The following is a 288,358-nucleotide window of genomic DNA, read 5'->3' on the forward strand; positions in this document are numbered from 1 at the left end:
AGACCAGAAGTGCCTACTTTCTTACCATTATGAGGTTTTTATTCTAGCGGTTTATTAAGCTATTTTCAATCATCATCGTTTTTTCAGAAGCTTTGTATTTACATGGTATTTCAAATGAAAATTATGTGCTATCCTATGAACCTCCGTAGACTCTATCATCGAATCTAACAACAGCGGAATGCCTGATTGTTGTTATATCTGCATATGGATAATATTTCAGTTTTTCGGGGCTCTACAGGTACAAATAACCCAAAACCACACAAAATACGCAACCTAACTACATTAACCCCAAAAACGTAGCAACAAAGTTAATCAGTAGTTTTAACAATTCATTGGCAATAAAGTGGGATTGCTCATTAGATACAGTCGACCACTAATGCACAATGTTCCCAGAGGTACAGTAACTGTGGCGGGCACCTTACTATCGAGTGCTTTACATGAATTTTACACTCAGATCACCTTGGTACAAAGGTGCCTTTTAACCGAATATGTCAACCGTACTTTTTTTCTACGTAAATTGAATTTCAAATGTGCGTATTGACATTCAATTTATTTATATTGATGTCTACTTTATGAGCTAACGTAACAGTAATATCAATTAACTTTTATTCTGTATTTTGGGCTCAATAATATCAAATAATTTTTGAAAGTCTATTGTAAATGTTTTGATAAAATATAGAACTATTTTACACTAGGAGTAATATACTCGTATCATCTAGCTGGGGTGTCAGCATACTGCTGTGACGGAGATAGGTATTCATTCTGTTTACATACTATGTATATTTATATGTTATTTTTTTTAAGTTTTTCCAGAAGAAAAGTTTTGTTCTCCCAGAAGAATTCTCAGTCAATAGTAAAATTGCTATATAATTGGAATGGAGCTTGTGTTTACTATCGCGCTGTATGCAAATATGGCTCGTGGCTGCATTGCGTCTGCGCTCCATTCAGTGAGCTGGGCAGGGCTGCTGACGTCACTGGTTAAGCTATTTCATGTTTTATTGAAGCTCAAATTACTACTTACCGCGTTTAGAACATACGACTTAAAAGACGACTTCGTTGCATTAAGATACCGATGTTGAGAAAAATAACAGATTTGATAAGTCAAATAACACTAAAATGGATTGGCAAAAAAAGTACGGACGCACTTGCAACCTACATTTCCTCATTGATTAAAAATATCATTTTACTAATCATTGTAACTCTTATCAAGTAATTTTATCTTATACATTACTCATATTCACCTACGAACATGAAAAATTATGTAGGTATGTTTATTCAATGAAACTTTCAACTCACTCAATCTCCGTCACTGTATAAGTCTAACAACCCTATCGCAAGGGCTGCCGTACGCCAAAGTATTTCAGTATTTCCCTCATATTTTTCTTTCGCACTCAAAATGAATTCCGTTTTAATAAGTCATTTATTATGGAAATAACCCGAGCTTTCGTGCCGACTTCGACCGAAGACTTCCGAAGTTTGCCGAGGCCGACCGCATATACCTTTTCATGCAATTTATATGAGGTGCGCCTTCAGAGATTTTATAATGGGTATAGGAAAGTGAAATTGGGTCTGGAAGTGGCTCAAGTGGCTGTATGCCCGAGGGACGGCGAGCGGTGCGCGCTCCACTATGTGTAATATCTTTGGCTTCAGTCGACCTGATACGGAACACGAATGCAGTCTTTGTGTTTTGAAGTACTGACTTGAATGCCGCGTCGATATAACCAGACGAATTGGGTAACAAGAGATTTGTGCTTTGTGAGAAATAAAATACCTGCAGCCTTTGGCATTTGATTTATAGCTATTATAACTATAATATTTACTACACGAAATAAACCAATACCAAGAATATTAAGCTTCATGTCTATTAAGATATCATTTGCAATATGACTGAATATATTCACAAGATATCCAATCTCTGTTTATTCACGATTGATATCATACTGTCAATCAGCAACTGCTTAACATGTTGAACGCGCTCGATAGTTAGCAAGTGAAGCCGAGCTACATAGCTATGTGTAAGTCAGTATGTACGATATGACCGATAAATTGATCTTTATGCCGCTATTAGGCGCGCCGTGATGGGTACTCACGAGTTATGTAACTACTACTATTATAGTGTTTTATACGTTGTTTGGTAATGGGAAAAATCAAACGTCTAACGTAAATTATACGAATATATATGTCACCTATAAATCGCTAGTGCTTTAGTACCAAAAAAAGGAGCTTTCTCAACTACTCTACTAGAGCCCTCTGAAGACTCCAAAATTATTGAACTGATTTGAACATTTATTTGACTGTTGGGAACCTGTTGGGAACCCCGGATGACGTGAGGCTATAGTTATCCGTGTGTGGGAAGAAGAATAGGTTATTATATCTGAAGGATAGATACACACTTACAGGTACATGAAAAGGATGCTTCCGTCTCAGAACATAAACCGATAAAAGTTACAAAAGTCACGTAACACATTAAGTTGAACCTCAGTTATGTCAAGTGGCATGACTAATTGAAAGTCCTTAACCCAGCATGAAGTAACTTCATACGGTTACGTGTGAGTTGGCAAGTGGCAGCGACGGCGTGCCAAATGGCAGGCCAGCCTTGCCAGTTGCCAGACACATCAAATATTCTATCGAGATGTCGCCTCGACGTTTTTCACGATATATGGCTTGGCTGCATTGGTTGGTCGAATAAATGTGGGCTGTTAATGTTTTAATTAAGTAGATATATAGCTGATTCTTGCTATCTTCTTCCCTAAGTATTAACTTTGAGCATATCTCAGTTTATCGCTGGTGAAATTTGTATGTAAATCATGAGTTGTTTTTATGGACGGAATTGACTTTGATACAGACCTGCTTTGAACCCCAAAAGCTCTGATGCTTATGATGTTAAGACATGGTTTTGAAAAGGACCCAAATTTCGATGTAGATGCTAGAGGATGCACGTGTGTATGTAAATTATTAAAAAAAACATGAAAGTATGTGCCTTAATGGACAATTTAAATAACCATGCAAAAAGAATTTCATGAAATGTCCATTATTTCTATCTTGATTGCCGATTACACATATTAAATAAATATGATTTACATGGATAATTTAATCCGCCGCCAGACGTACAAGGTCAGTCGGATGTGACGCGCAATTTCCGTCCATCGGCTATTTGCGTAATTGCCTACGCCGTAGCGCTACGCTGTAGCTCGTAGCAAACAGGAATACTAAATGTTTGATGTAAATTGTGTTACATCATTACTGGGATTAATCAGACCTAGAATTTTTAGAAGTAAAAAATAACTTAACTCACATTTTCATCACCAAAATCGTAAAAAACGTAGGTATTCACATACTACACATACCAGTGGTACTCGCGCCAGTAAATTGAATAACCCCTTTAACTACTGAACTTTATTGAACTTCAAAAAAAAGGGGGAAAATGTTCATGACATAAAAGAAAAAATATAAAACACAAAGGAGTAATTCCACAAAGTTACTTCTTAAAACCTGAACTCCAAAGAAAACTTTTTTAAAAACTCACTTAATGTTCTTTAAAAAACTCTTGAATTTTTTCACAAAGGTAATTAATATGAAAGCAGCATCTTTTTTCAAAGGAGTATCGTGTCTAAAGAGCCTTTACTCATTATATTGGGCGTGTTTTGTAAATAAATCTGATGATAATGTGACCCGCACAATGTACTATCATCAATAACATTATTTACTGTAGAACGTAACTTGGTTGTGTTATAAAGAAATAAGTTTACACAAAGGTATTGAAAACGACACTCTTTCGCTAGAATTTAGCAAAAGATTTTTGGAAAGTATTAGTATAGTTATGTTTTACAGAGGTAATAGAAAAGTTGTGACGTAAAAATACCTACAAACAAATATTTTAAAGAGAAATTTTGTAACTTTGTGAGGTTTTAGGGGTATGAGCCTGCGGGTTGTTCGAAAGAGATACCGCGGCCCTGGTACATAAAAGGCCTATGACGGAACACGACGGTTTTTAGTCAGTAAGAGTCTGACACTCCCTCACCGCTGCTAACCCACAGCGGGAGGGGTCATTTGATGATTTTTGACGTCGTTAAAAAAAAAATGTTTTAGGCGTAAATCCCGGATCAGCTAAATCTCATTAAAAAAAAGGATATAGGTACTAGGTACCAACAGAAGGCTACGTAATTTGTGAGTGACAAAGGGTATATTTTATCAACTATTTGGCCTCTCGGGACGCGCGGGTGTAACTGGGGATCGGCTAGTAATTTATAATCCAACACTGTACAACTTCACATACAAAGGTTACAAAGGTCAGGCAATAGTTGGAGTTCTTGCGACCATGTCCAATTACTTAGAACAATGCTGACTCTGAGAGAACATAAATGAATATAGCTTAGCGAACAATAAAAATAAATGCTTTTGTATAACTTTGGTACATTGAAAATAACAAAAATGTGCAATGTCATATCTATATTTCGCCTAACCTGATAAGGCAGTGAGAGGCGCAAAATTCAGTCGAATGATAATTAATTCGTATTAAAAGCACATAAAATTGATAAAACGCCATAAACGTTAAAGTACTTTTAAAGGATCATATAAATAGAATTATCTCTAAAGTACTCATAAACCAGGCTCTCTCTCACGTGTTACAATAATCGTTGGCTAAGTTTTTACATCATTACTTTTACGCGCAAAAGTTTTCTTATCAACCAGTTTGTAGGGCGCCGGGAACCCATCCAAATCAATTTACTGAACCCAAGTTTAGCAGGTTATTACTTTAAGGTTAAGCCAGTTTCCGCGGCGCCCGAGTTCTTCAAACAAGAAATGGATTCTGTAAAGATTTGTGTTATATTTCTTTTCAGGTATTCAGGGTAGCGTTTCCATGCAAATCCCGCGAACACGTAGGTCTGACCTATATTACAAAATTCACGACCATTAGTCGGGGCAGTGACAAAAACAATCATTTGTCCTAGTTTGCCCTCACGAAGAATAGGGTTCAATGCTCTGAAGATGGTCCTACACAATGACTTATGAACTACCTTTGACACGACAGAAATAATAAGTGACCGCGTGTTGATCGACATTCTCGCTATTATTTACTCTAGCACTTACAGTCCCATCGTGTCAGTAGGTAGGTAACTAATTACTTTGGTGTCGTTAATGTTATCTTACTTAATTTGTTAAGTAGGTAGGTAAAGCGTGATGTTTTTGTAATGATTACCATTTAATAAAAGTGCAGTGCCTATTGAAGCAAAATAACTATTTACGAATTACGATTTATTCGTTGGAGAGGCATTCAAATAAAAGATTAAGTTGGCCACTTGTTACAGCTAGATTAGTCTAATCTGTGGTACACTCGACAAAAGACCAAACAAAAGCAAGCCATAAAACCGACCAATATTTCCCTATTTCCCTTCACAATGGTGTGTACAAAAATCGTTAGAGTAAGCCCATTCAGGTATCGGCTTAATCAATGTAATCTAGTACGTAAACGCCACTAACTGATGGCCGCCCTCGGCAGGTAATGGCGAGTCGTGGCGAGTGATGTCGAGTGATGGCGACCCGCCCGGCCGCGCCCCGCTAATTACTGTGAAAAACTAATACTTTTACCTACCTTGTTTACTGAAAATTGTTTACGTTTTTCACGTGCTACTTATATGTATATTACTTTGTAGGCGGCACAAGTAACGACTCGTGCCTAATTGAATTCTATTGAAATTTTAAAAAGTCACAAGTAAAGTAACTATATTTTTTAAGCTCATAAATACTAAAATGTAAGTACTTTAATTACTTCAGTTTAAATAAATATTTTAAGCAGACAGATAAACCAAGAATTTAACAAAACTCAATTGATTACCTGAGTGCTTATGTACCTACTTACTCATTAATTAAACGAAATGAATTGCTAGGTAGTTATCTACCTACTTACTTATTTAATTAATTTATGAGGATATCAAATCGGACTTATCAATAAATTATCGGTGACGGACGATCTATTCAGGTCAGATATGCAGTTTTCAGTAATTAGCTATTCAATGTCTATTAATGTCAGATAGGTAAAACGTGCAAATTGTTAAGGTAATTGATTAATTACGAAATCAAAGATATTCATAATATATCAAATGATAAGGACAAAGATAGCAAAGATAGTGAATTTGTAATAGGTACACTAGAATATCAAAATACATAATATCTTATCGAATTCACAAATTATCTGTAATTTTTAAAAAATCACCCATCCAATACTGCACACTGTAAATTCCTGTTTTTAACCGACTTCAAGAAAAAGGAGGACTCAGTTCGACTGTTTGTTTTTGTACGATTATCTTCAATGCAAGTAGGTCTCAACCAAATTGAACATATATTTTCTTTATACGGCTCAATATCGTTCCATGTTCCTAAATTCCTGACAGCTTTTCTACGAATTTGCCTATCTGAAAACATGATGTTTTATTCATCGAACATTCAAAAGAGTGATATTCCTAACAATAAGTATATTTTGAGTTCAGACGTTAGATATCTTCTTACGTCTGATAAGATAGGTAACAATGAAATATAATCAAAAAAATGTTGAATAAACTTTGCGAATAAGTATATTTCAAAAGACTTGGTCGATCTTTCTGATTTTGGTATTTCTAGAAAGAAAATTGTAACTTTCTCAGACCTCTGAAGGGAATACTTTATTTTACTCAAGTTTGACGAGTTTTGCGACATAAAATCGAGTTTGCCAGATGATGTTACTTAGGCACTGAAGTTAGGGACAAGAATAAAGTTAGAACGAAGTATTATTGAGCTTTCTGAAGTAAAAAAGCGTATCGCTTTCTTCGGTAAACATAAGTTATGTAGGTACTTATGCTTGTTAGCGTTTCGTACCTCAAAAAGAAATGCCAGACCCGGAAAGATCACATTGATAATAAAGTAGAATAATTTAAAAAAATAACTTAAAGCGATTGCTGCAAGTTGATAATTAGGCATGGCTATCATGGTCGTTGTTCATTGCACAGTTTTAAATACTTAAAAAACAAATGCCTATAAGTGGGTAGTTAGGTAGACGGAATTCTTATCTACTTCATGTTTCCAGTCATAACAACAGAATTTATTAATCTCTCGATCTAAGGAAACACCAAGTACGTAGGTAAGTATACTAAAGTTAGCTGAAAACTTAAAGAAGAAGGAAAAAGTAAACTAAAAATTCGAAATAATTTTGCTACTCCTGTAAGTACTGCTAGGTAACATCTAATAGTATCCAAGTAGGTAGGTATAATTCCTGTGAAACCTTTTGAGGTAACATCTAAGGTTGACATAGACCTACATACAAAGGGAAAGACGCGAATTACAAAATATTTCTACGATAAATGCTTTAGTCGCAGGTTCAATACAAAACAGCCTGTATAGATACGACGGAATTTCAATATAGGCACAAAATGCCTCACACGCAGTGTTCCATGCTCACTGCTTTTGACTATGACCCTTACGTCCCACCAGTGGCGGCCCTAGGGGTGTGCGAACTGTGCCATCGCACAGGGCCTCGCGCTTGGGGGGGCCTCGCGCTACGACCCACACTAATATAAAAAAAAAATTAGAAGATATTTATCTGGTCCAAGAAAAAAAATGTGCATGTTTTCTTTATTTCTAATTCATCCTGCGTTTACTTTTTGAGTCCTCAATTTAACAAAAAGTTGGAACACCAAAGTAACAAAAACAACTGGCTCTCGATCCAGTCACGGATTCTTTTTATTTGTGCTTTGAGAGTCCTTAAACAAACAATTTTAAAAAATTCGCGCTCGCTACGCTCGCGGCTGTTCACTTGGTGCCCAGTGCCTTCCCTTCTAACTTGATTAGAGTACTTTTATGTCCCAAAACTCAAAAATTTTCGCGCTCGCTGCGCTCGCGGGTGCTTTCCTTTCCACTTGTTTTATTTTTTCATCCTTTTTTAGCCGAACCTAGAAGGTAGCGCCGTTTATTAACAAGAAAATAACTCCTAGTTTCCGTATGAACTTTCTTATTTACGACGCAACGTTCGAACTACTTAAGTTACAATCTTTCAATACATAGGGGGCGCTTGGGTCATGATTGCACCCGGGCGCTACATGAGCCAGAGACGGCCCTGAATCAGTTATACGAAGAGCTGAATATTATCTCGGTGCTGAAATGTATATTAGAAAATAATTTAACTGAAATTAATCCCACTACCGAAATAGTCTTGAGAATTCGAATAATAAAATAATAATATCGAAAAAGCAGTTTTCGAGGCTTAACATTTTTAAAACTTAAGGAATTCAATGACACAAGATCGACTTTCAGCCCTTGCTATTCTTTCGATCGAAAATGACGTTGCTCATTCATTCGATTATTCTGCTTTAATTAAAGATTTTAGTTTAATATTTGTTAATTTTGTGATTCTTTAAATATGAACTGTAGTAAAAATATTTTTTTTATAATTAGTTTAACTTAGCATTTCTCCTCAAACATGACGATTAGCTAAATCAAAACGCTAGCTTACTCTCTTCACTTTGGACAAAGGGCCTCGCATAGACCTGCCGCACGTAGCCTCGCAATGGCTAGGGCCGCCGCTGCGTCCCACACAATAGAGGCGATAATACGAACGCAATAAAGCATGTTTACTCGCCTTGTGAATTCAATATCTAATAGCGATGTGTTATAAAATCCTATGAAATAAAACTAGACACTGACACTAGCTTTATATAGAAATTAGATACCTAGAAAAGTATGTAGTTAGACCAAATCTGGGTACATACATTTTGTACCTCGTTAGGCACATAGAGACCTTTCATATGTCATGATTCGTACATTAATTAATTTAATCTCAAGTTTGAGAGTGTGGGTTCGATTCCTAGTGTCTGGATCCGACTCTCCATACAGTTAGAACCTAAGAACCATCTATTGCCGAGCAGATCAATCGATTATTTGGCAGAGAGACAACTACTCGCTAACAGATGGCGCTCTCAGTCGGCTCGTCAGTAATTTATAAGAACTTGAATTATTTATTTGAAGAAATTCAATAAATACCTAATATTGCATGTAACTTGCGTATATTATTTATCCACAATAATATTTTATGAACTCGAATACAATGCAAACTATTTGTTTTTTTATCCTCTAAAAAATAATAAAAACAAACAAATAAAAATGTCAACCAAACTTTTTACTTGACTGAAATAGAGTGGACCAACACTCGAAGATATTAGTTGATTGCAAATCGATGGGTATTTTTATAATAAATTGGTGCGTAATATTGCTTGAAATCGCAAGGTTTCTTTTTGTTTATAATAAAAAGAAAGTTATACTTTAAGTGTAAGTATATATATGTATTTATAATCGACTAAATGTAGTCAACGAGCATAACACTGCTATTTGTAGGTAACTGAGTGTTATTATTTGCGTATACGCTATGCTGTAGTTACCATAGGCCATGACCACTTGTAGCACTTCTCAGAAAACTAAATTTTGTATTGTTTTATGTACTTACTAGGATTTATGATACTCGACATATTTATTAGTTACTCTTACTGTTACAGCCTTTTTATCGTCCTACTGCTGGGCACAGGCCTCCTCTCACATGGAGAAGGATATTTATTGGTGTATTTGTAAAATATCATAAAGTCCATAAAACATAATGTAACTTTTTGACCGAAGGCGGAAATTTCAACTGTAAACTGTAATGAGTGCTTAGCTCATAGCGTGATAATGATTGACAATCGATAATGCATTACTGTGATTCAATGGAAAGATACAGGTCTCCCCGAGTATGGTTCATAGTAAGATAAGAAGAAGTAACATCTTCCAAAGTGTTGTTGTTTATTAGATTAATTATTCAATCCTATACTAGGCAGTTCTGTAATTGCATAAGTATCTATGCTGAGTGAATAGTGCGTCGCGGCATTAGCCGCGAGGAGTGCGTGTGGCAGGTATGGGCGGCGCGACGTGGCGGGAAGCCTGCGCCCGTGCGGCAGCCGTCACCCCGCGTTATCTCGTTAGCACGGCTGGCGTCTGCGGGCGGCCACTGCGGCGCGCCCTCGCCTCGACCGCGAACTAGGGCATCGGGGTGATCGGGAGCAGCCGAGCAGCCGCCGCGCGCCGCAGCCCGAGGCGTGAGACGCCGCCGCCGGCCGCCACTCGCCGCTCGCCACTCGCTCCGCGGCCGCTGCTAGCGCCCGCAGTGACGCATTGCAGGTGCGCGACGGCCAATCGGCGCGCGCCGAACGCCAGTCCACGCCGCCGCACCAGCCCGATATAAAACCGACTATCCTTTGCGGATCAAATTTAATCCTGTGTCGTGCCTCCCGAGACATGGACTTGGACGTTCGAGTGATAAAGTTTTGAAACGAAACGATTGTAGCGTAGTGTTAAAAACTATTCCGAGCGTCGGAAAACGGATATGAAAACACGGTGAATCGAATAGTCGATTCGGAACGATTCGGAGCGAGCACGAAGCGAATCGCGGTCGCGAGTTTCCCGGCGCGGCCGCTCGCGCGAGTGAGGGCGGCAGTATCGTTTCAACCGTCGATCCGTGCGGTCGCTTTTGCGGCGTAGTCTGTGATTTTTTTAGTGTAGCTCCTGATAATCCAAGTTAATCTACAATGGTGAGTGATATTTCTGCTGGAAGGTGTCGGGAGTGCATTCAGGGGATCAATCTGTATTGGTTCCAGGGTATATTTTTGGGATGTGGTGCATCGGTGTTTATAGTGATGACGGGCCTCCATTATATTATTGTGATGGCCGTTTTTTACCGCATTGCGGATCGGCGACGAAGCCAAAGTCTCAATCAGGATGCAGGAACAATGATCAACGATACATAGGAAGGATCGCGAGTGATAAGGGATTTCAAAACTTTATAAAACGACCGTTAGAAAGGCTCGAGAAACATCCGTCGCCATAGTTTCGTAGGTGGTGCCGGTTAAATGACGTTAGTTTGGGTTGAAGCCGGCCGTTGATAACGCTCTAAAATGGCGTTGAGGATATAATACAAAGAAAACAAGTGGTTTAGTGCATTTTTTCCGCGTCGAGAGGCCTAGTCGCGCCCTGTTGACGGTGGATCGATCGGCCGGGCGCAACTGTCAAACGCCCGTTGACTCATCGCTACGCGCGTTTCTATATTTTTCATACGCAATTCGCTGAACGGGTCGCGTTTTTACGCCGGTCGGGGAGGCTGCGGTGTCAAACAATGGTAATATTGTGTACACCTAGAGTAGCTCGAATCGCGGCGGGTCTCAGTCGGTCGCGGATCGCATTGTGTCGCTATGGTATGTAAATATCGCTGCTGCTGGCACAGCTGACTCGAATCTGTCTTTTCCTCGTGATCGACTTTCTCTGTAACGATATTTCGGTTAGCTGGAGCAGCTCTCGAGCGAGGCTAACTAGTTGTTCTAGTAAGAACTTTATTCTTATTTGGAGGCCTGTCACTTGTAGGAAGAATGTCTTGGGCTGATAAATTGCCTCTGTCCACTCCTGTTATGGCTGACATATTCAATTATGCAAAGGAAATGCATAAGAATGAACTGAATGATGTTATTACAGCACCATTTTTGTATGTAGTTGTAAATCATTACTGGCCTGCAGTTAATACATACTATGTAATGTAATTCGATGTGATGCAGCTGAATAGGTTGTAAAGAAAAAAAAATATTTTTCTGACAATAGATGTTTTAATAATATTTTTCCTCTAAAATACTATAATAACATAGTGTTAATGTGTCCTGACATTTAAACCAGTTATAAAGTCATTTTTACCTTGATATTAAGTTTGAATAAATTTTAATCATTTAACTTATGTTCTTGCTCAAAACATGATCATCAACAGTAGCCTGATTTAATTCAGTTAGTGATATTATTTTCCTGCTGAAACTTAATGTTTTTGCATGATTAATAGGCATGGTGACTGATAACAGATGCTCTGTGGTATTTTTAGCTGTGATTGTGCCCACATCATGGGCGTATCAACGGGAAAACCATACTGTTGTTTGACACAACATGTTTTAATGGTGTTACCTTTAAAATAATGTTGAGGATAAATGTGAACATTGGTTATTTTTGTTTCTATTTCCTTGTTAGGATCAGCCAATTTAAAAATCATTGTGGATTATTCTGATATTCTACAGTTATTTTAAACATGTAACGGTTTTTGTTCCATGTTAGTTGGATATGTTACATGACTTTTTTGTTAGCTTACCGAAATGATTAATCAATGACTATGGCCGGTTTGCATGAAGGTTTAACTTGTCAGCATTTATGAATATATTACATTGATTGCTAGGCAGGTCAGTTTTTTGTGTTATTTTGAAAGTTATTTTGCTACTTGTTAAGGTACTGTATCTTGGGATTTCTACTGAATGCACTCTTGATTATACCAAGTAGTCTTAAGTATTTATTTTATCAACTTGAAAACTTAGGTATTGATTGAATGACTGTTTGTTATGTCGGTATTTCTATTTGTCAAACAATTGTAAAGTGGCTGTTGTATAGTACTATCTCAATAGCATCGTATTTATTGATAAAAGTGGCAATGCAGTATTTTGTATCTGTGGCGTAAAAGACCGCAGTATGACGCGACGAGGCCGGTCCGGTAATTACACATAATCTCCAGTGTAATCTTATCGCGCCGATAACCGCGAGCGTTCCGTCTGCCGTCTCTTTGTATCTGGCACTCATTAACAATGGTCGTCAACCAAGTACGTGCTTTCATTTCGATTAAAAAAACGTTAAAATAAAAAACCTAAAAAAAAAATCGTTTTACCGACTTAGCAAAAATGTGCTCTATAAGCTAAGCTTTATGGTAGGTTTTGTAATGTCTGTATTTGTTGGTTACAGGCGGATCAACTGACAGAAGAACAGATCGCCGAGTTCAAGGAGGCGTTCTCACTGTTCGACAAAGACGGCGATGGCACCATCACGACGAAAGAGTTGGGAACCGTCATGAGATCCTTAGGACAGAACCCCACAGAAGCCGAGCTTCAAGACATGATCAACGAAGTTGACGCGGACGGTGAGTACCACACCTTATCAGAACTAATTACCAATCACGAGCATACTGCGCATTCCTCGTGGCCACTATAATTACCGTCCATGTACGTGGACGTTCACGCCTAAATCGTAAAAACTACATAATTAATATGCAGTTCGACAGCGCCAGTATACCTAAGCGTTTCCGTTTACTTAATTGAAACGAAAAAATACCTATCAAGATTAGATTAGATAACTTAAATCGAAATAAATAACACTGAAAACCCGAACGCTGAAATAATCGGTATTGTAATTACATTTCCCTGTATGTGAAGAATAACATAATTGTTGATGACTAAATTAAGCTGATAAGAACGTAAATATACGTGCCTACATCTAAATATACGAAGGAGAACTGTCAACGTAGAACCTTTGAATCAACAATAAAGTTCTAGTCATCCACAAATAATATCTTGGACGTAGTTATTACCAGTATTGTTGAAAAATAGCATACATTATACCTACCAGTAATTTACAGCTTTTGCTTAAACATGGACTATTGTATTGATACAATACCATTAAACTCGGTATTTATTGCTTTCTTACCACGATTCTGAAGCCAATCGTGTCACGTCAGATACTTCACGTTATAAATAACGCGTTTTTAACATTGTACGGTTATTATATAGCAGTATTAATTGGCTCTTTTAATAATCGGTAAAAGCGAATAATTTTTTTTCCTTATAAATTATTCCACATTCAAAAAACTTACGTATTTCCAAATAGGTATAGGTAGTCGTGTTTTCCTAGCGGCTATTGGTTTTATCTACCGTGGAGTTTCTAGATTTGATAGTAAACAATACCTACTATTGGTAGATAATTTCCTGCGACTAGCAAGGTCATCAAATTTGCATAGGACCTGTCTAACTTTAAACATAATGGCGTCAATAATATTTCCAACAATACCGGTTACCATAAATAGCCGGTTTTCCTCTCATAGCAACAACAAAAGCAAAAACTACACAATTAATTTGCTATCAATTCAATATAGGTACCTACCTGAGTACATACTTAAATTAAGGCTATCGATACCTATTGTGATACATTACAAATGTAATAAAATTCATATCGCATTCGCCGTAATCGATATATTATCGTCTAAGGTATTATAATGTCGATAAGAGCCATGCTTGAATATCTATGATTGAAGCCTATTGGAATGTGCCTATGTGGCTAGCTGTCGATTTCATACCCTATCAGGTGTTCGCAGCGTTAATTGACTCAGTAAATGCACATAAAATTGTACAAGCCAACGCCTGGTCCGTATATGAAAACAGTTTTACGACTCATGCTATGTGTTGTTAATACCTCCACAGATAAGCTAACGACGAGTCTACAGGCAACAGCCCATAATATTGAGAAAACCTTACCGAAAGTTATCATTGACAGTGCTAAGTCACCCTCATATCGGCTATAGTTTGCGAGCCATCTAAACTGCGTATCAAATCTGAACATTTTTGCTCCCAAACATCTCCCTATTCCAGTAGTGTCTGCTGAATATCAGCATTAAAATGAAGAACCTAAAAGTTAAGCTTCCGCGCAATTTAAGTGTTTATATTTGAGCACATTAGTTATGTTATTAGTTAATCCACAGTGCGCGAGCGCCATAAAAACATTATCACTACGTAGGCCACGTTTACACAGCGCTTTATCAGACGCCGTGCGTGTGTGCACGACTCTAAACAAATATTAATGTGTGTAATTAGTATGTCGCCAAAATATTTGACTATTATTTTTACTCTTTAAAATGGCTTTACAGAGTTTCTGTACTTCTATGTGTATTATGATTTCCTCTTATTATTTTCATCGCATGTTACCTGTACAAGACTTGAAAAGCGGTTCATAGTACAGCAAAATAACAATAGATTTATCTTGATAGTCACAGAATGAAAACATCAAACTTAGTGGCGCTTGGCAAACGTTGAGAATGTAACCCGATTTGGACCAGTGTTGCCAATATACGCAACATGATCTATTGGCCACCCCTAAGCAATAGGATAGAGGAAGTGGCTTCATCTTACAAAGAATATGAGACTGCCATAAGTAACCCAGCTATGAGCTGATACATAAAAAACGAGGGAATAACGATCCAATTACTCCGGTTACCAAATTATTTTCCGATTCCCCTAGCAGTGATTTGTAACCGGGAAAAAGTGGATAGGCTATCTTAGAAGAAGGGATTCAAACGATTTAAAAATAAACCCTACACATTCAATACTTTTAGAATGAATGGAAATGATGAGATGACACATCAGTAACACCGGCAACAATAGCGTCAGCAGTTAAAACCAGAAATGTTTACATTTGAACATGAGACAACGCCTGAACAAACATACCTGATCAAACTACTAGGCGAATCATGTGAGTTTACACACATTATTTGATTTGAGCCGAAAAATCACTATCTTACGCACACGCACGATAAGGGAAGCGAAGTCTCAGCGAAGCAGCAAGAAGATAATAATAAAAATATGTCTAACAATAAATAATAGCATAGCATATTCCCAGGAATTATTATTATGAAGTCATGGAGTATGCAGTCTTTTGTGAACGTATTCGCCCATTCATCTCGGCTATTCCTTAGTCCATTGTCAGAGTTCCGCCGCTCAAGAAAAAAGCGTTCTACCCTCATTAGAATGCAAGACGAGCTCCTTTATGATTCTTTAAGGCGACCCCATATAAATAAAACTATTCGGAAGTCGCCTATTTTCCATGGGAAATACCAACAGTATTTCGTGGGAAAACCTCGTAAAAAAAACGTGTAAACGATTACAAGAAATAATAAAGATGGTTCAATTTTGTGTGATGTCGCCTAAAATAGAAAGAACTTTCGTCACATTTAATGTAGTTGTTTAATGTGAACTACAATTTAAAAGTCATTAGTCGTAAACTTCTGAGTGGGTGCCTTAATTTGACTGGCGGAGTACAATGCGGTGACGTCATCGACTATTGGAATCGGACGCACCGGTACATTCGACTGAAGAGAAAAGCTACTTTTGACGTGAAAGTTTACTTTATTCGAATGCAGCGGAACGACTAAATAACTGTTTGTAAATCCTACTGTTATTCCGAATTAAAACGAGTCTAAACTATTACAGTAAATTGAAAAAAATGAAGTCTTAAAGAAGTATATGCCGTTACCAGACAACCTGCTCAATAAAGTGGCTAAAAATAAAGCGATCTAGACAAACAATAGCATGGAATGTTTACAAATTTGGCTCAGTGGCCTCGTAGGTCTCGCTTGAATGTCCTGCACTATGTAAAAAGTGGGCGGACACTATTTCTGGCTATGTACGTCACGTATGGGTATTGTTTGTGTGTTTACAATACAAACAGGTGCACATCGGCCGGCCCTGACATTACTGTTATCAAGCCGATGTCGCCATTATTAAACACCATATAAATGATTTGTCGTTCACTCATACTTCAAAAACAAATCAACATAATAATATTTAATGAAAGCCGATATATTAACTTAACGTTTCGTTTTTTCACAGATCATTTTATGACCGATTGGATTAAAATATTTACAACTCGTAAAAAACGTTAATGCCACCACGTAATAACAATTTAGTATTCTTCAAAGATTATACAACCTCGCATCTTCGTATCAGATTCAATGTACATAAATTATTCACATATTACATAATAGAGTCTGGCAGAGGACTCGCTAAACCTGTTTACAACTACGCCGCACGGGGGTACGGTTTGCATGACAAAAGGGCGAGGTACGACCACTAATTAACACTACAATTGGCATCTCTTTACACTTGTAACACAATAGCCCGTTTGCAACAACACGGGTAATTGTTCAGCGTATCTATTCATACAAAGTGCGCCGTGGAAGACTATGAGAGATAGAGGTCTGTAGGCGCTCGCATACGCAATGTGACTTGTCTGACATTGGAGCTGATAAAATGTACCCAATTTAGATGTACGACAAGCTCATTACCGAGACTGACGACATCAAGCGAATTAGTTGGAAAATAGAATATTCAGCCCTTGTTTTTTGCAAACATTGTTTGATCGTTATTTTATATTACCTTGTGTTACCCTTGTTTCTGTCATCGCATTCACTAAACTCAGCGGCTGCACGACATGGCTCATTGATTGCGACAGCAAGACCCAAAACCAATATCGATGAGTGTTCACCGATTTGTGTTCATATCAAAGCAATAATAATAAAAATATAATCAAATGAATAATTTGAATGATAAACTTATTTTATCTACATAAGTAGTATCGTTTTAATCCGATACGAGACTTCACGTAGGCACCCAAAACCTTTCCCTGAACAGACGTGGTATTCATTTACGATACAACAGCTGATACCGCCACGAGAGATTGAAGTTTTTACAATACGTTATAATATGTCGATTCACGAACAAGGATATTGTGCTATTTATTATTTCAAAGAAAATGATAGCTAGTTATCAACAGTTAAACTAATCGGCATACCCACATCACGACTTTCTGTTACGAAGGAATATTCTGCGAGTACTTTATGACGTCACGATAATCTTATCGCAAAGGTTAATAAAACTGGAATATAAAATAGATTTCGTATCTCACTTCAAAACAAGTAACAGGCTCCCAAAGGCCGTAAGTCAGACAAATAATCGTGGTCTTCTGAATGTAAAATGTTTTTTCTACACTATGTTGAGTCACGTATAGCAGATACGTGACAGGTTAAAGATCGCAACGCTAATAATGGGTTGTAGAGATATTTGCAAACTAACACCAAGGCAATCGTAAATGACTTGGAGCGCAAGGGCTCCATACTTGCTGACCGGATAACGTGGACGGCGTCCATATACAGTTTCCAAGCCGACAATACAATGCGGCACATCCGGGACACCCGCAAATTAATTCGCTGCTAACAAACGGAAGGCAGATAAACGTGGCGCGTGTTCCTGCGATATAAAAGTGATATACATCAGCAGTATTACATGGAACGAGCCACTGATGTGCCGACCCTGCATACGAGGGGCACTAGAGTTTATTTTGTGGCGTTCAGTCACCCGCACAGATAGCCAGTTGTTAAACATCCGACTGCCGGCTGCCTAAGTAAACACGGACGTTAAATGGAGCTTATGATGACCAATACTCTACAAACCAGCCAATAATGCCGAAATACATGAGCATTCTCCAAAAGCAGATCATTAAATCATATTTAGTTTCGTGAACCTCAAAAATGAAATGTGTGCAATATGTAATCAGTAATCACACATTTTCACTGAAAAATGTAAAATGTTGCATAACATCTTGTATATTATTACAACTTCATTCATCTGATCTTAAAATAAAAATTGAAAAGTTGCTATCGAAGCGTCCAAAATTAAATTCCAAAAGAAAAAACGTTTTTCATCGATAAAATCCTCAAACAAACAGTTAGCTGATTTACCTAGTGCAATATCATAAACTTGGCTTGTTCCAACGAGCCTGTAATTTAGCTAATATAAGACGCTCTGGCTATAAATTCCAGTAACCGAGGTATTACTTACTCAGCAGAATGATTCCAGGTTCACCTCACTACAGCGAGAACACCACTGGTTCAATCTAAACTATAAATTGACGCCACAATAATGCGGACTAGAAATAAGAAAATATGAAGATTGTACTTTAGGAACTCGGACATTCTTGAAAATAACATCGTTTGATGTTTGAACAGATGCAACGAAGGAAAATATCGATACGGAACGATGATAAACAGAAAACAAATATGGTATGGCGATCGCGACACGGTGGATAGCATGAATGACTTTTCTTGATAGCTTGGGTTTCTATTTAAGTAGTCTCGTTTGATTTAGATCGATAAATATTATTTTGGGCAAGCTTCCATCCGTAATGAACGTTGTCTGCCGGTTCTGCAATAATTATTTTAATGTCCCTCCGTACTAGTGGTGATTGTTTACAACACCACCGCATTCGCTCTTGGCAAATCCACTTGCGTACAACCGCAGTATTGCGGACACACGCCGTTGTGCCCACTTTACATGTAGATCAAACCTAACGTATTTTTAGACCACTTGACCAGTACCACTAGATGTAATGAGATCACCTATGTTCTCTCCACCATTACAATATCAGTATTTATCACCGTGCCTTCAATGTAATTTATTTGAGAATAGTGGAATATCGCGAGACCTTGCACTTGGCCACGTTTACACGACAATCAATGGCAGCTTTACAATGAATTATTTACGTCTGATAGAAGTATACGAAGACCAATGTCAAGTGGATAATTTGCATTGGTTATATGACGCGCATCGAGCTGTTCATCTCGATCTGCGGTGCGACGTCTCCCACAAAACAATGTGCTGCGCTCACGCTTGTTTGTTCCCTGACGATCGATACACTATTTATATTCGTCGTTCGTTACTAACAAAAAGTGCTTCGTACAGCTAGTGAAAGCTGTGTAAATTCTGACTGTTTTCAATATTTTTTCGCTATCGGAATAATGTCAGCGTGGACATGTGTGGGTGCCAGCGTGACGATGATATCCACAATGACGCTGTGTCGTCCATCAAGTATCAACAACCCCAGTCGCAAGAATGTTGAAAGGTCGTTTTATAGGTTTTCAAGTGCACTCTCCTGCACATTGCGAAGACGAGTGCGCCAGAAATTGCACACATCCGCAATTTTACAGTGAAACATGCACTATCCATTTGTCGGTACATCGATAGTAAGACGATGTTACTAGCACACTTTTCCCAGATGAATATTTATAGTACATATACACGGAAAGACGACAAACGGAGTTACAGTTCTCTAGTTGGCATGAGGTTTGCTGATGATGTCACGGACGCCGCGATAAGGAGTCGTTCACTCGACAGAGAGAGATAGCCGCCGCGGACTGCTTCCACTCCGCACACGCTATTTGCGGAACAATGCTAGCGAGCATCAAACTCGAATTTAACCGACCGCAGACGATTCATCGACAGCTGACCACGCTCATTGCATACGTTTCACATTAACACATACAGTAGATATGTTTTTTGTAGACGTTTACAAAAAAGTATCTTTTTAAAAGCGTAATCTTGTACCATTACCAGTTACGCTTCTATTGCTGTCAAATATTATGTATAAAAGATTGTCAGCTTGTGGTAGCAGGGCAGGGCGTTGAGTAGTCAGCTGAGAGTGGCGCGGGGGACGATCAATACCGGCACGTGTCGGGGGTAATTGGACGACGCGCTTCACGGCCCACTCGGCTGCTGAAACGTTGGAAAATATCCCGTCGCCGCCGGTAATCCCCGTATTTGCGCTCAATGTTTGGATTATCGTCGTCCGTGTTTGCAATCTGGATTTGCCACGTTACCTGCGACCCGATTTTCCTAGCACCAACATTCAATAAGCCGATCGTGTCCTCTCGTTATGCAAACAATAAAAATGCTAATGCATATAATCGTAGGTGGGCCCGACCTCACAGAGTTCCACTCCATGGCCCATTATCATGGAGGCGAACTACCAATTAACTCGATTGTATTGTGTCGATACGAAGCGCGTCTCGCTTCGATTGACCCGATACGCTCGGGCCATTCACTTTGAAATCCATTGAATATGTCGCATAATCAATAAATATGATGTATGACTTGATTCATGCATAATTTAGGATGCTGTATAAAGAGCCGATTCAATATTTTCAGCTTTGGTCGTACGTAACTGGTGACTAACGGGTAGTAGAACTGACACACGAACCTCAGATTGGCCACTTAAACCTCCGCCTATTAGCGAATATCCATTGATAAATAAAGCCGTCGGACCTTCAGGCCAAGCTGGACATAGTTAAGCTAAACGGTAAAAGATAAACGGCAACTCAGAGCGCATGCGCTTGTTTATAATCCGAGTTCACAATGAAAAAATAGGTTAGGGGCCGGTCAAGCAACTCTGCCATCGATCGCTCTGAGAACGATCGGAGCGTACATTTTATGTCGTATCTCGTCACAGAATACTTTCTCGCGTTACGTGTCGGCGGAGTTTTTAAACACGAAATCCGATGTTGTGAAAACTACTCACGTATGTACATAACACTATATAGTGAAACGAAGGCTGCTTGAGGTGCGGATCGCAACTTGATTCAATCTATGTCTTCATTATTGCACTTCCACAATTCCACAACTCGATTATTGTGTTCTAAATACTGCCCTGACATTGACATTACTAGCGGACGTCTGACAACATAAATTATCTATTGTTTCTATTTGACATACCAACTCATACCACATATGCTGTAATGTTTCAATGCTATATTTGATCAAAACTAATGATGGTGAAATAATGGTCGTTAAGCTAGGCTGCCATTTAGCAATGATGTCACCACTAACTAACAAATATTTGTCGAAGAGGCTACTAAAACTAAAACTCAATAGTAGAAACTTAAACTTTATAAATAGTACTATCTCCTCTGCAACAAAGCACATGAAATTAATCCAGTATTCTCAGGACTTAATAAAACAGAACTTGGAATACCGCCCAGTACTGGTCCACGCAAAAAAAAACTCGTAAATTTCTTATCTAACGCTCACATTACAAACCACAGCAGCACAAGATAACTAACGCATTGTACGTGAAATCTAGAATTCCGGAGATACCATGGAAAATTGAGCGTATGTGTGTAACAAAATGTGAGGAAAATGTAGCCCGCAGTAGTTGATCTATTATTTTAAATTATTAGGCGCCACTGCTGCGCCATTTATTGCCCCCTTTCCGGGTATATCCAGCAAGGTTCAATTGTTAAACTGGACTCTGTGGTTAACCTTATTTTCAACACACCAATTAGCACTACATTGTTATTATTTCGTTATGTTTCCTCATTCTAACTGACACCTAAAACGTTTTGCAACTATTCTGAGGCTTGCGGCGCTGCGTGCTAACGGAGTGTGAATATTCTGTTCCGCAAGAATCCTCTCCTAACTTCTGGGGCCCGATTCTCCTAAGTTAATAATGTCAAAATCGAATCGCAATATGATCGCAATAGCAGTTTTAACCATATCGGGCATTCTGCTACTAATAAAAGACCAATCGTATTCGATTGACATTTGATTGGTGTGCGATTGGTCTGCTATTTTGGTAATTTTGGTCTATACGGTAGTTTGCTGTACAATCATTTTGCAATCGTAAATCATTTGCAGACAAAATGATTCATTATTGAATGACAGAAAAGGATAAAAACGTTTATTTCAAAGAAAAAATAGCGGAATGCCACATACGCTTCAATCGTAATCGAGTCGGGATCGGATCTCAGTCGAATCGAGTCGAACGTCAATCGAATGTTGCTTAAGTAAAATTAGGAGAATCGGGCCCCTGGTTTGTGTCGGGTAATTGCAACTGTGATATAAATCAGCAAAGATGGTGGATAATTGATGAACGTACAAATTCTCGGCGGTTCGTGTTATAAGTTGTAGTGGAGACATATTCGTGGAAGTGCGACTAACTTGCACTGAAATATTAACGTTCTGTATGTAAACACTGGTTTTACTAACACTCGAGTTATTTGCTATAAACTAGCTCTATTTATATTTCATTGTAATTATCATAACCTTGACGCAAACAATGGTTGTCTCATAGTTAATTCAACCAACATTAACTATGTCGGTCCTCTGGTGGATATGTAATTATTTCATGCATCAATGTCCACGCATCACATCCTGCGTGTAATCTCATTTAATGTGCAGGAAGTAGTCGGGATAATGGACATTATATTGCAAATAACCAATAGCCCAGTATTGCATGACAAACCGCAGCCGTATTGAATAGACTATGCCGCGACCGCAGCCTGCTGTGTCGATAGCTAGACGGACATACACGCATCCAGATTCAAACAAGCCCGGCTATTTAGAATGAATGTCCCGCCTATAACTGCTGTTCTGTTGGCTATTTATCAAATGTTCACAATATTGTTAATGTCCACATAACACCTATTCTTACATATCTAGAAACATTAGAGCTTCATAAACACAAAAAAAAGTTGTATCGTATACCGTAAAATAGTACGAGATTTGTGGTTGGTCGCGCGCCAAACCACGTATCGATCAAGACACCTCACTCATACATCAGGAATACCTCCCCGTACATTGTCTACATCACTGACCCACTATCGTCCTAATTGCATGCTCACTGCCCTTTCAGAATCTGAATCACACGCCGATTTAACTCTCTCTGTTGGACCTAACCTAGGCGAGCCGTACCCCAGCAGATGACGAGACGCGTTTATTTTAAGGTATAAACTTGGAGCAATAAAACGTCCAGACATCTTACAGCAGTTTGATGGTTTATGAAAAGACTACAAAAGAACTAAAAAACTGCACTTTGAAAACATACTTTGAACTATCTCTATACAAAGCAAAGGATAAACAGTGTTGACAAGCCGTGTACTCAAGACTTGTGTCTGGAATCGCTGTGAAATTGCAAATGAATTTGCATATTCTGCTGGCGGCACGCCAGCGAGTTTGTCGCGATTTACTCGCGTGGTCGAGCGCGTGCGTCGGCCCGGAGCATCGCCCTAACTTACCTCTCGTTTACCTTGTTTATTATAATGAGGTAACGTTTACATCTATGTCATCGATAAGGGCTTGTGAGAACATTGCAACTCGATGAAATAATAATTCGACCAATAGCTTTGTCTGCCTTTATACATCGAAACATGCCGATTTTGTCCGGCAAATTACCGCAGACCTTAAATTACATATCCATCCACGTATTGAATAGCGAATGCAGTCAATTGTTTTTATAAAAACACTTCTACAAGCTTCGATGTGAACAAGTTCATTTCGCTTATTGTTCCTGAGCTCGAGGATGCATCTCTGTGTGCTTTTGATCTGAACAAGCATGCACGCCATTTTCATAAATACCTCATCATAACGCGAGCAGTAACCCGTGCATGACTGCATGAGCCATCCGCCATTTACTTCGCACTGTGACTCCTTCCGCATGTTTCTCTAGCCAATTCTATTGTTACACTGAAACTATGGAAGTCGTTTACATACCATCGAGATACTTCTTGAAATTGTTTTCAGTCTCAAACTAATTAGTCTGACGAAGCCTGCAAATTGCTTTATTGGTTCAAGTCAAGTTCATCAATAAATCGGCCTACACGGCGATAGCGTATCGTATAAGGAATGTGTCTGCAATTCGCTAATCGAGAACTCAATGCTGACGCCATGTTGAGTCAGGCGTCCTTGCCGGCTCGTTTGTAAGGCTTCTCAACCGTCGCTCACATTAGTTACGCCTAATTTTACTCGACGTTCTAGCTTAAGTTTGAATTATTGAGCTTTGTCATTGGTACATTATTAAGCAAACCAGTAATACTTCTTTTTCAATCATGAAGTTTTCGATATAAATCACTGCTATGACGACATCAAGAGCGGGTGACTACTGTATTAATCCAGTTTGCAGAATGAATAAAGGATGATTTCATAATTGTAATTACACAACGAGATCAGGCAATTATGACCACACCGTGGCTTTTATTAAAAGATTACCCGCTAGAGCATCGAGTGAACTCATGTCGTTTGTATAATCAAGCAAAGTCAGATTACTCACGGATTAATTAGAATCTGCAAATTGTCACATTTAGGTATGTAGCGGCAATAAAATGATATTTTTATATAGTGGCAGAAGACGGTTGAAGTAAGACAATAGGCCGGTTGAGTTCATCATCAAATATAGCCGTGGTAATTTAGTGTACGCGGCGCGTTGTGGGCACTATGTGTTTTTGGACTATGCACGCCAATCTAAAACGGCTTAATCGAACTTTCCCCGAATCAACCCATGTTTACGCGATTGATTTTAGATTGTTAGTCCAGTAGCGGAGCACTTCACCGCCTTCTCGCCACAAATACTCATCTATTGCGACCATTAACGATAACGTGGACATTTCCATCGTAACAAACTCGATATTTACCAGAATAGTTGTGAAACTGACTCGGACACTAACTGTAGCAATGATTGATGAGCGCTGATGGAACAGAAAGATAGAATAAACACATCGTAAATTATTAGCTTGAGCCCAACCACACGGACCCAAAAAGACTGGACATAATTTAGCATGTTGGTATCTACATACTTCATTGTTTCTATTAAACCTTATTACAGATGTTTGGTGCTGCCATAATATTTGTATCATGTACGGCATATTGAAATAACAAACATTGATCATAGCTACTAAATGTAAATGGGTCTCATTGGCGTCGCTAACATATTCTGGTTTTGGTTGAATTCAACCGTGTGGGGAAGCATGCCAAGTGTGCGCAGTCCAGGGGTGGATATTGATCGAGTTTAGTCGTGTCCGCAGCCAACCGGGGCGACCGCAGCACGTGGCCTAGCCTCGGACACTGGGGCAATGTAGCTAGTAACAAACTACTGGGGCAATGTAGCTAGTAGCTTCATAAAACATTTGCAAATAAGGCCTTGAAACTTAAACATAACAACTCTAATTTGGGCACTTTACTAATAATATCACCGAAAATCTTTACTGTGGGAGTCGTCATTGATATTTTTTGTCCGTTTTAAATAAAAAGTAATAAAAAGGGAAAATTTTAGCAAGGAAACAACTTTAGTGGAAAATTCTTGCTTTTCCTTATCACTTGGAATCGGCTCATGAATTAATCATTCCGCTAAGCACGATGATGTGATATCTGGCATCACATACGTGAGTAAGACAAGGTTACAAGTTAACGTTATGAAGTATATGCTATGTTTGTTCATAGGGTGGGTGCTGTCAGGTCCGCCGGTTGATTCACTCTTTATGAGTCGTTTGTTAATTGCTATGCGTGGAGCAGAACACGGAACTGCGCAGTTTTATGTGATGCTTGTTCTCTAATATCTGAAGTGGAAGGTTCAGTAGACACTACTGAATGAATTTGTAAACAAAAAGTTACATTAACCCTCTGAAAGTCCAAAGCTGCATGGTCTTATTAGGTGGTTAATAAAAAGCCCTCACGATTCCCTTAGATATTCACATATAATTGCATTGGACACCTTTGAACTTTGTTGAATGAAAAAATTCGTATGGCGCTCCTTTTTTACAATATAAAATTATTTTATCATCCACGTATTTGTACATTGATTGTGAATGATTAAGATTTGATAGCCAAATATATTATCTAATGATTGGTGGTGGTACCTACAGAAGTATTCGTATGCGGGACGTGACAGATTTACTGCCGACAATTAACAGGAGTGGCCCAGGTGTGCCGCCTTACCACCGAGTAGACAGCTTCAGAAGATCCGCACAATGTACTCTGACAAAATAGACTATACTAAAAAACAAGCTATTGGGAGATGTCAAGTAGAAATAAAATCATACTTCTAAGATCGGGCTTCGAATCTGAACTAACGAATTTTCCCAAAAAATCGAAATTACAAAAGGTTATCAAGATATTGCAATTAATGTTATTCCCACCTTTTAAGTAAAGGATAAGTCTCCACCTAGATTTCTCGTACCATGTTTCGCAATCAAAATGCAACTTCTGTGCAATTTCAATTGGCTTTGTGTTGAGTATGCGGCGTGCATTCTCGGAAGCTCACCGTTTCGCTCGCACGTCTATTATTAGTCCGCGAACCACCTCGGAAAGGTTAAACCCAGAATTAGACGGGCCAAACTTAACTCGTACTTATTTTTGCAACGCCTCTGACCGGCTGTTCGAGCGCGGAAGGAACTGATCGGGACTCGATCTAGATTCAACATCAATTCAGGAACTTGTATATGCCAGAGGTATTGTCGGATCAGTTAGGCCTTATGGAGGGAGGTATCTGGGATACGGTTTATCTAACTAGCTTATAAAACATAGTGTTTACGAGTATTCCTATTTCTGTCAAATTCCTAAAATGCAGGGAGTTAATTTACTTGAGAGCTTGACGATACTCACATCTATCCATATAGTGAGTATATGTTAACTAATAGCATAGAACGATTTTATGAATCGGTGCAGCAAATCCTTGATCCAATCATAAATTATCCGGCTTTACGTATTCCTGTCAGTTTGTTGATAACGTCGATCAAAACCCAGCGTTGCTTCGTCTCGTTCCAAGCGCGCCACGTGAGAAACGGCAATACATACTATTTTTATTACGTTTACCATAATAACAGTTTGAAGTATAAATAAAGTTCGATTCACACGTCCGTGAGATACTGCCAGCATACTTTAAACATAACACTATGCCCAAACACTAACGATTTTCCTCCAGGCGCACGTAGTATTGTTAACTACTGAAACAACAACGTGATAATTGTCTTCAGAAGCTACTGTAAATTATAGCTATTTTAACCATTAAAAAGCAGGAAAATGTAGTCTTTATCAACCACTATTAAAATAGAATTATGTTGTGTTAAATGTTTCGTAGAAACGTACCTATGCAGTGTCACGTGGCTGTAGACTCAATTAACCGGTAGATTAAAGATTCTTACATGGAATAAGTTTTTGAATTCTAAACATTAGGGGTAATGGCAGGGAAACGTTCGACGCGCGTGCTCCATTCTATTGATTCATTGCCTCATAACGAAGTTTAGCCGAACATTCCCAATTCTACGACAGCCCGGAGTATGTGCGAACAAAATCAGGGCTTTATACCAATTTAAAGCCAAATGCCAATAATAAATTCCTCGTTTGTAATAAAAGTTATGGCATTAATAAGCTTATTTACTACCACTACATACCGTGCCATGCGCACTGGAATATTTTAGAGAAATGTACACAAATGAATTCATTTCCTGAACATCTCATATTTGAATAAGATAAGGTGTCATGTTTATTTGAAGATCAAAATCACATTACTGTGTGTCACAAAATTTGATATCAGCAATCGTAGAATTCCGCTGAAATGTTCTCTTACTAGCACTGGTTACTTTTTTACTTCTCCTGAATTCACTCTGCTCTAGTTTCCACTTGAACTTGTCATGTCATAGAATACCTAAATGTCGATTCCCAGGGTATCGCGGCTGTGATTCATTGTTTTAAGATCATCTCATTCATTAATGATGTTTTTAAATACATGACGTATCACAAGCACATGAGCGCCAGTCCGCGAGGCCAGACAATACACAGAGCCGGTCAGATGATAAATCTATGTGTTTATAAGTCGCCGTGTTCTCGGAAACTCCAACACTTGCCGTCAAGCAAAACAAACAAGGCTCGTCGCGAACGCTGATGCCCGCGCACATACTTCTCACATAGATTAACGACTAATAACAATTATACTGTTCATTATGTACTTTTATACGCAGTAAATCTATTCGGCGGCCCCTTGATCTTCATTCGACGCGAAAAATTCCGCTGATTGTTTAATTTTAAAATTATTTATCAGTAGGGCGCATCTGTTATTCGAACCATTCCTTGTTTATTTATTTTAACAATGAGCGAATCAACAGCTTTTGTTATCTAAGTCTATAATGTATTCGTTTTATGGTATTTGACTTTGAGCGTAGAATATAAAAATAGCCCGCCGATAATACAGTAACGGATCTTTAAAACAACTTTATTATGCTTAGTCTGATTAAATTGTTAGTTAGTGTGAAACGCACCACATAGTTAAATGTTTTACAACATCTTAATAAATGTAACATTAAGTCTAATATCTACAATTATCTCAATTCCAGGAAACGGCACGATAGATTTCCCTGAATTCCTGACGATGATGGCCCGCAAAATGAAGGACACGGATAGTGAGGAGGAAATCCGCGAAGCCTTCCGCGTGTTCGACAAGGACGGCAACGGGTTCATCTCCGCGGCCGAGCTGCGCCACGTCATGACCAACCTCGGCGAGAAGCTCACCGACGAGGAGGTCGACGAGATGATCCGCGAGGCCGACATCGACGGCGACGGACAAGTCAATTACGAGGGTCAGTACTCCGCCTCGCCACGCTTCACGCACACACCGCCACACCACCGCCGTCTGCCGCTCCACGAACACCACCCTTGTTCCTCGAGCGACAGATGCGCCATTTTTCTAATGCAATATTATTCACTTTGGCATTTGTGTAGTTAAATAACTTTGTACTGTAACCGCAAAACTGGCAGTCACTCGACGCATGACAGACCCACCGAACGTTCCATGTATGGTCGACACACTCGATGTGATTATTACTACCCTCTTGTGTGATAGTACCCAGTATTATAACGATACGCATACACGAGGCTCCAGCATGTAGTACATAGTACGTGTCCACACTAACAGTTGGGTTTGCTTGTTTCCAAAAGGTTTATTTTATTTATAAACTCTCAAATGAACAATATTGTCCTTAATAAACGATAAAAATTTTGTTCAGAATCCCACATATTTATCAGTCAGTCTCTTTAAAAGTATACTATACAGTTCTAAGTTCAAATATGCGTAACGTTGACCAATTTTTTGAATCTCTGCAATCAGTAGTAGAATAGTAAGCTAACTGAAATATCATGTGATCCGCAGTCTTGCGATTGTGCATCTCAGACGTTTTGGTTTAGCTTGATCGCGAACACGTCAACAGCGGTGTTTGAATCACTAGTTAGTATCGCTTGTTGAGTAAGCTTGCTGTCCCGTCGTGCATGGACTCAGTGTACCGGGCTGGGAGCCGGGCAGCCAGCCAGCCAGGCCAGCTCGTGCAGTGTGTACTCCCTCATCCGACCGAGCGTTCTCTCTCTTGCAGACTTCCATGCATTCGCCAAAATCATTTTCGATCGCGGCGACGGCAGCCGTTAGCGCACGGCCGGCCGCCACACTTGTGATATTAGTACCGTAACTAACCATAAGAAAAGACTCTACGATAACGCTGTGATCTCGAAACGATTTCCCCTAGTAGTGTGTAGTGATCGATGCAATGAGCCCAACGGCCAACGTCGAGTGCGGTACGCCAATAGGTATATCCCAGTGTTAATCTGAATGGTTTGCTGCTCGTTATTAACTGTTCCTTCCCTTGGATATGTTAGCTGGTCCCGCCACTCCCAGCTGTCCCGCCCTACCCCGCCCTCTCTCACACTCTCGTTGGGATCTCACCACTTGACTATCGATTGTGTCTATTTACTCACTATTGGCGTGGCGGATCGTCTGCAATTTTGTTTCTACCCTTCTTGAAGAAGGCGACAAAATTACACGCGTCCGCCTCACAGGGACATGTTAAGTATTGTTTTCCTGTTGATTGGTGCATGTGTCTAATATCTGTATAGAGTTTCCTGTAGAAATACCACCTGGTGATCCGCCCCGTTGTTGCCGAGGCATCGCTTGGCCCTCGCTTGCCGCGTGAAGTGTCGGGTGCTTTGCTCTCTGCGACCACACTCGCTTACCCACTCACACAGCCCACTCACACACACACCACACGTGGCTAACAAACGAGCAGCAAACATAGTCGCGCCGGTATGCGATCGATATAATATCGACTACCATGAACTTGACTGTCGGCTTCGCACAACACTATCGGGATATGTTCGCAGCACTGGTATCTAATCGAGTGCTTCCGCCCATCATTACTTATTATTATTACTTACGATGAATATGTTTTTGTGGATTTATCCAGAGGGTGGTATTTCACATAATCCCCTTGTAGTGGCATGATGAGGTAAAATACGGTTTATTTATGTTGTTGATCGCTCCATCAAGTACATGCCTTGCTTTGTATATTGTCAGTGTTGTTCGCGGAGGCATATGTTTGGTGTTGACTCGATTTATTTACATCTAGTGGTTCTCTGTCTCATAGCGGTTACATGTTTAGTGCATCTCTATCTCTGTCGGTTACTTCCGTTGTGTTCATAATGTTTGTGTTAACATTTTATCTTAGACATGTTATGCAAGGGTTTATGTGAAGTTTTCTTGCGACCCTGGACCGTGGCGACGTCACTAATGCTGTTTTGTTTCTGTTGCAGAATTCGTCACCATGATGACGTCGAAGTGAGCCGCCGGCTAGTGTGTGTGTAAAAAGCAGAGAATTTAAATATACATTTTGTTTCATGACACACAATATTACCATCGTATTGGACCTGCATTTCTCTAGTGTTTGCGATAAATTAAATATTGTCATCGTTTCAGTTTAATGATGTACTTGTAACGTCCGGCGCGGACGACGGACGGCCGCCGAGCGCCGCCCTCCGTCGCCTCCGCCTTCTCTTTTTATTTAGATTTTAAAGTATTCCGTTAATTTTACTATGTAAGAAAAATTTTAACTGTAGCGGTACAAAGGGAAAACGAATAGGTGTGCGTCGCAATGTGATGGTATAAGTCTCGGGTTCGTGTCGGCTCATAATTTATATTAGTGTATATTGGAGGCGGCCGCCGTCGTGTGTGTGTGCATGCCTCTGTACTGTTGCGTCGCGCCCTAGTGTCTGCGGTGCTAGCGTCCCGCACCTTTCCGATACATTTTAATGTAAATTTTTTTCAAGTATGAGATATTTATAAAGTACGTGAGGAATAAAAATTTAAAAAATCCCAAAAAAATATAGTGTACCCGGCGGACGGTCCCGGCCGCTCGCTCCACTCCGTGTACATTATGATCGTAATAAATGTTTAAATTTAACTAACTCAGTAAACGAATAAATTAGATTTATTGGTACTGCATTAATTGTATCTGTAAATGACTTGATAAATATTATATTTCTATTGTTGGTGAAACTAATTCTATCGAAATGGAAAGTAATCCGCTCTGTTATTCTCTTACCACATTTGATTCATTCTGTTATTAAATTTTACAAAAGACATACTGAAAATAAATGTTTCTTCATTTTTAGGTCAATAAGCATCGGTGTTTCATTTCGCCCCTGTTGATTTGATTACATGTTGAGTTGTGTTAGCATAGTGTACCTCGCCGGTACTAATGTTCTGTTTATATATACTGGTAGACAAATGAGCTCATCTCAATGTTTGTGTGCTCAACTATCGCCTACACGCTGGTTGTGGTTCGGCCGAATTTTTCAATGTATTTTTCATGTAATGCTTATAACGATAAAGATCTCATTGAAGCGAAATGTTGTATATTTGAAGAGATAGTCCTTTACGTTAAGTTTGAATTGAAATAACACAGTTTTACCACGGTATATTTGTAAAGTGTACAAAAAATACAAAACTGTTTCACTAAACACATTAGACTTGTTTTTATGAGAAGAAAAAATGTTTCTCCATTAGTTAAAAAAAAGTAATAGGCCTTCTCATAAAAATGTTGTGAACAAAGATAATTGCTCAATAAGACAAAAAAAATACACACTCGTCGTGAGACTAGATGTAGATATTGCTGCGTTAACGCGATCGTCAAGTGTTGCGTGGATGGTGGACTTATTTACGGACTTAACAACTTGTATAGATGTTGTTACCGTATTGGATTTCCTACTCGGTTTACAAAATAAATATTATTTGGGATAGTGAATCGTGTGGCCTTCTGTCATCTATTGACATATTAACACCTTATCATATTGGTGGTGTGTCTAGGTATTAGCAGCACAGCCAAATTCCTTGTTCTCAGCCGCCTTGGCCCCGCTGGCGCTGGCGATGTCGTGCAGCAGCGTGGCGAGTGTCCTGGCGGGGCGGCCCGTCATGCGGCGCGGGTTGAGGTAGGGCGGGGCGCCCACGGACGCCACCTTGCCGACGCCCGTGATGTCCATGTGCACCCAGTCGCCGCAGATGAAGTTCTGCAAGTTATACGATGTGTCGATAACGCAAGCAGAGCTAAACAGTCCCCGACTAATAACTTCTCCGATGTTAACAATTCCTCATGTTGTACCAAGTGCTTTTTGGTCATAGATTTTTTACTGCTGTGAAGCACTGACCCAACTAGAAAGTCTACTAGGAGAACTTTAACATACTGGGCTATATAATAGAAAAGACGAATTTCTAAAATTTTGTTTAGTAAATCTGTTTCGGACAAGGCTGCTGTTACCAAAGACCATGGGGTCGACTAATGTTATTACCTACCTTCAAAAAAGCAGCTCCGAGACAAGGGGTTGCGGTTCCAGATCCTTTGTTTCTCAGATCTACAGATGCATCATCTGAAAGATTATTTTGTATAAAAATAATGCATAGAATAAGGCAACATGTTTGAATGAAAAGGCTACATTTAAAATCGCGATTATTAATTTAACTACATTCTACTACTAACATTCGATAACATGAAGTGCAGTGATAAAGATATAATCACATTCTGTTTAATTTTCAGTTTGATATCTACATTGGAAATCTTTAAGTGTTTTTTATAAGTGTTGATGTGTCAGGCTTTTGTGCAGGCAGAGAAGCTCTATGAAAAACCACAAATAAGTACCTTCATACATCGAGAACTAACAACTCATCGAATATCGTGAAGTGTGAATAATAATATCATTTACCTACCTATTTATTTACATCTAATCAAATGAAGGAATTTGGAATATCGTGGATGATGTAAAAGCTGTAGCTAGGTGTATAGTTACTGATGATCTGCTTCTGGTAGTAGTGCCACAGCGGGAAGCGCCAGGGTCTATCTCCGGCCCTGGCGCCGGCAGCTCGTGTCGCCTTCCACGCCTCGGCGCTGTTGCTGAAGCAGCCGAACGCGCCGCCACCCGTCGCCATCAGTACACCCACTGTGGGACACCACATCATAGATAGTTTTAAGGGACACGGTGTTTGATCTTAAAATTAATTAGAGTAGGTGACATAATGAGAGGTCTTATTGCTAAGAGGGGTGTCATTTTTTTTAACGATGTTAAAAATCATCAAATGACCCCTCCCGCTGTGGGTTAGCAGCGGTGAGCTTGTCAGACTTACTGACTAAAAACCGTCGTGTTCCGTCATAGGCTTTTTATGTACCAGGGCCACGGTAACTCGCGCGAACAATCCCGCATAAGAGGGTTGTCTTCCAGATATTAATTAAATGAAAATATTATAAAGTAGACAATTTGGCGAGGTCAGTACTATGTTAACAATTTTGAACTTGTTATGCGTAAGGGTGCGTCCACATCTGGCGAATGCGCAGCACGCGAGCCGATCGCGAGCTGTCCGCGAGCTGCGCGCGTGCATTCACTGCAATAGTTCGGTGCGCCTCTTTAGCGCAACTCACGCAAGGCTCGTATAGAGCGCGCGAGCGGCGCAATCAGTTCTCGCCCTTACAGTTCCGTATATTGGCTCAGTACTATCGAAGATGGCAGACGTCGCGCGCCGCCTGCGCGCCGCTCGCGTGCGGCGCTTAGGTCGCGCGCGAGCTGCGCGCGGGCCAAGCAGAAGCGGCGCACGAACAAAAATGCACGCGCGCAGCTCGCGGACAGCTCGCGATCGGCTCGCGTGCTGCGCATTCGCGGCGCATTCGCCAGATGTGGACGCACCCTGATAAAGAAAAATCTTTCAGTCGATAGCTTGGTAAACAAATACCTATTAATACGAAAGTTAATGCTACTTCTTCACGCGCAAACAGCTGAACGAATTTCGATAAATCTTGGAATAGGTATGTAGTGAAACTTGAATTAATCATAATTTAATGTAACGTTAGGTACCTAGTGATTATAAGGAATATTCTAAGTGCAACAATCCGTTTATCCAGAACGTTAGTTACACGATAAAAATTGTGATCAAATTGCTAAGAAATTATGTATAATTAACTCTGATTACTAGCAAGAATAAACAATCATGTTATAATTCCTTAAGAATAAGAACCTTCTATACTTACGAGTAAAAGTAGCGACATCAATAACCAGTGAAGGCTTGTACAGCGCCTGGCCATACACCAGTGCGTCTGCCATCATAAGACGACCTTCCATGTCGGTGTTCTCTACCTGAAACACAAATAAAACATCAACTAATATTATAAAAAATAATTTTGCTTGTGTAATGGATAAACTCAAGATATACCGGATCAATTTTCTAAAATTCTTTAACTTTTGGGAAGCTAAACTCTTCCAGAAACGAGGGCTATATTTAATCCGGGTGAAACCGCGGGAAAACGGCCAGTAATCAATAAAACTACATAAAGTTAGTTCGTCTACTCGGCTATAGATGGCGCTGGCAAAAACAATATCTACGCATAAGACGTCGCAGTACATCACTGATGGTCTTTTTAATTATCTGGCTTCAGGACACAGTTTATTATTATGCAAATATTGTATCAGAATCATCAAAAGTAGAAGCCAAAGTAATGTCAAAAAGTAACGGTCAAATTCGTTTTTTCACGATTGTATCTATTCGTTTTTCTGTTACTTTAGCCTTGAAAAAACGCATTTTACCGTTACTTTTACTTTATGACATTACTTTGGCTTTTACTTTTGGTGAAGAAACTGGCTGTAAGAGGCACTTGCCAAAACATTTAGGTACTACTAACTTATTTTGTTTTTACACTTGTTACAATAGGTACGATAAGAATGTATCACTTACTATAATGGACGTTCCATTGAGTGCCTGTACGACATCTCCGACCTTCATGCACTGCCCGCTTACCATGTTCTCACAGATAGGAATCACCAACGAAATGTTCATCGGTAACTGCAATCACATCACGGTTTTATTGAACCGTCTGAATATGCTTACAGCTTCGTCAAGCACAATTTTCACAATAGATTGTTACTTAAAATTAGAATTTGGAATTTTAATCGACATCTCAAAAAAGAGGAAGTTTTCAATTCGCCTGTATGTTGCTTTTTGTCTGATACTTTGAAAAACTAGACTCTCGTTTACTTAGTATTCATCAGTAGGTATTATTACGTATGAGCCATGAGCTCCTATTTGTGGGAGTCGTCCGAAAGGATTAGTATCAAAATGACCACATTGATTTTAGTCCTAATCACGACCAAAGTTACAAAGGATTATCGAGTTGCCAGAGTACCTAACTGATCTGAGAAGGTTGGACATGAAGTCGTAGAACAGTGGTGCTTAGCTGCATTATTTCCGAACATAGTTGGGTAAAGGCCAGATTATGTCTTTGATGAGTACCTTGAGCTTTGCGACAGTCTTGAGCGCGGCGAGAGCGACGGCGGCGCCGGCCATGCTGCCGCGGTTGTCTATCATCGCTTCGCACTGTTTTAGGCATAAGCCGCCGCTATGTAGGTAATAGATAACATTAGCTATCGTTATGAGCCACATCATGAATAATATCAGCTAGTAATAGGACATGTGAGTGTAAATATATACTGCGTAAAATATTTAAAAAGGGGAACAAATATAATGACCACCATAAAATGCTTTGATATCCTTAGTTTTGTAACCAAAAATATCTACTGAACACCAGAAAAATAAAGTCTAAAAATGTAATAGTCACAAACTATTAAATGAAGAACAAACTTCCCAGCAACACAGCTGTCTATTACAATTTAATTATAATTAAATTACAACTATACAATTCAATATCGTTTCAAATTATATTCACAAAAAAATTGATATAAAAAACACTTTTTGTCCACTTCAGTTAAAGTAACTGATCCTTTTGGTCCCGCACGTTACTTTGACCTACCTGCTTTATGGCATGTCCGCTCACATCATCATCATCCTCCTGCCCTTATCCCATTTCTATTTGGGGTCGGCGCAGATCGTTTTCTCCTTCCATACTTTTCTATCTGCCGTCATCTCGCAAGTAAAATTCTAACCGTATCTACTTTCACACAATTTATTCATCGTTTTTTTTGATCGTCTTCTTCCTCTACATCCGTCTACTTTCATATTCATCACCTTCCTCACAACAGGACTTTCATCTCTACTCACATACACAGACTGTCTTCTCTTTTCCTATATACCTGTCAAAAGTAACTCCTTTAGCAGCAATGAGCACGGGCGGCGTGGTAGCCCCCGCGCCGCGGTAGGTGCAGTCGAGGAAGAGCGGCGGCGTGCAGGAGCCGCGCGCCACGGCGAGGAAGGCGCGCATGCGCTGCGCGCGGATCCACTCCAGGTCGTGCGCCTCCACGCGCACGCCCAGCGGGCACAGCATGTCTAGCGCTGCCTGGAAGTGTTGTAATACTATTTGTATCTGCTATATAGGGATGAAATTACCACCACCCACCACATAAAGTAGACTGGCAGAGAACACCTAAAGCGTTAAGTTCTCTATTGTACATAGTACATCATAGTGCACAAAGTATAAATAAATACATGAAATAAAAGACCATATTTACTAAAAACGGTTCCGCAATCTCAAGCCTACATAAGTCTAGATTTTCTCATGAGGTTTTCTTGGCCATTACAACGCTCTCTTACAAGGGGTTTTGTCGCACAGTTTGCCGACGCACAGCACGTTCGAGCATCAGTTGTATAAGTAAGTTTGAAATTGTCGCACGACAAAAACCCATACGAACCGAGCGTACAAGTAAAAACAAACCAGAAAATCTGCTCCTTGCTCCTTTTAAATTTCCCCGAGTAGGTATCACAGATTGAATAGTGACATTCTGGTTCTTGATTTCCGCCTCCATTCCTCTCAATCACTCGTCATACCTAACATTCATTCCCTTCTCATCACGACTTCTTTTATTTACCTGTGCCAAATCCACCGGCGTCATCATATTAGCAGGCATGTCAGAGAGAAACCGCGCCCAGTTCTGCGCCCTCCCGCGCACCGCACCCTCCTTCCATAACTCCTTGCCTTCAGTACCGTAGGGGTTCACTGCTATCTCCGACTTGTCACCGGACGTTGACTTGAAACATTCAAACCTGTAAGAGTAAGGCTAGTTTTACCAAGACGCAGTTAATTCCAACCGCGGTCAAAAATGCTTCTCCCACATACTACATAAAAAAAGTAGCCTATATGTTATTCAATATATAAGCTACATTACTAGCAATATCAAAATCCGTCCAGTAGTTTTTGCGTGAAAGAGGAACAAACATCCATTCATTAATATGTACCTAACTGCAAACTTTCGCGTTTACATTAGAGTAAGTAGTTCCTTCCAATTTTAATCTGTGCCCTATGGGATCCATTTAGTAGATTATGAAATGTACCTCATGTATAATATTAAATGCTAATAAAGACTTTAGTACAGGATAGTAAGATGCCTTACTTCCAAGCAGCCAGCTCAGCAGCCTCGGCGGCGGCATCAGGCGCGGTGGCAGGGTCCACATCGATGGCCGTGCAGCCGCGACGCTTCAGCCGCTTCACGCCCGCGCCCACAGCCCAGCGGACGTTCTCCTGAGTGTATGATGCGATGGTCACAAGTGTAACATATATTATGTAATGCTATATGGATTTACTGTGGATTTACTTCATATAGCATCTATATATATAAAAAGAAAGTCGTGTTAGTTACACATTGTATAACTCAAGAATGGCTGAACTGTTTAAGCTGGAAATTAGAGGGGAGGTAGCTAGGACCTAGGCATCATCCGGCTACGGGAAGCAGTCATACCGGAACGCGGGTGAGACCGCGGGCAGAAGCTAGTTGTATTATATAAGATGTAAGAACAGAGGAGATAGGTACCTTTAAAAACAAAACAGACTCCTCTACATACATAATATACCTTTATATGCGAAAACAATTCAAAAAATTAAATATTGAAAACTAGGGTAGGGGGCTGACCATCTTTTGTAAGAGCACTACCACACTAAGCGATTTTTTCGTGCGTATAAAAAACCTATCGACTAGACGTGATACTACTCAACACAGGGCACGCTTACCCTGGCTTCATCAAGGGACTCCATTTCGTTATAACTCGCATCCTTAGGCCCCAGCGAGGTGAGTGCTACAGCAGAGTACTCCGGCAAGATGTCAGTCAGGGCAAACGCCTTGCCCAGCGTCAGTTCACTAGATAACCTGAAACAACACAAGCACTACATATAACTTGGCAAGTAATTAAGTATCATGAGTGGTGAGTGGTCTGAAACTTTTAAAGGTGGCAAAATGAAGGTGTGCTCAATAATAAAATACACATAGTAGTATGTTACATACATATATAATTCAAACCTACGTATTTAAATGCTGTGCTATTTTGTCACCACACTTCTGGTTCACTTCTTGTGCAACTGGTGACAGTTCAAACTTCTTGCCTGTTTGATACACACCTAAGACCAAGCCTTTCTGCAATATATACATTTTAATTAGTACAAAGAATGAAAGAAGTTTGTAAGATAAAATAGATAATGTTTAATTAATTTACCTTGCCTGAACCAACATTTTTATTTCCCTCATCCTTTTTTTCCTTTTCCTCCTCAGGTTTCTTCCCAGTACAAATAGATCTTAATCCAACACTTTTGCCATTTAATCCCCTATTAAAAAATCTTACACTAAATGAAAATTTTGAAAACAACATTTTGTTTAAAAAAATTAAAAGCCTTGTGTAATATTCATTCTTTAATTTGTGTAAAAATATAAACCATCTAGATTTGTATAAAAATAACATTTGAATGATGAATTTAGGTACCCATATCACTACAAGCAAATAGTTTTTACTTTAAATCCTTAAATTCCTTTTAATAGTTTGTAAACATTACAATTGTTTCAAGTCTTACTTTAGAAACATTTTGTTCAAGACTTATAAACTAAGCTTAAAAGCATGTACTGATTTAAGCAAGATTAAAAGGGAGTAAAATTCTTTCACAATCAGAACATTGACTTTTGTGTTAAGTTTCATTCAATTAGCAGCCCTAAATAAATATCTATAAAAATAATTAAATACTATCTTCTATTGCCAAGATTAATTTTAAATGAAGTAGTTTTTGGCACATATCTAATAGTTAATGACAGTCTAGTTTCTCTGGTCACTGTAGCATGTCTTACAAACTTGTCTGAACACATGTTGATGTTCACTATGGACTCGTCCAACAAGTCTTCCTTTATTTCCTCTATACAATGCAGGTACTGAGTATACAGCTTATCTTGTAATATCAACAGGCTTCTAGGCTCAAGTAGAAATGAAAATACAGGATCTGTATTAATGGTGTTATCCTCTGTGGGCTCCAAGAAATTCAATACTATGTGCGAACCAACTGATATTGTAGTAATGGTCGGATAGAACAATGATCCGTCTAGATGCGGCATGATACCCTGTCCCGGTAAATACTCATTGACCAGCACATGGTTCGGTCTTTTCCCGTCCATAACATCGAGTGTGTGTATTTTGTCGAGGTATTTATCCAGCCACGGCGGTATTGGCTCGGCTATCATGCCATTATTGTGCGGTATTCCACCCCAGTTCTGCAATCTCCGGTTCGACAGTTGCGTCCATTTTGGCTTTGGTGCAGCGTAAATATTCGTCAAAATTCCTTTTTCTTCGGCGGGTGAAATAAACTCTGATATATAGTAAGCAGTCTCCGGGGCCTAGAGAGTAAAAACAACATTTATCATCTCAAAATCAGTTTAGAGATAAGAACATACCAAGTCTATTTGGTTATACCACATTAAAAGTACTCACAGTGATAACTTTGTAATCCTCTAGGTTAAAAGGAATAGCATTCATTTTCTATCCGTTCTATTGTTGCCGATTTTTATTTTACTTAGTATTTAAGTGTGTATGTGCTTTGTTTTGTGGACATGGAATTTGACGTTCTGATGTAAACAAATGATGAATGACACTTGAATTTTACTGAAACGTATTGTTACTGCTCAAGGTTTCTGCACTTATCATGTTTGATACTCCGCGAATTTCTGTTATGCTTGGTCAATTCTCAATTCTATGAAGAGTTAAGTTAAAGATGGAAATAAATTATGTGAAATACATATAATAATTAAATCCCTTTCAATTACGTTCGTTGGAGACCAATGGATACTGCATTAAATTAAACGCAGTAATGAAAGGGTTACCAAGCAAAAAAAATATTCTTGGTAATTTTATGAATTTGCTTGCGTTTTGTTTACCAATGGTTGTATTAAAATTTTTGGATTTTCATGACCAAGAAAACATTTTAGGTCTTATCGTGCGCTTTTTATAACTTTAAGATTCCCATCATGTCCCCCGGATAACTAAATAAGTATAATTTTTTACACTTTTCATAACTTTGTGCAGAACGTGTATAATTTACACGCGACCTTTCACGGCAATAACAATACATATACAGCTAATCTTTTTTGACAGAAGCGTACAGAAGATAAAAATGTTATTTGTTAATAATTTTTTTGTAAATATTTGTTAAATGAGCAATTGTAGAATGTGATCAAAATGGGTGGTTGCATAGGAATAACTAGAAGTGGTAGCGGACCCATAGAAGAGTCTTCAGCTACCGTGTCTCGGCCTAATTCAGGTGGGGTAAGCGATCATCTGTCTCCGTGGAGACGTCGAGTGCGTGTTCTCATAACTCTTTGTTGTAGGTGGCCTGAGGAAGAATCAGTCGTTGTGCCACGAGACCATAAGATGGAAATCAGATGTGCCATTGACAGAAGGACAGTTACGTAGCAAAAGGGATGAGTTTTGGGACACAGCGCCGGCGTTTGAAGGACGTAAGGAGATCTGGGATGCGTTGCGGGCGGCCGCCGTCGCTGCTGAAGCGATGGACTTCCAGCTAGCCCAGGCGATACTGGACGGCGCCAGTGTGTCCGTGCCGAACGGCTACCTCACTGAGTGCTATGACGAATGGGGAACAAGATATCAGGTACTGTGTCACACTCCTTTAACTAGCGGGCCATAAAGGCACTGCATGTAAAAAGTTTATTCAAGAATAACATAGCCTTCAGTAATGCCCTTACTTTAGAAATATTTATTGACTGATGTCATTTATCACAGATACTCTCAGAAGGCCGAAATATTAATTCTTTGCAGAGCTAAGCAAATTCTTATTCTTGTTGGTTCTCTTCTCATCCTTAAAAATGATACAGAAATGCGACATAACAGTCTGAATACAAAATATTATGTATTGTTTGTGGCTAATTATTATTTAATGTATGTCTCAGTTTCCTGTTCAGCTCTTTTTGGTGTTGTTTTTATTTCATTCCTTATCAAGTTCAGGCTCTGCAAACTATGTGGCTAAGTTATCCTCAAGCATACATTGCAATTCTCTAATACAGGAAACAATATTTTTTTTTATGTAATTATACAATTTATGAAAAAAGAAAGGTTCTTTGTTTCTAACAATCCTGGGAGAATCAGTGTTGAAATACTTTTAAATTGATTACTGTAAGAATACAAGATTGATTTCTTTTAGTTAGATCTATAGTCATGTAGATTTTAATAAACTTTTACTTATGTAAGCACATTCCAGTATCATACTGTGTCTGCACCTTTTTGACTAAACAAAACATTTGTATAAAATAACCCTATATTTAGTGACAAGCAACTAGTAACTGCATCTTATTGAATCAAAATCTTTACTAAAATTATAAAGAGGAAAACGTTGTTTGATTAGTTGTAATGGATAAACTCAAAAACTACTGGGCCGATTTAAAATATTCTTCTACTATTAGAAAGCTATATTATCTGTGAATAACAAAGGCTATATTTTATCCCAGTGTGGACAGTAGCTCCCAGGGGACGCGGGTGAAACCGCAGGAAAACGGCTAGTAATCTATAATATAAAAATGAATCGCAAAATGTGTTGGTAAGCGCATAACTCAACAATGCCTGGACCAATTTGGCTAATTCTTTTTTTGTTGTTTTTGTTATTGTCAGGAGAAGGTTCTTATGAAAAAAAAATAGGGTAAAGTAGAGAAGTCAGTTGACGGGAGCGAAGCCGCGGGCAAAAGCTAGTAAGTTATAAAATATATCATCCAGGGATAATGTAGCTGCCCACAATGAAACAATGTTTTAAAGAGGTTCCTTAGTGTCGGGAGTCTTTTGTAATGTTGGTTCAGCTTTGTAATATGTATGTTCACCTGACATCACCTGTTACCACATTAAGTACAACAAAGTTGTGATAATGTTATGGCACATTGTTTGTCTTGCATCATGGTGGCAGGATATTTCAATGCAATGGCTGCATCTAAAATTGGTAACTGTTTTAGAAATGTATTACGTTTTCCATATCTGTTGACTTGAGAGTAGTCCAATCGGGTGGATCCCAAAATCGTATGATCCAGATAATATTGCTGTCCATACATTCAGAAAAATTAAACTTTTGAAAGAAAACTTATAATTAATGCTTCTTTTTTAAACCTGTAGCCAAATTGCCTGTAAACTTTCTTAAACGTTTGTCTCTGTAAGATCCACTCATTGTGGTTACTAAGATCCTTTTATTCCAGCTTCCACCTGCAGATCAGCAACCCTGGAGAAAACTAGCTTATTTATGTTATTCTAAAGAATTCATATATTATTTGCATAGGATATATTTTTTATCAAAATCTATTCAGACGTTAAAATGCAATGAGGCACCCAAACAAGACCTACAAACTGTAAAAAAAAATTTGTAGTTTGGCCTTAACACCAATATTGTTTTAGGTACCAATATACTGCTTATCACCACCAATAAACATGGTGAAGGAAGCAAGTGGTCGGGACTCTCCGGCTGAGTGGTCAGAACCAGTGGAGGGCGGCACGGAGGTGTCGCTGCGCCTGCGCCTGTCCAACACGTGCAAGGACGTGGATCTAGCAGTGTACTCCCGACACACTGTCGCGCAGTGCAAGAATAAGTTACATGTGAGTACCCTTTTGTATCATGTTAGTAGCCTTTTTTTTACATCTATGTTGGGGTTGCATCCGGTGAGATTCCACTCCCACTCATCATCTCCCGAGCCTTTTCCCAACTATTTTGGGGTGGGCTTCCACATCCACTAATGTTGATGAGGATGCGGTTAATTGTTAGTGCTTTTGAAGTACGCTTTTTTAATAAACACATACTATCCCACTTTGCCCGCATCATGTAGGAAGTTCGTTGTGCTGCCGGACATAAATGGCTTATATAACACTGAAGGAGTTTGAAAGTAGACCAATAATTGAACTGGTTCAAGTGATTAGCAAACAATCTTAACTCTGTTCCTTACCTAACCTACCTCAAGTCAAAATGTCCTAGTAAGATTGCAAAAGAAATTCAAAAACCAGTCTGAACACCATTCACATGACTCTGCTTGACCTTATGTTTTATTGATAAATAGCTTTTTAAATTGTTATGCAATTTTAACTGGAATTTCTGTGTCTTTTAAATTAATTCAAGATCTTATTATCCTACATTCTAAATTCCATAAAATTCCGAAATTGATTGTTCTGCTAATCCCCAATTTCTTGGTTTACTTTACTTGGTTTACTTGTTTAAAAATAATTAAGGATCCGCGCATAAAAAAAATATATTGAACAGTACCAGCAACGCCGCAATAAAAACCTAGTATTGCAAATTATGATGTGGAATAATTATCCTCTGGACAATATCATGATAATTATATTCAAAGTATGTGTGCTCAATTAATATTCTTTATTATTTATGTAAAAGTAGACTGACTTGTTTGTTAGTCAATATTATTAAGATCCGTTCGTTTTACTGGCTTTTTAAATTCTTTTGACGAGTTTCACCACTATTGACAAAGTGCCCGGGCACATTCATTTTAACACTGCACTAGCTGTTCTCCTCGGTTTCATCCCCTGGAAATATCTTTCCAAGCCCTGATAAAATATTACTTATGACGCCGGGGGATAGTGAAGCTTTTTAGACTTTTTAAATCGGTTAAGTCTGGAATTACTTAAAATGCAAATATCAAATTTTATCTTTATGACATCAGTAAAGAGACAACTTAAATGTTCGGGCCTTGTAAGTATGATCTCAGAAACCAAACATTTGGGGAATTCCCACAAATACTACGTTGATTAAGTAATTAGATCTAAGCTGACATTCGACTACCGTCATATTTACACAACAGGTTGTAGAAATCATAACAACGCAGTCATCAGCTATGCGTTATAGGAGTACAATAGCATAGCAAACACATTTTGAATGTATACTAGCTTTGAAATGAATTCACACGCATTCTGGGAAAAATAGTTCATGTAGGCATTATAAAATGATTCCATGTCCTTTCCTTCTGTCTTAGTATGGGGGAGAAGAAAATATAAACGAAGCCAGAAGTTTGTGTCTTCATAATTTTATCCTCATTTTGAGAAGACTAAAGACAGTAGGACGCCCTTTTACCCTATGAGGCCGTGACCAATTTGAACCAAAGAGGTCAAGACTTTAAGGCTCACAAATTAATTTTACTAGGGTAAATACGCCAAATGTCGGCCTCCCCCCAAACTTCGGCCGTCTGTACATTTTCAGCTTGCATTCATTCAAAAGGTAATTAAGTGTTAGTTTTGCTCCTCGAATTGCAACCTTGGTTTATACTCTATACGTACAAATCGTTACTATCCGATTCTGTCACTTACTCTTCTCATACTGAGCGTCAGTAGCGATTGCGCCGTTGAAACATCAAATTCGCACGTAAAGTAGCTTACTCGAAGTGAATACTCACATTTTGGGGATTGATATTAGAACGATAAAACATTTATTTATTTTTGTTTTAAGCTTGATTATCACTAATGGGTTATTTTTACTATATTTTAAGATAGTTTTTTCAGCGTTTTGCGTATATTTTTCAAGGAAAAATAGGAGGCCGCTATTAGGACAACAGTTTTGACTTAAAACCGGAGTCTCGGCCGTGGCCGACTTAAAGCAAATGCAGTCTATTTTATAAATTCCTATTGTACTAATTCCGTTGGCTTAACAAGAGAATTTGCAAAGCTTATAGGCAAATAGATCTATTTTACGTTTAATAGCCAAATAACGGCCGGGGTGATATTAGTTGAATCTCGAGAAATAAGGTACAAGAAATAGGGGCCGACATTAGAATCGTAAATAATCGTAATGTCGACCAGCCTCGAACTCAAGCGCCACTATACAGGCTGATGAAAAAATACTTTTATATTTTTTCATTTTCTCAAAATGAAATAATTTATTTATTATAATTCATTATATCGTTTAGGAGTTAAGTTTAAATGTAGGAGTTGACAGTATTGTAGGCATGTTTATGGTAGCTTTATAGTTTGATACTTGCTATCTATTAAACCGTTCTTATTAGCTTAAAAAATATAAATGGTTGGTCGTGAATACGACTTTTTTTGTTTAGGGGAAACAAAAAAATATTTTACTATAAATTAAACAAATACAATTACAAATGTATACTTAGTATTATATTATAATTCTGCTAAAATAAATCATGTTAATAATATTTGTCACTGCCTTAATTTAAAACAGCCTATACCCGGCCGACATTTGGAAAAAACGCGACCGACCTTGGGCCGTGAATGGCCGACTTTAGGGTTTTTCTGTTCTCGACGCATCTAAGCCTTATTACTTTTTTCTTTTCGTAGAAATATCAATCTTATGCCTATAAACATGACATGGATTAATCAAACTATCCAAAACCGCATCACAAACTATCTTTCGTTGGAAACTGACGGTGCTATAGCGAACCGCAATCAGAAAATCGCTAAGGGGGCCGACATTTGGCGTATTTACCCTAGTTCTATTAAACCAAAAATATTCAAGTGCCTTACTAAAATAACTGTTTACCGTCTTATTTGGAGTTGTTATCACAAAAACTACTACGCTACTATAGCAGTAATAATAAAAATATGTATTGTGCACCGGGTCGCGTAAACACGGTCATTGGATGACGTAAGTGCATGCGAACGATGCGATATTTTGCAACCGCACCGCGCCGAGCCTTCGCGTACCTACTGTTTTATTTAATACGGCTGCCCATTGTTTGTACGAGAATTTTCTTAATAAACTTGCTGTCGTTAAATCTTCATCCTTTAAGTATAACTTGAAGTAGTAGCAGAAAATAACGTGTAGTAAAGAGTATCTGAGCTATTTTCCCATGGTTAAATTCGAAACTCACTGCAAAACTCATCATGTTTTCCAGTCCAGTCCAGTCGTTTTGAAATACACGTATAGCATACCTATATCATATTAGAAATGTCTTGGTATTTTTTTATTGGATTTTGTCTTTGCATAACTGCTCATTTGAGTTCCCAAGCCATCAACAATCATTAAGAACGCCACTAAAACGGCTGAACTTTATTCTGTAACAAATATTGGAGATATGTTCAAACCCAAAGAAAACCTTGTACTATTAAATATTTAAGCTAAACCGAAGGAAACATCCAAAACAAAACCAGCTCGTCTACAAAAATATGCCTACATTAAAACCACCTTGAACAATATCGAGCAGTTATTACGACACCTCCTGTACTCAAAGGTCGTACCCACCTGTTAATGTCCCACAGTTTTGGACCATGCGACCTACATACGGAACCAAGTGTGCTACCAATAACATTTTAATGCAGGCTTTCTCTTTAGGTCGGTAATTCGCAGTAAAGAGTTTAACTGCAGGCTATGTAGGTACTGTGGTTTTTAGGGTTCGGTGAAGTATGCCAAAAGTAAAACATCCACTTGATTATACATAGAACATCATACCTACCTACACTTATCGTTTGTCGTTTATTTCCGTGTAAGAGTCCAGCTAGCCCTTGACTGGTTCTTGTATAAGATTTCGTCCTTGACTACGTCTGTATACCCAAGGGAGCTATGTTCTGCACGTGGATGAAAAGAAGCCAATCTCCAACTCCCGAGTACCTGGTCTTTCTGTAGCAAGCTTCTCAATCGGTTAAACCGTTTTCGCATGAAAGTATATCAAACTCTCTTTGGCATTTATAAATAAGGACCCAGTAAGTGAAACTTTCAACCAGGTTCCATAGTGTTAAATATTGCACGAAAGTACCTACCTACCTACGGATCGTTCCATACACGAGGCTGGCCCGCACTTGACGGGTCTATATTAATGGCTGTTGGCCAGCGATCAAGGTCATATAGCTTAGTCGGGCCGCAGCCATTACTTTTGTCCTTTGCCAAACGATGTGTCGACACTTACGTCTATTGATTTTCCCAAATATGTATGTTTATTCAATGTCAGGGACGAAATACAATTTGTGTTATGTGTGTATAAGATCTTAACTTGATGTACTGTGATGACGTCACTGTTATTACTATTTACTGGCTTGTTTGTTCGATGTGTTTTTTTTTATTGAAGGCTCGATTGGTTCGGTGACTAAGCAATTACTGCGTATCCTTCCAAAATAACTTATCTGCTTTGTATTATCTAGTCAGGGGATAATTCTAAGAATACTACTAATAAGGTACTATAATTATGGACCTACCTATTAAAACCAGTTAGGTACATTTAATTATTTTATTGTAAATGCCATAAACTGCACAACTCAATGGAAAGCGTAGGCGGCATATAAAACATTTAGTACCTTTGAATGAACAGAATCTTTATCCTTATTAATATAATTAATGCCGAAGTAACTGTATAAGACCGAAAGAGTGACTTTGGCAAGACAGATAGTCCGGAATCTGAGAGAGGCCATGGCTACTGTTTAGCCGGCTGCGAAAGGTTGTTCCCTCGGGATGCGGGTCGAACCACAGGGAACAGCTAGTACTTTTGACTCAAATCAAATCAATCAAAGTTTTTAAGTACTGCATGGCCCAGTAATATAATTACTATTATTTAACTTGCCCTATTGCATAACTTCCAAACTCAGAAAACAATTAACTCGAGATATTGAACGGATCACAAGGTTTAATACGAACGCACGCAGAGCTGAGCTTGTATATTTGTGTACCTAATTGTTCGCGAGCTATCATTACGAATGCGTTATTATCTCAACCGTCTATTTCTATCATCATCGCGCTATTTACTGATTCATATGCTTGACAGGCGCCTCTACTCTCATTGAAAAAGAACATCCCTTGACCTAATTCACCATTATTTTTTTTTCTTTTTGGACTTTTTAAAGTTTATCTACTTTCTAAAATGGACTCCCAAAGCAGATAGAAATCGGTTCCTTGATTATTTGTTTATTTGCTTAAATGAATGATTACAGTAGGCATTTTATCAGCAGGTATTGATTTACTCTGCGTTAGTAAAATTTACATTTAGAAAATTGCTTATTCTCGTAATAATTATAATCCCTACTAATAATGTTGTTTATCTTTCTTATACATATATACCTAAACCATATTCTGTGTTTAAACGAAATGTTTAGCAACTATAGTTCGGCCATTCAGAGAATGCGTTCCTGACACGTCGCGATTGAACTGACGACGTAACTTTGCAATGGCGTTGCAGTTACGATAAAAATATTTTTGCTGGTTGTTTACCGTTTTAACAATTGAGGAGCATTAAAACAACATTATTATATCAATAATCAATGAATGTAGTTACGTCGTCAGTTCAATCGCGACGTGTCAGGAACGCATTCTCTGAATGGCCGAACTATAATCTTCGAATAAGTGCTGTACCTACTTTAACGATATTGAACTGTAGATACTCATACATAATCCCATTGTTTTTGTTTCCAGGCTCAAGAGAACATCGAACCGTGGCGCCAGCGCTGGTTCTACGGCGGCAAACTCCTGGGAGACAGGCTGCTCATCGAGGAAGCGAAGATCACGGCCGGTTACATCGTCCAGGTCATTGTCAGCACCGACCCGCAGCCGCCGAGCTAGTCGCCCCATCTCACACAGTCTTTGTGGTATCTTTGCATTTTGTTTATTCAATTCTTTCTCTAACTTTGGGGAAAAGGGGGTTTAGGAGCAAGTGCTGTTGATTTCTGACGCGAATATTAGACATTTAAATAAAAATACTTTTACGGATTTTGTCGCGGTTATATTAATATTGTTTAATTCCGACGTTTCGGATCCTTTACAGCATCCAGTAAAAGTAGTTTTATTTAAGCAAGTGCTGTTGTTAAAGGTAACTCCAGTTTGAAGGACAATAGGATGCATTCAATTGTTTTTCGTCCAAACGTCACCTTTTTCCGTGAATGGATGATATTCCCAAACAGCACTGGCTATTGTAACTGGTTTGGACTGATGATGCAATGATGACTGTTACGAAGGGACCATTAGTCCCTTCGCAGGGAATGTTAAGAAGCCTCATGTTATTGCACTTTCTTACTTGTAGTTTTAATGTGTTATCCCTGTATTCGATGTCTATCTATTTTTGTTTTATACGTAAGTTTCGGGCAACACTCTTTTTTTTGAAAACTACACAAGCGATTCTCGCACCCTCTATCATTTCACGAAAGTAATCTATTCACATCGTTTTAACATGATTTTATTGTACATTCAAGCTCATATATCATTATGATGTGCTAAGTATCTTAAGAATTTTTCGCACAAGCATCTATCGCGGAATCTATACAACAAAATGTCCCATGCAGTGATCTAAAATTGGATGGATAAGTGCAAAATATCACAAAGACGCCACAGAGAACCAGAGAAACATAATCCACGTAATAAATGTTTTGTAAAGTAATGGACACGTAGGTTTATGTCCTAATGAGATGGCCCCTAACTTATACAGAAAAAATCAATAATAGTAGCCAGAAATAAATACAATTTAAAACTCGACAATCGTCGATCTACTAGTAAATTCATAATATTTTGCATCTTTCCAGATCAACTTAATAATTTTAGAAATAATATAATACTTACTGTATATGTTGGGGGCCATATAACAATTTATCGGTTTATTTCCATGCGTTCCAAAAGTACAAACAACAAGAGGACTTGATCAATATTTTGGAGCTCATGGGAATATTTCGTTTTGTAATAACTCGTGCACTCAAAAATAGACGTTGTGCCGAGTGGTGAGTGTCCACGTTTGATTACCTGTACGCTTTCTATGGGTGTCGCCTTGTATCATACATTCTACTCGATCGGTCGCCCATACAACATGAACCAATTAATATAGAAAACATTGGTTTTAAAAATATATATACAGGTTATATAAGTATTTGGTGTTGAAAATACATATATCTCGGGTACATGTTCTATGGACGATCTCATACTTATAATTTGTACTAGATTCGTATAAAATTGTTTATATTTATATAAAATGCCCCAATTGTAGTGATTAATATATAATATGTATATTGCAGTGAGAACGATACTCTAAGGCTGTACGATGGTTATTACGATACACACATACATGAGGAAATTTTATCGTAGTATGTATGTATATGTATCGAGGAAAATATTATAGTAAATATATATTATATCGTCTGGAATTAATGTATGCGATAAAATAGTTTTACCATTTAATTAGAATAAAAACAAATTAAGAAACTTTATGTTAATATCCAAACTGAAGTTAGCGTTGTATTTAATAGAATTCATACCCGACAATAACACGGCTCAGATGCTTTGAGCGAGCACGGCATCTCGTAACATTATTCAATAAATTATTGCATACTTGTTAAGGCCTCATCTCACTGTTATTTACTTATAATCGCGTTGCGTTGCTCGCAAACAATATCCTTTAAATTAAACCTCTTCTAATGCTCGTGCAATGCCTGTGGGATGTCACCTTAACACTACAATCGACTATTATTTATAAAATTACCTATTTATATTAAATGACTGCAAGAATATTATTTAATAAGGAGCTTATATACCTGATTTTTTCTAATGTTTGTTCGGTGTATATTTAATGTTGATTGGCTGACCGTGTGCCATGCTTTTGATGAGAACCAATTTTGAATATCGCTTAAGAAAGGTCCAAACAATGCTATACATACTTTATCGTGCACTATATAACATAGTTTTACAAAATTAATATCTTTACTTGTCCTTTTTTCCTAGGCTTGTATACAGACTTGTCGTAACACAAGTTATCAATATTTTGTAAGGAGGCATAAAATGTAATACATTTGAACACAAGTATTATTCTGCCATTACGTAAATACTGCGACTGCCATCTATTGTGATGTTGAGTTTCTAAACACACTGAATTAGCATTATTATAATAAATAATATTGTTTATTTTGAATATTTTAATCGAACGCTAGATGTTAATTTTGCATTGTAAACTCAATTTGGTGTTATATATTTAAATTGCTTGAGCAACTAACGAGGCTGCCTCGCGAGGCAATAGAATTAAAATGTCTCTTATTTAACAAGGCACAAAGGTAAGGCTCAACAAACAAGATGTATTATTATTCGCCTATATATGCCTCGCGTTATTGCCTCACATATCACAGGCTGCCTCAATTCGTTGCTGTTTGAAATACGTGGCAATGTTATGTCAAAACTGCGTAAATGTTAGATTCGCACAAGAGTTAATGGAAGCAAAATTTATGATGTTGTTAGTGATTTGTGAAATGTATTCTTATAAAAGAAATTATTAAGATAAGTTTCGGTTTAAATTATATTTTGTTACGATTGTGTAAGTTTACGGGACGCGTAGGTAAACAAATGAATCTTTGATGTTAACTTATCCTACTCCAATATGTTTTACTATATCATCTGGAATGTATTACGATTATTTTCACATAAATATCGAATTAATCTCGATTGCTTATTCATAAAATAATCGTTCTACAATCCAGAACAATATATTATTTAGTTATAAAATTAAATTAGTTCTTTTCTATAATAAATGGCCTTAAATGATACTCAATTTGACTCAGAGTGAAGTAAGACAAAAATATACAAAATGCGTACTTACTGTGGTATTCAGAAAATTATGTTTGACTTTAAGCTAAGAAGTTTTTTATATCGATTTCTCTTACATTCACTATTGCGTTTAAGCAAGTTATCTGTCTCACTTGTTTTGTTCTCATCGTGATGAGAACGATCTATTGGTTTCTCTTTAGTTAAATAATCGCAAATCGTGCGTAGCTGTAAACCAGGCTTATTTGTATTATCACCTTTGTTTGAACATTGGCCTAAAGCCTCACTGCAGACAATATTCTCTCACATATCGGACTCAACAGATATTATGATAACCTTATTATTGTATCTATCGATAAATTGTACCGCACTATTGTCGATAAATTGGGACTATCGATGTTGTAATATACCAATGTTGTTTTAGATCCAGTAGTGATAATGAGTAGCCTCAGCAGCATTTATTTATAATTCGGAATATGTCTTGATTATAGTTTTTTTTTTATCGAAATTATAGATATGGCGATATAGGTTATAGAGATATTGAAATAAAATGTTTGCAATTACGATTTAAATATACTTAGCGTTAATTGAAAATATCATACAGATGGAATATACTAATTAAAACTTCAAATAAAATAAATAAATTGTGGAAATCATTGTTGTAGGCTCACTATTAAACCAGTAATTTAAATCGTAACTGCAACTTATATACGTTATATTTCTAAATTGTAATAAGAGGATTATAACATTTTAGTACTAACTTATTAGGTTAGCTTTAGTATTTATACATAATTATTTAATAGTTAAATTGGGAAGAGGCTCGAGATATTATTTAGTTTTACAGTGGTTACTCTGCAAGCATTACAAATACACGTTTTCTTTTCTATATTGTTTCATAAAATGTAATAGTGAAAGTAATCTTGTTTATAGAGTTAAAAATATTTATAATTGGTTTGAAAAATAAATCTATGCATATGTTACCGGCCGAACCCGATTTTAGGACAAACCAGTTTTGCCTAGGCTCAACTAGTTCTTCCTATAGGCGTTAGGATTAACTAGTAGAGCCTAGTCCAAACTAATTTGTCCTAAGCCCGATAGGACGGACCAGTTTAGGCTAGGCAAAACTAGTTGATCCTGATATAAGTACGCACACTCTAGGATAAACTGGTATAGCCTAGTCAAAACATATACATATCTAAAAGTGTAAATAAATAGATGAACTAAATAAACTACTCCGTGTTTAGAAAAATAATCATCTTTATTAAACTATAATGATTCGTCGTTATGGATAAATTGATAATACGAACAATCATACTACATATATGTAGCAAAGTAACAAATAATAGGTAAGTATTTTTTTAAATTAACTAAATACGTTATTAGGCGCGAGGCGCTCGGGGCGTGTACGTTATGCACGGCTAGCAACTAGACGCTAAATGCGTTTAAAACCACGCGACAAATGACGAACGGGGAGCGAGCGGCGTGGGACGTTCGGAGCATTCCCGCATGAACATGTTGTTTAGACTAGGCCATACCAGTTTATCCTAGAGTGTGCGTATTGATATCAGGATCAACTAGTTTTGCCTAGCCTAAACTGGTCCGTCCTATCGGGCTTAGGACAAATTAGTTTGGACTAGGCTATACTAGTTAATCCTAACGCCTATAGGAAGAACTAGTTGAGCCTAGGCAAAACTGGTTTGTCCTAAAATCGGGTTCGGCCGGTAACACATACATATTGATATTTAAATAAAATGTTGCAGAGTCACCACTGTCCCTTGTCATAATTGATATTTTCAAAATAAATCGTTTTTATAATAGAGAATTCTAACAATACGTTCATGTAACTCGTGCACACTAAACTCTACTTTATGTAAAGGTATTAATGTCTATATTTAATCGTTCACTACTTCTGTTCATGCGAGTTAATGCTAGAACTACATTGGCTTATTATAAACCATCTTTTTGTGACACCACTCCGCCTAATCAAAAATGTCTCTAAACTCTATGGAGTTCTAGATTTAACGCGCTAAATAGTAAAATTGCCAGTGAAAAAAAGTATTTGTTATCTGTGAACAATTCCTCCTGTGTTACCATTCAACAATAAATATTAGTGCAGCCTCACTTTACGCTACTAGTTTTTCAGTTAATTTAGGTTACAAATTGCAGTCGGCCATAGCTAGAATTATACAATAGTCATACGGTCTAAAGATGATTGAGTTCGGACTAAGGAATTATGTGTGGTGCTACCATTTTGTTTTCACTGAAGGACTTATTTCATAACGATGTTTGGCTACGAAAGTAACTCTACTAACGTGTTCTCACTACAGTATAGTGTGAGAGTTTCTTAAATAAGAGTTACTTTCATAGCCAAATACTCAGTACTATACTGATATGCTATGAGATAGATCCGCCATAAATGATTTCTCAAAACTAAATGTTATATCTAACAGATACGGGTAATGTCCAAAATTTTAAACTTTATTCAAATGTCATACTCACATCTTTACATGTTTTCTCTTTTATTTATATCTTAGCACTTTATTTGTTAAGTGTACAGTCGCCGCCACATTTGTTATTTTTGCTGCTGACTGTACTTACACTCTGAAATGTACCGTAAGCAATAAAATTTATTTACGTATGCAAAATATTGAAGAAACGTTTATTTGATTAAATATTTTCCCTAGAGCGTAATTCCTTGATGTATTTGCTTATGTTTTAGATTTATTGTGTGTGTTAATGTCGCACTAAATTCGCTCAATAATTTTCAAATTATTATTTTTGTAGTCTACGATCAATGTTATTAACTTTTTTTACTCGACGCTAGATGGCGTCTTTATCATACATTTATTTGCCATTGTTTTCAAATAAATATTTTTTGTTCCAATTGTAATAATCAAAACGTAGAAAAGAAATAAGTAGTTATATCAAATTGTCCATCAGTTACCCGTAAGGGGGTGACGCTAATATAATATTAGAAGCACAATATACTATATCAAAATTGATGTGGGTTTGACGAGAGCGCAGTTTGGTTCATGCCTGTTGTTACAAGTATGTAGATAGATAGATGATATGAAATAACAAATTCACTGCGTGTATCGTATAGCTGTACCCGAATTGTATATTTTGAATGATCGCCGGACCGCGTTCAACATCCACAACTTGTCTACACACAGTTTTGTACATAAAACAGTTTTTCAGTGTGTAAGCAATATTAGCATTTTAAATTTTCAAATAAAAACACTTTGTGAATAACATTATTTGTGTTTGTATTCGATATCTCATGAAGCCCCATTTACTTTGTAAGATAACCTATGCTATGTCAACGAATTTTTTTATGGTTGGGAAGACACGTGAAATATAATAGATAATTGTGTGACTTATCTGACATTTGTAGGTATGTACCTTTTGGCCGATCTTAATACAGATCTAATAGTCAGAAAGCGAAAGGTCTGACTAAATAGTATCGATTGCATTGTACTCTAGCGCTCAGCTGCATCCAGATAGACAGGAAGCCGACTCCAACGTACTTGGGAAAATACAATAATTTATACGCAAGTTAAATAAATAAAACACCTTGCGTACTAAAACTTACGGTTTATTTTACAATAAATACATTATACAGTCTACTACTTTGGTATGTATTTGAGTAACTTGATCTCGTGCGTCAGCCAAATAGCCAGGGATAACAATACGAGCGAGCCCGACTGGTGGGAGGCCGCCAGGTGTGTTGGCACGTAGCATAGCAGGGTTGCTATGCCCAGCGATACCTGGGGACAACATAACAGTTATAAATATACTAATATAAAAAAAAAATAGGACCCTCAAATACCTTCCAGAGACTTCAAAAGTTAAGTACGTTCAGCGTGACTCAGTGGCATATAAATATTTGCGTTACGTATTGGTTTCTCAACGTATTATGTAGTGATCAGAAGTACTATTGTCTTAACCTGGTCTTCTATTTATTGTCCTCTTTGGGTCAAATATATTTCTGAAGTGAATCTATTCGCCATCCGAAATTACGGAGATTCATGTAACAAGCATTTCAACTACTCAAGACAGTCCACAAACTCACCTGTAACCATGCCATAGCTCCAACCCCATTAACCACCTTCCTAGCCATAGGGGACAATGGTTTCCCCCTCGATAGCAACCACAACCCCGTAGCCAGTGCCAAGGTTGTTGTCCCCAATATCCTGTGGTCAAACTGTACCGTGGTGGGGTTCTCGGTAATATTGCGGAGTGTGGGGGAGAAGGCTAAAATGTCCTCGGGGATCCAATTGTCCCCCATTTTGGGGAACGAGTTGTAGACTAGACCTGCGTCGAGGCCGGCTACGAAGGCTCCTGGAAAGACGAAAATATGTTAAAGAGAATTTGTATTGTTGAAAGACTTAAAAAGTGTAGAAAAAGGTGACTAGAACATTAGAATAGATCTTTTCTACATTTAGAAATAAGGCATAAATATTTCTGGTACAATGTAGTGTTTATAATTTAATTTAAACTGTTCCGTAATTTCAAATGTGCTTTTCTTCATACAATCATGATTTCACGGTAATAATAAAACTAAAACAAATAATGATGACATACCTGACACAGCAGTAAGGAACGCCATAGCTTTAACAGTATGCGCGAAAGCTGTAACTCCTTTCAACGACTGCAAACTCTTGACGGTGGCACCCGCTGGGAAGGGGCGAAGCACCCGCAGGGCTCCGGCCAGGAGTCCCGTGTATAATATAAATGCCAAACTTAAATGCGCTGCTAATCGGTACTGGGATACCCGTGGCACGTCTGATGGCCCTTGGAAACGGTCTTCCAAGCCTGATTTTACCATATACCAGCCCATTAGACCCTGGAACAATTGGAAAATATTAGTTAAGTTTATTAAGAGCGTGTACGCTCGGCGCGCGATGTCAACTTTAGGTAATTCAACGCAAAAAATCGCGCAGACTAGCGTCGCGGCTGTGTGCGTGCCTATCATACTTCACGTATAGTCACACAAACCATTTTGATCCTTTCGAGTGAAATTGGTAGAACAAAAATATATTATTTAGTCAATAGTTAATAGCGAGAAAATAGCTTAAGTCTATGGATGACTAAAATATAAAAGCATGAAAATAAGTCGTTAATACTTACACTCTTTTGCAAAAAAATCGGGCACCTATGAAAACATTGGTGAGGACTTTCTGTATACCTATTACATACAATTTTCAACAGTACTAAATAGTCGACTGATGATTAATGGCAATGTTAAGAGTTTCTGTATTTTAACCGATTTCAAAAAAAGGAGGAGGTTTCAATTAGATTGTTTTGTGATTGTTCTCAATTTGATTGTTCTCGATTTCTCAAAGACGCCTGGACCGATTTGAAAAATTGATTGTTTATATGAATGGTCCAGTCCATCCAGACCGAAAAATTGTGGTCAAATAACAACAATTGCCGGAAAGCAAAATATTGGTGAAGAGCTTGGGTTTACCATTGCAAATAAATTTTAAGTTTTCTATCCTATATGCTTCAAAAGTTATTCGGGATCAAAAGTCAAAATTTGGGTACATCCAAAATGGACATATAAATAAAATTATAGCTCGATTGGTAACATACATCTGCAATAAGTGAATTCTAGCCTAAGGAATCCGCCATATTGGATTAAGACTCGCGACACATTTTTTTTTTCGAGTTATTTATAGCAAGCCCTTTCATTTGATACCCATATCGTAGGAATGCATTAAAAACATTTTTTTCTCCATCTTGGGTATACCGCCATATTGGATATAGAATCATACATTGTCATTAAAACTGAACGTTCAAATAAAATTTCAACTCAATCGATAAAAAAAAATATGCTTCAAAATTGAGCTTTAAATAAAATAGTAATGTATCAAGATTTGTTGGTCGCGTTTGAAATGTACTCTATTCTCGGCATCCACGGCAGAGGTTATTCACCCTACGCGATATGACGGAGCGACACGTCCTCTCTCTGTGAAGCCTCGCGGCGGTCTGGTTTGAGTTGACTCGCGTGCAGCGTTTTATAGTAGTTTTTAAATAATTTATAAAAAAATAAAAACGAGAGATTAAATTATAATATAAAGTTTATGTTTTAAAGAAAGAGTTATATTACTATAGTAAATAATTGTTATATTAAATTAAGTAAGGTAGGTAGGTAAAAAAAGCATTTGAAATTCACAATTTTTCACATTGTTAAAATATTTTTTTCTGAAAGATAGAGACCTAAATCAAAAAATGTTTTCAACTAACTATAGGCATGGGGATTTCGTCTATGAGTAAAAAAATAAATATAATTAGATTTGCCACTGTTTTCACATGAATTTAAGCTTCGAAATAGACGCTGAACGGGAATTTTATAAAACATCTGTTTCGTTATAGGGGTTTTCAGTATTTAATCTACACAAATTGAAATTTATGTTCAATTAACTATATAGACAGTGAAATTACCTTGCTTTATTAAAAATTAACATAGTTATAGGATAAGTAGTTAATTAGAAACAGTGGTTTGAAAAGTACCTTTGTAGGCCAAATGGCGCGCGGTTGACATACACGCTCTTAATTTCAAGAGAATTTAGTCTACCTCTGCTGAAGTATGGATAATCCGTCTGTATGTTAGGCCTGAACTATATGAAATACTAGCCGTATTCCCGCGGTGTCACCCGCGTCCCGTGGGAGCTACTTCCCGCACCGGGATAAAATATAGCCTATGTTACTCGCAGATAATATAGCTTTCTAATGGTGAAAGAATTACAACCAAACAAACCTCCTGTTTTCCTCTTTATAATATTAGTATAGACAATAGTTATTTCCAATGCAAAGAACTGTTTAATTTAAGTATCACCCGATATTTATGTAGACGTCTACTTTTGCCACTTGCACATTTACTAGATTTTGTTCCAGTTTGCTTGTCTATTTTAGAGGCGCTCTAGATAATATTTTGCTTTTGTAATAGGCATGTTTTAAAGTTGATCGATTAGTAAATACCTCAAAACTAATAAGAAGTTATTTAAACAAATAAATGTTGATGTTCTTACCTGTGCACCAACCAACACGCAGTAAGCCGCGACGCGTCTCTTCATGGCCTTGTCGAGATACCCCCTCGCCCAGAAGACCGCGGCCGGCACGAACATGGCGGCGCCGATGCAGCGCCCCCACGTGCGGTGCGCGAACTCCATGTACCAGATCCATTTGAACTCGTTTAATGTTATGTTCTGGTTCTTACTGGGGAAAAAAGGAAATATTTTCTTGATTATACTGAACAGTATGCACAAGAATTTGAAAGCAGCGCCACCTATCGGGATCAATTGTAAAAGTTAACCCGAGACATGAAAATCTTCAAACCTGGACAATTCTTTACAGAGTATTTGACCTATGCACAATACATAATTTATGCCAAAAACTACGCTGTTCACAAAACAAAACCTTAAAAAGCCTTGGTGTGACTTGAACGGCGCTTCGTTGACCGTAAGCCCTAGACCAATAGGTTTTTACAGATCTATCCAGGTTGTAAGTCTGGACGAGATTTTCTGTGAGAGGTTTATGGAAAGCTGCACACAGGACCGATGGGAAATAGGACTAAGTAGGTACTTACAAAGTTCCGCCGGTTGCTGCTACTTGATCCACTCACACAGTACACAGATCACTTGTACACATATTATTTATGGTTTGATGGGTGCCCAGTAACTCCCTGCAGGGGTTTTTGATTAGTTTTTGAAGTTTATTGAAGTTTAGACATAGTTTTTGAATTTATTTTGCGGCGCGTTATGGCGGCCGGCCTCGTGTTTTTTTGCACTCGCGCGAAAGTTTTTTTGCATTGACGGTGGCGCCACGTCTCGCTTGGTGAGTGGCAGTTTTTGGAACTAGGAGAGGGAAATGGAAGGAATAAGGAATGCATGCAAGCTCAAACAAGCCTTAAAACTACGTTAAAATTATGCAGTCAAAAATATTCGCTGATTTGATCCTGTATAAAAACAGAATAAAGACACTAACTTAAGCTAATTCATGTACCTCTAGACATAAAGTTATATAAAACAAACTAAACTTACTAAATAAACTCAGGGAACTGCTTGTATTTTTCAAATTCCGTCTGCCATTCCTCCTCAGACCTCGGCATCTTCTCTCCCAAGAGTTTCCACGTCACCATGGACAAGCCTGACTCTGTTAATCTCGTCACACCACCTGTACAGTAGTAACATTTCAATTATAGGCAAAAGTAGCAAAAAGGTTGTAGATAATATCCTACTTATATTATAAATGTGAAAGTTTGTGAGAATGTATGGATGTATGTTTGTTATTCAATCACGCAAAAACGGCTGGACCGATTTGATTGAAATTTGGTATGTAGATAGGTGATACCCTGGATTAACACATACGCTACTTTTTATCAACACACCACGCGGGCGAAGCCGCTGGCGGAAGCTAGTTATGCTATATACTGTGAATGAGTTTGTTAAGTTATATTGCTATTTATTTTTAATAGGCAGTTTATCTATATACGGATAATATACCTATCTGAAAGTCAGTATATTGTTTACATAGTTGCACTAAAATGATCCCTTGAAAAATTACATGCTACATAGATGACAGAAATTATCTATCCATCCCAGTTATATGTTCCTATTTTAGATAAAAGCAATAATTGTGTCTATTTATATTGTTGACAGTTGATATCTGTGTTTCCATTACAAAATATGATTGCGATAACAAGCGTGAATCCAAACTGTGTCTGTATGTTTATGTTTGTATTCATAACATTTGATATGATTACAAAACATTGTCCAGTGAACTATCAATATTTATTGATCCTCTGTCTCAATCGAAAGTGTTGCTAAAACATTACAGCTATTTGAAAACCTACAGAATGCTTGAATGTTGAGAAATAAAACAATAATGACTTTTACAATAGCTTTATTCGATGTAAAACACACCTTTAGTTTACATACAGTTATTTCTTAAGAAATCCCATTGCTCTTAATATTTTAAAATGACTAAAGACTAGCATAGTAAAGAATTCCCTATAAAATATTACCTACGATAAAATATTAGATGCCTACATCTACTCAGGTGAAATAGCATGTAATAAACTTTTATTATTATGCCTTAAGTGTTTAATATAGGTAATTTGTTTATTGGCACAGATTTGAAAATAATACAGAATAAGTTAAAAAGTATTGTAGATACGTTTGCGAAATTTGGGGAAGAAAAAATAATAGAAAAAAACCCTAAAAAATAGATTTGTCCTTTTTGGTTTGTACCCTAAGTCCCTAATTTCTCATAAATATAATACCTAATAAAGAGTTTGGGTCATTGACACACTACAGGTACTAAGGTAACTTTATAACTTATCAAATAACTAGCTTTAGTAGTAGATAGTATAGTATAGCTTTAGTAGTTTTAACAGTAGATAGTATTGCAGGCACTTCAGCTTGTTTGACTAATTACTTAAATAATACTAATTGGATTATTGATAGCGAATTAATTTTCAAAAATTATAGATACTATTCAAAAATTAAGGAAATTCTCAAGTCATTCAAAATCAAAAGCCAATTTGTCAAAACTAAGAAATTGCGAAATGCCTGCGAATTTTAACCTTACATTAGGCTAACCCCAGATAAGTAAATACATATAAAAATGTAAATGAGTATGAGTAATATCTCTTGATCCATTCGAATTTAATTAAATGGAGTTTGCATATTCAGTACACAAGAATGATAAGTAATTATCGGCCTAAGTGGGGAGATAGCTATGCTATGCCTGACCAAATGTAAGGATTGCAATATGGTCAATTAAGTGGTAATGGGTAGTTAACGAACTGCAGTAAAATTGACTAAGTAACTTTTATTTCAAATTTTTAGGGGAATGTCAATTACGTATTGTGCGTTTATTTATTTACAATTTACATGTAGGTAACTGAGCAACTTCAAGTTTTCAAATTATTATGTAAACAGTGCCTACCTGTTTCAAAATATGTACAAGTTTATACTCTCTTGGCACAACAATAATATTAGATTCCCTTCCCTTGCCGTATTATTAAGAAAAGAATAAGAAGTCGTCTACTGAGCAAGGTCATAAGAATTTTCGCCCTCCATTACCTTCTTATAAACAAACTCCATTTGAAGACCTAAAAACTTCCATCATCCATTTACACCAATCACATAATAATATCATCCGAATCGACTTCTACCTACCTTTTTAATCCCCACTACCCCCAAAAAAACCTACCTATCCTATTTCTTCCCATTAGTAGTCCTCAGCGCAACTTCAATAACATAGTATATGCTATACAAGAGAGTAAGGTATCCGGCCACCATACCTAGCACGACGGCTGTGAACACCATCCCGGAGCATCCCAGCAGCCAGTAGCCCACCACTTTGGGAGGTTTCGGCTTTGGAGCTGACTGGCAGAACCGGACTGCTATGTTCTGCGGCTTGAGTAGGTCTGTGAGCTGGAAATTAGGGTTCTCAGGTTATAAAAAAGATCAAGAAATCAAGGAAGATTTCTGGCCGAAGGGTGTTGTGTACCGCCGAAATACGACGACGGCACTTCGTGTGCATTAGTTTTGAGAATATAAAGAATATTTGCTATATATTTATATTTTTATGGGCCCTAATTGCTTGAAGTACGGGATACTCTTTTAGGTAAAGGTACTGAATGGATCTTGTTGAAACTTAACAGTAATTTAGCTTACCTTTATGTAAGTATATCAAAATATCATATAGGCTAGTTAGGTCTTTATCTATGTGCGGGAAGTAGTTTCCCTAGGTACCAGATGAAACCGCAGCTAGTGTGTTATATTTGTCTTTCCTGTTTATATAACCGGAATGCTATTGTCTCCCTCTTGGAGCCTTGTCAAAGTATCGTATGCTAACGTGTTTTCTTAACGAATCGTTGTAATAAATTTTTGTTCCAAGTAATATGTACTTATACACCTTCCAATACTCTTCTGCTGACACCTCTTTGGTAAAAAAGTGCGTGATAGTGTGTCTGTTACGTAACTTAGATAAGTCCAGCTTACCTACTAAGTCATTATCGAAAAATAAATAATCTTGGAAGAAAATTCTAGAACACATATTTTGTAACTGATTGATAAAAAATTAATGTAAACAAACAGAAAAATAAGTCCTTCTCTGTGGCATGACCACTACTGTGGTGTAACTGTGGTGTGAATATGTGTGACTTGAGCACAATGGTGTGTGTGGGTACAAACATGTAGTTAATCTGATTTGTAATGAAGTAAGAATGAGGAGCTCATTCTTAAATTACAATATAATTATATAATTTTGAGTACATAGGATTGCCGAGTTCTTGGATAGCTGGTTTCAAATTATAGGTAGGTTATCAACAAAAGCAAAAAATAAGAGTAAAAGGTCATCTACACAAATTTTGGAAGTATGATTTTTTCAAATTAGCTGTTATCTAGCCTTGACACAAGTGACCTAAATATCAATTATATCACACATTTTCCAAAATTATATTTGAAAGGTTTAATTTAAAGATGTGATATAATTTTATAGAAACACAATGACTTGGTTTTAAATTACAGATGGATTTGGGATCAGTGAAAGCTAAATTAACATTGAGGACATTCTTCACACTTAATTTAAATAATGCTCCTATCATGTGTAAAAATAAGTTAAGTGGTTTAATTATAAAATAAAATAAATATTAACTAAACTACTATTCAGTTTTTTTTTTTGCGATGGCAAAAATCATTAAATGACCCCTCCTGCTGTGGGTTAGCAGCGGTAAGGGAGTGTCAGACTTTTACTGACAAAAAATCCATCATGTTCCTTCGTAGGCCTTTTATGTTCCAGGGCCACAGTAACTCTTTCAAACAATCTTGCAGCCCAGTACTGAGGTGGCCTTCTTTTCATATGTATAAAATCACTTCTGTATAACTTTTAGAATAATAATCAGTAGTCAGTAGTTATTCAATAATTTGTAAATAATACTCTAAAATGAACTTACTCTCAATCCCTTAAAGCTGTTGGCCTTATGGTTCTGTGTGATGAGTTGTCGGCTGACCACATTGGTTGTTCTAAAGGTGTTCCTTCCGCCGGATACCAGCAGCTTGCTCTGAGCTGCCCGGAGTGACTGCGTGCAGCGGCACAGGTTCGCTACACTTAACATTGCTGGAAAATTATAAGGATGTGCTAAATGTGACAATATCTAATTAATTAACAAATTAAAATTACACCAGCAAGTAAAATTGTATTAATCTTTTGATTATTTGTTTGTAACTTTGTACCAAAATATAAACCAATTTGTAAATGTGAACACCATGTAGCATTTTAATTGTCATTTTATCCTCATTTGTCTTTGCGATTCTACATGATCTTCGCATGCTGTTACTGTATGTATCAATACATACAAACTGTAATACCATATTATTTTTGAAAAGAGTAACCATGGAGTTTCTTGCCCGTTCTTCTCCATAGGAAGCTACTTTTGGAATGGGCAACTAGAATCAAACTTAGTTATAATTTTGACGTTCATAAGTGCTTGTAAAGGCCTAAGTGAAATAAATGATTTGACTTTGACTTTGACTTAAATTTAAATGAGTTCAAAAATTTCACATACTGTCATTCATCATTATGCCACTATTTGAGGTGATTTGGTCCGTGGGTCGTCTTGTAAATATTTATGGACAGAAATGCTACAGAATTGTTACAGTTAGAAACCGTATTAAACATTCAAGTTTACATAATATTTTGTAATAATCAGATAGGTCATGGTATTTGTATAGCTAAGCCATCATAACAAAACAAGGCACCGATTTGTTACTACATTATTCAAAGAATAAAAACATCACAAGATCAGTACTTACCTCAAGTATTCTGGATAAAATGTGAAAAATTGGAAACTGTATGCTTTTTCAGCACTACACTTTAACTTAAATGTTTAACATTGAAGAAAAATACTGTTAGGTTTGTAAAAATGCTTTAAGACCCGCTTTCTTTATTGACTAATAATATCTTTTAAGAAGTACAAGTAGCGTTTACACTACTTTTCGTTGGATATTTGCGAAGCAATGTGATTTATTAAGCGATCAGATGTGATCGACTGATCGTGCTTTTGACACTGACACTAATCAGTTATAAGATGACAGTTGACGCAAACGTCAAAGTATAGTATCAAGCATCGCAGGTTTTAGTACCACCGATAAAAACCGAAACTTTTCCGTTTTTTTTAACCTCTTTTTGATGTGTAAAGCCTGATTTCGTTGCAAGATGATCAATAAGCAACAAAAATAAATGAAATAATCTCACGTCGTTTTTAATTAGTTAAAACTGTTACAAAATTAGATCAATACAAATCGCTAGTAAAATTCTCAGATTTTCTCTAGCCTTCCATTTCTCTATAATCTCGTGCCAGTGCTCTTATGTTTAAAAGGGCATTTTTAAATTCCCCTTCTTCTAACCCTTCACCAACATAATGATGCACAAAAGCACGTTTAGAATACATTAAAGAGAACTTTTTACAAAGACGCTCCCAAGCCCCGCGGATTGCTGAACTATTTGACACCATTACAACAGCCCTCATAAGGGCAGCTAGGTCTCCACCAGGTACAGTTACTGGTGGTTGGAAATTTACTCCAATCTGTGGAAAACAATTAGTTGATTATTAAGTTACTTGTTTTAAATGTATTTCTACGAGTAAATAAGGAAGATTTTCAAACTTTTATACCGCATACCTTGAATCCTGTAGGAGACCACGAAACAAACTTGATTGTACGCATCGATTTTATTTGATTTATAGCTGTGTTTATGTCATTTGGATTAACGTCTCCACGAAACAGTAAGCAACAGGACATATAACTTCCTTCTCTCGGATCACATTTGACCATTTGATTCGCGGGTTCAAAACATTGCATCATCAATTGCTGTGTGGTATTAGTCTCATGCATCGCTTTCGTTGCCGGCACAAACGGTGCAAAGGTTACTAATGGAAAATGAATTCTAGGATATGGTACAAGATTTGTCCTGAATTCGACGAGTTCCACATTTAATGAACCCTCGAACCTCATCGAAGCAGTCATACATGAAACAACCTGAACAATAGTTCTAATTTAGCATAATTCCAAAATCATATATATTACTTTTGTAAGAAAAACAACATTTATTAATCAATTACCTGGGCTATAAGTCGATTTAAGTTAGTGTATGTGGGCCGAGGTGTATCTAGACATCTTGATAATATGTCATATAACGCTTCATTATCGAAAATAAAGCATACATCTGTGGTGTTAATAGTTGAATGACTAGTAAGCACAGCATTATACGGTTCAACAATAATAGGGGATATTCTTGGTGATGGATATATGGCATACTCAAGTTTGGACAGCTTTCCGTAGTCCTTTACGAGACCTTCGAGTAATAATGCTGTGAATCCAGACCCAGTTCCACCTCCAAACGAACGGAATATCATGAACCCTTGCAAGGAGTTACAATCTTCTGCCACAATTCTAATACGGTTTAGTGCCAGGTCTAGCATTTCGCGACCCACGCCAAAGTAACCTCGTGCAAAATTGCTGGCAGCATCTTCTTTGCCCGTGATCAGAGTTGATGGATGAAAAAGTTGGCGATAAGTTCCTGTTCTTATTTCGTCTAAAAAACACATTTTATTACAAACTCGGCCAATAAAAATATATTACAATAGTATAACAACATGAACCGTACCAACTGGAGTAGGCTCCAAATCTATCATAACCACTCTTGGTACAACTTTTCCAGCCCCAGTTTCATTGAAGAAGGCGCCACAGGAGTTATCACTCTGATCCGAAAATGCCAAGACACCATCCGGTGAAATGCCATGTTCGAGACAATACAGTTCCCAGCAAGCACTACCTATTTGCACTCCAGTCTGACCAATGTGTATGTGGATAACTTCTTTCTAAAATATGAAAAACGGATTCATACTTAAATTATACAAAGTTTGTATCAACACTGCTTAAGATCTGTAAGTCTGAACTCACTTTAGACATTGGGTAAAAATATTACTGATAATTTTGATCAAGAAAGTAAGATATTATCTAAAATAAATTCTACATTTTGTTTACAAAAAAATACTTACATTAGAATGTCAAATTGTAGTATGATGACATGTAATTTTGTAAAGATTATGGAGTCTATTTGGTTATGATCTGTCGTTAAAAACTCATTTCTGATGTGAAACTAAATTATTTAAACTATTCTGCGTGGTCATGGTCCATATTAACCGAATAGGTTAAATACACGGTTTAAACTCTTAAAAGGCCTATAGCCAGTAGGTACTTTCAGTGTCTGTTAGATGAAAAGCTCTTAACTGTGCAAGAATACTTAAAAGGAGATGGCCAAAAAAAAACCCAGAGTCGACAGAAACTTCGTATGTATGGTTGAATTCAGTATAATGTGTGAATTATAAAAAGTATTTCATATCATCTAAATACCATGGGGTTCTCTTTTTACAAGGTTTTTTCGATGAAGATTTTAGTACATAAAAAACCTTAACTTTTCTGTTTGCTGTTCATTAGATGTTGTGCACCTAGGGTAAAAACTTTACACTCAGGTGTATGTCTGTTAGCACTATACACGAGTGAAGGTTTAGAGCTGACCTGGTGATGGAGAAGAGAGAAGGTCAAGGGAACTCGGCAATGGTAAATATTAACTACCTCGTGTTTGGGCTTATATTATTCGCATTGACGAGAACTTTTCACTAATGCGAATAGTGACAAAAAACCTAAAAATAAAAATATATTTTTAAGGTTTCTTTTACTTTTTTTTTTAAATTAACCTTTGCCAGTTCAGAAGTTTACACATAACAGGGAAACCTCTTCAAGTAGGTAAGGTCGCTACTTAATCGTATCTGGAGAGGTTCATGTGACGAGTGCAATGGGGGGGGGAGAGGGTCAAACTCAAGACCTTTTAATTACCAGGCAAACTCTGTAACTATGGTGATATTACTATTCGCATGTATGATATTAGTATACCTCGTTTTTATGGCCCTTTATGTAAATAATCTTTAAAATCAACATAAAATCAACATAACATATTTTTGTGAAAATATGATATAGCTCCTATACCCCATGGATTTCAGGCTGGATTTTTTGGCACCATCAAAGGTCTATCATAATGAACCCATTGGTACCCATTTCGTTGCTGTCGATTCTGGGTTTTTTTACTATGAAAATTTGGCCATCTCCTTTCCTCTGCCTTTGACTAGTTTATTAGCTTTGATCTTAATTCTTAACTTAGCTCTTAATTTGAAGTTTAGACAAGTAGTTTTTTTTTATTATATGAATTTACTTTGATTTACTGATAGGAATGGCTCTATTAAACCACCAAGCGTAAGCTCTTTTTAAAAACCGTACTTCTCACTATTCTTACTTCATTCAATCTGCTCGTCACTACTTGTTTATCAATGAAACAAGGTCGTATGTGTTATCAAATTATCATTCTGATAGGTCACTGGTCTACTCTATCAATCATTGGTCTGTTTTCATTGACAATGGCAGTTCAGAATAATCGTGCTTTTCTGATTGGCTACTACGTCTACTAACAGAAGTTTATAACGAATCGGAATTTACTTTTATTTCGAGACGAACAGAAATATCAACAGAATAGAATGTAGAATTAAATTGCCGGTTTTATTTACATATTTTATTATGTAATTAGGCTCGCGATAAGATAATTTTGGTTCGTGATTTAAGCAGTTGATCAGTTTGGCCCTCTGCTGTGGAGTCTGCCCGTGTGAAAGTTCCATAACAACATCGCCCATGTCCCTCAAGAAAGGTGTTCAGTTAGCAGCAAATACTGAATTGAAGATGAGTTTGCTCGGAAAAGTCGTACTTGTAACCGGTGCAAGCTCCGGCATTGGTTCTGCGACAGCGGTATTTTTATCAAAACTGGGGGCTCAACTGTCCTTGACCGGCAGAAATGTTGAGAATTTAAAAAAAGTATGCGATGAGTGCAAGGAATCTGAAAATTCTTCAACTTTCTATATTCCCGCAGATTTGACTAAAGAAGCCGACATAGAAAAGATTGTGAAGAACACGATCGATCATTATGGAAAAATCGATGTGTTGGTCAACAATGCGGGGATTCTTGAGACTGGCACCATTGAGAACACTAGTTTAGCCCAGTACGACCGGCTAATGAACACCAACGTCCGTTCTATTTACTATTTAACAATGCTGGCAGTACCTCATTTGATCAAATCAAAAGGTAATATTGTGAACATATCCAGTGTGAATGGTATTCGCTCATTCCCAGGAGTTCTTGCTTACAATGTGTCTAAAGCTGCAGTGGACCAGTTCACAAGATGTGTAGCTTTGGAGTTGGCGCCAAAGGGTGTGAGGGTGAACTGCATAAACCCTGGAGTTATTCTCACTGAGCTGCAGAAGAGGGGCGGTATGACTGAAGAGCAATATGCAGCCTTCTTGGTGAGGACTAAGGAAACTCATGCTTTGGGCCGTCCGGGTGAGCCAGATGAAGTAGCAGCCACTGTTGCTTTCTTAGCTAGTGACCTAGCTAGCAACATCACAGGTGTCAGTGTCCCCGTAGACGGTGGACGTCATGCCATGTGCCCTCGCTAAGCCCACACAAACTACATCATAACGGATTGTGCCAATCATATTCTGAAGTGCCTTAAAGTTTTTGAAATGCATTTATAAAAACTTTTTATTTCTTTTGTTTTTTTTATGGTCATTTCAATCAAGATTTATATTTTTATTAAATTGTTTTGAAAACAAATGCCTGTTATTTTGGGACACTACAAATTGATTACATTATTATATCTTACCTTCCCTTATTTTGCTAGTAATATGCTTGTTCATGGGTCAATAACTGTTTGCCTTTTTTTTTAAATACCAAGTTAACAAAAGTTAAATCTTTAAATCAGATTCGCTCAGTCCTTTACAAAATTTTCTTAAATCAATTAGACAGATTAAAAAAAGTAACAAACTATGCACATAATAATTATCTAACCTACAGAAACTTTTTCAGTAGAACACAATGATTATATTAGTGCGTGTAAGTTATCAGTAAACAAAGCAGCTTAATTCCACTACTATGCGATAGATGGCGTTACGAAGCTCACACTGAAAAATCTTTTGCTATATCATCGATACTCTACATCTACATAGGTACTTAGCTTTTGCCATTGGTTTCATCCGTCATTCGAGGTAATACTTGCTGCACCCGGGTAAGAAGTATAATATGTAAAAAGTATAATAGGGAAACGTACATATAGCGTAACTATCCGTTTTCCTCCGATTTCACCCGCGTCCCGTGGGAGCTACTGCCCGCACCGGGATAAATGTTGCCTATGTTACTCGCAGATAATATAGCTTTCTAATGGTGAAAGAATATTTAAAATCGGTCCAGTAGTTTTTGAATTTATCCATTACAACCAAATAAACAAAGCTTTCCTCTTTATAATATTAGTATCATGGGCGTAGCCAGCTTTGTGCTCAGGGTGGGGCAGCAGTCAACCTATCCCCCGGGGGAGGGCGGGAACCCTCCGATTTTTTGTATCTTGAGCCGTTAATCTCAAACTTGTTAATCTCTATTATTATTATTAAATGTATGTCTCTTCCAGACCTCGGGGCTATAGAGTCCCGGATTTTTGGGAGGCGAACGTGGGGCCGAAGCCAACACGCTGAAGCCCTTTTGAGACAACTTTAATGAAATGGTGACACAAAACCGACGATTATCCCTGTATACACTATAGAAATGTACCCAAGGACAATCCCCGGTTCTGTGCTAAACTATTGCTAACTATGGATGAAAACTACTTAGGCTATTGTGATGGGATGCTAATGGACTAGGAATGGGGAAACTACGGGAACTATGGCACCTGCCGATTACAATGTATTAAATACATGTTAAAATGGCAGGTGGAGACTCGCCAACTCACTTACTGGGCCCCCGGGAATCAGTCACTGAAAAGCAACAAGAGGGCAACAGGGACATGAGCGGCTGAGAAGGGTGAGGATACCTCGGCGGACTTTAAACGCAGATCACGCGCTCCCTGTGGGTCCAGCATCACCGGCCCACTCGCCACTTACCACGAGGCACCTACCCTCCGAGCAGGACTAACCTTGCTCTAGCGACTCCACTCTGACCGGCCGATGAAGGCAAGCCAAGAGGCGGGAGACCTATCCCCCGTCATGCTTCACTCCGGCAAGCCGGAGGTGGGGGACAGTATACTCTCCCTGGAGCACTCGGATATATAGCCCCGCGAGGTCGCTACTCCCCGTCATCCGCCTCAGATGCCCTGCGGGGCTTATTATTATTTGTATGTCTCTTTCTGACCTCGGGACTACAGAGTCCCGGATTTTTGGAAGGCGAACGTGGGGCCGAAGCCAACACGCTGAAGCCCTTTTGAGACAACTTTAATGAAATGGTAACACAAAACCGACGATTATCCCTGTATACACTATAGAAATGTACCCAAGGACAATCCCCGGTTCTGTGCTAAACTATTGCTAACTATGGGTGAAAACTACTTAGGCTATTGTGATGGGATGCTAATGGACTAGGAATGGGGAAACTACGGGAACTATGGCACCTGCCGATGACAATGTATTAAATACATGTTAAAATGGCAGGTGGAGACTCGCCAACTCACTTACTGGGCCCCCGGGAATCAGTCACTGAAAAGCAACAAGAGGGCAACAGGGACATGAGCGGCTGAGAAGGGTGAGGATACCTCGGCGGACTTTAAACGCAGATCACGCGCTCCCTGTGGGTCCAGCATCACCGGCCCACTCGCCACTTACCACGAGGCACCTACCCTCCGAGCAGGACTAACCTTGCTCTAGCGACTCCACTCTGACCGGCCGATGAAGGCAAGCCAAGAGGCGGGAGACCTATCCCCCGTCATGCTTCACTCCGGCAAGCCGGAGGTGGGGGACAGTATACTCTCCCTGGAGCACTCGGATATATAGCCCCGCGGGGTCGCTACTCCCCGTCATCCGCCTCAGATGCCCTGTGGGGCTTATTATTATTATTATTATATTACGTAAAATTTAGCCCAAACGTACTTAACTTTTTGTTTGTGACAAATGCAAAAATAAGGGCATATAGTTTCTGAATACGCGAGCGAAGCGAGCGCGAAATTTTAATTATTTTTTAAGACTCAAAACCAAAAACTACGTAAAATGTCGCCCAAATATACATTTTCATGCATGGGGGGACTAGGTACGACACACCCGATTTACGTCCATACGAAATCCCCCTCGCTCGCATAGATAAATCGATAAAAATAAAGTTAGATAACGTATAGCAACGTCGCGCAGCTAAGCTTCGCGGAACACTTGGAATGCCTCCAGGGACCACTAGTGGTCCGCGGACCACCGGTTAAGAACCACTGTGCTAAACGATCGTTCTATTGTACAGGGGCCCGATTCTCCTAATTTTACTTAAGCGACATACGATTCACGTTCGACTCGGTTCGACTGAGATCCAATCCCGACTGGATTACGATTGAAGCGTATGTGGCATTCCGCTATTTTTTCTTTGAAATAAACGTTTTTATCCTTTTCTGTCATTCAATAATGATTCATTTTGTCTGCAAATAATTTACGATTGCAAAATGATTGTACAGCAAACTACTCTATAGACCAAAATCACCAAAATAGCAGACCAATCGCAAACCAATCGAATGTCATTGGAATACGATTGGTCTTATATTAGTAGCAGAATGCCCGATAAGGTTGAAACTGCTATTTCGATCATATTGCGATTCAATTTCTATTCGATTTTGACAATATTAAGGAGAGTCGGGCCCCAGGTCGTACATGGCTGGGCAAGCAAAACAGCGAGCGCGGTTTTTACACTAGGATAAAATTGCATTTCCGAAATTTTGATCACATCTACCAGTTCCATCTCCTTCAATGCATTATTTTTTGGATTAGATGGGCGGCTCGGCTCGCTACGCCACATATCACCTATTCTTTTAGGGAATACGGCTTTCAAATGCGCGCACCGCGCACGTTCGGGAACTCGAGCATGCATTTTGTTTTGATCGCGCTCTTTTCAAAGTCGACAATTTTTTTTGTGCAATAACTTACGGATAGAACATATGATTGTTGATGTTGTTATAGTTCGGCCATTCAGAGAATGCGTTCCTGACACGTCGCGATTGAACTGACGACGTAACTACATTCATTGATTATTGATATAATAATGTTGTTTTAATGCTCCTCAATTGTTAAAACGGTAAACAACCAGCAAAAATATTTTTATCGTAACTGCAACGCCATTGCAAAGTTACGTCGTCAGTTCAATCGCGACGTGTCAGGAACGCATTCTCTGAATGGCCGAACTATAGTTACAGTTAGTAAAAAAAAATTTACTAACTTGTTTTTGTTTTGTTGTTTTTCATTTTGTTTAATCAGACACCTTACAGGTCAGAGCCAGGGCCCAGGGTGGGGCAAGTGCCCCAGCTTGCCCCAGTGTGGCTACGCCCATGATTAGTATAGATATGTACTTGGAGATAATAAAAAAAAACCTTCATCACTCATTTTCACCAATTTATTTTGAATAAATTAACTCTAAAACCAACTTAATTTACTTAAGATAATTATCACAATTACTATTATACGAAGCTAATCTAATGCGCCAACAAACAAATGATCAAACACATCCAGTCTTGTACGGAAATTATTTGTGCTGAAGATACGTGCTCTAACGGACAAAACAGTTGCGAGTAGAGAGCTCAAAACTTTATTAACAGTTATACCTCAATTAAACACTGTCTAACACTTGAACATTAAGCCTCGGATACACTAGGGAACATTTTGTCCAGCAACATAACGCGCAACACAAAATATACGTGACGCTGCAACGTTGCATAGTGTCCCGCAACATGACCCACAACATTTTACGTGACGCGGGGTATGTTGCTTGCTCCCGTCTCGAGAGCGAGCGCACGTGTCCTGCGTCAGTGTTGCGCCATTTGTCACCGAGTGTAGTCGCGTTCTTTCTCGTTGTAGGTAATAAGAAATTCCGCATCCACAACCTTCTCTTTCTCTTACGTTTCAACACCCTCGATACCTCCTCGGGCAACATTTCTATAAACACTGAGAAGTGTGGTCGACAAAATGTTCCGCGACATGTATGTCGGCACATTCCACGTAGTTGTTGGGAACATGTTCCGCAACATGTTGCTCCATTTGTCCCCTAGTGTATCCGTGGCTTTACTTGAAAAACAGTTCAACTGTCCTATAAAAGATAGTTCTAAATCATAAAAACTGTTTTTTTGGTCATATAAGCACAACAAAGGACCATTTTCGAAGTTGAGCAAGTCTGACCATTATTTAGCTTTTAACTGAAAACAATAATCATATTTGGAGTAGTCTAAATATTTTTAACATGGTCTAAAATCTGGGAATTTGGCTAAAAGCAAACAAAAAAGTGTTTCCGAGGTATAACCGCTTTGAAATGAGTAGTATTGTTCACGGCAAGAGAAGTTGGTTGAGAGGCACAGCCGCGAACAGTTTCTTGGCTTCGTCGACGCATCTTTTGATGATTTGTTGGAAGGCGACTGGGCCTATGTCACGCATCACAGGCTCCCAGTTTATGTTTATTACTTGGTGGATTGTGTCTCCTGGAAAAAGAATAAATATTAGTACGGAATTCATTGAAATGCGGCTGTTTTGAAAAAATAGGCATAATGGTTTCATCATCATCATCATCATCTCAGCCATAGGACGTCCACTGCTGAACATAGGCCTCCCCCTTAGATCTCCACAGATACTTGTTGGAGGCGACCTGCATAAAGGTTTAATTGACTGTTATTTAAAGGATTTGTAATTACTTGTGTTAATTGTTATATTATTTATAGTGGCTAGGTTATTAGCGTTATGTATGAATGATGTTGTGAGTGTATTATATTAATGAACTATTATTCAGTAAGTGATGAATTTCATGATTTAATAAGAGGTATACGCATTTGATTGAGGCATTGATAAATAGGTACTCGTGAGATGTGTTAGGATTAGTACCATGATAAAAAGATCGTTAAACAAAGTTAAGAAACTGCAATTACAAAACAATGAACGAGAGACTGGTGGAAAGCACCTGGAATTTAAGACATTCGAGAATGTAAACCCCTAGAAAGCATTTTTATTTAGCAGACAATGATGACAAATTCTTATGTTTCCAACCGTTCAGGGTAGTAATTCGGCCGCCGGTATCGCTCCGAAGAATTTGTTGACTTGATCCACGCACTTCTTGATAATTTGCTTGATGGCTGGGGGAGCGATCTCGCTCATAATGATCTCCCAGTTCTCGTTTGTGAACCTTTGTGTCGTTTGTGCTGTAAATAAGTGGGTTGTTAGGGAGTGTTGGTGTTTTGTGGTAAGTAGAGATCGGTGTAAGGTAATAATATGTTGCTGATAGTAGGTACGTATATGGTCACTGTAGTTTTTGGTTTGGCATTGCTGGAAGTAACTATCTGTAGATTGTCCAGTAAAGTAGGAAGCTTGAGATACATGGAGATGAATCTCATTAGGACAAGTTTTAAAGTTTTTTAAACAGATGTCAGTATAAATTTTTGGTTATCCAATAAATTCCAAATGAGATCATTCAATTAAAAGATTTTCCTAACGTTTTTAACAAGGTCAAGGTCAGTTGTGTGTCACCGGTGTCACCCGTTTCCTATCGATTGAATAACAAACAGGTCTCACCGAGTTCCTTGTTGCCGCCGAACAGGTTGGTGAACTTGAACTGTGCTCGGTCCATCTTGTAGTGGTCCTTGTAACTGGGCACGTTCCAGTGGCCATCTCTCTCTACAAAGTCGTATTTCACCACGATGTTTAGGTTTGCTGTGGAGAAAAGATTAATTTTGAAATTATGTAGATGCCCATATGCCTTTTTGAATTGTAACGTTACGATTTCTTTCAAATTATTCATCATTATCGTCATCATCTCAGCCATAGGACATCCACTGCTGAACATAGGCCTCCCCTTTAATGATTCAAAGTCATATGTATCTTTTACATAAGCATTCATGATGCTAACCACCTAACCTATCTCACCTCGATCTAGTGCGTGCACGTGTTGGTAATAGGCAAGTTCGGGTAAGATTTTTTTATGTAGGATTGCTTATCTGGTAGCCATGATTTGTGATCGATGTCACTTGTAAATAAATAAAGTGGTGAAATGAAGATCACATTTACAAGATCCTCAAGATTGGCACGCGCAACACTCAAGTCACCCATCCGACGGTTTGGCATGATATTGCTTCACGACCATGGTCACCATTAGTTAATTAACCAACATAGTTGCTTCAAGCAGCTACCAGATATTTCGTACACTACGGCAGCCATCAATTAAGTGTTGCTGCTTCCTTTGCAGTCGAGTAAGCAATTGTGCAAGTATGTATATGTTGTGTCGGTCTTACAAACTCGTTGCGATGTTATATGTTAGTCAAATGATACTGTATCGATTATGGATTATCGTCAAATTGAACTGGAATTTGAACAGGTTCTTGAGGATTGGAAATTGTGTAATGCTAATACAGTTATGCGAACTTGCAAAAATCGCCGATCATAATTTGCTCACAGCCTTACCAAGTTCCTCTCTGTTCGTATACTTAGTTCCGATGATGAATAGAACTATACTTACTGATCTTGATTCTGGATTCTCCATCTCCCTTGATGGGCAGGATGAGCACCTGTCCGTCCATGACATAGTGCGCCTTCAGGGTCACGTTGGCGGTGAAGTCCAAGGTTGCCTTACCCTTGTCGGGATTGATCCTGAGGATAAAATAAGATTATATTCTGACCTATCAACAAAAGTGCTGAGCCCTGAAACTGTGTTAATCGGACACCCACGTGGGTTCTGGCCTGAAAGTCTTTGTTACTCAAGAGAAGATATCAAAAATTTGGAGGCCCTAATGTTATGTAATGCTTGAAAAAGCTCTGTTAATAGGCAATGATTCTGAATGTTCTAAATGCAAAAACAAATTCGTAGGTTTTGCCTTTGCCAAAAAGTTTCTTATTATTAGATCAACCATGAAATAAGCGTTTTTGGATTAAACCTCTCAATACTTACTTGTAAGTATTGACCCTGAATCCCTTTAGCCCAGTCACAACAGTGTCAGTGAAGGTCAGTTTCAACGCAGGATTGTCCACAAACACCGTGCCAAGTTCCACGGGGTCTAAGGGTGCTATGCCCAGCTCTGGAATACCCTCGGTGAACTTCGCTCCAGCTGCTGAAATCACCTTCTCAACACACTGGTTCAGTTGAGGGTCTGAGCGGGAGCATGGTTTGATGAATGAGGCTGGAAGAAAATAAATAATATAATAATAAACATTTGTTTATTCTGTTTTAGGGTCTTAGAACCCTTATCTAAAATGTCGAAACCTAAAGGGTTATTTAAATCTCTCCTTGGCAGTAAACCATTTAAAACATTTATTTAGCCACACGTACAATCATTGAAAAAGAACACAACAACAAGAAAAAAAACAGTGTGGCAAGGGATATGTGTCAGTATAAGCTGTGCTGGGCACAGCCCTGATTTTCAGTTATCCTACCCCGAACCTTCATTGAAATTAAAAAAGGTACAATTTACATGCACACGAAAGGACAAGAATACCTACATACCTAGATTAAATACTTCGATAGAATGTAGGATGATAAAGGAGGCTTACATTAATTCTCTTTGTTATATCAAATTACTGACTTATGAATAAATTATGCATAACAAATTAACGGGAAATCTCAATGTTGTTTTACTTGTTGATCTAAAACATTTTCCGGGCTGAGTAACGCGCACTCTTGAGAGGAATTTTATTGACTGTTGACAGAAGATCATTCATCTTTATTTGCTCTATAAATATCTATTGTTAATGTTTATCTATTGACAGTGTTGCATTCTATATGGTAAGTCACTTAAATAACGCGCATTTCATAAGCTCGACTGGAAGCCGACCACAACATAGTTGGGAAAAAGGCTCGGAGGATGATGATTTTCATAAGCTCGTGTCAATTTGGTGTTGATGACATTGAAACCAATCATGTACTGCCATAATAATTACAATAAGCTTAATAGATATTTTACTCGCTACCCTATTATAATAATTGTGATAATTCGTCAGCCATTTAAAAACACTAGTTAACTTAGATAAGCAATATATTTTTACTATGTAAGTAGGGTATTTTAACAAGCAAATTATCTACTATTAGAAAATAGTAGAACCGAGGTAAACTTGTCTGTCTATGCGTGCGCTATTTGACCTGATCGAGACGAAGGATCTAGTTTACTAGATTATATGTATAATCGAACCTTTTAAATCATCAATATCTATGTAAAACGCCTTTTAGGATGTTCATTATAACGATAATACTTTTCTTACTAGAACTTGGAAGAACAACAGGGATGATAGATTTAAATGATATAAATAAATATATGAAGCCACTAACATTGACATTCAAGTATTACTAAATCGCGTACCATCAAACACGAAATTGCCCAATGCTATAAGTATTCGATGAGCAAATCAAACTTAAGAACATTTGGCTAAGCGATTTCAACCGAGTCTATTATGTGGCCCTTTTCTCAATTATTTGGAGAGAATTTCATTAAAATTATCTTCTGTGCCCTTTATCCTCCTGTAATACTTATTTATCCATCCTTTAATGACAATACTTTTTTTCATCTCATCCTCATATACCTGTATATAACCTAAGATATATATTATTCTATCAGCGATCGTAACTGGCATCACTCTTTTCTCTTGCAAATATATCATTTTAAGCATTTCACTCAATTATCTCATCTCTGCCCGATCTAACTAGCTCCAAAAACATTTATATCTCTGATCTGATAAGGACTAGTAACTGTCTAAGGTCCTGCAAGCACCTGCCGCCATTTTTCCCGAGGTTATGGTCCAAATTCACATGTGGAACTGCCGCCGGGTCAATGTCGTACATTCCGTTTAACGTAACACGACTGGTTTTTGTGCATTCGTTTCTTAATGAATGTTCAACTTTTAAGAAGTGATAAGAAAGAGCTTCGTGTTAGAAGAAAGAAGAATTGCTTCTTGAAAAATCGTTATGTTCTAATTTTGGCACCTTTTAAGAGCACTTTAGAATATTACAGGATCAGACTAATTTGTAATCTGATAAAAATCCCAATAATTTTTATAATATTTTATATATTTCTATACTATAGAGTTTCATAGATCATAGACATTGCTTAATTCGTCGGCATCGAAGTTATTTAATGGCTAGAGAAATGACGATCTTTGTGGTTTATAGTCAGAAACTTTTAGAGTTAACCGATTTTGTAAAGGACAGCCAGATTCCAACGTGTGACCACTTTAATGTGGCGAAATGATTGAATAAATAAATCTGAGCCTTATCTTGCAATTTCTCATCGAGTCGTCCATATAAAAAATATTTTTACAAAAAGATAGGTAATTGGTTATTAATAAAAAAATCATTTCTTTTTGACGCACAAACAGATTTAAGTCCCTACAAATTTGTGTCCCTACAAATACAAGATTGCTTTGAAAATGTTTTCGGTTTCTAAGCTGAATCCATGCTACAGGAACTAGCAAATGCCCATATCAAATACCAATAGATGGTAATCTTCTGCCCATAGTATTACTAGGGACTTAAACTTAATTTTCGAAATTCTGATTCCACCTTTAAATTAAATAAGACCTCTGAGATTAAATCCACAACCTGCAATACTGTTGTAACTGCATAGAGATTACAAAAAACCTTTTTGATTTCTTAACCAAATAGACGGCGGTAGTATTGGCCATGAGAATACGACAACTATCATATCAGCCGAAGTTAAAGAAAGTAATATTGTTGAATATCAAGAACAACCGGGCGTCTCGATATAGCTTGCGCAACTTGTATGCAATCTGATGCATTGGCTTGTTAAGTGTTTGTTATAATATCGATATGCGTTATGGTAATCGATCCTAATCGATTACGCAATCTTCGTATGTGAAGCGTTCAATTGTTTGGAAATTGGGGTTTTAACTTAGCTTGCGTTAAAATTGGGAATCGTAGGCTTATATTTTTAGGTGCTTCTTGGAAAATGACACTTGATAACAAAGTTAAGTTTTATTCTATTGTGTCGTAATATTATCTTATAGCTATCTTTGCCGTTGGAACATTCTCAGCCTACATAGATTACACCCTTTATTGAACTAAAGGCATTTTAATAAGACCTCTATTCATTGAATGTGATGGCATATTTAGTTAGCTAGCTTGTGTTATTAGAAAACAAAAGGCAATAACAGTATATTGTAACTGGATCTCAGATTATTGCAGATAATAAAACAATAGATAGTTTCAAAACTGACAGCTATCAATGTAAGGAAGTTTTCTCACTATAATTTACTTATCTAAAATTCTTATCATTCGCAAAAAAAGCGAATTAAGCCAAAATAAACAAAAATAATTTCGAATATTAAATGCGAAAGTAATTCTGTCTGGTGAAATTTCAGAACCAAACTAAATGAAGGTACACAGGTAATTAAGAAACTGAGAAAGGGTATAGGCTAGGTACTTTTTAACCAAGTGCGGGAAACAGTTCAAACTATAACTCTCAATCAATGACCAACTCTGAGTAACAAGAAAGCACTAAATTATATTTTAAATGTATAGGTATACGTGTCTATGTAAAAAAAGATGGCTCCATCCAATGAAAACGAACAGTCTCATCAAATGGCCGTTTATTTAATGTTTTAAATATTTGCATAGGCCTAATCTATAAAATCACACCAGTTCTAGAAAATTCGGACGGATTTTGAACTTATGACCTTAACATTATCAAATAGAGCCCGTATGCAAATTGTAATACAGATTGCCTTGCGAATACTAAAAAATATGAGACAGTCTTTTTCTTTTCTTTCTTTGAGCTGAACATGAGTGATAACGCTTGTAAAAAGTGATTTCCCAAAAAAAAATACGCGATTTAAATAAAAATAACGCATTGTAACTAAAAATAGTCAAGGTCAACGAATATAATAAACAGTAACAATTAAACTAATTGCAATCAATTATCAATTTCTTCACACTTCCCGCGTGAATAAAACATTATAAAGCCTAGATCACATTGCGTGCTATGTTTAGTTATTAGCGAAGTAAGATCATTTATCGTCTTTGAAACGTTTGTTGAATAAATGAAGAGGCACGCTTCACTTTCCGAAGCTATTAATGTAAAAGTAAATTATTGTAATGTATGTTTATTTATGCGTGTCATCACTCGGGAGATTTCCCATCATATTCTTAATTTCCCATGAAGTCATTTGGATTATGTTGGATTTAAAAATAACTAAGTTAACAACAATTACTTAACTAAGTTAACAAACTAAGTTAAGCTACAATTTTTCTAAAATTGAGTTGGACAAAAATACTCTTCAAAATATTCTTATTTTGAGAGAAAAAAAAGCTTTAAATTAAAATAAAAAAATGGAAAGCATTTTTAATAAAATTCCGAAATTAAAAATAATGTAAGGAAAACTCACGCAACGACCCAGCATTCACGTACGTCACGTACAGCAAGACAAAACACAAATACACTTTCATCTTTCTAAATTATTTTAAAAATAATTAAAAATTAAATATAAAAATCAATAACAATAATATGTGCTATCGTGAAGGGGGTCAGTTTCTCACTGTACGTTTGTTTGGCTACTATAAGCCTTATATACGTTACGCAAGTCCTGCGTGCGCGCCGGTACGATCACTGATTCACTACTAATTAACCATTTTTCTGTGACCTATTGCATTGGTTGGCTTTACCTGTCTTTAGTCAGACTTGGTGATGGTAAGAGGGGCAGGGAAGATCAGGTTATGGTGGTTGGGTCTCTGTAAATGAGTTTAGGCGAAAATTTGTGATGTTGTTATTGTTAAAATATTAATTAGGTAGGCATATAAATATTATTTTTACTATGGTAGGTATTCGCGATATTTTATGTAAGTTTGTATTTTCTTTTAAAGAATTTTAAATAAAAACTCAAAGAATTACAATAATTATTTGCTATCATTACAGAAATGTCTTTAAAAAGAAATGGATACAAAGAACAAAAAAGAAAGGACTGCCTAAAGAACAATTGAAAATAATGATACGGGATAAGGGCAGGAGGATGATGAATCTTTCAGCGCGTTTTTAAAAGCTACAACATATGAAGCTATACATATAATATTTCCAATAATAATCCTAAAAAAATATTTTTAGATAGTACCTACATAATGATTTCAGATTTATCCTGACCTTCAAAGGGCTCATTCAATAAGCACAAAACTCTAACAATAGCCTTTTACGTCATCAACTGAAAATCCAAATTATTTGAATTGTCATTTCCGATAGGGAAAACTGATTGGGAAAAGGGCCGTATCAAATAAGATGATAATTACGTGGAACGTACAAAAAAAATCAATTTAGAAAAAAATAGTGATTCTTGCAACTCTTTGAAAAGGGATCATCCTCCGAGCCTTTTTCCCAATCATGTTGGGGTCGGCTTCCAGTCTAACCGGATTCAGCTGAGTACCAGTGCTTTACAAGAAGCGACTGCCTATCTGACCTCCTCAACCTAGTTACCCGGGCAACTCGATACCCCTTGGTTAGACTGGTGTCAGACTTACTGGCTTCTGACTACCCGTAACGACTGCCAAAGATGTTCAATGACAGCCGGGACCTACAGTTTAACGTGCCATCCCAAACACAGCCAATGGTGTCTAAGATATACTTAGAAAGTACATACAAACTAGATTGGTACTTGCCTGAACTGGGATCGAACCCGCGCCCTCATACATCTTTGAAAAGGGATAATAAAGGTAAAATTATTATGTTTTAAAGTAGAACCAGTCTTTTTCTTCCCTGTTACCTAGTTATTTGCGATCGGTGCAATATGTTTTCTGCTTACATTCTACTCTGCCAGCCGTCTATCAATCCATTTTTTCTTCGGTCTACCTCTGCCTATCTATCCGTCCTCATTCATACTTTGCACACTGTTTGTGGCGTGCATTTCACATTTCTCAACACATTCTTTCGCCTTCTCTGCAAAAAATTATTAATTAAATTGAGGATCATTCCAGTTTTACTATACCTAGTTGAAAATCTTGTACCTAGATCCTTCAATTGTGTTGAGACAACCACAAAATATGTTGTGTATAAATCGCATTCTGTGGATGCAAATAGTTCATACGACTATTCCAGGTGGAAATATATAAACCAGGTTTTGATAAGTTTATCACTCCGTGCTCTACTGAAAAGATGGATCATGTAGTCGTGAGTTGAGAATAAGAAATATATAACAAGAACATTTGAAACATAAGTAAAGGGAAGTCTTAGAAACGATTAAATATCCACAGAGCTGCTTTACAAGAACCTTATAAAAAACTGATGTAAACAGATGAAGTGTTGTCACAGCTTCGCTCATCACAAACACGAGTTAGCACAAAAAATGGGGTATTCAGAGCTCGATGATATTTGTCACAGTCGATTTGTTTGTCACACAGACAATGTGTAGACAGATCCAAGCAATTGATGTTTTTGTGAGCCTACGCAACTCTAACTATGAAGGTTTGTGTTTGCTTCATAAGTCATTTGTACATAGTTCTTTAGGGTTCACCAGGGAGAAGAAAAGGTTCTATACATGAGGTAGACAATGGTGTGAATGGTGCTATTAACACTGGCGAATATTATATGAATAGTGCCTTCGTAAGCTATGATGAATAACGAGCCAATTATTACAATAGATATCCAATGCAATATGCATAATCCTAATTTTCCCGGACGGCATTTACATTCCATCACTCATCACTTTAGGATAAATCTTAAATTATGCACAAGCTGCAGAATTTAAGTAAGCACTCGTAAAACCGCTTCAGTAACATATATTATATCAATGAAATACTTCAGAAGGACTATCACGGCTTGGATACTGCTAGTTAAAACTTAAGGCTCATTTTAGCAATTATTTAGATTTCGCATCACGAATAAATCCCAAATTTTTATACCTTAGAAGCATCTTCTTCAGCCTTTTTCAGAAACATATAACATTTCTAAAAGTTATATTGTCCTTGAATGATCTGGACACGAACCCCTCTCATCTAGAAGGTGCTTTGACCATTTAGCCACCACGACTTTTTATCTCAGAAGTATTAACTCATACACAAGTTGTATTGAATTGAACTTCTGGTTCCACTTACATATGACAAAACAAGTACCTCAAACTCATTGATTTCGAAAACGTTAAAATTAAAAGTGGAAAACTTTGCTATACAACCGTGTTGTCCTTGTTTTGTTTGAACAAGCAAAATGCTTCGTAAACAAACAGAGACCTTGAACTTTTAACTTTGGTTTCAATAATTGTAATAGTGGAGTAACCCATGAATGTGTATGGTGTCACCATTTCCTTGACAAGGCTTGACATGCTGGGCATAAACAATGGTATGTAACTTCTAATGGGTCATGTTACACTGATTGGGGCAGTGGTTGTAAATGGCGTTGAGGCTCAGAATGTCAACTTCCTAAAATGTCCCCTGGTACCAAAATGCCGCTTTCCCAAAATGTCCCCCATTCTTAGAATTAAGCGTTATTTATAACCCAACGGACTGCTGTGTAAGCAATCTCGGGCTCAATTCTCTGTAAGAAGACGAATAGCAATCTTTTTCAAAACACCGCTAAGAAAAACTCATTCATTAGACATTTTTTACAAATCATTTTTAAAATTTCTCTTAGATACTCTCTGATAAACATGTGGTCTTGTTTATACAACGATCGAACAACTTAATAGCGTGGTAACAGGTATATAAATACATGAATGTAATAATTGTCATCATTCACACTTCATATCATGTTTTACGCAAATCAATCATACTTTATTATCCTTTTTATCAATCTTCATCAGGCACTTCCAGCTATGCGCGTGCACATAATAATATCATACATTTGCGATTGAATGGTCTCAGTCAGAAATTACTACAAGAAATTACTTTGTAAGAAGTAAGAGAAAAGTGATGAAGTTTTTTGTGATTTGTCTTGGTTATTGTAAAGAAACTAATTGTTTTAATTAGTTGGCACGTGTAGGATGTCTGTTTGATTATTAACACGATTTTCAATTATAACTATTATGGTGACGAGATCTTTCTATGTTTGTCGTGTAAGAATAGATGGTAGTTCGAAACTAGAACGGTGATAGTTCAAACGGAGGACTTAGCAAATGCTCTGACAATACTTATGTAATTTATGCAGTTTTGTTATATGCTGCTCAGGTTCATTTGCTAGGAATGAATTCATCATTATCATTACTGCCCTTATCACAATTTATAATTTGGAAATGGATCAGTAGTCTGCTTCTTCTTTACCTTCTTATTTGACGTCTTCACACAAGAAACACAGCATTCATTAAATATTTTAATAGATTAATGTTGTAGGTGTAGTTATTACAACACTCTTGATCGTTTTGTAGTCCGCGAGGAAAATTAAATCAATTTTCTTTCTTTAAAAAACTTTTTTAGAGAAGTGAAGTAGCAATATTTTTGCAATATTTCATTGATTCTGTTGCAAGCACCACAGTTTAGGATGTTGCGATATTTACACCATGCTTGTAATTATAGCATCCGCGTAATGTTGCGGCTGATAACAGATAACAATGTGCTGTTGCACTCGTTTCCTTGTGCGCTGGAGGTCAGCTGTTGCGTTATGCGGACAGTAATGTATAATGTCGGGACATAATGTCGGGACCTCTTTTTCACACACGGTCGGTTAGCCCCATGGTAAGTTATTAATTAACTTGTGTTATGGCGTATGTAGCGTCTATTGTGAACGAAGACAGCAAGAATAAAAATAATATTAAAAAGTAATCTATGGCAAATAATAAGGTCTTCAGGAGGATGCTAGAAAAAAAATACAGGATCGAATTGACAACCTCCTTCTTTTTGGGAGCTTGTTTTAAAATGTGTGGATTGGTGAAAAAGATTTTTGTCAACAGTCTTACCTAAAGGTTCATGGCTAAAGGTATTTTTTGTCAAACATCTACTAGTGCAATAGAAATATATAGAGTAGGTCTTCAAACAATAGGTCATTACTTCTAGTTATACTAAAATTCTTTTATCTGCGGAAGTTAGTTATAATATGAAAATTAACTACATTACAAAAGCACAAACCTTCAACCAATTGGTAAGAGCTATGCCTCATTAGGACGCCAATGGCGACGTCGCCGGCTACGTATCCAAGTAATTAGTATTGAAACGTATGGTGCCTAACTCACATGGCGACGGTATGGCAACGTCGCCAAATTGGAAGCGTGGCCACGAGCTACAGTTTCCTACGTGGCTTCTGGCTACTCTGGCAGCTTGGCGACGATGCCACGGTTGCCACTATATTGTATATGGTGCAGTGCATTTCCCTCACTCAGTCGCCAGTGTGGTCGCCAGTCAGCGTGCGATTTCTTCAGCGACGACGTAAACAATTGACAGTTGAGACGCCATGGCCACTCGACTTGGCGACATTTGGATGCCAGAAGTAGCCAGACTTGAGCCGCTGGCGACGTCGCCATGGCGTCCTAATGAGGCATAGCTCTAAGTTTAATCACCTTTATGTAACCAAAACTTAATGCAAGTGCAACTAAATGCAACGTACGAATAACAATTACTTGTCATTTAACAATTTATGTAAATATATTAGTATTGTTAGTATGCGATTGAAGCTTGGAGTCACTGCGAAGGTCGGAGTCTCCTGAAGGTCGCAGGCGCATCTGCTTGTGATCTGGTGATTTATGATCTATTTGATGGTAAATGGTGTTGTACGTGGTGATTATTGATGGCTTACGTTTAATAACCTGTTAAATAACAGGTATATTTTAAGATGATATACTTGTTTTAGGATAAGATCATTTTGCAAAAGGAGATTTTGTGAAATGACATTGTGAGTAAATGATATTCTGCTACTAGTAATTATTGTACGACTGAACCTTAACTCCATTTGCGGAAGTATTGGGAATTGTTGAATGCAAAAAAAGGAAATAAAATGAGTACTTACACCCAAAAAATACATTTCAACTGAAAAACGTCACATTAATAACCAGATTTGTTCACCTGAGCTCTATTATCGATGACAGATCAATTAACTGCTAATTGTTAATCTCGATGTAAGGGCACTCAAAGGACTTTAATTATTTCAGACACTCGGACAACTAGGCCAGCCTGTATGGCCGCGTTTTCATTGACGCGGAGCGGGGCGGAGAGGAGCTTAGCGGTGCACAAATTGACCAATGACTATGCTTGAAATCTCCGCTCCGCTTCAATGGAAACAGTACGAGCGGGGTGGAGCAGAGCTGAGCGAATATTCATACATCGAGGCGGTGCAGTGCGGAGGACAGCGAGCATTGGGGTGCAGAGCGGAGGACAGCGGGGCGGTACGGACGGAGCGGTGCGGAGCGGGGCGGTGCGTGACTCGCTTGCAGTGTGTCAGTTGTCTTCGTTACGTCACTAGGTGCATTCAAAATCTTCATCGCTCTTCTCCACCCAGCTGCGCTCCTCTCCGCCCCTCTCCGCCCAGCTCCGCTTCAGTGGAAACACTGACCACTTTTCACCGCTCTTCTCCGCCCCTCTCCGCCCAGCTCTGCGTCAATGGAAACGCGGCCTAACTTGGGTTCCAATTCAGAGGGTTTGCCAAGGATGTGCATAGCAAGATGAATACAAAAATTATTTTACAAAGAGTAATTTTTTGGTACTGTTAAAGGAAATTTCACATATTGTAAAGTTAGGACGCAATTTTTCTGAGCAACATGTTGATTTTAATCTTTATTTACATTTGTTCAATAAATAATATAAAACATGTAATGCGTTGTGATTCATGTAATTAAGTGATACCGGTTACGATTCAACTTTAATGGGAATGTTACATTTCCTATGTCACGTAGTCTATTTTACGCATTATAAACATGTAAACACCTCGTGTCAACCTCGTTAGTGTAGCAGCCAGAAAGAAATCTACCGAACCTTAATGATTTCAATAGATTCATGGTTTTGGGAAGTGTTAAAATGGATTTAAAAGGAGTCCGTGCCTAATTAGGATTAGTTTCGACAACTGTTCTGGGTTCCACGGAGATCAGCCAGCTGTGCAGGACTTAATAGTGTACGAGCATTTGCCCAGACACAGCTGCACTCTCTGGGATGATTGGTACTCATTGGACCTACATTCAGTTACCAGGTATTACTTTATATGTGTCATCTTGTTCCTACATTAATACAATTATCATTTAAGGAAGTTGGTGATTGATTCACCCGTGCATCGGAGAGCACGTAAATGTCGGTCCTGCGCCTGATCTCTCTCCGGTCGTGTCGGATTGCCGTCCCATCGGGCTATGAGAGTTAAGGAATAGTGAGTGCACCTGTGTCTGCGCAAATGCTTGTGCACTATAATATGTCCTGCGTAGCTGGCTGATCTCCATAAATGGGAACAGCCGCCGTGGCCGAAATCGGTCGTGGACGCCATACAATTATCATATTGCTTACTTGTTAAGTGTGACCGGTGATTCAATCAGGAAGTTATTGGTTAATTATGGTGACAAAATGTGTCCATGACATTGGACTATCGTTGTTGATGTTTACATTAAAATTAAGACAAAATGTTGCTTTATTGACTGTTTACTATTTCTCCACTAATTAAAATTTTGAATAAACAACAATTATTTTGACAATTACATAGCTGTTTTAGATGGCTTTTCTTGCATTATGTAAATATTTATTAATGCCATATTTCATATAGATTCGTTATTTTTTTTTTTCTGTTCAATCTTTACAGATAATATGTAAACGGTGTACCTGTGTCTGCGCAAATGCTTGTGCACTATAATATGTCCTGCGCAGTTGGCTAATCTCCTTACATGAGAACAGCCACCGTAGCCGATACTCGGCTAGGAGGACATCATAAACGGTGTAGTTTTTTTTAATAGGTAATTACAAGGTGTGCTTGGAAAAAAATCTAAGAATATGGAAAAACCGTAACCATCGCATAGTTCTGTTTACTTAATGAAGTTAAGTAGGTACTTGGGTTTTACAGCCCAAGATATTGACTTAGTTATATAATCGACAAACAGACACATTCATACTCTCATTTCCACTGAAAAAAAACACTAAGTAAATATGTATAGGTACCTATTTCTTTGAATTTGAACGTTTCTTGTTAATTTGTCAATAGGTGAGAATTCATAGAAGAAATACCTAAGTGCCTACTTCTTCTTAGTAAGTAAGTACGTTCATATTTAGATTATGTATTTCAAAAGCTAGAAATGGTATGCAGTAGGTCTATTAATATTAATTGTCTGCTACATAATGAGGACTTATTATATATCGAGTTGCTCTGATCTTTCTGCCCTCTACTGTATTCAGTTACTGCCCTACTACAGGGCTAACTGCTAGTATTACTATAATTAAATAAAATTATTGATAAGTATGTTTTGCGAACTCATTTTTTTAACACAAAGTACATAAGTAACCACTGTTGTTTTTAAACCTTTACTTTTCAATCAGAACGTTATAGTTCAAATTATGCCTGGAAACTCCTAAGCAGTGCCTTTGATCTTCATATACAAAAGATAATGTTAAACATATTCAAAATAAAATATCGCGAAACAGCACATTTCCTTTGTAAAAGAAAAGACATCAACGCGTTCTCATACAAATTAATGTCGAAGGAACATTTCTTAACTACAGTTAAAATATCACGGAAGTGTTTTAAAGATCAGTTTCTACGAAAAGTGTCTGCATCATCAATACATCCATTATCCGTAAAAGCCTGTAGACAACAATAATCATGTGTATGTATGAATGTATGTATGTATGCACGACAAGTGAGGTCAAAGTAGTGACCCGAGCGAGTACGTTGACTCATTCATCTTGACATTGAATGTAACAAAGCTTTAATATACCTACATATGTATATATGCACATTGTTGGTGTATTATGCGTTAATCGGTTGTGCTTAATTAATATCCTTACCAACGTACTTGTTACCGTTTATATCCTTCAAAGAACAAAACAAATCTTAGTTGAAAGTTTATTTATTATCTACTGTTCTACCTGGTCCTGGTTCTTCCCGTTTCCCGAGGGTACTACTTCCCTCAGACAGATATCTATCATATAAATCGGTTCAGTGGTTTTGTTTTGTCATATAGACAGAGTTACTTTAGCTTTTATAATATTTAGCAAAACGCTACATGAAAAAGTCATCTTATTTGTTCATTGTAAATAAAAAACAGCCAACCTATCTCTCTTTTCCAAACAGCTGAAAGCACACATAAACTGCGTGAACTAAATACCTGCCTACCACCACAACTGCCTACGTGACACATTACAAATAAACAAAAGCCGACTAATGCAATAATTTTCCTACAAACCTGTCCCGATTACTAATATGTAGTTAAAGATAAAAGTGTCTACGTCATATGAGTGACGTCAAAAGGTTTATAGCACGTGATAGCTTTGTTAATAAGAAGAAGGTTTAGTCTATTTGTGGATTGTGAGCTTTAGAGCATTGAGTCACCTGGAATCGCCGAAAGTGCAAATCTCCATGCGAAAAAGTCTGCCAGTTTACTCGCGGAGGCAACTCGGCAAATAGTGATAGCTCATTCATAATTTTCTTTCGATCAATCGTAATGATCGAAACGACGTTTACAAACTTGCACCTTTTTAACCGACTTCCCAAAAAGGAGGAGGTTATCAATTCGGCCGGTATGTTTTTTTTTTTTTTTTTTTTTTTCTATGTATGTACATCGATTACTCCGAGGTTTATAGACCGATTTACGTGATTCTTTTTTTGTTCGACTCGGAATAGCTGCCAGTTGGTCCCATAGTCATCAGGTCAGGATCTGATGATGGAAACCCTGAGAAATCGAGGGCAACCTTCGAAAGTTGTAGGCATACATAGGGTAAAAACTTGACACTCAGGTGTACGCCTAAAAGCACTATTCAACTGTGAAGATTTGGAGCTGATCTGATGATGGAAACCAGAGAGGGTCGAGGGAACTCGACAACTGAATATGTAAACTACCTCGTGTTTGGGCTTAAATTATTTGTATTGACAAGACCTTTGCAACAGTGAAGGTTTGGAGCTGACCTGATGATGGAGACCAGAGAAAGTAAGTCGAGGGAACTCGACAACTGAATATGTAAAATACCTCGTATTTGGACTTATATTCTTTGTATTGATGAGAACTTCTCACTTGTATGGATAGTGACAACTATTCGTATCACTGAAAAGCTTTAAATAAAAAACTTTTTTACAAAAAAATTAAACCGACTTCCCAAAACACTAAAAAGCAAAAAAAAAAACTATTTTTAGGTGCATCGGCCTAGAAGTCGGTGGCAAAATTAACTTAGTAACATCCATTAGACACCGACTTCTAGGCCGATGCACCTAAAAATAGTTTTTTTTTTTGCTTTTTAGTGTTTTGGGAAGTCGGTTTAATTTTTTTGTAAAAAAGTTTTTTTTTAGTTCTACACTATTGTGAGAACCCAGTGCTTGACGTGAAACTGATTTTGACTTGTTGCTAATTGACATTTATAAAACTGACTATTTTGATATATTTAGTGTGTTTTTAATGTTTTTACGCCTTTGAGCAAAAATTTTACCTAAACGACTGATAAAATATTCTGATTCAGAGGAAGGCAATCAAAAGCGTCTCCAGTTGGTAACGTTTTCTAAGTAATAAGTTTATAAGCCTGTTTTGATTATAAATTGTGTAATTTCTCGGAATATTGGCGCCTAGCTGATGTTTGTTCTGAATTTGTAGCAGTTTTTTTGCGGTTAGGGCTGGTAAATGATTCACCTGTTACGTTAGTGGAATTCTATTGCCAAGAATTAAGGTTTTCACTTTTAACTGATGGTACAACTTTGATACATTGAAAAAATAAAATAGATTCAAGTTATTCAGTTCAAGTCTCCATTGTAATTTTTTACCGCAACATACTTTGTTGGTACTCATCGAACGTAATTGATGGTCGATGATGATTCTAATCATGTTTGTTACCATGCACAAAAGATAATAAAACGTTACCGGTGGCAATTTAATTAAAATCTTTCTTTAAAACAGAGCAAAAATATCTAGTTATCTTTTGACTAATTAAAAAAAGGAATGCCATATGAATTAAGGATTTTAAGAATATTTCGTATTCATTGTTCCTTTGTGCTCTATTATAGTGTAGCTAGAAATACATTTTACAAAGCTATGGGAAGGCATAAAAATATGATATTTCTTCGTCAAGGTCAATGTATTATATAATTTTAAGGCCATTAAATTACTATGCCTTCTAAAATATTTTAATTAGGTAATAAATCAGAAGATAAAAAAAAAGATTTCGTTCAAAAGAATGTTATGCCCAAGTGAGAGAAACAACATCTCTTCATTTCTTTTGAAGGAGCTAATTAAAAGTTCAATATTTATTACTGTTTCTAACCGAAATTTAACCAGAGATAAAAATAACCAACGACTTTTTCCACTGGTTTACCAATAATGTAGGTAGTAACTGGTTTGCAAAAACCCACTTATATTTACCACCTATGCCTATCGTTTTTTACGAAAATAACTTTAAGAACAAAAAATCTTGACCCATTCGACCATAAACCTGGTTATTTTATGACAATTCAGTAATTTATTGATCGTTACACTAAACTAGTTATTTTTTACTAGTTATATTGGGTAAACCTAGGTAATACGAACTTCTAATTCCTTCTACTCGTTTAACTTTCATTTTTAAGGACAACAACATCGTTTTCCCGAACTTCTTAGGAAGGACCTTCCCTAACAAAGTTACCTACGTATATAATGAAGAAAAACGTATGTATACGTAGATATACATACAAGTGTATACGTACGTAGATAACTTAAGCTTCGATTGGATTCGTTGATAGTGAAGGCGCAGTATGATGTATCGTAATTAGATTAGATACCTACGTCTTCTAAGTCACGTATACCAGACTTCAATGTTAATAATGAATAGTAAACAAATTATGTACCAATTTTCTCATTAACTGCTGTGGGTATTAACATTTAAGTAAGGTCAGTTTGATTGATAGATCTCTCTCAAAACTTTTCAAAGGTTGCATAATCTAAAAGTATATACTGGCTTCCGCCAGCCCACTTGTCCTGTAGGAACTATTTCAGTATCCATATAAGTTAGCTTATGTCCTTCCTAAGGCTTTAGACTATCTGTAGATGCACTGAAGACTGGATGGACAGACAGAGTTACGTTCGCATTTATCAAAATGAGAATAACCAAAACATTTACAATTTATTAATTAATTTACAATTTAGTACCGTGCTACGTGCAGCACGGTACTAAATTGTTTTGGTCTCACAATTATTATTTACGGATGTATAAATAACACATCCACCTTTGTATAAAAAATTAGTCTTACCATCTAAATCTTACGAACTTACAATTACAGTCGTTGACAACAAGAAGAGATTATTTAAGAGTAACCTTTACACCTGTAATGGCGGCCACTGATTAATTGTAACTAATTAGTAGTTAAATGCTGACTGTTATTACAGAGGTAATTTCATCCGATTAATCTGAGATGAATAACTGAGATGGTAGTGTAACTTTTCACTAGGATATGGTAAGAAAAATATACTTTATGATGGAGTAAAACTGTACAATAGCCTGCCTAACGATATTAAAACGTGCACAAAATTATACAAATACAGAAAACTACTAAGAAATCATATCCGTAACCAATATTCTTAAAAATATTTCTAATGAACATCTATCTGCCTCACTGCTGTCGTACCCTCTGTTTATCTATAGTTAAGCTAAGCGCTGTATATTTAGTTATAAGTTAATGTTGTTAATCTCATTTAAGTGAACCATGTTCTTATGAGAAATAAAGTTCTTTAAACCTATATAAAATGGGATTTTATTGCGCAATTATATATATAGATAAGGCAAGACAATCATTCGTTTTTGGAAGATTTTATGGCAATTAGTAGCTAAAAGTCTACCATAGAAAAAAAAAATCTGAAGAAATGAAGAATCTATATGAATTGATTATAATCATATTTGTTACGTTAGCAACGCCATCTCTGAAACTGACGGTACATAAATTAATATACCACGCGAAGGCTGCGGCCGGTAACGATCAACAAAACTGCTGTAGTTTTGACATTTACTTAAAAAATACATACAGTTGCTCATAGAGGGAGCTGACACATACATAGACTCGTGCGCAGTAAGTTAAATTTGGGGTCGTATCAGAAATTCGATTTTTAAGTTAGAATGTAAGATTTTTTTTGTTGATCTCAATTTTTCCGCTCACAATCAAAAGAATTGGAAAACTTAGAAAATTGGACACTAACTTTACCCCGCTGCCTTAGTACATGCAAGTGTTGATGGCGGTAAAACAGCTAGAAGCCATGAAGATTTTTGTACGTATGGTTTACGTACTATTTATTATTTATTTACCTACAAGTCTGTACTAACTTACATTGCAATGCATAACGTTAGCCTCATACAGGAAAATATGAACAGAGATAGTGATCAAAGCTCGTTTTTGAAGTTTCTTTGTTGTTCCCACAATGGATTACTGTTTCTTGGCAAAGACTATTAAAATCGGGTTTCATCTAGATGCCATTTTTGCCGCAGGTAATTCTTACACTTTTGACAATTTCGAAATAAAGATAATATGTTCCCATCGTGAGCTGCAAAACAAAATTAGAGCTAGACCAGCATCATGTATCTATATCATTAACAGCCTTAATTATAAACGTGAATTAAATATAAGTCATACTTAAGGGCTGTTTAAGAAAATTCTTACTTATAAACGTTGCTTAAGCATGTCTTAACAAACATTTAATCACTACTTAAAACTTTAAGTAGTGATTAGTTAAAATGTTTCTTAGAAGGTGATTAGAGATTTTATAAGTAAGGCTGTAAGTGGGTAATGATATAGATTTACTGTTAAGGGTTATCTATTATTAATCTATTATATCTATATTTAATACTACTGAACGGGCTCCGAAAGTACTAAACCAATTTGAAAAGGTTGAAAAACTTAATATCTGAGAATTGTAGACCCTCCCATATGTCGCCGTTTGATAAAAAAGATGAACACTTTGTTTACGTTTTGTTCTAGTTTACAACCTATGGGCTTTTCCATTTCACCTCATTTTCTGTGAAGGTTAAGGTAGGTTAAGGAAACCATGATAAGATTAACAAAATATGCAACATCAGGATAATTCCAAAAACAAAACAAAGTAATATTCACAAGGAAAACCAGCTTCCATTGCTATGGAAATGGTTTGAGGTTCCTTTATGTAGGTTGTAATGAATTTATTATAGAAACTCTTGCTATTTTATATATTCATACCAGCAATTACTTGGAAACCCTGCTATTCGCATTTTGCATATTAGCCCTAGTTTATTTATTTATTTATTTATTTAGGCACACCAACAACTTATTTACAAATACTTTCAAGTTTACAATTGTAATAAGTCCTGCGTAAATATGTTAATTACAGGTGCGCACAACGTTCAAATTAAAGAGTAGTTTATAATTAGTTTTTAACTCTTGGCAATTTAGCAGTAAACAATGTAACTATCATATCAGCACTGCATAAGTATACATATAGAACACAACATACTGTTCCTTCTCTATCCTATGAGGGATGTAACGCTTGTGCTTAAATTCCTCCAAACATTATGGATTAGGATACACAAAAGATTGCATAAAACAATTTCCTCTTAAACACTTTTTCAATTTATCTTCAGGATATCACAGGTCATGCCCAGTGAACCAGGAAGCCATCTTTACCCTTTAACATGATAATTCCGCGGCGCAGGCGCAGATTACTCTCACGAATTATAACCTCTTTTTAAGGCTTTAAGCTCGTCATTTCCTGGAGGTGTGAGGTGAAAACTGTCGTCACGCACACTTCGTGAAAGCCTTTGTTTGTTTTTAATGCTTTATTGTGATGATATTATTGTAGGTTTATATATTTACACAAAATTTTGTGTACATAAAGGTTATCTGACCCTTAAATATTTCTGAGGATTTGAGGTCGGAAGTGGAACCCTCTTCCTCTCCTCTTTAAAAAGCTAGCTGTTTCCGCCGTCCCGTTAAGACTACTTCCCGACTACTACCGAAATATTTTATAGTCTATGTCATAGGGAGGATAGTGTAGTTCTAATCAGTTCCATCGTTTTGATTTACTTTAGGATGCAAACCAAATAATAATACATAACTTAAAAAAAACGCTGAATCACCATACTTCACATTTTTAATTTTTGCTCTTTACAAAACTAAAAATAAAAATGTGGACTAAAATCCAAAAAAGTAATAAATCTGTCTGACATTCAGAACTGACCTATCACGTACGCTATCTAGATCTAAAGATATCTAGACAAAATGACACGTTAGACCTAATGTTTGTTTATACAATTATACACTTTTGATGACGCGGACATTAATTGCTGTTTTTACTAATTACTTACTCGTTTAGTTAGACCGCAGTGACGTCATACTCACAAGTTGACTATAAGGCTTTTTTAAGTTTCCTGGGTTCTGTATAACATGTTTTTAACGATTATTGAATGTTATTGCTGAATTAATAATTTAATCTTACTCTGATCTGTATTACTTATCCATTTTTTTTGTACTGGTGCTGAAGGCTGTTTCAGATGATTGGTGATTCAGTTCACTAGGTCAGACAGACTAATATTGGGCTAGATAACAATGCGGAACCATTTCAATCTGAGATTTTTTTCCTCTCCACCACAGCAATAGTTTTTTTTTTTCTGATTTTCCACCTTGCGAAAAAAAAGTTGTAAGTGTAGCTTTGTTTGCTCAGGAACCAAGGGTCATTTTTATAAAATATTTAAACGTTTGTAGCTACTATACTAAGGTTGAGTATTGGCCCAATCCATCATAGCTAGACTACATGAAATGATTATGAAAACTACTGAAGGTTTTTGAGTACTCTCCTAGTCCATCGCATACAGACACACGCCACGCAAGAATTTGATGATAAAGCATTGCTATCGATAAACGATAAACGTTTTCCAATGACTCCGCGGATCTCCAAACCGCTCGATCTTTCTCCAACCTTGCGGAGAGTGTAGTCCCTGTATTGTTGCACTTCATTTGTTGCTACCCACTGACCGTGGTATATATTGTGAGTGCATCGTTGCGCTTGCGCATTGACCCTTCATCCTCGAATTAGTGACGTGTGTAATAATGAAGGGCGGTTTTGTGATTGTTTGTGTGGCTGTCTGGGTCGCTGAGTGTAGTGGTAAGTCTATTAGTATGGTAGGATAGATGTGTGTGTGTTAGAAGTGGGGTCCCGAGTTTGATGTTTCGGGTAGAGAAAAATGTTATTGAGTGCCTTGTGCCTATACTTAGTTTGTTTCAAGCAAGGCTCAACAGTTTTACATTTACAAACAACACTTAACTTTAATAGTAACAGTTTGAAAACAACTTCAATCTATGATATCTACCTATCATTTTCACCGCCAACATAAACTATTAAGTTTGACAATTGAACGTGAAAATTCATAGCAAACTGACGTTTATGTTGTCGTTTATGTTAAACTTGGGCACTAGCTTGAGAAACTGTACATGCTGATCGAGACCTTACAAATACGTTACTATTACTGTTAAGGTCGGAAGGATTCGAAAATTATTAAATCAATGAAAACGAAAATTCACATAAATAATTCAGCCATCTCTGCAAAATCCATTGTATTAATGTTTTTAATTTTTTACTTATAAATAGATAACAATCGGCTTGCCTCACCATGATTTGGCTATTTCCATATTAATACACATCATTTTAAGATTTTTTATCAGAAATGTGGCTTTAATTACAGAATGAATTAGTTTAAAAATGTGTTACTATCGAATTCGAAAGAATTAGATAACTACTAAGGAAAACAAACGTTAATTGTTAAAAACATTTAAATGATAACGAAGTGGTATTTCCGAATTAAAAATACTTCTACAAACTACTTTTACTCTTGTACCTATTGACACTATGTTTCTCCAGCGGCTTCACCCGCCCTACACGGGAACTACTTACAGCTTACTGCCTTCCAAAAATAAATGAGCTGTCTAACACTGAAGTCATTTTCCAAATCCGTCCAGTCTTTTCCTGAAATAACTGCGTTCCACCAAACAAACAAAGTCTTCAGCTTTATAATATTAGGAGATAGATCAACTGTTTGAATTTTTATGGTATAAATAGATAGATCAAGTTCACCCTACTGAATAGGAAACATATCATCGTCTAGACTTACAATACATGATGATGTCGTCCTAGCCGATTATCGGCTACGACGGCTGTTCTCACGTAAGGAGATTAGCCAACTACGCAGGACTTATTATAGTGCACGAGCATTTGCGCAGACACAGGTGCACTCACTATTCCTTAACTCTCATAGCCCGATGGGACGGTAATCCGACACGACCGGAGAGAGATCAGGCGCAGGACCGACATTTACGTGCTCTCCGATGCACGGGAGTATTAAACACCAACTTCCAGGCTCCGGGCTGCTTTGTGAAAGTCTTCTAAAACCCACAAAGCGATTTCGGCCCGACTCGGGAATCGAACCCGAGACCTCGTGCTCAGCAGCCGCACTCGCGACAGCTAGACCAACGAGGCAGTTAAAATACATACCTATTACGTAAGTCCGTAGCTACAGTACACACGTAACACAGCCTTGGCTTTGACCGACACAGCTCCGGCTGACCGTGGCCCACTTTATGTACCAATGTTATGTAAACTGGGTTATTATGTATTATATCTATATTACCTCTACTGGTTATGTTCTTTGTGTGTTTTGAGCTGGTCTTACAAGTTTATGAGTAATATTTGGGAGGAAAGAAGATTTGACAATGTAGAGTATGAGAGAGATATGAAGAGAATGAATTGTGGTGTGATGTGAATTCTATGGAAAATTTGCTTGTCTTTGTAGGAGGTTGCTAAAACTGCGATTGGTATTATTTTCTGTAATTATGTTCAGTTTGTTAATCGAAACTATGCCCATTTAGGAATTTCATTAAATGTTTCAAAAAATGCATATCGCGTGTGCATTTTTAAAGATAAAGTTAACTTCAATTTAGTTTGTTAAAGTAATCAAACAACATTGCAATTGCACCAAAGACCTTGCACAAACAACTTAATTCAGTGTCAGCATTTGTAGTGTTTTGTTGACATTACTTACTTACGATGTATCGTTGTATTTTCAAAGTTTATACTTGATGCAGTGTGCAATTCCACGTTCTACTTCGTTGTGTAGTTATTAACTGGCTGTACCCGGGTAAAATATAGCCTGTCACGCTTGGATAGTCTAGCTTCCCAACAGTGAAATATATTTTTCAAACAACAGACAACAAAACAAATGAACAAATACATTCATACAAAAAATATTAGTAAAGATTAACTTTTCCATCAAAATAATGAGTCATAAACCAATCAGTCAATCCAACGGTATTTGTATGTATTTTCAGATAAATATTTTCCATAACTATTATTTATTAAACAAATTATATACACAGTTAATAAGGCAAGAAAAAATAGAACAATCACTACTTAGGTATTTCTTAAGAAATTATTATGATGCTTGGTCTAAAATAAAAAAAAGCCTGTCTGTTATTATGACAAACTACGCAAAGACACGCCTCGGAAATAATGGAACTTTGTACCTTTGGGTCACTGAACGCTGCTTCACACAAAGCAACAGTAGGTACCTAAATTACTACCTGGAATGGGCTACTAAACATTTTCATAAGGCCTAAGTGAAACCTGCGAAATTGTTCGAAAGAGTTACCGCAGCCCTGGTACATAAAGGGCTTAAAAAGGAACATAACGGGTTTTAGTCACTAAGAGTCTCGAGAGAGACACGAGAGCACCCACAGCGAGAGGGGTCATTTGATGATTTTCCATTGAAAAAAATGAAAGGCCTTTTTTAGCAAATCTATCTATTAGCTGTGTAATATATGTAGTTATATCAAATAGGTTAACGTTGGTATAGGTAAAACATTTACATCCTTCGGATTAACTTGTCTGCATCTGTCCAACCTAGAAAAGAGCAACACAATTATTCAAATCACTTATTACTTCCAGGCTCCTTCATCACACCATGCCGTGAAGAAGACCTACCCTGTCTGAAGGCATCAGCACAGGAGGCAGTCCCGATCCTCGCAGCCGGTATACCCAGCATGGGCATCGCGACCCTGGACCCCATGCATGTGGATCGCGTGAAGACCATGCAAGCTGGACTGCTGATGGACTTTAGGAACACGTCGGTGACTGGCTTGAAGCATTGCAAGGTTCTGATGCTGAAGTGAGTATTAGTTCAAGTGGTCCGTGGTTGAAACCATGTTTTTGCTGATACAAAGCTTTAGAAAAATTTGTAATGAGAGTTTATCCTAATTTTCAACCGACTTCCCAAAAAGGAGGAGGTTCTCAATTAGTCGGGATCTTTTGTTTAATATTAGAAAAGCGAATGCGAGATTTGATTGATATATTTTTTTATACGTGGGATAATAACTCAATTCATTACGAAGAATTATTTCGGAGACAGCTAACAGACAGAGTGTATAGATATGTTCTACCCATTCCTAGAAGGCAGTTTGATGATTTTCCCACTAACATAGGATGTAACTAATTGGATAGATCCTTATTTGGAAACTGGCTATTACTTACTTAGTCATCTCAATGTCTAGGCTAGGTTTTCCGACCCTGCAAGTCACGGTATTACGCCAATTGTCTACTTATATTTTTGTATTTTTTGCTTTGTCAAAAATACTTGATAAAGACTTCTAATTACGTAGCCTATCATGTCATATTATTTTCGCGAATATCCTTGCGTGTGTCTATAACTAGGCATAATTAATATCAATTTCGTACGTCTGAAATAATGGTGTAATTCGAGATGCCTCCTATTTCTTACTTCTAGATAATTTTATATTATTTCAATAACGATGTCTTAATGTGTACATTTAAAACCAATTAAAGCGTTATTTTCTTAGGATAGGGTTTAAAAATAGACTCGTGACTTATTGGTTGTTAATGGGTTTAATTACCGAAACAGTATTGAACATCGTGATACTTTTCCTTATAGTTGAGATGAGGTGGAAACTTATTCTACATAAAAAAAAAATATCGCCAATAACTGGCTTTAAGTACCTAAAATGTATTAGATCTATAATTGTTTATATTACGAACACATACTGACAAATAGCACGTAGGCATGTACAAACCAAATTACATTATTTGAGATATATTTCCCATTTTGCCTTCGCAGACGACACGGCCCCCTAACGAACTTGGACCTGAAGTGTTCGGTGACGATGGTCGGCGACTACACCCTCGGCGGCAAGCTGCTCATCATGCCCATCAACGGAGACGGCAGATACGCCATCAAGATCCGTGAGCATAGCATAACAATGTGTATTTTTTTGCAATACCAAGAGAAATAATGGAAAACCATGAAAAACATAAAGAACATAGAGATAGACATTGGAATAGACATGAATCTAATATTAGTAAATTAAACTTAAAAATTTTAGTTAGAACATTCGAATCAGTTAGGGATTTAGGTGACCACAAAGAAAATTTAACGAGATTAATTTATAGGCTGCACAGCCCCTTTTGCCAAAGGTTACAGATTCGTAAAGCTTATAACACCATCAAAATGGCAACTCATTTTTTTAGATTAAAAGTTCTCATCCACTCTGCTATCTTCCAGGTGACATCGTAGTGAAGATCCAGTTCCACATTGGTCAGAAGACCAGGGACGGAGACCAGTACTGGGTAGTGGAGAGCTGGAAGCACACCTCTGAGGTCGAGAAGGGAGTCCACTTCAGGTTCAAGAACCTGTTCAATGGAAATCAGGAGCTTTGTAAGTGTAGACTTGGATATTTTTTCTATGATTTTGGAACAGTGTGAAAACTCTGTCAGTTATAGAGAGAAAGAGGAAATAATCTAGAAAAACAGCTGCCGTCTATTTGAAGTCATTCTGTCCTTCTGAACGTTATTCTGTTTATGGCATCATCTTAAACAATACCATAAATAACTAATTACACTTTAATCAGTTAATCCTTAGAGAAATATATTGCGTCATAGACTCGGTAAACTCCACTCGAGTTGTCAACTTTCATGTGGAAATCCTTAAATGAATTAACTTTTTATTCGTTATTTTCTTTATCATCCAATTCTCTTTCCTCCTAGCTGATGCAGTCCACAACTTCGCGAACAGCAACTGGCGCGACATCTTCCACGAGGTGGCGCCCCCTATCGTAAAAGCCATCGTCTCCAAGATCGTCAGCGAGTCCACCAAGCTCTTCGACAAAGTGCCCATCAAGGAGCTCGTTATAGAATAGAACTGTTAAATTTTCAATCTGGAACTAGTCATAATGTAATATAGAGTTGTGAAAAAAAATCTTTTTCATTAATATCTGAATTGACAATGTCCTACTTTTCGTTTTTTATCGGAGGGCGTAGTACTATTTTATTTTTAGGGTCTGATTTATTATCATGGTACGGTCCTAAGGTGCTGGGGACAAAGATGAGTACAAGAGATGTTAGGTACTTCTTTACAAAATTTTAGATCATTCAAAGTCTTTTTTAGCATCTAAGAGTTACAGAAAAACAAAGAAGGAACACCAAAAGAAAATGAAGCATAGACAGAGGATATGACGCACTCTGACGGACGGGACGGGAACAGAAAAAAATCGCGGGGCAGAACTAGTTAATTACATATCTGTCCTCCTAAGCTATTGTTAATTTTTTTTCCTCGTAAAATTGGGCATTTGCAAAAACAAATAACGTAAACTAACCTTGAACTATTGTACGTACGTGCGTATGTCGTGTTATTTGAGTTTATCTAATAGTCATTTATTAATGCAATCTTTATCTAGAAACTAAGTAATTGTCTTGACAAAATGTTGATCTGGATTTCATCATTTGCCTAGCCTTTTCCTAACTATGTTGTAGTCAGATTCCAGTCTAACAGGAAGCTACAGATAACCAGTAATTTGAACTGCCTATCTGACCTGCTCAACCACCACGTTGCCAGCCAATCCGATAGCTCTTAGTAAGACTGGCTGTCAGGCTTTCTGGCTGTTAACTTCCCGTAACGACTGCCAAAAATGCATAGGGAGACAGTGACGCAGGTTTGATTATGAAAGCACCACCTATCCTCACAATTTCTAATTTGTAACATACATATAATTCTGTTTAAACTATGTCTGAACAAAGTAAAGATTCAACAGAATTGTTTGTCCATTCACAAGCAAACACCAGTATCAATATAGTGGAAAATGTCTAATGGAAATAGAAATAATATAAAAGTAGTAAAAACAGAGCTAAGTTCTTCATCAACCTTCCTTAACTGATGTTAGAGTGGTTTTGAAATAATGACTAATTTTTAAAATAAATAAATATGCACATTATTGTATCTAAAAGACGCAGACACAAATGAAACAGGAACTTCTACAGTCATTAATTAGCTTATTAAATAAAAATAGCAGTCGTGGGCCCCGGTCAACTTTGAAAAACTCCACAAAATATTATTATTTGTAAATGTTAAGAAGTTTTATATTTTGATTAATTTAAATTCATTATAATATTAAAATGAATGAAATTGCGGGTTTACGTTATTTTCCGATCTTCTTGATATAATTGGCGTGAATTATACGAAAATATATCAATTACAATGCTATAAGTTGCATCCAGCACATCATCCTCCGAGCCTTTTCCCAATCATGTTGGGGTCGGCTTCCAGTAACCGGATTCAGCTGAGTACCAGTGCTTTACAAGAAGCGACTGCCTATCTGACCTCCTCAACCCAGTATCCCGGGCAACCCGATACCCCTTGGTTAGACTGGTGTCAGACTTACTGGCTTCTGACTACCCGTAACGACTGCCAAGGATGTTCAATGACAGCCGGGACCTACAGTTTAACGTGCCATCCGAAACACAGCCAATGGTGTCTAAGATATACTTAGAAAGTACATACAAACTTAGAAAAGTTGCATTGGTACTTGCCTGACCTGGGATCGAACCCGCGCCCTCGTACTTGAGGTTGGTCCTTTACCCACTAGGCCACCACGACTCAATAACAAGTTGCATCCAGCACACTTGTTATTTATTACGGCTGCTTACGTGAGAACTCGCGCGTAATAATATAATGTCTTTACCTCAATTTAACATGTTTATAAAACAAGTTCATATTACAAGTTCAAAGTTAAAAACTTTAAAACGTTTGAGATAACATCGTTAGAGAAGGCTAAGGATTTTTCAAGATCAAATCGGTCATACAGAGTTTTAATGCTAAATCCTGTCTATCTTGCTAACATTATAAATGCGAAAGTAACTGTCTATCTGTTAGGTTTTCACGAACAGAAAACAATTTCCAAAACTATAGACTCCATTTATATGAAAGTGCTTACATAGAGGGTACTTCTTCTTCCCAGCAAAAACACATAGGAAGTGGTGAAGGGAGGGCGTTTTGGGGGCTGTCTTTTGTATTGACGTTCGAAAAGTGCTGATTTTCAGCCTACTTTGAATAAATGACTTTTGATTTTGGTAAAAAGCCTGAAAAAGGTCATATGCTGCTTCTTATTCGAGTGCAAGAAGTAGTTTCCTTAGGATGCGAGTGGAACCGCAGGAAACTGCTAGTGCAATAACATTTATGTCACAGTATTATAAAGAAGAGACTACTCCTTTCAAGTTTTCTCACAACATTAGGTAGCTAATCAAAGTGCAATTAGCATATGTGTGATAGTGTCTGGTTTAAAATGCAGGTTTGATTGGACCTAGGCTAAAATTCAAGGCTAGGATTGTATCATTTTGATGTATAAGTTGGATCTTCTTGTCGGTAGGCGAAAAGTTTGACCTGTATGTCCTCCTACTTTAAATACCTTTTCTTTGTTGCAGAGGGTCATGATGCTCTGGATATGTAGTAGGTAATTGTTCTAGATAAACCCTGTTTATAACGTATTCGCGGTTTTCCTGGTTTGCTGGCTCGTCATCAGATGTTGATGTGACGTCGGCGGGTGTATTTTAAAAGTCCTGGGTCTATTTCTGCTAAGGAGAAGTATTGTGTGGAGTTAATACTTTACATAGGTGATTTTTGTAAGAGTATAAGATTTTTAAGTCTGGCTCTATGTACAATTGTGGCTCATTTAAAGCTTTTATGGAACATTAGCGAATTTAATTGAGGTCACAATCAAAATCTTTTTAGGTAGGTCCTTCTAAAAGGACATCATGGTTTTTTAAGTTTTCGCGAACCTTGGAAAGCGCACTGCCATGCACGCGTTACAATTTACAATATTTATGACTACCAACCATGACGTAAAGCCGTGGATTTCATAGAAACCTAAGTTACCTACCTACAAAACAAACAATGACGTCATCACGTGTACCTACGAAGTGCAAAAAACTCTTTATATCCGTGAACTTTGTTACAAACACAATGTCAACCATTACTAGAACAAAATCGACAATTTCGTGGCTCTAAATTGTTTATTGCTACCATTAAGTTCATTTAATGGAGTAAATAAGAGGAAATGCTAGTTACACTTGTACCTAGGGATCTCGTCATCGTCACCCTTTTTGGGAATCGTACTGTTTAAGTTGATGTTCAAAACAGACACTAACATGTTTTGGCGACAAGTAAAAAATTTTTTGTAACGGTGAATATACATAGTTAAGAGAATATCACGATTTTTTTTTCGGCAAGGGAAGAAATGAAGCCAGTTCAGGTTTGGGAAAGACATCGGAGTCATCCGATGATTTTGAAAAACAAGAGTTCTGTGAAAGAAAAAACCATCTTTATCAGCAATATGGTAATCATGAGATTTAGATAAACTAAGTACCTAGATTGACCCTTTCGTAATCAAACGGACTTTACTCTAAGCTCATAAAAAATAGTCTAACTCTTGTGTAAGACCTAACGTACTACATAACCCCTAAAAGCTTAAACCCCTTAAGATAGATCTGTTGTGAATAAAATTATTTATTTAATTTGAGCACACTTAATGAGTGCAGGAAGACTTAGGACTTAATAAGGTTTGCAAAGAAATCTGTTCATATTTGGTCATCAATTCAAAGTTGCTGAGCAAACACTTAGAACTTGCATTGTTTAAACAAGAGCTACTGGGGAAATACCACTTCAAGGTACAATCGGCTTCTAAATACGGAAAGAATATTCAAACACATTTACCCTGTTTTTGGGCTTGGTTGCGGTCGGGTAAACAATTGGGTAGGTCAGGTTTGGGAAGGAATGTTAGTCACAAACAAAGCCTTTGTGGTACTTTAAGGACCTTAGACTAGTGACTAATATTTGGAACTAAGAATTTTTGCAACTGAACATTTGTATGGAAAAAAGAAGAGAAGGTCTCAGGGCAACTCCTATTTTTAGGTATATGAAGTCTTTAACCTCTTGTTTGAAGCTAATTTATAACAATAGAAAATCAATTGTGTTTCACTTGTACTATACAACGGGTTACTGGCTAACATAACTTGTGAAGGCCAGTGTACTTCTATATTTTATGCGAATGCTCAAGATTGTTGCACGTGCAGACTTTATTAAGCGCTAACCAGACATCGATTTAATTACTCTAAGCTGCATTGAAAATAAGCCTTAATAAGTTAAACTTTTTTATTGACCTTAATCTCAGTCATTGGCCATTAACACGCTATGTAAAACTGTTCGCGTAGAATTATAATAATTGTTCACACAATAACAACGGATATGTTATTATATCGTATTATATCCTGATGACAATAGGGCAAATTAGCGCTTGTGAGGTTCAAATCAGATCAAGGACTAAAGGAATGCATACGCAAGTGTTATTTGTAATATTTAGAACATACCTACATATTATAACATACTATTTAGTAGGTATTTGCACTTTTAAACAATACAAAACAATGTTGCCTTATTTTAATTTTACATAATATTGGCCAAAATTAAACTTAAATATTCAATTGTAGCAAATAGGTAGATACTATTTAAGCCCAATCTGACTGTATCAAATAAGCTCCATATGCTAACCTATATTATTTCCACAAACCGCAAATAATATGGATGCCGGAAAATCACTACTTAGCCATAAGTAATTCAGTTTTATAATAGTAATTAATTAAAGTAATCGCTTACTAAGAAGGAGTCGATGACGTCACAGAAGCACGTAGACTCGTGAGTACGTGCTTGACAACCACCATAAAAGTTCCATAGATAGCCCAAACATTTTCCCATCAAAGTTCACTACACTGAGTACTTTTTATCGGTTCTATTTTTAGGACCCTTCGTCTCAGAAACACCGTATGATTTTGTATGAGCCAAAGAAATGGAGAAAAGCTTGTCTTAAGTATAGAGGATAGAAAAAATATTTCTTTACATGAGACAAATCTTGAGACCAAGAAAATCGACTTGTAAAGGAAATAATTTACGTAACTGTGGAACATTGTCCAGGATAACAAATCGCAGGATTTGTTTAGAAGCCTATTGTAGTATTTTTTCCAATAATTTTATTCTAAGCCCCAGAACAATCTTTATATGAATATTCTAAGAAAATCTAGGGTCGCAAAGGTGACAGCCAGCACTTAGCTGCCTTTGCGCAGCCATAAAATCGCCATAAAAATAATTTATTTATATTGGCCAGTCAGCTGCTGCCTAAGTTGCACGCGATGAAGAAAAATATATGCACTTTCGTACTTACGTCCACTTACGTCGTTTTAAACCAAGTTTTATTTCCAGGTTTTTTATCATGTAAACTTTTTATACCTATCTACATACATAACTGCTATGCACAGAATTCATCATCATCATCATCATCAGCCTTCTTTCAAAATTGCATCTACAATATTGCTTGTCTGAAGAGGAATTCGCCAATCTTTAATACTACAGACTCTGAGATCAGTAAACTTGGAGGCATTGGGATTAAACAATTCTGGCTAAGATTGGTGTTCCCGTGTCCCTTATCATTTTTTTATCTTACTAACTAATTGAACAACTTGGTTTACAGTGCAATTGAGCAATTGACGAAGTAATAAAATTATCAAATGTGTATATGGGTTCAAGACATTATATGACATAAAAAAAATTATACCATTCGAAGTAAGTTTTCGGAAAAACTGGGAGAAATTATAAAAACAGTGAATATGTTTACCTCAGAAGAGTTAACAGGTATTCGGTTCAGTACGAGCAGTTTATTGTTCGCGGTCGCAGTTCACGTTTCAAGATCAAGGTAAGGCGACCAAGTTCTGTTGTGTTTCGTAGTACTTGTCTTCTTAAGGGGAGTCGCTTTTTAGCCAAGTGTTTTTGTAAGCAGGCAATTAATTAATTTTAGAATTGATTGTAAAATCGTTTCTCAGGTAAAGAACAGTTTTATTTAGTATCTGAGGAATTGAATTAGAATCTGCCCTTGATGAGGAAAATAAAGATAACATCTGGACTTAGAGATGAGACATTCACGATAACAGAATTACTTTTCTTATTCACAGGTGATGAGCATTGCTAAACACGGAAATGACTAAGAAAAATAATGCGTCTTTATAAAGAAACAGATATCACATTATTATGTGGTCAGTATAAGCGAACATTACAAAACACCCAAAAATAAAAAATACCCAAAAGTATTTATGTTGACGTAGGCACAACAAAAAAAAACTAATTTTGAATAGAACATCCCCTTAAAAGTATCATGAATACTGCTATTGACAATGTCGGAATGACGTAGCAGGCAGCTTACTTCTCATATAAGTGTGGTCCTGCGGAGACGAGCGTCATACCCGCTCAGAACTCAACTGTGATACATCATACTACACCACACGACGACAGTGCACAAACATGAATAAGTTGACGTATCTTTGCTTCCTCGCTGTCATTTTGGGCGCGAACTCTGCGTCTGGTGAGTGCAGTTAGAATTTTTAAACTTAAAGTTTCGTTTAAATTTTGTGATTATGTTTTGTTATTAGGATTTAGATTTTTGTGATTTTGTTTTGATTGTTATGCAAGAAAAGTAATTAATTATTCAAACTGGGGATTTTAATTCAATTTTTTAAATATATTTCTCTGCTTAAAAGTTTTAGCACCTAATATTATTTTAAACAAATCAATCGAGATCGAAAAATAAAAGTGATAAAACTTGACAAAGTACTTAAATTCAAAGTAAATCTTCATCACAAATTTTTCAATCCTTTTCATACCAAAAAAACAATATTTTCTCTCAATTTTCAGTCAGTTCAGTTACATTGAATTTAATCTATATCGAAAGAGGAAAACTAACCACTAGCCATATTTACCATTTTCATACACCAGCGAATTTTCCGACCCTAAGAAAACTTCCGCTTAAACAAGCATCTTATCCATATCATTACATTTTAATTAATAAATAAAAATGTCAAATAATCAAATCGTTTGCAGAGCATTCGAAAAGTTTGAATATTTTTATTGCGGCAGTTGGAACCACACATATATGATAATTGAATAAAAAAAAAATGAATAGTCAAACGAACTGTTTTTAGGTGTAAATAAAAAATACTTTTTGAAAAATACATCATTTATTATTAAAAAAAAAAAACCGCCTTCCTTGCTTTCGTGATAAACATACACACATACATCATGCTATATAACAATATAAAAATACATAAATCGTGTTTCTAATAATAATCTACAATTTTCAAACAATTGACGATCAGAAAGTAATTATAACCATTTATCACAAAATCATTAAAGGATTCTCACGCTGTAATAAATGGTTAGATTCAGTCCAAAGTACCTACCAAAAGAGTATGTTATAGAGAGGAGCTACAGGTTATGTTAGGAAAGATTGTAATCACTATAAGTAAAATTGCTCATTTTATCGATACCTATTCGGTTTATTAGGTAAACATACATCCTATCATAAGCTACAAGCGTGCCAAATTTTTTTTCGTTTCATTGTACCTATTTATGCTTGAATAATAAACTTTTTAAGTTATCTATGAGTGGTTCAGTCGCCGAAAGAAAAATAATAATTTTTCATCCTTTTACATACTTAACAAGTAAGTGAATCACGTACATTCATTCATTACCGTTGTTTACACACACGCTCGATAGATGGCATTTTCCAATTGCGTCGCTTTATACATCGCGATATGGTTTCATTCAAAGTTTATATCCTTAGGTTTTTGCTTTACACTAGTATGTACCAGTTTTTGGAGTCAGAGCCTGTATTTTACAGGTTAACTGACTATTTAGAAAATAATATTGTTAGACTTGAGTCTTACTATAAACTAAATTAAAACAAAATATTTATTAAACAGTATTCATAAAATTAAATAAAGTATTTTACAGTATTAATTGAATCAACTGCTTTTATGCCGCTAATTATAGAACAATTGTGTCTCGCGTATATCTGCGCACCGGCATACAAGGGGTTAGGGTGCTTACATAAAGAAACAGGTTGCCGGTACAGACAAACCTGTACGGGTAGGTACCGATCAGTGCAGGTATAATATTTCAATACGATCCTATACAGTCACTTATAAAGAAATAGATAAACCTGTTTCTGTTTCAATAGGATTATATTGAAATATTATATAGCACTGATCGGTACCTACGCGTACAGGTTTGTCTGTACCGGTAACCTGTTTCTTTATGTAAGCACCCTTAAACAGTATTTAACGAATAAAATTTTTTTTCGAACTTACTTATTCCTAATAGTTTGTGTGTATGTCCTGAAGTAGTTACGTAGGTACTAAGTATTAGTATGTATTGTGTGTATCAAGTTTGTACTTAGATACTAGGAGTTTGTGTCGTCAGAGCCTATTATGTGACTTATATAAGGTAAATGCTCATTAAAGCTGAAATCACCATTCAATCTTGTGACGTCAATCTATTATCCAATAACTTTCAGCTATTAAACTGCAATAACTCATGTTTGTTTTGTTTGCTTAGGTACTTTTTACCAACTTCAAAAAAGAGGAGGTGGTCAAACTTTGAATTTATAATCAACCCTGTTCTTCCCATTTTCATTCGAAATAAGCTATCCATGTAAAGTTTTTATCATACCTGAACATTTTTAGGAAATAAACACTGTAAAGAAGATACAAACGCAAAAGTAAATTATTTTGTCGGAATTTTACGGCAAAACATTAAACTTACTTGAATCAAATACGATAGACAGAGAGCTTAGTGCCTGAGAAGGGAAATAGGCTACATATGAAATCGGGTGTCCCGCGAAGTGGCTTAATCCCTTGGGAACAGCTAGTACGGTATTTCATATCAAAAGCCTCCCTTTTAATTCTTAACTGACCATTAACCATTGATCCATCTTTTCCAGCTCCCTTCATCACGCCATGCAAGGCCGGAGACAACGCGTGCTATGTAGCCTCAGCTCAGGCAGCTGTTCCCTTCATAGCTGTGGGCATCCCTGAACTAGGGATCAAGTCTCTAGACCCCATGGAGTTTGACGTCATCAAGGGGGACCAAGGAGGACTCTCTCTGACGTTTAAGGACACCGCTGTGACTGGCATGAAGGGATGCAATGTTGATGGTGTTAAGTGAGTTTTTTTTTCTGTAACTTTTTTTTTACTTGATGTGTTTAGAGGAGGTTACTTTAAATACGGAGTCATGATTACCAAGAATATTTAAGTGATTCTTGAAATGCATTTTATTATATTTGCGGATAGGTAACTAGACCGGTACCTGAAAATGTAATGTACTCCTATTAAGGTGAAACGGACCATGTTTATGGGTAATTTTTGTTTGTGCTAGAAAATGTAGTAATGGCAAAAATAATCTTAAAGTTGTTATTTCTGTCAAGAGTGTTCTATTAGGTGCTAAGTAATGTCGTTCAAGGCATACAAAAGTATCACTTTCTTAAGCCTTGTTAATTTTAAAGACAACCTCTTGCCTCGCAAATGCATCATTGCTTAACGCCTGAATGGTGTAGCATTTAATCACGTCTTGGGAATCCCAAATAAATATTGCCTATCAGCCAATAGCCGTCCACTGCTGAATGTAGGTCTTCTCCGATGAGCGCCAACCATTCCGTTTCTGGGCAACTGACTGAAACAATAATTATATCTTTGGAAGTTTATATAATATGTAAACAATTGTTTAGCCTGATTTCCTGGATCAGAATGTATGTACAGACATATTTACCAAAACAAATCTGTCGTTGTAGATATCCTATAGGAAGTTGGTTACCGTAAATATTTTGTAAGCAGTTTAAATCTGTAAATAGCAAAAAAAAAACTTCACACATTCGAGCAGCTATAAATATGTTTGTTGTGAAGTTCAAATGTTTGTTCTAAGATTTGTCATTGTATCACACGTAATGCCCTTGTGCTCTACGTTTGTATATCTCATCATATTGTTGAAACTTTCCACTGAACTTAAAACCACGGAATAAATATTTACTTACTTTTTTTATTTTTTTTTTATTTAGGCTTACCAACTAAGACACATACAGAAAATCTTAAAAACAAAGGAAACAACAGTTAGTGTATGCTCTTAAATTAAAGCTAGGCTCAACATTATTTTTAGGCTGTTCAAGTAAAAGTAAAAGAGTTAAAAATTAAAAGTAATTAATAATAAAAGAAATTAAGAAATAATTAAAACAGGTAAAACATAATAAAACTTTAAAAATTAAAAATTAGGCTAACTCTTAATATGGCTGTATATGGCTCTTACCTACGTCAATAAAAATAATACTAAGTCCTGGTATTCTATTATCTCTATTTGTTCGTCATAAACTGAAAAAGGAACCTGGGCAGCTTTCGGCTCATTTTAATTGGGCAAGTGTCAGCAGTAGACACTTCCCTACGGACACACGTAAAACCGCGTGAAACAGCTGGTTTATCACCATTTATCATAATAATCGCAGCCTTCAAAGTGTAGTTATTACCGAATTCTAGGAAGATCTGCTTCAGTCATTAGTATTGTCAATATTGATTACCTGCGACCGTCATACGCGAACGTTTATCCTCTGGTTAGAAGCTTTTCGTAAAGTACTTACCCAATTAGCACGGCTATTTAAAGTGGTATCATAATATTGTGGATTTAGATTCGAACCAGTCTTTCATTTCAACAAGAAGGAAGATATGTGAACTCTTACTGGACCAAAGAAAGTAGATATATGTATGAAGCGATCGAAATTAAACATTTCTTTAGGATTCATTAAAGAGACGCTAATTTAAAGCCGCGCATTAGAATTTCGGGGTTGTACAGTCAATTCGTACATCCAAGTTATGGTACAATAATGAAGATGTGCAAGAATGTTGAATCTCTGCTTTTTATTGAGTTGGAAATCCAGATCTTCCTCTTTGTGCAATCGGGGGAAGGTCCCCTTATTTATTCCACTTTCAACTTCCTATTAATATATTTTCCTCGTCTTATGTCCAGTAGTCTTATGACATGGTGTCTCGTCATGCCATTGTGTAGAAGACAACCATTGTGACACTAAATACAGTCATAAATAACCCATAAACTTGGAAATAGAATTGTTTTATTATTGTTGTTTATGTAATTTTGTATAAAGGTCGTCGGAAACGCACAAGCGACTCCTTGGCTTTGCGTTTCGTTCAAATTCAATTTTAAACAATGAGTATTAAAAGTCCCTGTGAAATGTGGTACCTACCTGTGTATGCAAAAATCTGATGGATGTATACAACATACATTTTTCGTAGCATCAAGAATTCCCACAATTTGCTTGGACGGCTCTTAATTGCATTCCTTGCATAAGGTTGGCAGGATGTAGCCATAGGTCACTCAAAACTAAGGAAATACAAAACAATATGCAATCGTATAATTAACTTGCGGAAGACATAAATGTCAACATAAAGAACTTACCTATGTATTTTTTTGACTTTAATGACACAGTGATGATATAAAATGATTTAATAGAAAACCTGGTAGTTAATATGTGACGATTTTGTTTGATAAGCAAAAACTAAATAACTAGGTAGGTAGGTATTCACTTGATGGAAGTCTAAAATTAAGCACTTATTCAATTTTCCTAAGTAGTTAGACACAGGAAGATGTTTTATAGAACTTTAAAATTACCTATTGTGAGAAAATTAACTAGTTAGGCGACGTAATAAGATTTTGAAATTAATAACACTTTATACAATTTTATTGCAGTTATTCAAATTAGCTGAATTAACAATGTGTTTTTATTTAATTTACCAGTTTCGTAGGATATGATAACATTAAATATGAAAACAAACATTTTTAAAACTCTTTTGCCTAAAAATGAACCGTAGACTCATTAGCGATTTTGCATGCATACAGTTACAGTTACAGCCTTTTTATCGTCCCACTGCTGGGCACAGGCCTCCTCTCACATGGAGAAGGATGATTTGCATGCATATGTTCTCAAATTCACTGTTAATTTAAAACAGCTTAGTTACACAAGGGACAGGTACTCATTGTGGGTACCTAACTTGCGAAAGGAAATACACTTTATAATTAAGTCTTTATTCAATTAATAGTACCTACCTAACCATTCCAGAATTGGACTTCCACCTCTAAGTAGATAGATACATAATATTTATGAGCTTGCATTAATTTCGCAGACACGACCTGAACAAAGGCAAGCAGTCAGTGACAATCAGGTGCACCGTGGAGCTGAACGGTAACTACAAGCTCGACGGACAACTGCTCGTGCTGCCCATCAAGGGAGAGGGCAAATACAAGATTAATATCCGTAAGTTATTATTTTATTAGAAGTAAATAGATTTAAACAGGCCTTCAAGAAAAATGGTCGTCTTATAAAATTGGCCTTAGTAGGTTCTTCAATATACCTAATAGAAAACAATTTAGAAGAAAAACCGGCAATATTCTTTTTATTATCTTATTTTGTTTACACCGCATCCTCAGTCAGTCAGTGCTTACCTAAATCATAAGATGGCGTGTTTAGCTACAAAAGTAGTATTCGTACTTAGTTTCAGAAGACCTCAATCTGGGACTCTACTTCATAAAAAGAAGCCTCCTAACCCCACTTTTCTAACCACATTCCAGGTGACATAGTGATCAAAGCCAGCACAGCCCTGAGCACAGTGGACGGAGACGACGGCAAGAAGCACTGGAACATTGACAACTGGCACTTCACCCACCAGACCAAGACTGGAGCCACCTTCAAATTCGAGAACCTCTTCAATGGCAACAAAGTACTGGGTAAGCATCATCATGTCTATTTTCATTAATAACTAAAGCGGAAACTTCGAAAGGAGTACATTGTACTCTAATGGTATAGTCATCGGCTAGGAATATGTCTTTGAATATATCCTAGATGGGCAACATAAAATACAAAATCTATCATAAAGTCAAGGAAAAGCAAAATAAATTGATATGCTTGGAAATTGGTCCATAATTTGAGACGTAGGGTGAAAAGTCCATCCAATTTTATCGATATGCCTACCAAATAAATACCCAGTTCATCTATTCTCCTCTCTGATTATAATATTGACTATAACTCAAGATGCCTTGTCACTAATCACACAATTTCCATTCCAGCTGGCCCAGTAGAAGACTTCGTGAACACAAACTGGCGTGAGGTGATGCACGAGATCGCGCCCCCAATAGTCCACGCCATCGTGGCCCGTGTGGTGGAAGCTGTCTCCGCATTGTACAAGGCTGTCCCCGCTGAAGAACTGTTTATCGCTTAAATGGTTACCAAAGTTGTGCAGAATCGATCAAATCTGTAGGGTAGGAAACAAAGTGAGAATAAAATAGTATTTAAGTTTATTTATTTTGTCTTACTTTTTACTACCTCGATTTCCCCCATTCAAAGTGGACGATAAGCAATGGTGGATGGAAGCGATGATCGAGCAAAGTGGCGAATCTTGGGGGAGACATTTGTCCATTAGTGGACGTCTTTCGGCTGAAACGACGGCGATCCACCTTTTCAAATTTCCTAGCATAGGGAAATACATTCGAAATGAAACTAGAGCAACAGTTCCAGTCATAGATATAAGAATATAGATAAGTTCGCGCCCTGCGCTGTTCCAGTTGACAACTGAGATTCAAAAAGTTAGCGAATGAGCAAACTGAGCATCTAGACGAATATATTTCCTTATTTATTTATGATTTTGCAATAGCTACCTATCTTTTGTAGGAAGAATAGACAAAAATGAATCCAGATGCGATGAAAAGTTAAGTAGACATTAAGTGAAATATCTGCTGACTATTATAGTAAAAGAAAGGTCAAGCAGCACTAAACAAGTTTCACCGTAGCACGCAAAATGTTTTATTATCGTTTGGACTCTTTTTACTCATTTAAAAGTACTAGATATTGCCTATGTGAAAGGACAGGGCTTCATCTGACGATAACAGTTTTTAAAAAATAAAATCAGTTGACAAATGTCAACACACGGATTCTGTCACTGTCAAATTGCCTTGCGGTCGAATTTCAAAAAAGTAAGGTTATGTTATTATTTTTATAGCTACTATTTCTTTATTCATATAAAACTCTATAAAAAAACAATAGATTACAACTATGTTGTGTCCAGAAGTATGGGATTTTCCTCCTCCCAAAGTAATGGTGACCCACCGTGAAAATCAAGACTTAGAATCAGTAAATAAAACCGTAAATATGAATAATTATTACAAAAGTTTGGTTGTAACATGCCCCGACGAAATACAGGCTCCAGGGTTCATTCAAGACTTAGTCACAGAAGACACAGATTACTATAAACTATCTGGTTGTTCACTGGCAGAATTTGTGGAACCAGTTTTCATAGAAAATTTTGTAAAAACCGGTAAAGTTTACTGTTTATCAGTAGATGGAAACTGTATTACAGATAACTGCGCTGCTATAACACCAGACGGACATCTACTACTACATATTGTTGACTATGTTTATCAAACACTTGGATTTGAAGGCACAAAGAGGCCACATAACTTCTATGAAGTGAAAATAGATCTCAAAACAATAAAAAACTATTCCAAAGTGCAAACAGGGCTACAAAAACTAGAACAATTTGATTTAAATATAACATGGGAGCCTAATAATGAAAATATCTGCCCATCATCCATAGCAAAATACTTCAGCGACAGAGATGTAAATGTTTCAGTTCACTCACTAAACACTAAAAGTATATTACCAACTGTGACCGAAATACCAGTAGTAAAGGATGTTGATGCTGATGAAATGGTGGAATGGATTGGTCTGTTAGCTCTTGGAGTTGACATTACCCCAACAGACTCCTATATCAGCAGTTACTCCCAACCAGAAAGCGAGAACGCATTGAAAACTGGAAGGATATCCATTTTAACAACCAAAGGGTTCATAACTCCACCCCTTCTTAGTAATATTTGTAAGAAACTATCAGAATTTGTCCAAGCAAGAGAAACGGAGAACTACTGGGCATCTATAAGTATTCAAAGTGATGATAACTGCCTGTGGCAGTGGAATCCAAGTAGCCAAGCTATGTTCCAAGCTCATAGTTCATCAAGCACTGTGTTTTTTACTCATAATGGTAATGTGCTGTACTCAGTAGGTCATTTAAAATATTCATAAAACAAAGTGGTTTTTTTTCACAATCCTGAGTCAATATTAGATTCAAAGCTCATTCTTTCTTCCCTGAGTCACACTGAATAGAATTTGGTAATCATCTAGGTGTCTTATACCATACTATAAAATACAAATACATAATTATGTGCACTGACCTAAATGGTTATCTTTGTTGGTGATAAGGGAAAAACTAGAGTACTTAGAACTAAGTTTAATCTCAAATTATCATGATTATTGTCTTATATTACATAATTGTAAATGTGCAGTATTATTAGTTGTTTTTGGATCAACATTATTGAACAGATTATCAACTCTTATTTAACAAAAATTCACTGCAATATATATTAGGACAAAGAACAGATATGAATGGTGTGACCCTTGCTTCCCTGCCCGTTTTCTATAATGAGGATTTGGTACTCGAGACCTGATAAAAACAAAATAAAAAGCACCATCAATTTAGATACAACTTTATTGAAACAAACCAGTACATATGACATTTACATATCATGTGCCCTGCACCAATAGTAAAATAAAAAATAAAAATCAAAAGATTCCAATTTGTTCACTGAGATATGCCAGGAATGCTATTAAATAAATTACAACATCTAATAATCTTACATTCTAACTAATAGGTTATAGGGAACCTATACAGCAATGTTATCCTGTTTTTGGACTTACAATCCCGATACACAGAAGACATTAAATACACTTACAGAGGCACATACATGAGTTTAGGTAACTAGCTGATTCTTTAATATCCCTTTGATATGACAACTATCTGATGGTGAAAACTGGGATAATGGAATCAGCCATAAACCCTAAACAGAAAAATCTCCACCAAGCTTCACTAATACTACAGTAGCATTATACAGGGACTGGAGTATAGGACAATCTAGACCTGGGCAAGTCCGATAACACCGCAGGCAATACGGGCTCCAGCATTGCCAGTGGTCTTGCTCAGTTCGTGGCCACCGGCTCCAAGGTCATCAGGGTCAGCGTGCACGACCAGGGTGCGGCCAATGATGCTGTGGGGGCCGGACAAAGAAATCAGTTTGTCTTGGATGTTCACCTGTAATAATTGAAATATTCTTGTTAGTATTTGTTCAGAGTTTGGGATCCAATCCGACAGGTGTACATAACTTCAATGTTAATTAAAAGCTGAATGTATAAGAGAAAAAACCTTATGAAATTCAAATATTTAGAAAGGACGCGCAGATATGTCATAACGCAAAATCTCTTAAGTACCGTCGCCAAAATACGGATGTTCTCATCTTTCCTTCCTCTAACAAATAAGAACTAATGGTGCAGTAGACTGATACCTACAAGTAACTACTTATACAAGTACTTTACCTGAGTGGCACCAGTACCAGAGGCCTCAATGTTGCCGAGGTCTCCAACATGGCGGACAGCGCTGTCAGGCGCTCCATGTTCCAACTTCAAGGGGTTGAAGTGAGCACCCGCAGATGTGCAGCCATTTGTGTTGTCTCCAAACTCATGAACATGGAATCCATGCTTGCCCTGCAATAAAAAAAATGGTGGAGATTTTTTGAATAAATTCTTCAGAAATGCAATAAATTAGGTGATATTTCGAACAGAAATAAATCTGTTTTGGTTTTTTATCTGAGGTGTTTATACATATAACAATTTCAATTTCTACTTCAAAGTTTCAAAATGGAGTGAACTTTACACCTAAAATGAAATCTTACTTATCATCATTACATTAACAAATCACTGCACAATGTGAAAGAATTCTTTATAATAATAACAAAATATAGTAAGTAACCTTTGATACCTTATCAGATATTTCTTCAATGCAAGTTAAAATAACAGTTTTTACGCATGATATTTATGTAATTATAGCTCTCTTGAATAGTTTATTTAGATTATTACGTAATGACCTCGAAGTGTTGTTTCAGTACACCGTCGGTAATCATTGTGTATGCTAATTTTATGTATAAGATACCGATACTTCACAACCCATATAAAAACTGTGTTGTCATTCTACATTATCATTTAATATTGTTTTACATACACATTGTTGGTACTTGATATTCAAGTCGTTTTGTGGAAAGTTCTAAAATAAGAAATAGGTAGCATTGTCAAGTTTAATTTTATACTCAGTAGCTAACTTAGTAGTTATCCTTTTATCGAAAAACTTGGGCTGCTTTGTAAACTGTACATTTTGAGGCAAGACTAATAAATATTAGTGTGTTGTTTAATAGTCTACACGCATGCGCATAGACTTGTTGTATGAACACTACTTATTGGCTGCAACACAGGCTCTGAGTGAACCAACAGGTAATCAATATAATTATGCAGTGGAAAATTACTGACTGCAAATAATTCTTTCTGTACAGAATGCATAATAATATGTATGAGTTCCAGAGTTACTTGGATATATAAGAACAAGTACATAATATTATAATGTGCCAATCCAAATTAAAAATTGTAATAACAGCTTGATGAAAATGGTGAAGAGGTTTATATATATTGTTATTTGTATAATATATCTTCTAATGTAATACAGGTCAATAATTTAGACCTTGAATGCACTACTTAAATAGCGATATGTAATAAATAATTAATTACATGTAAATTAATTTGTACGTACCTGTTTAAGACCGTGAACTTCACCAGTCAGTACAACTGCTGAGTTTTCATCCTGAAACATTATTAAAGAAAAATATTGTAAAAATGTAATAATGTAACAACTATAAACAAGTTTAGATAATAAAATAATGTATATAATTTATATTTTGTAATAATGCATTTTATAATAAAAAATGTTTTGTTTTTTTTGGATCACGTTTATTTGAATATGTAAGATATGTGAGATGTAAACATGTGGGTACTCAGATACATATTTTTTGTGGTTGGGTCAAAGTCTGATACTAGTACTTCCTGTTGAAAAGTTATTTCATAAATATATCTAAAATAAGTTCAGGTATCTAAATTATGAAGCTATAACGAAATACAGCATTATTGAAGTGTGACTTTAGCAACTTATAAAAATTCAATAATTATGTGAATATCATGCTACCTAGCACTAAGTAGATTCTGCTGAATCACGATCGATTCCAAAACCATGCGCGCCATTATTGATATACTAACCATCATTCCAGAACCATCTTATTACGAATGATAAGAAATGTACATAAACTACATGTAGGTAGCCACTTATTAAGTCATACTCTAAGTGCCACATTCTTATGCTAGAAAACCTAAGTATTATGACGTAAATTAGTGGTTTTCAAGGTCTTACACAACAGAAACTCCTGTCAAATCTTTTTTTATTGTAAAAAATACACGTTTTTTCTTTAATTACCTTCTGAGCGAAGTAAACGGTTCCAGTCACGTCGCCCTTGAGAACACACACTGCTTTTGCCGGCATTTTGAGTACTTATTAGAAAGATTCGAAAGTAATTAAACACTGAAAAGTGTGATAAATCACAACTGAACTTGATACTTGAGCTCTTTACGCGTTAATTTCTTTCGAAGAAATGATTTAAGATTTTATCGACGACCGATACTGACGACACCGGAGACACCAAAAAAGCCAATCAGTTTGACACTGACAGTTCACTCACTGAAGTCCTCTTGAATATCAAAAAGCTAGAAATACCATGTTGGTTAGTACCCCAAATTCCAGGATAGAAATTAAATTCCTGTCTCCTGAGTTGTATTTGAGATTTTCAAATAATTATTTGAAGTTTTTGAATCAAGTTTTTATTTATTTTTATTTAAGGTAAAGCTGCGTCGTGAATTCATGCAATGGAACGTAATTTTGACAGCTTTTGCCTCAGTCATTATTGTCAAAAAGTAGCTATATAAATAAAACAATTATTTACAATTTAAATGTGTTTGAATTCCAATCTGTTAATATTGGTTTTTAATTTAGTTTAGTATCTGTGTTTATTGTTACTTATTATTTACACGAATGGCAGATCACGAATTTCAATTCCCCGCACCAGTATGTTCAAACGTAAGTAAAAGCAACCGCACCGCAACCCTATTTTATTTGGCTAAACATAACCTGATATAATAAAATTTTTGTTTTTTTAGTTTTATATTAATACGGATGGTTATATTGATAAACTATATTATATAGCTAAACTTGTTAGAGATAAAAATCTGTTATTTAATTTGCATGATATTAATTTACAGGTTGCTGCAGATATTGCCAAGAACAGTACTATTATAGAAGAAGGTCCAAGGGTAAGAATATCAAATCTTTAACTAAAAATTGGAATTTTAAAATGGTTTCAAGAATTATTTCCATTGAAGATCTTGACCATTGATAAAGAAGTGGTTATTTATTCATATTATTATTCTTTTTCAGATTTGTCCGCTATGCAACTCAATAGTTAGACTATTTTATATACATTACACTTCCAAAATATTAATGTGTGAAAATTTGAAGTGTGAATATCCATTCGGAGATGATTTCACTATTTATGAAAGCGATGATGACGGTTACTTCTTATCTGAACTAGATTTATCCAGCATTAAATCCAAAAAAGGCAGCCAGTTAGGCAAAGGCGCCAGTCGGAACAGATGTACATCAACACAGGGAACCTCATCAGAACTATCTACAGCAGAATGGTCAGAAATTAACAGATTAAATCAAGCCTATGATTCTGACGACAGTCTGACCTCATCAAAAATATTCACAAAAAAATCTAGCCAACGAAGATTAGAGAAGAGAGCTAAAAGACAAGAAAACGAAGAAAAAATTAAACAAAATGTTGAGAAAATAAAAGAATTAAACAAAGTTCTATTTAGTGATGAAGAGAAATTAGATACAATACATAATGAAAAATGGTTAAAGAATTTATCATCGATGCAATCATCTTCAGGAATGAGGCTAGTGAACGATCAGGAATTACAGAAACTGAAGAAGGCTGAGCATGTTCCTGTAGGAGAGTTGAAAATAGACATCGAGGCCCGACAGGATTCTATATCCTCGATTAAAATAGAAATTGGAAATCAACTAGCAAAGAAGTAGAATAATATTTTTTTGCATAAATGGAATATTGTAAAACATATGGTTTTGAAGGAACCCTGTGTGACAATAATTTATAATTTTTATTGTCAAGCTTGTAGTACAATGAATGGTGCTATTAAAGCTATTTTATTTACTGGAACATGTATAAAATAATGTATTACCTACAGGGTGTATATTACAGTATACAGAAAGAAAGCGTATTATGTGGGTGTGTGAAGTTTATTTTTTGTTAGTTAAGATTTGTCTGCTTTTTGCTATCATGAAAAATTGCCAGACACTTATCCTAACAATTTTACTCTGATATATTTTCTTCAATGTTGAGTTCAAAGTCAGGTGATCCATTTAATAATGTGAGCTTTTGTCTTATACCCACTACTTTTGTATAGTCGTACTAAAAAGGGACAGTCTGTCCTTTATATTTCCAACAGTTCAATCAACAGCATTACCTGGTGAGGTGGGATACAGTAGATCTGTGATTTCAATATATATCTGTTTGCTTTTATTTATTTTCATTTTATTAAGAAACAATGTCCGTTTTACCACAAAAACTTTTAAACGTCAGTTTATGCCTTGTCTAAAAAAATGTCAAATTATGACGTTGACATATGGTACATTTTGCAGCCAAAATTTTATTAGACAAGTGTAAAACAGGGTTTAAAGTTTTTGTAGTAAGGCCCTGTATGTTTACTTTGTCTATGTATTATTGATTGTATGTTGTATGTGCTGCGTGTATTAAAATTATAAGACTTTGTGTTAAGTCCGATTTCAATTGTTTTTATTAATAACCTTTTTAACAAAACATGAGGGGCATGAAGCCTCATGTCATTTGCAGTCATAGCATATTGGTTATTACCGCCTTACCGCCGACGTCATCATCATCACCTGCCTAGCTCTTTCCCAACTTAGTTACGGTCAGTTTCTAGTCTAACCAGATGCAGTTGATTACCAATGTTTTACTTGAAGCGATTACCTATCTGACCTCCTCAACCCAGTTACTAACACAGACTTATACCACAGATTATATAATAGTTACTACGTAACAGATAAATCACTCCATACAAAAAAGTCCATACCTACTGTTATAAGCACCTACAAGTTCCCCAACTACCTACAAATTCCTAGCTGCGTTATAAAATGAACCTTAAAAGCTCGAGCGCTTGATTGTTATTCCAATGCGATAGCGCACAGTTCATTGACCGCAACCGTGCCGTGGCCGTGCTTAGGGTTGCTTCTTACAATTTATTAATATTTAAGTAGGAAAACAAAGTTACGCTTATTTTAAGATTTTAAACTGAGTTTTTAAATAAAAAGTAATATCAAGAATATTTTTCTTTAGTTAACTATTGTATTGCCTACTAAAATGGAGTATGGGTACATATTACTAAATATTACCTAATACGTAAGCATAGGTAAGTACTTAAGTAAAGCTTTCGTCAAAATCAAAGGCGGTTTCCAACTATTTTTCGAGCACAAGTGCCATACCCCATATGGTACAACTCCTTCGAGTGTTGATACATACCTAAAATTGGTTTCTGCGTAGCGACACGTAATGTTCCGAGTCGTCATTAAAGTGGACCAGAACTATACCTACTTACACTCGAGATGTGTTTTGAGCTACAAAACTCACAATCCTACTTATATTATAAATGTGAAAGTTTGTGAGAATGTATGGATGTATGTTTGTTATTCAATCACGCAAAAACGGCAGGACCGATTTGATTGAAATTTGGTATGTAGATAGGTGATACCCTGGATTAACACATAGGCTACTTTTTATCAACACAACACGCGGGCGAAGCCGCTGGCGGAAGCTAGTATAGTTCATATAACTAAGTAGGTATCTAAAGTAAAATAAGTACCTAATGATCTCTGTTGTTAAAATCATAAAGTAGATAAGTATTAAAATATTAAAAAAAAATAGAATTACTAGATAAGTTCATACATATAAAATGTTTCTAAATCTTACAATAGTCGCATATAAACCAACACAACACAAAATAATCCATCAATTTGTGAGGTAGCTTAAAAAACCTAATAAAAACCAACAGCATAACATGCCACGAAATAAAAATAATAATATTGGAGCGCGCACGGCGCGTGTGACTGTTGAAAGCCCTGAGCCGCATGGGGCTACCGGTAACCCAGCGAGCGGTAGGCATTTATCGCGCGCAAGTACGTCGAGTGACAGAGGCCTGCTTATACTCCTCGTTATAGTATTTGTGTCCGTTAGCAAACTAATACTCTTTATTATGATCCTTAAATCCGTTCTATGGGGCTTAATAAAGTTTTATATCTGCTGGTTCACAAGATTTTATTAAAAACTAACTGGCTTATGAAAAAATTATATAGAGGGTTCACAGATCACAGAAAGTTACTCGTAATATCCGGTTGCATTTCCTTGTTCCGTTTTCTTTTTAATAAATGTCCGCGTAGTTATTTAGCCACTTATTAATTAATTACACTGGTCAACAGCATTTTTCGTGCAAAGGTGAAATATATCATTTCTTATAGATTATTTGATACTTAATCGAAGTCCAGAACATAAAGTTGCACTAGCATGTCGGGATTTAGAGATATACCCCTCCTAAAGTACCAAATGCGCGTTTTTTAACGATATTTGACGATTTTTTTGAAGGACAGCAAAATTGTTTTTTAGTTTCTATCTATAGCATTATATAGTACTACTCTTCCCGATTGAAATTCATTTTTATTTCGAACGCTAAGAGTTTAAATTTTCATGAAATAGGTATACAGCTACGGTAGTTCGATCTTCCCTATATTTTATTTGGCCTGTTAGTATGAAAAAACTCCACTTTAGATATAAAATGGTATATATTGAGAAAGAAAACTTGCAAAAATATAAATTAAAATGGTGTTAATGCGGGGAAAGTAGTACTATATAATGCTTTAGTTAGAAATTACTAGAAAATTTTGCTGTCCCCAAAAAAATACATCAAATTTCATAAAAAACGGCGTTTTTGTTACTTTAGGAGGGGTATATCTCTAAATCCCTACGAGCTAGTGCAACTTCATGTTCTGGACTTCGATTACCTACGTATCAAATATTCTACAAGAAATTGTATATTTCACCTTTGCACCAAAAAAATAATAATAATTTGTTGACCAGTGTTATTGTTCCTGATTAAAATGTCTTCCTAGTGACGACGATCCTATCGATAAATAGATGGTTATAGTATCAAACTGTACATAGGTACATATACTGGACTGGTGGGCCTTATGTTTAGTATGAATAAATCTGTAACTCGCCACAAGCTATATAAGTGCCCATATATAAACTAGTAGGTACCTGCACAGGTATCTAAGTGTAATCTAGTATTGATGATACCTAGGTAGTCTAGGCTGAGAGGCGAGTCACGCAGTTAGTGAAAGCCAATGCGGTCGCTTCTCATATGTCTTGAAAATTACCTTGATTACATTTTACCTTTATCTCATTAGGATGGCTACTATGACCTAGGTTCTACGTCCATCTATCGAAGTTAAATAAAAGTAGACGCCAAGTACCTAGGTAGATTTAGGTGGTTAGCGATTTTGGTGGTAGTAATAGTGGTTTCCATTGATCTGCGACTTTTTCCTTCAGTTATAAAATCTAGTAGGTATTGATAAGCAATTATCCTTGTGGATTAACGATTCGTGGGGGTTACTATGACCAAAACTTGCTGTTACCTAAATCCAATAGGCACCTACCGGCCGATTTCAGAGAAATTGAAAACTTTTGGAAGGCAGTAAAGTTCTGTTACTTATTTGTGTTAAGTGTGTTTAGAAATCGCTGGAGTTAAACAATCCGAAACAAATATTGGTTGTTTTAGGTTGCAAGTATCATTCCCTTCCTTTATTACTTAAAGAATATGGTTTTCAATATGGACTTTCATGGTAGCAATGCAGAGGATCAGGTACATCCAGAAGCTGGCAGCTGTCTCCACCGGGCGTGGCAGGACGTTCTCTAGGAGTTTGAACTTGACTTTCCCTTACGGACGCTGGTCGTCGCAAGCGCATGCTTACCTATGTACGACGAATGTGATCGGACTTGTAGACCGGATAAACTATGTAAGTAGGTAAGGAGTAGGGTGAACTCATCTAACTTCGTGACAAAGGCATTTGAGTAATAAAATACCAATAAATTATTAATTAATTTACTTCAGTCTCAGCATGAGTTTTAATCAGTCTTTTATGAGGAATATTAGCACAAATAATCAGATTTTTTTCTAGAAACCTAAGAGTTATACCAAATTTACTAAACTAAGTCAACTTGCCTAATTCCGTGGTGACCTCTTTAAGTCCGTGATAGCTAATACTTTAATTCTGATATAACGGAATTAGGCAAGTTAACTTTATTTAAGTAGTAGTAAAGTCTCCGAGTATTTTCTGTTCTTCTTTTTGGGGGCATCCATGATATATCTGAAAGTAAACAAGCAAATTAAAATATTAAATACGTATCTACCTGCTTAGATTTTAGCGTCTGCCCAAATTTGAGCTCATATTAATAAAAAAAGATGCGAAATTTGGTAAATTACTCCCGCAATTACGTGACAAGTTCAAAAAAAGTGTCACCCAATTCCGTGATAGCAAAATATAATATTGACTCAAAGTCGTCATTTTAATTAAGACAAATTTAAAAAAGTGATAAAATGACATTAATCTTGTCTACTACACTCAAAATAAGTCAATAATTTTAGTTAAAACCACAAATATTTGTACATAACTACTATAATTCTGTAATAGCACAGAAACCACTCAACCGCTAAAACGCTAATATTTTTGATGAACAAAATAAGCTCTAACACGAAAAAGACGCAGAACTATGACGATTTTTTTACTGCCACATCAAGGGAATATCAATTAGGTACAATGCATTTTATTAGAAAGAAGCTAAAAAATCGGTAAAATACTTACATAAATACATCAAAGTTCGCCACCAATGGGGGCTAGAGGCTACCGTTTTTTGTTTCACCAGATGGCGCAACTGTAGCGTGAGGTCTAAAACTATGGCAATCAAAGTTCGTATTATGACCGCTAAAACTTATATCTTCATTAGATGATTATATTAGATCATATGTAATACAATAGAACTATAGTGTGAACGTATTGGCGATGCCACAGTGTTGCGCAGTGCCGTTTTGCTCGAAAAAGAAATGTAAACATAAGTTTACGAAAGATTAAAGAGTGTCAATGCAGTGACATTTATAGAACCCTGATCTGTATTTGCCATAATTAATCTAAAGTATTGTTAAATATTCATAATATTAATTTAATTAGAAATATAAACCCTCGCGCGTAAACAAACAATGGCATTTGACGTTTCGAAGACCTCACGCTACACAAGCGCCTCTAGCGGCGATTTCATACGCGGTAGCCCTCATTCACAAACACTGCCGAAACCGGCGATTCGCGCGCGAACTTACAAAACCGTTAGCTGTTTCTATCTCGCTCACTCGAGCATCCCCAAACTTTACAGACGAATTTGAACTTTATCACAGAGGCTTAAGGTTGTATTTCAAACCATTGATTTCACGCCTATAGCCCTATGATAGCGCTCAAACCAAATATCACCGAATTAGGCGAGTCACAGAATTAGATGAGTTCACCCTACATATATTTAGTTAAGGTAGGTAAATTGATTGATCAAATGATTACCTATAGGTATCTACTTATCTTTTCACCGAAGTAATTCTACCTACTGAAAATTTCCAACGCGTTTAGGAAATATTGTACCTATCTTTTCGATATGAGTTTAGCAGCTAAAGTCCTGGGGATGTGTTAACAAATAAGCAGCATTAATGGGATTGTGATTGATAAAACCTTTTTCAGAGTTCATTACCTTACTTTATTACCTACCATTTCTTCCTTGGTCATTCCGGTAGTAGGAATAAAGGTTAATTAGCGGCGTAAATGCTTACTTACCTCCTATCTTTTCCAAGTCCACAAATACATAATATTGAATTATTTACATTCGTCGTAGTGAGACGGCACTTTCTTCGGCGCCAGTCCGCTGTCCCGAGCTTATATAGGATGCTGCGCTTGCTCTCATCTTACTTTCATTGCACCCGCGCGGCCAGCCAGTGAAGTGACAAATGGTTTGATACAGTGCCGGCTTTTCTAAGGTACGTCGTATTTTTTTATGAAATGTTAAAAGAAAACTTAGGAAATTTCATTTTAGTTGATTTTTAATTGATCATTCCAGTATTTTATAAGTTGTTGCAAGATTTTTTTTTTAATTAGTCCTGTTTTAAAACACTAATGGCATTAACCTAAGTGATAAAGGACACGCCTTACATTATATTACCCAAAACTGAACAGTGGAAACCTGGCCTTTAGCAAAGTCCGACTCTGCAAAATTGACATGGCTTCGTGTGGTGGACAACGCTCATAGGGGCTATTGCCCAGCAGTTGGATCACCAAAAGGCCTGAAGTTAATGTGGCCTGACTTAAAACTAATTTGGAAGTACCTAGCTGTGATCCAGGCTTAGTTTTTATTCGTGTATTTGTCTACAGATGCAGTGGCTAGCGACGAGTCTCGTGCTCGCTGCGTTTGTATACGGTGGCGGTGGAGTTACTAAGTCTGGTACGTCTTTACCTGTAATCTGTAGACTATTAGATCAGGAAGCTTGTGAGGAAGAGAACATGTTTGTAACTCCGTTGCAAAAACTACGGAACTTTGTGTCCCATTATGGAGTTCCTGTACGGTAGCGTCTGCAAAGGCGTGAGCCAAAACAAGTTCTATTAATTAGGGTTATTAAATAGGTGTTCAGAAGTTTCAAGTATCCTTTTTTTTTACTTGTTTCGCTTACTATATAGCTATTCTCTGAAACCAAAAATACTTTTATTTTGTACAACCACTACTGTTATCTATGACTTATTATCCTAAGCAGTAGAAGAAGGGATTTTTCTCTTACCAGTTGAAAGCCAACTTAATTCAAGACTTGTGTGTTTAAAGATGAAAAACCAATTCACGGAACCTAAACTGGCTTTAGGAGATTCATATAAATACATTCTTACTTATGTCTTCTATAGCACAAAGGACCTAAAACGATAAGACTTTCATTATTTTGTCTCCGCCCAACTACAGTTTTCCTTGATTTGTGTTCATAGTGCCGGAAATTGGTTACTATAAAACAATTACTTGGTCTGCAGAACACTGAGTACCAGCTCCCTTTCTCTAGCGATATTAGACTATTCAGAAGCAATTAAATGGAGAAAAGTCACGATTCGTTCATTGTTATGCAACCGCTATGAGGTTGAGCGGAGCGAACTTTATTAGGTACTGGGTATTCGTATTGAGGTAGGAAGCATCTTGTTTGATGAAGAGTAAGTATCTCGTTTCTCAGTTCAGATAGATAGGTAAAGCTACGTTAAGCCTGTAGGTATCCAATGTCCATTAATCACATTTATTTAGAAAGCTCGTTAAAAGTTTAGTCCTGGTTGATGTTCGTAGATTTGATTTGAGGTCATATTACTATGCAGTGAGTCTGTAACTATTCAGTGGCATCTAGCCTGAAAATGAATGCCTTTCATCAGGATTTAATGTATTGCCTTCGATAAATTAATGCGATTTTATTGCCTTACGTTTCCCGAGCCCGTCTTGTTGGTACTTATCTAAGAATATGATAGGTGCAACAGAATGTTATGGTGTCAGTTTGTTCTATGGCAAAGATGTAGTTAGATGAACTTTCCAATGGAGAAGACAGTCATTAAAATTCGATCTTTCGCCCTCCGCTTACTGCGTATCTCAAGTCAACCAACATCTTTTGTATACAAAGAACATATAATACTTAGGTAATTACACAATAATGATGACATCAGCATGATTTTGTGGATTTTCGTTTTGTATGTGATATGTTCGAAAGTGTTTTTGTTAAATTTCATTTCTCTTGTGTATGTACTTTCGCGATATATACCGGTTGTAAGCAAGTCACACTGCAATGCAACTTTCGCACGTAGACGGCGAACGTTCGTATTAAAATGAAAAGGGATAGCCGCTATGTAAAGGATATCTAACTCATTCATTTTCCATTTGTTTGTGTGGTATTTGAAAGTGATAAATATGTTGCGATTTTTAACCAAAACCATTCCCTTACAGGAATAGAACAGTTTTGGACGGACGACTACAAGATATTCGAACAAGTTTACGGTAAGACTTCAGACAAAGACATTTACGGGGAATCATTACCACCGAGCATCATTATCGGCACTGACCGAAAGAAAGAAGCGTCACAGAAGAATGAACGATACCTTCTGAACCTTGACGAAGATTCTGATGAACTAGATTCCTTCAGCTTCGGAGATAGGTACAACAATTTGTTAAGCAAACAGACTTTGAAACTCTATAACAAGAAGAAACCAGCTACATCATCAATCAACTTCGTAAGTTACTCAGATTTTAAGCCTATAAGCCAGAGCAATGACCCAGAGACCTACAACTATTTAAAACATCTAGAAGAGCTAAATAACGAAGAAAAATACGCCTTTCCTGAAACTGTAGGGGGATTCAAGCCTTATCTCAGCTACCTAGGACATAAGCCTGAAGAAACAGATGCTTATAAAAGTATCCAGGATATTTTAGATGCCCATGAAGCTAATAAGGCTAGCAGTTATAAGGATGAAGAAGATAGTAATATGAAGTATCTTACTTATGGGAAAAATAAAAGGAAGAAACCGCCCAGGGTTTACAATGATGTGTCTAAGCCTAGGTGCACTTCTGGCAGGTGTAGGAAGAGAGGGGCAGGGTATTATCGATCTAGAAGTAGGCCTCATGTTAGGGGCTTGAAAACAGTATTGCTCGTTTAATTAATATTTTGTTGTCATTGATTTAGTTTTCATTCTCATTGTCTAGATGTAATAATTTATCATTTTTGAGCTAAATTCCTTCTCTCGCAAGCTTTAAGACTATTCATTTTTGTAGGCAAGGTGATTATTTAATGCTCGTTTCACATACCACCATTATTGTAATTCCATGCTTGCATATTGTTTTTGAATTTTAGTTTGTAAGTTATTGTTGTTATAAGTTATGGTTATAGAAATAAGTGTTGAGTTTACTGAATCTATTGTTGTTTTGTTTTATACGTAAATAAGCAAGTATGACATTTAAGTTCTGTTAATTTTAGACTAATTTAAATAAAATTATTTAAGTTCGTGTTCTCAAGGAATCGTTAATAAGTTATTTCTTTCACGAAATAAAAACACATTTTTAATTTAACGTAATTTTAATACTTACAAATTTAGTAATAACTTTACAATTACGTTGGGTAACAGTTTTCTTTCTAATTTCCAAATGAAAATTATCAGAAAACGTTACAAACTTACTGCATTTTCACTCACATGCCTTAAAAAGACTTTCATAAATAAAGTACCAGTTGCCTTTACCAATACCAGTGGAGGCCATGCATAGATAATATAGTAAAAAGAAAATAAATAATGCATATAAAATTATCTCATAAATAAACAACAGCTACGCGTCCTCTGCCATTGCTTAAATAAAAGACAATTTCGAAAAAAGTATGAAATTGAAATTATGTAATTAAAATATGGAGTTCATGCAAAATCATTAACATTTGACAAATTATTTAACTTCTGTATTTATCACGAACGCTTAATTATGCAACTAGGAAGTTGGACATGAAAAAATCTTGTTCGTGACGTAAATTATTTTAATAAGCTTTTAACATATCCAAGACAAAATTTAAATTTTTTTTCTAGACATGCTTTTCATTTCTGGAGCATTATGTCCTTCAATCTTAGCATTTAGCTAGTTCCACCATTTTCAGGTACGACTTTGTTCATTATCTTACTTAAATCAGCAGGTAAATAAATTGACGATGACACTTAAAACTGAGAAAGTGATTTGTTTTAAACGTTCACAGTGAGCCCAAGTTTACCTTTGTAAGTCAACACAGGATCACACATTTTTTTAAAAGAAATAGGTAGCTAGCGATGTAACGAACTATAAAAGAATAAGTTGGGCGCACTGTAAAGAGTGTTTTGAGATCTTACTCAGTTTCAACTGTCATCATCAAAGAATGAACCTGTAGCCTATTTATTAATAGATGAAGTTAGGGTTGGTATCGCTTTGCCTGCCATTGGCTACTGGATTGGTAAGGCTCCTGGTCTTTCGCTTGCTATCCTGAATGCTCTGCAGCAAGAATGGGGGGGGATTGTTCGGCCGCTGCTGTCTGCTGTCCAGCTCCCTGGTAAGTTCGTCCACGAAGTGTGGAGGATTTTGCCTTTCTTCGTAAAGACTGGATTGCGGCCTGTCTACGAACTGCCCACCCGTCTGCCTGGAAAAATACGGGGGTTAGTAAGGAGTTATTTGGGAAACATGCTTGGTATCGTGGTCTGTTTATTATGTTCAGAGTTTATGCATTAGACCTTAAATTGAGCAAATTATTGTGGTAAATCTAAGCTGTAACAACCAAAAAACAAATGAAGATACTCTGAGGAGACCTATGTCAGCTGTGCCTGACACCTTCACACATAAACCCAAGTTAAACACCATACCTATAAGAACACCATACCTATAAATTTTCGGAACTTAGAACTTTGTCCTACCTACGTGAGAATAATCTCTAAACTCTGGCTTATCTACTAAAGAATGTAATCTTTCCGGTGACACAAAGAGTGACTAATTTCACGGAACTGATATGATGTATCGTGACAAACTTAACACTAATAGCATTAATTACTATTTTGGAAATCAGTCGCAATTGTTTTTGTTTATATCATCCAAACATACGATATAGGTACTCTTCGAAATAATCCCGGATCTTACCAATATAAATAAAACGGTTTACGGATAGCAAATTTTCGACATGGCCCCCATTGACTAAACATTTTTTCTGTTAGATAGTGAGATACATAACACGGGGTCACGAACTACTATATGACCACTACAATATATCAATGAATGATGACAGTATGACTAATATTTGTTAGTTAAGGCTGACCTATATTTTTTTTAAGGAGAAAAATAGAACACACTGATAGCAATAGTGCAAAACACACATCTTACAAAAAGTTCGTCAGAAAATCATCGCCCGAGAGACCTAAAAAAATCAAACAGGTTATCTAGTTTTGTGGGACATGGTAATTAGTTCATAAGTTTACACTAAATTTTTATAAACAAAAGGTCTGACGTGGATAGCCTTAGTGGAACCATACCTCCGAGCCTTTTTCCCAATCATGTTGAGGTCGGCTTCCAGTCTAACCGGATTCAGCTGAGTACCAGTGCTTTACGAGAAGCGACTGCCTATCTGACCTCCTCAACCCAGTTACCCGGGCAACCCGATACCCCTTGGTTAGACTGGTGTCAGACTTACTGGCTTCTGACTACCCGTAACGACTGCCAAGGATGTTCAATGACAGCCGGGACCTACAGTTTAACGTGCCATCCGAAACACAGTCAGTGGTGTCTAAGATATACTTAGAAAGTACATACAAACTTAGAACAGTTGCATTGGTACTTGCCTGTCCTGGGATCGAACCCGCGCCCTCATACTTGAGAGGTTGGTCCTTTACCCACTAGGCCACCACGACTTTTTTACCTTAGTGACCTTAGTGGAACCATACAATGACTAATAATAAAATAGGTCGTGTATACACGTACCGCTCATGCCTGCCACTCTCGACGTCATCGTTGGAGGTGTACATGGAGTACCCCCGCCGGGACAGCTCCTCGTCCGGCGCGAGCGCAGGATTGTGGAACGCGTGGTTCTTGTCGTTGTCCATTTTTAGCTTCCTGGAAGTTATAATGTAAAATGTTAGCACATTTTTAAGTAACTGGGAAATGAATACACCATCTTTTTATGATCTAGCAGTGGTGGTATAAAAAAAAACTTTTTACAAAAAAATATAACCGACTTCCCAAAAACACTAAAAAGCAAAAAAAAAAAAATTTTAGGTGCATCGGCCTAGAAGTCGGTGTCTAATGGATGTCCCACAGTTAATTTTGCCACCGACTTCTAGGCCGATGCACCTAAACATTTTTTTTTTTGCTTTTTAGTGTTTTGGGAAGTCGGTTATATTTTTTTGTATTTTTTTTTTATTTTGAGCTTTTCAGTGAAACGAATAGGTCACTATCCACAGAACTGGAAAGTTCTCATTGATACGAAGAATATAAGCCCATACACGAGGTAGTTTTCATTTTCAGTTATCGAGCTCCCTCGACCTTCTCTGGTCTCCATCATCAGGTCAGCTCCAAACCTTCACTGTTGCAAAGGTCTCGTCAATACGAATAATATAAGCCCAAACACGCGGTAGTTTACAGACTCAGATGTCGAGTTCCCTCGACCTTCTCTGGTCTCCATCATCAGGTCAGCTCCAAACCTTCACTGTTGAATAGTGCTATCAGGCATACATATGAGTGTCAAGGTTGAACCCTATGTATGCTTACAACTTTCGAAAGTTGCCCTCGATTTCTCAGGGTTTCCATCATCAGATCCTGAACTAATGACTATGGGACCAACTGGCAGCTATTCCGCGTCGAACAAAAAAAGAATGACGTAAATCGGTCTATAAACCTTGGAGTAATCGATGTACATACATAGAAAAAAAAAAACATACCGGCCGAATTGAAAACCTCATCCTTTTTGGGAAGTCGGTTAAAAATCAGTCGTACTTAGTAGTGAAGTTAAATATCAGAGACATAAGGGTGTTGAGCTGTATTCATCGTGTATGGTGCAAGTTTATAAAATCATCAATATCACTTGCCTAGCCTTTTTCCAAATACGAGTGCAACTGCTTGTGTGACCTCCTCAGCCCTGATACCCTTTGTGGGACTGGTTGGCCAACAGCAATGACTCACTTCTAAATCAAAATGCCTTCCAAAACACGCTCTTTACCTCTAAAAGACAGGAACCACAAGCAGGAGCAACTGAGCGGAGATAAGCTTTTGATCACCAAATTCTATTGATTGTATTAAAACTCCACTTCTCTTTATGGAATCTGACCCTTTAGGCTGGCAGTACAATGTCATCCTGAGTATACGTACTGTATCCGCATGCGTCCCGTGGCCTGCATCTCCGCGACCTTCTTGCGCAGGCTGCTGACCTGCGCGCACAGCACTATGGCTATGATGAGCAGCACCAGCCACGCGCCCGCGAACACGCTGGATATTACTATGATCTGGGTTTCCGTGTCCTGGGAAAGAGGAGGTTTACTTAAGAATCAAGACTTCCTGCCTTTATCCTAACCATCCTAACTAATTTCAATTTTATAAAAACATTCCTGTCTTTATATTTGAGGTTGGCGCAGCATGTTTTCTCCTTCCAAAAGTCTATAACACCATGTCACAATAAGAACTTTCTTTTCATTCACATCATCTTACATTCAATTGTTGCTTCAATTTTCTCCCTTAAGCTCCACCACATTTACCAAAACATTCTAGTTACAAATTCCTCATTAGGTCTCCACACCACGGGTTGTACGTAGTTTGGGTCACAATGCTGCTATCAGTTTCTATTACAAAACACGAACTAATTTCACACAATTTCATTATTATTTATTAACACAACGAAACAAATTCCATAAATCTTACCATATTTCCTTAACAATTATCACACACACTATAAATAAACAAAAAAACTTGAAACGTTCGCAATATAAACACGCCAACTAATTACTGAACAACTACTGACTGACAGCATCGAAATAAAATCGAGGGTAGATAATGTAAACTGGGTGAACGATTGTGCAGGTATTTGTGTTCGTAATTACAGATAATTTGTCGTTGCGAAACAAACAGATATTATACCTTTTGTAAGCGGATTTGTATCAATCAACCTCCTATAACTGTTTGTTTTTTTCAACGCAAGAAATTCGTGGAAGGGAATTGACAAATATGGGATATCGGCATTAAGTTTTTTTTTTTATTACTTGTTGCGCCTGTGGTTTTATCCGTATCCTGAGGAAGCCAATTTTCGCACATGGCAAATGGAAAAAGGCTTTACATTATTCAGATTTTTTTCATAAGTTTCGTCAAAACCCATTCAATAATTTCAGTGTGAAAGAGCAACAATCATTCGTATACATATATATTGTAAGTGTGTGATTCTCACGTTCGTCATAAGATTATTTCAGTTTCAGTATACAAACACTTCGAACCTAGATAACACGTATATTTGTCACTAAGTCCCCTTCGATAAAGAATAGATATCTTTTATCGACTTGACATTTTACCATTTTATCTCAAAAATTATGAAATTCCCTTACTATTTGTATCGCGAATGATAGACTAGAGCGGTTAGTTTTTATTGTTAACAATAAAATATATTGTTTTATTAATTTATTCATACTTTATTAAAACACCTTTAACCATTATCGATTAGATCTTAATCAGCCAAATGTTCCAAATTGCGTTGATGTTTCCAAGTAAATCGACTTCTTTGAACATAATCAATTAGTGAAAAACATAGTTACTCAAGCTATTGGCGAAATTAATGTCTTCACAATGATATTTTATACATATAATACACAACATGTTACTTAAAAAACCAGAAGAACGAATCAAATCTGATATCTACAACATACATTACACCAAAGTGATTATAAATAACACAAAATAAACTGTATTGAAGGTATATATGTTTGTATATTGGTTGATAATGACACTGAATCGAACAATGACTATAATGGGATGACTAATCCTGAAACAATCATTGTAGCCACTCGACATTTAATCAACGTGATTACTTTCTACGTTAGTGCAGCTTAATAAGGGATACCATTAAATCTAATCAAGGACACGCAAGTTTACTATACGTATGGATGCAGATGTTAACAATACTCGTAAAAGGAAAAGAGCACAAACAATCCTTGCCAATGTATTTTGCAAATTAGACGCTCAAATGTACGACTATACCTAATTATAATCGTACCATATAAGACGTGAACAGTCACCAACAACCTGATGAACGTAATGATAGATGGGTCTCCAGCCTCACAAAACAAAACATGAACATTTGAGCAGGATCAGTTATCCTTCTTTTTCTACGTTCTGCAATGATATGTCTAGTAATCTCTGTAGTAATTCTCCACCTGTTATCTTTCACATCATCCACTCAGCAATTTTTGGTGACCTTTTACCCCTATGCTAAAGACAATTTGATCCTCATTATCATAACGAAAACAAAGCACCCTAATATCACTTTTTCTAGAACGAAGATACTCGTAATTGTGACGTTACATTGAGCTGCTGAATCACAAATTCAGCTAACTGAAATTGATAATTAAATGCAATAGGATCTGTGCACACCGCTCAGATATGAATAAAGTTATCAATTTCAACGCTGTCGACACAAACACTTCCAGAAAAGTTAGACCCATAAAACATAAAGTAAAACTTGTCTGAAAAATCTACGTACCATGTTTCAAGTAGTCTGTAAGCACATCGTTGAGCAGCGCTGCCTATGATGGCTGGATGCGCACTGACCGTTATCGCTTCATCGCTGATAACCGGCCATCCGACTTATCTACACTACACTCTGTTATAGAAGTTATTGTAAACATGCTCTCGTAGCCTCACAAGAATCTATACATATAATAAAATGATAGGAAAGTCAAAACTGTACATTGAATATTTTTTAAAAAGAATACTTGGGGGGTGATCTATTATCGATTCTGAACCCAAATATATAGTTTTTAGAATTTTTGTCTGTTTGTCTGTTTGTCTGTTTGTCTGTATGTTTGGTCTCACTGAACTCGAAAAGTACTGCATAGATTTAAATCAAATTTTGCATGAATATTACCTGGGAGCCTGTTCAACATATAGGATATATATTATCACGCTATCACCTACGGGGGATGAGCAATGAACGATAATTTCTGTTAACGTTTCTGCAACAGCGGGTGCAATAATGACACATATTTGAATGTTGAACTTTGTAAGTTTATCGGCCTATTATCTATCTTTACATAAAAAAGAACGCTTTTATAAGTAACTTGAGCAAAAAACTGAATTTAAAGAAATGATATCCTAAAATTATAGATGAAGAAAATCATGCAGAAACAGATGTGCCATAAAACTGGTAGTAGGTAAAATATCAATGAAAACAGACTTCACTTTGTCATGGTATGTTCTTACTTTCAAGAAAAAAATATATGACAACTTGTGTATTTTGCTACTATAAAAACACTACAAGAAATATCAGCGCATCATCAGGGACATTTTTATAATTCTTTCACCATTAGAAAGCTACATTATCTGCGAGTAACATAGGGTATATTTTATCCCGGTGCGGGCAGTAGTTCCCATGGGAAGCGGTACCCACGTCCCGAAGAAATTATGAACTTCCCCACATTCTTAAAAAGTCTACATATGTTGTTCTGACATAATATAAGCTATACCTCTCATAAACATGAATATCCATTCATTTCATCCAATAACAAACATGCATCACACTGAAAGTGCTTTGTGAGTCTAAGATTTTATTATTATAAAAAAAACATTGTAATTAATATTCAAACATCCTTAAAAATAAGTTCCTGGTTTTAATATATTACATTATTTTGAATTCACTTACATATAAATAGAAGGTCCTTATTAATATACTTTTTGAGTAATAAAGAATGTAGGCAAAATACGACCGAAAACATTGTGTCACTTCTAAAATTAACATCAATGGGAATAACTACCTGTCACAATACGTCAACAAGATGTCAACAGAAGACAAGAGTTCGTTCGTTCTGAAAACGTACAAATTACGCGTCACAGGCCAGAGACATACTTGCTTTCAACTCCTGATCACAAATCATCGAGCTAAGAATTATATCACAAATACACCGTTTACAATTACGAACAGTCACAGTCAGACCCACGGACTGAGTCTAAAAAAACATCTTTTATATAGCTACGTTTATATCATTTATATTATTCAGTTACTAAGACAGAATTACTATCAAACGTGTTTTTGCTAAATGTTCTATTAGTTTTTGCAAACATACATTCCCAACTCTGATCTCATGGAGGTGGCGCCCGGATCTCACCACTGTGCGGACTGTGCGACCTATCGTACCCGGCCCCGGTTTAAACCATGATCTGGAGCGAGAAGAAATGGGATGACAAAGAATGAGGCGGCGGAGCGACTGAAAATTCCCAACTCTCATTCCAGCCACTGCGGTAAGACACCACGAAAGCCGGATGTCGAGAGATGACTCCCGGCCACCGTAGGCGTGAGCGATTAGTTTTGAGTGGGTCATCGACCTTCCGGCTTCTGGGAGACCCGTTATTTCACGCGCCCCTCGAGGAGATTCAGCAAACCCCTGTGAGGCCCACTAGGGCCAAAGCCTGACACTCCCTCACACTGCTCAAACTGATGGCTGAGAATTACGTAACTTTCCAGGATGCCATGCAACGTGTTTCAAATGCCCAGGCCTTTGGGAGCTTGGTAATCCTTTTCTCCACCTTAACTTGAGTTTTGTGGTACATGAACAAATTAGAATAGTAATGAATTAGGTCATCATCATCACGTATTTACCAACTCTTAATGTTCATCATGCACACCCGCTTCTCTAACTTTATTGAAGGATCACTAAAATTGTTTCAGTTAGTTTAACTACGCTACTATAGCCCGTTGTCAAACCTTTTAATATCAATTCTGTAGAAGTGTGAATATCGAATGTGTAGTATATCGAATTTCCGTTTGTGCATTGCACAAAAACCATCGTTATGATTTTCGAGAAGTCAAAAGAGTCGGCTGGCTAAGAATTATATTCATCGTTGGTTAATTGAATACATTTTCAGAAACCACAATAGCAGTAGGAATCAAAGCGAATGATCGCTTCATAGAGCTCTGATTTTCTCGAGGCGATCAAGTCAGTTCATATTCATATTCATATTTATTTGCATACCATAAAGTTATAAAGATGTTACAAGGGGCTTAAAGCTAGGTACATATTATGGACCCTGTTAGGGTACAGCAAAAGAAGGCTAGAAAGTCTAATTACAGTAGTAGATGCAATAGTAGATTAGGAAAACACAAGTTATTCATTCGACTATCTTTTTATCGTCAAGGTATTCTTTGACGCTATAGTAGCATTTGCTTAGGAGAAGTTTTTTCAATTTGTTTGCAAATATATGTGTCTTTTTTTTTCTTCTGGTTCTGGTCTGTTCGCTCATCAGATCTTTGAAAGCGGTTCGATGATAATATACTGTTGTCCTGTTTACCTACGTGTGACACATAATATGGTATTTAAACGTCCTCCGCAAGAGAGCGAACGTTTGTGCTATTTATAAAGACGAAATTTTACCGTTGTGCAGTAGTGACGCACAGTATACACAGCACTTATGTTTCTTCTGATCTGCTGGCTCCACCAAGAAATGACAAATTGCGAGCGTACATTTTGAAAATCTTGGAAGAACTGCAGGCTTCAAGTGCCAACACACGAATTGGACTTACTCTCTCGGACGTATACTTTACCTGATCGTGAACTAATGCAAACATTTCGGTGGAATTCCAACATAACATAGTGAGTGAGTGCACAGAAAATCCCCAAAATACAAGTAGTGAAACTATGCGCTTGCCTGATGACTCAGTCATCAACCACCCAGCTATTCCTCAATTGTGTGGGTGTTGGCTTCCAGTCAAACCGAATCTTTTTGAGTACCAATGTTTACTTGGAGTGCCTATCTGATCTCTTCAACCCAGTGAACTAGACACCGCGTTATCCGTGGTAAGTAAAACTGTTTGACAGACTTTCTGGCTCCTGCTTTGTCGCAGCTGCTGCAGAAAATGTACAAATGACAACTTTGTTAGACCTTTGTTTTATGTGAGAATTACGTAATAATTTTCCAAATCGGTTGACTAGATCCAGAGATTTCCTCAACGTCACAAACTTTACTTCTTTTGTTTAGATAAATAGTCACACACCGTCGACACCACCTTGATTGATCAACCCGTGCTGCTGCTAAGTGGTAATCCTAATTATATTGTTATGTAAAAGAATACACCTACGCTACGGCATAAGTAGTATTTTGACAATTCCAAATTGCCCACGCAGACGAAGTCGCGGGCAACAGCTAGTCTATCAATATGTCTGACATTTGTAGACTCGACCCACGCAAATGAAAGGTCGTTTGATCTTTGCATGTCTCCTTTTTAGGTGACTTGTGTAAACAAATGCTGGTCAGTGGCGATTACCATTTGAAATTGTATCGTTTATATAAAATGCTTTATACCAGTTTGTCCTCCTTTCATTTCACTATTTAAAATAAGTGGTTTTTGATGTAATTAGATTTACAAAAACACAAAATCGTCTTCTTTCTGTTCTAGAAAAAACTTTATATATTTCAGCCGGAATTGATTTGATTAAAAATGTTATCGTGCATTTGCGTTTTAATATTCATCAATATTTACGTTTTATTTAGTAGACATCCTTATATCATCACTTAAAATATCTCTATATCTAATTAAAATATAGATAACCAAATATGATCCGTTTTCTAGCTGCGTCACACAAGGAACTCCTTGTCGAAAATTGATCATTCAAAGGTTTCTTTCAGGGTACTATAATGGGACCCACATTTGAATGCAATCCCAGAGGATTGTTACATTACATAAAGCTATGGGTAGGTAATTCTGAAAAGTCACGAAAGTCGTCTTTGGTCCTCGTGGCCCCTCTCTAAAAGGCAGAAGACGGCACAAAAGCTGAGGTTTTTAGTGGGTGCAAGCCCCACATAACCTCGCCGTCTCCCCAGGCGGTGTGTGTATGCGTCAGGCATTTTCCTCAGCTGAAACAAAAAAAGGTAATTCTGAAAAAAGAACATCTATTTAATAAGTGTTTGTCTTATTTACATGCACTTAACTTCATGTTTAATATCTCGGTAAATCCCGAACCAGTTGGTAAGTGTTACTCTTCAGTTGAAGATGTTGCGATATCCTTCTGAGTGTCATAATTAATAGCAGTTATTGTTTGAACTACTGATTATTACATGCCTGTTTATGTAATGTAGTAATATGCAACTACTACTACGACTTATTCATTTTACACACGCAATTCAAAACATTATCATTACAAACAAAAGAAAGTACTTACTCTAGATCAAGTGTAATGTGTCATTCTCATTAGGCAGACTCATGCTATCTTTGTTGGGTTAATTTAAAAGCTGTCTAGGACCGGGACGTTTGGATTGGTAATAAAGTGCACTGATTCTACTAAATTCATATATGGTTTGTATAAGTTTGTCTTTTACGACTTTTCATAACAGTGGTCGAAAAACAGTTCAGTCCTTTATAAACTGGTCAGATAATGAGGGTAAAACTACGCGGATGATGATATCAAAGTTATTTTAAAAATCATTAATTCCCAAAAGACGTATGCAGATAAAAATACAAATGGTATAGATAAAATTTAATATCAGGATATTGTTTAGTCATAATCTTTAGTTTTATCTGATAGCAGAGATATTTATATTGCCAATTAAAACTAAAGAACGTTGTTTTAATGAAGCCATTCATATTGTGAATTGCCTATTCACTTTCCTACAATCGAAATAGTAATGTAATGGTGATGTAGATACTAAATGATGTATCGAAACCAATATTAAAGGGCTAATCGTTTTGATGACAAAACAGAAAAATATTGACGGAAGAATTAAATACTTAAATAGTATCTGTTAATTCTTTCATACTTTAACTGTTTGGATATTTTGATGATGGTAAGTTTAAAAGAAACATCGAGTAATAATTGTGTGATGCAGATCTTAAATAATTATTGTTTTATATACCTAGGTTTAAAGAATATAACAAGTTGGCGCCTGATTACAACTTTAAAGCAATATAATCAGCGTGCGCTGGTTTTAAATCTCTGTTAGGCGTCAAGAGTCTGTTGCGACCAAAGTTTTTGCAAGTCCTGTTTTAAAAATAAATAAGACCGTAGTTTCCAGTTCTTTAAACAATTCTTGGTGTTAGTATTTGTTAAGGTTCCTTTTTCTTACTGAATCATAAGTACTCATACTGAACTATATTATAATTTTTTTATCCCTATTCCTTTACTCTCATAACCCGATGGGACGGCAATCCGACACGACCGGAAAGAGATCAGGCGCAGGACCGACATTTACGTGCTCTCCGATGCACGGGTGAATCAATCACCAACTTCCAGAAAGTGAAAGTTTAAGAAAACCCAAACCAAAGCGATTTCGGCCTGACCCGGGAATCGAACCCGAGACCTCTGGCACAGCAGCCGCGCTCGCGACCACTAGACCAACGAGGCAGCCAAAGGAATTATATCTACCTCATTTTACAATATCCTTGATATAGCACGAATTCTAAAGGCTTAAAGATTCGGATATAAATAACTGTTTTTTTTTACCTCACTATGGCTATGCGTGATTTAAAGATTTCACATTGTTATAATTTTGCGAATTATTCTGTTTAATCAGCATATATTATTATGCATGTTTATGTATGCGTGCGTTATGCGGAAGATATTCTTTCGCGTGGGCAGTAAGTCGGTAACATGAAATTATGATTTAAATGTGAATATTAGTCTGTTATGTTATCGTTGGAGTCTTGATTTACTTATGTAATGAATAAATTAGGCTTCAGAAAGAACAAAGGTAGGCTTTAGTGAGTAAAAGTCTCTCCTCTGGGCTCACAGCACCAGGGGTTATTTGAAGATTCTCTGAACTTGACATGGTAATCCTTTTGAGTGGTAGATTCAATGTTCCCGTTTAAAATATACAACCCTTCCTTATTCGTAATAGCTTAGAGCTTATAAGGCCTTTAAGAAGTACTTATACAAAATTTTACAATATCGTTATTTGGTTCAAGATATTGCGACCCAAAACTGGATTTGTACCATGGCATTTGGAATAAAAAATGTGGACACATAAATCGTATCACAAAGAATAGTAAGTATGTATAATGAAATAGATCAGATGTTCCGACACTATTGGTGAATGGTTCTGTTTGATTTATAGTTGTTCGGTCTGTGTGTGTCCGGGTTATAAAACCAATAGGTACCTCTGATAATGTGACCCACATTTTGATGTGTCACATACTTATCTATTGGTTGTTTTTGGTTACCTATACAACATGATGATCATCTCACTAGTTCCTTTGAATGGACCCACTTTAGGGCACAGGCGTTAAATGGAATTATAATTAATGTTAATTTATTTTATTATAGTCGACAGTAATTAGTTACCTACACCTTCTTTAATGAATCACAGAATTAATTAAAATAAAATCAGTTTTTGATCGAGATGGTCTTTTCCATGAACCTAATCACGCCGACCATTTTTATAGGCAGATTTATTTTTCTAATCATCATGGAGGCCACATAACAATTGTAATTAAGCCCAAATCAAATTAAGAGACACGTGAATAGACACTGATGATACGTAATTGACACCCAAATACAAAGGAATTCCAAGCTTTTCTGTTAATTTATTTGACTGTCGGCACAATGGGCTTAGTATCAATCATTCAATCATTTTAACTATTTACATATGAAGGTTCATACCTTCCCCTTTATAATTACTGCAATTTTTATTGTGAGCAACGATAACTTTTGCTATTCAGAAAGTCACTGCCAAGCAAAAATAACTCTTATTTCCAGGGTAACAAGATCTATGTCTCGGGATGGGTACATACAGTGACGTTTGCAAGGATTGGTATGCAGATTGGTCGCAGATGAACAAACAAAAGATTCTTGCACCAAAAGTTACCCTTGAACTTCTCAACTTGAACAATGGCATTTAATATTGACTATTATTTAGGTTTCAAGAGCTTTCAATTTAGTACCTACTGTACTATTGTGTGTAACTAGTGAGCGATTCTTTTGTAATGATATAAGAAAGGATTTGATTAAGCAATAATAGTAAATTATAGGCGTAGGTCCGTCATCACGAATTCACGATTTTATGCCATGTGTCCCTGAACGAGGTTATTTTTTTTTTGCATTTTACACTTGAAAAATTAATTGAGTATCAATTAAGTTGCCATCATCCTTTGTATTTCCTGATTTAACAAGATTAATCCAGCTTAATCAGGAATCGAATCCAATAATTTTCCCCACAATCTTTCAATAGTTTCACAAAGCGTAATGCCAATTTGGCGATATAATTATATCCCTAGACCTATCATCTATCTGAGATGGATATGGACCATAAACTTAATTAAAATCTCCAAAAGTGAGCACCTTGTTCTCCGACTGTCAAGAAGGGTTATATTTTTCATATCATTAGTCCACATTGAATTCCTCCGTGATCCTCAAACATTCCAAAGACCAAACAATAAAGCGACCCTGTCAATCAGACCAGACCACCCGACCTCGTAACGAGAGCACTCCAATATACTGATCACGGCGGCTGTCCGTCAGACTGTGTCAATGGTCTGACCTTTCTGCCTTGACGACCAGAACAATCAGATCAAAATGCTTGAGTATGGTGCAATATGGATTTTGTCCTTGATAGATTTGTGTGGTGTAGGATGAAGTGGTGGGGTTTATAAGGTCTTTTATTAACTTGCAATAATAGAAACTGGTACCATCTATGTTCTATGCAAATAAATGTATCTTTCTTTCTTTCTTGACGAAGTACTTAGGTACCTGTTATGTTAAGTATGATAATATCTATTTCCGTGACTGGTTCAACAACGTTAAACCAAAACTTATATCTAGCAGATTAGACGTGAAATGACTATGTCAATCATAGAGTGATGATACAGTATCGTACGTATAAACTAAAGCAGATTCTGGTTAGGATCTAGGGAAGAATCGAAGCATCTTTAGGCGCTTCTAGGATCGATAATTTTTCGGTAATGCTCGATGCTTCAGATACCTTTTAGTCCTCATCCTAATATCAAAGAGGCAGACTTCTTAGATGATCCTTGCGATGCAATTCTCATTTCGTGATCGATTGAACTTTTCGGCTCTAGTTGCAAGCAATGAGCCCCGCCTATTATTAACCCCTATAATTATCTTTAAAACTGTGAAGAACTTTCTATTTCGTTCCTAGACTTATTTTAAACGTTATGCAATGTATTTTACACTTTATACTTGCATGGCCTGCAGGTCATTGGCTAATATGATTAAAACTAATGTTTATAGCGGTCAGAGGTGGTGCTGCACTCGTCGCTTCATCTTAATGTTACTGTATTTAAATCTGTTACTTCACATAGCTTTAGGGAAGTGCCATCATTTTAATAGGTTGCCTAATCTATGGCTAGTTAGTCTGATTTGTTGGTACTTGAGTATTGGTAACGGTGTGATTTATGTCTTTTATAATTTATTTGATGGATATTGTTCATATTTCTACAGAGTTTGATGGATCATTTTGAAGAAGAAAGGCGTTTTTTTATTGCTATTCGGTTATGTCATAAGTAGTACTATAAACATTTATGTAACTATCTAGGTATTACTACTTCGTCATTTAGTTGCTAGAACGATGTTATTATTATTATTTCTTTTTTATTTTGCTTTATATAACTTGGTTTGTTTAATCTATTAACTTCTTAAAATAGTTTGTATAATAATTTTCTCTAATAACTTCCTAGTTCAACTTGCACTGTATAACTTTCTCAAAGTCAACCCAAAAAATATTGTAAACATTTCTTTTTCATGTTATTATCGTATGTATCAATACATACAAATTGTAACACCTATTATGTTTTTAAAAAGAGTAACCATGGAGTTTCTTGCCCGTTCTTCTCCATAGGAAGCTACTTTTGGAATGGGCAACTAGAATCAAACTTAGTTATAATTTTGACGTTCATAAGTGCTTGTAAAGGCCTACATGAAATAAATGATTTGATTTGATTTGATGCTTTTTTTTCAGAATATTTCAACATCCTGTTTATTATAGCATATTGTTTTATTATGTTAATATGGACACGGAATTTTACAGTTGCATAAATTGATCCATAATTCGTCCTTGATATAATTTTTTTACGACAATAGTTGTTCAGTTACATGATTGTCCGCTAAAACTTATTTATTTTGGAAATGAATAAAAGATTCCACATTGTCATTAGAATGTTTATCAGTTTCTACTAAAAAATTACCATTGACTTGAGTACTGATAAGTTTAAGTTATTTCAGCAAGGCAAACACAACAATAGTTATTTATCAACTTCAGCAATGAATTCCAAAGTTTTGACTCCCGTGAGAACCGATTAAAAACAAAAGAACATTGCTCAGCTGTCATTTTGTGTTACTAATTGTTACATAGATGATTTATACCATTTTGAGACTTGGCAGGATACAAGAGTAGATTCCTGGAATTTTAATCAGATATTGATGCTAACCTATGTGGTTAGTAAATTGATATTTTTTTTTTTTTTTTTTTTTCAAAATACACTTTATATAATCTATTTCTACAATGTACACACTATACATATATACAAACTTAAACTACTTATCTTGAAACAAAACTAAAAGTAAAATACTATATACAAAATATATATAAACATAAAATATAAAAGAGCATCGATCAGGCGTCGAAGTATTCCTCCGCATCACTGTCCTCCGGAAACGTGCCCAGAAGACTGGCTGCATTGCCACGTTGAATGGCAATGCTAATTCTTTGTCCGAAGAATAAGCCAGCCCTCTGGTCACGCGAAGCGTCGACGAGCCTTTTCGCGATGTCCTTATAAAGTAACCGCGTACTCGGGCCCCATAGTCCGAGCGTTTCGACCCCAAATGGCTCAAAAGTATAGTTCCCAATAAGGTTACCATACTTGCGCCGCTTGGTGGTCTCTGCAGAAGCAGCAGCCGCACCAGCATGACCTGCCGTGCAGGGAAGATGCGATGGCGCCAGGGTGTCGACGCACGTTGCATCCCACACCAAGGGCCTACCCAACTTCCATGGCAACAACGTCATACCATCTGGCCTCTTTCCATCGTCACGTACCAGTCCATTAGGCTCTAACACGGCTGGCACGCCGGCGGTGGAAAGAGCACGACGGATAATGTCGTTAATGCTGGCATGCCGTGCAATACGACCAGCACTTCTGCAGCACGACAGACCATGGTGCCCGAGGCTGTCGACGGCTTCACCGCAATGGCAGCGATGCGGAGCAACACAGGGAGCGTCTAACCGTAAGCATGTAGCGATGCGGAACGTTGTGTCATCCAGCATAGTGCCTATGCTAGATGACGGGATCGCCTGTAACCAGAGGCCCGACTCCCACTCTCCCACAGCCAACAAACGGGCACGCTCAGCAGCACTATTACACGTATTTAATAGATTATTCCGTATAGTGCTACAGAGCGGCCCGTCCCATTGTCTCTGAGAGCAGCGGTTGCCGGGCAAATCCGTATTGGGAGTAGCCATTTTCCAGGCATCCAGCGCGTCGGTCAAACACGGTACTTCAACATCAACCAGTGATAAATTAAAATTTGGGAAACTTTACATATGGATCGTTGGTTTTTCAGGTTGTTTTTGGTATGGGGATTAGTTATTTACTTATAAAACATACATAATAAAGAATAATACAGGTTATTATTACCATAGTATAAATAAAGAGTTTATTCTCTTTCTTTACAATTTTATTTTTATTCTTGTTTAATAAGTTCACTGAGTCTGAAATTGCAATTGTACTTATGAAGTTTTTGTATGCAGTAAGGTACCTATATTTTAAAATTCAAATGATAATTTTTCATTTTAAATAGACAAAAATAATATGTGTATGTAAAAACAGCTTTACTGTTATAGGTGACCTACATTATGATGATAAAGTAATTTATATCAAAATTAATGCGATCCTAACCTTCCACAGTGTCATAATACGCCCACGCTTTAAACTTTACGACGTGTTTTCTAGTATTTATAATAATTTAAAATTATTACATTCTATTTAGGTACGTCTGTTGCGCAAAAATATTTCTTCGTCATATTATTTCATTGTCATTAAAGCAAAAAGTGCACTTTGGAAAGTACTTACATATGTACCTACTACATATGTAGTCCTCGCTGTTATTGCGGGGGACACTTTGGAAATTCCAACAAAAAAATCTTTTCAGCCTTATAATTTATATAATACTCAATTTTTTTTTATTTCGAATAGTGGACTATTATATATTCCAGTAGCTATAAGCATACTTACCTTTTTTTTTTTAGCGACGTTAAAAATCATCAAATGACCCCTCCCGCTGTGGGTTAGAGCGGTGAGGGAGTGTCAGACTCTTACTGACTAAAAACCGTCGTGTTCCGTCGTAGGCCCTTCATGTGCCAGGGTCACGGTATCTCTTTCGAACAACCCGCAGCCCCGGCAGGCCCTGGCTCTACTGGGCCCCGCAAGCATACCTACTTACCTTGATCAATGATTCCTTGTGGTCACCTATTATTAGCCACGATTTCCTCAAAACTAATCCAGTTAATCATATAACTTTTAAACACCAGCCTTATCAAAATAATGGTGTGTTGTCTATGCTCATGGTTGTTTCAAAAGTCATCTATAGCTTGCGGGCGATGTCAGGGCATTAAGCTATACTTAGAAGTAATTACGACTGTTTTGTTTTGAAGATAGGATTGATTTGACAGTTCAATAGTGCGTGATAAATGAGTTTTATCGCTTTTTAATGTTGTTTTTCGTCTTGTAATAAGCTGTGTTGATTTTCAGGGATTTTAAACTACATTAAAATAAATAACTGTAGATAAAGTCACTTTATTTTTTGTTTCTGAAATGCAATATGAAAACGGGTATCACACAAAACAAATAATTTCTGCAGACATGTTTTGCGATGGTACCGAGAAGATAAATATTGTTATTCTAAAATTCGAGTCGTCGATTTGGTTTAGGTAATTTTAAAGTTTTATAAAGACTTTTTGAGCTGGATCAAAAAGTCTCATTCAAAAATTATCATAACCTCGAATAATAAATTTATCTACTGAACCACAACTGGCCTACAACTGGTCGCATGCGGAATTAGTAATGTCTTTCATCATAAACCTAATGTAGCGAGTTGTGAACGTAACCATAGCGCGATGCAGGAAGCGCCGTCAGCGCCATCTATCGAGCACGTGTGTAGTTTTTGAATGTAGGAAAATAAAGACTAATTTTATTTACTAGGAATAGATCTTAAAGGATAGTATATACCTTTTTATTCTCGCTTAGAATAATAATAAATGGCCTAATTTTTGTATTTATTGCTAACAACACGGAACAGAAAATAAATGTAGATAGGTACCTATTCAACAATTTTCAAGGTATCTACATTGTTATTGTAAGGTTGGTCAACATTGAATTAAGAAGCTATGTCATAATAATAGTATTTACTTAAAAAATTAAACTGTAATATGATTATAACGAGCATCTTCAAGGAAACAGCGAATTAAAAATTTATTCTCATTACACACGTCTCGTATTTTATGTAGTTGTTAAATAAATTCTTTAAGAAAAAGAAAATCTATTTCTTAAAATAAATGTGCAAAAAGAGACTTGGAGGCGCCGGGTATCGATCCCGGTACCTCTCGCATGCTAAGCGAGCGCTCTACCATCTGAGCTACGCCCCCTGATAGAAGCAGGGTCAAAATTGTTGTTCATTTACTAAACTGTGTGCAGAAGCATTCTGTTGAATATTTTCGGCAAACCAGCAGTCAGGTATTTACTATGATTTCATATTGAATTGAATAAATCAATAAAACGGTATGGATCAAATCAATTTTTCTTTGAAATTCTTACCTATGTGTAAATTACAGGTCACATTGTAATAAGATAATTTTAATATAAGAAAAGGGTAATTAATTTGATTATCCATAATATTACATAACATGTGGTTATTTTACAAACCAGAACAATAATAAATCATCTTCCTTAGGAAAGTTACGTAACAAAACAAAACCAAGCAATTATCTATTTAATTGTTTTAAACATATAAATGCGTAGACGTTTAAATGAATTATAATGAGACATAAATGCACACGCACACGCATAGGTACATTCTCATAGCTTCGAAAAAGGGTTAAAAATATTATGTAAAGGTCGCATCGCATATCAGCTGACTTAAGCTAAGTAAATTACTATAAAAAATCATTGAAGTAAATAAAATGTTTCTTTATTACGCGTTATGTCGCATTTCATTGTTAAACATCTGTTTTATCAAACATAGAATTGACGGACACGGTGTCTTAGAAGCATGTGAGTGTGCTGTATTTAAGACTATGTAGGTAGGTACACTCTACTGAGTATACCTAACTAAATGATAATTTTATTTTCACCATTCTTACATACAGGATGTAACCTATTTATGCCTCCATGACTCACACGTCACTAGTACAGCAGTATCATCGATTAGGGACAAACAAACCTTATTAACCTGTAGCCCGCTGGGGTCGGATGTATCGTCAGTTCATTGTAATTGCAACAAGAACAGTAATTAGCAATGTCAGCAGCGGGCGCAGGGTTACGTGTCAATATTGGTTCAGCAGTGGGCGGGTGACTTGTGTGTGTATGGTCTTGAGCAATTTTATAGCAAGTCGTCTGCTAATCAAGTTACATACAAAAAAAAAAACATTAATAGGACGTAGTAGTATATACATATATGTCCTCTTATATTCTCTCTTATGTACTCTCTTCAATACTATCTTATATACTCCTCTTATGTTCTCTCTTATGAACTCTCTTATGTTCTCTCTTTTATACTCTCTTATGTACTCTCTTATATAGTCTCTTATGTCCTCTTTTATATTCTCTCTTATGTACTCTCGTATATACTCTCTTATGTACTTTCTTATATACTCTCTTATGTCCTCTTTTATACAACGTTATTTTTTGTTTGTGCGAAACCTGAATATAGTTTGTTCAGAATCAGTAACTGAATCGATTCCAATAGTTTTTAATATTTTTTTCCCAAAATTATCTTAAAAACTTTGAATGTTGGACATAATATTAGGAATAGGTATTTATTCTCGCACAACAACGGTCACGGGGCGAGTTCATAGCGTGCGCGAGCGCACAGTGCTATCGCGTTGCGCGGCATGTGTGCGTTTTGTGGTGATTATGTATTTTTACGGACAGTCCCGTAACTTAACAAGCTTATAACTTTGTGATTTTTCATGATACGGTTTTGAAATTTCGTACATAGATTCTTTACATAAAAATACTAGATAGGTGTATCAGGTTTCGCATAAACAAATAATGACGTTGTATACCTACTCTCTTATGTCCTCTCTTATATACTCTCCTATGTCCTCTCTTATATACTCTCTTATGTCCTCTCTTATATACCTACTTTCTTATGTTCTCTTTGCCGACCACCAAAAAGTTATGTACCTATGTTTGAACTTCATTTTACGTTATTTCTGTTTTGAGTTCTCAAAAGATACAAAAAAAAAAAAAACGAAAAAATTAACAGTTCGCTTTAGAAAATGTTCTCAAGTTCTAAGTTTTCGTGCCCATTATATCAACGAACAAAACAATTTGATGAACTAACAAATTGTTAAAATTACAATGCTGATAGCTAACTTCAACGCTATTATCATTATAATAAAACTTTATAGATATTGATTTTGTATCGGATCGCAGCAATTTTAACAAAGTAATTGTTGACACAAGGTCTTAAAGCCGCGTATCCACTATGGCGTAACAAATGTTTGTGATTACGATCATCTAAATAATCTAAACATATATTCTGAGATTTTATCGTGTTGTGAGGATTGTTGTCTTTAAAAAAATATAACTATGTTTTTTTTTTTTTTTTTTTTTTTTTTATTAATTTTAAGGAAACTTACAGCTACATACATCGTTTAGTTTAAGGGTAATAATGTGGAAGAGGGCCAATAACAAGTTTCCACTCATAACAATCAAAATGGGCATTTACAAAACGACGAAAAGTTTCAGTGTACATATCAAATTACAAAATTCTGCATACAGCTAAAATACAAATACAAACAGAACAAAAAACCATGATGACAATGTGTGAAATGCACAAAGATATAATTGTAAAAAGTTCCTATTCAAAGAAACAGCAACACAAACTTTTCTTTAATTGACGGATACTGTCCATATAGTGGATAGTTTTCCAGGAATAAATAGGAATATTAGTATGTATCAAATAATGTCTGTCGGTATATCTACACGTTTGAAGTATATTTTCTTCTAGCAACTGCATAAAGTTTGCATCCATCTAAAGTGTATTCATTGGAAATACAACGATTCATTTTTCCTACTTATAGAAAGGTTAATTTTTCCTGATTTGATCTGATCTGATCTTACACTAGTGTAAGGTGCACGGTGATACTAACCGAAGCACTTTTAACAACAAAACAAGCTCCAATGAGATAGTTCCTTTACAAGCCAAAGCTTCGTCCTTCCTACCAGATAACGAATTCCCTTGCAGCAATGATTGCTGTGACGTCACGATGATTGATGACCGCTGATTGTCGATATAGCGCTAATTATCACTTGTAATTACTGTCCGCACTTTATCTCGGGCCAGATTGAAGACTGATATCGTATGTCTTTTGTTAAAATGATGGATATGTTAAGTAAATTAGTGTTTATTTAAACTCTCATGCTTTTGCGATTATGCAGTTGAAAATTGATTATGCAGTTGATTCTCACTTGTTTTAACTCCAAGGAACGTAATGAGAAGACTATAAAAAGTTTGAACTCTTTATGTGTCTGTCTGTATGTCTTTCTATGGAACCGTGTAGCTTGTAAACGATTGGACCGACTTGAATGTGGTTTCTTTTAGCAGTGGTTCTTTGACATGTTTCTACAATAATACTTACTTCATTTCATGTATAGAATATTGCTGACATTAAAAATTGGTTCTCGAAAGAATCGAACCTTGCACTAGGTAAGACCACAAGTGATTTTATTGCGTAATGATTTATTTGAAACATCTTCACTCATTTACATGATAACATGGAAATAAACTATTAAATTACCATCAGGATATAAATCAACCAGTTACTTAGTTATTATATTATAGAAGGAAAACTGAAATAAATACTTTGCCCTGAAAGCTAAATCACGCCTTCACTCCTAGGTAATACGGTGCAAAGTCGTTTGGCAGATAAACTTATGTTGTGCACTTGTTTACTTCATAAATTGATTATGTGAATTGTTTACTTATGTTACATAATGTTTAATCAATTAAGAAGAAAAAATGGACAATAATAAATAAAATATGTTTAGTTTTCATAAAACGAACCACTGTTAACGGTCACAGTGAAATAAACATATGCATATTTACTTTTAATGTACCTACGTTAATGATGACATAATGGGTCATCGCAGAAAAAATCATAAGTAGGTATCTATATTTAGCTAGAATATTTTCACATTTTTAAATAAGTACTTAAAAAATGTAAAAGTATTGTAGCTAGAAAATTAAAAAAATCTGAAAACAAATGACGTTAGGAACACTTTCGCAACGTGAGCTTATTAGACCATCTTAAAATGCGTGATGCATTCCAGTGTATGCAAATTCTATTCTTACATAAGAATGTATTTTTCTTCATAATAAAGCAATCACTATGCACAGTGGCCGGACTTCTGCCGTTTTGTGCAACGTTTCCATTCGGATATGCAAATAAATGACGTGAAGACCTAAATCGATATCTATGTCATGAGATTAAAATTCCATATTTGATGCTGTTATGACGAACTTTACAAGATACTACGATAGCTTATTTTTTTATCAAGGGCCTTTGCGTTACCCAGTTACAGGTTTTTAAAAAATGAAGGTTGCTACAAATAAGAAATGCTTCGGATCTGGTTGCAGTGGGATCTCACCCTAACCAAAATATTGTTTGTAAAAAATCTTACACACAACATTACACAACAGAGATTACCTATTTACCTTCTTTTTATGATTCAACAAGTACCTATATCACGTTTAAGCCCTTTTATTTTAATGGGTGCCAAATAACATGAGTAGGCGCAGTTTACAGCCATTAAAATGTTTTAGCAATTGCATTAAATCTTGAATGTAACTTGTACTGAAATCAACGTTATTTATTACACAGAGTTAAAGTTCATTTTGTATTAGCAACCTTTTTTAATGGGTGACAATAAGATTCCCGCGTAAAATAATAGAGGTGCGCCTGCGCTTACAAAATGTTCCAAAGATTAAAGTTTGTAGAAGTGACATTTCGTCGTCACCTGGTATCTGAGATATTAGTGATTCATCATCTCCCGAGCCTTTCCCCACCTATGATAGGGTCGGCTTCCAGTCTAACCGTATTCAGCTGAGTACCAGTGTTTTACAGCGAGCGACTGCCTATCTAACCTCCTCAACCCGGGCAACCCGATACCCATTGGTTAGACTGGTGTCAGACTTACTGGCTTCGGACTACCCGAAACGACTGCCTAGGATGTTCAATGACAGCCGGGACCTACAGTTTGATTGACGTGCCATCCGAAACACAGTCATCTGAGATATTATTGATTTTCACCATTTAATTCAATATTTTAACTATATTTCATCACTGTTGGAGTAGGAATTTGGCCATGAATAGCCTATTGTTTATTTAAGGTTTATGTTAATCTAGGAATCTAGACTAAAATAATTATGTATGGATTATAGAAATTTTGCAATCTGTTATGTTTGAAAATTAATGTGGTGTCGGTGAGTCAAGTTAGATTAGATTTGGATCCGTAAGAATAATTTAGTACAGGATTTACTATGAAAGTACAATTTTTTCAATTAAATAGGTACTTAATTATATTTTAAATAATCTTAAACGTTGAATTTTGATACCGACATTCTCCAGGTACAACCAACAAACTTTTCTTTATAACAATTATCAGATAGAACATAGCAACTCTCCCTTACTCACTACCATCATTTGACCCATCTGTGTCTCACGTAATCTTTGGCCCATACCTGCGTGTACGCACATTCACGAACACGATCGCGTATCAGCAAATGATTTATTACTACCGCCGCTTATTTAGAATTACTTAATGATACCTCCATCATTATCCACAAAGTGATTGTTAACTTTAAATTATCAATTATGTGGATTTTTAGAACAATTTATTGTAATTTTCTACGTATTCTATTATTTGTAATCGTAATCGTAAGGATGCTTAGCTGTAATCATTGGGATGTTGACCTAGAAGTTATTGCGTTTTGTTCAGTAATGTTAGTAAATTATATAGTTTATTTATAAATCAGTATAATATTTGTAGATTATCGTATCATTAAATATATCGCAACGACGGATACCGCGAAAGTAAGTAGACGGTTCAGGGATGAAGCGTTCAATGAGTACCTAATGTTTTAGACTGACAGAAAGGAACTCAATTTATGTATACAGATGTTCTAAGTCTAAAGTAGTCTTACAATTAGCAATACAATCAACAAGAATGTAGATTTTAATTGTCCCATTGTTTCCTAGATAAAAGTGAAGCAATGACGTAAATTCACATCCAATGAACTTAAAAAAAAACGTTTAGTAATCTATTTCCCCAAGTTCTTTATCAACGGAAGATAGGCATCTGTAACACTTTCCCCGCATCCATGGATATTTCCCATAGACGTTGTAAAACAGTATTAAAACATTAATTACTTGCGTTACTTCTAGTGTTGGTTACAAAACCCTATTGTTGGCGTGTGAACTGTGGGTATGTACACTGAAGTGTATGTTGTATAGTAGGCTTTGATAGAATTGGCCACAAAAGTAAGAAAGTACGAATTTGAATTTTATATTTCATGGGAGAAATTGTCGTTAGCCTCCTTTAGAAAGCCCAGGTACTAAGTACTAAAAGTGTTCTTACACTTCAGAAAAGGCAAGGACGGGCTTTATTGCTAGTAAGAAACTACGATTATTTCTTTCTTTATCTGATCATTGCCCTGAAAAATTACGAAAAGTGGAGCACTATGAATGAATACGATAACAAGCTACACTTCTCATCTATTTGATGCAGGTAATCCAGGTTACACAATATGAGCAGGTAAATTCTCTTATATGTCTCGTCTCGACTTATTAATAAGATACTTTGCATAAAACTCCGTATTAACGACAAAACGTTTTTTTTTTACTTTATATCGATGACATTTCTATCAAACCAAAGTATATCTAGTAAGTTAAACATGAGTGGACACAGTCATAATTTTAAAGCAGGGATTGCAATGTCTATTTACATGGCTAAACGATGCATTATATAGTTCTTGCATATGAGAACCATACATGATAATGGCGTTATGGTGCTTATGACATACAGATATATCAATATAGAAATATTAACATGCATTGTGCTCAATGTTTGGAGTGCTAAGTATTAAGGTTTAATGTCAAATATTGAATACCTATTAAGACTCAGAGATAAAAGGGCTCAGGCATTAATAAGCAACACTGTGGATTTTCGACTAGTAAAATAACTTTGAATTGTTCATATATTTTAAATGTTGCACTTTAAATACGCCCTTGGAACTTTGGTATACCCTGAGAACCTTTCTGAACTTTTATGCAATATTTAACACATTGGGTTCACCAAAACCATAACAATTGTTGAGTCTAAACTTTACTTTGCAAGCGTTCACGCTATTGCATAAAGATGGTAAGCAGAGTAAAACCTTTAATCTTATAGTAAATCTGAAGGATTTTCCCATAGCGTGTCGAAATTTAACAAAAAATGGACCATAAGTAGCCAAAGTTGGTAAAGAATCGTATTACTTAAATTACATTAAAGAACATTAAGTTACTATTTGCTACTGAATTTGAGTAAATTGATAGTTTTTGTTAGAAATAATGACGTGCTTATTGATTTAATGATACCATGTTATTTAATTTTATTATTTAATAAGAAAGATATGAGTAGTCTTAGAATATATTGACAGTTTGAAAAGAAGTGAAATAATAGAAAATATAATATTTTGGTAGTGACAATGTTCTTCAGTTAGCGCAAGTTTTTAATTATTAAAACATTGAGTTTGCTTTAGATTTATAAATAGAGTTTGCTATTATCCTTGGCGTAGTAGCGCTAGGTTTATTTTTTCAGGTTAATGAGCCTTAAAGCTTATTTATACGTTAGAAGTCAAGTACGAACTTCACATAAATCCGTGTACCATTGTCCAAAACGTAATACTTTACAGAAATAAACTATACCCATATTTCAAATCGGAATCATCTATTTTTCTTCACCGTTGTGTGACGTTTTACCTTGACCGGGAATCGAACGTTGTACTGCTATTGTTTGTACAGGATGAGACGCAGATTTATTTGTTTTATCTCCTGTCGAGTCAAATAAGGCACAAGGTGAAATTGAAGTGTGTAATCTGTTAAGAGCGTGTTCAAAAGTTCAAATATTAGTTGGTGGCAGCCATTTTTGAAGACAATGGCCTATTAAAGGACGTTGTTGTCTTTAGGTCATGATTTTTATTCAACTTACCTACAAACTTTCTTTAGTGTAACATTCGACCCATAAATTATGGTCTGACGATTACCATTTCCATAAATAGATATACTCATGTGCATCATACATGTCAACAAAAAAAAACACTAATGACGATCAAATTTTAATGCTCGTGCGAAAAGATAAGAATAAAGATAATTTATGATATATATTTGAGAACCAAGAAAGGAAAATAAAATGTCGGAATTCAATGTTGAGAATTCACGAAATTCGGTGTCTGGAATTATGAAGCAGACAGGTATGTTTTAATGATTTTATTTATATCATAAATCATACTAACTGTCTTGGTAGTTACATTTTTTTTTGTAACGCAATTATTAGTTGTGTACTGAAATAAAGGAAAATATCTAAGTTACTCCAATACATTTATTAACGATCGAAAACGTAGAAGACTGGATAAATCTAATTCTTTTAGTTTATCACTTTTTCTGCGGCTTATCATGAAGGATTTTTTTTTCACTGCCGTCAATTTCTACAAATCTAACCCTATAAAACTTCTGACCTTCCTTTCTAGATAGGTCTCAAAAGGTGTGCCATTAATCTGCCAAAACCCAGTGCCCTCATTAATAAATCCAGTAACGTTAGACATAAGAGAACAAAAGTCGGATGCTCTGGACATCGCTTGTTATACGACAGCCAGGGTTAACTGACGAACCAATAAAATAGGGTGACCATGTATATGAAATGTGGGTGAATTATATGATAAGATAACGTTGTAGTATTTTTTTCTTGTGAAAGCTGTACAGTTAATTATGTTTTAAGATGATTTATTAAAATGAGTATTGGTTTGGTTGATGACTGATCTTAAAGCACTGTTTGAACATTGAGGCTTAGGGTTTTTTAGATCACACTTGTAATTAATTGATGATTATTCCTTAATGTATAATAACAATTCAGTTTTAGAATTTCAAATACTGTATGTTTCTGGACTGAATAGAAAAACAGAAATAATATACAAAAAAAAAACTTTTTCATAACTTATTTTCAGAATTCAATTAAAGTGCCAAAAAAGCAATGTCATTGAACCATTACAAAGCCGGTAGTCTCAGAACCTTGACATCTCTACAATTTTGTTAATAAAAGCGTAAACAACGCTCTTTAGTACTGATAACGATTATTGTGAGAATTCAATGTAAATAAAAAAAATTAAAATACAAGAAAAAAAAAATAAAAAACTTAATCATAAGTTCGACCTCATTGTTTTAAGGTTAAATGCGTGAACGTATAACATGTGATTATTTATAGCATATCACATTACAATTGTATGTACATTGTTCTAAGACTTCGGGTTTTATAGCCACCCATATTAACTAAAATAACACATTTTAAGAAAATTAAAAGATCTAACTAACCATCTCTACATACTACAAATACAATACAACATAATCAAACCAACTGTGGATCAAATAACTCTATTTCTCAAAAGAAATAGTTCACTGAATATGATAAGAAAAAAAGATATTTACAAAAGTACAAATACACATTAATATTCATGTTCTTCAAAAATATGTTTATATTTAATTCAAAGATTACGCGCATTTTATTTTCGAAAACTGCAATAATTGCAAGCAATTTACACAAAAATTGCAATTTGCAAAAACATTTTTTCTTCCGCCTACTTACTTACGAGAACAGTAGACCCCATGAACTTTATTTTTAAGTAGGTCATAATGCACATAGTCTGAATTTTTTCCCCCAAAGGTCAAACGCGTGGAGCGCCTAGCGTTATTGTCAATGTCTTGCGCAAGAGTTTAATTGTTCCTTTATTCGGGTGGCCTCAAATTTGGTGCGGATGTTAGGAAACGCAGCGTTTGTTTCTTCGAAGATCCGTGTCCTGATAGCTTGGACACCCTATTTACGCCATTACCTTTTGTTAGGTGAACGTTTTTTATTGGTTACTAGTTCATTCTCCGCGGTTCCACCCGCGTCCTGGGGTAACTGTTACTCGTACCAAGATAAAATATAACCACCTATATTACTCGGGAAAACTGTAGCTTTCCAACAGTGGAAGAATTTTTCAAATCGGTTCAGTTGTTTCGGAGCCTTTACGAACAAACAAATATTTGTACTTTGTTATATTAGTAGGCATTGATTAGTTATGACATTTTTTTTTTTATATTTGGTTAGTGCAATTTGTTTAGGTTAGTTAAAGTGTGACATTCTTACGTAAATAAGGTGTCTAGACGAGGTAATTTTTTTCTCAAGGATATTTTCTAGTTAATAAAAAAGTGTGTTTTGGTCATCTAGAAGAATATATTTAAAGATGTGATGTAATATTCACTGAATCCTAGTTTACACTTCATTATATTACTCGCAAAACTGCGTCTGATTTTGTTAGTTAAACCTGTAATTAAGAAAACAGCATTTACATACAATGACAGGATTCTCCCATTCCCACGCTGCGGTAAAATAAAACTTTAACTTTAAAAATATGACTATTCAGTGTTTTTAATTTGGCAACACATTTTTTAAAGTGATTTATTTTAATTACTTATATATTCTGGCCCTATTAAAATATAAAAAGCGCTACAACTATGTATTAGCTAAATCATATTTTTACAGAAACATCTCTGCCTAAACTGAAACCTTCAAGCAAAAATAGGTGGCCGGACTCTATTTCAAATTATATTATTAAAACAATGTATTACTATTAATTAATAAGCGACTAATGGACGAATTTATCGATATTACAATCCCCAGAGACAACACTATGTCTCCCCCGAGGCGAGACATTTATCGATAAGCGCTGTCGATTGTGTGAATAACTAATTGATGTCTCGAATTGACCGAGATGGTAAATCGATTATAATGTTGGAGTTTAATGGACAGCTGATGAAGTATAGATATGTAGATCATAGATATTTTACAACATCCGTTCTCTTTGATTAGAACTTTGATTGTGGATTGATCAGATTCCGATCAGATATGTACCTAAACCACGTTCTTGAAATCTCTGCATAATTTTGTGTCTTCTTAATGTTCCCTTCCCTTAGCTCTTTTGCAAAAAAAACTGCTGTTCTGTTTATTACAATATTTGAGAGACAGCGCTAACTATTGATTTATTCTAACTAATAATTGTTGGAGTGTACTCAATTTGTTGGTGAGTCAAATAAACTGTTTTTCTCACATCTCATTCATCATCATCATCCTCCGAGCCTTTTTCCCAACTATGTTCGGGTCGACTTCCAGTCTAACCGGATTCAGCTGAGTACCAGTGCTTTACAAGAAGCAATCTATCTGACCTCCACAACCCAGTTACCCGGGCAACCCGATACCCATTGGTTAGACTGGTGTCAGACTTACTGGCTTCTTACTACCCGTAACGACTGCCAATCTGCTGTTTTTCTCACATCTATTGCAATGATTTTCATTTCCAAATTGTCTATCACGCCTTATGAATATGTAAACTATTGCTTTAGAATAATTATAATCAAATAACTCGCGGTTTATTAATTCCAAAACTCAATTTAGATGCAACGACGCATACTATCAATATTTAAACAGCAAAACAAAGAATCGAGAAAGGCAAAGTGCGAGTCGTTCGCAATCATAAACTTTTCTACACTTTTTAGAGTTTAGCTAACTTATATTATTTAGTATTCCAATTTCAACGTTTAGTGTTCTGACGATTCTATGGTTAGCGGATGGACGAATTAGAATATAATTTTGTACCTAATGACGGTCTCTTTGTTGTCATCCAGCTGTCACTTCAGTTACGGAACCCAAAACAAAAATTGAATAAACCAAATCCATATTAAAAAACAAATAGCATTGTGTGACTGATTGTACAACTCTCGTGTTTGATCGATCGCTGATGGATTTGCTTAGAGTCGGTAAGTTGGCCTATTTTCGCAATAACGTATTGAAATTTGTCGAACTATTGTATTTCGATGATGGCTGATGGCTGATGCAGTTGGTACTTCGTGCGTAATAAATTGTTCGCACGCACGAACTTCGAATGCAAGGTTTAGAATTTGTTACTATTACACTATTTATAGATTTTTATGTAAGTTATTCATTTTTATGGTTTATTGCGGATATAATAATTTTATGTCTGTCAGTATCGAGGAGGTGACCATCGCTGCGCGGGTCAAGTCCGTGTATGGCAGATCCTCAGTGTTAACTAAAGAACTAAAAGTTCTTAAGTGTTTATCTCAAGGCACGTTAATTGACACAAAGTCAATTGCACATATTTGGCAGTTGCTATGGGTAATCTTGCAAGAAATGTAAGGTTATCCGGATAATTCGGGTTAAGGAGGTCAGATAGACAGTCGCTCCATATATTTATATCACTCCCCCTCTGCTGTATCCTACTACTAGACTGGAAGCAGACCCCAAACATATTTAGCAAAAACCTGGATTAATGTTATAGAAAATATTTACTACTACAGTAAATCAAATCGAGAGGATCGGTGACGAAATCCCAAAGCATCTGAGTGACTTACGTTCGTCGAAGTATAAAGTCCTTATAAAGTCTTTGTATGTGTAGTGATTGTAAATGACAAATGTCACTAGACTTTACCTTAAGTGGTTTTCAAGTAGGTATTTATTGCTTTTTAAATACAAGGCGATTTAAAACAACATTACATCTTCATACTAGAGACAAATTGGTACACTACTTTTGGCTAGTTATGTTTTAAGATTTTTGATACATAGGGGCGTCATAAATCGTGAGTTCATTTCTTCCTAGCAACTAAATACTGAGTTGTCTCAGATCGAAGTATTTGTCACATAATTTGTTAATAAGTTTCTATTAAACGGAGAAATCGTGGTGGACTAGTGGGTAAAGAATCAACCTGTCAAGTATGAGCGTGTGGGTATGATTCCAGGAAAGTACCAATTCAACTTTTCTAACTTCTAACCAAATCTTGGACATCAACGACTATGTTTCGGAGGGCACGTTAAACTGTAGGTCGCGGTTGTCATTTAACAGCCTTGGGGCTAGTCTGCCCTACAGCATTTACCTTTTATTTATTCTTAATTTTGATTCATATTCTTGTAACTAACTAAAACAAATCAAGATTATCCGCGTAGGCGATACTTAGTTTACGAGCATTACTTGCTCATCTTCACTGGCCGTATTGGGTTACATGACACGCATTCTGGGTTACAAGTGACCAGCGTTTTGTGTACTTGTTTTGACGTTTTATTAGTTTAATTTGAAGTTGTCATGATTATTTATAAATGTTTGTATTTTAGTTTAAATTCAATCTTAAATTATTAGTTGTATACATACGAATAGGTATGTGTTGTTAGTCAAAGGACTAAATACCTATATTTAGTGTGAATTTAAAAAGTAATTTTATTATTCCCTTTACACCTACTCAATAGATTTTTCCCTGTACCTTACTGACCCTGTACTGTGTTAAATTGGTTATCTATCACAGAAAAAATCGTGATGGTCTTGCAATTAACTGCATTGACCCCTATTTATATAGATAGCTCGAAGGGTTAATTCTTCTTAATGGTTTTTACGCAATTATTTTTCAACTATAAAAATATTCCACACTTTATATCGATGGTATATTTAAAAACAAAAGTGTTACAAAACAGTGTATTAAATTACATTGATGAAACACTAATTGATTTAGTTCAGTCAGATATGCATCTGATTAGTTGATTGAAGGCATCAGACTTATGTCTTAACAGCACATATCTGTTGAATTAATCAATTTAATGTTATGCTTGTTTAATGCTTCGGGGGAATTGCATTGTGTACATGTTTTAGGAGATATTTTTGACCCAGTAATATTATTTTTAGGTTAAGCAACTTACTCAATTCGACCTACTAGGTTTACCGATAGTTTATAAAATAACCGTTTTTCACTAACTCGGTTCTATGGTAGAAAAAGTTATTTCACCTGGGCCTAACTTATAGACAGAAATCGAAAAATTTAAAAATTCAAAAATACTTATTTTGCTCTAACAACTAAACAAAGTAAGGCAATATTTTCAAAGTATATACGTAAGCAAAAGCCTTCTGCATTCTATCGACCTCATTTTGTTTCACTTCATGGCATCACAATAACAGTCCTTGTATTTTCCAAGAACTTTGTAAACCACTTTTCTTCTCAAGCGTCCTCAAGTCACAAGTACAGTCGCTGACAGTGATACTCTTGACATTATCAGCAATAATGATAACACGAACAGTTCCCACGAGGCTTTTGAAGTACATTTTGACATTCGGCTCATTTTCCTCTATAATTGGTGCGTGGGCATCTATTTGACAAAATATGTCAAAGATATGTATTTGTTTGACAAGAAGAGCTCTTGGTGTGTATTGCAATTTGAATGCAAGACTTTGAAAGACAAGAATTTGATACTTGACCCCATTTGTCACTTCCAACATTTATAAATCCAAAAGTGACTTTTTCTGTGAGTTTTTGAAGTTACCATGAAATACCGTTGAAATTTAAGAGCTTTGCCTCATTGAGACGCCATGCATCCATAGGTCGCCATGTCGCGTGGCCATGGCGTCTCGACAGTCAATTGTTTATGTCGTCGCTGAAGAAATCGCACGCTGACTGGCGACCACACTGGCGACTGAGTCAGGGAGGTGCACTTTACCGTGTACATTATAGTGGCAGCCATGGCAACGTCACCAAGTTGCCAGAGTAGCCAGAAGTCACGTAGAGAACTGTAGCTCGTGGCCACGCTTCCAATTTGGTGACGTTGCCAAACTGTCGCCAAGTGAGTTAGGTACCATACATTTCAATATTAACTGCTTGGAAACGTAGCCGGCGACGTCGCCATTGGCGTCCTAATGAAGCAGGGCTCTAAGTTGGGAGGTCGGGAGGTGGAGTCTAGTAATGGAATTTTTAATTTGGTGCCCATAGAAGGACATGACACGAATGTTTACGATGCGCTAGGCAAAAACAAACAAGAATATTCAGTCAGTCAGTGATTCATTAATGCCTAATAGTAGTTTTCGAAGAAAAAAATCTGATTTGTCAGACCACAGTTTTTAGCGTATTTCTTGCGAATGTTCTAAGATGGGTATTCCTGAGGTTTCCATGAGTTGTTATTGATATGAGTTATTAAGTGACTCAGTAGTAAATTATTCATACATAGCAAAAACTTAAACATTTATTTTCAACTTTTGTTTTCTGTTAAGCATTCATGTTTTTGTTCATATAACAAAAAGCTCTAGATTGGCTTCTGAATCGTTCTTCTTCACGTACAAACGCATAAAGAACTTGCTATTCCCCACGGTTTCACCCGAGTTCTGTGGAAACTACTTCCCGTATCCAGATAAAATATAGCTCCTGTGAATTGGGGGTACTGTAGCTTTCCAATGGAGGAAAACAATAAAAAAACCCTCTTTGTTATATTACTGTTCATATTAAATAAATTAAATATTCTATAATTAAAGCATCTAAGTAAAGGTAAATATCTAAGTATAATTTTCTGATGATCTTTAAAGATATAAATTGATTTATGAATGCAGCGTAATTTTTATATAACGTTTTTTAATATTAGTATTACGTCCGCCTTTTACAAAACAGAATTATTATTTATATGCACCGCTTTCATATTTTATGCAGGTACATAAGAAATGTTACATTAACTTCATTACATTTTGTTTAATTTTATTTTATTTAAACAGGTTTTAAACATTATACATTCTTAACCCACTTAGGCCCGGAAGTCCAAAAGAGTATAATTTGTCAAGTCACCGAGTTATGAAAAAGGCTTTTCCTTTATTTCAATTCAATTAACGTAATTGAATGCAGCTACTTCAAACACTTATAAAAAACTAGTCATTCAATACAAAGATCATCCAAATAAGGTTTCATTGAATTAACTATTCTTCGTTAACCATAAACCGTATAATTACTGTATTTAAAAACCGTAGCAAAGCATACAATCACTTAATTAATCAAACTATTATTATTGTTTATTTCCTGCGCCTACGCATCCTTACATAATAATGTCGTAGGCCTTTTAGAAGTATGGACACCATATTTGGGAATACCTTGTTCTGTCGTATTTACATATATGACGTGTTTTGTCGCCTACAAACGTAGTTGCTATAGTGACATGATGATTGTAGGATAAGTAGTTAAACATTGCTTAGGCCCTAATTTAGAGCCCTAATTTACGTAACATTAACTGACACGATATACTGAATACTGAAACAGAGAGAAAACAAAATAAAATGGTGATGTTTAGAATGAGGCTTTTTGTCAATGTACCAGAATTCCGACTTATCGACTTGCAAAGAATCAAGAATATTTAAACCAAATAAATAATTCATCGTACATTAATAAATTCACATCATATTTATCGTGCAAAAACATTTAAAATTCATTCATCACTTTAATATTCTATTACCCTTTTCTCAGTTTCATAACTAAACTCCGTCAATCATCAAATGACAACCGTTGATGAACAGTATTGTTTTTAAAGAACCGATACCTTCACATTAATTAAGGTGACCACACATCTATCAGCGAAAGAAACTTATTACTACGATCAGTTGGAGTTATTACTTATTTTTTCGATAAGTTGCATCATTTAACTTGAACAATAACCGAATCATTTTCAAATCGCCGATTTGACCAATGGGCGGCAAGTATACAGTTCGTTATGGTTTGGATATCGTTATTGTTAAATGGTGCAACTGGACTTTATAGGAAATCGACGCGTTCTATTATGATAAATGTGCGCTCACCATTATAATACATGATCATGATATTTGGTCGAAACAAATGACAGCTGATCGTAACTTCGATACTTTATCTTAGTTAAAAAGAGTTAAAACAAAAGCGGGTATACTTCTTCCCACGCTGAGTGACGATTTATAAGAAGAATGGTTAGTTTAATCGTTTCTTTGTTAGTCACCATTTTAATGTAGTGCAAGATATTTACCATCATCTATAGTTCGTATGAATAGAAAAGGTAGATCGGAACTCACTGGTGGGTAAATCCGCGGTTCACCAGTCATGAATGAATCGGGGTCATTAACATTGCTATAGACTTGTCATTCACTCCAACAGGACATCCGCCAATAAGTAAAATTTCACTTCACAATAGTGTCTGCCCAGACAACAAAAGATCTACATTCTAGTTTTGTAATAGAATTAGAGCTTTACAACAATTACACAATCGATCCAAATATTACACAACGAGAACAAAACGATGCTATCGAGAAATATCTGCGGTCTGTTTATCGATTACCATACCGGGATCGAGATGTTTATCGAGTATTCGATTGTGAAAATCGATATTCGTGTGTTATTTAGATTAATGCAGCTATTGTTTGGGATGTTTTAATTGAGATGTTTTGTTCCTTTAAAGAATCTTCTTTAATTAATTAAGAGTTATATACTGAAGCAGTTTACAATGCTTATTGTGTAAGAATTAATTCGGGTGAGTACTCATAATGGCTTGTTTTAATGTAATGATGTACAAAGCCTTGGTAAATATCGATATATCGAACGTAGATCGATATCTAATAATTTATCTATTGTGTAAAATATTAAGTCAGTTCATACTAATGACATATTATAATATATGCTAGGTTAAAATAAACAATAATCAATTCATGGTATGTTAAACATAATTTACACGATCTAACACATTCCATACGAATGTAACAGATTTCTTAGAAAAAAATTCAGATAAGGCAGAGCAACGCTAATCTTAAATCGATTAAAATCAAGATAATCGAGTTGTAAACTGGTGTTTTATTGTTCATTCGATTATTTTAGAGGAATGCTTTGCTCTGCACTGAGTGATGGTTACACGTTTGAATGTAATTGAATTGGATTTATGCATTGCTTAATGTTTCTTTAAAGGTGACAATGGAAAATTGACGAGTTTTAATGTAACTCGTGGGTACTAAGGATGCTCCTGGAGTCCGTTCAACAGCTAAAGGGTAAGTAGGTATTTACTTACATATTACTAAATATTTTGGGTTATTATGGTTATCACATACTTTGTATCAATATTAAAAAAAAAATACTGTGAAAAAAATATATTCCAAGATACTAGTAAGTGGGCTGTTAGACTTGATTCATCTTTAAACGCATTTTCGCTTATTATCAGCTAAGTTTGCTACCAATAAATGTCTGAATAATATATAGGTAAAAAAGAAAGAAAATAACAACCAAGCTTCATAACTATGACTTTTGACTCCAAGAAAAGCACCTAAAATCTGATATAGGTTTGGCCTTTCACTGATAGGTACCTAAAAAGTTTAATTTAACAGTGTTACATAATATGACAATACCTAGGAATTTGTTCGAGAGCTCTAGAAAATCCCATTAAATAACAGCAACTTCTGAATATAAACAAGAACTGCCGTAAATCACAACTAGTTCTATACCTATAACACTTATCCTTTATTTTCGATACGATTATTAAGTATCTTTTAAAATATAGCTCCACTTATCTATTTGCCGACAAGAACATCAACCTTTAACTCATTAACAAGAGTGATTAATTACAGTAACATTAACAACCAGCTGTTTCCCGTGGATGCGCTCGCTTCCTAAAGGTTCCATTTCAATTACAATGCCATACTTGAGGGTTCAACAAGGTTTAAGGTAGGTGACCAATCATAAAAAATGACCCTTCCGTCTATGTGTGCTGTAGATATATAAGGGAGTTTCGGACTTACAAAACCACCTGTGTGCTTTCTAGAGCCGTTCGTTTCCTAGGGATGCGGTAATCGCTTCATGATAATTTGGCAGCCCAAATTTTCAATCAAAATCTAGTTTCCTTTTTAAAGTTTTACACTTGAAGCGTATCAGAGAAACAAAGTAACCTTTATACCAACTCTGATTAAAGCCGAATGATTAATCGTCTCGTAATAGACAAACTTACATTTTTAGGAGAAGGAGCATATGAGTATTGGATAATTAATCGCAACTAAACAGTTTGTGACCGAATTCAGTTCAGCAAACGCCCTATCGGCGCAAGGTGAGTCAAGGATGGCGCACGTTCTCTCACGCGGCCGATGCGCAGGCGCAAGTTCCACATAGCTTCACTTATACTGTACTAATAGTTCTTGTGTTATTTTCATTGGAAATAAAATGGCTGTTTAAACGTCTTTATTTGAATGTTGAAGCCGTTTGGGGTTGAAACCCTCGGGCCGTGGGGTCCAAGTGCTCATCTCCTATATAAGGATATCGCTAAGCGACTTGCTGACACTTCAGGTGACCCAAGGGCTGGTTTTTATTTTGGCCAAAAAGTAAGCATTGCCATCCAACGTGGCAATGCTGCCAGCCTCTTGGGTACACTCCCGGTGGGCAGCGATGAGGAGGAGTTTTTTGATGCAATTTTTAAAAAATTTTTATTTATAGTAAGTGTATATATTAGGTAATAAGTTAGTTATATGTTGTATATATATTTCTTATTCATTTATTTATTTAGAACATATAATTTACATTTTTAAATATTAAATATAAAAATAAAAAACATTTAAAAATATAAAAAATAGGTTGCCACCGATATCGGGCACAGGGTCCAAGGTACCGGTGGTTAGGGTCCCAGAGACAGAAACCTCCTCACAATACGTGCCGTATCAAGGAGTACTGCCTTCTGAATCAGTCCCTTGATCCAGCCGCCCAACGAGAGCCTCCTGAGGTGTTCGTCGAGGCTCTTGGCTATTAAACCATTGGCCGTAACGACAATCGGCACAACAACAGCCGTGTCGACACTCCACATGGCGACAACCTCGTGCGCTAAGTCGAGATACTTTATTTGTTTCTCTTTCTCAGCTTTCACAAGGTTCTCGTCATGCGGAACGGCGACATCGACTATCATCGCGCGGCGCGCTAATCGATCTATCACCACAATATCAGGCTTATTGGCTACAATAGTCCTGTCAGTGATGATAGATCGATCCCAGTACAACGTGATATGGTCCTTTTCGAGAACTGGGTCGGGCGCATACTTGTAGTACGGTACCTCAAGGTCTACAAGGTTGTATTGCAGAGCAAGCTGCTGGTGGATGATCTTGGCCACTTGGTTATGTCTGTGCAAATATTCACCATTAGCCAAACGAGAACAACCAGATATAATATGTCTGATAGACTCACCCGGATGGTGACATGCCCGACATATGTCAACCGTCCCGTCTTTCACGATAGTAGTATATATAGTAGTATATATATTTATTATTAAGTTATTGTAAAAAGTTATTTTGAATGTTAGTTAGGTTCTTCGACTTTATCCGGGTGTTGAAACTATGTATGTATTGTTATACATATGTTATGGATGGATATGGAAGAAGGGGACTATCAAAGATATATAATAGTATGGGAATGATGGTTATGTGAATTCCGAGTTTCCCACAAAAGCAAAATTGAAAGACGGGGAGACAAACGTTATTTTTTCTTAAAAATATACAAGGATGTACTTAAGACTTTATTAAGATTACCAGTAGAAGCTATTCTAATCAATCACTATGCCACTTATTTAGTCATTGTCTAGAAGCTATGAGCTATTCTCACCCATCAATAGTTATAAAAGTTAATTAATTATAGTCAAATACTCATGCCATAGAATCATAGTTTTCACCTAATAAGAGGTAATCAACCTGACCCGGCTACACTATTGCGTCCTGCCCTTGACACTACTTTGCATATAATTGATTCGAAGCGGCTTTGTCCGCAATTGTAGGTACCTTCATAGATGACAGTTAAGATCATTTAGAAGTACGACAAAAGATTATAATTAGCTATATGAAAATATAGTTATTTTTGACTTGAATGGGTGATTGATGATTTGTTGAATATTAAATTGGTCTTTAATTAGGAAAATAGGAGAATCATCAATCATAATTTTAGGTATTTAGTGCTCCCGCACACCGCAAACTAAACTGTCACCCGATGGTCGCTTGGCAGTATGTTTTGAAGGTAATTGTGACTCCATTCAACCTCTTTAGTTGATCTGATACCGATCAGGATATATCGGTCGATTAAAAGTTTGCAGTGTGCAGAGTCTCTTAAAAGCCTTTAATGAATGTTCTAATTTTCCTCCAAGATTTGACGAATAAAATTGATAATCTAGCTTCGTTTATTAGCTTTTTACCAAGAATTTTATTTTTTTTTTCCAAAATAAAAAAAAATGTGTGATGAAATTATCTGAATAATTAATTAAAATCACATGTCAAAGGTTAAGTATATGTGTATTATTGACTTTTATCATTTAAGCACCTACATACCTTCTCCTATCGCAGACAAAAAAGAAAGAAAACTTCATACCCTGAACGGAATTTGTATCAGATTAAATGGAATTATTACGTAAGCTTATATTATTTAATAATTTCGGCATATACTACCATTTAAATAACCTTTAAATATTGAAGATATTTCTTGATCTTTGTAACCATAATAAACAACGTCAATGCAGAAAAAAAACTATTAAAATGATTTCAATTTAATCAATAACTGCGTATTATTTTATCCTCACCAATAATAAGAATTAAAAATAACTCTGTCAATATTTTCCCAAAGGTCAACTGTAGTTTGTTAAATATATACAAAAAAACATATACAAACATACACAAAAGAAAACAGTTATACTCAAGAAAATCAACTAAGGTTTACACAAAAAATACTGCCCGAATACAAGTAAAAGCACATTAAAGGTTCCATTATATTTTTGAAATCTTAACCAAGAATAAATAAACCCGCCAAGTGCGAGTCGGACTCGCGCACCGAGGGTTCCGTACAAATGCTGTATAGATAAAAAGTGAGTTTCGCGCCAACCGTTCAGTTTAGAACAATCATAGTTATGGTAATTTCGTGAGAGTCAAAATAGTTAATATTTTTTATTTTATAATATAACTAAAATAGTAGGCCAGTACCTTGTAAAAGTTATTTTATTGAAGTTATTTATATACAACATTTTATAGTCATCATTCAGAAATCTGATTGAAAATAACTAATTATGTCTTAAAGGTCATGGGGCATATCTGACCCGCTTTGTAAAAAGTGGCGGACATGAATCAAAGTAGTTTTAAATCGTGGAGAATGGTATGACGTTTCTTTGAATATAAACATTTTATTAAAATTCCATGGAGACGAATGTCCAGGATCGTTTGAAAAATATAAAAGACAAGCAGTTTCAGAGGATTGTACAGGTTGCAATGCTAGTTTTTATTGTTAAAGACATTTCATAAAGAAGGAAGGCGCCAATCCGGATGACCAGGATCTGATGAGGATCTGGAAACCCTGAGAAATCGAGGGCAACTCTTGAATATTGTAGGCACGCATCGAGTCATAACCAGACATGTGAGTGTATTTTTGAGGGTACTGGTAAACAGTGAAGGTTTGGAGCTGATTTGATTATGGAGACTACAGAGAATCAAGGGAACTCCCGAACGGTATGTTGCAACTACCACGTGTTTGGGCTTATTTTATTCGTTATGGCGAAGACTTTCCACAAAGATAGGTTTGACTGCCATTGTGGGATCGACAGCTAAGATCAGATATAGTTATGGGAACTCCTTTACAATTTATAACGTAACCTTGTGTTGGAGCTTATTTTATTTTAGGTGATGAGAATTCACTACTAACTTGGGTTAAAGCAGCCATTGCAGGAATGGGATCTTTTATTTTTGAGGGATTAATCACCTAAAGAGCCCCAGTTTTAGGTTTTTTTCGAAACCGCCTGACGACTTGTAGCTGTCGAATTGTAACAACGACTTCTAGAGTAGGATTCAGGGCTGCTGGCTTTACGTTTCTAGAGCCTTGACAAAAGTGTAAATGTGTCCCTTTCTTTGTTTTATAAAGTCGGCATTATTTTATTTTGTAGCATTTTACAAACAAATCCAACTTCAAACATATAAAAAAGCAACAAGAAAACAAAAGCAAGAAAAAAATTAAAAAGATGTTAGGTGCATCGGTCTAGAAGTCAGTGTCTAGAGGATGCATCTATATTTATTTAACCACCGAGATCTAGACCGATGCATATAAACAGTTTTCTTGTTGTTTTAGAAGTTGTTTTTTTTTTTTTTGTAAAAAGTTTTTATTTTTAACTTTTGTGAAAAGTTCTCGTCAATATGAATAATATAAGCCCAAACACGACGTAACTAAAACATACCGAGTTCTCTCGACTTTCTCACGTCTCCATCATCAGATAAGCTAAAACTTCACTGTTTGATAGTATCACCAGACATACATCTGAGAATCAAGTTTTAATCCTATGCATGCCTACAATTTCCGATAGTTGCCCTCGATTTCTCAGGATTTCCATCATCAGATCCTGACCTGATGACAATGGAAATAAACGGCGAGTATACTCTTTCACTACAAAGAAATGATTTCTCAAATCCGTCAAACGTGGTCGTTTAAATTCCCCATTGAAATGAGGAAAATATTTGATGTTTACACCTGATTTTCTCTAGATACCCATGGTTCACATTGATGCGACTAATGCCATAATAAATCAGAGCCTTTATCATTATACTGTGCTATATTTCGTTCGTATCCGCCGTGGGTATGGTTTCCATACTAAGGTGCCCAATGACCTTTGAATGATTTAAAATTTTTCACAGTTTAGAGGCCATTATATTTAAGAAGTATTTGATATGAATTTCACTTTTTATTCAAAACTTTAATATCTCTACGCGTTCATGTGAAAAAGGGTAGGTAGTAAGTTTATAATTATTAAAAAAATATTTTATGTCATGTAAGCAAAAATAATATTTTAATATTTTATGTAACTTCAAATTTATCATTTTCGCAATTTTTCCTTTATCTTTACTATATAACGTTGCTTCGTGCCGAATTTTAAGATTCTGAGTTCACGGGAAGTACCTTGTAGGTTTTGATTCCCTAGCGTGTGACGGAAATTCGTCTAAGGTGTCGGTAAAACTGCTATATCTTTTGATCGCGTTAACTTAGAAGTTTGATTTTTTCATTGCTTAAAGGGACAATAGACCTAGGTATTTGGTATAAATTTCAATTTGGTACCTTTATTCGTTCGTGAGAAATAAGGTAGTAAGTTTCATTTTATTAAAATATTTTTATTATATTATGTAACAAATAAACCGGCCAAGTGCGAGTCGGACTCGCGCACCGAGGGTTCCGTACAAATGCTGTATAGATAAAAAGTGAGTTTCGCGCCAACCGTTCAGTTTAGAACAATCATAGTTATGGTAATTTCGTGAGAGTCAAAATAGTTAATATTTTTTATTTTATAATATAACTAAAATAGTAGGCCAGTACCTTGTAAAAGTTATTTTATTGAAGTTATTTATATACAACATTTTATAGTCATCATTCAGAAATCTGATTGATAATAACTAATTATGTCTTAAAGGTCATGGGGCATATCTGACCCGCTTTGTAAAAAGTGGCGGACATGAATCAAAGTAGTTTTAAATCGTGGAGAATGGTATGACGTTTCTTTGAATATAAATATTTTATTAAAATTCCATGGAGACGAATGTCCAGGATCGTTTGAAAAATATAAAAGACAAGCACTTTCAGAGGATTGTACAGGTTGCAATGCTAGTTTTTATTGTTAAAGACATTTCATAAAGAAGGAAGGTGCCAATCCGGATGACCAGGATCTGATGAGGATCTGGAAACCCTGAGAAATCGAGGGCAACTCTTGAATATTGTAGGCACGCATCGAGTCATAACCAGACATGTGAGTGTATTTTTGGTACTGGGTACTGGTAAACAGTGAAGGTTTGGAGCTGATTTGATTATGGAGACTACAGAGAGTCAAGGGAACTCCCGAACGGTATGTTGCAACTACCACGTGTTTGGGCTTATCTTATTCGTATTGGCGAAGACTTTCCACAAAGATAGGTTTGACTGCCATTGTGGGATCGACAGCTAAGATCAGATATAGTTATGGGAACTCCTTTACAATTTTATAACGTAACCTTGTGTTGGAGCTTATTTTATTTTAGGTGATGAGAATTCACTACTAACTTGGGTTAAAGCAGCCATTGCAGGAATGGGATCTTTTATTTTTGAGGGATTAATCACCTAAAGAGCCCCAGTTTCAGGTTTTTTTCGAAACCGCCTGACGACTTGTAGCTGTCGAATTGTAACAACGACTTCTAGAGAGTAGGATTCGGGGCTGCTGGCTTTACGTTTCTAGAGCCTTGAAAAAAGTGTAATTCTGTCCCTTTCTTTGTTTTATAAAGTCGGCATTATTTTATTTTGTAGCATTTTACAAACAAATCCAACTTCAAACATCTAAAAAAGCAACAAGAAAACAAAAGCAAGAAAGAAATTAAAAAGATGTTAGGTGCATCGGTCTAGAAGTAGGTGTCTAGAGGATGCATCTATATTTATTTAACCACCGAGATCTAGACCAATGCATATAAACAGTTTTCTTGTTGTTTTAGAAGTTGTTTTTTTTTTTGTAAAAAGTTTTTATTTTTAACTTTTGTGAAAAGTTCTCGTCAATACGAATAATATAAGCCCAAACACGACGTAACTAAAACATACCGAGTTCTCTCGACTTTCTCACGTCTCCATCATCAGATAAGCTCTAAACCTTCACTGTTTGATAGTATCACCAGACATACATCTGAGAATCAAGTTTTAATCCTATGCATGCCTACAATTTCTGATAGTTGCCCTCGATTTCTCAGAATTTCCATCATCAGATTCTGACCTGATGACAATGGAAATAAACGGCGAGTATACTCTTTCACTACAAAGAAATGATTTCTCAAATCCGTCAAACTTGATCGTTTAAATTCCCCATTGAAATGAGGAAAATATTTGATGTTTACACCTGATTTTCTCTAGATTCCCATGGTTCACATTGATGCGACTAATGCCATAGTAAATCAGAGCCTTTATCATTATACTGTGCTATATTTCGTTCGTATCCGCCGTGGGTATGGTTTTCATACTAAGGTGCCCAATGACCAATGATGGTGATGAATGATTTAAAATTTTTCACAGTTTAGAGGCCATTATATTTAAGAAGTGTTTGATATGAATTTCACTTTTTATTCAAAACTTTAATATCTCTACGCGTTCATGTGAAAAAGGGTAGGTAGTAAGTTTATAATTATTAAAAAAATATTTTATGTCATGTAAGCAAAAATAATATTTTAATATTTTATGTAACTTCAAATTTATCATTTTCGCAATTTTTCCTTTATCTGTACTACATAACGTTGCTTCGTGCCGAATTTTAAGATTCTGAGTTCAGTACCTTGTAGGTTTTGATTCCCTAGCGTGTGATGGAAATTCGTCTAAGGTGTCGGTAAAACTGCTGTATCTTTTGATCGCGTTAACTTAGAAGTTTGATTTTTTCATTGCTTAAAGGGACAATAGACCTAGGTATTTGGTATAAATTTCAATTTGGTACCTTTGTTCGTTCGTGAGAAATAAGGTAGTAAGTTTCATTTTATTAAAATATTTTTATTATATTATATAACAAAACAAATGAGATTTTCGCAATTTTTCCTATATTTGCATTATATAACAATGCTTCATGCCAAATTTCAAGATTCTGAGTTTACGGGAAGTACCCTGTAGGTTTTGATTCCTTCGCGAGTGTCGAGAATTTGTTGAAAATATCGACATAATCGGTTGTATCTTTTGATTGGCTTGGCTTAGAAGCTTGATATTTTCACAGCCTAAAGGGACAATAGACCCGAGTATTTCATGTGAATTTCAGCTTGATACGTCCACGCGTTCTTAAGATAAAGGGTCTTGACAGACAGACAGACAGACAGACAGACAGACAGACGGACAACAAAGTGATCCTATAAGGGTTCCGTTTTTTCCTTTCGAGGTACGGAACCCTAAAAAAATGAGATTTTCGCTATTTTTCCTATATTTGCATTATATAACAATGCTTCATGCCAAATTTCAAGATTCTGAGTTTACGGGAAGTACCCTGTAGGTTTTGATTCCTTTGCGAGTGTCGAGAATTTGTTGAAAATATCGACATAATCGGTTGTATCTTTTGATTGGCTTGGCATAGAAGCTTAATATTTTGACAGCCTAAAGGGACAATAGACCCGAGTATTTCATGTGAATTTCAGCTTGATACGTCCACGCGTTCTTAAGATAAAGGGTCTTGACAGACAGACAGACAGACAGACAGACGGACAACAAAGTGATCCTATAAGGGTTCCGTTTTTTCCTTTCGAGGTACGGAACCCTAAAAACTGAAGAATTTACTTGTATGAACGCCCAAATCTTGGGAACTGCTAAGATCGATTTGAAAAACTCATTCCGCATAACACAGGCCATTTATCAAGGATGGGGGCTACTGTGGCTATTTCTGTTGATAGCTGACAAAGCAAACAATCTAATAATTACATCAGGTTATAAAGGATTACAATTAATAATTCTGCCCAGCTGCGCTGCGTTGCATCCGGATAATAATAATTGTCACAATGCCAATGACTGAAGAATGCATATTTATGCCTTTTGTAGATGCGTGAGAAAATTGAATTATGAAGGATTGTAAAAGTTGCGTAATTCTGAATAATGTAAGTTAAATGTTAAGTTATAGGTACTAAGTTAATATTATAGACGTAAAAGTGACTTTTCTTTATTGTAACACTGAATCGACTGAAGTTTTATTTATTCATTAAAGTGCGCCAACCGAAATACATAAAATATAATCATGTAAAAATAACCTAATCAAATAATATTTAACGGTTATATTAGCCTTACATTTTGCCCATTTATTTGTTATCTGGATCCGAGAAAAACTTCTCTCGAAAAGCAAGTGAAGCTACAGTAAATAGCCAGGATGTAGTTTAAACAGTAAATAGTATGTTGTGTACATCTTTGTAGTACTTATCCCACGACTTTCCTTAAAATCTTGTACTAACTCCGGTCAAAGACATCCTAAAATAATCTATCGATTAGTAAAAAACTGTATTATAAATAAACCCACGTTTTTGTTCGATAACTTGTCCTATTTGTCCGTACTAAGAATATGATGATACTAATTGTTATATTTGTTTCACATCATGTCTAAGTTATTTTTATTGTATCGTCCTATCTGAAGTTATTTTTAAAACGTTTTTGTAGGTACCTACATTATACCCTAAATTATTAAGATTTCAGTCCCAGCATGATCTTCAGTGTAAATCATTATATCTTTGTTTTAATTTGAGTTTTAGATTATGGGACGAGATGCAATTACAATATAATTTGTTTAAAAATAACAACAATAAAGAAATATGACTGAAACGACTTTATTTCGAAAAAAGCTCCGTCCCAAATCCTTTGCTAATTAACTTAGCAACGTCAGGAAGTCAGAACAAACGCATAATAAGAAAATCCGCCAATTCAGACAACTGTGTTAATGAGACCACGTCGAATTCATAAATCGAGAACAATATAGTACGATCAAGGACGACGCGAGCAGGGTAGGGGGGCGTCACTAACTCGTGACCGACGCGGCCAAATGTCAAATAGTCTCTCTACAAACTGCGCCGAGAACGCGCGCGTCAATCGAGATACGATACGAGACTCGAATTAATAATCGAATACGAAAAAATAATAACAACATTTACTAATACTAAACAAAAAAACGATCCTGTGTTCGAATCTTGTACATTCACAATTTTTTTTCAAAAATCGAATCGGTTTTAATCGATTGTTTACAGTGCAATTCATTGACATTTGTATATTTTTGCGATAATCACAAGGAAAGGTGAAGCCGAGTGAATGTGTTTACATCGGCATTGTATCGGATGACAAAATAGTGGGAACTTGATTTTTTATGCGATTGTTTTGACAGACAATTTCCTTGTAATTAGTCTTTTATTGATTGATTGTGAGTAATGTTAGTTTGAGGTTCGTGTAAAGTGCATCATGGGTAATATGTACATATTGTTGTGTGCAACAGTCGTCTGTTTGCTGTTGGCCGATGTCAACACACAGGTGAGAGTTAGTTTTGTAATTTTCAGCTCGCGAATTCTGATGAGATGCATTCTGTAGTTATGCAAACTTATCTGTGAAATATTCATAGTCGCAACATGTGTCACTTGATTTCAAATTATATTGTTAGACTTTAATCAATATAATAAATAATGAAGTAACAAACATCATAATTTATTATTATTGTTAAGTTTTGATAAGAGTTATCAGTTACAGTTAATACGAAGACACTGACACCATTAATCTGACGAGTTTGTTTCCTTGAAATAATAAAAAAATATATTTCGATGTACTTTTTATCCAGGTACGCGAAATAGTCACCCGGGAAGCGGGTGAAATAGTTAGTGGAAACTACGGATGTTCCTAACTAATTACTTTATTCCAACTCACATCTCTTCCTATTCCTCATAATATGAAGATTTTAATTATATTTCACTGCACTTGACCTTGAGTTACCGTTTATTATATTTTTAAAATAACAAAAACAGTACGATAATTAGCTCCAAAACAAATGTTTTAACTGCTATTGTTAAAAATAAAACTCAAGTTAATTTATGCACATAATATAACTCCACTTCCAGATTATATTTAAAATGTTATACGCATACATGCCTATATGAATACTTAAATATGAAAATCTGCATTTTGAAAAGCATTAATGGGTATTATTATGTTAATTAACAAGTTTTAACGTTCATAATAAATGCAGTTACTTACTCATTCACTTAATGACGAAAAATAGAGGAATATAGCTAGATATACTTTTCTACCACATAGGTAACTAATTAGTTCTGTAGATAAAGAAAAATCTTTCATGGAGATAGGTGGTATCATTTAGACAGAGACTGGATAATTTTTATCCAGATGCGGGATGTAGCTCCCTCGAAATATAGGCGAAACTCTCGTATAAATGGTATAATTATGCAGAAGAAAGATTTTATTTATTTATTTACTAGCTGTTGCCCGCGACTTCGTCTGCGTGGGCAATTTGGAATTGTCAAAATACTACTTATGCCGTAGCGTAGGTGTATTCTTTTACATAACAATATAATTAGGATTACCACTTAGCAGCAGCACGGGTTGATCAATCAAGGTGGTGTCGACGGTGTGTGACTATTTATCTAAACAAAAGAAGTAAAGTTTGTGACGTTGAGGAAATCTCTGGATCTAGTCAACCGATTTGGAAAATTATTACGTAATTCTCACATAAAACAAAGGTCTGACAAAGTTGTCATTTGTACATTTTCTGCAGCAGCTGCGACAAATCAGGAGCCAGAAAGTCTGTCAAACAGTTTTACTTACCACGGATAACGCGGTGTCTAGTTCACTGGGTTGAAGAGATCAGATAGGCACTCCAAGTAAACATTGGTACTCAAAAAGATTCGGTTTGACTGGAAGCCAACACCCACACAATTGAGGAATAGCTGGGTGGTTGATGACTGAGTCATCAGGCAAGCGCATAGTTTCACTACTTGTATTTTGGGGATTTTCTGTGCACTCACTCACTATGTTATGTTGGAATTCCACCGAAATGTTTGCATTAGTTCACGATCAGGTAAAGTATACGTCCGAGAGAGTAAGTCCAATTCGTGTGTTGGCACTTGAAGCCTGCAGTTCTTCCAAGATTTTCAAAATGTACGCTCGCAATTTGTCATTTCTTGGTGGAGCCAGCAGATCAGAAGAAACATAAGTGCTGTGTATACTGTGCGTCACTACTGCACAACGGTAAAATTTCGTCTTTATAAATAGCACAAACGTTCGCTCTCTTGCGGAGGACGTTTAAATACCATATTATGTGTCACACGTAGGTAAACAGGACAACAGTATATTATCATCGAACCGCTTTCAAAGATCTGATGAGCGAACAGACCAGAACCAGAAGAAAAAAAAAGACACATATATTTGCAAACAAATTGAAAAAACTTCTCCTAAGCAAATGCTACTATAGCGTCAAAGAATACCTTGACGATAAAAAGATAGTCGAATGAATAACTTGTGTTTTCCTAATCTACTATTGCATCTACTACTGTAATTAGACTTTCTAGCCTTCTTTTGCTGTGCCCTAACAGGGTCCATAATATGTACCTAGCTTTAAGCCCCTTGTAACATCTTTATAACTTTATGGTATGCAAATAAATATGAATATGAACTGACTTGATCGCCTCGAGAAAATCAGAGCTCTATGAAGCGATCATTCGCTTTGATTCCTACTGCTATTGTGGTTTCTGAAAATGTATTCAATTAACCAACGATGAATATAATTCTTAGCCAGCCGACTCTTTTGACTTCTCGAAAATCATAACGATGGTTTTTGTGCAATGCACAAACGGAAATTCGATATACTACACATTCGATATTCACACTTCTACAGAATTGATATTAAAAGGTTTGACAACGGGCTATAGTAGCGTAGTTAAACTAACTGAAACAATTTTAGTGATCCTTCAATAAAGTTAGAGAAGCGGGTGTGCATGATGAACATTAAGAGTTGGTAAATACGTGATGATGATGACCTAATTCATTACTATTCTAATTTGTTCATGTACCACAAAACTCAAGTTAAGGTGGAGAAAAGGATTACCAAGCTCCCAAAGGTCTGGGCATTTGAAACACGTTGCATGGCATCCTGGAAAGTTACGTAATTCTCAGCCATCAGTTTGAGCAGTGTGAGGGAGTGTCAGGCTTTGGCCCTAGTGGGCCTCACAGGGGTTTGCTGAATCTCCTCGAGGGGCGCGTGAAATAACGGGTCTCCCAGAAGCCGGAAGGTCGATGACCCACTCAAAACTAATCGCTCACGCCTACGGTGGCCGGGAGTCGTCTCTCGACATCCGGCTTTCGTGGTGTCTTACCGCAGTGGCTGGAATGAGAGTTGGGAATTTTCAGTCGCTCCGCCGCCTCATTCTTTGTCATCCCATTTCTTCTCGCTCCAGATCATGGTTTAAACCGGGGCCGGGTGCGATAGGTCGCACAGTCCGCACAGTGGTGAGATCCGGGCGCCACCTCCATGAGATCAGAGTTGGGAATGTATGTTTGCAAAAACTAATAGAACATTTAGCAAAAACACGTTTGATAGTAATTCTGTCTTAGTAACTGAATAATATAAATGATATAAACGTAGCTATATAAAAGATGTTTTTTAGACTCAGTCCGTGGGTCTGACTGTGACTGTTCGTAATTGTAAACGGTGTATTTGTGATATAATTCTTAGCTCGATGATTTGTGATCAGGAGTTGAAAGCAAGTATGTCTCTGGCCTGCGACGCGTAATTTGTACGTTTTCAGAACGAACGAACTCTTGTCTTCTGTTGACATCTTGTTGACATATTGTGACAGGTAGTTAGTTATTCCCATTGATGTTAATTTTAGAAGTGACACAATGTTTTCGGTCATATTTTGCCTACATTCTTTATTACTCAAAAAGTATATTAATAAGGACCTTCTATTTATATGTAAGTGAATTCAAAATAATGTAATATATTAAAACCAGGAACTTATTTTTAAGGATGTTTGAATATTAATTACAATGTTTTTTTTTCTATACATATAATAAAATGATAGGAAAGTCAAAACTGTACATTGAATATTTTTTAAAAAGAATACTTGGGGGGTGATCTATTATCGATTCTGAACCCAAATATATAGTTTTTAGAATTTTTGTCTGTTTGTCTGTTTGTCTGTTTGTCTGTATGTTTGGTCTCACTGAACTCGAAAAGTACTGCATAGATTTAAATCAAATTTTGCATGAATATTACCTGGGAGCCTGTTCAACATATAGGATATATATTATCACGCTATCACCTACGGGGGATGAGCAATGAACGATAATTTCTGTTAACGTTTCTGCAACAGCGGGTGCAATAATGACACATATTTGAATGTTGAACTTTGTAAGTTTATCGGCCTATTATCTATCTTTACATAGAAAATAACGCTTTTATAAGTAACTTGAGCAAAAAACTGAATTTAAAGAAATGATATCCTAAAATTATAGATGAAGAAAATCATGCAGAAACAGATGTGCCATAAAACTGGTAGTAGGTAAAATATCAATGAAAACAGACTTCACTTTGTCATGGTATGTTCTTACTTTCAAGAAAAAAATATATGACAACTTGTGTATTTTGCTACTGTAAAAACACTACAAGAAATATCAGCGCATCATCAGGGACATTTTTATAATTCTTTCACCATTAGAAAGCTACATTATCTACGAGTAACATAGGGTATATTTTATCCCGGTGCGGGCAGTAGTTCCCATGGGAAGCGGTACCCACGTCCCGAAGAAATTATGAACTTCCCCACATTCTTAAAAAGTCTACATATGTTGTTCTGACATAATATAAGCTATACCTCTCATAAACATGAATATCCATTCATCTCATCCAATAACAAACATGCATCACACTGAAAGTGCATTGCGAGTCTAAGATTTTATTATTATAAAAAAAACATTGTAATTAATATTCAAACATCCTTAAAAATAAGTTCCTGGTTTTAATATATTACATTATTTTGAATTCACTTACATATAAATAGAAGGTCCTTATTAATATACTTTTTGAGTAATAAAGAATGTAGGCAAAATATGACCGAAAACATTGTGTCACTTCTAAAATTAACATCAATGGGAATAACTAACTACCTGTCACAATATGTCAACAAGATGTCAACAGAAGACAAGAGTTCGTTCGTTCTGAAAACGTACAAATTACGCGTCGCAGGCCAGAGACATACTTGCTTTCAACTCCTGATCACAAATCATCGAGCTAAGAATTATATCACAAATACACCGTTTACAATTACGAACAGTCACAGTCAGACCCACGGACTGAGTCTAAAAAACATCTTTTATATAGCTACGTTTATATCATTTATATTATTCAGTTACTAAGACAGAATTACTATCAAACGTGTTTTTGCTAAATGTTCTATTAGTTTTTGCAAACATACATTCCCAACTCTGATCTCATGGAGGTGGCGCCCGGATCTCACCACTGTGCGGACTGTGCGACCTATCGCACCCGGCCCCGGTTTAAACCATGATCTGGAGCGAGAAGAAATGGGATGACAAAGAATGAGGCGGCGGAGCGACTGAAAATTCCCAACTCTCATTCCAGCCACTGCGGTAAGACACCACGAAAGCCGGATGTCGAGAGACGACTCCCGGCCACCGTAGGCGTGAGCGATTAGTTTTGAGTGGGTCATCGACCTTCCGGCTTCTGGGAGACCCGTTATTTCACGCGCCCCTCGAGGAGATTCAGCAAACCCCTGTGAGGCCCACTAGGGCCAAAGCCTGACACTCCCTCACACTGCTCAAACTGATGGCTGAGAATTACGTAACTTTCCAGGATGCCATGCAACGTGTTTCAAATGCCCAGACCTTTGGGAGCTTGGTAATCCTTTTCTCCACCTTAACTTGAGTTTTGTGGTACATGAACAAATTAGAATAGTAATGAATTAGGTCATCATCATCACGTATTTACCAACTCTTAATGTTCATCATGCACACCCGCTTCTCTAACTTTATTGAAGGATCACTAAAATTGTTTCAGTTAGTTTAACTACGCTACTATAGCCCGTTGTCAAACCTTTTAATATCAATTCTGTAGAAGTGTGAATATCGAATGTGTAGTATATCGAATTTCCGTTTGTGCATTGCACAAAAACCATCGTTATGATTTTCGAGAAGTCAAAAGAGTCGGCTGGCTAAGAATTATATTCATCGTTGGTTAATTGAATACATTTTCAGAAACCACAATAGCAGTAGGAATCAAAGCGAATGATCGCTTCATAGAGCTCTGATTTTCTCGAGGCGATCAAGTCAGTTCATATTCATATTTATTTGCATACCATAAAGTTATAAAGATGTTACAAGGGGCTTAAAGCTAGGTACATATTATGGACCCTGTTAGGGCACAGCAAAAGAAGGCTAGAAAGTCTAATTACAGTAGTAGATGCAATAGTAGATTAGGAAAACACAAGTTATTCATTCGACTATCTTTTTATCGTCAAGGTATTCTTTGACGCTATAGTAGCATTTGCTTAGGAGAAGTTTTTTCAATTTGTTTGCAAATATATGTGTCTTTTTTTTTCTTCTGGTTCTGGTCTGTTCGCTCATCAGATCTTTGAAAGCGGTTCGATGATAATATACTGTTGTCCTGTTTACCTACGTGTGACACATAATATGGTATTTAAACGTCCTCCGCAAGAGAGCGAACGTTTGTGCTATTTATAAAGACGAAATTTTACCGTTGTGCAGTAGTGACGCACAGTATACACAGCACTTATGTTTCTTCTGATCTGCTGGCTCCACCAAGAAATGACAAATTGCGAGCGTACATTTTGAAAATCTTGGAAGAACTGCAGGCTTCAAGTGCCAACACACGAATTGGACTTACTCTCTCGGACGTATACTTTACCTGATCGTGAACTAATGCAAACATTTCGGTGGAATTCCAACATAACATAGTGAGTGAGTGCACAGAAAATCCCCAAAATACAAGTAGTGAAACTATGCGCTTGCCTGATGACTCAGTCATCAACCACCCAGCTATTCCTCAATTGTGTGGGTGTTGGCTTCCAGTCAAACCGAATCTTTTTGAGTACCAATGTTTACTTGGAGTGCCTATCTGATCTCTTCAACCCAGTGAACTAGACACCGCGTTATCCGTGGTAAGTAAAACTGTTTGACAGACTTTCTGGCTCCTGATTTGTCGCAGCTGCTGCAGAAAATGTACAAATGACAACTTTGTCAGACCTTTGTTTTATGTGAGAATTACGTAATAATTTTCCAAATCGGTTGACTAGATCCAGAGATTTCCTCAACGTCACAAACTTTACTTCTTTTGTTTAGATAAATAGTCACACACCGTCGACACCACCTTGATTGATCAACCCGTGCTGCTGCTAAGTGGTAATCCTAATTATATTGTTATGTAAAAGAATACACCTACGCTACGGCATAAGTAGTATTTTGACAATTCCAAATTGCCCACGCAGACGAAGTCGCGGGCAACAGCTAGTATAATAATAAAATCTTAGACTCGCAATGCACTTTCAGTGTGATGCATGTTTGTTATTGGATGAGATGAATGGATATTCATGTTTATGAGAGGTATAGCTTATATTATGTCAGAACAACATATGTAGACTTTTTAAGAATGTGGGGAAGTTCATAATTTCTTCGGGACGTGGGTACCGCTTCCCATGGGAACTACTGCCCGCACCGGGATAAAATATACCCTATGTTACTCGTAGATAATGTAGCTTTCTAATGGTGAAAGAATTATAAAAATGTCCCTGATGATGCGCTGATATTTCTTGTAGTGTTTTTACAGTAGCAAAATACACAAGTTGTCATATATTTTTTTCTTGAAAGTAAGAACATACCATGACAAAGTGAAGTCTGTTTTCATTGATATTTTACCTACTACCAGTTTTATGGCACATCTGTTTCTGCATGATTTTCTTCATCTATAATTTTAGGATATCATTTCTTTAAATTCAGTTTTTTGCTCAAGTTACTTATAAAAGCGTTATTTTCTATGTAAAGATAGATAATAGGCCGATAAACTTACAAAGTTCAACATTCAAATATGTGTCATTATTGCACCCGCTGTTGCAGAAACGTTAACAGAAATTATCGTTCATTGCTCATCCCCCGTAGGTGATAGCGTGATAATATATATCCTATATGTTGAACAGGCTCCCAGGTAATATTCATGCAAAATTTGATTTAAATCTATGCAGTACTTTTCGAGTTCAGTGAGACCAAACATACAGACAAACAGACAAACAGACAAACAGACAAAAATTCTAAAAACTATATATTTGGGTTCAGAATCGATAATAGATCACCCCCCAAGTATTCTTTTTAAAAAATATTCAATGTACAGTTTTGACTTTCCTATCATTTTATTATATGTATAGAAGACATCAACGCGTTACACCTTGCACCTTCGTACAAAGTTATATGCGCTGAAACGGCTGCACCACTTAGCGTAAGGTGAACAATTCTTCACTTATGTATTATGTATTGTTTGTTCATCAGAGGCTTTAGTCATAATTATGATAATATCTACCTCGTTAGAATAATTTGTATGATTCACTAAATACGAAATAGTTCAAGATTCGTTTTTCAGGAAACTATTTTAACGAGTTTTGTTTGGTGTGTGTAAGAAGCCCATTGTTCTATTTTAAACCATAAACTAAACACATCATATTTTCATTAATTTAACTATGTATTTCCGATCTTTAAATATTAATACAACATCTTTTTTCTTTTTTCGCCTAGCTCTAACGGTGATCGCAGATAACCACTTTTTGTTCAATTACAAAAACTATAAGTAGAAAAAGCTACTCATTTTTAAATAGCAGACATTTATTGATTTATCTCAAAGATTAACATTTGACCTTACAGTCGTCCAGATTATTGACTCCGAGTCCTATATAGATAAAATTGTTATCTTTGTATCCTGACTTTAAATATGACCTTTTTTGATGGATCATGTTTTTGTGTTTTGTTCTATAATATAACTAGCTTCCGCCCGCGGCTTCACACGCGTAGAGTTCAGTTATATCGCATTTCCAAAAGAATTCTTCAAAAGTCCGGGATAAAAACTATCCTATGTTCTTTCTCAAGGTCAAATCTATCTCTGTACCAAATTGTATTAAAATCAGTACAGTGGTTAAGACGTGTAAGCGTAACAGACAGACGGACAGACAGACAGAGTTACTTTCGCATTTACAGATACCGGCACGGATATTGGGCTCTCGGCGGAAGAGTGGGGATCGCTTTGCGCACCCGTACGCATAAGGCAATAAGGCAGTAAATCGCTTCTGCGCAGGTGAAGGTCATGGCTCGATATCCGTGCCGATAACTGTATAATAATAGTAGGGATAATACACAATAGGCTTGTTCCATGATTAACTATTCTGGTTACCAGATTTATAAGCAAACATCTTTGATGGTCTTAATAATACAGTTTATTTTTCGTTCTAGCTTGCATTCTTACGTTTATTATTGCAAAGAGGTAAATATTTACTGAATGACATCCCTCAACAGTTATTTACGCATTCGCACATATTAAACATCCGCAGAGCATTTTATTTGAATCATGTGAAGTTCTATAAACAAAGAGGAAACATTTTTTTGTTATTTGTACCCAAAAGATTCTGAAACTATTGAACCTATTTGAAAAAATATTTTACTTATTTTTGGGAAGGTTCAAGCTAGATTATCCCCGAATAATACTTATAGGCTACATTTTGTCCGGGTACGGAAGAAGTTTCCAGGGGAAGCGGGTGAAACCGTGGGGAAACAGTTAGTAAAATAGTAAATGTACCTGTAAACTTCATAATCTTCCATGTCGTTAAAGTGTGCAAAATAAATCGTTGAAGAGTCTCCATTCAAACTCTTGTGAAACACCAAACAAATCCTATTAAAACAATTCAGTTCATTAATCAAAGCATCCTGTCATTGTCACTTGCACGTGGGCATACCTCACACGCAAACACATGTGGCATATGTTGGCCCAACGCAACGGATGAATTGGAAAATTAGCTTTGGAGCTATTCGACCAAGTCATCACAAATACTTAGGTTTGTTTCTGATTCGGCATTTCTCCTTATACTACCAAAAAATATACAAGTTTGTGGTGTTTTTAGTTCAGCCGAAGACAGTTCCCAAAATGAAAATTAGTTTTTTTTAATTGTTGTAATTAATCGAGATATTTGTTAGCTATAGTTGATTAAAATCCGTTTATCATTTTAATAGATCTTTTAAAAAACTGCTAAAGATATTCTAAAAGGGGTTTTATAATATTTTGTCTATAAGATTTTTCTTTATTTCCAACTTTCAAAGGAATCTGCTCCGACGCTCGCTATCAATCCAAAGTTGGTTCCAATATTGGAAGCATTCACAGCCAGCCTTATAGAATCCTTTTACTTTTCGTTATCGATGCTCACAACGAGCGCACGTTATTTAAGGCTCTCAATAGACTCTGATGAATGCTTATATGTAAGCCACTTGATAGATTCTAAGTATTTAGTTAAAGTTAGAAATTATTGCTAAGCTTCGTTAGTAGGCATTCAAAGGGTTTATGTAGGACCTGTGTGGGTTGGTCTGACAATAGTCTGGTAATTTGTGTATGTGCACACTTTGTAATGATATGGCGTTATTCGACAAAGGAGGAATTGAAATACCTGCTAAGGATTTGAAACTGTTTTCATAACTGACTTTATACAATGGAAGTAATTTTGAAACTAAGTTCTATAAGAGTACTAAGTACTAAACAGTCGGCTGACAGTTGGCCTGATGGTTGAATTCAATCAAAGTTTTTAGTCGGTCTGACACCGGCCAAATACCTGACTTCCACACTGATTTATAAACCCGAATGTTTCTTCGGCCGTTTTAATAATCTACTTACCTATAGCTTACGGAAAACAACAATTCCTGGTCTTAGCAGCTAGTAGCATATTACTCCGCTTAATTGCACATAAACTTTATATAACGCAGTAAGAATTAAATGCAAAGGAAACTGACATTTAAGTTTAAAATCAAACTTCCTCCGTATGCCACGCAACCGGATCGCCGAGAGCAATGAATCAAATTATAAAAATTATTATATTATTATTATTTATTATTATTATTATCTTGTATGTCTCTACCAGACCTCGGGACTATAGAGTCCCGGATTTTTGGGAGGCGAACGTGGGGCCGAAGCCAACACGCTGAAGCCCTTTTGAGACAACTTTAATGAAATGGTGACACAAAACCGACGATTATCCCTGTATACACTATAGAAATGTACCCAAGGACAATCCCCGGTTCTGTGCTAAACTATTGCTAACTATGGATGAAAACTACTTGGGCTATTGTGATGGGATGCTAGTGGACTAGGAATGGGGAAACTACGGGAACTATGGCACCTGCCGATAACAATGTAATAAATACACGTAAAAATGGCAGGTGGAGACTCGCCAACTCACTTACTGGGCTCCCGGGAATCAGTCGCTAAATCGCAACAAGGGGGCAACAGGTACATGAGCGGCTGAAGGGTGAGGATACCTCGGCGGACTTTAAACGCAGATCACGCGCTCCCTGTGGGTCCAGCATCACCGGCCCACTCGCCACTTACCACGAGGCACCTACCCTCCGAGTGGGCTGTTAACCCTGCTCTAGCGACTCCACTCTGACCGGCCGATGAAGGCAAGCCAAGAGGCGGGAGACCTATCCCCCGTCATGCTTCACTCCGGCAGGCCGGAGATGGGGGACAGTATACTCTCCCTGGAGCACTCGGATATATAGCCCCGCGGGGTCGCTACTCCCCGTCATCCGCCTCAGATGCCCTGCGGGGCTTATTATTATTATAAATGTATGTCTCTTCCAGACCTCGGGACTATAGAGTCCCGGATTTTTGGGAGGCGAACGTGGGGCCGAAGCCAACACGCTGAAGCCCTTTTGAGACAACTTTAATGAAATGGCGACACAAAACCGACGATTATCCCCGTATACACTATAAAAATGTACCCAGGGACAATCCCCGGTTCTGTGCTAAACTATTGCTAACTATGGAGGAAAACTACTTGGGCTATTGCGATGGGATGTTAGTGGACTAGGAATGGGAAGACTATGGGAACTATGGCACCTGCCGATAACAATGTTTGCACACGTAAAAATGGCAGGTGGAGACTCGCCAACTCACTTACTGGGCCCCCGGGAATCAGTCACTGAATAGCAACAAGAGGGCAACAGGTACATGAGCGGCTGAAGGGTGAGGATACCTCGGCGGACTTTAAACGCAGATCACGCGCTCCCTGTGGGTCCAGCATCACCGGCCCACTCGCCACTTACCACGAGGCACCTACCCTCCGAGTGGGCTGTTAACCCTGCTCTAGCGACTCCACTCTGACCGGCCGATGAAGGCAAGCCAAGAGGCGGGAGACCTATCCCCCGTCATGCTTCACTCCGGCAGGCCGGAGATGGGGGACAGTATACTCTCCCTGGAGCACTCGGATATATAGCCCCGCGGGGTCGCTACTCCCCGTCATCCGCCTCAGATGCCCTGCGGGGCTTTATTATTATTATTATTATTTTTTTATAGATAACTGAACTACTGCATTTACTGTATCATGATCATCTATCTATGAGCGTTTGTACAGTCGCGGACTTTTATGTTGGAACCACCTTCATATCTTTTTAATTTTGTAGTAAAATAGGCAGCAATTATTACAGGACTAGCTTCTGCCCGCGACTTCGTACGCGGATCCTGTCCCTTATGCCAGCGACTACGGGGTCAGCAAAATCAAAGATCTGAATAGTCTGATATTGAATTTTAAAGGCCCGTTGACTTGAAAACAACGGAATACGCATAACCATTAGAAACGTTCCATATATTAAATTTTTGTACTTTAACGGCAAAAGCACAGCAGACTAAACAAAACGCTGAGAACTGAACCGCAATAGACGTGACCATAGGGATAAAAGTAGTGATTCTAATTATTTTAGTCCGCATTTAAGTTGTGTGTGGCAAAAATATTACACGTATTATTACGTAAAAAAATATTAAATAGATGACAAAGTCGTGGTGACTTAGGGGAAGTCGTGGTGGTTTAGTGGGTAGAGAACCAATCTCTCAAGTATGAGCGTGCGTCTTTGATTCCAGGTCTGGCAAGTGCCTGCTAATGCAACTTTTCTAAGTTCGTATGTACTTTCTACGTATATTTTGGATACCAATGACCGTTATTTGGAGGGGATGTTAAACTGTAGGTTCCGGCTGTCATTGAACATTCTTGGCAGTCGTTATGGGTAGTCAGAAGCCAGTAAGTCTTACCAAGGGGTGTTGGGTTGAGCGGGTAACCGGGTTGTGGAGGTCAGATAGGCAGTCGCTCCTTGTAAAACACTGGTACTCAGTTGCATCGTGACTGGAAGTCGACCCTAACATAATTGGGACAAAGGCTCTTGAGATAATAACGACAATAATAATGAGATATAGGCATCGCAGGACATCTGAGGCTGATGACGGGGAGTAGCGACCCCGCGGGGCCATATATACTGAGTTCTTCAGGGAGAGTATACTGTCCCCCATCTCCGGCCGGTCGGAGTGAACCATGACGGAGGTAGATCTCACGCCTCTGGCTTGGCTTGGCCGTCCAGAGTGGAGTCGCTAGAGCAGGATTAGTAGCCCTGCTCGGAGGATAGGTGCCTCATGGTAAGCACAGGGAGCGCGTAATCTGCGTTTAAAGTCTGCCGAGATATCCTCACCCTTCAGCCGCTCATGTCCCTGTTGCCCTCTTGTTGTTCCCGGGGACCCAGTAAGTGAGGTGGCGAGTCTCCACCTGCCATTTTTACATGTAGGTACCTAATACATTGTCATCCACTAACATCCCATCACAATAGCCCAAGTAGTTTTCCTCCATAGTTAGCAATAGTTTAGCACAGAACCGGGGATTGTCTTTTTTTTAACGACGTCCACCGGGGATTGTCCTTGGGTTCATTTTTATAGTGTATAAAGGGATAATCGTCGGTTTTGTGTCACCATTTCATTAAAGTTGTATCAAAAGGGCTTCAGCGTGTTGGCTTCGGCCCCACGTTTGCCTTCCAAAAATTCGGAATTCTGTAGTCCCGAGGTCCGGAAGAGACATACAAAATAATAATGAGATATAACGCAACAAAGTCAGAGAGTGGGGGCTCGTGACGCCACGTCTAGGTATGTAAAATTTGTACTAAGCATTGACTTAACACGAAATTCAAGCTTTGTTGTATCTTCGTTATTATTTGTTTGTGAGAGAGAAAAGAAAAGTACGTGTCCATTATTTTAGGGTTATCTAAAAGACAGACTAATTACTTTTTTTGATACCTATTTCATAACATTCATTTCTATACATTTCTAGTGTAGTATTGCTCTTGAAGTTCCACACCAGGTGTTCCAGATCTTCGATGTTTATACGTCAATAGAGAGTGCTTATCAGATTGAACAACTTTTGCTAAAACGTCATACTTCTATATGCTATAGTCTAGCTGGGCCCCTGGAGTTCCACATCAGGTGTTTTAGATCTTCAATTTGTATAAGTCAATAGAAAGTGCTTATCAAATTGAACAACTTTTGCTAGAACGTCGTACCTGTATATGGTACAGAGAAGCTGGGCTCTTGGGGTTCCACATCAGGTGTTCCAGATCTTAAAATTTATTATCTCAGCTGAAAATGCTCATCACATGAAACAATTTTTGCCACGGCACCATTTTTGTATCTCTTATAGTTTTGTTGGTCTGTTGGAGTTCTGCATCAGGTCTTCAAGTTTCGAAGATAAATTATAGCCTATATGTTGACCAGGCTTAATACTGATACAACAAAGAAAAAATCATTGAAATCCGTTCAGTAGTTCGGAAGATTAGCGTGTACAAACAAATAGACATACAGACATACAGACATACAGACATACAGACATACAGACAGAATTTTTTTTTTGGATTTGTGCTCCATTACTGTTTCTGAACCCCACCCAATTATTATTTTTTTTATATATTCAATGTACAGACACAGTTTTTTTACAGATTTATTATATGTATAGATTAAATATAAACTCTAACTATTCCACCGGAAAAGTTATCTGAACTAGGTCATCTTAACTAAAAATAGTTTTTTTGTTTGTTTGCCTTAAAGGCTCCGAAAGTACAAAACCGATTTTAAATTGTTTTAGTGATGAGATGCTGCATTATCCCCGGTTTTATAAGCTATATTTTATGCGGGAGCAGGATTTTTTTTCCGTGGGTGGTGGGTAAATACTTAAGTAAGTTAATAAATTATTTTTGATGCTGACCTTAGAACCTTTTGACCGAATTGATATAGGTACGAGTAAATTACATACAACAATGTCATTCGGTTCAACAATTAATGTCCGCGACTGTACAGTTCGTCCGTTCGTTTTATGATAGTCATAACGATAATAACTTTATGTAACAGAGCATTAGTTTCATAATTACATTCTGCCGGTGAATCTAGACTTAGATCTAGATCTTAATGTTTGGGGGTCGTTGTACTTTGCTGTGAATGGGCGTCGATTTGACATTTAGTTTCAAAAGATCATACTTTTCATAAGGTGTACACATTTTAAACTGTCAAAAGTCTTGTGATGTTTTAAAGAGAAAATAGATACAATAAATAATATGAGAAAAGTTGCAAGTTATTGATTAATACCTAATCCATCAGCAATTATTTTTATAATGATTACTAATTAATACATCGAAGAACTGATTTGTTTATATAGGTTTGAAGGCTAGGAAGTACAGCCATAAAGACATTTTTTTATTATATTCGAACAGAGCCGCGGCACACAACAATTTCTATTTAAAAAAACAAAAGCGAACCGATTACCGGAGCATATAGAACGTCTGATGATACGAATAAAGGTCGCCATCCACTTGCACAATAATTACAAAATAATCGCTCTCGTCTCGCCAATTACTGACATTGTGTCAAACGTATTCAGAACAATGGCCTTTTTGTGTGCCGTTACGTCATAGTGGTACAATACCCTAATGTGAGGTATAATTGAATGATGTTGCGTCTTTAGAAATTAGGTTCCTTTCTTTTATTTAATTGTTGCAGGTTAGATGATGAATGTAGTTTGCCAATTAAGGAGTGAATTGTTTGGTGGAGATCTATTTGTGAGAAACTGTTATTAGGAAGATTCCATAAGAGCTTTATTGTAAAAAATCTTATGTATGCACTTTATTTTATACCAGCTATTCCCCGCAGTTGTAGATATTCACGTCCCCGGAGAACCACTTACCTGATCGAGTAAAAAGAAGTCTAATTCTTTGTTCAGGCTCTAGAATATCTGTTATCGGTACCATTATTTTTTATGTTAAAACTCAATAAACTGACATACAAAATCACTTTCGCAATTATAATATTAGTAAGGATTTTTCACTTAAAAGATTACGTAAAAGGGAGTGGTTTTTTAAGTACGTTAATAATATTAAAACTGCCTACATAGCTAACTTACTAATGTAGTAAGCTGCTTACCTCGCGGTAGGCGCCACTACAAGTTATGATTAGTAGTAGGCATCGCTCATTTGTTTATCGTGTCGATATCGACAACCTGACTCATGGCTCGTGCCTACGCGTGCGAGAGAAAGAGTGATTCTTTTGTGTTTATTTTATTTATTGAGACTTTGTTGATTTTAGAAAAAATACAATAGTATACAATACTTACTATAAACTAATTAAAATAAAACTAATGAGTATAGATTAAATGACTGTGTATGTGTGTGTTCTATTATTGTTGAAGTATAAACAGCTAGAGAAAAAGTTGTTATGGCTCTTATGGAAGATTGCAATCAGAAGTAGGATGCATTTAATTGAAAATATAACTATTTACATATGACGGAGAAAGGACATAGGGTAGGCCATTTATTGATAGAGCATAATAAATGGAAGGTCAAAGCTCTTTTTTTAAATTTATTTATTTCATTTGAATGCTTAGAACAAGGGCAACAATATCAATGAATTTTTGATCGTTTTTATTATAAAGGCAATTTAAAATACCAGATTATGCAATATATCAAATTAATAATTGTCAAAATAGACATGACATTACTGCTAACACCTTAAAAATCGGCAAACATGTTAAATTATGCTATTTAACATAACCAGTTAAGTTGTTTAAGTAATATGTCAACTTAGCAGACGACTTTGTCAACTTTATGTTAAAGCAGTGAACAGACGTGAGTCATTAGACTATTATTTGCATACGCACCTTTGAGTATCTATTGTGTAATTTGTACTGAAAATACAATTTTCTGCCTGTTTAAATACTTACTTATCAAGCACCAGATAAAACTGTCGGCCAACTCTAAGAGTTACAACGTCAGCAAAAATAAGCGATAAGAATCTTTCCTTGATTCACAATTCAAAACGAAATTGATTTCCATTTAATAACCATATTATATGTTCGCTGATTTTCAAAACGTGCAATTCAAACTGAGAACCTCCTTTTTTAATTCCTTTTAAAAAGAGTTATAAAATATTCTAGTGAAGTTGAGTGCGTGCTATTTCATACTAATCCAGATTTATCTATCCATGTATGTATGTAATGCAGCTTAACCTAATCTTGTCCAGTACTATCATTAATATTTCTAAAATTCTAATCTTGTTACCGACAGCTTGACACATAGTTTCCAAGTTAAAATTAACTAGAAAGCCGCATACGTTAGGCAAGTAACTTGAACTTAACTGAATATTTTACAATAAACTGTGTGATGGACGATTCGAAACATTGCTTAAAAGGCTTAAATTAATGTCAGACTTAACTTGTAAAGTTGTGATTGTTAGGACATAAAACATTATTCGTTTTTAGCTTTTATTAATATCTTATGGTTAATAATGACAGACAATAATATTCATGCAAAAAGTTGTCTATTCTATAAGACTTTTATGAGATTTAGTTGCCAAAGTTATTTTTGCGGCTGTCATTTGAACATCTTTGGCCGTCGTTATGGGTAGTCAGAAGACAGAAAGTCTGATAATCAGTTTTACCTAGGGGTATTGGGTTACCCGGATAACTAGGTTGAGGAGGTCAAATAGGCAACTCCTTGTAAAACAGTACTTGTATGGTTCTCGGCTGCATCTGGTTAGATCGGGAGTCGACCCCAATATATTTGGGAAATGGTTAGGCAGATCTTGATGAGTTATTACGGTTAAAGATTTCGTGTATCAGTTATCATAAAAAAACATGCTAATCGTCAGTGTATATCTATATAACTAAAAATAATAATAATTTGCACGATACATTTGCATAACCTCAACTTACATAACAGTAACTCAAGTTAGCACAATTCAAAGTCATAATTATTATGCAGTTGGCGGAATGATAACAGGTAAACCGACAGATTGATTGTAACTACATAACAACCGCACTAGTCAATTGAGAAAACATAAGATAAAGAAAGGCCACATCGAGAACGGACACAAATAGCGTTTTTACACTGGCGGGTTTTCTGTCACGCGTAGCAATCAACTAAATTGCACGAGATGCATCGTGTCATAACCGCGTGTCAATTGTCATTGTGTAATGACACGTTGCGTGTGACTGAACGTCAGTGTGTCAATGTGTATGTCACGCTGACATTCAACACAAGTGTATGACGAATTACCTGAATTGTATTTTTAGGTGGTTGTGAGTAAAACTGATGAAATACCGGATTTTGTTGGTCATCTCTCAATTAAGTTGCGACGCACTTTGAAAGTAATCTCTAAACATTGTCATTGATAGTTTCTTATTCATGTTGAAAAATAGAAGATGTTTTTTTCCCTAAACAGACTTAGGTGTATTTGGAAAACCTTTAACATCACACGTGAGATATTTTATTTTTGAACCCTAACTATGTCACTTTTCTTAATCGTCAAAACATAAAAAATAGGTAGGTAAGGTAATAGGTAAGTCTTGTATTTCCTAAACATTCTTTTTTCAAAAGAATGTCATCTGACCGCATCTCAACTTTGTGAGTACCGGTATTGCAATATTTGACCTGGTCTCCGGATCTAGCAGCTTTATTACACGGAACTGCAACACAACTATAACTAAGAGCTCCATCGTCCATCCTCAATTAAAGACTTACATCAAAATAATAATACGAAGTTTCATAACACAAATCTGGGAATCGCTCTTCAATTATTTATTTCTGGTAGTATCAAAGTCCCATAATTGCTAAGTTAGGACATGGCAAAGGTTAGGTTAGAATGGTTACCAAAGGTTATCATATTTACCGACCTTCAGTGTGAAAGGTTGTGGCTTTTTCTGATAGTCTTGTCTGTACTTGCACAAGATTTTGGAGTCGGTCTGAGATATACAGTTACTATGCTGAAAGGTCAACTTTAGGCATTTTTATTTAATTCTGTGTAGTTGTCAGTGCGTTAGGTAACTCTTCCTATCTAAGAAAGTCAGTGATAAACTTTCAGTAGAGTTTAAATCATCATCATCATCATCTCCCGAGCCTTTTCCCAACTATGTTGGGGTCGGCTTCTAGTCTAGCTTCATCTTTCTTCGGCGGAGCAGAGTCTAAATATTTACAATAATTTGAAAGTTATTAATAAGGACTGCATAATCAAATCAGTGGCGTTATTTTTGTACTAAAATAAGCGTGTTATAAATATAGTAGTATTCATATCTTATAACTGTATCTTTGTCTTTCAATGAAGTCTAAATCACTTTAATGTAGATTAGAATGGACCATCACAATTGAATTTAACATAATTTACTTCTAATGGTTGTATGCACGAGTATAAAACTCGTGATGCACTAAATACAGTTATAAGGCTTGAAAACAGTCTGATAAAATTATAGGTTACATTTCTAGTGCAGTTTAAAATACTTACTTCGATGCTCTGAATAGCAGATCATGAAAGCCCTAAGGGCCCATAAAATGTGAATCGTACTAGATGCATACTGGAAGCGTTGTTTGTAGAAACTTAAAGTTCGCATTACAGTTTATCAAGACGCTTTTACTTCTTTTCCTGCTATGGTAGGTACCCCATATAATGGTAAAGTTAGTGAATTAAATAATTGTAGTTTTTAACCGAAAATTGGGGAGGTCCTCAATTCGGATGTTAGATACCGGCTTTAGGGCGATGTACCTAAAATATTTTTTCAACCGATTTTATTTTTTTGAGTTATTTTTACTATATCTGTAAATACCAGTTAAATGTGTACTTATGTAATTGCTCAAAACTATACTACATATAAAATGGCATAATTTAGTGAATATCGCTGAATCGCCTAGCTGCCACTGGAACTTAATCTCAACAATTACATTCACAACTCTTGCATAACACAATAATCGGTGCAGCTCGCGAATTGTCGAGATGCGAGTAATGCCAGACTTGCACGGAGCTAAGAATTTGATAATAATATACTAGCTTATGTAAATGTGGGCTGGGGCTGGTCGTGATCTTGGAGATCGTATGGTTATTTGATAAACTCTAGAAATGTTGAACGACCATCATTCAGAGTCAGTATGTGTCGTATATCAGTATACTATTGTACAACAAGAAAAGGGAATGCGATCTCAAAGATTAATTACCGAAACTATTTTTTGTAAACAGATTATCACCAGATCGTCGAAGATTTTTTTAACAAAAATATTATACAGTTTTTTAAGCTTTGCAGCGAAAAAAATATAGTGAACGATGGAATTCAGGCAGGCCTAAATGAAATTATACGCCTGTGTTTATCTAACTGTAGCCCCGTGTTTTAAAACCTATCATGATCTTCGATCTATTTGATATGCAACTTTAACATTACATAACATCAAACATTTACAGATAATGAATTCAACCCTCAAGTGCAGCTATGCCAGACAGCCACGACTGAAGACAATTTGTTAGCTATAATGTTGACTGATGCAAATGCAGGCTTCGTGATCTTGCACGATTTGTGGGTTAAGAGCTCAGGTTATGTATGCGTGTTGACATGGTGACGAGTGTAGATAGGACACGCCATTATGTAAAAGGCTATGGTCCTTCTTGGACTTTACACTTTGACTATATTATATTAATAGATCTGTCCTTAATCAATACGAAAATATTTTTTCATGATGTTAAATGGAACATTAAAAGCCTGCTCCTTAAAAGTAATATTTATTTTATGAATTTATCTTGACTTCTTAAGGAGAGGACATCAGGACATCGTGTTAAATTGGAATTTTGTTTTCATCTCGTACTGTACGGTGTACGTTAAGAAAATACTTATAAGGTTTAAAACTTTCGCGATTTGTACATATTTATAAATAAATGTTTATAAGCACTTGGAACTTTATTGAAACTCAATTCATTTCTAGAATCTTCACCTAATTCCACTACGCATATAGATTCACCTGCACGACGAAGTAACGCACGACTGCAACCTCTCAACAGTTTAAACATAAGCTAAGCTTCGATGCTAATTCTAATTGATATAGCTCTTAGTAACCGGTTTGCGAATGGTATTAACATTTGGAATTTAATGGCGACGAAAATTGCGCGTAAAGAGCATGACAGATGTTCTTTGAGATGTGAAGACACTGACTATAATGACATACCTTTTACTTTTCTATTATTATATACAACACTATGAATATCAAGGCTCAAGCAAACTTAGATTTACTCAGAGAAACAATATTGCGTACAAATAATATAGTCAACACAAAGTACATGATTGTAAAATATCTGAAACAAAGACCTCTTGAATAAGTAAAAAAATAAAAATAAGAGACATTTAGAATGTCAATGACTCAATCATCCAAAGGGCACAATTTGCAACAAACCTAAAAATGCGTACAAAATTTCACCGTCTTACAAAAATTACAAAAATGCAACCTACTACCATTTCACGGTTCTAAGTGCATAAGGTCACATTACATTGGTCACAACTGCGAAACTTCCACGTAACATTCCTAATCGATACTAATTCGATCCACTATTCGATTCCTAATCGATTTGTGACCGAGAAATATTCGGTATTATCGATACGGGTCATCTTGTTCCCTTGTCTACACTTCTATAGACTTAATATTATAAAGAGGAATCATTTTATTGTTTGCTTGTAACCTAAATGGCTCCGAAACTACCGACCCGATTAGAAATTTTTTTTCACCGTTATAAAGCTAAACTCTTCCCGAATAACATAGGCTATATTTTATCCCGGTATGGGCAGTTATACCCACAGGACACGGATGAAACCGCGAGAATACGGCTAGTGTTCGATGTAATCGAAACGGGTCATCTTGTTCCGCTGTCGTAAATAATTTAGTGTCATTATTTTGATTACTTTATCGGTTTAGAAAAGGTCATCGCTACTTATTTCTCGAAGTTTCTTTACTTGACAGTTCGTTAGGCTAAAAAGATTCAGGCATTGGGTCATGTGTTACTTTCAGTTGACATTTCAATTATTTGTCCACCGTAATGATCTTTTGTCATACATGAAATGTCAGATTTAAGACAGCTGATATGACTGGGAACTTTGAGGAGCAAATATTGTGTCATCAAAGACAACCAATTTGATGAAATATTTGTCGTTGTGTTCCTCAAGTATTATTTGTGTTTTACTATGAACCAAAATTATTATATGATGTTGTTTTATTGAGTAATTAAGTTCATTGGTTCCTTTGATTGTCTTTCTTTAAATGCCTGAAGCACAGGTTCTACCTCATCATCAGCCTATAGCAGTCCACTGCTGGACATAGGCCTCTCCAAGTGCACGCCACTGAGATCGATTTTCGGCTGCTCGCATCCAGCTCCTGCCAGCCGTCTTGCGCAAGTCATCACTCCACCGTGCCTGAGGACGTCCTACACTACGCTTGCCGAGGCGTGGTCTCCACTCTAGAACTCCCGTTCGTTCTACCTAGTTCAATCAAATTATACATCAGCACTTATTTACAATTAAGCAAATTATTTTACACATTATGTACAAATGAAGTTAACAAAATGATTTGTTTATTTAATGTGTTCGAACACTTGAGTTTATCAATCATACGCATTACAACCAGGCCTTCAATTTGCTTCAACGAAAAGTTTCTAAAGTCAATGAACCAAATAACGTTGACAAATTGCCCACACCTGTTTTTAAACATTATTTGCTAACATTAGAAAAAAAAAGTATTTATAAACTTTTTTCAACTGTGACGCTTTTGCTGACCCTGCGTCAACAGTCAAGGTCGCTTGCAAATCAGTTGATATTATGTAAACGACGCCTATCTACACGAATTTTTAAATAAACGTGACTTCATCAAATTACTGTAAATAATGTAAATTAATACGATAAAATTCTCCTTTCATTTCTTGTCCTTTCTTATGCACTAGCTATTTCCCGCGGTTTCAATGGAACTTCTTTCAGTACCCGGATAACATATAGTCGGAGAATAGTCGGTACTCTTTTTACCTGAAACCTGTACTTACACCTTTTTTTTCGTTGAGGAAAAATAAATAGTTCCCTCGAAATTCGGACGAAACAATATGAGTCAACTAGTGGAATATAAAACGATGCTTAGGTCGTTAAGTTGTACAAGACACGTTTACTAATTTATTTAAAGTTTTTTTGGTTAAACACGTGATGTCAAAGCTCACATGAATCTTTATATTGAGGTCAGATAGATACCAGTTTAGAATATAACATGGATATTGGATACGTCTTTTTTTAGAACCATTTTTGTAGTTTAGTGACTTATTTTTTCGTCGTAAAAAAAAAGTCGTGGTGGCCTAGTGGGCAAAGAACCAACCTCTCGAGTATGAGAGCGCGGGTTCGATTCCAAGACAGGCAAGTACCAATGCAACTTTTCTAAGTTTGTATGTACTTTCTAAGTGTAGCTTAGACACCAAATGACTGTGTTTCGGATGGCACGTTAAACTGTAGGTCCCGGCTGTCATTGAACATCCTTGGCAGTCGTTACGGGTAGTCAGAAGCCAGTAAGTCTGACACCAGTCTAATCAAGGGGTATCGGGTTGCCTGGGTAACTGGGTTGAGGAGGTCAGATAGGCAGTCGCTTCTTGTAAAGCACTGGTACTCAGCTGAATCCGGTTAGACTGGAAGCCGACCCCAACATAGTTGGGAAAAGGCTCGGAGGATGGATGAGTGACTTATTTTTTCGTGCTATTAAGAGACTACATTCGGTGACATATTGTTTTAATTTCTCAGGGTCACAATTTATAAAAGATTTGATAGAAAAGCATGTACCTATTAATTAATTATTATTAGAAAATAATTAAATATTTAACCGAACTTGATGGATTGTACTACAACCACAAAGTTTTGCAATGTCTGATAATGAAAATAATATAGAATACTTTATTAAGACATCATTTATGTATTAAATGTTGACGTTAATTTAGTAGTAAAGCATTAAATAAGTACCCAAAGACTTTAAAATTAAGTGCATGAACTAATACAATAGTGTATAATTGGTATTTAATATTTGTTTGATTCATGAGTTTCTAGTAATCTAAAATACCCATTCTTATACATATTTTTATGCTGAAGACTTTGTTTGTTAACTTTATCGCGCTAATCTCAAAAACTGGATCGGATTTGAAAATCTGTTACTGTGTTAGATACCTCATTTGTCGTGAAACGCCATAGATAGGCTATTTTTTATCCAGGTGTGCGAGAAACAGCAAGCAATTACTTAATAGCCAAAAAGTTGTTTCAATCAATCACCACATGGTCTTCGACAGGTCTGTCTGTCTGTCTGTATGTCTACGTGATACGTGGACACATGACAACCACACGTTGAAAGAGAAGGACACAACTTATTTTTTTTTTAAACCGTGAGAGGATTCTAGCAGTTCATGAAACCAGTTTGATAGATTAGACAAAAAAATATACAGTAATGAGATATCGGTTATGTAAATATGATAAAATATGCTGATCTGTCTATTGATATAAAACTATTACTTTTTGTATTTAAGGTCAAACCTTAGCGATTTATGATTCACAATTTCATGTTTTGCTGAGGAATGGGCTGCTACGTTGAGAGATCGATTTTGATCGGTTTCGATTCTCGCACGCGACAATTTAAACTGTTTCATTCTTGTTCAAAAAAATTAAGAAAACCGTTCTCGCTCATCTGCCTAGACTTTTTTCAACTATATTGGGGTCGGCTTCCAATCTAACTGGATGCAGCTGAGTACCAGCATTTTGAACAACATAATAAAAATATAATACTAAAACCAGATTAAATCCCCTCAAAGCCTTGAGAAGATGCACCATAAACTCATTTGCAACTGCATTATCAAACAAGTGCATCAAAGACCCACTTATACAATCAAGACAGTGACAGATGCAAATCGTGATACAAGACACATTAAGAAATGCGTGCGCGCATCCAACAGTCAAATATGATTAGAATTCATACAAACATGTTTAAATGACAAGTGCTTGTGCCAATTAAATTCATCAACATTATTGTGGAGTTAAGTCGGGGGATATAGGTCAGAGTTGTCACGATAGAGGTATTTACTTGTAGTCTTATTTCTTACGAAAATTAAGAGATCGAGGTTAAGATAACGTGAAGTTTCAAATAAGAGTATTTTTATTTATATTCCGACGTTACCTACCTGTTGAAACCTACGATAAATATGTTGAATTGATTTCAAATATCTGAAGCCTTACAAATTATTAAGTCAAGAGGCTGAATAACCAATCTGATTCACTCAAAATTACCAATTAGTAACATTTGGACTTTGTTTGACTTCAGCACGCGAGTTACCGTTGCCAAGAATCATTTATCCAATTTTGTCGACACAACTAAGAAGCTCTATAACCATCATCGGAAATAATTCAAGGTGCACACCACTGCGTTACAAAATTAGCATCTAAATGATGCAACACGTAAAATATCAACGGATATAAACACTTGCACTCAAAACATGAATATTTACATGTAAACACATTTACAGTACCAGCACACTGCAGACTAGACAGTTGCCATGATGTTTGGAAAAAATATTTTTTAACGAAAATCCGGTACACAATCCAAGTTTTTAGTCGGTTTGATACCGGCCAAATACCTGATCTTTGTAATGTGCGTACTACCATTTATCTTCATACTGATTTATGAGCTCAAACAAACTATCGGCCGACTAAAAGTTTGCAGTTTGCTTGGTAGTTTTAACTGGACAACTTGGCACCTTGATAAGTCATTATTTGCATGCTTGAATAAAATGGTGATTGACACACATCATGTATCATTGCCCTTATAATAGAGAAGGTGTTCATTTGTTTCTTTATTTTTATTCATGTTCTTTGCTGAACTCTGACCTGTGGGTATTAAATACGACTGCGCTTGTAATTAATGATATTAGTGACAGTCTTAGGTGGTGCAATATGGTAATTAATGTTAAAAATATTTGAGAGCGCTAATTTATACTACTGTGGCTTTGTAATCATGCATGTACTACATAACTACTTAAAGTCAGGATTAAGCCTTACTTTTGTCGCTTAATAGTTACAGTGCAACAATTTTACAAAATTAATTAACTGGTAACATAAAACAACTCCAAGTTATTTGATCTTTCAGTACTATAAAAATATGAGGAGATTAAAAAATATTTACCATTCGTAAAACTGAATATGAATTATTTCGGTTAATCAATTATTTAATACCTATTTGACGTAAAACAGGGCCAATGTAGAATACTAAAACATATGCAAATAATGCATTAAAGACTAGTCTTCTATTATAATCACTTATTTAAAACAAGTTCTGATTGGGCTTCAGTCAAACGGTCGCACGAGTTTAATTAATTCGTTTTATGTTAATTCATAATTCTAAATAACTATTTAAGGATATGACTAACATAGGTATATGCCTAAAACTTGAACTTTAATTAATAAGGTACCCAATAACACAATATTGCAATTTAAAATGGTCATTAACGTGGGCTTAAACGTTTAAAACGAGTTTAGAATCCGAGTGCGTGTTAAGAGCTTTTGATACATAAGTGTGCAATTTTGTACGTATTTATGTAAACGATCTGTTTTGTACGACTTAAATGTGTAACGTTATTTATTTTCCCATAAAAAGTTTTACAACAAAAACTATTTTTAAACATTTCTGAAAACAGTCTTCACTCTTTACCCATGACGAAATGACACATGTTCTTAAGAAATTTGTAAAATATATGCGGGGACTTCTATCTTCTTTGTCGGTTTATATGTGAATCACATGAGGATGAAGGCCTGGGTTTCAACGTCGAAATGGCGATCAGATAAGCATATTTCTATGTCGGTTTTACTCAGAAATAATTGTCAATGGTACCTACTAACCTCATGATGCCTGTTTAGGCTTATCTGCAACTTATAGGCACGTAAAACAATACTCATCATAGATTTATCTTATTTGGGCATGTGACGTACTTCTGTAGACATAAGGATCTCGTTTTGATATGTTGTTACATGACTGTGTATAAAGTATTTGTTAGAAAAAAGTGTGTATGATGTATTATTGCAATGTTAAAGAATAGTAATCCATAGATAAAAAGGCTGTGACAAATACAAGTACATACTACCATACTATTCACCTATCTTATGTAAAACAATATTTCAGGCAAATCAATGATTTATTATTTTAATTAATCAGTCACCGCTACTACCTGCTTAGTTTCTAATCTATCAAATGAATGTTTAAAATTACGATTCTGCTCAGACTTTTAACTAGGTATGTAGAAGTCGCAATTTAAGGCGAGGAAGTGGTCAACAATAATTCCATAACCGGCACGCGCATCTAAGGCGCCAAAAGGGGTCGGAGCGTCTGAGCGGGGCGAGGATAACAATACGCGCGCTAGCTTATAACTAAAAGTCGTAAGCGACAAAATGGTTTTGTAATTTTAATATTTAGAAATGATAATTTAATAAAAATTCCTACTACCATTTTAAAGAGTATGTATATACTCAACTACTAAAAAAGTTAAGAGGCTTAAATCGGTCCCGTTTGCCCATAATATGTGAATCTCTTTTTAAAAAGAGGTATGTTTGATATATTTTTCTCTGTTATAAAAGTTACCTAATCATGTTTCTACAACTAACAAAATAAGGCTTATATCATGAACTTTCAGGTAACCAAGTTGTATTTTGATCCGTTTTGTATTTACTGAGAAAAATTGACATCCTTGGCGCCAAAAATTCCAATTCGTCCTCTTAAACCATGCAGAATACACAAAGGAATCTTCTAATGATTGTTATTAAAGTTAGTCATCTTCACACAAGCTGTCATAAATTATAAATTAATTATAAAATAAACCAGTTTCCTTTATAGTAATTGTTTATGCACATACATATGTAATTTTATTATTTAACTACATAATTAGTAATTATAAATAATTATAACAATTAATGTGTGACAGCTCTGAAGTGTTCAGCATTCCTTTTGATTTGTTTAATTTATAGGAATCGTGAAGTTAGTGGGCAGAGAGTTATTTATTACAGTTAAAGGGTAGTACATATAAAGTTATTGATTCTAGGGATCGTAACAATCGTCCCTTATAAAAACATTTATTTCGTGCAATGTAATATAAATGGCTTGAATGGGTGAACTTAAAAATATTGCCTATTCTTTAAAGATGCGTCAATCGAAAGCTTGCTACACCAAATAACTCAATATGAAAAATCCTAAAATGTACTTCCATCTAGTGATGATATTTTGTATAAAAATAACATTCGTCAATTAAATTCGTCACACAAAATTAACTCATCAACCAGACACAAGTGTGACGAGCACCAATTGTTCCTACTATGTAATGTTTCCTACATTAACCTTTAGCTCACGGCTTGTGATCACAATATAATGAACAGTTACTTGTGGCCATTTGGGTGGTTTAATGAATTGACCTGTCTTGTCGTGTAGTGATGTGTCATTTGTTTTAGTTCAGTTGATTGTACATAATATAGCTAGCAGCTTTGAAGAGTTTCATACCGATACACTATCTATGTATACAAGGATTATAATGCTGAAAAGTTTGTTTGCTTGAGCGAGCTAATCAAATAACATTTTTCCGAGTTGAAAGATTCTTCAGTTTTAAATAGCCTATTTATGAAGGAAGGTTATAGGCTACTTTTTTATCCCAATAGGTACGAGAAGTAGTTCTATCGGGACATGGGTGAAACCTCGCAGACGTATTTTTATGAAGCTGTAGCTAAAAAAGTAAGTTTAAAGCTTCTCTTTCATTGATAGATAGTCAACAATTCTAGAACTCATTGATAGCAGGTCTTCGAGGTTCAATTCGGTTTGTGATGCCTTGTTGTAAACCTTGATAAAAACTAATTCGGCATGGTAATAAACCAAAAGAATATGTCGGCCACTTTTAATCAAAATACCATCATATACCAGACAGATTGTAATACCAGTAATACCTAATAGAAAAGTGACATTTAAATTCTTTTTCTTTTAGACTGTGACTTTTAATTACCTACTCAATGCTATAAATATGAACAAGTTTTACCCTAGATACCTATACATAAACAAATAGGTATAGATTTCGATGGTAAACATTAGATATAAGTGATGGCTGGACAGATTATTATAAATATTTATTAATATTAATTAAATACCACTTGAGTACACACGACCTATAGAATTAATTTCTATTTTAGCGTTTTCACACTTGCGTATTTACTTACGTGTCGTTTATCGTGCGGTTTCAGCTATTATCATTGTTATCGGTGATTGTCAATTGTTTTTTATCATTATCACTCATAGTCAAGCTTAGCAATGCACTGTTAAAGTAGCTAGCAAAGTTATCGCTACTTATTTCAAAGCGAAGTCCTTAAACACGTGTCTAATCTATTCCCTATTATAATTGCGAATTACATCAATATCTGTTTAGCCGTCAGCTTCATTTTTCCAAGGATATTCGTCAGGATAATAACCTTTCGTAGACAAACAGTCGCCGTCATCGGTTAAAAATAAATGATTTTGAATAGTAATGCAGACGTATTTAAAATTCTACTAGAGTTCAATAAATGTGTAGTTTTTTGGTCACTGTTTTGATTCCTATAATGTCTTGAGGTCGTCTGTTTATTTTGTAAAACAATATTACACTACATGATAGTAGTTATAGGTTATTTCAAAAAGTTACAGCCGCCTTGGTACACAGTGGGCTCTGTTTACTTTGAAAATTTACGGGAAATACTTATTTAATAAAACTGACATTTATGTTGTCCGTAAACTTGAACCCAAATAAGTGAAAATCTGACACTAGTTACCTAACCCTGATACAGTAGTAGTACACACAGTAGAAAATGAGGAAAACTCAAAAAATATGGTATCTATATTCTTTGACATAATATAAATTAACATACCGAGTACTTCTTTACGTCACACTCTGATCTGAGATTAAAACAGTTAATCTGGATTGAAAGTGTATCCGCGCAGTAAGTTGTTATCTCTAGTGGAACAATTGAGGGAAATTCTCTCATTAGTAAGCTTGTTAGGTACTATGATTGGAGGATGATAGTGACTGCTTATATTTGATTTCTTGGTGGGCACACTTTAAAGCTTTATTTGGAAGGCTACTAAATATTATGAGTGATCCTGAATTATATTGTCAATCCATTAAAGTATTGTATTTTTCTGTCAAGAATTCAGAGATCGGAATTTGCATCCCTGAATTTTGGGCATCGAAAATCCCCAAAAATTGCTTTTTCCGACGAAGGTCGACTAAAGAGGATTGTTAGAGTTTCATGGATTGAAAGGCTTTTGTTATTCAACTGGCTCACTATCATTGTCAATGGGATATATACATACACCCTGGTAACAGGCGAAGGGACAGATAGCTAAGTCTTTACAATAGGTTCCGTTTTTCTCTTTGGGTAATTACGGAACTCTAAATAGACTAAAACAAGTTACTTAGGTATAACTGCGTACTTGGCATAACCCCTTGGGCGTTAATGAAGTTGATACCTGCAAAATCAGGAAGTAATTAAAGTTCTGACCAATTAACAATTTACGTATTTGATAAAACGGCGCGTTTGCCATAAAATATGTTGTTAATTTGTCTTTTGGCATTTTGAGTGACCCATGACGTGGTATAAACTAATTAGTCGCAAAGCCACTATTTTAGATTGTTATCAATATTACCTATTTTTATTGCTATTATTTCCTAAGATTGGCTATATTGTTTCTGTAGAATCTGCGTGACTTTTGACCACTGTTTCATAGACCACTTTCTCCTTCATAAAATCCATTCATCTTCTTTCCTGACATTCGAAAAGTTGATTGTTCTTCTAAAATACTGGCCTACATTAAAACGAAAACAAAAAAGAGTTCATAACTCATAGTTTTTATGCCAGTAACATTTCCTTTTTGAACGCTGGTCCCATTAAGACCCACAGTCATGTTATGCCTAAATTGTAACGTCCTCGGTATGTCTGTTTGTCTGTCCGGTGGTTTGTGACGGCTATATTCGGACCTCATGTGTAGGTAACTAATGACAATTTGACAATATAACTTATGTCATGCCTCTAGGCAAGATAATAGTGTGTGATTCACTGCGATGTGATACAAAAAATGTCGTTATATATATATATGGTGAATTTATTGGTGGTTATTAATGGGTGATAATTGAGACCTGTCTGAAATACGCCTTTATTACTAACCAATGAAGACAAAAAATATAAGACCTATAATAAAAACTGCACCTAAAACAACATTGATAATAGTGCAACCAGATAAAAGACATGCTAATTGCATGTTTAACTGTTGACAGACAGGTTGATGCAACTCTTAAACCGTTTTAGATACTAATATGTACTTTTGACGATATGCAAAGGTAAAGTTTTATTAAGTTATTAAAATCCAAGTCATTGTAGACTTATTCATGCAGCTAAATACTTAATAAAAATCTAATACTAAGTCAATAAACATTTACTGTTCGTAAATTTATTTGTACGGTAAAAAGCGGACTTTAAGTGGTTAATACTTTTTGGGAGTCATCTCAACTCCTTAGGCTACATATCCTCTTAATCTTTTGTTTTAATATTCAATTACAAAACTTACAACATGTTCTTAACAAATTCCTGTACTTTCTAAACCTTGATTTAATCACACGGCAAGTCATTTGCCTATTCACACAATAACTAACTGGTTGCTATGCAACGGTGCAGCTTTTTGTTGCAACTGTCGATATGTTATCGAAAACGCATAGTTTTCGCACAATCTGTCGGAAGATAATTTTTCTAATGGCTAATGACGCGAGTGCGAAATTTCACACAGGAACATTGAGCAACGAATGTAATTTTTTAAATAACATATAAATACAATACATAGTGCACAGTTCAGTCAGTAAAATATACAACGTTATTTTTTGTTTATGCGAAACCTGATACACCTATCTAGTATTTTTATGTAAAGAATCTATGTACGAAATTTCAAAACCGTATCATGAAAAATCACAAAGTTATAAGCTTGCTAAGTTACGGGACTGTCCGTAGAAATACATAATCACCACAAAACGCACACATGCCGCGCAACGCGATAGCACTGTGCGCTCGCGCCCGCTATGAACTCGCCGTGACCGCCGTTGTGCGAGAATAAATACCTATTTGTGGTGTCCAACATTCAAAGTTTTTTAGATAATTTTGGGAAAAAATATAACATCATCATCATCCTCCGAGCCTTTTTCCCAATCATGTTGGGGTCGGCTTCCAGTCTAACCGGATTCAGCTGAGTACCAGTGCTTTACAAGAAGCGACTGCCTATCTGACCTCCTCAACCCAGTTACCCGGGCAACCCGATACCCCTTGGTTAGACTGGTGTCAGACTTACTGGCTTCTGACTACCCGTAACGACTGCCAAGGATGTTCAATGACAGCCGGGACCTACAGTTTAACGTGCCATCCGAAACACAGCCAATGGTGTCTAAGATATACTTAGAAAGTACATACAGACTTAGAAAAGTTGCATTGGTACTTGCCTGACCTGGGATCGAACCCGCGCCCTCATACTTGAGAGATTGGTCCTTTACCCACTAGGCCACCACGACTTTTACCACCATGTTATTTTTTTGGGAAAAAATATAACATGGTGTAAAAACTATTGGAATCGATTCAGTTACTGATTCTGAACAAACTATATTCAGGTTTCGCACAAACAAAAAATAACGTTGTATACACTACCTCTAGATACACACGGATAAAACGTAATATTCCGACGTATAAGCTATATTTTGCGCGTGAAAACGGATCAAACTTACACACACAGTCACAAAATCTAAAATAAATATCTAGAAGAAGAAAGAAGTTCCTTATTCTGGCAAGGGAATCAAACCCATGACACTAGACGTAAGACTGGTACGCACAATAGTTAAGGCCATATACTCATAACTTAATTGCTCGTAAAATTAAATTACATTCTCAAAATTACTGCGCCAAATATGGTCATCTTAGATTTAGTTATAACTCGTAAAATTCTTCGTTAAACACAGCCATCATCATTCGTTAACTACTGTCTACACACGCCTTATTATGTGATTAGCACTTAAAGGTTAAACTGTGGGGAAATATGGCCATAAGTACTGACCGGTAACATTTAAATGACTAAAATGTCCGCTATTATGGGAAGAACTTGATCCACTACTGATTTTAGGAAGGTCTTAAACTGGAATACTCTTAAACAGTGTTATAAAAATGAGGCTATTATACCTATATATCATACTAATGAAAGAGAGCACAGTCTCAAATATTAATACAATGTACTTTATGCTTACATATGTATAAAAGTAAAAGTATGTATATCACTCTTTCACGCAAAACTACCGAATGGATTTTGAAATTTCAAATTCAGAATTTAATGAGGAAACTGCCTGATAGGCAGACAGTCAGTTTAGTTAGATTGCTTTACGAAAGCCTGCAGGAACTAGTAATATCTAGGTAGCTTCTACTAGGCCAATGAATCTTCTTTATTACCCACAGAAATATTCCGTAAACGCAATTTCTATAAATAATGTCAGTCACATACAAAAGAGAGTTCAAATGTCGAAATGCAATTTCTTACATGATTACCTACATTTCGTCATTGCGGTGAATCAACTACTTGAATAAGAGTAAAAGTGACATAATCATAGTCTTTGTAATCTTCAGAACTTTTGGTTAGATATTTTTAGAGTTACAATACTCATCATCTGTCTAACCTTTTTCCTCAACTATGTTGAGGTCGGCTTCCAGTCTAACCGGATGCAGCTGAGTACCATTGTTTTACAAGGAGCGACTTCCTTTCTGACCTCTTCATCTCAGTTACCCGTCCAACCTAATACACCTAGGTAAAGCTGGTTAGTTTTGGTTAGAGTTAACATACCATATTTCGGTCATAATCCTATCCCAAGTTTGGAACTGAAAGTACATTCCGATATAAACATGAATACCAAGCAACACCTGGACATTATGACGTCACAATACCAAGTAGGCTTGTAAACAAAAAATCCCTGTAATGTTCTTAGACCATGTTAATCACCAGATTATCCGGATAAGCTAATGGTAGGAATTTTAGTTGTGAGAGGACGTCACACAGAGAAGTAGGAAAGACATTTAAATATGAATTGGTGTAGGATGCGTAGAGGAGAATCATAAGGATGATGCATCCAGTCAAGTGAGCCAATATTCAGGTTTCATAACAATATTTTATTCTGCCATCTACGCCGAAGACACAGTTAGAAAAAACATAACTTTATAAATTCAAATTCAAAATTCACCTTAGCGACATTAGAACTCTGACCAGACTACTTTCTTAACCAACTATTCCTTATAATAAATAGTGATAATCACCAGTTGTTTGGCACTATCGTAAACTAATACCTACGTGACTTAACCACCGACTCATAGCTACAAATCCTGTTGTCCAGTTAGTAGCAGCTACTTTAGTTAGGTAACCTGAACCTGTAATAAGTCTAACTTGAGTCACGGGTTATATAAGGTAAGAATATAAAGGTAGGCTTTCAATGCTGGCTGCCAACTGCAACTGCTGACCGCACACACCACGAGTAGTTTAAATCGGCCGCAGCTGCACTACTGGTACAAATAAGCTTACAAGGATTTCATGTATTCATTTGTATCTATGTATTTACATGAAACTGTATTAGATTGAAGCGGTAGCAGTATGTGCAGTCGCCCTCACATATCGATCGATTTCATGGTCGCTGCAAGTGCGGTCGGCAGTTGCAGTCGGCAGTTAGCTTTCAAAAAGCACCTTTAGTCTGTCAGTGTGTTCGTGCGTCTATTTCCAGTCTATTGTCTGTGGTCACAGAGCTTTTAGAACGGTGATTAATTGTGTAGGATTTGGGAACTGTTTTGTAATACTTTTCTGTTCAAAAGTAGCTACCTATGTTTCGTTAAAAATGTATTTTGAGTTTAGGAGGAAAACGTTTTTAGGTAGCTTGGCTAGGCTGAGTGTGATTCCTATGCAATAATTTATTGTTAAGGATAGCAAAAGAATGTACGTATGAATTAAAAACAGTAGGACTGATGTACAATATCTTTATTAATGCTGAGCGGATTCAGAACAATTTATAGGTGTTTTGGGATTTTTGCTGGATTCAGGTTAACCTTGGCTCCAAATTATATAAACGGATATATTATTTCGTCGGAAAATAAGTTATTCAATTTAAGTAAAACATTAACATGAATGCGTGTCTAGGATCAATAACATAGTGCGTTATGTAAACGCTTTTAAACAAAGATTAACTTTGACTAAAAACAAAGCAAATATTACAAAACTCTGTCTAGCTCAAACAAATGTTGCACACATCAGCTGACTTCTGGCATTGAAACAGTAGGTATAAATTATATGTATTAAAATATTATATACTTACATAATGTATAAACATAGCTGTTTATTTTAAGTAAATAATTTCAGTGTCGTAAGTACATAACGATTCTGTTTAAGTTTTATCACTAAATCTTTATTTAATTTAATTCGTATCAAAATACAATAAAAAAGAATAATATATGTAGCATGTCGAATTGAACAATTAAAAAAATCCGAGTGTTTTATAGCTTTTGAAAAGATTAACAGAGATGATAGTAACTCATCTTTTTTCCCGATGTCGTTAGTAGTCGAAGTTGATGGGAGCAAGGCCCAGTTACACTATTTTAGTATCCTCCTTATACGAGTACCTACTACCCATAACATTATTCCATCATTCTCCATTTCCAGCCAAATTCGTCAACAAACTTTAACGCTTTTAAAATAACATTGTTCAATGTTTTTCACTCCAGAAATCTTTAACAACCAAACTCTTCCCCCATTTCTTTCGATCTAAATCTAGTCAGATATCTTATTAGCCAGATTGGTAGCAATTTGTAGTTCAATTACACACAGCGTACCGTTGCGACGGGCGGCGGGCGAACCCTTCCGCGTGACGTAACTAGCTAGACCATTGTCTTACGACTGGCCATATCTAGATCGAACTACTTAATTGGTTTTGGGCTTAGGTAGGCTGTAGGAAAATAGGTGAAAAAAAAAATAAGTCTTTATGAAAATCAAGACTTAAGGATTAACAATGCGCGACTTTAAAACATGGGAAAACCATCCGTTTCGTATCGTTGAATATTATAATTATTTTAAAATGTAATATCTTTTTTATTGCCGAGTTCCATCAAAAACCGTCCGTTAAATCAATTTACAATTTCTTTATTTTCTATCCGAATACAGAAATAAAGAAGCCCAGTAATCTTTAATCTAGATCTAATACAAATTACTTTATTTAGCTATCTCGAATGATCTCGATCTACATCTGAACGCTCGTTGACTCGTAAAGTATTTCCGAAACCTTTAATTTGTGAGAGTTACGCTTATCTTTTAAATTATAGGTTCGTTTTACTCGTATAAAGTAAGAGGTACTTAGTGGACGATTGATGGATAGATGTGAGAAAAGGTATCTTGTGAGATGTTAGATAGACTGAGAACACTTTCAAACTATCGGATTTTGTCCTATTGCGTCATTGCGTGATTCCAGGTGCCATTTTGAACTGGTATTTATCTGTTCTGTATGATCTGCGGATTGTCTTGCGGAAAACTCGAGCAAAAATTCCGTTACATAGTCTAAAAGCGTTGTAAGAACCTAATAGGTTAGAGAAGATTTTCAAATTGTTTTATGATTAGTTTGGTAACACAAATATATTTCTTTGTTTTATGAATTTCACTTGAAATTCGGTGAAAACTGTCCATGTGATTAAGTAAAATTTCAAGTTGCAAGTGATCTTCCGCTACCGCTGCTATATCATCCGCAAACCGTATAAATAGTACCCTTTTCCCATTAAATTTAACTCCTCCAAAAGGTTGTTCTGCTATTTTTGCTATTGCCTGTTCAATGAAAATATTAAATAATAGCGGTGGTAGGGTACAGCCTTGTCGAACTCCCTGTTTTATTTTGGCTTTAGCCTTCTCTTCTCCTATTTCAACAAGAGTTTCCTGATTATTATATATTTCATATATTACTCGTCTGTCTCTAAAATCTATTCCTATATTTTTCAGGGTTATCATAATTTTTCTCCAATTTACTTTATCAAAGGCTTTTTCTAAATCTATGAATGCTAAATATGTATTAAGTCCCAAATCTAGTCGGCGGTCTATTAACATTCTCAATGCTAATATTGCTTCTCTAGTGCCTCTGTTTTTCCTGAAACCATATTGGTCTGGTCCTATCAATTGGTCTATTTTATTGTAAGCAGACTGGAGGCTTTTGAGATGTGGTGCTGGAGGAGGATAGAGAGAATTAGCTGGACGGAAAGAGTTATTAACGAGGAAGTACTAAACAGAGTAGGAACTAAGAGGCAACTATTACAAAATATAGAGAATAGGAGAGGAAAAATGATAGGACACCTTATACGTCACGACGATTTTATCAAAAACATCGTAGAAGGGAAGGTCGAAGGAAAGAGAGGAAGGGGTCGTCCAAGATATAGCTACATCAAGCAAATTTAAGAAAAGGTGTAGGTTGTGACGTATAAGGAAGTTCAGGAGTTGGCGCTAGATAGGTGTAAATGGAAGGAGCTGCACCGACAAGAGCTGGGCTCTTAAATTAATGATGATGAATTTCACTTATCATATACCAGGTACCTGCCAATCACGAACAACAATGCTATTAAACAGCTTCCAACATTCACCATATCAATTTACCTACAATCTCCAGTTGTTAAGCTTAGTAGAGCTAAACTCACTGTCTTTCTTTACTAATTAGAGCAAAACCAGATCAAACAAAGCAACTGGATAAAGATGTATCTTTTACGAAACAACAGACAGTACAGTTAGCAAAAATTCCCAAGCAAGCCGCGCTGAAATCGAAACCAAGATAACTTTGCGGTTCTTTCCACTGTACGCTGAACATTTGTTCTATGAAACACAATAGAAATGTGTGTGATCGGCAGGTGTAAGACTAAGTTGGTATTTCATACATTTGGACAATGGTTGTGGTATAATCATGACAATAGGAGTTTATCAGGACATCTTTATGAGGAGTGCGCGTCAGTAAGTCAATGGGATGGTGCAATATACTGTACGTACAATGAATAACGTACATGACAATGGACGGTTTACATTGTTTTTATCTTAAATGTAAGATAAAACAATTGAACTTTGGAGTTAATTTAAATAGTGTTCCAATTTAGGAACAGTATTATTTAATTGTAGTGTAACACTTTAGAATGACAAATAAAGTAGTGACCATAATATGGTTACTTTTTGCACAAGACATTATATAAAGTATTTCAGTTTTTTGTACCGTTGACATTTAAAAAAGATGAAGTGATTATAAATAGTTCCATCAACCGTAATGTTGAGGTAAAGCCTTCGTCTGTTTAAGTGTGGTATTTTAAGTAAACTTCCCACAATTTATTTCAAATCGATTTGCTATAAGCTTGCCGCTTCCTTCGTATTCACTTGCATCCAAAGCATTTCGTAACCAGATAAAACGCCTAGAAAACAAACACCTACCGCCGAACATTAGTCTCAAAAACATAAGCGTTTCTCCTGTGATAGTATAACTCTATCTGTTATCCTGAATCGATTCTGTAATATCTGGCATTTCAGATCTAGGAGTTCCAGAATTTGAGTCTTTTGTACTGTGAATTTTCTTAATTTCATTTTTTGCATACGAATGTGTTATATTGCATTTTATTTGGCGGTCCTTTTTTATAAAGACATACTATTATTATAAATAGAGATGCACATACTGTTTAATTCCATGTTAGGAAACTGTATAAATTGGTGAGCTTCGCTGTGTAGGCGACTGTTTTATTAACATATTACCTGAACTCTGTATATTATAGCTATTTTGAAGCAGTAAATAATGGTTCAAATAGCTCTTTATGAATGTCAGTCCTTGGATACTGTATGGTAGTTTGAATATTGCACTTTTTGGTTAAACTTAAGACGGTATAGTACTTAATACCTATGTTAGAATTGGGCTTTTTTCGTCATGAATAGGGATTATTTTGTGGAAATCCATGATATAAAATTTTAGGGAAAATACATAGCGTAGATTCCTTGAGACAGAATCTTTAGTCTCGCGGAATTGACGCTGCATATTTTTCCTAAAATTTCATCTTTTTTTATTTGGTTTTACATTTATCTACTTGGCCTAGTCTCATTAGTTAAGAGAAATGTTGCAAAGAATTTACTGCCTACTTGTTACTTCATTTAAAAATGTATTAAGCACGCATAATTAATATAAAATTATTATCACACGATTTAGATAACATACCTTTCACTCATTAGCGAAACGATTTCGAAATGTTTGGTTTTCATAATAGCAATTAAAATTCACGCAATAGTTTTCATTACTTATATTTTATTGGTTAATTTCGCAAGTGTTACAGCTCAGAATAAATGCCCAGAGAGCATTAGTGATAAAACGTGCGTTTGTATGAGTAGAGACATCGTTTAGGGTTCCTTAGAATAAGACCATAAAACGTTTCTAGTGTTGGCAAGTTTATGAATGCTGTAGTGTCTAATGCCGATCTAAAAAATAACTCAGAAGCTACTCACCCTACCCTTTGAACTCTTTTGAGCTCCATCATCCTCCGGGCCTTTTCCCAACTATGTTGGGTTCGGCTTTCAGTCTAAAGTCAGTCTTTATAGCAAAGTTAAATTAGTTCTTGTTATTCTTATTGTGCCCTCTAAAAAGTATTTATAATTTTTGATTTGCGCCAAACCGGCTACTTGTGACTTAGGGTCTACATTATATGAACTAGTACCTAACACAAATTCCTACTAAATACTCTAATTTTCTAAAGATCAAGTACCTTGTAACATATTTATATTCTATGCGGAACCTTTGTCTTTCAATCAAGCCTAACTTATCTGGCATTAGTGTGTTATTGCAATAAAAGATGTTTCAATTAAGTACATTCGATCATCTAATGCATCCATTTGCTATCTCACGAATCTGTCAGACGTATTGTTTATGTACAAATATTTATTTTGATAGGTTCGCATTATAATTGGTAAATGGTACTTATTTCGTATTATTTATTTGTATGAAGTTGTGTCCATCATAATAGTGAATCACAAATTACTTTACAATTTAAGTTAATATTTGTAATTTCGTCAGTGCTAATCCGTATTGAGTAAACGTAATCACCTTTTGATTTCTTTATGTGAAAACATCTCATGAAAAGGCTTAGTTATGGGAATTTTAGTTTCATATTTAAATGTTAATTAGGCAAAGAGATTAATTATTATAATAAAGTTCTGAGAGTTGCGTTATGTTTTCGAGTGGTTGGATAAAATGCATAGACACTTGAGCCTACAATTTGCTGGTTTTCTTTTTGTAGTACGAAAATCTTCGGAGACTCTTGACAATCCTACGATACGGATACCTAAGAAATTTGATAATTACTAAATGTACTAGAATGAGCAGTATGTTTGTGATATCTCAGATTATACTTTTTCTTGATCAAACATTAATTTACATGTTTCTTTTGTTCCAGGGTAAACCAAAGCCAAAAGTACCTCTGACGAGGTTCACGTGTCAGGGAAGGGGCTCAGGATACTATGCTGATGTCGACACTGGATGTCAGGTAAGAATTGAATGTTGTTGTTATAATTCGTATTTAGAAATATATAATTAAGTAGATACCTACTTTTTTCACTTGTTCAAGTGGGATAAAAGGAAAGTTTATTTAGTTGGTCTGTGACTTAATGCTTTAAAAGTTTAAAAAATAAGTGTTTAAACTGCATTATATAAATTTTTAAATAGTAATGCTATCAGTACGAAAAGTTAAACTTCATGAATCGTTAAATAATACCTACAGACAATTTTTATTAAAATCAGGTCTTTTACGACTTATGTATAGCTTCCTGAAATTAATAATATTTATTTTAGAAAGTTGATCAAATATGACATACATCGTATGCAAATATTGTACATTTTGTAGATTTTTGCACATCTTGTAGATCTTTATGTAAAGACACTCAGCCTTGTTTGAAAACTCTCAAGCATCTTTATTTATTTTTTTATCAATGTACATAATGTTCCATGCAAACGATTTCCTCCTTCGAGCTAAACAGCTCTCAAACGACACAAAACCGAATAGTACCACGCCGCAGGTTATCGTAAATCTACATATATTAGATAGATAAATTAATAAACCTCGATAAAGATCTTGACCCAATTACTTCAGACACTAACAAAATCTAAACCATCTCAATCCCTAGGCCAAAACATCGATAAAAATATCGATACCTAGTGCTCAAATTGATAATAACCGACCTTACGTAACGAGTATCCGAGTCACGAAGTCAATCGATTACCCGCGGTCATTATGCAAAATGCCATTAGATATGGTAATTGTTAGAATTAGCTACCGGATGAGCATAAGTGTTGATTCTAACACATGCACTTTTATGGCCTTTTAATGTTCCTAAGTGGTTATTGTAATTAAATACAATGATCGGGTGGATTATACGGTATCATCATTAGACTGTCCTTATCTATGATCAGTGCTGCAAGTATTTGACTACTAAACTATCTCTATCTTAGTCATCATCTCTATATTTACCTACTTCAAGTAATCATATTAGCCCTTTACATAAAACTGAGTAATATTCTTGGGAGACCACGGAAGGGTAAACGCAGTATAAGACGGCTGCCAACAAGTTCGTCGGAATATCATACATAGGTTACCGTTAGGCACTACATTATGTAGGCCATTTCTGAATGTTTCATATTTCCAAGTGGCATCCAATGGTTCTTGGAATTAAAAAAATGTTGGTGTTTCAAAATAGAAAACGAATTATCAGATCTCATACCTATTAAAATTCTCACACCACTACACAAGACATGCGTACAAATAAAGCTACTACAACATAGTTGCGCACAAAAAGCGTAAATTCTCTTTGTCGTCACCGTGCCGACATACAACTCATACAAGCCATTTAATTTTACAAGCCAATCCATCCATTCCGTTGTACGTACATGGAAAACAATGCAGTCTCAGAGACTGATAGAATGTCTTATAGTTTAAAGAACCATGGGCACTTTTGTATGAATACTGTACCCACTTTTTCACTGTAACAGTAATAAAACCTGGGTCATATTCGCAAGCTCTTGGTTTTTTTTCTTTATAGTCTCAGAGATAAGTAGATAGAATGTGTGATGGTTTAATGAACCATGAATACTTTTTGTATGAGCTATAGTGTTCATACAAACCTACAACATAGTTAAACAGTGATGAGATTTGTGTCATATGAAAGCTCTTCAAGAGGAAGTTCAATACTGTGGCAGCACAGTTTGATTCCAGCGCGAACATGGTACCTATTTTAAATCACTTAAAACCATTAGGTATGCCTAAACAAAATACCCACCATTAGTTTTTTTTCCAAATTTCATTCCAGATTTCATTTTATAAAAAAACAACTAAACTTTTTTCCTTTTAAAGGTTTCCTTTTACAACGAAAAACATATGACTACCTTTCATCACCATCTCTTTACCTACAGGATGCTTGCGCCCACAGCTAAAAATGACCAGCCCATATAAGGGCACTTCTTATGATACCTTAATATCGCTTACGTAACGTTTTACCTTTAATCGGTCCTTCGAGATGAATCAGCCTCACTCATATCACGTGATACTAGAAGATTTATAAGTCAGGGAAGATTTTAAGCTGTTGATTTATATGCATTGTCGACTTGGGCAAAATTATGGCTGCCCTTGAGTACGCAGATTCAATTTCTGCGGTATCAGTTAAATCCTGATTGGCAGTATAGGTATTTAAATAAAATATGAATGTTTAAGTTATTAGCATTGATTTTAAAAGAACTTCAAGTAGTTAAGGCACTTACATTATTCGCGAGTTCTTTTCCTTAATATAGTTTATATTCAAAAGCCAAACTTTTGCGATTAAAATGTAACCGTAAATAATTTACAATTCGAATAATTTTGAGTACTATTTTTTAATAGCATCTAGAATTAATTTAACCAGCTGTCAAAATATGACTCAATAAAGTATTCAAATGTCGCAATGTTAACGGCATATAATTACCGAAGCTTCGTTTTAAGGCTTAAAATCATGAGTGCGACCTCAGAAACCTCTGAATTTAAGAGATTTATTGCTTTTGATAAATTATTTTTCGCAACTTCAAGGTTCCTTAATAAGCGCCCCTTGAAAAATGGCTTATTTATGGGACTTTAAGCGTGACATTATTTGTACAGTGATGAAATGGCCGGCCATCGAAAATGTCATATTTTGCATCATTCACCTTTGATGATCGGCGGCTTTCGATACTGCATAATTATATTGATGACTGCAGCTGAATTTGGTGTATATTCCTTTTTAAGTTATAAAAAAAATCACCTACAAATCTAGCTACTGAAACCAATTTACTAGGCAGACATGATAAATGAGTATGTATATGCTTAGTTAGTCGATTAACTGGCCATTTCACAATCTAATTGATTAATTTATAATTCAGTAGCTTCTGTTTGGTGGCCCCCTGCGGGCGTTTCATTATCGGCTAGTCCCAAATATGGTCAGTGGTCAACTCTCTTCGGTTGAGTGTCTGCCTACAATTTTAGAGAAACTAAAACTATATCATTTAGAAGTATATAGATTGTAAAAACATGCTACTTCGTGGGAATATTATGAAAAACTATTTCAATAATTGAGCTCTTAAACATAATAAATTATGTAGATCAGTCTAATCAAATTGGGTGTTAGTAGTGCCCTAGCTTTGTTTACCTTTCTCAAAATGCACAAAAAGTAATATTTGTTATTATTTATTATACTTAATGAGCGCATAAGTACATGCATATTATAATAAGTTAAGTAATTATATTATGATCAATACAGAGCCGAAAGTAATTGTAGTTAACATTGGGTATAATTTAGGCGATCACCAAAAATATTTTTAAGACTCTAAGCTGAGGCACCAAATAAAATAAACAACTCCAAAAAAAATAAATTGACTTTATTAAAAGGGCACTAAAGTATATAATATTATGATCCAAAAAAAAATAAAATAACATCAGAAAAATCGCAAATCTCGCACAAATATTATTTTTGGTTCCCAAAATGGATTAATGGTCACCAAATTCTATCCAACTAAAAGATTAATATTACTACCAAAATCAAAGTTAGTGACGAAAACGAATCGCTGCAAAACCGACTCCACGTAGTCTTGTCTGCCCTACCCCTAGAGTGCAATTCAAATCCACGTAGGCGCAGATTGGCGAGGCGGCCTGCGAGCTGAGGCGCAGGTAGTTTTTAAGGCTCGCCGCCGCGGCTGAGGCGCAAGCCGAAGCTGCGGTGGTGAGCGTGAAAACCATCTGCGACGATAAGCTCGCATGGGACCGCCGGAGCCCCGCAGTGCCGGAGCCGTGACAGAAGCCATGCTTGCTGCATGTTTCGTGCTTACATTTTACTACTGAGTTACACACAAATTCATATAACAATAAATAAGCGACGTACGTTTGGGAACCCCAGTATATTAATTGGTATTTGGGAAATATTCTAGCGATCGTTAGCTTTTTTAGTCTAACAAAAATGACCAAATTAGGAGTCATGGTATTACATAATTGGTAACATCTAAGTAGTGACAATATATAATATTTGGTCTAAAGTGTATTTTAAAGGCGTCCATATATTTTTTTTGTAGTCAATAATACGAAAAAATGGTTTTACCTAATAATATTTTTGGAAACGTTATTTGGTGACCATTTATCCATTTTGGTAACCGTTTGGAATTTTTTTGGTAGTAAAATAGGTACTTTTTTGGGTGGTGTTTAAACACAAGCCGTTAACATTTTCATTTGCTAGTGTCAAGGTACCTACCTGCCTGCCGGGGCTGCGGGTTGTTCGAAAGAGATACCGCGGCCCTGGTACATAAAAGGTCTATGACGGAACACGACGATTTTAGTCAGTAAGAGTCTGACACTCCCTCACCGCTGCTAACCCACAGCGGGAGGGGTCATTTGATGATTTTACGTCGCTAAAAAAAAAAAAAAAAAAAGTGTCAAGGTACCTATATGTAGATAGGTATTTAATATTGTATTTATTTAATTGCTACTGGATTTAGCGTGATATGATAAGTCTTTTAAATTATAACATATATCAACAGTTTCAAAACAAATTGAGTCTTCCTCAATCTAATAAATCTGGCTTGGTTTTTTCATGGTCCTAACCTAGTAAAAGAATAAGTGAACTTTTCTGTATACATTTCTTTCAGTGTTTATTGGTGCTCAAGATACATATTTTTCTCCAATTGGACCTATATTGCAGCACCATTTTCAGTGCCTTAAAAGAGTAATATTTTCTCAAAACAGATTTTTAATGTTTCTACTGGACTTACATACAACAATGGCTTAGAACATAATAAAATATAGGCACTGAAACATATACAATAGCTCGTTTATGTTTTATACTATCTTAGTTAGAATAGAATATTTTTGTGAATAAGTTTAATTCTCTCGTTGCAATATCCTTCATATTAATATCTTGATAATAAGCATTTAATTAAAAGAGTAAATTATAAAATTCTTACAATAAACATGTGCCTTTCAAAACTGGCATGTTCATCATCCTCCGAGCCTTTTTCCCAATCATGTTGGGGTCGGCTTCCAGTCTAACCGGATTCAGCTGAGTACCAGTGCTTTACAAGAAGCGACTGCCTATCTGATCTCCTCAACCCAGTTACCCGGGCAACCCGATACCCCTTGGTTAGACTGGTGTCAGACTTACTGGCTTCTGACTACCCGTAACGACTGCCAAGGATGTTCAATGACAGCCGGGACCTACAGTTTAACGTGCCATCCGAAACACAGCCAATGGTGTCTAAGATATACTTAGAAAGTACATACAGACTTAGAAAAGTTGCATTGGTACTTGCCTGACCTGGGATCGAACCCGCGCCCTCATACTTGAGAGATTGGTCCTTTACCCACTAGGCCACCACGACTTTTTTTTTTTTTTTTTTTTTTTTTTTCTTTTTTTTTTCTTTTTTTTTCAAAACTGGCATGTTATTAATTGGTTATAAGTAATATAAAATAGCCGTAAGCTACTTATTTTATTAACAAGTTCTAGGTTTGTCCCTTGTTTTGTTTAATGAACTGCTACACGTTTTGTTGCCTCTCTCTATTTGTTACGGTTAGTCTATGGAACAGTGGGACAGAATTCAATACAATTTTTCTGGTGAGATACCTACTAGACTTCTATACCGAAAATACCAATCAATTTCTTATATCTATGGGTAAGAACTCTTGTCTTACTTTGTGGAAAATCTAGCCATTATAAGCTCCGGCAAAACAATGTTTTATGCATTTTTAATACTTGGTTAAGATTGTAGTTTTATTTTTGTTTCCACAATCAGAAGGCCACGCGTTACTTAGCGATTCATAGATAGTCCGTGATTTATGCAGCACATCAAAATACGTGTTTTGTGTTCGACAAAATTAACTTATTAACATCTACTTATTATTATATCGATAGATTTTTAATAAAGATTTTTAGTTTTTCTGATAGTTCTTATTTTAGATATGTATTTTATCTCATGAAAGGTAGGTGAGGCATACTTGTGTATAATATGTAAATGCACATTTTCTTTGACCACCTAAGCTCAGTAGTGGTGATGTTAGAAAATGTTATGTTATATGTACCTACATAGTGCATTTCTACATACTGTTCATGGCTCATCTGCTTTAACGAGATTAAAAAACCTACAACTCGTAATCAAAATGTACGAGTTGGTGTTTTCCAGAAAGAAAATTTGCCTTTCCTCAAAAACTTAACGAATTTAGGTGAACTTTAAGCACGCACATAGACTATTTTCAGCTTTAGATAGTAGTAGTTCCGCCATGATTATGCAAATATTATGCTAATGTTAGTAAATTATCTAGTTTCTGATAATATTTGAGCCATTCATGAAAAACGAGTTATTCGCGTGGTATATGCTAAAACATTCTAGATCGATGGCATAAATAAAGTATCTTGTATATTGGCTGTTTTGATGAATGCAGGTGCTTTTAGAGATAATAATAGGACGCTTAATATTAATCATTTATGCACGTACGCTCGGTAGCTTAGCAGTTCGGAGCTTTCTAATTATATTTGTCTACTATTTCGTTTATAACACTCTTACTCATACTAATTAAAAATAGTTAACAGTATTTCCTATTCATTAAAAAAATAATGATTTAAATCGGTAAAGAAACACCAAAGTTATACATGAAAAACGGTAATAAGCCATCGCGCGTGAATACTGAATCACGCTATAAGGATCATTTTTGTGCAACGGTCGCCGCGCTCGGCGCGACTCGCGGCGCGGTCGCTGCGCGAGCTTCATACAATTTTGGCTGTTGGTGCAATTGATGCGAATAGACGTTCAGAGCGTTCAACCTTATTGCGCGACTTTTAGGTTTTAAATAATTTATTTTTAATTTCTTTTGTTGTTATTTTATAAAATACGTTGGTACCTATTAGTTATTTTTGTGTTTAATATTCGTTCAAATTACAAATTATTAATAGTTTACATTTTATCTAGACACACGGCAGTGTGTCCGCCAAGTTCGAGCAAAAAAAGCGACACACCGGCCGTGGGTTATATTACACGAACCATTTCGGGCCAAATTCGACCCCCCTATAACTCAAAATCTATTTTATTTACACATTTCAAATTTCTAGTATCTGTTGAGACCCCCTCACTTATCTAAAATACAAAATTTCATTAATATACCTATTGTAGGTCTTGAGATATTGACGTCAGAAAATCGCTATTTTCACTATACACTCACTGACTGACTCACTGATTCACTGACTCACTCATCAAAAACCTAGACCACTTCCAATGGTCGTATTGACTTGAAATTTGGCATGGAGGTAGGTCTTTATGTCAAGGTAAAGGGAAAAATCTGAAAATGGCCAAGTGTGAGTCGGTTTCAAAATAATGAAGGTGTAAAATACCCAGTGTAAATTTATACCCCTAAGGAACTAAAACGAACTAAATTTATCTATATTTATATAATATATCTTCGAATGGTCGTACCGATCTGAAATTCGTTACAAAGGTTTGTATTTAGTCAAAGTAAAAATCTGAAAACGGCCAAGTGTGAGTCACTTTCGAAAATAACGAATGTGTAACATATTATCGAACTTGGCAGCCTTTCACATTTTTGTTTTGGGTGGGATTACTTAAAGTAGCAGTAAGTACGCATAGATTTAGATAATTGGAGGGGCTGGTGTTTATTATTTCTTCCTCTCTTTGCACAAAGTCCGACTCTAACGCGGACGAAGTCGTTGGCAGAAGCTAGTTAATAATATATGCTTGCGATATGTCAGCAAATCAGACGTAATATTTTTATAGGTTTTAAGTAACCTAAAGTTAGAACGGATGAACCTGATTAAGTACAAAAGTAGATGCAGATGAATTAATTACTAGCCACCAGGCCACCACTAACTCTTACGCACAGACAGACAAACAAGTTTGACACACCAAGGATGTATTATTATTATTACATACATATGTAGCATCGTCAAATAAATCCGGCACACTTTGTTTTGATGTCTAATAATTAAGTTTTATAGCCAATAGTTTTAATCAACACCTGTTTATTAGGTGGTATGTTTAATTATGAAGTAAATGAACTGGATGAACGCTAATCTTAATAATAATTTGTCATGTTGTTATAATTATTTGCGTGTTTGTGATTTTTGTGGGTATTTATAGTAAGTACCTAATAGTATTTTTAATTACTTTGGCAAGGTCTTTGACGTGTTCTGCTTTAGTTTTCTATTCAAATTGAGACGAAAGGTCACGAAAAATATAATAAGTCATTAATAGACATTTATGACGTCATTTTATTAGATCAATGACAATAACCAACACAAAAACTACGACGTCACACTTTCCCATCATCATCATCATCTTCCGAGCCTTTTCCCAACTATGTTGGGGTCGGATTCCAGTCTAACCAATTGCAGCTGAGTAGGGTACCAGTGCATACGTCATAATTTCCCAAACGTGCTAAAAGTACTAACAACGAAATTAATGAATTACCTCATTGTGCTAACAAGTACATCAGATATAACCTAGAGCTTAAAGTTAAAACAATAGGGTTCACATGCCGCTGTTACACGGGGACAAGCAAATGGGTCCAGTGCCAGCCCTGACCTATACGTGTTGAGTAGGGTGACCAGGATTTTGTTGACGAAAAAGTCCTTATTCCTTACAGCCGAAAAAAGGATTTGATTACCAAGTTTTTTTTTCTGATTGAGAGATGGGGGGATTAATATTAGTATGTAACTACCACACAGGTACCTATCGTCAATGAAGAAAGAAAATAATATTATGAGACCAAAAAAAAAACTTTTTTTTCATATGATCAAAACACTCGATATACAAAATATGAATGTGAGGTCATTTTAAAAAGTCCCTTTAAATGTATTAGAAAAGTATAAAAGTGGGATGTTTAAAAAGTAAGTACTTGTGATGGCAACCTTGCGCAGACGCTCGTGCGCATACCTGTCACTGACGTTCAAAGATCGATGGGTGTAAAAGTAAACGTTTTATCCTTGTTTGGTAGTCATGTTTGACATTTGGCTATCGTAATTAATGGAGTTAATGTGCATACTTCTGTTCTCTCTTTGTACTACATTGTTTTTTTTTCAATTTGATCTCAACTATGCTAACATAAGGTCAATGGTCCTTTTCTTTGAGAGAACTGTTTTATACTAATAAATACATAATTAATTCATTGCTTAGGTAGACAGTATCAAAGGCATACACAATTTCATATGATTCATATTTTATATGATAACATTTACAGGCAAGACCTTTATTACCCCAAAAGCGTCGTTTTTCGCACGCATGCCCACAAAAACTAAGTAACCAACTTCAAAAACTCCTTACGATGTCCAACCACAATTATATGAACAATCGAGGCCATTCAATGTTTTTGCAAGTTGCAAGCTAACTGTTATCTCCATCAGCTTCTGTTTGATAGTGAACGTCACGCGAACCCATTGTTTTTGAGTTTATTGTGTTAATATTTAGCAATGGCGTATGAAATGAGTGACACTTCAGTTCTTGTGCGCTGCGGAAACAATGAGCTTGATGTTGGTTACCAGGTTATGAGAGTCAAGCGTAGGATGGTACTTCAGCTGCCTTACATTATGCTAGTTGATTTTGTTATTGACCTTGGTGTAAAATCGAAATTTTTAGTTTTCAGAGGTTTTTAGGGTTTCAGATGCTATGAAACGTACATTTTTTTTTTAATACAAGAATGATATCTGCTTTGACCATAATAGCTCATCTCTAAATTACTCACCATTTCCCCATTACTTATTTACGTCGTCATTTCGTCAAAAGGCATTTAGAATTTCAAAACCGCTACCTCTTATAAGCTAGAAACACAATAATTGTACCCAATGTACTGTGAGAGTATTTTTTCATACATAATAATCCTAATGTCAGTTCGGTTACCAAATATCTTTGCGTAGGAATGAAATATGAATTGCAAAATGTATTTTATGGCTACTTAAAGTAATGTTGTGGGAGTCGCCACCTAAAATAAACATCTCTAATGGTTTGGACAAATCTGTTTGTTCGGAATGCCTCAGGGGACCTACGAGGGTATTTTGTATGCTTAGATGTATGTTGTATTAGTATTTGTTGATCAATTCGATGTTTAAGGTTGTCTTGAGGTTATAGGAGAACGTGTTACTTAATATACAGCTTTATTGCAAGACACTAAAGTTAATGTTGATAGTAATAAAACCTATCCGGACATCAATGAAAATGCCGCAAATATTTTAGAAAGACCCGTTTTACTATAGCCAGTTTGTATTGATACTTAAACTGTAGGTACTAATATTGCGTTACCCAGACGGTAATTTACAATCCCTTCAAAAAGAAGTGATTGTCAAGGAAGTATATACTGCAAAATAAAACAAGTATACACCACTTTACCCCGTTCAAAAATATAAATAGCACCACTTCATATTACGTTGCTAAAACGGTTACCGCATAAAATCTGTCACTATGAGTGCACCGATCCACTCTCATTCACGAGAGCGAACCAGTTACCTCACCTTGAACTTTATGAATATTCACTTTACAACGGTAATCGCAGCTGTGATTATAACGCTCTCTCTCCATAATTAAATATTATGAGACTGAATCAATTTGCATGCTCACAGAAATACTATGGTTCTGATAGAATTGATTCTATTGATGGGCCATGGGCGGATATTTTGGTTTGAAGTCAGTGGCTTACTTTGAGCGAAGGCCAACAACTTTTTTTTCACGAGTTCAGATTTTTCGTAGAAAATGGATGTCCTGTTTGAGTTCATATTTTGGAATGTTAATAGTCTCAGTTTTTAGAATGAATCAAATTCAGTTTATAGAGGATAATAACAAAATTGATCACCAAATAATAGCAAAAACCAGTTAAAAGATCACTACAACTACAAAAAAAAAATTAGAATCTATCAATAGTCATTCAATTTAATTGAAAAACTCGTCCTTTTTCCTAAAGTTGATTGAAGTTCTGTTGCATTTTGAATGAAACTCAATTTAGACATTGGACCCCTCTGATTATTTGAGGTAAAGTAAAGTGTGAGTAAAATAAAAGTAAAGTCACTTTAAATCAATCTATCTAAAGTAGCATCAGACGACACGCATCCGATATAAAGCGAGAGTGATCTACTGAATCAGTTCATCTACCTTGACCTTTCTCACAAACTTGTTGGTAGGCTGCGAACACCGTGATGAGCGGAGTGTGTTTGACTGTTTGAGACTTAGATTAAGCGGAACGAGTTTAGGAATTCTATTGGAAAGAATCAATAACAATACTGGTACATAAAATATTAAAATTAACATAAAACTTTATCTTAGATTTGTATAAATAAGGACAGCAAAATAAATAATTTGACAACCGCCCTTCACTAAACTATGATGTTAGACATTAATCGACTTTGATAAAAAAAGATCCCGACAAATTGAGAACCTCCTTCTCTTTGGGAAGTCGGTCAAAATTATCTAACTTGAAAGCTGAAATCAGTGTTTATTATTATAGAGTAACATTATATCCTTATTTACTTTGGAAAATAAATCTTTTTGAAACAAGATCGCAAAAGGACTCGAAAGAATAAACCGTAAAATGCTATCGCTGCGCTCATGAATGTGAACTCATCTTCACAGTTGAAAGCGAAAGTACAACTTGCACTTTCGTGAATGACTTTCCAGTTATGAGCATAATGCCTTTTTAGATAAACAGGTTTTATTCTGTGTGATCGCCTTTTGGCTGTGGACTATAAGTTTTATAGTGACCTAATCCAGACGCAGCTGTAACAATAAGTGTACATACCTATCTAATATTTTTATTTTTTAAAGTCTAAAAACAATCTCAAGACCATTGCTGCTATTCAAACATTAAGCTAGGTTATTTATTGTTATTATTAAATTCAAAAGAAATGGCCTTAAATTGTTGTTATGAAAAAGGAAAATTCCAGTATAAAAAAACATTTTCTATTTTGATTGTGTAGAAAAAAATGCCTTAAGTACCTACGCACTAATATCGTGATAAAAACTGACAATGAAATACGCTTTCAGTAACTGTAACAAAATCTATTAAAAACGTGTCTGTCCAATAATACTTGTCCCAAAAATGTCAGTAATCATGGACACCCTATGCGTTAGGTCAAAGTTACGCAATGTACTAAAATGCTGCTTTAACAGTAAAAAAAGGCTCTAAAATGAGGCTTGAAATTGCATTCAAATTGTTAGGTACCTATACTTATTTCTATTAAAAATTAATTAATGGACTAAATGGTAGCCGGATTTAAGCAAAATATTTTATCAGACTTATTTCTGACTCAGCCGCCTTCCACAACAAACAAATTAAAATAGCAACAATTAAGTAATCATCGAATGATTAAACTTTGTACTGATCTAATATGACCGAACATAGTAAATGACGAATCAAGTAAAACGGACCGTGTTCAATTGTTAATAGTCTCTTTATAGCCACAGATACATTTTTGAGTAAGAAATCATTTTATTTCGAGTTATTAGATTTAATTAAAATAAACTGGTCTATGGAATCCCCTACTATTCAACGATATGAAAACAACACGTAAATGCAAAGCAAAATCTATCATTGCAAAAGTAACGACAAAACAAATTAATGAAAAGAATGATAAATTATGTAACAGTGTAAATCACATATCAATGCTCATGGCATGTAGTTTTGATTTTAATTTAAATAATGCATTCATGCGTGCACCTATACGTGACCTTCCAGCTACCGTTTATTTTTATAAAATATATTTAATTAAAGACAGTTCAATAAAACCTGTGCGAAAATGATTTAATAATAATTTCCAATATGGTCACTTGACAGACGCAATAAATAAATTACAGCAAGGTGATCTAGCTGTTTAAAATTATAATACTGGAGCGAAAATAGTCGTTTATCAAAAATATTACCAGTTACTAGTCTTCCAACGTATGAGGAAGTAAACTAGAATAAAATTGTAAACTAAAATATGCAGGTCTGTACATAATACTTTTTTCTTGTTTTTGAGTTTACATCCGTGTGTAAAAACGCATTTTAATAATAATATCGGTAGCCCCGCAGGGCATCTGAGGCGGATGACGGGGAGTAGCGACCCCGCGGGGCTATATATCCGAGTGCTCCAGGGAGATATACTGTCCCACATCTCCGGCCTGCCGGAGTGAAGCATGACGGGGGATAGGTCTCCCGCCTCTTGGCTTGCCCACTCGGAGGGTAGGTGCCTCGTGGTAAGTGGCGAGTGGGCCGGTGATGCTGGACCCACAGGGAGCGCGTGATCTGCGTTTAAAGTCCGCCGAGGTATCCTCACCCTTCAGCCGCTCATGTACCTGTTGCCCTCTTGTTGCTATTCAGTGACTGATTCCCGAGGGCCCAGTAAGTGAGTTGGCGAGTCTCCACCTGCCATTTTTACGTGTGCAAACATTGTTATCGGCAGGTGCCATAGTCTTCCCATTCCTAGTCCACTAACATCCCATCACAATAGCCCAAGTAGTTTTCCTCCATAGTTAGCAATAGTTTAGCACAGAACCGGGGATTGTCCTTGGGTACATTTCTATAGTGTATACGGGGATAATCATCGGTTTTGTGTCGCCATTTCATTAAAGTTGTCTCAAAAGGGCTTCAGCGTGTTGGCTTCGGCCCCACGTTCGCCTCCCAAAAATCCGGGACTCTATAGTCCCGAGGTCTGGTAGAGACATACAAATATCGGTATCAAATTATTTTGGAACCAGTCTATTCAAGAACTATAACCTAAAAGATAAAAATCGATTTATTATTAAAATACGATTAGTTATGGATTATTACCAGGATAAATGGTAGATATAAAAGAAGAAGAAGAACAATAATAAAGCAGGCCACACTAGACTGATGTACCTACCTAAGTAGACAGGAGGAAGGAAAAGTAACGCCTTTGCCCTAAAATTTTACTCTTACTTTGTTTTTTGGAGCTAGGACTAATTCAAAAGGCTGAGTTGAAGTTTCTCTAGTGATCAGGTTGCAGAGGTCAGAGACAGTTGCTCCTTGTACAACACTGGTACTCAACTGCACCCGATTAGACTGGAACCCGACTACAAAATTGTTGGGAAAAAGGCTCGGTAGATGAGGAGACACCCAAAAGACATCACTATAGGATGTTTTTAAGTACACAGTCACATCTACATACACTTAGATACTGTGGTCCTCTTCAAACACAGTTCACATTCTGACATCCGCGAAGCAATCGTGACAATACATTTAACCAGGCTTGGAATGAGGAAGACTGCAGTCCTTGACCCGACCATTGTTACCACCGTGACTGACAAACTGTTTGATCTCACCTCGTGCAAGTATTTTAAAAGTACTCAATTTGTTCTCTATTGGTTTGACGGTTACATATCACGATCATATCTGGTTAAATGATGATTAATATTCTGAGATGGTTAGAAAAAAATACAATACCAACATCAGCATTGTTTGGTAAGAACGGTCTGAGAAATGTTAAATTGGATGGAGACTTTTTTTATTTATAAAAGCTACTGCTAAATAAATTGGAATCCATGTAGTGTCACCAACATCTTGCCTATTACTACTCTATTCATATCTTCTATGAATCATGCTCACGTTTGTCTTATTTTAAGAGCTCTTTCTACTTATAAATCAAAAGTTTTGATCTGAACGTGAGCATATAAATCAATTTAAAATTTTAACTTATCATGGGCCATGTAGTTCTTAGTTCATTAACACCTAAGGGCCAAGGTGTAGAGATGCTCATTTATCATAGTTTTTACGTTAATATAATTATCCTATGCACACATAATTGTTTAACCTTCAGTCACTGATAAACGTGTTAACATTATTATACAGTTCTTTTGTACTTACAATGTATGTTGTAATGAGGAGTTTATATGCAAGAATGTTGAAAAAACTTTTGAAGGCAATTCTGATAGCTCTTAATACAAATATTGAAGATTTTTTCCTAGTTACAATTTAATCGTCAATTTGAATAATTATGCCGATTTTTCCGCATACTTGTTTTGCAGAGGTAATACTGGGTAGGTCCAAAGATACTGCCCTGCGGAAGACCATGGTAAATAAACTGTTTATTGACATAATTGCTTTTATAAATATTCTGACTGATGAATTTTGGTGTAATCAGTTCTAAAGCTTTTAAACGTAATTGATATTGCTACTTCAAAAATAACAACCCAATAAAATATAATATTTATGACAGTGTCAAAGCTTACACTAGCTCAATGTATGCTAAATTAAAGGTTTAACAATAAACACGTCTTCACAAAATATCAACAAAAGAATTATACATTTTGTAATAACCGACATAACAATTATGTAAGGATATAATTTATGCAATTTATGATTACGAAACTTTAATAACATATCAATCAAAACAGAAAAATCGTGAGGCTACCTAACAATTGGGTATTTATTTATTATTTGTTTTAAACTTAAATAGGCAGAAACCATAACCTAAAAACATTACAACAAAAGCCATAATTATTGATGAATGAAGGAAATTGTTCAATCGTGTCTGCTTTGCGTGAGTAAATGTAATTATATCAATAGTTAAATTAACGCATTGTTTAGCTCTCAACTATACAATCAGGAGTTATTACAATGTTCATAATAGATATGCATTTGTTCTTCCATTATTTGTATTTCCATTGATCTTATTCCAAAGCTTTTATGGGTTTCTTATAAAATTAAAGCAGTGTTGCTTTAATTTTATTTTGAGCTTACCTTGTAAAGGATACAGATGGATTTTTTTTTACCCCTTAATTATAATTGTTACTTGAGAATCAACTAATAATACTTCTTCACTCAAAGTTAACCTTGCACTTAAAGTATTGGCAGATTTAGATGTAATAAAATATAATTTAAAATCAAATGGGTGCAAATACACTGGAAGGCCAAAGGACCTGCGTCAATAAGCCACTGCAAACGTAACCTCTAAATTATTGGCTATTGTAGCTGATGCTGATGCAAATAGAAGATAGGCTTTGTGTTGCGTGGTATTGACATGACAAGGAGCTTGACTTGTTAAGGCCGAATTGTTATATAACTATTTCACATACTTATACGGCTGGTGCATATATATCGCAAGGAATTGACTGATCAAAGTGTTATTGTGTATAACAAGTGTACTGATCAATGCTATTTCCTTTTCTGTGTTACCTAAGATGGCTTCCATGGATGGATGGATAAATCTATGGCGTGATAATTAGGCAAATCTAGTCTCAAGTTCCATACCGATGACTCAACTACTATCCATCTTAATTTGCATTACGTCAACGACAAGACAAAACATACAATAATGATCGCGGCAGACATAAACTAAGATCTTGACACATTAGCCTAGCATACTGACCTGACAGCCTAGATCAAAACATTGGCATTACAATAGTCGACATTAGCCGTCGAAACATTATCTGAAGAGTAATAATTACCGCGAATTATAACATGAACAAAAACGTTTATACAACGCAATCACGCAGACGATAGCGATTAGGCTTGTTTCACAATCGGAGATGCAAGGCTTTGCGAAATAATTAGTGTCTTTAATATCTTACATGAGTTGTGTTACCTTACGTTTCTTTTCATGTAAGGTGTTAGACTTCGAACGAGGTTGATTGATGAATTGATTGCGTGATGTGCCTGGTTAGGATTAGTCCTTGGTAAAATATTTGTCTAGAATTTTTGCAAAAAAATATGTTTCATGCCTTATATGTAATTCTTATTAATATGTCTTTGTTCATACAACTGCTTTAAGGTGCATCATCATCCTTTGAGGTATTTCTTCGTGTTTTCGAAAACTAATTGTGTCTTTGTGACTAAAAGGCAATTCATCATGTTTAATATTAATATCAAGAACTTCATGTTTACGTTACAGATAATTGTTATCATAATAGTTTTTCTTGGAACTTGTTATCGTTTTGTTTTTGCGATAAATTGGTTTTTATAAAACGTTGGGTACAAAGAACTTGTTCGATCAATTACCGTTGAAGATCGTAAATTACAATTTTAGCGCCGTAAGGCGATGCCTCATTGATAGCTTGATGAGAATTCGGTGACACTAGTTTGCATAACAGTAAATATTTACATTTTGTACCTCTCCATCATCCACATAATCAAACTTTTACCCTAAGAAAATATCTGTTCACTTATAATACAGGTCAGTTCAGTACCTAACTCAAACATTTTCCAGAACTCCATAAACATAGCAGATAGCTGCCGGAGGGATGTATGATTCATGCAATATACAAGATCATGAATTGCGGAAGATCCATAACACATCCATCAAAGGAATGTGGATTAATATGTTAAGCTTAACAAAAAACGCTAAACTCCATCAATAAGACCTCGTCGTATTTTTTACCTTTATTTTTTTTATACCTTCGCCGACAAATTGCCAAAAAAAAAATCATTTCCCTTAGATATTGTTCTATTGATTTCCGTATATAGATTCTGTTTGCATTCATATGTTGTGTTTGTGTGGCCATGAGTCATCTCCAAAACATTTTAGTTACGGTTGAACTTCACGTAATATGTTACTTCATTGTTATGTCAGTTTGTACAATTATGTCTATCAAGTAACGTATGATCGCGTTTAACTAAAGGTTCTTGGGGGGTCACCTGCCTCCAGGTAAGCCAGGATTCGTCAACCTGGTCTGAATTGACGGTCTTTCAGATGTACCAACCTTACCCGTTGGTAATAAGATCTCCAAACTAATAATGTGAATGAGAAATAAGTCCAAATAAGTTCTGCTAAGTTACCATAATTTATTGGTGGAACACTCAAATCACGTTTGGCACAGTTATTGAGAGTCATATGTTTAGTTAGTACTAAATCAACCTCACCTACTGACTTAAATACGTCATTGAATTGGGAAACAGAGGAGTCATTTTCTATCCCTAATTAGGTATCAAAAGCCAATGCATTAAATACATAGTATTATTGTAGAAATTAAGACATTCTCGGAAAGGTTACAGGCAGAAATTGCCTCAGATGGAATAAGTTACTACTAGAGCAAGGATAAAAATTCTAATTACAATTTGTCTTTAAATGAGGAAAACCTGATCATAAGTCTTAGTATTAAATCTTATTGTGGCATCCTTTTTTTATATAAAAAAAAACTAATACATTTATAATAATTAAGCCAAAGGCCGTGGTCTAGCTTCAATAAAAGGTAGCACAAAGGATGTAACTGCGCCATACAAACTTCCTGATGAGTGTGTTTGTCGGAAGCAAACGTTTTTGCATATGCATGTATTGTGTACGAATATAACTAAATTGAAATATAATTGTCGCTTCCTAAGTTTTTATACAACGTGTTAATTATATTAAGAGCCAAAATGCTTTGTTGAGTTTTGTTGATTACATTCAAATTGCTCACACAATGGATGGAGGTGAGGACCTATTTTTATTGCTCTTTCTGGTTCTTCGTTTGATTCAATTAGAGTGTGTACGATATTTTTTTGATTGTGTTTAAGTTAGATTTGTATCTAGCATTCATTTTTTTGTCTTGATTAGAATAATCCTCCGAGGTCGAAGTTCACCACAAACATAACCGTCCGTTTCTCTCTAAACAACTTTATAACTTCAATATAAAAAGTCATAGTTGTTTTAAGATAACTATAACATTTATGTTGTCGGTGAACTTGGGTCTAAACCTTTTGACCTTTAGCCAAGATCCAGTTTTCTTTCTTTCTGTCTTAAGCCCTATCTAATCTACTCACTCACGGGCCCTCGGCTTATAAGCAAAAGCTATATACTCATACCATGTACCTAAAAAGCATATTACGGATATTACTATTTACCTATAGCGACCACTCGCTAAGTGGACTCAAATGATGTGGGCAGATAACTTGGTGATAATTGGTATTCTCACAAGCATTGTCGTGTCTGTCTGTATTTGGAGTATCTGTTTGATATGGACGTTTGAGAAGCCAAATTCTTGCTGATTAACAAGTCTAAACTAGAGAAGTTTATTGACAGTCACATGATTTGGCTTTTGGTATTTGGATTACTTAACTTTATTATGCTATTGGACAACCTCACCTACGTCTAAGGTGTTCCTATCAGGCGTAAATAACATCCTTGTTTTCAAAAGCCCCAGATTCAGAAAAATATTGACTAGTTTTCCGTTCTATTGCTTCCATTGGAAAAAATATCTTCCCATAGAGAAGAACCGACAGGGAAGTCCATGGTTACTCTTTTCTCTCTCCAAAAAAGAGCTCACCATAACTCATCCTCTGCCTGGCCTTTTCTCACATATGTTGGGATCGGCTTCCAGTCCAGTGTACCATATCACCTTATTACCTTTATATCAGTCTCACACTTAATATCCTTCTTTCCAGGTATACCACATGTGCGACGGGCTGGGTCGTCAGTTCAGCTACAAGTGCCCCAACATGACGCTGTTCCAGCAACGCATGCTCATCTGCGACCACTGGTACATGGTCAACTGCTCCATGTCCGAACGGGATTATACTGCTAACCTGCTTATAGGTGAGTTTTGGTTTATCTATTTGAAAACTGACGGATCTTATTGGCTTCAAAACTCATGTTAACTCAACAATCTACGTGGTACAGCTATTAATGTCACTTCACAGCATTTTTTCGCAAGATATATGTATCTGTTAAATGGGAAATCGAACCAGAGACATATCGGGTACGGGTAAAATTTGTGTCAAGCTGCGATATCACTCGAATAGCGGAACTGCATATGTAGAAATGAGTAAACTGTTGACCCTTTAGATGCAAGGGCGTCTTAAAAATATGCATAAAACAAAGAAAAACAATTATAGAATTGTAATTATTTTATGATTCTGGCACTTGTGAAATAGTAACATAATAGCATAACATAAAATGCATCTTACGCCAGCATTAAATACGACTGCCATAAAACTCCATACGAAGCACATCCATAGGTTTACAACCCAATAAAAGCTTGAATAACTTAGTGTCGCTATTATTATTCAAACACAAACCATTTATTGGCCAGCACTACAACGTGTTTCTAAATTAGATGACCAGATATAACATAATAGGCACTTTACATCTCGTAGTATGGGCCAAGGAGATGATAATCTGAATTGTGCAAACCTTGATCTGCGAAGAAGCTGTGGGCTTCAAACACGACCAAACAAAGACCTTTAACTTTTCACTCCGATCGTGTAGCTCCTGTGGCCTTATTTAGAGCTATTGTTGTTATCAAATAGTTAACAACATCAGTAGTAAGACCGTCAATCATAACTATCTTAAATAGATCTATATTTGAATCAAAATCTTGCAGGATCAAAACCTTCGCGGTTGTCCGTGAATGACAGATGTTCTAAATTCCAATGCTGTAGTGAATTTGAATGGTATGCAAGTATCGCACTGGTTTTAATATAGCTCGCGGTTGAAGGTCTTTTTGATGTCGAGCTACTTAGTTTGGCATCTATGGAATTCTCAGGAGATCAAAATGATAAAAGAGGTACCAGTACCTAGTTCAACAGGGTCACAGCCCTGATTTTAGTTCATAACATCAAACCTTTCTTTCTTTTGCACCATCCTTATATCTAGTATAATAAACCTAAAATAGCGAAATTGTCCCGCTAATTGCTTTTGTGGTGAAGCTACTGACCCGATTCAAATTAAATTTTCTAAACGGACATAGGCTTTAGGCTTTATCTGAACCTGAGAAATTGTTAAAATGGAACCACGGGGAGCAGCTAGTTTAAAATATACGTTCCTAGAATTAGCAATCCTAGATTTCACACTACGGTTAGTGCTGACGAAGTGAAGTAGATAATGGATGTGCATTATTTTATGTCAGTACTCCTATTTAAGCTGATGTTATTTGGTAAAGCACTATTAAGTAACTTCTACTTATTCCTACATTAGTGTTCTTGGGTGGCAATGCTAAGCCGATAGGCATGATGACAGTAATCAAAAATCATTAATATAATATATTTATTAAATTAAACTTGAAGCTTGGAATATAAAACGCGCATTGTTTTCTTTATTAATAATGTGATTAATATGTATTTTTATAAAATAAAATTACCGAAATAAGGCAATCCGCCATGATATCTTGAACACCAATCAGAGCTCGTGACGTCATTTCTCAAAACAACTCGCGCGAAAGCGCGCGAACGTCACATTTCGTTATTGTGAACTTCCACTGCGATCTTTGTTTTTAATTAATTAATTGTTTATAACACGAGTTATGGAGCCCGGATTTATCAAGGCAAACAGCGCTAATTTGCCTAGAATTGATATCATAATGCTGGGAAAGTTTTTGGCATCAAATAAAGATTTTTGTTCAGCTGAATTTAGAAATGTTAAAACTTCCATGTAAGTATACTAGTTTAATTAAAAAACAATGAGAGATGAAACCTAACCTCGAAATAGTTATTTACATTATAAACTATGCTAGAATCTAGAGAACTACGTAATAACTTACATCAAAGTGATCTTCACAAAAATAAAGTTGTACCCTGGGCAATATTGCTTTTGAATATCGCCTTGCAAGTTTAAGCCACTTGTTTCGTATTTTTTTATTGTGAGGAACGTACACAAATAACTTGTCAGGAGTTGTTTTGGATGAGTTCTTACTTGGTCCCCCAGTGACCCCACAACACCTATGCCCTTTCGAATTCATATTTAATAACACAAAAAACTTAATTATTGCACGAGCGTTGTTTACTTGCGTCTTGTAATTTCAGTCGTGACGTCACAAGTGACACCATGACACTGACAAGCGTTTTCGCGCCGGATTCAAAGTGGACAGAGAAAAATGCAATTATTTGATAAAAAATCTTCGCATTTTCTTAAAATTAATAATTTTTCATATAAAATAGACGTATACCTACATCATACAAAGGAATTTAAAAATTTGTCATCATGCCTATTACAATAATTAAATAATGTTATTTCAAAAGGTAATTTTCTCGAAGGTTCTGATGTCTATAATTACATATTTTTAACTCAATTCATTATGTTTTATGAACTCGAAGCATGATTGATAGAAAATTAATAACTTCAAAGCTTCTTAACTAAAGTGCTAGTAAATTGAAGTTTTTTTTGCATTTAGATAGAATATCTTTTACCGAGGTTGTGGTGGTAATTAATTACTAAAGACTTATAATTAGATCTTGCTGTACTTCTGATTTAGGGGTCAACGTGTTTTAGACAATAGTTTTTATGTTACAGGTACAATATAATTTATTACTATAGAATTGATTACATAGTGCTCAAGTTCATCGCCTTTTAAAATTATGGAATCAATCGGCAAAATCGTGATACGTCACGCCTCAGGCCATAGAAATTAAAATGCGAAATATATTGCAGTGTTCGCAAAAACAGTATGTATCCACGGATATCACCGATTTCCACTATGACGAAGCTTAAGACTGTGTTGATGTCCGTAATAGTTACTGCATCATTAAAGCTCAAAGGGCTCCCGAAGGGCTGCAGAATCAGCCTGAAGGATCATGGGTTGATGTTTCGTGACTGAAAATCTGTCAAAAGGGATGTATTTGATATTCGATGTAAAAATGTCGTAAAGTTAAGTTGCTCTGCGGCAAAAATAAGCAAGTCGTGAGTCAGCATCAATCTGACAGGTCAGAAAGTGTGAGGAAGCAGAAGAGCTCGTTAATGTTACATTAATGAACGTAATCAGTGAACGACCTTGTCATAAGTTAGTGATGTAGGTACGAATATGCTACATTTATTGAAGCTGAATAGAATAATTTATTTCTATACCTACTAAAAAAAAAAACTGAGGAATTTGTTTGAATGCATTAATCTCAAGAACTACTGGCCCGATTTGGAAACAAAACATTGATTTAAAATCACTGTTAGATCGTCCATGTATTGAGTAAGGCTGGACACTACTTTTATTCGGTGCTCAAAGTAGATTCAAAAAGGTATAGGTACTACATTATTTTGTTAGAATTACGTGATACGATTAGGAATGTAGATTTATTTTTGATTCTGTTGAAAAAATAAAATTCAATCAGTCGTTGGGAGCTGAGTTATTTACAAATGAGTAAATTAGGTTTTACCTGTATTTTAACGGAACCTAAAGTAATTTAGGATATAATATGTTACCTATGTCTAAGATTTTCTATAGATATTATTTAGTTTAATCTCAGAAGAGAATGGCTAGCCTTTAACGAAGAACCATACCTGTTACGTCTCATGTAAAACAGTTCACCAAGGATATAGTCTAGGATTTTTTTTACACTTTAGACTAACTAACTTACTTAGACTAACTTGGTTAAAAATAAATTGTAAGTAACTGTAAAATATTCACATCACTAGATCCACCTGCATAGCCTTGCTGCATCAATCTTTTCTTAAAAAAACATGTACCTACATGGTCGCTCTAATTGCTTAAAGCTAAAAGTTAATGAACATCTAATGTGAGAAATGATAGTTGGGTGGCTATGCAGTGGATGAGGTAGATACTTAAACTCAAAAATATATAGGTATCGCTTTCAATATTTTCTCAGTCTTCGATAAAGAAACTAGGCACATACTTACTTACCTACTGACCACCGCTTAACAATGTTATTGTTTGTACCAAGAAGAAATAATGTACACGCTACCTTACCGTGTCTGTAAAATATTCTTAACGAGTTTCAGCCAGCAGTAGTCTTCTTTGAGAATTGAGTTACTTATAAAACACTGAATCTAAAAATTTTTAAATCGGGCCAGAAGTAGCAACATACAAATAAATTTTCAGCTTTACCTAAAATAGCATCGATTAGAAAACCTACATGTTATCAGCAAGAAAAATAACAAATTGATATCCTTAACCAACTGAAAACCGCAACCAAACATTAAATAAACAGGTTTTAAGGTTGGTTGCGGTCACCAGCGGCAACCACAGACAATGGGTATTTAGCGCACTCATTATATCGTTACTTATAACAGTTATTGTTTCTTATATCATTATAATCTACTGAGCATTATAAAAACTGTGGCTTGTTCCATTGTTTTGTAGTTAACGTTGCTAGGTTATTAGGTATCCTAGAGTCTAGGACCTAGACTGCTGAACTTAATTAGAATTTATGGCATAAGCTGTCCTTGTATTTACGAAGATTTTTATATTTTTAAAGTCCTATGTAGTTACATAGTTTTCTTCAGGCTACATCAATGTTCTACTGCGTCTAAGACATTTCTGCGAAGTAATGAAATAAAGTTTGTTGGCCAAATATTAAAGCAAGTGATTGCAATTTTGTAGCTAGGGTGACCACTCTTCTTTGAACCTACTGGATCTTATTCTATCACTAGGTTTATTTAATTAATTGAATGCACAGCAAGGATACCTACCTAAATTGATTTATTCAAACCAGTTTTTCTATTACCTACGTGTCTCATACTTTTTATTTTACTATAATACAATAGTTATTTGTTATACAAGAGTGCAAAGTCGCTTTTTAACCGCGGGCTCAATTTTGCTGACCGAGCAAGCGAAGGATTCTAAAATTCAATAATTAGAATCCTGAGCGACAGAAACAAAATGGCGCGCACATATGAGTATCAAATTAAAAAGAAGTACCTACCTAGTAAAGCTCATTTATTGGAAAACTCAGTTTAAAAATCAAACGAGGTTAAATATCTATGTAAAAACAATAATGGAAATTACTTAATTAATCGAATAATTAATTTAAGCAGTATTTTATTTGTTTAATATGTATTTGTTTGAAAAGTCTTATCAAGATTGTCACAAATGGAGTATTGCACACGATGTTCTAAATTCAAATCACTTTGCCGCTGTAGAGGATAAAAACGGCTTTTGCGCTCAGATATCAAGGGGTAAAACTACTCTTTCTGAGATGGTGGGATGAAAAGTACATTTTTTGTACCTATATTTACTTGTCTATCTTTTATATTCCAGGTCAACGCGACAAGCCGTTCGTGTCTGACGACGAGATGCGTCTGCGCACGCCGCGTCCCGACATTCTGTCCGCGCCACCGTACAACCCCTACTATGACGTGCTGAGGGAAGCTGAATCACAGGTATTATACGCATTTAATTTTTTTGAGTAGATACGTTAATTTAGGCACATACAAGGTTAGGTTTTTCTTGTACCAGCGGTAGATACTAGTGAAATAAAGTCGAGTCGTTTTCGTCTTTATTGCTCTAGTAATTACGGAGATGTATTGAACTGCATTGGTAATGCCATTTAAGTCGTCACAATTTCAGTCAAATAAATCAGTACCTACATAAAGTTAGAAAAGTTTATGGTTCGATTGGAGATATTTTGTCAGCATAGCATCTTAATGTCCCAGGAAAAGTAATTTCATGGATCACCCAAGCGTTCTGTGTGGTCATCATCAAATACTTATTTAAGTGTCATAATCATAAGTTAGAATGCTATTTCCTTATATTATTGCCAGGTTTACGCGAACTATAACCTGTGGCATATTATATGTCGTCACAATAAATCATTTTGTTCACATGTTTTATGTTGGCGCATTAAAGGGCTTTAACGATTCATATTTTCATAACTTAAATTCACACGGTTATGTTGCTAACGTCGATTTAATGCAATGTTCGCGTTTTATCCATATGAAAGCTCTGGCTTATAGTTACAGGTATATCTGGGAATGCCATTTTAAAGTTGAAATGATGTTCTTAGTTCATTATTATATAAGAAATATTATGGTACGATATTATGTAAGTACCTTACTTACTGAACAATTGACGACATGTAGATAATTAAGGTAGAATTAGAGTAGAACATAAATTAGTACCTACCTAATAGGTACCTATAATTAAAATGAAAGATAAAATCTTAAATATACCTACTGTTGGTTTATGCTCATTTCCTTACTTTAATAAATTAACTTTTAATAAGTTTAAGTCAGTTAATTCGTGCGTGAACTGATGCGATCACTCACTTTAGTTCCTTCTATTCAGTGGATTATCTTATGAAATCATCATAATTAAATACTATTCATATAATTATTGTGAAGCTAATTATTTTTTACTTCTAATAATTAGACTTCCCTCATAAAAACGCGAATTCCTGTTTAATAGAAATTGTTTCAACACAGGCCTTTGTCTCATTTCAGTTCCCAGCTCTCCCAAGCAATAGTATCGTGGGTGTAGCCGACTCCATTTCTGACGGGGACAACAATGATCTGGACAGCGGCAAGAGAAACTACCGTCCCCCTACAGGCTGGTCCACCGGTCGCAAGAATCGAGTCAGACCCACCGCCAGCCCCAACACGAATTTCGCCTCCAGAGACTTCGATAACCTCGACGAAGCAGCCTCGCAAGAACCCGATGCAACCTTCAGGCCGACACCTAGCATCAACTTAACTCAAATCAATCCTAGACCAAGCGTAACTCCACCATCTATTGACCTAGTACCCCCTCCAGCACCAACGAAGGCGTCAGAAAAACCTAACGATAATCAATCAGAAGATTCTGTTTTCAAATTCATCAAACGCTTCGATCCAACATCACCTGATGTTCACCAAACTGCTATGTCTAGATCTGAGATCATAGACCTAAACGGTCATCTCCCAGCTGGACCAGCCAACTCCGAAGAGGATAGAACTCCTAGGAAACACAAAAACTTCGGCAATAGTTTGAATACCTTCGAAACAGATAACGACAAGTCATTCACAGAAGGATCTAGGTTTGATTCTGTCAACACTAAATCTAGCGTGACTACCGAAGAACCTATTGTAAAAGACCAAAATGGTAATATTATCCCAGCACCTGATAGAGTTCTATTACCACCTAAGGAAGACACTGCAGCAATCCCATCAACGACCGTAGGCCCTCCAATTTACTACGAATGGAAATGGGCAGTCCCGGCCTTCGACTTAGTACCTCCAAAAGAAGGTAATAAAACAAATGGTACCAACATACAGCAGACCAGGTCGATACAAGGGAAGAGTCCGTTCAGCAGCGTGACGAGACCTGAACCAAAGACCACGACTCCTTTACCAAGCAACACGGAATATAACATAAGTTCGTACTTCATTCCTGACTACGTCTTTCCTCTGGATAAGGCGCATCCAGGGTACGAGAGCGATGATGCTGAGACCTCTTTTCAAGTCAAAATAAGGCCTGGGAGGCAGAGCTTTGGGGAGAACCCCAAGTGTCCCCAATGCCACCCTGCTTACCTCAAAGAGGGGACTTGCGAACCTTGTATAGTTAAACGGTAACCAATTCAGAGTCTTCTAAAATTAATTATAAGTCCGTTAAACTGTCACCGAAGATATTCTAAATGTATTGTTGTTTCATTCACCTATTTCACATTAGGCGAATGATTTTTGCATATTTTTTATTTCTTCTTACAATGTAGTAAGTTATTAACTGTTATTTTTAGTTTTAAAAGCCATATTGTTACAAAATACTGTTGGTGCGTTATGTGTCAGATTAACCAGATTTGTGTTTATGTTAAACACAAATGTATGCTCTGTTAACTTTATAGAATGCTAACCTCTAGAATCTTGCATGAGGGTATACCTACTAATGAGCTATTTCTTTAAATTCGAATACCCTAACTTTTCGAGCTATCCTACCCAGTGTAAATATAGGTAATAATAGTAATTTTAAGATTACATTGTTTACCTCCTTTTGTAAAAAAGTTGTGTTTAAACTTCTTTTTTTCTGATATTCCGAATGGAACGTTTGGCAAGACTTTATTTGTAAGAAAATGCCATCGATGAACAACTGCTCTGCGGAAATTATAAAATTATTTTATTCAATTTTATAAAAAAAAATCATAGTTACCATGTCTACCTAATCATAAAAATGTAAAATACTAGAACCCACTTAAAATAAATATAAACCCCCATTAAAGTAGTTTTAGATTAGACAATATTTATACATAATTTTTATACACGTGCCTATACATACATGCCTAATTTAAGATAGTTTTATATTAATAAAATATAATTATAATAAAAAGTGGTACATTGTTTTATTTATTCGGGTTTTGCACAATATTGGCAACAAGATTTAGAATCACAATCGATTTTGTGTAAAACATGTAAGTAGTAAGTACTTACATAGAAACTTGCATAGGTATGCTGCATTGTGTAAATGCGGCGTAAGCCCACAAAATATTTAGCTCAAGCTTATATTCAACCAAGGGCGGATCCAGTACTTAAAAAAAGGTTTTGAGCACAATGCACATCCATTCGATGTGGTTAAAATTATCAGTACTTACATCCTTATTCATTACATCCTTACATTCAAGTACCCTACATAAGTATAATATGAGCGAATAGAAAAAATAAATAAGCAAGTAAAAACATAACAAAGTAGATAAAGAAGTATGTACCCACTGGGGTTTTTAATGAGACAGTGGAAAACTTTGTATCCAAATAGGTTTTAGGGTCTGGGGCCCTGACTGATAACTAGTGCCATCTGTCGGTATAAATAGGAAGATTCAGTACATATACGCGTTTAACGATTTATTTTTATTGTGTACAAAATTATAATGATTATTAAAAACATTAAATGTACTCATAATCATAAGTACGAAAAAAAAACGCGTCATTGGCATTCTTTTCTTGACAATAAAGCGAACTCATCTTTCTTCATCGGCAATCGGCATGAAACGAAACGCAAATGTCAAAAAAACTTTTCGCTCAAAATGGCGATTATTATGTGTCAAACGTGCGGATTTGAGTGAGCGTGTTGAAAATGTTTTTTTCCTAGGGAAGGAGTTTTGTTAAAACGAACGCATATCAAAGCATTGCATGATAAATAGTAAATCTAGTGTGAAATAAGTCAAAACGTATTAGTATTAAAACGTGTTATATTGTGTTTGGAAGTTATTGAGTTATTTTTTCCGCAATGAGCAAATCTAACCCGCTGGCTGGTTTGTTGGCGAACTACGGAGATTCTGACGATGATTCTGATGATGGAATGCGTGCTCCGCCATTGCCGCCTGAGCCCAATAATAGGAAGAGTTTTGTAGCCCCATTGCCTGGGCAGAATTATGCAAATGCATCTGTGGCCGCTGCGAACGCCGCTGCCGTGCATCCTGCGCCTATAGCCCATTGCCGTAAGTGTTTTACACTCATAAATTCCCGAATATCAAAGCCCAGATTGACTTTCTCGGCCTTGTTGAAGGTTAAAGAATCATGCTTGATGACTAATGATTACATCCTTTGGTATAAATAGCAAAAACCTTCAGATATAGTCTGTTGTTTACAAAAGGCTTTATCTTGTAACAATATAAATAAGTTACAGTTTGAAGGCAAAAGAATAATGGTTGGTCTTAATTACTTACTTTAGTGTATCTAAACTTGTTTGTCTTCTAATTAATGTAATTCTGAAATTAGTCACAGACATAATTGACTTTAATTTGTTGCACAGTATGAGGAAAACCACTGCAATAACTCAAGTCAATCATTTTTATTTACGAATTTTGTAGTTAAAACTAGGTAATGGTATGACCATTACCTAGTTTACATATTTACATTTTACATGTTATTTTTATTATTGAAATTAGCAAGAAACTATTAGATTTAGGATACTACATGAACCAGTCTTAACTTGTATTGGGTTGCCCAGGTAACTGGCTTAGAGCAGTCAGAGGCAGACGCTCCTCGTAAAACTAGTACACAACAACATCAAGTATACAGGAAGCCGAACCCAACATAGTTGGTTAAAGGCTTGGGATATGATGATTACTACATGGTACAAACAACCTGGTAGTTAAAACTCACATATAAATTGTTTATTTCTTAAAATGCTCAAACGTCCTGTCTGTTAATTGATATAAGAAATAATGTGTTCACAGCATGGTCAGCATGTTACGATGAGTCCAGTGGTTTCACTTACTACTGGAACCAGCTCACCAATGCGGTGACGTGGGAGGCTCCTCCTGAATACCTACTGGCACTCAAGTTGGCACAGCAACAGTTGCATGTAGCAGGTAAATAGATGTATGTTATGTATGTTAAATAGATGATGAAGGTATCAGTCTTTTAAAAATAATGATTCAGTCAGTAGATGTCATTAATCACTAATTAATATGTGCATGCATCATATTGTAAGGAATCTTTTTATTTTTAGCATAATTTCTCTCTAACATCATCATACAAGACATCAGCTGCTTAAAGTAGTAACTGATTGCAGATTATATATATGTAGGATCAGGAGAGCCGAGCGGTACACCATCAGGGTTTGGAGTCCCCATTTTATTGGGATAGACAAGACTTTATAACAAAATAACAATGTTTAATTACACAAAATAATAATCCACACAGTATACACACTTTAAAACAATAAATTAGGTAGACCACGAACAGACCTTACGGTCACAGTTCGTACAGTGGCATAGGCCACCCACATACGCAGTATGTTAGTAAATAATATGGCGACACGAACAGACTTTACAGTCACAGTTCGTACAGCGGCGTAAGCCACCCACATACGCAGTATGTTAGTAAATAATATGGCGACACGAACAGACTTTACAGTCACAGTTCGTACAGCGGCGTAAGCCACCCACATACACAGTATGTTAGTAAATAATATGGCGACACGAACAGACTTTACAGTCACAGTTCGTACAGCGGCGTAAGCCACCCACATACAAAGTATGTTTGTAAATAATATGGCGAAACGAACAGACCCTAGACTAGGGTCACAGTCCGTACAGCGGCGTAAGCCACCCAAGTACAAAGTGTATCGTATGCCAATACAGCTATGTGAATATACAGCGAGGCTGTACCAAGGAAACCGACAGTTTTGTCGGGAGCAGGAGCTCTATAATGAGTCTAATCCGAAGATAGACTGATTTCGTCATCAAATGCATGTCCTTTTATAGGACGTTCGAACAATGACCCCTCTCCACAACAACTCTGTCCAAAGCGCGCGAAAGCGCGCCATGCGTTTACTTGATACAACATTATTAAGATTTAGCTTAATCTAACTAGATTCTTACAAGACTTTTACATTGCAAAGTTGTTAAATTATCCAAGAATGCTTATTGTAATTAGACAATCGCATTTAAACGTTAAAATAATCAAAATAACATGTTATTGTTGATATTGACAAAATCCATTTAGTTTCTGTTATTATAATAAGTACCTAGTCAAAAATTCAATTCACATGTTTACAGAGTACTTTATAAATCTAGTTTAGATTTATTAGACAAGAAATTGGCAAGATTACTTAATAATAATCGGTAATAAAAGAATCAAAACATTCATTTGGATATTACTATTGTTCACGCACCGGGGCGCGAACCATTTTTAATCTATGGTCATACATTGTTGTTTTTTTTATTATTTTCGTTTGGATACAGACAACGGTGATTGACATTGACATCTATCTGTCACATTTTTGTTCGGATATCCACAGTGGTAATTGATCTATCTCCGACACGGCCAGAACTGACATTCTACACGACCTCGTGTAATTATGTAACAATACAAATCTCTAGGTGTATATCGTTCGGCCTTTCTGACAAACAAAAGTCAAACAAAGTAATCAACACTGGGTAAATTAAGAAAAATCCTGAATTAGTCATAAAAAATCTTCACAGAAATTGATTCGAAAATTATTCGTAATAACTATGCTGTTACTGACCATACAAAAGCTCAACAAAAGTAGGGACATAGTCCCCCAGCCGAAATCACACATTCGACAAGTAATTTGGAATCAAATAGACAACACGCACAGGCGTCAACATAGACAGCCCGCATGCGTCAAGATTGATATTCAAATCCAGGAGTCAACATAGACATCCAACCAGGCGTCAACATAGACAACCCAAACACAGGAGTCAACATAGACATCCAACCAGGCGTCAACATAGACAACCAAAACACAGGAGTCAACATAGACATCCAACCAGGCGTCAACATAGACAACCCAAACACAGGAGTCAACATAGACATCCAACCAGGCGTCAACATAGACAACCCAAACAAGAGTCAACATAGACATCTTGCAAACTCGGCTATTGTATGTCGGTAGCAGTCAAATTAACGTCAATATCATCATTAAAAGTAACTGGACATTCAGGCATTTTTCGCAACCTATCGTGTGCGTATTTGTAAGTTCTATTGCAATTCAAAGATTAACAAATATCACCATCTAATAAAGTTAAGATCTAATTGCTAGTCAGACTTTCAACTTGTAAATTACAGCAACCATTACAACTACGGTTGTCATTCACAACAACGCCTTTTTGCTCGACAGGCTTTGCATCATTAGTGTGTCCCATGACCAAGAGCAATCAGCCCATCCTGGCCTTCCAGGGTACACAACCACAATCGTCAGTGACGTGACACCAACAGTACCGCAGACATTACACAGGTCTCTTCCTGGTCACCCCGATGCCATAACATAGGTCAACGGGTCTTTTCCAAGTCACCCCGATACCCATCATTAGTACTGCTTAACATAACGAAATAATCAAGTAGGCATAACACCTTACCACCAAATTTATAGTCTGACTCACAATTGAAATCATAGCAACAAAAATAGGTAAACTATCAACAATAACAACATAAAACTGGATTGATCTCACCAGATCTATCATTCATGCTTCTCGTAATGTCTCTGTACGCAAGCAAACACAGCGTCTCGACTTATGTAGTTCACGCTGCAAACCGGGCCGCAGTAGAAGCCAGGCGTCGCGTCGCGCTCACGGACTACTAGCAGTGCAGAAGCAGGAGAGGCTCACGGGATTATCACATGCAAAAGCAATCGGAAATCGGTTAATGTTATCACAACACCAATTATTAGACAGAGTTGTAATATCAACACGTTTCTGTTCTATTTTGTCAATTATTTAGTGGAGGAAATAAAAGCAAGAAAGAAGGGGTATTACATAATGTCAAAACAGTAACAGTGAATTTATGTGTTTGCAAGTAATTATGAAAATGTTTTACTGCAATAACTACTACCAAAGTTTCTTATTCATAGGAATGATATCTACTTTCAGTTGCATTTCTGTCACAAAGCCTACGAAACTTATTATCAAACTTTTTGAAAAAGAATGGTACCGTAAACAGCTGCACTAGCGTCAGTATAGTGGATACTCAGGCTATTTTGACGTCAGCGAAGTGACATGTCTACTAGCATATGAGGCTAAAGATTCACCTTCTTTTGGTTGACTGTTATGAAGGTTAATGAGAGTAGCAGCGATAGTTTCTGACACATCGTAACGGGAAAGAAAGATACTTTTAAAGTCTGGCCAGGTCATGCCGGCATACGATTCTTGGGAAAGCCATACGGAAGCACTGCCTTTCAAAGCTTTACTAAGGGCAATAATAAGTGGACCGCCCTGAAGGGGTTTTTCAGATAGGCAAACATCAACAGTTGTACTCCAAGATCGAGCATTGGAATCGGGTGAATCGGGATCAAAATCGGGCAAGCGAATTGAATTAGACGGTGTGGTGGGGGTCTTCATTGCATCAATTAGCTGAGCCATATTACGGCCCTGAAGTTCTAACATTGCTCGCCATGGATCACCAACCCCTTCCGATTCCCGGGCTTCACCTAATCCCACTTCTGATGTAGGATCAGGAGAGCCGAGCGGTACACCATCAGGGTTTGGAGTCCCCATTTTATTGGGATAGACAAGACTTTATAACAAAATAACAATGTTTAATTACACAAAATAATAATCCACACAGTATACACACTTTAAAACAATAAATTAGGTAGACCACGAACAGACCTTACGGTCACAGTTCGTACAGTGGCATAGGCCACCCACATACGCAGTATGTTAGTAAATAATATGGCGACACGAACAGACTTTACAGTCACAGTTCGTACAGCGGCGTAAGCCACCCACATACACAGTATGTTAGTAAATAATATGGCGACACGAACAGACTTTACAGTCACAGTTCGTACAGCGGCGTAAGCCACCCACATACAAAGTATGTTTGTAAATAATATGGCGAAACGAACAGACCCTAGACTAGGGTCACAGTCCGTACAGCGGCGTAAGCCACCCAAGTACAAAGTGTATCGTATGCCAATACAGCTATGTGAATATACAGCGAGGCTGTACCAAGGAAACCGACAGTTTTGTCGGGAGCAGGAGCTCTATAATGAGTCTAATCCGAAGATAGACTGATTTCGTCATCAAATGCATGTCCTTTTATAGGACGTTCGAACAATGACCCCTCTCCACAACAACTCTGTCCAAAGCGCGCGAAAGCGCGCCATGCGTTTACTTGATACAACATTATTAAGATTTAGCTTAATCTAACTAGATTCTTACAAGACTTTTACATTGCAAAGTTGTTAAATTATCCAAGAATGCTTATTGTAATTAGACAATCGCATTTAAACGTTAAAATAATCAAAATAACATGTTATTGTTGATATTGACAAAATCCATTTAGTTTCTGTTATTATAATAAGTACCTAGTCAAAAATTCAATTCACATGTTTACAGAGTACTTTATAAATCTAGTTTAGATTTATTAGACAAGAAATTGGCAAGATTACTTAATAATAATCGGTAATAAAAGAATCAAAACATTCATTTGGATATTACTATTGTTCACGCACCGGGGCGCGAACCATTTTTAATCTATGGTCATACATTGTTGTTTTTTTTATTATTTTCGTTTGGATACAGACAACGGTGATTGACATTGACATCTATCTGTCACATTTTTGTTCGGATATCCACAGTGGTAATTGATCTATCTCCGACATATATATTAAAAAAATCTCTAATTCTTTTGGCATAAATCTACACACCACATAATTTTGCTGTCATCTCTAAAAGTAATTTATAAGTTATGAGTTAATGGAATGAGAGTAAGATTTACTTTTACTGTTCTGTATAATTTATGTCTTGTGTAATTTATGGACACATCATATTAGCTTCACTTGTATTGTATAACTTACACTGTAAGAAAACTATTGTAAACCCTTGTTTTATAAAAAAGTGATGGAGTTGGAGTTATGCTACAGAGTTTCTTGCTGAATGAGGTCCGCACCTTGGAGCCATGGAGCTTTTATATAGGCCTATTTGAATTAAAATTTTAGTTTGAGAGTCTAATTCAGTTAAACATACTCACAATCCTAAACCCATACACATAATCTCATTAAGTGTAATGCTTTCTTCTAAGGTTCAGCAGAAGTATCAGCGGAAGAGTGGCAACTGTACCAGCAAGCGTTAGCAGAGAAACAAAACTCGCAGAACAACAAAGTAGTGAGCAAGTCTTCCAATAAACAACCCAAAAAGACTGACCGGAACAGCATCGGGAATAAAGACAAGGGTAACAAGTATGGCAAGAAACGGAGCCACAGTGATGATGAGGATGAGTAAGTATCAATAATATTTGACTAATTTCTACTTTCCTAGGTTATATATTTGCTTTGTAAGCGTTTTGATAAAAGTCTGAAGCCACAAACATGCTCTACCACCCTAATATTCACAGGACTGTAAATCAGTGGGGCCAAACCTTTCAACCCCCTTAAATATAACTTGATTTGTTGAAGAAAATCCTTTTATAACCTTAATTTTATTATCATTTTCAGAAAAATCGAGCTAATAACATCATACCACAACTCAGACTCGGAATCCAATGATGAGGCAGAAACACCAACTAAACCACAGGCACCGCCCTTACCGAAACCCCAATCTAAGCCAACGGTTCCCCATAAGAAGCCTAAAGTAAAACCGGTAGAGTATGGACCTGCATTACCTCCGAAACAGAATTATACTGTACCGATTGGACCGGAACTGCCTCCTGAGTTGATGAACAATGGACCGAAATCACCTGAGAATAGTACTAAAGAGGTATGTATGAGAAATGTTATAAATATTTCTGTTATATGTCATTTCAAAAAATATTGTGTGAAGAAAATTCCAGCTTTGAATGGTACCTATGATGAGAAATGCAACTGAATAATGCTAAAGAATAGTGTTTCATTATATTGAGAAATACCTTTTTTTAATCTAAACAATTATGTTTTGTTTTTTATCTTTTTATATCTATTGCCTATTCACCATTGTATGTAAAATCATAACAACCATTTGAAATAATCTCTCTTGGTATATTATCACGGGAGCTGATTTCACATGGTTTTCCATTGATTTAATTCATGTACTTCTGGTATGTTTTGTAGTAAATAACAAGCAAAATATATCACTAGTTTGAGTTAGATCAATATTTCTCGATATCTTTGATACATTATCATGCAATGTGATGGGTTTAAAGTTTTCAATCTGAGGTACCAATATTAATATGAGTTAGGGTTTATTGAACATTGATGAAACATGTGATTGACTTACTTTTCTTTGTTTCCAAAGGATAAAAGATCAGACAAAACAAATGATGAAGACAGTCAAGATGAAAGCGCTTTATTCCTAAGACTTAAAAACAAAGCCAAACTATTAGAAAAATTAGGTGGAGAGTTACCAAAAGACCTACAAAAGATGATTGAAGAAGATCCAAGATCAGGCAGCAATACACCAAAAAGAGAAGAAAGTATTTCAAAAGGCAATGCTAACATAGATGAATTATTAGAAGAGATTGAGAAAAGAGAATTACCAAAAGTAGTTAAGACAAAAAAGGTTGATGGTACAATCAGTGGTAAGAGTTCCCCTAAGGGTGATATTACACCACCTATTGAGGCTAAACCTTTGTTCCCGAGTATACAGAATATTGATGAAACACCCATTACCCCTCCGTCAATACCTCCCACGCCTCCCCTTCCAATAGACGTAGATAATGAAGAAAAGAAAGTTGACACAACCGAAAAGAAAGGAGTTAACTTATACCTTATAGATTCAGAAGAACGTAGAGATGTTGGCAAGAAGAAACTCAGAATATCAAACTCTGTATTACCTGACCGAAAAAGGGGGGAAGAGCCAGCGTACACAACCAAGTACTCCCAATTTATTGAAGGATTTTCAAACGAGAGAACTGGATTAGGTTTCTCTAAAGACGAAGATGAAAATGAGAGTCCAAAGAATGCGATTAATTATGGCAACGGTTTAATGTTTACGAAGGGTGAGACGTTGAATGAGGATAAGAAGGATGAAGATTTGGACGATCTTACTGAACTTTTGGAGGCTAAGTTGAAGTACTTAAACCAATTGCAACCGTGCGTGGTGACGCCGGTGCAGGAAATGTTGATACAGATGCAGGTATGTAGTTTTTTATTTGTATATTTAGACAGATGTGTGTTATTGACCTTGAATGGGTAATAAAATATAGTGTTTGAGCGTAAATACGGAAATGTGGGAAACTTGAAAGGAGGTTTTGTGTTTCGTAATAAACAAAATTAATTTTCTGCAAAGCACCACCCTTTCACCACTTCATGTACCTATAGGGTAAAATGGAGGAGCCCTGTTTTTAAGACTTTGCAGTTTGTCTGTCACTAGGTTGCATTTCATGAGCCATGATGATGGTATAAAAACATAATAGAAATAAACAAAAAAAAAAAAATTGGGTCCTCTTACATGAAAGTTCTCTGCCTTGAGTGCCGTGACTATAGTTCGGCCATTCAGAGAATGCGTTCCTGACACGTCGCGATTGAACTGACGACGTAATAACATTCATTGATTATTGATATAATAATGTTGTTTTAATGCTCCTCAATTGTTAAAACGGTAAACAACCAGCAAAAATATTTTATCGTAACTGCAACGCCATTGCAAAGTTACGTCGTCAGTTCAATCGCGACGTGTCAGGAACGCATTCTCTGAATGGCCGAACTATAGTTACATTATTCTTTTATTTTTGGTGCGCATTCATAGCGAGCGAACTTTTAAATCTGGCGCCCCTAAACGAGGTGTTAGGCTCGAATCACACCGGAATGGCAGCGGCCGGCAGCGACGCGTCGAGCACTTTCAGTGTGAAATAATTTTAAACTTTAATTACATACTTAAAATACTCGTGTCACTAGTGACACTTGAAAATCTAGAAAAGGCCGTTGCTATTCCGGTGTGATTGAGTATTTTCAATTACATTATGACCTTATGGATCTGTCGTTGTGCACAGACGCTAGTGGCCGCGTTCCGGTTCGGCGCTGTGGGCGCGGGCTACTGGCGGCGCTGGGCGGGCGGCGCGCTGGCGGCGCTGGCGCGGCACGAGGCGCGCGCGGCGCCGGCGGGCTGGAGCGCCAGCTTCCAGAGGTACGACCCCACGCGCACGAGCACAAGCGACTCCTACACCCATGTACAAGGGTTTATTGCGCGTTGCGTTTGATCAAGTGCACTCTTTACGAAAGTAGTTTTGGAAAATTCACTTCTGTAATAATAAATTTCGAAAAATTTAGAACCTCCTCCTTCTTGGCAAATCGGTTAAAAATGGTTTTGTCACTTTTGCATCTAAAATAAATATGCGGCGCCAGCCCCCTGAGCGCTAGCTCTTAAAGCTACTTCACGACTTGGGATCAACCACTTCAAGATTACAAGAATTTGCCCACTTTCCAACTTTTGCCACAAGTTTATTTTTGCTCGAGCTTGTTATTAAAATTCAATAAATCAATATCAGAAAAACAAATGTTTTTGACAGCATTTTTATGTCGGTATTTATTATATTGTAGGTAGTTGCTAGACTAACGTTAAGATCGACAAACTTAACAGCGAATAAACCCTTTTACATTTACCCCCTTTTCAAAAATGGGCTATTTATAGTGGAGTCTTTGTTTTTGGACTTTCGGAACTTCAGTGTTTCCGAACGGTGCGGACTGAACATTAATTATGGACTTTTTTGGACTTCTTTTTGGTTATGATATATTTTTATGACTGCAGCCTTGAATTTTGGTCAAAACTCTAAAATTCAAGGTCTATACAACAGTTGGAATTTGGAACAATTTAAAATTTTCTTTGGTGTCGCTTTGTATTGCAAAATTCGCAGTGAAATAATTTCTTTATATTTCTTGCATTTTTTTAATAGCATAGATCTGAGGTAATGTCAAATATTTCATTGTTTAATTTAGCAATGCAAGATGCTCCAAGATTTTGAAAGTTTCTTTCGATATCCAATCGTAATTTTTTGACAGAATAACACATTCAGTGGTACGTATGTATTTTGAGTTGATTTGATCGAACTATTTGAATCAAGTCAAGTCAGACATATTTTCTTTGATGATCTTCTTAAATGAGAAGGGTATTTGTGTTCTGCATATCCACACTGTCTAAATGTGATGCAAAACCTGTGTCTCTTTAAATTTCTTTTGCATTCAACATCGACAATTGTTATGTTTAATCTAGTCTGACTAAAACATTTTTGAATGTATAAAAATATTCATATTATTTATTGTAATTTCAAGGTAAGAGAATGAAACCTCATCACAATATAAAATACTCTATTTGAACTGTATTAAATTTGCAACAAACTGTGATAATTTTTCTGTGATTAGTTTATTATGTAAGAATAAAGACTTCATTCTAAACATCTAGTTTCTTTAATGTTTTGTTAACCCGAAAACTGAGAATAAAAGAGTCGGCAACATCTTAGCTATAAGTGTGAAGAAGACAGAAGATCGCCGCCGGCCGGACGTCGAGTCGCCGCGACTGCCCAGGAGTTGGTGAGAAAACAAAACTCTTTGCCAAATATTTTTATATATTTCGTGAATAATATGCTTTGATCTTTCTAGAAAGCTGATGCGAGACCGTCGTGTAAAGGATTTTGAGGATTCCTTGTGTCCGCCATTTTGGAACGCAATTTTCTTTTGATTTTCTTTTAATTTTGACGGCGGACACAAATCCGGAGCACGGGTTTAAGTATGCGGTTTTATTTGTCATTAGATAAGTTCGCCCCATACTTTTAGATAGCGTTGTGGTGATCTTAAGTTTTGTAGAAAAATAAAATAAAATTCTTCGATAGTCTCTTTTTAAGCGAATTTTTAATACTTTTTATTGTATTCCATTCCATATTTGTACGTCTCACCAAAGACATAGCGCACTATTTTATTTTTAAGATTTTATTTTTACCTACGTTTTACAAATAATAAATACTTTGATAGTCATTCGAATTACATTACCTACAAAACAATGTCAAAATTACTTTTGTATTCTTCCGGTCGGGTACAGCTTCTCCAACATGACATTCTCAACAAAAAATCCATGACAGTAAATTGTCTTCTCAATATTGGTATATGATCGTCGTGTATTTATACATATCCTGCTAGAACTTTCCGTCGGTGGCAACACCCAATCCTTTCTGACAGCTTGACATCGCTGGCCCTGTACTTCAAAATACTCTCTTAGAAGATTTCGTCTACCTTAGTATGTTCCGGCAAGAATTAGATCATTTTTGCAGATTTGATTTGCAAAATAACGTCATGATAATGTGACCCTCAAATTAATGTAATCACTATTTTTTATTTTCTTAGCCTTTATTGTCCCTCTGCTGGGCAAAGGCCTCCCCATCCCGTCTCCTCACCCCTCGATCCTGAGTGCTCCCACCAGTCAGGGTTGTCGGCGTCCAGATCGTCACGTCATCTCTTCCGGGGCCTACCCCGTCTGCAGTGGCCATCTTGTGGTATCCACTGAGTAACGATTATTTCAATAAACCTACAAAATATTATCAAGAAACTTAAGCTCACTTCCGTATCTAAAGCTACCGGGCTGCTCCTGACCCCACTGCCCATGCTTTGACGGGTTGGTCCAGTGGGAATACCCCGCTACCACGCATGCATGGAGATTTTATATTGCCTTATATGATCCTCTGGTCTGGTTATCCCAGTTTCTCCAACGTGGCATTCTCTAATCCCAAATACATGATATTTTCTGACTTGTGAATTGTCTTCTGCTGCTAAAATGATCCTCTAGAAACCTCATATCATGATGTCTTCCTGGACTTTTCCGTCGACAGCAACATCTTGGCATATTCTGGCAGCTTGATTTTCTTATATGCCCCGTTTTGACTGGCGAGAAAACCTCAAAAAACGTTTCGATGTCAGTACATACTCTCAATAAACCTTGAAAAACTTAAGCTCACCCCCGTATCTAAAGCTACCGGGCTGCTCGTGACCCCACTGCCCATGCTTCTACCGTCACATTTGTGCACCACAGGTCCGAGGGGCGCTACTGCTACCGGCGCGAGGCGGACGGCTTGGTCCAGTGGGAATACCCCGCTACCACGCATACGGACATGGAGATTTGTACCACGCCGCCTCATCCTGGTATTGATGCTAAGGTAAGGAATATACTTACGGATTTTGTGAATAAGTTATTTTTTGTAGTCTTTTTGGTGGTGCCTAGTTTTTTTGGGGTTATAAGAGTAAATAAATGTGATAATGAGTATGATAATATTATTTTATGTTATTTCATAGACTTATGGGAGAAATCCAATTCGATACGCAACTGTGTGAGTGTCTTGCTAAAATTATTATAAAAAATAGAACAATTTTACAAGACTTACATAAACAATTAAACTATTCTCTTTATTCCAGGAGGAAATACCCCCACCATTACCACCAACGCCACCCCCAGCGTCCGCCCCACCACCGCCGACTTTACCCCCATCCACGTGGTCTCGCGCCGTCACGCCGCCGCCACCATCCTTGTCGAGCCATATCCCGGCTACTGGCAGCCTGGTGCCGTCAGTGGGGTCACATGGTGCTGGGGTCCAGGGTTTGTGGCCGAGAGCTAGGACGCCGCCCCCTCCGGCCTGGGTCGACCCGCCGCCGCCGGGGTGCGATGATTTGCCGCCTTTGCCTGCTAATGTGAGTTTTTAGTTATTTTTGTTGATAGTTCAGATTTTTTTGGAGTCTTGAACTTGTGAGACTGTTGAAACGATACGTTCATTGGCCTACTATATAGGTTTGTTATTTATTTTTTGAATAATTTATACTAAAATGTTATGTCATTACGGGATTAAAAAATAATGATTTGTCTCTATAAACAATTTATATAAAACCATTTGTTTAATTTTAACAATAAATATTTAGAATAATAAATATTCGTCTGACTGACTGACTGACTGACTCACTGACACACACACTGACAGACTCACTGACACTCACTCACAGACACACTCACTCACTCACAGACTGACTCACTGACAGACTGGAAGCCGACCCCAACATAATAGGGAAAAGGCTCGGACGATGATGAATAAATACTCGTTTTAGTACAGAACAGAAGTAAAGCAGAGCACATTCAACAAATATTTAATTCCAGAATTCACCATTTACCATTATTTTTCCCATTGCAGTCAGAACAAAAACAAGAGATAGGCGACGAGCTTGCTTCGTTCTACAGCGACATAGCGGAACTAGAGAAGCAGACTTCGGGGCCCCACACGGCTTCCAACTCGCCTGAACCCGTCGACAGTAAGGACAAACAAAGAGATAAGGCAGATAAGGAGAAAGACGTTAAGACTATCAAGAAGAAATCTAAAGTGAGTATAAAAATATTCTTCCAAGACCTTAAAAATATGATCTCTGCGTAAACTCGTACGAGTAGCTTTAGAGGGGCTAGACTTCTTAATTCCCACAGACATTATAATTTTTTAATACGCTTTTGTTTCTTTAAATTAATCAGCCAGTAACAAATTCTGACAACTCTAAAAACTTTTAACCCGTTTGTATACAGCGCAGGAATACGCGCGCCACAGTTCATCTTCTATTGTTTTATAATTATAGTTCGGCCATTCAGAGAATGCGTTCCTGACACGTCGCGATTGAACTGACGACGTAACTTTGCAATGGCGTTGCAGTTACGATAAAAATATTTTTGCTGGTTGTTTACCGTTTTAACAATTGAGGAGCATTAAAACAACATTATTATATCAATAATCAATGAATGTTATAATTTTGTGCCAAACTGAGTGTCAAATAACTTGGTAAACAATATTTTTCTAAATCTATACTGCGCTATTACAAGGTTATGTCAGCGGTTTATATTTTGTAGTGCTGTGCTAAAAATAACAGGCAAGTATCGTAATCTGTTCTTATACAGTTATAATATAAAATAATACGTTTTGATTTTCTTTTTAAGAATTGGAAAATAATGGACTATAAGACTTAATTATAACGTTTATGAAATATAAAAATAAAACTATGACCAAACCGCATTTTTATACTTAGATTAAAAATGGTAACCCCAAATGGCGTTATGGGCCGCCATTTTGTGACGCTAAAACAGTCGTCCGTTGTCGTTTCGTGCGCATAGACCACGTTTTTCAAGTGTTTTCGATCTGTTTTTATTTGATTACCCGGCTTTTGTTAGACCGAGATATCAGGATTGATTCTGTTATTGATAATAATATAATTATACATGTAGGCGAAGATGATGATGAAGACACCACCTCCTCAAGCAAATCGGAGTCTGATTAATATTCTGTTCGCACATTCAATTCAATGTACTTGTAACAAAGAATAAATAAAACAATTTTATTATATGAATATTACCTTTTTTTGGTTTCCACTTAAATAACTAAAATATAAAACAAATGATTCCGCCAATTTAAAACGAAAATAATCTTAAAATAATGCGGCGGTTCATTTTGAAGGAACGGTAACGAACTCAGTGTTATGTTGTGCCCATCACTAGTCGTGACTAACTGATAGGTGTCAGGAACGCATTCTCTGAACGGCCGAAGTATAGCGACGTACAAGCATTTAATGCAACAAATAATTCTATTTACAAAACATTATAATTTAAAGAACTTTTGGAGTAGAACAAAGACACCAAAAATCACGTTGAGCTGCTTGTCGTCGCATTCATGTTAACATGAAGTTGCCTTGTTCCAGGTAAAAATATCAGCATCAATGGGATTGAAACACAAGTCAGTATCGAACTTAGTGGCGAAGTGGCAACAAGTAGCCGACGAGATTCATTCCGATTAATTTACTGACTACTTGAGCGTTCAGCCGCTTCAAGCGCTAAACTGTTTGGCTTCACTTAGCCCAAATAATACTGTGAGACTAATTAATAGAGTAAATTAATTATTAATAGCCAATATAAGACAGTTTTTTGTTATACTACAATAATATATCTGGTCAAATAAAATCAGAAAATGCGAATATATTTATGTTTTTGCAAAGACAATAAAGTTATTATGTAAAAGAAATGCTATGTTTTTTTTTGTACTTTTCGGCATTTAAGTTTCCTACATTTTTGTAGATGTCACTAAGATTACTGTTAGCTACATATTGTACCTAATTGTTATACTTACAACATTAGCAAATTGATATTGTTAAAAAATAATTGTTAATTACAATTTTTACACCAGAATGCTTTATTATAGTGAATTTAATTGTATGAAAGAGATTTATTCATAGGACTCAATATTATACTTAAACACAAAATGTAAGAAGTTTATAAAATATTTTTGTAACTGGTAATAATTTTGAGCACATTGTCAATAGAATAAGTTATGTTTTACGTAAATCGATAGCAACAATTGCTTTAAGTTTTTTTGTAAATATTTTGTGTATTTTGTAAATAATAAATTTTGTTAAGATTATCAAGTTTTTTTCTTGAACCCTAAAAATATTGCTAGAAAATTCATGTTCATGGTTTTTTATTATCACAGATGATGATTATCGTCAGACATACCTAAGCCTATTTACGAACTATCTAACATAAACCACGATTCTCAGTAAACCATATTACAAACCAAATTACAGCTTAATTAACAGCATTCAAACTCATCAGTATCAAATAAAATACACGCCTGACGGTGGTTGCAGACTAACAGCCCATATTCACCCTTATTTTAACTCCAATAAGGTTCATTTTACGTTGAAACTGATAGTAAATTGGGTGGCTACGTGATTGCAATACGGAATGTTATTTAGAATATCTGAATTACATTTTAGTTATTCAAAGCGGGTGCTATTTGTAGCTCAGGTACGAAATGTAAGAAGTGACATTTATTTCTGTTGCGATACGTCACACGGGACCATCACGGGACGTTCATTTCTTAGTTGGATTTTTGTATCTATGGTTTAATCTTCAAAGCAAGTGTGGGCTTGAACATAATTATCTGTAGGTAATTGTGTCGACCCAAAAAGAAAAATAATTGGTAAAGAAGGTATTCAAGAATGCTAATTCATGATCTCAATAATAATAATTACTAGTTCCTATTTGTAATATGTTTAAGTACTAAAGTAGATAAATATTTTGCGCCCTACTGAGTTCTGCTCAACGAACCAAGGAAACAGTAGGTACGAGGAAATAAATCAGTCTTACTTGAAAGCCCTTTCGATTACGTAAGATGCCTCAGCTCGGAGTTTTTTCTTATTCGTTAAAGGATAATCCGGAAAATCGCTTCAAGAAATCCTAAATTAAATTCCGAGATAAATGGCTTTCCGAACACGTTCGCGTAATAAATTCTTAATGATACATTAAAAGTGGATTGTCTTAGGAAAAACCACATTCTTACGTAAGTACCAGGTTCCTATTACTATGTATACCTATTACATGTGTATAAGTACCTCTAGGTACCTAATATAAGTAGGTTCAAAGTTATAGGAATATGTACAGGCTACCTACTAAAATTATGAAATACCTAATTATTATCTACCCACGCCAGGCAGCCTGGTGTACTAATAAGCACCTGTCGTTGTACCTACCTATCTAAGTAATAATTAATTTTGTAGGGTTTTTATTTGAGCGGGTAGTTGCTAAAGTCAAATAGGTACGTTGAGACAAAAACTCAGACCAGTGCAATACGCAGTCGAGTACGGACGCGTTTGCGCTGCACTGTATGAATTTTTAATTCGCGAATTGCGCGGCTGTAGCCGCTGCCCGGTTTTCGCTATGAGTGCAAACGATTTATCAAACATGCCATAGATTACATAGACGAGGTTAGCATCTTGCAGATCTGCAAGACGTCGTTCAAGGAAGATGAGATAAGCAGTGCTAAACTGCTGCTTTTCACTACTCTTGGCAAAGTTAGCCAGATGCCGTCTCGTCGAAGGGATGGCACAGAGAAGAGTCTCCAGGACATCGTCACGCTGTTGAAGGAGACCGACCCGGATGACGTGCCCGATTTCGTGGCGAAGGACCTGCATAAGCTTCCTCCCGTCACGTTCGACCACGTAGATGTCACCAGGCTGCTGAAGGATATCACACTCCTTAAGCAAAGCCAGGCTGAGATGCAGCTTCAGCTGGAGGTGTCCAACAACACCATCAGTGATCTACGGGCAGAAGTAGTAGCATTGCGCAACACAATTTCTGCAAGTAGGTCACCTATCGCCAGCGACAGTAATGTGAACACGCGTCGCGGGGCGCAAAATGCCTCCATCTGCAGTTTCGAGTCGGCGGGCTCGAATGCGTCATCTACTGCCGAGAATGCATGCGTTGCAACGTGTGCCGCCGCCGTCCCTGCCTCGACACCGGTAGAGACGATGACTCGTGTAGGTTCGTTAACCCCCAAACGAGCCTACGCAGCAATTGTAGCCGCTAAGAAGCCTGTTGAGCCACAAAACTCCCAGGTTAAAATAGCGGAAACTACAAAAGGGGGTAAGAAGAGACGATCGAAACCAAACCAGGTTTTGAGAAGGCAAGGTCCCAAGGTCGACACGTGCGACAAGGATGGGTTCGTCAAGGTCGAGAGGAAGAAGAAGAAACCTCCTTCTCGGAATCAGTGCGGTACTGCGCTGGCGGGGCCCAATATGCTGCTGCGTCCAGCTATTCCAACGACGCTGCTGTACGTGTCCAGGCTGCACCATTCTACGAAGGTTGAGGAGGTCGTAGAGTATCTGCGCGTCAAAACTAACTGGACCTTGAGGGTCGAGAGGTTGGTGCCGCGTCACAACACGAATTTTAACTCGTTCGTGGCACGTATTCCGACACATCGTGTGCATTAGTTTTAAGAATATTTGTTATGTATTTATAGTATGTTTAAGTTTTTATAGATATAGTATTGTATATGTTATGGACCAAGTGATAAATTGGGCAGTATACATAATGCCCGGTCATTATGAATAATGCCCAATATGAGAGTGCAATTTGATAATAATTATTCAAATAATCAAATTAACCGGGCACTATACATATTGCCCGTGAACTTTTGGGCAAAGTAATACAAACATATTTAATTTCATTTTTTTTATTGTTATTGACATTTAACTTAAAATTAACTAAATATTAAACCACTTAAATAATCAGCCTCATGATTTGGATTAATTATGAAGGACTTCTGCCTTAAAAATCCACTAGTTTTTGCATTTAAAAGTTAAGGAAAGTCATATTAAAAATATAACATAAAATATAATTAAATTTAAAACCAAAAATTTACAACGTATCTTTGTTTTATACAAATGACTTATTATTATAAAACGCATTATTATTAGAAATCGCTTTGTGGGTTTTAGAAGACTTTCACAAAGCAGCCCGAAGCCTGGAAGTTGGTGATTGATTCACCCGTGCATCGGAGAGCACGTAAATGTCGGTCCTGCGCCTGATCTCTTTCCGGTCGTGTCGGATTGCCGTCCCATCGGGCTATGAGAGTGAAGGAATAGGGAGTGCACCTGTGTCTGCGCAAATGCTTGTGCACTATAATATGTCCTGCGCATTTGGCTAATCTCCTTACATGAGAACAGCCGCCGTAGCCGATAATCGGCTAGGAGGACATCATCATCATCATCATTATAAAACAAAATAAACTAAAGTTTAAGCGATCGGACTCATTATTTGGCATAATTAACTTTTATTATTTAGCTTCTCTAAATAAAAGTCACATAGAAAATATAATTAAAATAGGGTGCTATTTAAACAGGCTTCTTTTTAATATTACTCGCCCCCAAAAATGTATGTTGCCTTCTAAATTACTAAGTCAGCCACAATTAAATTTGTAGCATGCTAAACTAAAGTAAACTTCTGAAATACTATTAAATTACATCATAAAATATATTTATTTAGCTTCTAATTTTTTTACTCAGTACGTTTAAAATATAACACATCCCATATCAATTGACAGAGCATGGAAGTAAGCATGCAGCAAGCATGGCTTCTGTCACGACTCCGGCGCTGCGGGGCTCCGGCGGTCCCATACGAGCTTATCGTCGCAGATGGTTTTCACGCTCACCACCGCAGCTTCGGCTTGCTGGCCGGCTCCGACGGCCAGCCTCAGCCGCGGCGGCGAGCGCTGAAACTACCTGCGCCTCAGCTCGCAGGCCGCCTCGCCCCTCCGCGCCTACGCGGTTTTGAATTGCACTCTAGGGGTAGGGCAGACAAGACTACGTGGAGTCGGTTTTGCAGCGATTCGTTTTCGTCACTAATTCAGATTTTAATACAATGTTTTGAATCCAAATTAAATTCTACCATAAAAAAAAGGAGCCAAGAAAAATGAGATCAAGAAAAACGAGGCCGAGTTAGTAAAGTGGATGACAATTGTCCAATTAATAATTTTGTGGCTAGACTTATAATTTCCCATTAAAATAGAACATATAATTTAAAACAATAATCATAAAATATGTAGCAAGTAACAGGATTTATTTATTAGAACAACTGCCACCGTCGCACCGCATAAAATATAGCTTTATTATCAATTTGCCCAACTATCATGTAGCAATATAATAATGCCCGTGCAATGTGATAAATAATGAAGTTAAGATTAATCACTTGGCCCGATAAAGCTAGACATTATTCATAATGCTCGGGCATTATAAATAATGCCCGAATTAATCACATGGTCCATAACATATATATATATTGATATGGTGTTTTTTTATGTATTAGTTTATAAGTATTGTAATGTACGATATATGTGTATTTGTATTTTTATGGGCCCTAGTTGCCTGAAATAAAGGAATAAATAAAATAAAGAAACATCGCGTTGTTCCACGACGAAATGAAAATAGTGGCAAAAATAGTTTATGTTGTGCTAATTTTAATTTCAAAATCACGTAAGAACCTATATTTGGTAAGATTTTCAAAAGAGTACAAAACATCTGTATACTGAAAGTGCTGATGACAAAGTTCGCTTCTCTGAGAGTACCTGAACAGCCCTTACAAGTTCACTGATTAAGTTAAATTGTGTCTTTCGCAGTTTTCAGGATAGTTAGAAACTAGAGTCTTTAGATTGACAAGTCTTGTATGATTATGATACCTTTTTTTTTTAACGACGTCAAAAATCATCAAATGACCCCTTCCGCTGTGGGTTAGCAGCGGAGAGGGAGTGTCAGACTCTTACTGACTAAAAACCGTCGTGTTCCGTCATAGGCCTTTTATGTACCAGGGCCGCGCTATCTCTTTCGAACAACCCGCAGCCCCGGCAGGCCTTGGCCCTGCTGGGCCCCGCTGGGGTTATGATTATGATACCTAAAGTTTCATAAGGAAAACACGGCAATGACAGAAAACGCAATTAAATCACATTCACACATACACAGAACATAAAACACTTACTTCAAATACACACAGCACACACACCAATAGTCTACTCGACGTCCGTGCGTCATTTTTAGGGATCCAGCAGAATACCAGCGTCAGGTATTCTACCTGACACATGCTGAGTTGGACTCCCATTCGGTGCAAACGTAAGACACTGCAGCGCGCCGTTAATCTCTGATTGTATTTCATATTTTATGTTTCTCTTTCTACCCAGTTCTTGTTTTGTTTTATTTTTCTTATTGTGTATCTTTGTGGTGTCTTTTTGTTTGTCTGAATAAATGTTTTATCTATCTATCTATCTATCTATCTATCTACACACCAAATTCCTGGTAAAGCCATCATGTATCACCGATTCGTCATAAAGGCGGTCGTAACAAGGCAGCTATAAACGCTAGCTATACATGCTACAATCAGCTTTATCGCTCGCGCCTTTGTGTGCGACTGGCCGTAACTCCGCCAGTTAACCTAGATTTTATTTAAAAGGTCACGGGTTATTGTTTTTTATTGTATTGGTGTGAGTTTTCTCTGGTATGTCTGTTTGTCTTCATTTTGTTGGCGTTATGTATCTGTGTTTTTTCGACGATTCTTTACGGTTTTAATTGATGAGGTAGGATCTGTTCCGCTGATCGCTAAAGAAAAAAAGCGTCCAAAAGGTATTAATGTTCATTTAATTTTCTACCGCAAAAACATCTAACAAGTAACATTTATTACACTAAATAACATTTCTATTTATTTCTTGTACCTACCTACCTACTGTAGTGTTATTCTGTAGTTCAGTATGTGTTCAGTGTTCACGTAGCTATGTGATTAGTTTACTCACGCATTATCGAAGACCGCGCAATTTCCGATCTCCGACCTACAGGAAGCGACGCCGTCGATTCTATAAAACAAATAGCTGTATTTACTCTTCACAATACCTACGTGTACCTACTTCTTTGCCATATATAGGTCCATTTCAACTTCATCTCAACCTTCTCTAAGTGGATACAGCTGAGTAAACCAGTGTTTCCAGTGTTTTCACTGCCAAAAAAATATTTAATCCCTAAAATTTGCAATTTTTACAAATAATCGTTTCCCATACTCTCACTACGACGCATTGAAATTGTGTAAACAAAGACAGCCTTTTTATAGTGGAATCTTGATGAGACAGTTATCTATTCAGGCACTTAAAACTTATTACTTAATTCCAGAAAAACCTACGAATAAAAAACAACGATATACAAAAGTAATTATCCGAATTGAGACCCTTTGTTTAGTTAGCTAAAAATAACACAATCATACAAAAATAAACACACAGATGGGTACTTAAAGCTATTATTCAACAATAGCAGACATAGACACAGCCATCACGATTTAAACAGAGCTCAGTAAAACAATCGTAACTCTTTACGGGCTCGCTCCTCGCAATGAATAACTGAGAATATCGTTCATAGTTTACACAGTCAAACTTAACGTAGAAGGATCACTTCATTCAAAGAGTAAATACCTAAATAAAAATGTCCATTAAGTATCATCATTATCTCCTTCTTTTTTTTTTTTTTTTTTTTAATCATTTATTAAAATAGGCTAATACGATTAGCACTTTTTAACGTCAAGATTTTACAAGAATGACAGCACCCCCAAAAACGCCCCCCTTTCACCACTTCCTAGTGTTATGGCTGGAAAGAAGAAGCGGTGAAGAACAAACTTCCCAGCAAAGCCTTCTTGCTCGGTTCCCAAGTTTAGGTATTTGGCGTTCGCGCAATATGTTATTGGCTTCCATTCCTCCCTGTCACTCATCATACTTCCTGGGTTCGCTCCTTACATTGCCCTCGCCCTGGTAGGTGCAAAAATGCTTATCCACTTCCGACAGGGGTTGGGAGCTGCACGGCAGAACCATCCATTGTCATCAACGACAGCTATTCTCTCTAACATCAGCCAGTTGCACAGGAGATTAATAGTGCACAAGCATTTGCGCAGATACATGTGCACTCACTATTCTTTCACTCTCGTAGTCCGATGGGACGGTAACCCGACACGACCGGAGAGAGATCAGGCGCAAGACCGACATATACGTGCTCTCTGATGCACGGGTGTATCAACTACCAACTTCTAGAATTGGGTTGCTTTTATGAATTTGTTGCTTGATTTAGGTACTTTTTGGAACCCTTTGTGTATCAGGATCGCGGTAGTAGCAGTACAATTGATTCCTTTGGAGATAAATAATCCTTCTGTATATGTTTTATACATGTGAACACATCTGTTCGTCAGCTATAAAGTGTTTTGCGTGGGCGTGAGGTGTTCACAGTACGTATTATGTTTTGTTTGTATGTTTTGATTTCATCCTGTAGTCTATTCTATATTTAGGTATAAGCAATTGGTTTATAAGTTGTTGCTTTAAGCTGGTTGGTACTCCAGGCTTTGAGAAGTCACTGCTTATATGTATATATTCGTAGAAAAATTAATAATATAGTATTCTATTTTTGAGTGCCTATCTTTACCTATCTTTATCTTTTATGGTGGCCAAGATTAATTCTCATTTTCAAGTTTTTACTTTTATGTTTGGTCGAAAACTTCCTCAATTTAGATGTTTTTACTTATGTTTGCCTGAAAATTCTGATCTAGAAAATCATTATATTTTCAATGCAACTAATACATACGATTCACTTATATCAAGTAGCTTCTCTTACATGCGAAAGTCGTCTCTGAAATGGATACTTAAAAATAAATTGAATACAAAAAACCTTTTTCACTTCTTATTAAAGCACTTCAAAACCACAATTTCGCGACAACTATATCGCAGCTGCCTTTATTCAACAACTTAGCCGCCTCTCAATTTCAGCAAGTAGGGTGAAGTTACAAATTTCCATCCTCCCGCTAATTGCGCCCTTCCTTACTTTTTGTCCATTCACCACCATTCACCATTCACCACTTTTAATTTAATTCAGCAATAAATTATATCATTAACTTAATTACTTTCGACATTACAAATTATTATTTTTAACTAAAAGGTTAGTTGTTATTTTAAATTGGATAGGAACAGTTAACGAGTGTGTATGAACTGCAGAATAAAGTAAATAAAATATCACGTTTCGTCTGTTTCTGAACTGCAGTAAACTAGGAATGTTTGCGACGTTATGTTGTTGCTTGTTAGAATGTTTATACTTTTGTTTAATTGGTAGTTTGTTGCAGAATATTTTTATAAAGCAAAGGTATTTTTTTTGTGTCAACCAATTGCAAAAAGACGATGAAATAGAATTACTAACATAATTAAATTATAATTTTGGAATCGTTCAATTAGTAAATAACATTGCGAATTTAAAAACTGCTTACTGTTTTTCCCGTTAAAAATATGAACATTACTGTTCGGAAACCTCTAGAACATAGGAACGACGTCGATGGAGGCGCCACCGGCGATGGCATCGGAGGGGGGACAGCGCGGCGCGGGGGGCAGCCACGTACGAGGATCGCGGGCCGCTCACACACCTTACCGATCAGCTGTGAAAATTGTACGCGTCGCGCGCCGTTTAATTATATAATTTGTTACAAATCATCCGTTGGAATAAACCAGTACCTATATTTCGGAAACAGCCTCAGTCATTTCTACAGCCCAAGAATTCTCCCTAACATTACCATGAATAGATTCATGTTCCTGGTAGGTGCACCCACTCTTATCCAGAGGGGTGCGGAGAGGGAGGTAGCACAACAAACGGAGTAAACAGCTGAGACCACCAATTTATATTAATATAAACAAGTATCTACTGTCTAGTACACGTTGTCGATTTGTAGATGCCAGGAATAAAATATGAACTATGCTATTTAGCTGATAGGAGTAGTGCCATTTGCTAACGAAAAATAACAAAGATTAAAATACCACTTAGTTCACATTATAATAGCTTACATAGAATAAGTTTGGTATTTTTCTGAAACTTAACAAAAGTTTCAAATAAAACGCACAATATATAAAAAATTTGAGCCTCAATATTTTTTTTCATAATCAAAGCCATAAGTAGAAATCATAGAATTAGTTAAATTAGACCAGAACCAAAATTACCAAAATCTCTACTGACAGTAAAAACTGCAGTTACCCTATCAAATTTTTCAGTGCCCACAAAAGACAGCCAGTAAATTCGTCTGATTCCCTTTATTCTAGTACGTATTACTGTAATCTAGTCTAGATTCAGTCTAGTCTAGACAACAGATGGTCTAGCTAGGAAATATGTCTCACTAGTCGTGACAAACGACTACTATTTCAGGCTAATATCTGTGAAAATGCTGCTGTATTGTTTTGGCTAGAACTTTCATATATTTGTTACGTGAATGTATTTTGTTTGTATGTTGGGAAAGACTGGAATTGGCAATGTGAATGTCGAACAATTTAGTATGATTCCAATGTCGAATTAGACTTATTTAAAAAATAACTGTTTACTATGATAACAATGTTGAATAAGACGCATTTAAAAAATAAGTGTTCATTCAAATAATAACTGGGTACGTACGTCTGTTTCAGACCGGGGGACTATAAAATCGCAGATTTTTGAAAGGCGAACGTAGGACCGAACCCGCTGACGTCAACGACGAAATGGTGATACAAAACCGATGATTATCACTGTATACAGTACCTATAACTGTAACGTTACTTGTATAAATAATTAGTTTTTTAATGTAATTGGAAGCATGATGAACGCGAATATTATGACTGAAAAAAATACAATTACTTGCCAATCAATCTTTCAAACTGAACGAATGTCAAAATCGATTAAATAATATCAATATCATCAATCAAATAAATAAGCGTCAATATAAATATGTTCATTAAAAAAAAAGCTTCTATATTACGCTCAGAAGAATTGGTTTCTTTTCAATACAATTTAAGGAATAGATATTGCTTTCTAATATTAGAAAAAACCCTGTTTACCTACTAATGTAGACCGAAATATTTATAATATGTTTGTTTTGACTACGACTCATCGAAATGACGTTAGTCATAATAAAATAATAGACAGTGTTTTGTTTCTAGTGTTTATTAATAGAATACACGATTTGTAAGTTTTAATTTGAGTCATAGTGCATATAAGTAGGCGGACAGTCAAAAACGAGTTTGCTAATGAGACCATACATTCTCTGTGATATGAAACTCATACCATTCATATATTTTTGGAGAAATTATGACTTTTATTCCCAGTAGATATATGTACATAGACTCACATGAATGTTAAAGCTAGCAGTTAGGGCCTAGATTTTTTTATATAGATGTATAATAGGCTTGGCCTTAATGCTCAATCCTTCTCCTTGTGAGAGGAGGCCTGTGCCCAGCAGTGGGACGATAAAAAGGCTGTAACAGGCTTGGCCTAATATCATAGTACTTAAAACCTGACCTTATTTAACTGTCAAACTGTTATGCAAAAAATAACCATAATATTATTGTTTACGTACAAATGGTGATTCACAGTAAGCCCTAAAGGCTGTCTCCCAGCGGAGTGAACATTCCTGTAACGTAAACAGTGTTAGCCTGTAGTCCACGTGTGAGAGTATCCTATTACTGAATACTTGGAATTTCAGGGAATTCAGGCTGTTCATGAATAAGCTTGAGAAGTAATGTAAATATTGTTAACTATTATGTAAGAAATGTATTGGGAATTATTTGGTAATTGGAACGTAACTAATTACTTTCGTACACGTAGGTAGGTTATACTTTGCTTTTGGCACTTTTTAAAGTATAATCTTTGCTTGACAATAATTTATGTGATTAAGGTAGGATGAATGATGATGATGATGATGTCCTCCTAGCCGATTATCGGCTACGGCGGCTGTTCTCACGTAAGGAGATTAGCCAACTACGCAGGACATATTATAGTGCACGAGCATTTGCGCAGACACAGGTGCACTCACTATTCCTTAACTCTCATAGCCCGATGGGACGGTAATCCGACACGACCGGAGAGAGATCAGGCGCAGGACCGACATTTACGTGCTCTCCGATGCACGGGTGTATCAATCACCAGCTTCCAGGCTCCGGGCTGCTTTGTGAAAGTCTTCTAAAACCCACAAAGCGATTTCGGCCCGACTCGGGAATCGAACCCGAGACCTCGTGCTCAGCAGCCGCACTAGCGACAGCTAGACCAACGAGGCAGTCTAGAGGTAGGATGAATATGGAATATAAATGTATCAATTGGCTAAGTGGTAAAGGCAGTAAAGTTTTAACTGTACCTCGGACATTGCTGCCTGTTTTGGGAAGAAAATATATGAATATAATATCTTTTTTAGACGTTAGACTGTATTTTTTCTTAACTCTCGGACTGTGGGGTCCAATTTCTTGATGCCATTTTATAATTGTCTTTAGTTGCATACAAATAAGTTTATTTTTAGGTCATGTAAATAGGTACATATAATTCATTATTATTTATTAAATACATTTTAAACCACAAAAAAAAAATGTGTAGACTTCAAATTCTACAATTTCAGTAAGTTCGCGAGGATTTGTTAACAATGCAATTCAAACCTATCAATTAAACAAAATAATTTACACAAGCATGCAGTGAATACCAAACCCAATAATATGCTAATTTCATCTAAGATTAATTACCGAAGATTTAATTAATATTATTAGAAGACACACCCTTTGACCTTATAATATCTTTTTTAGACGTTAGACTGTATTTTTTCTTAACTCTCGGACTGTGGGGTCCAATTTCTTGATGCCATTTTACAATTGTCTTTAGTTGCATACAAATAAGTTTATTTTTAGGTCATGTAAATAGGTACATATAATTCATTATTATTTATTAAATACATTTTAAACCACAAAAAAAAAATGTGTAGACTTCAAATTCTACAATTTCAGTAAGTTCGCGAGGATTTGTTAACAATGCAATTCAAACCTATCAATTAAACAAAATAATTTACACAAGCATGCAGTGAATACCAAACCCAATAATATGCTAATTTCATCTAAGATTAATTACCGAAGATTTAATTAATATTATTAGAAGACACACCCTTTGACCTTATAATATCTTTTTTAGACGTTAGACTGTATTTTTTCTTAACTCTCGGACTGTGGGGTCCAATTTCTTGATGCCATTTTACAATTGTCTTTAGTTGCATACAAATAAGTTTATTTTTAGGTCATGTAAATAGGTACATATAATTCATTATTATTTATTAAATACATTTTAAACCACAAAAAAAAAAATGTGTAGACTTCAAATTCTACAATTTCAGTAAGTTCGCGAGGATTTGTTAACAATGCAATTCAAACCTATCAATTAAACAAAATAATTTACACAAGCATGCAGTGAATACCAAACCCAATAATATGCTAATTTCATCTAAGATTAATTACCGAAGATTTAATTAATATTATTAGAAGACACACCCTTTGACCTTATAATATCTTTTTTAGACGTTAGACTGTATTTTTTCTTAACTCTCGGACTGTGGGGTCCAATTTCTTGATGCCATTTTACAATTGTCTTTAGTTGCATACAAATAAGTTTATTTTTAGGTCATGTAAATAGGTACATATAATTCATTATTATTTATTAAATACATTTTAAACCACAAAAAAAAAATGTGTAGACTTCAAATTCTACAATTTCAGTAAGTTCGCGAGGATTTGTTAACAATGCAATTCAAACCTATCAATTAAACAAAATAATTTACACAAGCATGCAGTGAATACCAAACCCAATAATATGCTAATTTCATCTAAGATTAATTACCGAAGATTTAATTAATATTATTAGAAGACACACCCTTTGACCTTGTCAGCACTTTAGAATTAAAACAAATAGTTGTTCACAAATTAATAGCTCTCGTCTTATAGCTGGAATTAATCAAAATTGAAACAGAATATTATTCGCGAAGAGCCATCGATGGAATAACAAGACCAGTTTAATTTGTTTTTCAAAATAACTGCGTAATCTGTTGATCTGGTGTGAATGGACTAATATTATATTGATAATCGGAAAGTTATTGATAGTAATTTTTTTAATATAATTATGACGCATTAAATATTTTTTTGTGTATCCAGAAATATTTTAGTTTAATCTGAAGTCATCACTTTAGAAATGACTGTATTAATTACATTAGTTTATTTTTTTAATGTTTCACGAAAATACACTTACATAACCAGTTAAACGGCCAACACCGTCATACTTAGAGCAGGTGATATGGCCTACTTGCAACTCACCATCGATCGCACTTTACAGTTAGAAATAAATGTTTATAGGCACCATAATACCATTTATCGTTTGATAACACAATCATAATTTACAGTTTTACAATATGTGCACTAATAACAGAAATTGCTCAAACAATTATGTAGATAAGTGTAAAACCGCCTATAATTTACATTTGCATTTTAATATAGTTTACCGTTATCGATACTTGTAAAAGTTCTTATCATTACGGTGTTAACAGTCCTATACATACGTATGCTACGAAAGTACGTAGCGGCCTACGCGGCGTAGCAGTTGCTCTAAGGAGCCGGTTCGCTACGGACGTCTACGGCTACGAGCCGCGTACTCGAAAATTCCGAGTATGGACATATTCGAGTTATCCGAGTTTCCATTATCTTTTGTGCGACTGTGACTTCAGTACATTTGTTCAGCTGAGCAATTATTTGATGAAATTTGTTTATTCGATCACTTCGCGGACGTTGTGTTAGAATTGGACAAGTTGTCTGTTTTATTTTGTTGGAGTGAACTTTTCTATCGATTTGTTTGCCCGATGGAATTTATTTGATTTGTAAGTAAATTGTTTGTGATATTTTTTAGTTTTTAAGTAGTTATTTTTAACTCTATTTTTTAAGCTCAAATAAAAAATAAAATAAATAGAGGAAATCATAGACTTAAAAAAAAAACTTTACATCTAAGAGGACCGTTATATACCGGGTATATCGCAGGTTAAATATAGGTAGGGCTATCGGAAGGTCCCAGATTCGAGTGCGCACTTACCTTCAGCCGAGAAGCCATTGTCCGCTGACCCGCAGAGCCTCCCAGCCTGCCGGAAGGATCTATTGACGGATCAAATTTACGGATCGTTTTACAACACACGTGAATTCATTTTTAATTTGTATTAAATGTACCTGAGAGGTTTTGACGTCGGTTTTGATTTAAATTGATCAGTTTTAAGGCGGTAGGTATTTAATTTTTTATTGATCTATTAGAAGAGGGTTTTTTTGAGTGTCATCACCATCTACTTAGTAACAGTATTTTACCTAATTAATCAGAAGCCAATAACTAAAAGCACATATACTTCGATTATGTGGAAACACCACTTGACTTGAGGTATATAATAAAAAGATCTGTACATAGGCTTCAAATGCAATTACTTAAGGTCCGAGGCGAGGTTCGAGAAATAAATCGTGGCGTTTTCAAAGAAATAGGATTTGTTAAGTACCTATATAAATACGCGTAATAAAAAATTGTATCTCTTTCTTGAACCCGGATTTGGAAATTCATTCACATTATAGGAAACAAATACATTATTCCAAACAGTTATGGGAAACTTTATTGTTAAGTTGTAGTATACATAAAATTTAGTCTATATACCTACGTCGGAATCAAAAAGCTTGTCATTGTGAAAGTATTATCAAACAGGCATTAATTCATATTATTAGTATTTATGTTCAAAAAGAAGGCGTGACTTAGATGTCATGATTTACGTTTTCTATTATATTCCTTGAGTTATTGCTGTTAGTAATTTATTATTTATTAGTAGAAAAACAATAATGGGTCAAATAATTTTAAAGATTAAAGCATAATAAATGGTGTAAGTTGGTTCACAGAATTTATAAAGTCTAATAAATTAAAGAAAATAAAAAGAAATGCTTTATTGTTTACCTGTAATGTAAAATAGGGATTTAAGTTATATCTTAAAATTGAATTCTTCATCTCAAGGGTCAATCATCTATTGGTAAATTACTTTAATACTATTAAAATTGAATGAGCTTGTTCTCAGAAGGCTTGAATACTTTAAAATTTTAGGTACAAAGTAAAATAAACATTAAATATTTTTTGTTGAAGATGAGAAAACTAGAAAGCTGGTATGAAAAAGGGAGATTTTTTTCTTAGATAGGCAATAAGTATGCGTCTATCATTTTCGTACTTTTATAACACCAATTAATACCAAGTAGGTATAACTTTAGTCGATATTTTTTACAAAGCTTCCTTTAAAACATAATAAAGAACAGTTTGTTGATTTGATTGAACGCGGTGATCTATTGACTTGATAGTAACTGTTTGAAAAAAAAACAATGTCTTTTAAAATTTATCGAAGAAGCCTATAAGTTACTCTCTATATGAAATAGTTCCCACGAGACGCGGATATTACCGCTGGGAAGAACTAGTGTGCAAATATTTTTAAAAATCTTCTCATTAATATTCCTTAAACCACGTAATTCCGTACTTCCACTCGTCAAATATGATATCATCACGTCAAGCTGTTCGTTGATAATTACAATATAATAACCCGTCACTCATTAACTGTTAATTGTATTGATCAATTAAAGCTGCCATTTTCACCGGCCGATGGTAACGGCCTGATAAAATAATGTATTGAGCTATCGGCATTAAATGTTGTTGTTATTTGTTACGAAGGCTTCTTGTCTTGTTTGCTTGAAGAAATGTTTTTTTTTTAAAGGTTACATATAAAATATGATTATAAACATTAATATATTACATGTGTACCTGCATTGGTGCTATTTGATAAGACAAATTAAATGATACGGCTAATGCATACTATAAGTATTTTATCTCTTTTACTCGGGTAATATTTTTCTTACCAGAAGTAGCCTGTGCCTAGCAGTGGGAGTTTAGAATGCTAATGATGATCTATATGTTTTTTTTTTAAATATTCTTTTATATATTGTCACCTATAACGGTTCCAATAAAGAGGTTTTATAATAGCTTGTTTCGATTTACATACAAACAAAAAACAAATACTAACTGTATTATATAACAACACAATATATTTGATTGTATTAAACTGAATTTAATATACATGTAATCATTCACATGGAAACATTTGTTGATATTTTATTAAAATATATTTCAGTATATTTGTTTGCTCTTCAATTTTGTTTCATTAGGTTTCTAAATAATGATGTGTGTTTGTTTATTTCGGAGTTGGAAGAGCTTAAGTTATATTTGTGTTTACACATTACTAAACATAATATTTGCTCACAGAATAATATATATTGTAAGCTTAATAATAGGAGTATATTTTCAAAAGGGAGAAAGGACTCGTATTTTGTATAGTCAAAGTATACCTTTCAGTAAAAAGTTTTTGGTCCCAAAATATTGAACAATGCTGCCTATTATTACTTCTTGTGCTGTCAAATAATCTATGTACTTACACTTTTACCATTACTACAAGATTTTAGTTTATATGCCTATTAATAAAATTACCTATTCATATATGAAACTCTGTGTATTATGTACACATCACTATACATTACTTTGGAAACATTTGTTGATATTTTATTAAAATATATTTCAGTATATTTGTTTGCTCTTCAATTTTGTTTCATTAGGTTTCTAAATAATGATGTGTGTTTGTTTATTTCGGAGTTGGAAGAGCTTAAGTTATATTTGTGTTTACACATTACTAAACATAATATTTGCTCACAGAATAATATATATTGTAAGCTTAATAATAGGAGTATATTTTCAAAAGGGGGAAAGGACTCGTATTTTGTATAGTCAAAGTATACCTTTCAGTAAAAAGTTTTTGGTCCCAAAATATTGAACAATGCTGCCTATTATTACTTCTTGTGCTGTCAAATAATCTATGTACTTACACTTTTACCATTACTACAAGATTTTAGTTTATATGCCTATTAATAAAATTACCTATTCATATATGAAACTCTGTGTATTATGTACACATCACTATACATTACTTTGTATCGTTGTTACGACAAATATATCACTTTGTATGTTTATATCGTGCCATTAAAAGCGCAGTTAAAAAGTAACGATGAAATATGCCACAGCAATAAAAAAAATATTCACATACTATTTTAACCAAACAATAACATTAACTTAACTATAAATCAATATTATATTTAGGCCTTTGCTGCATATTAATTGTTTCATCAATCATTGTACCTATCTATTGCTGTAAATCGCGCAGAAATATTTAGAGCAGTTTATGAGTTGAAAACCACACACAACTTAGTCAGTCTTTTTGCGATTCTTGTACTACATTTAACAAAACACTTTTCCTACAAAAACTGACTTGTTCCCTTCTAAATAGAGATAACGAATAAAATTACCAGTACGAGATGTGGAAATTAAGTGAACTAAACTCTTCTAGTGCTCGAAGTTACAAAGACTGGGAGAATGTTCTCGGAATAAAATTAAAACGCAAGTGCCTACTTATGGAGGCGAACTTTATCTACACAACGTGCTTTGGTTTCGGAAAAATTTTTGCTTTTCAACTTTTGCTGGATTGTTGTTTGGAAATATGTTAATGTAGGTATAAGTTTAATATTTTGTAGCGTATATAAAGCTGAAGGGTTTATTTGAAAGCGCTTTCTTTCACGTTTCTGGAAGTCATAGCCATTTTACTTTTGTATGAAACTGGCTTAGAAAAGAGTTGTGTTTTAGAAATGAGTAACACGTGCCTCACAGTTTTTCTGTAAGAACGAATACATTGGCTCGTTGTTAAGACCCTTTGTCAATCAATGTCTAACCATTTGCAGTTTTTGGACATATTTTTCAGGTTTAAATAATTCTCACGTAGATTGTCCTATGAATCAAATCTGCGATTAAAATCTGATAAACTGAAAGCCTATATTCTAGTCGAGTAAAGGCTGACACATTCAATAAAAATACTAAAGCTAAATAATTGCAGTGAACACAAGATAGGTACAATTTTATATCCGTGCAGCTAATCAGAGGGAAGCCATACAAAGTGCTTTACATACAATGTACTTGTAATATACTGCTAATTCAACATAGCTATAGTTACAATAGTATTTTATATGTATGTGCGACACACTAGCTGGTTGTTATAAATTGATTTTATCAATTGAAAGTAGGTCTGTATTATTATGTACGTAGTTTGTCCGTGTAGGTTAAAGTTAGTAAGTTAAAGAGCCTGCCTTTCAATAACCAGTGTTCGGGTTCGATTTCAGGTCAGTCAAGTAACTCTGAGACACTTAAATGAACTTATTTATATGTACTCTCTAAGTATATCTTGGACATCAATGACTGCGTAAAAGTGAAGGCTTCTTAACAGCCTGAAGTCACCAATCCACCTTTCGTACACGCTCGTTTCTTCTTTGTACCAGAAGCGGCCTGTGACATATAGCGAGACAATAAAAAAAATTGCTGGTCATAATGAAAGTGAACCCTTAGTTTTTATTTGAATTATCTTAAGATGCTGCATCTCAAGCGTTTTGCGTTCAGAAGTTCATTATAAAATTTACTTCTCCTAGATAGTTTATACAGCTTAATGTCTGATCTCTCGAGATTCAAGGAAACCGCGTCTAAACTCGTTGCTGACATAATTGCAAGCAATTTGTTGTCGGCCATGAGAGATCAGGCTTCCTTTGTTATTTATACGATAGTTTTTCCTTGAACCGAGGGGAATTGTAAATGAATATCGATGGGGCTTTTGCTTTGAAATATTAAGGTTTATTTATGTATTTTTATATGAGGAAAACTAATCATAATAAATCATTTATAACAGGAATACTTTGTGGGCCAATTAGTTGTTGTGTAACCAAGTATACCTACCTGCGGTGAGTGTGCAACATTTAACCATAACTGAACTTTTTTCAGTTGTCCAATCGCTGATGATGATTGACAAACGGACAAGTACACGGCTGGTTATGGTTTGGTAATCGTTTTAGTTAAACGGTGCAACTCATCCTAGAAGTTCTTCATTACAATTTCTGAATAGAATAGTGAGGCAGGGGAATTTGTTTAAAAGAAATCTCGTTAGCAACCTAGGGTCTGTATCTCGTTGATGATAATCAGCTTGTTTCTTTGTTTTAAGGCGTTTCAACATCATCTATACTAATAGGGTATTGTAAAGAAGAGTTTTTTGTTTGCCTGAACGTGCTAATCTCAGAATCTACTGGAACGGTTTGAAAAAATATTTCAGTGTTAGATAGCCTATCTGTTGAGGATGGTGAGCATGGAAATATGATATTTCTGCTTCTTATGAGCACACCAGGGAAATTCGGCAATGCTTTAAGTGTCAGAATGTTGATTAAATGTCTACATAATACAAATCAAGTTACAATAACGACAAAATAGGCCAGAATTATTGCAAATTGGTGTAGGTCACCCGCTTGAAATGGATCGACATAAAATGGTGTTATTTAGTCACCTTCCAATGAAATCAGCTGCAGGAGCATTGGCAACTTGCCCAATTGCATACTGACTGGGAACTGTATGCAGGTATTGGATGGGTCATTGAGGTAGGTCAGTTGTTGGTTTCGAATATGTCTATTATATACCTTATGTATTTGTTTTTACAATTATCTAAACTAATGTTATAAAGAACATCAAGATATTGGTTTGTTTCTTAATAGGCTCCGAACTCCGAACCTACTGAAGCGGTTTGAGAAATTATTTCACTGATGGACAGCTACACTGTTCCTGGCTAACAAAGGTTATATTCTGCATTGCTTCCACGAGACGATGGTATAACTGCGAAAAACATCGGTCGCTGTATATTTAAGTTATTTAACACTATCCATTTATCAAAATAAATAAACTAACATCGATTCATCCTGCAAAAAAATACAGCAGCTTTTCATCGGACAATATTGTAACAGAAATAGAGAGAAAAAAGCCTACTTTTTAACAACCAACCGGAAATAATTCCTGATAGTATCTTATCAGATGACCTCGGTCAACCCTTAATTACAGTCGCCTAGCTCATCCCTTTGTGACAAATGACGCACGAAATTAATCTCTAACTTCAGAGAAACAAGATTGATTTTTCTTTGTCCGGTCCTTTTTAGATAAAAGCGATAGTTTCCAATAGTGTTAGTTGTTTTAATTCAATTGTGATGGTATTGATTACAGTCTATTTTGGGCGTGAAATAAAAAGAATGTGCTATTATTGATAAAGTTAGTTAAGTCAACCATTTGACGTGAAGGTTTTACTTTGAAAGTTATAACGTTAAATTCTCTCTTATCCAGTTTAGTAAGGTAGGCAACAATAGTGATGTAACTTGAATTGATCTGAGTTATAATTAAGATTTTTGTATCGATACTTTACATATGAAAGGTACTGTAAAACTAACAAACATCACTTTAACAGTATCTTCACACTAGCTAATTTTCCGCTGAGTTTTCCTGAGCCAATCTTACGGGCGGTATAAAATACCTCAATGTCATTGACATCAAAAAATGCGCATCACTGAGTTCCAATATAATTTAAAATTGCGACATCATATTGATTTCGGAGATCACCGTCTGTGACTGACAGACGTAACGAGCCAAGACTTATTTGATTGCTTTCACCTTTGATGCAAACCTGTGGAAAGCCGTAACCTTTAAAGTATTATAATATTGAAAAATCAAGAGGTTTTTTGATTGAATTTGTCTGCAGCTGCAGGGTGATATTGAATCTTTTTTGCGTCGTTCAAAAAGTTTGACGAATGCATCAGTTAAATTAGTAAAATTGCAATAGATAGCTATGTTGCCGGGAAGTTTATTTATGAACACTATATATATCTAGCCATAATACTAGGGAACTGTCAAAGCTGAACAATATAGTGCTATCGTAACTGTATTCTTTGATAGTTTTCTTAAGTTAAAAGCCTTTCATTATTCCATTTTAAAAGAAGAAAAGGTTTAAAATATGGAATAAAAAATGCAATAGTGGCCACAGACGTAGTGAAACCGCATACTTTGATGCTGTTAATAAACATGAAATATATTATATAAGTTTGTTAAATATGTTTCCTAATTAATACCAATAGTAAAATATCGTAAGTATCGCATTAACCTTCCACCATTACAATCAATATTGTAAACCGATTACAAAATTCATTCACCTTCACAAAAACCCAAATTCAATCACCATTTTTCTAACAAACGAAAATCTTTTGCTTTCAAAAGGAAAGTCGAAACCTTTAAAATTACAAAAGGGTTCGGTTGTGAACTGTTTCCTCAATTTGGGGACAATACAAACATAATAGGTGGTATAGAGTGGATCCGTCTAATTGCTTACAATGATTGCCGACCCCAACGGTCAATGTATTGAGTTACATACAAATTACATCGGATATATTATACTTGATATATAGTATAACATTTGGGTAAAGATATGTATTTTGGAGTTAATTATATTTGTCTTCTACATAGGGTTTGATAATAGGTACATTGTTAGTCACGATATAGTATAATGAACAATGAACTTTGATAACTCCGGTAAACTCTCGCATTTAAGAAAAAAAATATATCTTAAAACATTCTACAACATTGATGCCGCGGTGGTAAGCGCTGAATTATTCAATTATGAAAGTAGATGAGTGATTAATTGACATTCATCAGTTAAAGGTCTGTTTCAATGAATGGCTATTTTAACCAGTTGGCAGCGACATGATTTCTACGGCTAATGAACCGTGTTTTTCAACCGCGAATTAACCTACCTACCTGGAGGCCGACCCCAACATAGTTTGGGAAAAAGGCTCGGAGGATGATGATGATGATATCTTTACAAGCTCTAAAACTAAAGTTTGAAGTCATACATCATATGAGTTCCAGCTCACAAACTTACCTGTATCTTCGTTATACTTCGAGGGTATTTTATGCAACACTGTAACGGTCCAGTTCGTTATCCCACTCGGGTAGGGTTGCCGCGTGTATAAAAGTATTGAAGATACAAAAAATTATGCCGTGTATATTATATGAAAACAGTAAAGTCATAAACAATTTAAACCAGCACCTCATCTCGGCATCGTATAGGTACCTTGTTTATGAATCGATTTATTTGCTGTTGAGAACAAGATAAAAATCCATGCAGTAAATTCTGAGTTTATTGTGAACATAATGTGAAAAAAACACAATATGTCGAAAAATATTTATCATAATCTAGGAGCCGAATTTTCTTGCCGCATTGTAACTTTCGTAAGCTGTTATCAGAGGTCCACTGAAATGAACGATTTCGTGCATGAAAACTGTTTATTTTTTATATCAGACACTATTTTGATCACATCCTTTCTCAGAAAGCATCTTAAAACTATCTATTAGGAGAGAAAAAAAAAATCTTTTCTCAAATAAACAATTTGCACATCTAGTACATTGTAACGCCTCGCCAACCCTAGCATTTTCAGTAGTATCTTGGCAGGCGGAGACCTGAACATTCATGCCGCTATACGTATATAAACATATTATATTGTATATCTGTATGTATGTTTACTGCATGCAAAGACGGATGGCTTAATTAGGGAGTCGCTTCGGCCTCCGTTTATTTAGTTTTGTAGGTGGGGTCTCATAGTTTATAGCTTTGAATGGTGCTCATAAAGTTTTTGTGTATGAAAAGGAAATAAAGATAGTAAGAAAGGGTTCGAGTTTGGTGGAAAAAACATTAACAACTAGCTGTTCCCCGCTGTCTGACTCAGAACTGAAGGTTTCCCGTCCGAGGTCCTAGATTATCTGTGTACCTTTAATTTAAATTGCTATAATAGTTGGACACACGGATAGAATTGCTTTCGCATTTATAGCACTGGTAAGGATTTTCTTCAAGTTAAAATAATTATTCCTTGAAATGTATGAATATTTGACTGATTTGATCTGATCGAACGCGTGCTTACCTATGTGATAATTACATGATAGTACTGAACTGCCTCGTTGGTCTGGCTGTCGCAAGTGCGGCTGCTGAGCACGAGGTCTCGGGTTCGATTCCCGAGTCGGGCCGAAATCGCTTTGTGGGTTTTAGAAGACTTTCACAAAGCAGCCCGGAGCCTGGAAGTTGGTGATTGATACACCCGTGCATCGGAGAGCACGTAAATGTCGGTCCTGCGCCTGATCTCTCTCCGGTCGTGTCGGATTACCGTCCTATCGGGCTATGAGAGTTAAGGAATAGTGAGTGCACCTGTGTCTGCGCAAATGCTCGTGCACTATAATATGTCCTGCGTAGTTGGCTAATCTCCTTACGTGAGAACAGCCGTCGTAGCCGATAATCGGCTAGGAGGACATCATCATCACATGATAGTAAATATCAAAGTTTCTACTGGTGAATATAAATTACTTCCGCCCTACCTCACAAATCCAATAAAACTTCATCTTTGTATCCAAAACAAAATTCCTATTCCATAATTTTGTTGCCAAATTACCTAAAAACATTGACTTCATTTACCGAGTGTTGGGAAACCAATATCGAAAGCCAATAAATTAAAAAACTTGGTTATGTCACCGTCGTAGAAGTTTCGTTAATATTTCTATCATAATTTATGAGTGTTATCGACTATCGATTGTAGTTAGACGTTCGTAAGTACCTGAAGGTACGTAGTGTAGCGGGTAGTTAATTATCCGACTACCAAGAGAAGTTATTGGTTTGTTGGTTTAACGATATAATTTGTACCTACGCATAAATATCTCGCAACTCTGCTCATCCCAAAGCTGCTGAACTGATTTTGGAACACGAATAAGCTAAAGTTTGAGAGAGGACAGGCTACTTTTTACCCATGTACGGGAAGTACTTCCATCGGGGCGCGAGTGGAACCACGGGA

General features: G+C 36.1%; 17 protein-coding genes, 1 non-coding gene and 1 pseudogene across 20 annotated transcripts; 11 read left to right on the forward strand and 8 right to left on the reverse strand.

The window, feature by feature from the left end:
* Positions 1 to 10,298: 10,298 nt before the first annotated feature.
* Positions 10,299 to 31,699, forward strand: LOC124634053 (calmodulin). Of its 2 annotated transcripts, none has more exons than XM_047169459.1 (4): positions 10,299 to 10,583; positions 12,808 to 12,982; positions 28,595 to 28,837; positions 30,834 to 31,699. In XM_047169459.1, exons 1-4 carry the CDS (start codon positions 10,581 to 10,583, stop codon positions 30,860 to 30,862), a joined length of 450 nt encoding a protein of 149 aa, XP_047025415.1. In that variant the 5' UTR covers positions 10,299 to 10,580; the 3' UTR covers positions 30,863 to 31,699. The 2 variants fall into 2 exon arrangements, with proteins under 2 accessions (XP_047025415.1, XP_047025414.1); XM_047169458.1 differs by lacking the exon at positions 10,299 to 10,583 and adding an exon at positions 12,522 to 12,668.
* Positions 31,481 to 39,231, reverse strand: LOC124634050 (cytosol aminopeptidase-like). Of its 2 annotated transcripts, XM_047169454.1 has the most exons (12): positions 38,989 to 39,231; positions 38,800 to 38,909; positions 38,510 to 38,645; positions 37,896 to 38,023; positions 37,374 to 37,548; positions 36,642 to 36,844; positions 35,845 to 35,950; positions 35,290 to 35,397; positions 34,589 to 34,694; positions 33,360 to 33,509; positions 32,869 to 32,942; positions 31,481 to 32,585 (listed from the first exon to the last, which is right to left on the reverse strand). In XM_047169454.1, the coding sequence occupies exons 1-12, from the start codon at positions 39,229 to 39,231 to the stop codon at positions 32,382 to 32,384; spliced, it is 1,743 nt and encodes a 580-aa protein (XP_047025410.1). In that variant the 3' UTR covers positions 31,481 to 32,381. The 2 variants fall into 2 exon arrangements, with proteins under 2 accessions (XP_047025410.1, XP_047025412.1); XM_047169456.1 differs by lacking the exon at positions 31,481 to 32,585 and having other exon boundaries at positions 33,280 to 33,509.
* Positions 39,170 to 40,413, reverse strand: LOC124634052 (alpha-ketoglutarate-dependent dioxygenase alkB homolog 6). The gene is made up of 2 exons (XM_047169457.1): positions 40,243 to 40,413; positions 39,170 to 40,148 (listed from the first exon to the last, which is right to left on the reverse strand). Exons 1-2 carry the CDS (start codon positions 40,285 to 40,287, stop codon positions 39,507 to 39,509), a joined length of 687 nt encoding a protein of 228 aa, XP_047025413.1. The 5' UTR covers positions 40,288 to 40,413; the 3' UTR covers positions 39,170 to 39,506.
* A 342-nt stretch (positions 40,414 to 40,755) lies between these two features.
* Positions 40,756 to 52,870, forward strand: LOC124633740 (ubiquitin domain-containing protein 2). Its single transcript, XM_047169062.1, has 4 exons — positions 40,756 to 41,068; positions 41,136 to 41,416; positions 43,195 to 43,392; positions 49,148 to 52,870. Exons 1-4 carry the CDS (start codon positions 40,987 to 40,989, stop codon positions 49,292 to 49,294), a joined length of 708 nt encoding a protein of 235 aa, XP_047025018.1. The 5' UTR covers positions 40,756 to 40,986; the 3' UTR covers positions 49,295 to 52,870.
* Positions 52,871 to 55,822: 2,952 nt separating this feature from the next.
* LOC124633653 (cytochrome c oxidase assembly protein COX15 homolog) lies at positions 55,823 to 65,336 on the reverse strand. Its single transcript, XM_047168946.1, has 8 exons — positions 65,071 to 65,336; positions 64,212 to 64,375; positions 62,556 to 62,688; positions 60,289 to 60,421; positions 59,278 to 59,464; positions 56,828 to 57,089; positions 56,316 to 56,584; positions 55,823 to 56,010 (listed from the first exon to the last, which is right to left on the reverse strand). Exons 2-8 carry the CDS (start codon positions 64,371 to 64,373, stop codon positions 55,870 to 55,872), a joined length of 1,287 nt encoding a protein of 428 aa, XP_047024902.1. The 5' UTR covers positions 64,374 to 64,375; positions 65,071 to 65,336; the 3' UTR covers positions 55,823 to 55,869.
* Positions 65,337 to 65,503: 167 nt separating this feature from the next.
* LOC124633652 (tubulin alpha-1 chain-like) lies at positions 65,504 to 67,310 on the reverse strand. The gene is made up of 5 exons (XM_047168945.1): positions 67,219 to 67,310; positions 66,923 to 67,136; positions 66,378 to 66,850; positions 65,938 to 66,294; positions 65,504 to 65,843 (listed from the first exon to the last, which is right to left on the reverse strand). Exons 1-5 carry the CDS (start codon positions 67,225 to 67,227, stop codon positions 65,586 to 65,588), a joined length of 1,311 nt encoding a protein of 436 aa, XP_047024901.1. The 5' UTR covers positions 67,228 to 67,310; the 3' UTR covers positions 65,504 to 65,585.
* Positions 67,311 to 68,751: 1,441 nt separating this feature from the next.
* Positions 68,752 to 69,973, forward strand: LOC124633654 (3-oxoacyl-[acyl-carrier-protein] reductase FabG-like). The gene has a single exon (XM_047168947.1). It carries the CDS (start codon positions 68,998 to 69,000, stop codon positions 69,814 to 69,816), a length of 819 nt encoding a protein of 272 aa, XP_047024903.1. The 5' UTR covers positions 68,752 to 68,997; the 3' UTR covers positions 69,817 to 69,973.
* A 3,768-nt stretch (positions 69,974 to 73,741) lies between these two features.
* Positions 73,742 to 81,876, reverse strand: LOC124634062 (circadian clock-controlled protein daywake-like). The gene is made up of 6 exons (XM_047169470.1): positions 81,724 to 81,876; positions 77,285 to 77,513; positions 76,856 to 76,986; positions 75,916 to 76,053; positions 75,394 to 75,545; positions 73,742 to 74,834 (listed from the first exon to the last, which is right to left on the reverse strand). The coding sequence occupies exons 1-5, from the start codon at positions 81,782 to 81,784 to the stop codon at positions 75,397 to 75,399; spliced, it is 708 nt and encodes a 235-aa protein (XP_047025426.1). The 5' UTR covers positions 81,785 to 81,876; the 3' UTR covers positions 73,742 to 74,834; positions 75,394 to 75,396.
* A 15,534-nt stretch (positions 81,877 to 97,410) lies between these two features.
* On the forward strand, positions 97,411 to 102,681 carry LOC124633900 (protein takeout-like). Its single transcript, XM_047169270.1, has 5 exons — positions 97,411 to 97,497; positions 100,330 to 100,549; positions 101,513 to 101,637; positions 101,957 to 102,109; positions 102,439 to 102,681. The coding sequence occupies exons 1-5, from the start codon at positions 97,443 to 97,445 to the stop codon at positions 102,588 to 102,590; spliced, it is 705 nt and encodes a 234-aa protein (XP_047025226.1). The 5' UTR covers positions 97,411 to 97,442; the 3' UTR covers positions 102,591 to 102,681.
* A 6,291-nt stretch (positions 102,682 to 108,972) lies between these two features.
* LOC124633643 (circadian clock-controlled protein daywake-like) lies at positions 108,973 to 115,951 on the forward strand. Its single transcript, XM_047168928.1, has 5 exons — positions 108,973 to 109,127; positions 111,543 to 111,762; positions 114,781 to 114,911; positions 115,226 to 115,381; positions 115,721 to 115,951. The coding sequence occupies exons 1-5, from the start codon at positions 109,067 to 109,069 to the stop codon at positions 115,870 to 115,872; spliced, it is 720 nt and encodes a 239-aa protein (XP_047024884.1). The 5' UTR covers positions 108,973 to 109,066; the 3' UTR covers positions 115,873 to 115,951.
* A 129-nt stretch (positions 115,952 to 116,080) lies between these two features.
* LOC124633641 lies at positions 116,081 to 117,727 on the forward strand. The gene has a single exon (XM_047168926.1). It carries the CDS (start codon positions 116,703 to 116,705, stop codon positions 117,723 to 117,725), a length of 1,023 nt encoding a protein of 340 aa, XP_047024882.1. The 5' UTR covers positions 116,081 to 116,702; the 3' UTR covers positions 117,726 to 117,727.
* A 443-nt stretch (positions 117,728 to 118,170) lies between these two features.
* LOC124633644 (superoxide dismutase [Cu-Zn]) lies at positions 118,171 to 121,305 on the reverse strand. Its single transcript, XM_047168930.1, has 4 exons — positions 121,045 to 121,305; positions 120,331 to 120,381; positions 119,070 to 119,237; positions 118,171 to 118,788 (listed from the first exon to the last, which is right to left on the reverse strand). The coding sequence occupies exons 1-4, from the start codon at positions 121,108 to 121,110 to the stop codon at positions 118,612 to 118,614; spliced, it is 462 nt and encodes a 153-aa protein (XP_047024886.1). The 5' UTR covers positions 121,111 to 121,305; the 3' UTR covers positions 118,171 to 118,611.
* A 34-nt stretch (positions 121,306 to 121,339) lies between these two features.
* Positions 121,340 to 123,250, forward strand: LOC124633642. The gene is made up of 3 exons (XM_047168927.1): positions 121,340 to 121,701; positions 121,884 to 121,934; positions 122,059 to 123,250. Exons 1-3 carry the CDS (start codon positions 121,657 to 121,659, stop codon positions 122,722 to 122,724), a joined length of 762 nt encoding a protein of 253 aa, XP_047024883.1. The 5' UTR covers positions 121,340 to 121,656; the 3' UTR covers positions 122,725 to 123,250.
* A 4,982-nt stretch (positions 123,251 to 128,232) lies between these two features.
* LOC124634107 lies at positions 128,233 to 131,526 on the forward strand. Its single transcript, XM_047169528.1, has 3 exons — positions 128,233 to 128,843; positions 129,235 to 129,304; positions 130,820 to 131,526. Exons 2-3 carry the CDS (start codon positions 129,235 to 129,237, stop codon positions 131,524 to 131,526), a joined length of 777 nt encoding a protein of 258 aa, XP_047025484.1. The 5' UTR covers positions 128,233 to 128,843.
* Positions 131,527 to 131,923: 397 nt separating this feature from the next.
* Positions 131,924 to 138,231, reverse strand: LOC124633904. Its single transcript, XM_047169273.1, has 4 exons — positions 138,093 to 138,231; positions 135,722 to 135,870; positions 134,339 to 134,470; positions 131,924 to 133,013 (listed from the first exon to the last, which is right to left on the reverse strand). The coding sequence occupies exons 1-4, from the start codon at positions 138,093 to 138,095 to the stop codon at positions 132,776 to 132,778; spliced, it is 522 nt and encodes a 173-aa protein (XP_047025229.1). The 5' UTR covers positions 138,096 to 138,231; the 3' UTR covers positions 131,924 to 132,775.
* Positions 138,232 to 151,113: 12,882 nt separating this feature from the next.
* Trnaa-agc lies at positions 151,114 to 151,186 on the reverse strand. The gene has a single exon. It is a non-coding gene; the product is annotated as a tRNA-Ala (tRNA).
* Positions 151,187 to 179,440: 28,254 nt separating this feature from the next.
* LOC124634006 lies at positions 179,441 to 248,333 on the forward strand. The gene is made up of 5 exons (XM_047169400.1): positions 179,441 to 179,887; positions 220,333 to 220,422; positions 239,758 to 239,908; positions 245,295 to 245,416; positions 246,476 to 248,333. The coding sequence occupies exons 1-5, from the start codon at positions 179,819 to 179,821 to the stop codon at positions 247,580 to 247,582; spliced, it is 1,539 nt and encodes a 512-aa protein (XP_047025356.1). The 5' UTR covers positions 179,441 to 179,818; the 3' UTR covers positions 247,583 to 248,333.
* A 687-nt stretch (positions 248,334 to 249,020) lies between these two features.
* Positions 249,021 to 264,794, forward strand: LOC124633701. Its single transcript, XM_047169010.1, has 10 exons — positions 249,021 to 249,435; positions 250,177 to 250,311; positions 255,491 to 255,686; positions 255,903 to 256,164; positions 256,678 to 257,517; positions 258,374 to 258,507; positions 261,397 to 261,520; positions 261,777 to 262,049; positions 262,541 to 262,726; positions 264,081 to 264,794. Exons 1-10 carry the CDS (start codon positions 249,225 to 249,227, stop codon positions 264,174 to 264,176), a joined length of 2,457 nt encoding a protein of 818 aa, XP_047024966.1. The 5' UTR covers positions 249,021 to 249,224; the 3' UTR covers positions 264,177 to 264,794.
* Positions 264,795 to 265,635: 841 nt separating this feature from the next.
* Positions 265,636 to 267,195, forward strand: LOC124634108 (annotated as a pseudogene).
* Positions 267,196 to 288,358: the final 21,163 nt, after the last annotated feature.

The sequence above is a fragment of the Helicoverpa zea genome, chromosome 10 (genome assembly GCF_022581195.2).
Source record: "Helicoverpa zea isolate HzStark_Cry1AcR chromosome 10, ilHelZeax1.1, whole genome shotgun sequence".
Taxonomy (NCBI): domain Eukaryota; kingdom Metazoa; phylum Arthropoda; class Insecta; order Lepidoptera; family Noctuidae; genus Helicoverpa; species Helicoverpa zea.

What these genes read in the sequence shown, in the direction of transcription:
- LOC124634050 (XM_047169454.1), bottom strand. Translation starts at nt 39,231, where the DNA reads ATGTTATTTTTATACAAATCTAGATGGTTTATATTTTTACACAAATTA. An exon ending in TCAATGGAACGTCCATTATA is followed by an intron (nt 34,695 to 35,289) that starts GTAAGTGATACA and finishes TTTGTGTTTCAG; the next exon opens with GTAGAGAACACCGACATGGA. An exon ending in CTACCAGAAGCAGATCATCA is followed by an intron (nt 32,943 to 33,359) that starts GTAACTATACAC and finishes ATAATCTTTCAG; the next exon opens with ATGATGCATCTGTAGATCTG.
- LOC124633643 (XM_047168928.1), top strand. Translation starts at nt 109,067, where the DNA reads ATGAATAAGTTGACGTATCTTTGCTTCCTCGCTGTCATTTTGGGCGCG. An exon ending in TGCAATGTTGATGGTGTTAA is followed by an intron (nt 111,763 to 114,780) that starts GTGAGTTTTTTT and finishes TTAATTTCGCAG; the next exon opens with ACACGACCTGAACAAAGGCA. An exon ending in CAAATACAAGATTAATATCC is followed by an intron (nt 114,912 to 115,225) that starts GTAAGTTATTAT and finishes ACCACATTCCAG; the next exon opens with GTGACATAGTGATCAAAGCC.
- LOC124634107 (XM_047169528.1), top strand. Translation starts at nt 129,235, where the DNA reads ATGCAGTGGCTAGCGACGAGTCTCGTGCTCGCTGCGTTTGTATACGGT. An exon ending in CGGTGGAGTTACTAAGTCTG is followed by an intron (nt 129,305 to 130,819) that starts GTACGTCTTTAC and finishes ATTCCCTTACAG; the next exon opens with GAATAGAACAGTTTTGGACG.
- LOC124633740 (XM_047169062.1), top strand. Translation starts at nt 40,987, where the DNA reads ATGGGTGGTTGCATAGGAATAACTAGAAGTGGTAGCGGACCCATAGAA. An exon ending in CGTGTCTCGGCCTAATTCAG is followed by an intron (nt 41,069 to 41,135) that starts GTGGGGTAAGCG and finishes TCTTTGTTGTAG; the next exon opens with GTGGCCTGAGGAAGAATCAG. An exon ending in AGTGCAAGAATAAGTTACAT is followed by an intron (nt 43,393 to 49,147) that starts GTGAGTACCCTT and finishes TTTTGTTTCCAG; the next exon opens with GCTCAAGAGAACATCGAACC.
- LOC124634062 (XM_047169470.1), bottom strand. Translation starts at nt 81,784, where the DNA reads ATGAAAGTGTATTTGTGTTTTGTCTTGCTGTACGTGACGTACGTGAAT. An exon ending in AGAATCCAGAATCAAGATCA is followed by an intron (nt 76,054 to 76,855) that starts GTAAGTATAGTT and finishes TTTTCTCCACAG; the next exon opens with CAAACCTAAACATCGTGGTG. An exon ending in CGGCGGCAACAAGGAACTCG is followed by an intron (nt 75,546 to 75,915) that starts GTGAGACCTGTT and finishes ACTTATTTACAG; the next exon opens with CACAAACGACACAAAGGTTC.
- LOC124634052 (XM_047169457.1), bottom strand. Translation starts at nt 40,287, where the DNA reads ATGAATGCTATTCCTTTTAACCTAGAGGATTACAAAGTTATCACT. An exon ending in AGGATTACAAAGTTATCACT is followed by an intron (nt 40,149 to 40,242) that starts GTGAGTACTTTT and finishes TTTACTCTCTAG; the next exon opens with GCCCCGGAGACTGCTTACTA.
- LOC124633653 (XM_047168946.1), bottom strand. Translation starts at nt 64,373, where the DNA reads ATGTTAAGTGTAGCGAACCTGTGCCGCTGCACGCAGTCACTCCGGGCA. An exon ending in GTTCACAGCCGTCGTGCTAG is followed by an intron (nt 60,422 to 62,555) that starts GTATGGTGGCCG and finishes ACTACTGTACAG; the next exon opens with GTGGTGTGACGAGATTAACA. An exon ending in GAGCTATGGCATGGTTACAG is followed by an intron (nt 56,011 to 56,315) that starts GTGAGTTTGTGG and finishes TGTTGTCCCCAG; the next exon opens with GTATCGCTGGGCATAGCAAC.
- LOC124633701 (XM_047169010.1), top strand. Translation starts at nt 249,225, where the DNA reads ATGAGCAAATCTAACCCGCTGGCTGGTTTGTTGGCGAACTACGGAGAT. An exon ending in CTGAGAATAGTACTAAAGAG is followed by an intron (nt 256,165 to 256,677) that starts GTATGTATGAGA and finishes TTGTTTCCAAAG; the next exon opens with GATAAAAGATCAGACAAAAC. An exon ending in AAATGTTGATACAGATGCAG is followed by an intron (nt 257,518 to 258,373) that starts GTATGTAGTTTT and finishes CGTTGTGCACAG; the next exon opens with ACGCTAGTGGCCGCGTTCCG.
- LOC124633652 (XM_047168945.1), bottom strand. An exon ending in TAAATCGACTTATAGCCCAG is followed by an intron (nt 66,295 to 66,377) that starts GTAATTGATTAA and finishes ACTATTGTTCAG; the next exon opens with GTTGTTTCATGTATGACTGC. An exon ending in GGTCTCCTACAGGATTCAAG is followed by an intron (nt 65,844 to 65,937) that starts GTATGCGGTATA and finishes TGTTTTCCACAG; the next exon opens with ATTGGAGTAAATTTCCAACC.
- LOC124633900 (XM_047169270.1), top strand. Translation starts at nt 97,443, where the DNA reads ATGAAGGGCGGTTTTGTGATTGTTTGTGTGGCTGTCTGGGTCGCTGAG. An exon ending in CTGGGTCGCTGAGTGTAGTG is followed by an intron (nt 97,498 to 100,329) that starts GTAAGTCTATTA and finishes TATTACTTCCAG; the next exon opens with GCTCCTTCATCACACCATGC. An exon ending in CAGATACGCCATCAAGATCC is followed by an intron (nt 101,638 to 101,956) that starts GTGAGCATAGCA and finishes GCTATCTTCCAG; the next exon opens with GTGACATCGTAGTGAAGATC.
- LOC124633644 (XM_047168930.1), bottom strand. Translation starts at nt 121,110, where the DNA reads ATGCCGGCAAAAGCAGTGTGTGTTCTCAAGGGCGACGTGACTGGAACC. An exon ending in CCGTTTACTTCGCTCAGAAG is followed by an intron (nt 120,382 to 121,044) that starts GTAATTAAAGAA and finishes ATAATGTTTCAG; the next exon opens with GATGAAAACTCAGCAGTTGT. An exon ending in CTGGTACTGGTGCCACTCAG is followed by an intron (nt 118,789 to 119,069) that starts GTAAAGTACTTG and finishes CAATTATTACAG; the next exon opens with GTGAACATCCAAGACAAACT.
- LOC124633641 (XM_047168926.1), top strand. Translation starts at nt 116,703, where the DNA reads ATGTTGTGTCCAGAAGTATGGGATTTTCCTCCTCCCAAAGTAATGGTG.
- LOC124633642 (XM_047168927.1), top strand. Translation starts at nt 121,657, where the DNA reads ATGGCAGATCACGAATTTCAATTCCCCGCACCAGTATGTTCAAAC. An exon ending in CCGCACCAGTATGTTCAAAC is followed by an intron (nt 121,702 to 121,883) that starts GTAAGTAAAAGC and finishes ATTAATTTACAG; the next exon opens with GTTGCTGCAGATATTGCCAA. An exon ending in TTATAGAAGAAGGTCCAAGG is followed by an intron (nt 121,935 to 122,058) that starts GTAAGAATATCA and finishes ATTCTTTTTCAG; the next exon opens with ATTTGTCCGCTATGCAACTC.
- LOC124634053 (XM_047169458.1), top strand. An exon ending in CAACGAAGTTGACGCGGACG is followed by an intron (nt 12,983 to 28,594) that starts GTGAGTACCACA and finishes TCTCAATTCCAG; the next exon opens with GAAACGGCACGATAGATTTC. An exon ending in CGGACAAGTCAATTACGAGG is followed by an intron (nt 28,838 to 30,833) that starts GTCAGTACTCCG and finishes TTTCTGTTGCAG; the next exon opens with AATTCGTCACCATGATGACG.
- LOC124633904 (XM_047169273.1), bottom strand. An exon ending in ACGGGACGCATGCGGATACA is followed by an intron (nt 134,471 to 135,721) that starts GTACGTATACTC and finishes TATAACTTCCAG; the next exon opens with GAAGCTAAAAATGGACAACG. An exon ending in GAGAGTGGCAGGCATGAGCG is followed by an intron (nt 133,014 to 134,338) that starts GTACGTGTATAC and finishes GTATTTTTCCAG; the next exon opens with GCAGACGGGTGGGCAGTTCG.
- LOC124633654 (XM_047168947.1), top strand. Translation starts at nt 68,998, where the DNA reads ATGTCCCTCAAGAAAGGTGTTCAGTTAGCAGCAAATACTGAATTGAAG.
- LOC124634006 (XM_047169400.1), top strand. Translation starts at nt 179,819, where the DNA reads ATGGGTAATATGTACATATTGTTGTGTGCAACAGTCGTCTGTTTGCTG. An exon ending in ATGTCGACACTGGATGTCAG is followed by an intron (nt 220,423 to 239,757) that starts GTAAGAATTGAA and finishes CCTTCTTTCCAG; the next exon opens with GTATACCACATGTGCGACGG. An exon ending in TACTGCTAACCTGCTTATAG is followed by an intron (nt 239,909 to 245,294) that starts GTGAGTTTTGGT and finishes TTTATATTCCAG; the next exon opens with GTCAACGCGACAAGCCGTTC.